Raw genomic sequence first — 288,358 nt, forward strand, 5'->3', positions numbered from 1 at the left:
TTTTTTTAAAAGAAAACAAATTACCTCTGGCCAGGGTCTGTATGTAGATAAACTAAGGCACAAAGTGTACACAATTAAAATAACTACAAAATTTGTGCAAAGACTGACTTTAATTAGAACAAGCAAATAAAGGAACAAACAAACCTTACACATTCCCTTTAGTTCTCAGTGTTCTGAAGATCCACTGCGACTCATTATAAGCCTAAAAAACCTTATCAAATCCTTATCAAATAATTCCCATAAAGAATATGAACTAGCATCATAAAATTCTTTCCCAGTAAGATCTTTAATGAGAGTAAAATGAGGTCTTCATAACAAACAACAAGCCATAGTGGGGCCACTATTGTTCTATCTGCTCACAAGTCAAGGGCCAGGAATCAAGTTTAAGCAAAAGCCATGTGTGATGAGTGCTCAGGGGGTGGGAGCTTGCAACCCAAGTGGACCTAAGAAAATGAGTGTGAGAGGCTATGTCCCAGCCTGGGCTAGGGTTCAGAAGGTGGTCCCTGATACAGCATCTATCATTCAGGCAAAGGATTCAGGCACTGACAAGGTAAGGCAGGATATCAATACCTCTAAGAAATAGGCTGAATTCTTGGCAGAGCTGTGATCCTATGGGGGGCCTTGGACACTGAACAAAGTGGGAGTTTGTGACTAAAAACTATATAAGTGGAGGGGGAGAGAATAGGGGCTGGAGGTTGGATCAAATATCGATGGCTAAGGATTTAAAAGCAGGTCTAGGTAGTGAAGCCTCCATGGAAAGCCCAAAGGACAGGGTTCAGAGAGCTTCCAGGCTGGTGAACATGTGGAGATTTGGGGAGAGTGGTGTCCTTAGCGAGGGCATGGAATGTCTGCACCCTTTCCCATGCCTTCCCCTATGCGTCTCTTCTATCTGGCTTTTCCCAAATTATATTCTTTTATGATAAACCAATAATCTAGTGAGAAAAAAGGAAGGGAGAGAGGGAAAGAGAGAGGGAGAGAGGGAGGAAGTGAATAGAAAGAGCCTGGATAGACCACTAGCCCCACTATCTCTCTGATTGGGTGAGCAGGCTGAGGTCCAGAGGGAGACGTGATTGCTTCCGGGTCACAGGAGAATCAATCCCAGAGGAAGGAAAAGTCTGCATCTCCTGATGTTCAACCCAGAATGTCATCCATGGCTTTCTCTTGATTAAGTTGTTCAGCTGGAGATCCAAACACAGCGAAGATCATACTAGTATTTGCAGAGCAGTTACAAGGGATAGGTCAGGGCTCTCCCTGGTTATATTGGCAGCTATACGTCTTGCTGAGGGTCCCTGTATTTTCAGCTCTGGCTGAATCATAAGGTTTCTGAATAAGCAGGAAGAAGCCAGAGTTGGGCAAGGCTATGCCTAAGGTACTGCAAGTTCTGCCCGGAGGGAAGAGAAGCAGATCCATGATGTTAACCTTGAGATTTCCTCCTATGTCCCCCTTCTTCACCTCACCTGAGTTCTGGGGCATGAATGTGCTCAGGGGCAGGGAAGGCTGTAATCCCCAGGGTCCTGCACTATAAACTTCATTTCCTCCCTTTATTGCAGTTAACTGCCCATGAACTCTATTAATATTTTGCAAATTGAGATCCCTAAACACATGTTACAGTTAATTTTAACCTCATGCTAAATAGGATGTGGTCAAATTTTCACAACAAATTCCAAGGATATTTTGATATTCCTTAGGGGGGGGGGGAATGCATTTAAAGGTAGTACTGGGATATATATATATATATATATATATATATATATATATATATATATATTTTCCTTTTTCCCCCCCTAAATCCACACATTTTCTTTCGACTTCTGTTGTTAAGAAACAGGCATAAGTAGACTGTTTTTGAAGAGGGGAAGCCAAAATACCAAATGGCTCAGCTATGATGATGCAGGGGCAGCAGAAGGAAGCACCCGCCAGATCAATTCTGGAGAACAGGGCCATTCCAGGAAGAATATCCAACTTTCTCTGCTTTCTGCTCTTCCTGTGACCAAGGTCAATGTGTGCTTAGAGGAGAGACCCTTGTCTCTTATATGCATCCTGTTGAACTCATTCTCTCTTGTCAGCTACTCTCTTTCCTATTTCCCCACCTTCTGTTTTCAATACAGGGGTAGCATTCTCAATAAGTACCGTAAGTATCATCGCCTCTCTATATCTTCAATAAGTAATAATTTATTTAGGGAGAAGGAGATATCCAGGGGACAAACCAAATATTTTTCCTAAAAGAACTAATAGCAGGCAAACAAAGTAATAATCAGGACAAAGCTGTGTCTACCTTTGACCAGGCACAAGTGAAAATGCCATAGGTTTTATTTATCAAGTTATATTTTCCCAAGATGAGAGGGTGGGAGTTATTTTATATTAAAGAATGGAACAAACAAAGGGTTCTCAAACTTTTTTTGTTTCGTAACCCCTTTACACTCTAAGAAATCATAGAGGACCTCATAATCTACCAATACTTAACATATCAGAAACTATAACTGAGGACAATTTTTAAATGTTAACTAATTCATTTAAAAATAATAACATATTTATGAAAATAACTATCATAATTTTTAAAAGCAGTTAATGAGCCTGACAGGTGTGGCTCAGTGGTTGAATGTTGATCTATGAACCAGGAGATACAGTTTGACTCCAGGTCAGGGAACATGCCTGGGTTGCAGGCTCCATCCCCAGTAGGAGGTGTATAAGAAGCAGCCCATCTATAATTCTCTCTCATCATTTGTTTCTCTCTCTCTCTCCCTTTCTCTTCCTCTCTGATATCAATAAAAATATGTGTATTTTTTAAAGCAGTTAATGAAAAATTTTAATGTTTGCATTAGTCGCAAATGTTCACACCTGCTTCTGCACTCAATCTGTTGTGACGTCACAGGTCACATGGCCTCTGGAGAACTCTACATTCACAACAGACCACACACTACTTAATGACCTGGGCCTCCGTTTCTTCATGTTAAAATGGATAAAATAATAGTACCTATTAGGTATAGGTATAAGACTTAAATGACTTTGTAACATAAACTGTTAGGAAGGACAGCAGGCAAACAGGAAGAACTATTACCATCAACAACATTGTCAGGAGTGTTTACTCTGTGGAAATAATCCCTGAGTGAGGAAGGGCCGGTGCCCTCCATGTCTAGACAGAGGGAAACTGACACACACATTAGCAACTGAGTGAAGTCATCATCCCTCTCTCTATCTTCGATGACCTGAGACAGAGCACCTGGCCTCTCTTTGTAACTGTCAGCCAGGTGTGAGGCAGTGGTTCTGTAGTTACCCAGACTCGGGCTGCCAAATGGATTTGTATGGGATTAAGCAATAGACATAGCCATAGAACCATTCTCATGATCTTCAAGGAACTGGGGTGAATGGGACCTCGTGGGTCACTTAGTTTAACTGGCCTCAGACTCCGTGAATTCCCCATGCTTTGTGTCTGGAGTTTATTCTACAGCCTTGTTTGGGTATTTGGAGGGATTAGGAGGTTACCTAATTAAGATGTTCTCTTAATGGATAGCATATCAGGGGTTTACAGACCTTAGGCTTAGCTCTCCAGAGGTTTTTGTCTCTCTAAATCTTCCTCCATGTCCTTATCTAGGCAATTTTCTCAGAAACAGGGTTACTATTATTTCTACACCAGTATGCTATGCTCTGCTATGCTAGACTTTTAGTACATTTAGTACATTTAGTCAGTGCCAGGCATAGAGAACCAAGAGTGACTCAGGGGTGACCCCGCCTCCCCGCTGTGGAACAGCGGCCCTTCTTCTGTATCACACTTGATTACAGCTGTCAGAACAGTAACTTTTCTCTCCACCTGGTGTTCTAGTGGGACACCCAGGGCCCAAAGTGGCCCACGGAGTCCAATGTTTCCCGGTAGAAACAGCGTAGAAACAGCGCCCCAAATCTACAGTTTAAGGGGTAAGAAGCATAACTTGCCCCTGTAAGTCACTGCGAGTGATGGTGGGTGGGCACCCAAAGAATTCACTGCAGCACTTACTAATAATAGTTCCTCTCCCTTTGGGGAGAGCTGACAGCCCGCCCTGCACCCTCAGCCTGGGACTACCCAGCATGCAGAGCCCTGGGAAGGCTGCTGCAGGGCCAGCGGAGGTGGTACAGGAGGCTGTATTCCCAGGAAGAGAGCTCACTGATCGCCCACGGCCATGCGGGGATCGGGGCCCCAGACCTCCTCAGAGGAAGTCAGCAGCCCCCAGAGTGTCTCCAAGCCGCAGCTGGCCGCAAAGCCCAACGCGCTTGGCCTGGGCCCCACATCGCCGGGGGACACCCATGGCTTCAAAGGAGGGCCCCTCGGCGCAGCAGCCTCCCCCCAGGCACGTCTTGCCAAAGCACAGCTGAGGCAGGCCCGAAGCTAAATATTTGGATTGTAGGGGAGGGAGTGTCCAGGGGTATCTTGCCCAGGCCGTGGGGAGAAACCAGCTCACAGCTCAGGCATCCCGGCCCCTCGGCACTGGAGAGCTGGGCCGCTGTGCAGTCAGCTGGACCGTGGGCCTGGGAACTGGCAGAGGAGAGGCCTGCAGCGTGCACAGCGCTTCCCAGCCTGGCCCTCCTCACACTCCTGCCTCTAGCAGCCTGGAGAGCCCGCAGGGCGGCTGGCTCGCCCCTGTGCAGGCACACAGGGAGCACCTCCCAGAAAGGAAAGGGCCTGAGCCCTGGTGAGCACAGCAAAGGGCGGTTTGAGGGCAGACTCTGCCTCGGGCCTCCTGCCGGCAGGCTCTCCCCACTTCCTTAGCAGGGAGGGTTTCTGCTCCCAAAGGACTGTCCAGCAGGAGCACACAGGGCTGTAGGGAGGTAGAAAGGGCATGTGGTGTGTGTGTGCGTGTGTGTGTGTGTGTGTGTGTGTGTGTGTGTGTGTGTGTTTAAACATATCTTTGTTGATTTCAGAGAGGAAGGGAGAGGGAAAGGGAGAGAGACATCCATGATGAGAGAGAATCACTGATCAGCTGCCTCCTGCACACTCCACACTGGGGATGGAGCCTGAAACCAGGGCCTGTGCCCTGACCGGGAATCGAACTGTGACCTCCTACTTCATAGGTTGACACTCAACCAATGAGCCACGCCCACTGGGCAGGAGCATGAGTTTGGGAAACAGAGCTCACTCACGGCCAGTTTGGGAGCCTAGGCCTGTATCATCTGTAAAGGGTAGGCAATAATAACCCTAATCCCCCTCCCCCCACCCCGGACCACAACCCCCACTGGACTGCACTGAGGACCAACTGAGTCAGAGTATAATTTAATTTATTTTTTAATGTCCTCACCCGAGGTTATTTTTTCCATTGCTTTTCAGAGAGTGGAAGGGAGGGGGCGAGGGGAAAGAGAAAGGGAGAGAGAGAGAGACATGGATGTGAGAGACATTGACTGGTTGCTTCCCACACGTTCCCCCACTGGGGCTGGGAGGGAACCCGTAACTCAGGTATTGGCTGGCAACTGAACCTGAGACCTTTCCATGCCTGGGCCAATGCTTTAACCACTGAGCTACCCACCAGGGCAAGTCAGCGTGTATTTTAAAGTCCCTTCCACACCTGATGTACCCCGCTGTAGGCCCAGATGGTGATGGCAATGACACTTCAGAAAATGACTGTCTGGGCCTGGGAGAAACGAGATGGAAGTTATCTTGACCATCACTTCATGCACGTGGAAACTAGTTTGCTCACGTTGACCTAGTAAAATAGTAGCAATCGGGCTCCCATCTCCCTGCCTCTGCTGCGCCTCTACCTCTCTCTTTCTCTCCATGTTCCCAAACACTCGCAAAACCCCACGTGTGTTCTCTGCGGAGCAGATGAGACAGATATGTGCTGAGTTTATGGGTGAGAAAACGTGCCCCCGGCCTACAGCCATTACCTCACAGGACCTACAGGAGGGAGCTACAGGAAGGAGCTACAGCCGGGGTCTCCCTGTTTATTGGCCCAAAGTCATTTCACTTCAAAATGTAAAGAAAGAAAAAACAAGAAAAAAAACAAAACAAAACAAAACTACTCATGCTCAATATTTGTCCTCTAAACATTAGAAGGCCCCTCATGGTGCTGGTTTCCCACCCACTGCAAGGAGCCCTCTTCTACCCAATGCGCTCCTTTGTTTCCCTCCTCAGACACGTGATCCCACTGCTAAACATCTCCATCTTCAACTCATATTTACAAGCAGCCTACTGTGTGCAGGGGACTAGATGTACAGAGCGCTGCCCCCTGTGGCTGGCAGTCACCTTGCAGTCAGACTTGAATGCCACTGCCCAGTGCGGGATCTGCTATGAATTGGCAGTTATCCACACCCTCCTCCTCTTTCTCCTCCTCTTTCTCCTCCTCCTCCTCCTCCTCCTCCTCCTCCTCCTCCTCCTCCTCCTCTTCCTCCTCCTCCTCCTCCTCCTCTTCTTCCTCCCACTCCTCTTCCTCCTCTTACTCCTCCTCCTCCTCCTTCTCCTTCTTCTTTTTCTTGATAAGCTGTTTTCTCTCTCTCCTGGTATTCAGGCCCCAGGTTCCACTCCAAGTCGGCTGATTCTTTATAATCTCTTCCCCTGGCAACTCTCTTCTGCCCCTGAAATAACAGCGTTCGGGGTAGCGCTGACTCACAGCCCGGGGCCCTGACTCCCCAATATAAATCGCCAAGACCTCTCTCCTGAGCCTCAGAGCTGCGCAGCAGACAGCTCGGAGGCATCTCCTGGATGTCCCACAGGCCTCTCAGCTTTGGCCTGTCTAAGCTGAGTGTCTTTTCTCTAATCCCCTGGAAACCTCCTCTCTGTCCTGGATGCTTTGTTATTCCCCTTCCAGGCCATAAACTTAAAGTCATCTTCACCCCTGACCCTTTCCTTTGTACATTCTCTAAGCTCCTCCGTTCCACACCCAGACACCCTCTTGAACCTGCCCTTCCCTCTGTTCCCCCCACCGCTGGCTTAGTTCCTCTCTGTCACAGCCTCCCGGCTTCCCCTGCGCCTCCTTGCAGTTAGCAGTGCCACAGGGGTGATCTTTCTCTAATGTGACTGGCGTGATCGCTCTCCCTGCTAAAGACCCATCAATGACTCTCCATCATCAAAGATCAGATCTGAGCAAGCGAGACCTGTTCTCCGACGCCTGACTGCTTTCCAGCTCATTTCCATCTGCTCCTGCAGGGTCCCCTGAGGTCCTCTCCCACTAAAGCCTGGTCATCTCCTACACATGCTGGCTCACCCTCCTCACAGAGACATCCTTGTGGCAGCGGCTGCTTTGTACTCACCCCCTGCATTTCGTTGCTTAGCATAGACCGGGAACACTGCAGACACTCAAATAGTATTTGAGGAACAAATCTGTTATTAAATAAATGAATGAGTGATTGCATCTCATGCTCCTGTAGTACTTCAGCCTCGCTAAGCTTACCCCAAAATGCTAGCCAGGAAAGCGTTCAGAGCTACCCAGCCGACGGAACCAGCTCTTCCCCATTTAAATCCAACTACAATGATCTTCCCGTTTTCAGCAAGCAGTTGCACAAAGACCTGAATGACTTGGAGAAAAGGAAAGGCAGCAGCATTTTATAGGAGAGCCCCCTCTGCTCCACACTGACCCCCAGCTCCCCGACAGGCTGTGTCCAAAGCAGTGTTGCCCTTGCGCTTTCCATCCTTGCTGCCAGCTGACATCAGTGGGCATTATTGGCCATCCCTTCCCTCCCCTTCGGCCTCTGCACAGTTCCATCTCTCCTCCTAGGCCACTGTTAGCGGACACTCCCTCTTGCTGGAGCTGCTTTGTCCTTCATTGCTATTCCGGCTTTCGATGTGTTCCCAACCAGACGGTGATCAGCTTGACATTGGGAGAAGGTACCTTTCTGCATTATTCTGCCCTCTGGCCACCAGCAATTTTTGTTCTGGCTGCTTTTCTATTTGGATTTGTTTCATGCTGCCTCTACTGTATGGTATGGTATCACCATGAAAAACATTCACCAACACATTTTTCCCTTCCCATCCCCTTCCCCACCATGAATCTGCCCAGTAAATGACATTTGCATCAGGGACAGTTTGTCAGAATCGGAGCAGAAAATAAAGGAGCTAATTCTTCACAGTTTGAATTAGTAATCTTCATGTTCTGGGTGAAAGGAAGGTTTAGAAGGCAAGTGTGTTTACAGGGATTGAGATCTCCCTTGCTCTCCACCTAGCCTCAGACAACCTGGAAACCCACAACCCGGGATGGGAAAGGCGAGGTAGGGCAAGTCACCAGTTCAGATATTGGTCTATGATGGGGTCCTGTCCACTCCTCCTCTTGGGTCAGCTCCTAAGGGAGGGACTAGAAAGATAGAACTCGCCACGGAAGTCTATAGTGCCATTGCTAAATGTCCATATTGTCATTCCCCTGCCTCCCAGAGCAGTGGTCAGTAAACTCCTTAGTCAACAAAGCCAAATATCAACAGGACAACAATTGAAATTTCTTTGGAGAGACGAATTTTTAAAACTTAAACTTCTTCTAACGTCACTTCTTCAACATAGACTCGCCCAGGCCGTGGTATTTTGTGGAAGAGCCACAATTAAGAGGCCAAAGAGCCGCATGTGGCTTGCGAGCTGCAGTTTGCCGACCACTGTCCCAGAGCAAATAGAGCGCAGCTGAGAAGCAAATGAGGCTGTGAGAAGCAGCTGTGGATGAGCCCTGGGCACGTGGCTACGGGAGGTGCAGCCCAGGGCAGCATGCAGAGAAGAGCTAAGAGCTGCATTGTCTGTGCTAAAGGGAGAGAAAGCAGGGAGCCACAGGCACAGTGACGGGGCCACAGGTACAGTGACCTAGGTAAGGGGAGGAGGGGGGTCCCTGGGAGAGAGGGGATGGGCCTTGCCCCCCAGAGGCTAGGGGGCCAGGCACTTCTCAGCAAGCCCACATGGGAACGTTGTGATGACTGTCTGTACTAGTAATGCATTGGAGGAAATACACAGGATATTTCTTTTGTCTTTTCTTTTTTGGTAATTCATTAAAAAGTAAAGGAGAGTGGGAGGGTCTCTTTCCCCCTCCCCACGTGAGGGTCTGTGCTATAAGGTTCTTTCCCTCTCTCCACGTGGGAGTCTGTACTTGTTCTTCAATAAATTTCCACCTTTGCTATAAAAAAAAATTAAAGGAGAGCAATTTTGGGGAAATTGGGGTGAAAGAGAGAGAGAGGGAAAAAGAAGGAAGGAATGAGACAGAGAGATATGGGGGCAAGGAAGGCGGAGGAGGCTGCTCTGGAATTCAACTTTGACAGAAGCACGCATCCTGCACAGGACTTCTGGGTGAGTGATTTAATAAAAAGAAGGTTGGTGCTTTTACATTTTAAAAAAATGGTAAAAAGGAAATCTGAGGGTATCTTCTGCATGTAGGGTTGCCAAATTTAGCAATGACAATATAGGCTACCCAGCTAAATCTGCTTTTCAGACAAAGGAATAATCTGTAATGTAACTATGTCCCAGGAAATATTTGTTCTTCATCTCAGCTTTGGATTTAACGAGGAGGTCAAAGCAATCTGGGCCCACAACATTGGCATCGAAACAAATGGTAGAAGCACCCTGTTTCAATACCATTTGCCCGTCTCCCCAATATTCAAATTCAACTTCAGCTGGAGGTGATACTTGGACATATTTTATTTTTCAGAATACACATACATGCAATGTTCATATATTCTCTCTGATTTCGAAAGTAATGAATGCCCATTTTGGAAAGTTTGAGAAATGTGCAGGTTATTTGGAAGAAGAGATATTATTTATTAATAATAGAATGGTGTGGTTCTTTCTGTTCTTTTTCTGAATACATGTATTTGTGAATTTTTTCTTTTTAATTTTTTTCAAAATTCGGGTGATATCTTAAATAGTGTCTTAAATCCCACTTTTAAAAATGAACCCTATTATGAGAACTTATTTTTAGTTTTTATTTGAAAGCATGGATTTTTTTAAATGCAATGTATTAGGGTGACATTGGCTAATAACATCATATAGGTTTTGGGTGCACAGTTTTATACTTCAGCATCTGGACATTGCATTGAGTGCTTCACCCAAAATGTAGTCTCCTTCTGGCATCATATATATCACCCCTTTGACTTCTCCATCCTCCCGCCCTTCCCATATGGTAACTACTGAACTGTTATCCATTTCTATGAGGTTATTTGTATTGTTTGTTATGTGTCGCTTTTTGTTTTATATCCCACACATGGGTGAAATCATACAGTTCTTGTCCTTTTCCATCTGATTTATTTCACTTAGTGTGTGTACTTTCAACGTCTATCCATGTTGTCACAAATGGTAGTATTTCATCCTTTTTATGGCTGAGTAGTATTCCATTGTATACATGTACCACATCTTTTTTCTTTATTGAATTTATTGGGACGGCATTGGTTAATAAAATTATACAGGTTTCAGGGCTACAATTCTATAATACTGGTACATCATCTGTACACTGTAGTGTGTGGTCACCACGCCAAGTGAAGTTTCCTTTCTTTACTCACCATTTAACTCCCTTTGGTAATCGCCATACTGTTGTTGGTCTTTGAACTTTTTGTTTTTTTCTTAATTCCTTCACCTTTTCCACATCTTCTTTAATCTTTGGTTGAAGGAGAATTAAGTTGTTTTCATGTCTTGGCTGTTATGAATAATGCTGTAAAGCTCATAGGGATACTTACGTCTTTACAAATAAGAGTTTTCACATTTTTTGGATAGATATTCAGAAGAGGGATTGCTGGGTCATATGGTAGCTCTCTTAATGTTTTGATGAACCTCCATACTGTTTTCTCTAGTGGCTGTACCAATTTACATTCCTACCAGCCGTGTACACAGGTTCCCTTGAAAACATTAATTTTAATGAGGGCATAGTATATCTGGTTAAATTATACTTTATTCATTGCCTTATTGTGACACTTAGGTTATTTCTAATTTGTGGAGAATACAAATGACACTGTGGATAGCTATATAAATATTTATCCGCATTTCTTACTATTTCCTTGACATCATCCCTAATGCACTTGGTGCCAATGTTAGATTTGTGCTGCCAACTAGATGCTGGGGAAGTGGAGGACTGTTCACATATCCAGTGCTGCAGTATTTCTCTTATAAGGGGGTTGCTTCCACTAAGCACAAGGTAACATTCAGATGCACAATTAGCATCTTCAAGTATCCAGAAGCTATTTGGAGGAAAAAAGAAAACAAAGCCATGTTCTGGATGTCTCTGGAGGTAGAAACTGGCAGGTTTAGCTCAACATGACAAGTGTCCTGAAAAGTCTATGAGGCAATAGAAGTAACTGCCTTGAATAACAGGGAGCCCTGGCTTGCTGAATGCATTTATGGGGAGCAGGGGGCACCTACCCCAGGAGAAGTAGGCAGAGCACAGTGGGGTCCCTAGAGACAGAAGGTTGGGGTTTTAGTCCCAGCTTTGCCATTTTCTGGTGGGTAATTGGGGCAAGTGGTGCAACCTCTCTGTGCTCTGGTGTCCTCTCCTATAAATTGGGCATAAGTGAGTGCTAATGGTTGTTGTGATCATTAGATTAATAATTCATGTACAGATGACCTTTGAACAATATGTCTACTTAAAGACTGATTTTCTTCCATAAGTAGTATCAAGGTATTTCTCTTATGATTTTCTTAATAGCACTTTGCTTTCTTTAGCTTATCTATATATATAAAAGGCTAATATGCAAATTGTCCTGTTGGGAGTTCGACCAGGAGATTGAGAGTTTGATCGCTCACTATGACATGTGCTGACCACCAGGGGACAGTGTGGAACAAAGGAAGACCGCCAGGGAAGGAAGGCCCCAGCTACGGTAGTTCTGATCGCCGGCCAGGCCTAGGGACCCTACCCATGCATGAATTCCGTGCACCAGGCCTCTAGTCTTGATATAAGAATATAGTATATAATACATACAAAATGCCTTCAGTGTTCAAGGGGCAGCTGGTTAGCACTAGATTTATACTAAACATCTGACAAATCAGCACATGTTTTATGTGTTGCTAGTATGGACAGGCATGATTAGGCAGTACCATTATTTGACAACTCTTAGGACACATGAAGCTATACTAGGTCTCCCAATGTTCCACCTGGGTGACACCAGGCCAATGGACCTTCCTAAGCATCCTGCAGGGTACACTCTGGTTCTGTTTGTTTTCAGATCTGTGTGTCATTGTTTGCCTTTTTATGAGCAAAACCAACTTTAGGTCTCTGTCGCTGTGCAGCCAGGATGAAGGCCAACTGTAGCTTTGTAGCTTATCCATCTTGGAATCAGCCCACTGCCTTGTAAAAGCAGTGTCGCAATGTTTAAATGCCCATAAATAAGGGTTCAAACATTTATCTCACATCACGTGATTTGGTAAAAGTAAATAGAACGTCTCTGAGCTGAAGAGTGGAAGTGATGTCTGAGTGAGATGATATAAAACAGGAGAGTTCAGCTGAGAACGCGTGTTAGCTGTAATACATGAAGGAACAAAGTCAAATTTCTGTATGGTAGGCAAGGCCCCTTCACAGGGACTCAATCAGGACCCCAGTAGAGTCTTAGAATCCTCTTCCCTATTTTTGTCACTCCTGGAGACCTCGTTTCCTGTCTCCAACCTCCCTCCCATAAATAGCCGGAAGGATAGACTAAGACAAACAGGTATCTTCTATTTGGAAAACCAAAGTTTAATCAGAACTGGGATTGAAGTTTATGAAACACTGCAGGCCACTGTGCGTGTGATCACTTGCTAACTCGCTGAGCCCGGTCTGGGGCAGTCATCCTTCTAACTGCCCAGGGTTAAAGGCAAATGGAGGCCTCACTTCATTGAGCAGAAAGTTAGTGTTAGGAAGTCATTTTCCAAGCCAGCTAACCATCCTATCTAATAAAAGAATAATATGCAGATTGACCATCACTCCAACACACAAGATGGCTGCCCCCATGTGGTCAAAGATCCTGCCACCATGTTGACACAAGATGGCCAGCAGGGAGAGGGCAGTGGGAAGAGACCAGGACTGCAAGGGAGGGCAGTTGTGGGCGATCAGGCCAGCAGCGGGGACAGTTAGGGATGATCAGGCCAGCAGAGGAGGGAAGTTGGAGGTGACTGGGCCTGCAGGAAAGGGCAGTGGGGGGTCTCAGGCCTGCAGGAGAGAGCAGTTGGTGGGGACCAGGCCTGTAGAGGAGGGCAGTTAGGGGTGATAAGACTTGCAGGGGAGAGCAGTTAGGGGTGACCATGCCTGCAGGGGAGGGCAGTTAGGAGCAAACAGGCTGACAGGGGGGCAGTTAGACATCAATCAGGCTGTCAGGGGAGTGGTTAGGAGGTGATCAGGCTGGCAGGCAGAAGCAGTCAGGGGCAATCAGGAAGGGAGCCAGCAGTCCTGGATTGTGAGAGAGATGTCCCAGATTGGAGAGGGTGCAGGCTGGGCTGAGGGACACTCCCCCTTCCCAATGCATGAATTTTATACACTAGGCCTCTAGTTAGAAATAAAGACAAAATTGTTGGGAAAAAAAAGCTCAGAGAATCCATTAAATAATAATTTACTCTGAGAGGAAGGGGATGAAAACTGGGGAGACTGAGACGGACAGGCTGAGAAAGACAGGTACAAGGTCCATCGGGAGCCCTCTGAGAACTCTCCTCTACCTCCCTGTGCACCCTGGACCCCAGCATGGCTCAGCATTGAGAAAAGGGAGCCAGGTTTGCTTCCAAGACTCAAACCCACCAGGGTATCTGAAAATCAGTCCTCAGTTACCCAAAATCCTAGAAACATCCAGTCTGATCATATAACAGGTTCACAAGGACACTTCACTGGTCTCTCACTTTGTTTGCATTTAAAATACTGAAATTTCTGAAGATTTACAGCTTATCTCTCCCCATAAATGCTCCCCAGGGATACTTTGGCATGATGGCTGGACAGGGGACACCATACCTGGCCACTCAGACTAATGGCTCCCATGACCTAGCACCAACTCATGATAAAAGACTCTAAAACTCGATTTATTCTTGTATTTTGGTCATAAACATTTGTTATTTATAAAGGAAGTTTTGTGTTGGTTTTTTTTTTTTGGTTTTTTTTTGTTTTGTTTTGTTTTTTTAATATGATCTTTGAAATACCATGTGAATTGTAGGGTTAAAATCCAAGCTGCAGTTAGAGGATGGGGTCCCTTGGGGTGAACCAGGAAATATGTGTACCTTCAATTAAGGACAGTCCTCAATTCCCACAGAAGGGCAGAAAGCCACGTGAGCACAGGTGCCCACAGCAGGACTGAGGTGACAGGAGACCACTCCGAAGTGGTCATGATGGAGGAGACCAGATCGAGGGTGTGGCGGGAGAGCTGCTTGCTGGGTTGGTGTAAACAGGGAAGATGCAGGTGGTGGTGGCATGCCTGGCCTGTGGGAGAGCTGGCGGAGAGGAGGGAACATGGCAGCACTGAGCATGTGTTTGTTGTTGACGGTGGTGGTGGTGGTGGTGGTGGTGGTGGTGGTGGTGGTAATTTCAGATCCCCAGCCTGCGGAATCAGATTGGTCTAAACAAGTCCTTAACTGCAATCCTCTTTCCTTTTCTTATTGAGGCGGATTTTACACTAATGGGCCCTCGCTAGCCTTGCTCCTACTCTCAAAAATGTCACATTTGCCGAAACCGGTTTGGCTCAATGGATAGAGCGTCGGCTTGGGGACTGAAAGGACCCGGGTTCGATTCCGGTCAAGGGCATGTACCTTGGTTGCAGGCATATCCCCAGCAGGGGGTGTGCAAGAGGCAGCTGGTGGATGACTCTCTCTCATCGATGTTTCTAGCTCTCTATCTCTCTCCCTTCCTCTCTGGACAAAATCAATAAATTATTTTTTTTTAATGTCACATTTACTGGGCATCTCCTCCTTCAGAGGTGACTCTGAGATCTTCACTGGAGGGTGCTGGGAATAAAGAGAAGGTTTCTAAAGACTTTGTGGATGACAATATTAGGCTTAGACTGTGGCACAGGAAAACAAGACCAAGTCTTTTTTTTTTTTTTTTTTTTTTTTTTTTACAGAGAGGAAGCGAAAGGGATAGAGAGTTAAAACATCAATGAGAGAGAATCATCGATTAGCTGCCTCCTGCATACCTCCCACCTGGGATGTGCCCGGAACCAAGGTACATGCCCTTGACAGGAATCGAACCTGGGACCCTTCAGTCCGCAGGCTGACGCTCTATCCACTGAGCCAAACCGGTTTCGGCAAGACCAAATCTTTCTTTCGCAGCTCCATGCTGCTGAAGTTCCTGGGATACCTCTCCTTCCAACCCTCCTCTTTGGAGAAGCATACAGTGTGGTTGCAAGACGACGGGCTCCAGAGGCACACCCAGATTCTGCCCGAGAACAAACCACCCACCACTGAGTCTCAGTGTTTCTCTCATAAAATGCGGATGGCCTCTATGTTAGGTGGGAGCTGTGAAAGTGAACTCTGCCTATAAAGCGCTTGGCCCCCTGCCAGGTTCTGAGTAGGTGCTCCATCAGGGGTGGTTTTACAGCAGCTGGCTCCCCCGTGGCGCCCAGCCCCCAGCTGCTGCTGCTTTGCTGCTCTTGCCTCCTCGGGAACCGCTGTTGGCACAGAACTATCTTTATTCTGCTTGTTTTTGCCACCACCCAAAGGTCTTCTGATGATGGAGTAGTTTCCCCAGTAATTATGGTTGTTCACCGATCTTTTTAAAGGTGATCTGGACTTTTGAATAGTATTATCGTCCTACACCAGAAAAACCTGAAATGAGTTAACAGCAAGCTACCTGAAGGGTAGTCAAGTGAAATTGCTTTATTTCATCTCAAACCTCTTCCTTCTGTAAAAAAAAAAAAAAAAAAAAAAAATGCCAGTTTCTCCAAAGAAAGTCCTGATCAGGAGGCAGTTTATGGCATAGACGTTTATTTTGCCAGTGCAGATTGGCAGACATGGTGCAGTTCTAAATTCAGTTGTTCTGAAGGCAGCTCCTGCTCCTGGAGTATGGTTAAGACTGTGTCCCTAGAGCCATGTTTCAGAGGTAGTGTTTCCACTTCTCCATCTCCCTGATGGTGGGAGAGGTGGCAGCTGCCCTGACGGGCCAGTTGAGTGGTGTAGCTCTGGGAGTACCAAGGCCTACCAAAGCCTTCCAAGTCTGAGTATGTCTTTCTCTGTCCTGCCTCTTTTTGTTTTAAAGAGCTAAACTGGTTTTGTTGTTGTCTTCAACTGAACTCAGCTGCTGATGCCCTGTGACTTTATGGGCCCATCATTTTACCACCAATTCCCTTCCAAATGAGATGCCCTCAGTCTGAGAAACTAAAAATGTCCAGACATAAACTATAGGCACAGAATGGTCACTAGGGCTCTCTGACAGCTAAAATTCGCTGGGGTGTTACCTGACAGTTAACAGAAAAAAAAAAAACAGGCAGAAACAATGTGGTCTTGATTATGGGAAATTGTTGATGTCTTCACCTGCACGGATTTCGGATTATTGTTGATTACAGCACAAGTAGAAAGCCCCCGGGAGAACCCAGAGAAAGTAGAATGCTGGGTTGAGGTCTAGTGCAGCATGAGGACTATAGTTGATCAAACCATCCTGTATACCGGACATTTGCTAGGAAAGTGGATCTCAGAGGTGCTCGCCACAAAACCAAAATGTGGAGATGGATCTGACTGTAGTAATCATTTCACTATTCTTGTATATTAAAACATCATGGTTTACTCCAATACAATTGTTATTAAAAATACAGCTCTAGCTGATTTGGCTCAGCGGGTAGAGTGTCCACCTGCAGGGACTGAAAAGTCCTGGGTTCGATTCTGGTCAAGAGCATGTACCTTGGTTGCAGGCTCGATCCCCAGTGCTTGTCAGGACACCTGGGAGGCAACCAATTGATGTCTCTCTCACATTGATGTTTCTCTCTGTCTCTTCTCTTCCACTCTCTCTTAAAGAAAAAAAATTCAATGGAAAAATATTCTTGTGTGAGAATTAACAACAACAAAAATTTAATATATATACATTTACAAACATTTTCTGATTAATTTCAACTCTTTCATTTTAATAGATTTGTTTGTTCTTAGTGAAAAATATTGGTGAGATTGAGTTGTGTCTTTCACAGGAAATGAAAATTGGCTGAAATAGATTTTTCCTAAGCTATCTGACTCCTTTGTGATATGTCTTTGCTCCATCTCTAAATTTTAAGACTCTCCCTTTCACAGTAAATAGAACAAAATGTAAGTGTCCTTGAAGTCACGGTAAATGGATGGGCTGAGGCTGATATGGTCTGGCACTCTTGTAGTGACTAGAGTGAGGCACCATGGTTGTCAAGTTCAGAGCGCCTGCACCCTGGAGGAGAGCCCCCTTCTCCATGGCCTTAGCCACCCCATGCTCTTCCTCCTTTTCCCTTTCTCCCCACCCACCTTTCATCATCCTCAGAAGTCCATGTGTGTGAAAAGCAACAGAGGAATGTGGGTGGGTTGACTTGTATAATTAAATCCATGTTGCATCGTGTTCTTTAAAATTAATAAGGAATTCATCCCATTGAAACTCACCATGACATCTTCCCTCTGACTCAGATTTCTTTTGCTTTTCTCTCCTTTCCTTGGCTAAAAGCATTAGACATGGGGCTATGGTTCAAATTAGTATCCTACATTTTTTTTTTAATTTGAACTTTCTGTTCAGTGAAGAATTTAATTCATTTTCCTTCTAGCCCACGTATCCACCATTGTCTTTTCTCTTTCTTGTCCTGGAACAGTGGTCAGCCAACTGCGGCTCTCAACCACATGCAGCTCTTTGGCCCCTTGAGTTTTTAGCAAAGGCCAGCTTAGGAGTACCCTAATTAAGTTAATAACAATGTACCTACCTATATAGTTTAAATTTAAAAAATTTGGCTCTCAAAAGGAATTTTAATCATTGTACTGTTGATATCTGGCTCTGTTGACTAATGAGTTTGAAAACCACTGTCTTAGAACATTTAATAAATGGGAAAACAAGGAAGCTCTTCGTCTTGCTTGTGACTACAGAGTCGAGATGTGGGGGACAGAGGGGTGGGTTGTATACTGCTGACCCGACCTTGACAATCCCTATGCTGTCCTTGGAAGCTCTTCTTTCCCTAGCACTTCATATCCTGCCATCATGCAGACCAAGCTCTCACATATGTCCATGTGAGACTGAGACAAGGAGAACCAGTGAACAAACGGAGCTTCTAAGTTCCTGGGTCATGTTGCAAAACACCTTTTTATTGGGGGTAATAATTTGACTTCATTCCCTTATAAAAGTGGATTTATGTGATGGATATATATTTTTCTGCCACTGTTCTTGCGGGATAGTGATTCTATCAGGATTGGATTCAACTGTAACATAAACCCAAAATAAGTGACTTAAACCTGATAAAAAAATTTTCCCTACTTATGTACAAGACTAGTAGTCCTGGCTGGTATGATGGCTCGGTTCCGTGGCATCTTCATCAGTGATCCAGACTTTGTACAGCTCAGGTGTGGCTCTCCGCATCCTGTACCAAGTAGGTTGTTACATTGTCATTTTAAGAACCTTCTTGTAAACCATCCAAAAGAGTCCATCTCCTTCCTTTGTAGCTCCTGGCATTGACCACCCATGGTGCCTAGGTTAGCTTCATGCATGACATCTGGGAGAAGGCGTGAGACCAATACAGGCTTGATTCTGAATTGTGCTGCTAATCATATGTGAAATTTGAGAAAATCCCTTAATCTCTATCAGGCTATATTTTTCTCATATGTAAAATGGAAAATATATATGTCTTAGGGAAGTATGTGCATAAAAGATGATATATGTAAAATAATTGGCCTATTGATTTATGTGATAATAAGTACCCTCTTACTCTTGCTGAGTGGTTTTTCCATTTTCAAAGGAAACCAAACCTATGTTTAGAGACAATTTTTATCCCAGTAAGACAACAACCCCAAAAGTGGGCTGTATGTTCTTAGAAACCGTTCTCCCAGTTAGGAAAAAAATAATGTGAACAGGGCAACCTCAACCTCATGGCTGTTGCACCTTCAGTTTCTGTCATTGCTACTTTCACCTGTCAGGGACCCAGGGGATTGATGGTAAATATCCACTCCCCACTCCCTTCTAGTCCAGTGTTTCTTAACTTGCAAGTTGAAAAAAAAAATCCATTGGTGATGTCAATGTACGTACTGGGTCATGACCAGCACTTTGTTATGAAAACATAGGATGAATCATAGGTTAGAAAAGAAAGGCGCATCACAAATAATCAATATATCTTTTGCATGGAAGGGTTTTCATATGTGTGTGTGTGTGTTCATGTATATGTATTCCATGCTATAAAATATATTTCTTAAAATGCATCTTGAATCTTGAAAAAAAGAATACAGTGGGAGAACCACTCTACCTAACATTAAGGTTTATTATATAGATACAATAATTAATACACATGGCATTGGCAGATCAATGGAACAAAATAGAAAACTCAGAAATAGACCTCCATAAGTATGCCCAATGGTATTTGACAAAAATGCAAAAGCAGTTCAAGTGGTGAAAAGTGCAGTTGGTCTTTTTCATTCAAATGGTCTTAAAAAGTAGGCCAAAGTGGATCATCATCACATCGGCATTCTAAGTAGCAGCAAGAAAACAAGAGAAGCCCCAGGTGCCAGCTGTCTGTAAGAAAAATGCCTGGAACTGCCATTGGGTCTTTAGCTATGTCTCACTGAGTGAAACTTAGTCACACAACCATACTAACTGAAAGAAAACCTGAGAAATTTTATCTTTATTCTGAGGGGTCACATGCCAAGTTACAATTCTTATTATTATTGGAAAACACAGATATTTACATTATGATTCATAACAGTAGCAAAATTACAGTTATGAAGTAGCAAGGAAAATAATTTTATGAGGAACTGTATGAAAGGGTCGCGGCATTAGAAAGGTGGAGAACCACTATAATTAGACCCATAATTACAAACCTCGATGCCTCCATAATGCATGTGGAGTAAAGTCCAAACTCCTTCATAAGAATATTTATCTTCTTGAACATTTGCCCAAGCCTAGATCTCCAGCCAGCCCCAACCCACTACTTTCTGCAAATAGAAAGACTTCACCACCTCCGAGTTACTGCTCCAGGTCTTCCTTCCCTGGATGGCTATTCCACACTCACTCCACTCCTATAAGGAACCAGTGATGCCTCACTTTACAGCCTAGAAAAATTGTCATTTTCTCTCAATGATGCCCTTCCAGACTTCACAAACCCAGCAGAAGTAACTGTTCCCCTCCCTAGGCTTCCATTCGGTCATAAGTATATATCATAGATTATGGCCCTCACCTCAAGTCTTGCCATGACTTATTTATCTGTCATTTGTTGCTATTTTCATTTTTTATTAAGTTCTTTATTGATTAAGGTATCACATATTTGTCCTCAACCCCCCCATTCCAACCCCTCCCCCCACTCATGCCCCCACCCTCCTATTGTCCTTGACCACTGGTCAGGCTCATATGTGTGCTCACAAGTCCTTTGGTTGGTCTCTTCCTTTTGTTTTGCTTTTGCTGGGGACTAGATATTCCTCCAATACAGGGCCTATCTTTCTGAATCCTAATTCCAAAAAATCTCTCTCTCAACACCCTTAAAATTATTTGTTGAGTTATTGAGAAGTTTCTCAGGGGCAAAGACTAGAAAGAGAGAAAAAGTATCTATTTACAACAGGTGTGCTTTGAATGGACAAAGCTGTTATTTCACAGGTTTAGTAGTAAAGAAATAATCTCTGCTCAGGATGGCTTAAAAGAGCGAAGGTAAAAAGGATGATTCTTTGACATGTTGGGGGGTCCGATTTCACTGTAGTGAGCAAACTGGAGTCAAAGTAGAGCTCGGGAAAGTCCCTTGGGACATCATGTTTCTGTAGTGGGAGCACCTGTCGGCTGCAGGAAGGAAGAAGTCTTCAGATTTCAGCACGCAGAGTAGCAATGATAGCCTCAAAAATACCATTTTGGTAGTATTATATTTGGGAGAAAATCCTCTTCTCTCTAGGGAAGAAAAAATAAGTTTTATTCATGGAAGTCATGCCTTTTTTACATAAACAGTATTTTATATTTTATTAGTATTTGTAAATTTGTGCTTGACAGCTGTTACATCCATAAACTTATTTTATTTTATTTATTTATTTTTTAAATATATTTTATTGACTTTTTTACAGAGAGGTAGATAGAGGGATAGAGAGTTAGAAACATCGATGAGAGAGAATCATTGATCAGCTGCCTCTTGCACACTCCCTACTGGCGATGTGCCCGCAACCAAGGTACATGCCCTTGACCGGAATCGAACCCGGGACCTTTCAGTCCGAAGGCCAACGCTCTATCCACTGAGCCAAACCGGTTTCGCCTTCTTTTATTTTTAAAGAGGAGTTTAATGGGAAACCTTATTACTATTGAATATCACCTCCCAATTTCCCCTTCCTTTGAACCCCAGAAAATTACCATTCTACTCTCTTCCTCCATGAGTTTGATTTTTTAGGGTGCTCATGCAAGTGGAATCATGCAGGATTTGTCCTTCTGGCCTGGCTTATTTCACTTAGCGAAATGTCTTTCAGGTTCACCCATGTAGTTACAGATGGCAAGGTTTTCCTTTTTTAAGGCTGAATAATGTCAATTGTATGTATGTATCACATTTTCTTTATCCATTCATCTACTAATGGACATTTAGGTGTTTCTACACCTTCGCTATTGTGAATAATGCATGCCTCCTTTTTTGAATCAGATACCGTGTGACACATTCATCAGTGACATTCTTCAAGTGCAAATTGGCCTTCATAACCCTCAGTTTCTTAAAGCTGTAAAATTTAGATCCCTGGTTGTGGCAGAGACTGTTTTATTTATTAGATCTGCATTTGCTCCTTATATTTCCCAGTCTTCCCATTGGATCAGGGCCATGAGACATATTTAACACAGTAAGCTGTAAACAGAAGTGTCATTCGTCACTTCCCATCATGGTAGGTAAGATCCAAATGTCTCCTGTCCTGGTCTTCCCATGAGGGACATGTGTGCAGCATAGTTGCAAGATGGAGTGAGATTTTACATGAGTGAGAAACAAAACATCAATGTTTCAAGCAACTGAGATAGGGAGTTTGTTATCCCAGGTAGGATTGCTAGCCATTACGAATACACTGAGAGTGCCAAGTTCTGAGGAGGATCAAACGGGTCATTTACATACAAGCTTGAGCACAGTGTCTGAGAGAAATACCCAGCAACCATACAGTGACATAAGGTTGATCATTAAGAACATGGTTATGTTGAAAGATAAATGTCCAGAGGACAGGAAAATTATATTCAAGAATTGAACGTGAGAGCTGGACTTAGAAGTTGTTTAACTTGGTGTTTTCCAAACCTGTATAATTATAAACCTCAGGTTATTAACAGAAAATACTCATTTCAAGGCCTTGGCCCAATTATAATGAATCAGAATCTCTCAGGAAGGTTTTGATCCCAATTGTTTTGATGGTTTTTATATGGGAGGAAAATGAGTCTCAGGAGGTGAAGGACTCTCTAAGACCACTGAACTGATTACTGAGCATGCTGGGACTAGAACCCAGCTTCCACGGGGTCTAATGCTTTACTTCTGGGCTCACATAACAATGTTCTAACAGAGTGAGGCCAACACTGACCCTTTGTCCCCCTTTCTCTGATAAATCATGTCAAGACCTGCAAATGATTTTACCCCTTAACAATGAAAAGAAGATGTAATTTTAAAATTACCTTGGATGTACAGTAAAAGCAGCATTCCCATAATCAATCATCCCAAATCATGGGGTTATTTGGAGCTATTTGAAGGAAAGTAAATTGAAAACATGTTGTTAAACAATGCACCAAAGAGTTATCAAATCATAAACATCTAGATTACTTTAACATGTTGATTATTCCACATTTAGGGTCTCCTTACAAAGTAATTCTGGTCATGAAGAGACTTGGAAAATTCAATGGATCCCTTCCTAAGTTGTTAACTGTATTGGGTTCAATCATTTGGCCATGTGAGAACATATGTTATAGTTAAAAAACCATATATAAATAAATATATATACATATACGTGTGTATATAATACATAAATGCTTCTCTTCGGAGCTATTATTCACACTTTTCACTAAGCAGAAGACATGGAGGGCTGTTATTAGGACATGTCTCTAAGGATACAGAAATAGCGTTGGGAATGCAGTGGTATAACACTGAACACATTAAAATCTATCTGGAGCTTTGGAAATCAAATATATAGACATTCCATAATGACCGTTGGGTTTTAGCATAATGCCTGGACCTGGAAATTCATAACTAAATTATGGCAGCACATTTATGACATAAAATGCCTTAAACCATTTGTTTATTATTACATGTGGATTTTAAGTTTTATGTTTAAGAAAATTGAAAGCCTACCCTTTTTCCCCCCTTGGAGAGGTGATATACCCATTACCTTTGAGAGCCTTTGTTTTTCTCACTGGAAGAAAGTGAAACCAGGGCTGAAATTTACATCGGGGCATCTATTTGGTTATCAAACCTATGATCGCACGCCCTTGTAAAACTAAACCAAATTGAATTAATCTGTGTTGAAAAATAAATGATGTAATTCCTGGAGGATCCTGTTTTACTCCAAGGATGGTGGCCGGGCTCTTCTGAGCAGCTCGTAGGAAAGCAAAGTCTGAAACAGTTCTTGAGACTGAAAAGAGGAAATTGCCTTGAGTAGGGCAGGTGTCTGGAAGGAGCCACTACCCATGAGTGATCCATGATCTGAGGGGTCATCATTATAAGACTTAATTATACGTGCGTTCTTCCTGAGCCCGGAGTCAAAGCCTGAGCTCCAATATTAATCTCCATGTTATTTCTTCTTTGAGCTCTCAGACGAGCCCAGGGCAGATGAGGAGTCATTCATCTGCCTGAGCAGCACAGTGCATCCTCTGACTTCTCCTGGAATGGATTCCTTATGTGGCCACGATGTGAGTGGAATTGCATCTGGTTATTGTTTTGAGAGAATTTTGCTGAAATTCAAACTGAGCCTGTTGCTGGGAGCTGATTCATCAGGGCCAGCCCGCGTGAGAACCAGAGTGGAACTGGGACGTGTAACAGCTAAGAGGTCGCACCGCGGGCATCCGTCCAGGGACACGTTAAAGCGGGGTGGCCCAGGGGCCGAGAGAAGCACATGCCATGCACTCCTGGGCTGAGCAGCCTCTGTTAGGACTCAGGAACAGCTCAGAGAGGAGGAGTGACAGCGGCATGGTGGGAGGAAGATGGGATTTGAAATCAGACGTGGCTGAATCTTGAGCCTGGCTCTACCGTATAGGAGATGCAATGTTGGAGTCCAGTAACTCTCTGAGCCTGTCTTCCTACTGGGGAAAGAGTAAAGTAGCGTCTGCCTATGGAGTTGTGAGAATTAACGGAAGACTTGTACATAGTGCCTAGAACCTGATAGGTCTCAAAAAAAAGATACACACACACACACACACACACACACACACACACACACACACACACACATATATATATATATATATATATATATATATATATATATATATATATATATGGAAAAGGCAATTTTTCAATAATCTCATCAGCAACTCACACATAGTGAACATTCATTATGGGTAAAACACTTTACCGTCTAATGATGCCTAGCACACACTAGCAGTAGCAGATACTCAATAAATCAGTGAGGGAATGACATGGAGCTGAATGGCTTGGTGTTGACTGTCTTTGGCCATGAGAGGAGAGAGCGGCATGCCTGGTGGGAAATGCCAGTTGCCAGTGCTGTGGGTCCCCACAGGGCACACAGAGGCTGGGGCGTCTCGGGCCCCCTCCCCTATGCACAGCTGCACCTTGGCCGCTGGGGTGGTAGTTCGTACTGAGTGTTTTGTGGTCTTGCTGCTTCGGAGTCCAGAGGGTAAGAACTGAAACACAAACTAAAAATGTCAAGTTCTATTCTGCTCCCAGAGCTCCCCAGGGCCGGGCAGAGGTTTTGCAGTTTCACCACAAGCATTTCCAGGGGCCGCACACTTTGGCAGGACTGAGTCTCCCGATAGCCCGACCTCTGCACACCCAGAATGCAGCTGAACTGCACGGGTTGAAAATGGGGGAGGTTGTGGGGGGTCCTGGAAAAGACTAATTCGGCGTTGGTTTATCATCGTGCTCCACTCAAACCCCCGTGTAGCCAGGGCTCACTGGGTTTCTGGTTTCAAAATGAAATTTTCACACGGCCCAAATCCCAACCCACCCTAATATAAAGAAACAGGCACTTGGCATGTGATCCAGACAGATCAGCAGTTGCTCACATACAGCTGTGCACATCTGGCGCACAGGTATGTGATTCTGCGTGAAGATAAATTGTGTGGGGACCAAATGCACAGTTGGGAAACTAGAAATGAACCGCTTCTTGGAAGCAATCATCCTGCACAGCAGGGCCTCTGCAGGAGCCTCATCTTTTCTCCGGGCCTTTCTCAGAAAGCAAGTCTTTCTCCTGAAGGCCTGCGGGTGACGCCAGGGGCATGCCCGCACCTGCAGGTGGCTCTGGGCTGCTCCCTTCCCATCAGAACTTGGGCACCATCTTCGACAGTCACGATCAGGCAGGCTTCCCAGGGGAGTTGCTCAGAGCCCAGGCTCGCGGAAGAGGCTAGGTCTTTCTGTGGTACAGACTCAATGTCCATAAGCTATGTTTCATCAGGGGCCTGTTCTTCAGGTACAGTCCTTTTGTGACAGTTGCTGAAGGGTTAGGGCCCTTCGCCAAACTCCATGGACTAAAAGCCCACCTCCCTTGAGAGCCTCAAGTGTTGATGGTGCCCACCCCTAGGAGAGCATATTTCCCAGGGTTCAGGTTCTTGGAACTCAAGAGAGGGCCTCAGGCTCATATGCTCTTCAGATCAGAGGCCTCCAGTTGAGGCGCTGCACTGGCCTGGACAGAGAGAGCGAGGCAGTCTCTTGGATTCCAGGAAGCACTGTTCAGTGGGCTCAGTCACCAATGCTTGATGTAGAATGTTTCTTTATGGGCTCAATTTCACAATATCAGCAATGAAAAGTTACTAGGTGTTGGCACAACTAAACTATAATAATTTTGAAGGAGATTCTACCCGTCTGTTTACTATGTGATGATAATGCCAAGCAATGGCCTAGCAAGCTGATCTTTATTCTTGGTTCTCCACTCCCTCCTTCATATCTATTTATCTCTCAAAAAGTAAATCCAATAAGTGAAAGGGAAATTGCAGTGACTCTAGAGGGAAATACAATCTACATCTTGTCTCACTTGAGTTAGAGTAGATTAGCCATAATATCCATTTCTGTAATGTTGTATATGCTATTTCGGTCTGAATTTTTCATCCCTTTTCCAGCTTGATGAACCCTGGATCATTCTTTATAGCTCAACTCAGGCCTCACCTGTTTTATGAATCCTTCTCATACAGGAAATGACTCGGTTCTCTAGCCTAGCGCTGCATGTACACCAGCCTATGAATACCACACCAGCTATGTGATTTTCTATTTGCATGTCTGCTTGCCCACCATACTCTGGGTCTCTGCACAGCAAGGACTGTCTAGATCTTTCCATTTCCAACATTGATCCCTATTTCAATAAGTAACTATTTGGCAAACTAGTGCCAATACTATTCCTTTGTCCCTTGACATAACTGTGATAGGACCCAGGCATTCCCAGTTTTTGAACTCCACAATAGCTCAGTATGAGAATTCAAAAGGTCCTCCAAAAGGGTGACCTGGACGTGACCCAGAAACCAAACAGAAAACAGCTACATTCTGAGGTAGCCTGCAATTGCCAGAATTACCTTGGGGTCCTGACAAAAAAACAACATAAGAAGGAGCATGGTTGTGGGAATAGGACAGATTTTTGTTGTTCTTACCGAAGAGACTCCCAGAAAAGTCAAGTCATTTTAGGTTTCACTGCTGGGACCCTGGTAAGTGCAAAGATATAAATCACTGTGGGAGCTGTGGAGGGTTCCCAGAAGGACACCCAACCCAAGAACCATTGACAGCCACACCTCCCAATAGAGCCAACCTTGGCCTTGCATGGGTAGTTTATAAAACTCTTTTAAACATCAGACTGAGCAAAAGCCTTGAGAGGGAAGGGCCTATCTTTTTCAGAACCCAACATAAATTTTATAGTCATGTGGAATCAAAAAGTTGAGAAGAACCAACAGCCTATTTGAGTTTGCTGATATAAATAGATAGATGATAGATAGGTATCATTTACCATATGTTTTTCTATTTAGTTTTTAGGAATAAAACCCAAAGTACTCACCCAAATTAATGACTAATAAAAGTGTCAGCCCCTCTCTTCCTGGCAGAAGAGCTTTAGCTTGGAGTCCAAATGATAATAAGATCCCATGACTATGATAGCTCAGAAAATAGGATTTCTAAGAGGAGTTTCCTATGATTTCTTATCATGTCACTGAAAACCCCAGCACTGCCCAAGATTGCTCCTAACCCTATCTTTCACCTTAGACTTCCTCTTCTCTCCTGCTGAGCCTCTGTATCAGGATTCCCTGAAGCAGTGCTGCCTCCCTCTGTATGGTCCACTTGAGAGCCAGGTACCAGCCCATCACAAGGGTTGCCCTGTTCCTTACTATGTATGGCGAGAGACACAGCCACTTGGAGTGAGGGAAGGAGAAGATCAAACCACAGCTCCATTACGGTTTCTATAGAAAAATACTAATTGAAAAGGAAAACCTCTGGGGAGGTAACAGATTTAAGCAGAATTGTCTAATCATCCAGAAACTTTCTATACTTGCTGACATAGCCAGCCACCCAATCAAAACCAGCCATGCTCCAAGTGAGAGAGAAAGAAGCGAGTTGTCCATGTGCATCCGAACAATGACTTCTTGTAGACTTGACCCTGGCCTCATCAGAGCTCTGCACAATAAGCTGCTATGGGAATCTCAGGAAGGCAACAGGAAGAAAGTGAAAGTTGGGAGGGAGCAGGGAAGAGACATAGCACTAGACTTGGAATTAAGAAGCTGGTGGTCTCATCCACTATTTCACACGTCTACTTAAAAAGGCACTTAGCTTCTCTGAGTCTTATGATTCTTTCATTACAGAATAAGAAAAATCAACCATATAATGCAGGGGGGTTTTTTTCCTCACCTTCTAGCGCGTTTACAGAAATTATTTCATTTTAGGACCTAACATGTTAGTTTCCAGTGCTATTATTCTGGCTTATTTTTTCAGGGATTTTGTTCAGAAAGATACTGTTGTGCTGGGGTCCCTTTCAATCCAATTACCAGTTTGCTCTCTAGAATTCTCCTGAGTCTGGGTCAGCTTAGCCTGAAAAGCTAGGTCTGTTTTCATGTTTGGGTTATGGATCCATTTGGAGTAGGTATTTATTAAATACTTGCTAACTAAAATAATCACCCATTTTTTAAAACCAACATTGAGAGGTATTCTTTCCAAATTCCAGCCTATGCTGAAAAATCCGCAGTATGCTGTGGTTAAAAGCAGCTGGTCCACTCTGAACTACCTTCTGAGTTAGTTCCAGGAAGACCTCCTCTGTTAATAAGGAGACACCAGTTACCAACCAGTCTGGCTGAGCTGGGAGTTCTTAAGGGCATCTGTCCAAGTGTCATTTCCATATTTTCATGACATTTATGACATTCTTCAATTATATCTTTTTGTCCAAACCACATCAGTCCAGACCTCTAAAACCAGTCTTTTTCTTCAGTAATTGGGTAAACCTGTAAGCTTTCCCCCGTTATTTCTAGGAATATAGCAGTCCCAGGAGAGTATCACACACAGGGCATATTTGAAATTAAGGTTTTATGAAATCCTGCCTTAGATAGAAGTGGGGTCTGTTCCTTAGCCTTTGATCAGCAGCTAAAAGAACAAGACACCTTAACAACACAGCCCAGGATGGGAAGTGTTATTGGTTTTCAGCACCAGTTTCCAACTCCAGTCATGTATCTATGGTCCTTGTAACATTTCACACTTGAACCTCAATTTCCAACAAGCAAATGGGAAATTCTCTCCACAAAATTTAAAGTAGGTTGATACAGAGAGCTCCCTTCATTTTCCATCGTCTTCCCTCACCTTGATAGTATAATCTCTCCCTTCTCGTTAGCAATCAAAATAGCCATGATTAAGTCCCACACGTCATTGTCAACACTTTTTCCTGGAAAAACAATAATCTGTAAACCAATTTATAATAAGGGATGAACTACTGAAAAAAATCTTAAATTGAGATATGGGGGTAGGTGGCATCGTAACAGGGAAAAGGGGCCTTAATCCAAAGTGACAGTGAAGTTACAGATAATAGCCATTGGCAGAGGGAAGGCCATAGAGTCAGGGGTCTTCAAACTACGGCCCGCGGGCCACATGCGGCCCGCAGAGGAGTCTGATCCGGCCCGCCAGGTTTTTTGGGCAGTGAGCGCAGCCGAGGTGTTACAGTAGGAATTAGTAGTTCATATAGTCCGGCCCTCCAGCTCTCTGAGGGACCGTGATCTGGCCCCCACTTTAAAAAGTTTGAGGACCCCTGCTAGAGCATTGGACCTCCACGGACTCTGGGAGGTTGTGAAACATGCGAAACTCTGCCAAGCTTGGGCCAGGAGTGGGGCAGGGTATGTGAGCTACTCAGCTCTATTAATAAACCTGCAGCAAGATGTAAATGTGTTGCTCCAGGGAGCCTACTTCCTTGGAAGAGAGAGCAATCAAAGTTTATTGTTGACCCCGCCATCCCTGCTGGCACTGGGCTCCGAAGAGCGCATCCTTTTGGCAGGCAAACTCACAGCCTTCATGGGAGAAGTGTGTGCCCCCCAGAGGAGCACCAGGGCCATGTGTTCATCCCCCATCCACTGCCCCCCCTACCCCCCATTCCCCCACCCCGAGATGCTCAGGCAGAAGGAGGCCTTCTGTGCTCTGCTTGCTGAACAGGGGGCCTGTTTGTAGATGTCTAAACAAACAACACTGAGTGGAAATGTCTTGGGGGGGGGGGGGAGTGGGGTAGGGGTGTTCTTTAAGAATCTGGCTACTGTGAGGGCACAATCCATCATCTCCTAAAACACAGTTAAAGTACAGTGTGTGGTCCTATTCCCTTGGGTCTTTCTTGGCTTAGAATCTAATTAAGATCTTGAGGGGGAAAAACTGTGATGCAAAACAACTGGTGTGTCCCAAAATGTACATTGCAAATGTTCACGACAGCACAATCCACAGTTAGTTTTGATTTAGGAGAAGTCCCAATGTGAATAAACTAAGCACAGGGCATAATAAATGGCATTTTCAGTGTAATTAAACCAGGTTGACTGCACTGGCCATGTGTTTCCTTCTGGGGCCTTGGATGAGACAGTATGTCTGTCACTCAATTGACAGCATGTGATTCAATCAGCCCCAGGCCACTTTCCTGTCAAAGTGGGTAGCAAGTGTCCCACTGCTAGTGAAGATGCTTTAACCCTCACTCATCTGCCAAAGGATGAGGCCAATATCTCATCCTAAAAGTCAGGGACCCACGTGCTTCCTCTAAGTGGCAGCAGCCTCTGTGAACCTGAAGATGCCTGCAGAATCAGGAACTCTCATTGTGGGACGTGTGCCTTCACTTGGAAACTGTCAATAGATTACTTTGATTTGGGGAATAGAGAAAAAATTTGAAACAATTGTTTTATTAAAAACATATAAGTTTTAACTTCCTGATCCTGAGGATTGCCAAACCAGAGAAATGCAGCTTTCAATGATTCATACTTCTGCGAGGAGGGAGGGCTCCTATGGCTTCAAAATAATTCTAAGCTTAGAGCCTAATTGAAGTTGTTTTACTTTTTGTGCTTTGTATAAAATGAATTAATTTTTAAATTAATTAGCTAGATGTTTATCTCAACAGTGTCTACATTTATTTTAAGATGCTCATGCATATGCAAAATTCATAATTAATTCAGCCTACAGGGAATATTTGATTTGTGTGAGAATACACAGATTATTTGTGTTAATTCCACAGTTCCCAGCAACCATTGGAAATCACAAAAACCTGAAATTACTGCTGGTGTTTACCAGGCATAACAAAGTTTCTCATGATGTATTTTGAACACTGGAGACAGAAAGGTGGCCGTTGACATAATAGGTGGATATTAGGTGAAACCACATCTGAAGGTGCTGATAATTGGAGGAAGTGGGATAGGGTCTCTAATGAGTAACTACATGCTCTTCCTGTGTTTCCCTTCTCTTTCATCCTTGATCTGCCACATGATTCAGTGCATGATCTGGGAGATGCCATTTTTTGCTCTCTGCACCTCACGTCCTTCAGATGGGACATGGTAGGTGGGATATGAGGTAGAACAGCAGTTCTGGATCTTTATTTATAAATGTCATTGACATTTCTATGAATTAAAAGAGCCCTTCTGGGGAATGGCCACTGAGATACTGCCCTACTAGGACACTGGACATAGCCTTGGAGCTGCGATGCTTTCTCCTTTGCAGAGATATCATAGGGACCAGTTCCAGGGAGGCATCTGGAAAGCATGTAGCCTGACCTGCAGCTGTGCTCAGTTTCAGCTTGTTCCAACTGGTGACCCTCCAGGGCTCTTTTTCTTCCCCGACCCAGACATGCTCTTTCTCCCTGTCTGCCCTGGCCCTTCCTGGCCTTGTAGAAATAACCGTGCCAAAGGCAAGATGATTCCACCCAGGAGAAGGGCCTTACAGCACTGTCTCATATTAAAATGCTTCTTCAGCCTATTCTAAGCAGTTCATTCTCTCCTCCTTGACCTGATCCCCTTCCTAAAGGCCTCTTCATACTGTAGAGACAGGATTCTGTTTACAGGCATCTTCGACACAGAATTGTCAGGCACTCAGGAGTGGCAGCAAGTCAGACAGAACACATAGATTACGGATGCTGGTTTCTTCAAGCTTCCTAACTGATCAACATCGTGTAAGGAAAAAATGCAGGGGTTGGTCATAATGTCCTTTATCATTCAAGTCTCACTCTTTCGGAATTATAGCAATCCCCTCGTATTGGCACCTGAGCACCATTTCTTTGGAGTCACTATTTTTTGTTGTTGTTGTCATTCTCCCATTATTTCCTATATATGTGCCATACAATATAGCAGCCACTAGTTGCATTATCTATATCTACTTAAATCAACTGTAATTAAAGAGAAAGCTCCTCAGCTGTACTAGCCACAATCAAGTCCACAATCACCACATACACATGGTTTGTGGCTATTGGGTTGGACGGCACAGATAGAGAGCATTCCAACTATCACAGAAATTTCTAACAGATACCAATGAGCTATACATACATTCAGTAAAGGCACACTCTGTGTCAGCACCTGACTAAGTTTTAAAAATGTAAGAGTGGATAAGATAGGTTTCTGCACCTGGGTGTTAGAAGGGCAGGCACAGAATTATACCATCACAATTCTCTGAGCCCCTGAAGTGGAGACCGGAGAAGATATTCCAATCAGTGGCCACGGCATATAAAAATGTACAAAGTCCTAAAAACATTGCACTTTCAGAGAAGGGGGCATTTCATATTGGTCAAATGTAGAATGTGTCTAGTGAGTAAAAGAGTCGTAATAATGACTGATAAACTAACGTGAAAAGACAGGCAAGGTCTAGATTTGATGGTATTTTGCATGCCATGCTGTTTTTGTAGTTTGTTTTATAGAGATTAATTCTTCTACAACCTGAACTTTAACTGGTTTGATCACCTCAAATTTGGTTTCTTAAAAATTAAGTGCCATTTTGCCTCATCGCTTTCAGAACCTTATTATAGAACCTTTTTACAAAACTCAGACATCCAAGCTCCTGTCCTCTCTGTAGCTCAGTTTGTCATTCTTCCAGGTACTTCTCCTTGGGTTAACATCTCCTGGCATCATGTTGTATGGTTTTTGGAAGATACAATGTGCGGTGTATGTTTGTGTTTAAGTATTTAGAAGCTCGGAGATGTTCCTTAAATCAACAGTGATGATGATCACAAGGAAAATGAAAACATGTCAATGCCTAAATAGAAATGCTGAGCTGGTCACAATAAGGACCCTATAAGAAGTCCAGCAGCTCTTCATCTCAGAGACTTGTTTGAGATTTGTCTCTATGTCCTTCCCATGATGCCTGTCCTAAAAGCAGCATCATGACCATTCAAAGATGTACATCATGAAATCACGGCTGCATTCTAGAAGACACTTACTGAACATCTGATGAGAGTTGAGTCACTACTGTGTTCAATGTTGACAAACCTAATGGGTCAGTGTGAGAATAAGACTCTTGTTATCATGATCCTGACTTCTGGAATATTCATTTCAGATTCCAAATCCCTTCCACTGCTATCATCTCCTGTGGTCTCGGAATATCCCTGATAGGTAGATAAGATCAGGCCTGGTATCCCAATTTTACAGATGGCAAAACTAAGGTCCAGGGATATGAAGTCATTTCCTGATATCACATTAAACTAGAGAACTAGAGCCAGGCCTCTTATTTTTCAAATCTAAGCTTTGAAATGTGCTCTCAGAAGACAAGTTATGTAATTACAGCAAATTCCCCTAAAATCAAATTTTCCTTGCACATTGGGATAAAACATCCAAGCTGAGGGGGAAAAAAAAAAGTAAAGTAAAAGAAAACATGGGACCCTTGACAATTGCATGTGGTTAAAAACAGATACAAAATTCACAGCAGCTCAAAGCCTAAATGTTCCTCTCATAGTCAACAGAAACTGGAAACTGATAACTTCTGGAAGTCACTGAGGTCAAAAGGTTGAGGTGGCCACCACCATCAATGGCCTCCCAATTCTATAAGAATTAAGGACGAGTTGGATGAGTTCAGAAGAATAGAAATAAAAGTGCATCTAAATCTTAACTTAAATTTCAGTGGATACAAAAACACTGTGACCAAACGTCCGAGTGGCCACACTGAGCGGTGCTGAGGAGCAAATGTGAAATAAGAACTCTTGTTTTGAGCCTTCATCCAATTGCAACTGCGTAGCTGCAAATAAATCCCAGCACATGTTGTTTTAATTAATGGAAAATAATAAGATAACAGTCATGATCATGGGGCTTAACCAACCATACGGTTAAGCCTACATTTGTTTTCAATTACGGTTAAAATGTATTCCGTTGAATACAGCTTAAGTGGTAATTGCATTCTTTACAAGTTGCTAATAATCTCTGGAATGGCAATTCTAATAAAAATTTTACTCTAATGGGTACATGTCCTGCTTCCTCACATGTCAAGGCCAGTAAAGTCATTAGCGGCACTAGCCGTCCAATAGTCTATCTGGAGAGTTGGCCTTCTGTCCAAAGCCCACACATGAACCACTCAGTGTGTACTTAACGTGGGAAGCGGCGTGGTCATTTGATTGTGGTTTTATGCTCTTTCTCAGGAATGCTTCTCAGGGGCAATTGTGCTCTTGGAAGGGGGCTATTTGTCACTGCCTATCAGATGAGGCCTTCGACAGACTCTACAATAGGAGGCTCAGCCATCCCAGCTACAGGGACTTAACTCCACTTCGAGATAGTCACTGACCTCCCCCCAAATTTCCAAGCCATCAATCTCCGTTTAATGGGTGGGTGGCTGTGGGACTGTACTGACCACAACATTCCAATCCAGGAAAATATGTCTGGGTGCACACATGGTTTGATAAACTGCTTTTAATGTTCTGAGTCAGAGAAAAATCTTAGGCCTACCATTATATGCTCCCTTTCTTTTCTCATCTCCCAATACTACTACTGTGTTTCTCTACCTCAGTTTCTCTTTCACTGCCATGCTCCTCCTCCTCTTCCTGCCACCCCTATGGGAAAATGTCAGGGCAAATAACAGGCCCAGTCTTAGAGTCAGAGAGCCTATGTGGGGTGGCTCTGAACTGTATCATTTGCTCAACTGCCATCTCAACTATTTGTCACTCTAGTGATTCAGCTCCACATCTCTGGGTTTGGAGAGCTGTTAAAATTCAAGTAATGAGAGCATTATTATCCCCATCATCTACTTGAAATTGAGAGAAAGACCATAGGAGCTTTGCCCAGAAAGAAGGAAGGAGATTTAGAGGAGGGAGGGACAGCATCTCGCAATTTTAACAGAGTCCAACCCTAGAAGGAAATTTGAGCCTATTGCTATTAGTGCTTTTCTAAAGGAGAAGGTACAAAGTTGTGCAATAAACACATATTAAACACACAAATGGGAGTGGAAGTAGTCAAGAGAAACAGATGGCAGAGACATGACTGTATTCATAACCAACAAGTAGCCATGGCAATGCTTGGGTCATTATTAAGTTTGCATATAATTTCAAAAGGCAAAACTATTCGTAATAGTTTCTCTCTTTCAATGAATCCTTCCTCTTTCCTTGGTCATACCTGAGATACTCTGACAGAAGAGGCACAGGTACTATTTGGTCTATCATGGAGTATCTATGGGAGCTTGAACAATTATTTTCCCCTTTTTCGGTCTTCATTTTCTCATTTTTTAAACTGATAATTTTAAAGGTACTTCTGACTAGTGTGACTCCATGAAATTAAAGTGAGGGTTAGGAGAGATGTTAAGACTTTTATCCACCTCCTACTTCTAGAGTTCCATGGAAGTTCTGTCTATCCATCCTTCTGCCTTCTAATAGCACTTGATTAGGTTTTTGTAAGTTCAAAGGGAGTGAAGTAGCACCATAGAAAATCATCAGAATGGCTGAAAACTGGCAGCCACAACACTAGGCAAGTGCTAGAAAGATAGTAAGGGATCTGTATACTTAATCCTCCACTTACTCCCCAACCTGTCATTACCATAGACCATGGTGTGCCCCTATATTGTACCACCCACTAGAATTTCATTGAGTTCTAACTTGGACCAGGCACTATTCATTACACAGATTCTAATTTGGATTAAACTGTCTCATCCCAAATAATATTTTTAGTCTTATCTCCCACTGATCCCCGATATGCACTCAGAGCTTCAGCCAGACATGGTAGCTTACAGTATTAGTTTTCCATGACTGGGTAACAAATTAACACAAACTGAGTGGCTTAAAAAAACATCCCTTTATTATCTCACTGTTTCTGTTGGTATGGAGTCCAGACATGCCTTAGCTACATTCTAGGCTTTCTCTGTGCTAATCTCCTTTCTGAGTTTAGGGTCCTTCTCCAAGCTCACTGGCTTGTTGGTAGAAAGCAGTCCTTTGGACTATAACACAGAGGTTCTGCTTCCTTGCTTGCTGTCAGCTGGGGAATACTCTAAGCTCCCAGAGGCCCCAGAGTTCCTTGCCAAGTGGAACTCTCACAAATAACAAATCATTTCTTTAAAACCAGCAGGAGGATCTTTCTCCAGTCTGCTAAGATGGAGTCTCATATAAGTGAACACAATCACAGCCGTAATTATCACCTTACCTTTGCCATCTGACATAATCCAATCATGGGAGTAGTACAAACCACCTCTCACATAGTCTAATGGCTAGAAGCAAGTCACAGGTGCCACCTTCATTAGGGGAAGGGAGTTATACAAGGGTGTGATTCCCTGAGAATTACCTTAGAATTTTGCCTATCATAGTTATCATTTCAAGAGCATTTTCCTCACTCCTTTTAGACATGAGCTTTTCTCTGCCTATGCCTTTCTTTGCCTATTCCTAAAACCATCACCTTCATAAATGACTTTGAGTTTGCCTATGCTACCTCCTGGGCTTCCATCGCATGTATAATCCTCCACAGTCACTTACTCATTCTGGAATGCATTTCAGCTTGCAAGATCTTCTCCACAGTATGGCAAATCCTCTTCAGAGCAGGAAACTAAATTATAGTCACTCTCATATCCCCTTCCCACTCCCCAGCCTCCACAATAGTATCCTGAATAGTGTTTTCTACATAGGTGGTAGCTGGCAAACAAATACTACTGAAATTCAATAAATTGAACCAAAGCATAGAATTACAGAATCTACAAGGTTGGAGCCGAGCTTTGAAGTCATCTAGACCAAACTATCTCCCTTATTGCTTTTGGCAGGAGGCTACTGGCATCTCTTCATGTTTCTATGTCCCATCTGCTATCAAACATTTTTATGACATTTATTTCCTCATTATAACCCTTATTGTACTTTATTTATATATCTGTGAGGCGCAGAACAGTTGGAAATTATCCCTTCCTTTGCAATATTTTCTTCCCCAAAGCCCCAGCCAGCCCAGACTCCCTATGCCCAGGACAGGTCTCCAGGGCTGCCGTGAAAGCATTACTCCCCACTTCCCTGTGTCTCCGCTCTCTCCTCCGTACCTCCATCATCAATTTCAAACTTCCTGTCTTGACATTCAAGGCCTCCTTACACTTTGAGTCTGTCTTTATCACCTCCGTTATTTTCCCTTTGTCTCCCTCCCTTGTTCCCACTACAAATTCTGGGAATTCCTCCAAGTTTCTCAATATTCCTGGAATCATCATCCCCCATCCTCCCCTCCCCCCTTTTCCCCATCATCTTTCAAGCTTTCTCTTATTGCTCTTATCTTCTCTAATCCTAAAAAAAAAAAAATACCCTGAAGTTCTCTTTTGACACAATCAACCAGATGTATATTTAATGTTCCATTAGCTAATACTGCCTGTGGCTATTTCACCACTGAAATATACGTAGGACAACTGTGATAATGCTTTGACCTTTGTCAGAATGAAAATCATAGCCAGTTTCCAATGTTGGATGTGGGAAGGAAGCCTACAATAGACCAGAATTAAGTTATTAAGTTATCTTGATTTGCCCAAGTGACTAACTCAAAAAGGATAAGAATGATTTGGGGCTAAATATATCATCCTAATGGGCCTTTCATCATTTCAGGTAAAGGGTACATTAGGATATAATATATACATACATACATACATATATTCCTGACCTGAGATTATTTTTTCCATTGCTTCTTAGAGAGTGGAAGGAAGGGAGAGAGGTTACTAATTAGGTCAACCCTCTGACATTCAGATTCCTTATTTCCAAATGGAGATGCTCCTAGTGATATCTAAAAACATCAATTAAATTAACATAAGAAAATGCAACAAATTGTAAAATGTATGTAAAAGGAACTTACCATCTTACAGCAGCATTTCTGACCAAAGCTTTTGTCACATCATCAATGGTGATTAACTGTGGGAGAGCCACTTCCTTCTTACGGGGCCTTGATTTCTTCATCTTTGGAACTGAGGAGCCAATTCCTGCCTTGTCTTTCCAACAAGCTATTCTGAAGATACCATAAAAGAAGCGAAATGAACGTTTTAACTAGGAAATGTATGAAAATATAAGGTATTGTTTTAATCATAGTAAGCAACATTGCCATCCCAGAAGGAAGTCACGTGAGCTGTCTACATTCCCTCTGTCTTCTCCACCTGGAATACTCTATCCCTTTCTACTTCCCCACCTCACCTGCTCATGTGTATACATATTTCAGGTCCCAGGTAGTCCTCTTATCCTCTCCCTGAACCACAAGCCCAATCAGTGATCTCCTAGGCTCTCCATCACTGTACATCCAGCCCATGAACATGGGACTGTCAAGGCTCCCACCTGGGGACATTGAGCCAGAGCTTTATTTTAGGCTGATTTTAGGAGCAGTCACAACTTGACTTTGTCCAATGGTAGGGAAGTTTGAGGAATTTCTGAACACAATCATTATTGTTTCTCACAATCGGAATGATTTTCAAATCCCTGGTTTCATAGATGGCTTCTACTATTTTTATGAACCAGGAATATTGCAAGATTGGTACATTATTATATTTTTATTTCCATAAAAGTTTCCTTAACGGCAATCTTTGATATGCAAGTGATATGCCATTCCAAGATGGATCCAAAGAAATAAAAACACTTGTGTAAAAATCTACAATATGGTAAATTTAAGACTTGATTTTTGACATCTTTAAACTTCTTGTTACTGAAGATACTTCCTGGATTGAATACTTCCAGCTTTATTCATAAAAAGAGGTATGTGAACCAATTTTATTGATTTTGAAGGGCAAATCCCTTTTGAGAGTTTCAAAGCTTCAGAGCACTGTAATGTGGAAGTCTCTTCCAGTTAACTTCCTTTTATCTGTAGTCTCATTCTTCTGTTAATGTGTGTTTAATATTCATAGATTCAAATGATCAGAGTAAAAATGTAATTTATCTTTTTAGTTTCCTAGTTTATCCTTCACTTTGTAGTGAGGCATTAAAAAAAAGACATAACATTGGATGATTGCTAGAGTTTGCCTAAACGAGTAGATCATTTTTTCTCTCCAATATAATTACCATTAAAGGTAATAGCTATTTTATAAGTAGTTTGAATCATATTCTCAGAATTTATCCATCAACTCATGTACAGTTTGACTGATTCCATTCCAGTCTAATCTCTTTTTACCTTTTCAAATTGTTCTCTTTACTTTTTAGATGGAATTAAAAGAGAATAGGTTTTCATGTAATTGATCCCTCAGCATTCATACCCTCTTCCCACACATATAACTACCCTCCATGTCACTGAGTGAGTTTAGGGCATAATTTGCTAATTTGGATATTTGAGCTACTGGTAACAGAGTAGGAAAATTCTGTGCTGTCCAGGTTCTCTTCAAATAAAGCAATATTGCAATTCTAAATAATAATTATTTAACAGATCAATTGGAAGCTTCTCCTACCCTCAGGATTTGGGAGTTCTTGTGGGTTGAAAAGACTTTTGCTCCATGAGACCAAAGATTCCACTTCTGTAGGTACTCGATTCAGAGCCAGGAAAACAAAAGCAACAAATCAGCACAACAAAGCTCATAGCTGGGAATATTAGCTTTCCCATGTTGTGTAACAAATTACCACACACTTACCAGCTTAAAAACACACTCATTTATTATGTCACTGTTTCAGTAGGTTAGGGATCTGGGTGCAATGTATGGGGTTCTCTGCTTAGGGTCCCACAGGACGGAGTCAATTTGGGGCCAGGTGGGGCTCTCATATGCAGGCTCTGGGGAAGAATCTGCTTCCAAAATCTTTCAGGTTATTGGCCAGATTTAGTTCCTTGTGGTTGTTGGACAAAGGTCCCATTTCCTCACTGGCTGTGGCCCAGGGTTGCTTGCTGCTCCCGTGGCCACACACATGCTTCCTCTGGCTTCCCGTGTGCCTCCATCCATCTTCATACAGCAATGGCCCATCCAGTCCTCACACCTCCAATCTCTCTGACTTCTTCTGATTTTAAGGATGTAGGTGCTGCTATCAAACCCATCTGGGTAATTTCCCTATTTTAAGGGCAATATAGCATAATACAAAATCGCAAGCATGAAGATTCTATGTTTAAAGAGTTCGATCAGGGTAACTATGGGAAAGAGGTCATTTTAGAAACTCTGCCCACTACACTGGGGTATGTATTATTCCAGGTTTTGAGGAAGCTTCAGACACCAAGAGATTTCACCTAGAGGATGACATCTAAGACTAAGACCCTGAGTAAAAAGGAAGGTTCTGGGAAACAGGAATGAATATATATATATAATTGATTTTTTACAGAGAGGAAGGGAGAGGGATAGAGAATTAGGAACATTGATGGGAGAGAAACATTGATCAGCTGCCTCCTGCACACCTCATACTGGGGATGTACCCACAACCAAGGTACATGCCCTTGACCAGAATCGAACCCTGGGACCTTTCAGTCCACAGGCCTATCCACTGAGCCAAACCAGTTAGGGCACAAACAGGAATATTTTAAACTGCAATGATGAAGGCACTGCAATGCTGCTGGGATAAACCTACAGGAGAGGCACAGATAATCTAACAAGGAGAGAAAGCAGGAAGGAAGAAATAAACACAGTTTTGTTAGGAAGGATCTAGAAATACCAGGTCTCGTATTAAATATACTAACAGACAAGTGAATAATCAGCGAGGAGGCTGAGTGGACAGGATGGGAGAGCCAATGAACACAGGATAGAGTCCTGAAGGAGAATCCCAGGTGATGGAAAACACCAAGTGAACAAATACCCAGCTCAGAGCCAATAAGCTGCTTCAAGGCTGAGAAGTTCGAAGATTTAGAAAATGGGGGTGGGCCGTAGGGTGGAGTCCAGACATTTCACTGCTCTGGCTAGTATGTTGAAAGGAGAGCATATATATTAGCTATAAGTAGGACAGCCAAATAATTCCATTACAAGGAAATACAGGCATCAAGGCTGAAAACTAGACATCTTAGACTAGGCATCTTTCACTTTTCAGCCTCCTAGAATTTCAATTATATGACTTTATCTTTTCCCAACTCCAGGAAAATTGTAAAATATTGAAGAGGATAAGAATCCTTAGGGATCATTTAGTCTAATCTCTTCTTATAACCTAAAAAAACAAGGACCAGAGAAAGAAAGAAACATATCTGGGTCAAGCAGTGAACCTCAAAAGCAGTCAGTTCTAGGGAGAGAAGCCTTCTACTCCCCAGTCTGGTGTCCTTCCTAGCACAGGGGGTTATGTTCCCTTCTCTTAACAAACTGGCTTCAAAGGTATATCTTCTGCTGTTTAATAAACAGCAACTAAAAAGTAGGTTTTGCCCAATGTTGGATACTCTGTAAAACATCATGTGGTTCTTTTAGAATTTTTATAAAAGCTTATACATCTGTATTTCATGGTAGACCCCCACTCCTTAAGAATATTTATTTGTCTTTTGTTGTTGTTTTTTAATATATATATATATATATATATATATATATATATATATATATATATATAATTTTTTTTTTTTTACAGAGAGGAAGAGAGCGGGATAGAGAGTTAGAAACATCGATGAGAGTATTTGTTCATGCAAGAAGTTTTGGAGTCAGAGAAAGATAAATATCACACGATCTCACTCATTTGTGGAATATAATGAATAACATAAACGATGAACAAAAACAGATCCAGAGACAGAGAAGCATCGATCAGACTATCAAACCTCACAGGGAAGGTAGGGGAGGGTGGGGGTAAGGGGGAGAGATCAACCAAAGGACTTGTATGCATGCATATAAGCCTAACCAATGGACACAGACACCAGCGGGGTGAGGGCATGATTGGAGGGTGGGGGGGGGGGGGTAGGACACATATGTAATACCTTAATCAATAAAGAAAAAAAGTATTTAAATTTTTTAATTTTACTTCAACTCCCAATGGCTTTTAAATTGTAAAGATTTCTGGGTTGGTTAGAATAGGCCTTACAATTTTATCAAACAAAATATTTTTAAATAATTTTATATGTGAAATAAAAGTTTATCCCCCATCAAGTACTAGGAGCATGAAATGTGGGTAATAATGAGATTGAGGTCTGCACTGGAACACATACTTGACAAATAACTAGCTGTATGAAATACCTCAGTTCTTTCTCTGTGAAAGGTAGAAGTAGGAAAGAGTGGTGGTAGAAGTAGGAAAGAGTGGTAAGTACCACATGCATGGGTGGTGGAGAGCTGTGCACTGTAAACTCTAAGGGAGTGGCATTCCCACTGCAGTCTGTAAGAATGGGCTCCTGCCGAAACCGGTTTGGCTCAGTGGATAGAGTGTTGGCCTGTGGACTGAAAGGTCCCAGGTTCAATTTCAGTCAAGGACATGTACCTTGGTTGCTGGCACATCCCCAGTAGGAGGTGTGCAGGAGGCGGCTGATCTATGTTTCTAACTACTATCCTGCTTCCCTGAAAATAAGACAGTGTCTTATATTAATTTTTTCTCCCAAAGTTGTGCTAGGTCTTATTTTCAGGGAATGTCTTATCTTTTCATGTGCTGGGTCTTATTTTCAGAGGATGTCTTATTTTCGGGGAAACAGGGTATCTCTCTTCCTCTCTGTAAAAAAAGTCAAAAGATATTTTTAAAAAGAATGGGCTCCCCATGAAATAGGAAAACTGTGATGTTATATATGGTGTTATATAGGGAAAATGAACCACAAATGGGAACATTTTTTTTAAATGGAAGATAGCATGATTAGACCATCCATCCCAATAGTCATCTCATATTTGGCTGTAAATTCTCAGAAATCTCCCTTGTTGGCTGAGAAGAATAAAAGATACTCCTTTTGTTCTGGCTGAGATCGGTTTTGCTGTTGAGATACCATCTTCACTTAGAGTCCTACAGAGTAACTGTCCAGCTTGCAGTCAGGGGCCTAGCGAAGAACCCAACAGCAGTTGGAGAAGGAAGGGTGTGCAGTGATGAGCTCAGATGCCTTAACATAAACAGAAGGGAAGCCAAAAAATGAGGAGGAGAATACACAGGGAGGAGTCCAGTGGGGAGACTGTATATTCTGTAGGCATGGTGACAAAAACAAAAATGAAAAGTGCTCAAAATTAATCCAGCCAATTTTACTAAGAATAACACTGTCTAATTGAAAAGAACTCAAGTGGAAGGTGTATCCCCACATGTGCATATCCTTCCACATTGATTCTTCTAATGACTAATGCAGATTGTCAGATTTTGAAATCACCTTGGGCAATCAAGTATTAAGACAGAAATTGGAGACCTCTACTCCAAGACATACAGAACATTAATAGAGAGAGTTGTGGATTAAGAGAGAGGAGGGAAAGAGAGATCCAGAACAAAATTTTAAGCATCTTTTTGCAGATTTATTTTTTATATTATCTAGTTTTAGAACAAATAATCAAATAGGAAAGTCCAATGATTTTAAAGTTAGGAAATCTGTTTCAACTTGATTCACACCCCAAGGTGACCCACTTCAGCCCCTGTAGCTCTACAAATGCCAACTTTCTCCTTAGACTAGATCTAACCTGGGCCACGGGAGGGGCAAGTATTGTTTTCTAGAACTACTGACCACAGCAATAAAAATGGCCCCTGTTTGCATTCTGATACTTAGCAGTAAAGGAGAAATGGAGCAAGCAGCCACATCTTGCTTTGGTTTGGGGAAAGTGTCCTCTGTATGGCCCTTTGATGGACACTGTAGTTCAATTATCAGAAATTAAGCTGAATTCATGCATTTTTTTCTTCTTGTTTCTCAGAATCAAGCTATAGTGAGAGTGAGCCCTTCATTCATGAGCATATATTTATTAATTCAAAATGAATATAATAAAAATGTACATGTTATGAGGTAGGAGCTGGGAATGCACACAACATTGGAAAATAGAGCCATTCTGTTCATCGAAGTATTGAAGAGAAGGATGAAATGTAATGGTTTCTCAGAAACCTTAATAAGTAAGAAATGATATGAGATCTTTGCTGCCATGGATCCCTGCCTACTGCAATGGGAGGGATGTTTTTGAATGTTCTTCCCATAGCTGACATGTAGCCACATGAGGATTAAATGAAATCACAGCTACAAGGTACATAGCATAGTGGCTCCCATTATCAAATGGACACTCCTTGCCACACCACAAGTGCTCAATAATGTTAGTCCAAGAACTCATGGACTCGTGTGTTTCCAATTGCCCAATCCCTTCCATTTATGAGAAGTCCCCCTTTCTCACATGAATCATATTCCTTCACGATGATGCCAAGCTGTGTATTTTGGTCACTTACTGAAACAGATTCACTTCTGTGGAGCTTCTCACTCCCTGCCTCAACCACCAGGATGTAAACCCAGAAAGTGATACCCAAAGTCCCAGGCAGAGAAGAGACAAAGAACATTAGCATCCAAAGAAAAAGTCAGTCAGTGTCTGCTGCTGTTTTCCCACCCAGTTATCTTGCCTGTGTCTCCCTGTCCAAGTCCTCCACCACCACACCTACCCTGTGAAAAATGTCAGTGTTTGGGGCATATTTACTTAGCCATCTACTCACTGGCTCTGGGATTCTGTTTTGTTAGATCCTGTCGTCACCACCAGGCTAGAAGCCAATGTTTGTACTGGGTGGGAGTTAGAAGGAGGCATAAACAGAATCAACCCTCTTGTGCTTTAAAAAAAAATCGGGCTAGAATTATATACATATTTCATGTCAGAAAAATAAAATGTGTCTTGGCAGTGGATGGGAAGTTGGAGCGCTTGGAGGGGGAGTGGAGAATTGGCAGAATTGCTCCCCTTTTCCTTGGCCCCCCGCCTGACAATCATTCAACTCTTTGCTCTTGGAGTCGGCTCCTTCCCCCTCTCTGAGGCCTTCCAAGTGCTACAACTTCCTTGCTGTCATCCCGCACATGTTGTCAGAACCCAGCATGGCTTCAAAAGGAAGAGCACTTTCACAAAATGGTGTTCATTCCCTGAATGGCTGAAGGCTTGGGTTCAAGTCACTGGAGTGAAGCTCCTTATCTTTGATTTGAGGAGAAAGCAGTGTTCATATGGCAAGACCAATTCACAGGAGGGGGCTAGACAAACTAAAGGAGAACATATTTAGGAATTTACCTCTTCGGAAATGGAAATCTCATTTCTCAGATTCGTAGAGCACTAACATTGTTATCTCCTAAAAAATATATATATATATTTTGATAGACTTCTCTAAACTCAGTTGTTTCCCTCTGGCTTGAGTGGTTCTGTTTCTCTAACTAAATGGTTCTCAACCTTTTTAATGCCATGACCCTTTAATATAGTTCTTCACGGTGTGGTGACCCCCAACCATAAAATTATTTTCGTCGTTACTTCATAACTGTAATTTCACTACTGTTATGAATCGTAATGTAAATATCTGTGTTTTCTGATGGTCTTAGGTGACTCTGCTGGCAGTTCTCAACCTGTGGGTCGCGACATTAAAAAGGTTGAGAACCACTGAGTCTAACTTTTTTTTTTTAATATATTTTATTGATTTTTCACAGAGAGGAAGAGAGAGGGATAGAGAGTTAGAAACATAGATGAGAGAGAATCATTTATCAGCTGCCTCTTGCACACTCCCTACTGGGGATGTGCCCGCAACCAAGGTACATGCCCTTGACCAGAATCGAACCCAGGACCTTTCAGTCTGCAGGCCAACGCTCTATCCACTGAGCCAGACCAGTTTCGGCATGAGTCTAACTCTTGGTGTCATCTATGAACACTCAGAGTTGCAATCTCTTCTGAATTGTTATCTGTACAAAAATGGGGCTCTTGCCCTGGTCCTTGAGATGCATCCTTTTGCTAATCAGCTCCCAATGCTTTCATTGGGTTCCCAAGAAGGGCCTCTCCATTGTATCCCGTGTTCCCCTTCACGCTCCCCAGAAAGTGCTGTTCCTCACCAGGGTCTTGGAAACCCTGGAGCCTTCTGGTGATGGACCTGTTGTGTCCATGAGAGCCTAGTTTCAGGTTCTAGAAGGTAGAGATGAATTTTTATAGACCTGCATGACAGCTTCCAGGCCACTGCTTTCCTACCCTCCCTGAGAAAACTCTCCTCATTTGAGACTCAGTCACTAGCATGCTCTCATCTGTGCGTCTGTCATCTGCCAGCCTCTATATAAGTCATCCCCTCATATTTAATACCTATTTCATAATGTGGCAGAAGTCCTAACTCTTCATCTTAAATCCTAAAATGCAGTGGTGAGTTCAACCACAATCTTAGAACCTCACTAATTTGAATGGACCATCCTCCACGTCTAAAGAATTCCCTCCAAACCAGACCCCTGGAATTCTTCATCTCAGAAAGCATTCTAACCTCCACTAATATATCATTTTTGGAATCTCACCCTTCTAGTTTTAAGCAGTGCAACAATATAATTTAGTAGAGAATGCTATCATTCAAATCCAGGAGGCATATGCAGATATCAAAATGAAAACAAATACTATAGTTAGCCCCAAACAAAATGTTTTGTTTGGAAAGAAGGAAAAGCAGTAAAGGGAGGTGAGAGGGACAGGAAAAAATAACGTGAGTGATTATGACCTTTCCCTCATGCAATAAATGTCTACACCCTTTGTATTGGGAAACAAATTTAGTACTTTCTAGCAAATAAATTACATGCAACTCATTTCTTTATCATTTCTTCTGTGTTTCCATACACTTGCAAGAAACGATAAAACTAAAATATTCCTATGTCACTCCTTCGGTTGTTTGTGGTCAAGAATTCGCCTTGTACCACATGGCCAGTGACTGGTCTCCTCAGCCCCAGCCCCATGGACAATCCACCAAAAGAAAATGAAAGTCAAGTGCTCCATCCCATTAAAAATGTGTGAGCACTGTTCCAGACTGCCACACTTTCCTTCTGACATGACTAAAATAGGAGGCTGGGAAGCTTGCCTTATCTAGAGTTGAGTCCCAGATCTTGGCATTGTCCAAAGCAATCCAGGAATTCAAGTTGCACTAATGTAATCTTCCTTCCTGTGCCAAAAACAACTTCTGATGAATCTTCTGCACTTACTTTGTAGGCCATACATTCTCCCCAAATGTGAGTGTTGATGAACTGGAGTCGACTAATTTCCGAGAATGTTCAGGGCAAGGGAATAGCCCAAACACTTCTGAATTTTGCTGACTTTTTGTTGAATGGCTAAGCCTCCCTCAGCTCTGTGTTGTCAGCAGAATTAACCAGTCTATATCATTTTTTATAGATTGTGAACAGGGAGGACCTCCAGCCTGACCCCCGCCGGGCCCCAGTAAATCTCACAGTGCACAGTTAAAGACACTCTTCTAGGCTTTGTTTTCCTACCAGTCCATCATCTCCTCCCATGCACTTTGGAAACCAGCAGAACTTCTTTTCATCTGAGACTCACAGGAGGACTTTTGTAAACATCTGCGGAAGATCCAAAAAGGTTATTAAGCAGGATCCAGTTTGTCATGTGACCTCCAGCCTCCAGGAACATCTTACTATGTTCAAACAGGGTTGTTTCCATGCTTGGAAGACTGCATTTCCTGCGTGCGCCCAGTAGCATCTTCCTTTTTACACACTAACCCTATGGGATTGCTTCCCCTAGATGACTTCTTTCTACTTAAAGTGCCAACACTTCACTTCTTCCTCTATTTCAGTTTGTAATGGAGTCTTTCAAGGTGGGAAGAAATTCATGCAATCGCAGGCCCTACCTCCATTTATTTGAAGACTACTTCATCTTTTTACCAGCTGGGTTTAGAGAGAGGTTCTTGGAATATTAATTGGAAATCCCTTGAGATCTTTATTTCTTAAAATGGTCTATTCCCAGGTTCCATGCAACAGTATTATTCTTTTTTTTTTCTTTAAATATATTTTATTGACTTTTTACAGAGAGGAAGGGAGAGGAATAGAGAGTTAGAAACATTGATGACAGAGAAACATTGATCAGCTGTCTCCTGTACACCTCCTACTGGGGATGTGCCCACAACCAAGGTACTTGCCCTTGACCAGAACTGAACCTGTGACCTTTCAGTCTGCAAGCCAATGCTCTATCCACTGAGCCAAACCAGTTAGAGCCAACAGTATTATTCTTATATTAAGACCAATACCTCATTCTATAGAATTGAGTGAGAAATAAATCCATGTTCATTTTGCAGATAGGCTGATATTTTAAAGCTATTTTCTATATATAGCTGTCTACCTTGACCTCTCACCCCAAGAGCTGCATGTCCTGTCTTCCCTTCAGGAGGGAGAGTTGGAGTGAACCATTCAAAGTCCCTCACACAAAAGATAAAGAAGACAATGAGACAGAGAGGCCCTACCAATAACCATATGCTAGTGGGGCCCCTGGGGTTCAGCTCTTCTCCCCCCCACCCCCACCCCCCACCCCCGCCCCTTGTCATTTGTTTATAGAAAAAAAAAGTGGGGCTGAAACCGGTTTGGCTCAGTGTTAAAGCATCGGTCTGCGGACTGAAAGGTCCCAGGTTCAATTCCGGTCAAGGGCATGTACATTGGTTGCGGGCACATCCCTGGTAGGGGGTGTGCAAGAGGCAGCTGGTCGATGTTTCTCTCTCATCGACGTTTCTAGCTCTCTATCTCTCTCCTTTCCTCTCTGTAAAAAAATCAGTAAAATATATTTTAAAAAGAAAAAAAAAGAAAAAAAATGGGAAACATTAAAAAAGTAAAGAAAATGACAATGGGAACTCATAAGCCACAGCCAAGGATAACTATTATTTATGTTTTGATGAATGTCATGTTTTATTAAGAAAATTATATTTTATATAATTTGTATTAAAATTATATAAAATTTTATATTGGTTTATTTTTATACATAATATAGCACAAGTGTTTTTCAACATGAATAACTGCAATTAACATATATTTGATGATTAACTAATGCATTATTAGCAAATACATCACAATCATTATTCGATTTGATTCTGACATTGTCTCTGACTTGGGTTAAGGGAATTCCTCAAAAGCTTGCTTCTAATGGAGTCATTGAACATAACTCCATTTTTTAAAAAAAAATTTTAGCCCTTAAATTCTGGCTTTACCACCAAAAGTACTCCAGATTTGTTCTTATAGTTATCCTGCCCTCAATCTGGGTTTGGTCATTTCTCTAATGAGCCTGGATTTCTTTTAGAGGGAAACAGAATTAATTCTAATTTTTTAAAAGGCAAAGTGTTTGTTTTAAATTTTCTTTGATTATTAGTGCAGTTGAATTTTTCTATAAAATGTATTCCTTGCTTGCATTTCTTTTATTATTCCTTTTAATTTAATATTTTAAAATATTTTTTATTGATTTAAGAGAGAGGAATGGAGACACAGAGAGACAGAGAAACATCAATTGGTTGCCTCCCTATATGCAACCCAGCCGGAAATCAAACCCACAGCTTGTGCATGTGCCCTGACTCAGGATGGAACCAGCGGCTTCGCTCAACTATAAACAACTGAGCCCCATTGGCGGGGCTGGATAACATTTTTTAGAATATTTAAAATACACACTAAGAATGACATGTAATTTTACATTTAGATTAAACCATCTGTTTCTAAAGGAGAAATAAGCTTGTAATTGTACTATTCTAAATGGTGGTTAAATCCCCAAAAACACTTTCCATAAAACTGTGAGAGACATGTTGCGTAACTCAGCCATGTTCCAGGACATCATCTCGATGGTCAAATTCAGATCCTCAACCTGTGGGACTGAGTCCCTGTATCGTGCTTTCTGCATTACAGAGGCCAGGCACGCCTGCCTATGGGGTAGGACTGTAAAATGTTTGCTGGTGGGAACAGCAATGGCATTGGGAGAAAAGAATAAGTTTGAAGAGAACAGAAGTAGTGACAGTGGAAGGAGGCATCTCTAAAGAGAAGCACAGGTTCTTTCAGAAGCAGTTGTGGAAAGAAAAGGTTCTTTCTCCAGAAGTACCAGTTAGAAAGGAAATCAGAAAACAAGAGTGGCAATTCCTAACGAACTTGACTTTTATGAAGACTACCAGGCGTTTGAAACATTCTATAAACACATATGGATGGGAGAGAGTATCCCTCTGCGGGTCTAGAAACATCTAAATTACATGGTCATCACTCTTAAAATGAAATTACAGTGAGAAAATTAAATAGCAGATTCTATTTTGGGGTATGTACACCAACCATAAACTCACATGTTGAAGTCTACATGTCATATCTGAGATGGATTTGCTGTCAGAAACACTTTCATCTCACCCACAGACATCGGTGACCTCTCAGGCTGCCCCCGCTTGCCCTGGGACACAGAAGTGACTAAGAAAACTCTGCACCCACCTCAGCTGACCTGCTGTCTGGGCTCCCCACCACACTGGTCCTTCCATGGCTGCCAAAGCTGCAATCTCTTGACTTCCCATTTCCTGTGAAATCACAGAATATAGTGTCCATTTAGGAGACTTTTGCCAGAGACACAAGGACCATCAAAATACTCATCAAAGTTTTTAGAGAGGAAGGAAATTAATTGATTGTGTCCCTATAACTATCTTGCTTCTTTTTTATTTCCATTGCTTTTCCTTTGATTAGATTCCATTGCTCACTGGAACCCAGAGGGCCTATCTTCTCACGAAGTCACCATAGCCTCCTCTGTATTACATTTCCATGCTAGTGTCTCTTTAAAAAAAAAAAACACAACTAATTTTGTATATTTTCCTAAGATCTAATTGTTTTAGAGAAGTTGGAAATGCAAAAAGAAAATGTAAATAAGAAAATACAAGCTACCTATAATTCTAGCATCTAGAATTGACTACTTTTTACCTTTTAATGTGTAGGTTTCCATTCACTTTCTGTCATTAATGTGTCTTCTCTATGTGTCTTTATGTCATTCTGTCTCTACCTTGCTGTCTATAAGTATATATGTAAAGAGAGAGAGACAGGGAGATAGTCCCTCCAAAGTGTGTGTGCTTGTGTGTGCATGTACACACGAGCAAGAAACAAACTTGATTTGTTAAGCTACTTATATTCCAGATTTATTGGTAATAACAGACAGAGATCCTCTAAACCAGGGGTCTTCAAACTACGGCCCGCGGGCCACATGCAGCCCGCAGAGGAGTCTGATCCGGCCCGCCAGGTTTTTTGGGCAGTGAGCGCAGCCGAGGTGTTACAGTAGGAATTAGTAGTTCATATAGTCCGGCCCTCCAGCTCTCTGAGGGACCGTGATCTGGCCCCCACTTTAAAAAGTTTGAGGACCCCTGCCTAAACCAATGCTGTTATTCTAGCTGAGGTGGTTAACAAACAGGTGCACACACTGGAATGGATGGGTGGAGGGGGAAGGAGAAAATGGATGTAATTAAACAAGAGGGAACCAAGAACACATTTGTAATAAGTAGGCAACCAATTTCTGAGTGCTTCAGAGCCAAGCATATTTTAAATAGTTAACCAAGGATTGAGAGACCACAGTCCATCCCCAATAGGTCATTTCATTCCTATATTCTTTCTCAAATATTTGTTCATGGCCTGAAAGGTGTGAGACCATGGGATAGGCACCAGAAATACACTGATCAATGCTATCCCTTCTTTCAGGATGTGGATGATGATCCGGAGAAAGATAAGCTTCTATATAACTGTCGGCAAAAAAGCTCTTTTCACAAAGAGCCCTGAGAAGGAAGAATTAAATGAAGAACCTAATAGTCTCCAATTCCATAAGAGACTATCAGTTGTTTCTTTCTTTCCTTGATAAATTACCAAGTTATCCTTAAACGTGTGCCATTTTTTTACTTCTAGCTTCTAAAAAAAACTCTGAAATCTCTAAAACTGATCAAAGTTATCAGCTGTAGAGAAAATAAAGAATCCAGATAAACCAGTGATTGGAAAATCCACACTCTTGTTTGACTTAGTATTTAATTAGAAAAGGTTCTCTAGAATTTGCAAAAAATTGGGATTTTTCACATCAGAAGCCCCAGATCTCACTGTGACTTGCCTCATCTGCTTCCCTGAGCTGCTGAGCCAGGCTGGTGCCTGTGGTGCAAAGACAATGGGGACATTTGCTGAGGGAGCCTTGTCCTGTGCCAGGCAGGACTGAAGTCTTCTCTGCCCTGGGCTGTGCCAACAGGAGGAGCCATGCCTAAACAAGAGGAGCCATGGCTACCATCCAACTTAATCCCTTCTCTCCACACTTCCAGAGAATGTCTCTTCTCTTTTCTATATGATGGGAATTACCTTCCTGCATGAATATGAGCATATGCAACCAGAAACCTGCTTGTGCCACCCCAAGTGGGCCACATCAGACACATCCCTGCCCTCTCATCACTCTGAGAGCCTGGTCTGGACGTCACTTTTTGCAGTTTGAACCTCTTTGCCTTGGAATGTCACACCACACAGGAGAGCTGCCTAATGGTGTCTGTGTTACCTTATCATTCAACTTATATCTGTATCAGAAAGTAAATGAAGAAAAGGTTCAGAAAAGAATTGTGTATACCCTTCAAATTAAGAAAACACTGAGATGCCGTGGGGAAAGTGATGTTTTAGCAAGATGGCCTGAAATTCTGGTCGTGTTAGATGGTATTGCCCCGGGGGTGGAGGCCAGGAACACATGAATCTTCCCCTAATCTCCCAGTTCCCTCTTATAAGTCCCTAACGGCATTATAAAAACAAGGGGCAACATCAAAATGGGAAGTTAAAGTACATGCTATTATTTGCTTGGTCAGCACCAAATAAACAAACACAGAACTTTCTGGCGACGTGTCTGGAGGACATGGTAGATTATCAGATCCCAACCCAGACCCCAAACTCTAAAATGACTATCTCATCTTTGAATCTGAACATCCTCGGGCTACACCCGTGGTGCAGGAAAAGCAAGTTATAAATAATGTACTGCATGGAAAAAGAAATAAAGTTAACCTGGAGACATTTCAGAAACAAACAATCTTTTATGACACCAAACAACAAACAAAGGAAAAGTACTCTACCATAAAACAACAGCTCTATCATAAAAAAATAACATCTCATCTTCAGGCCAATAAATATCCTGGACCTAATTCCTAAGTGATTGAGAGGGATCATGGGTTCCAACGTCCACGCTGAGGATAAGAAGATAAGAAATTGAAGACCTCCATGCTGACCTAGCCACGTGACTGGAGGAGAAAGGAAATGTTGACACACTCTTCGCTGCCCTGTGGTGAATATGGCCCAAACAGCAGGAGGCCATCTGGCATGGTTAGTTTAGTAACTTTTTCTTAAGAAGTGGAAAATGGGACAAGAGGGTGAAGTGACAGGCTTGCCAAGCCCCTATACCTCGGGGATTGGTTGGGGAAAGAAAAAGTGGGGGCTGTTATTTATTTTAAAGGTAGTTGTTTTGTTGACACTGTCACCACAATTACGATGGCTATATGACTATGCTCTGGTGAACCTCTTACACATTGGAGGGGCATTTTGTAGGAACTCCTGCAAGCATCACAATTCCTATGAATTAGGTATTTCACCCTTACTCTGTAGATCAAGAAAATTTGCCTCAGAAAGGTTATGTTGACCAAGGTCTTATAACTGTTAAATGTGACCTTGAGGTATCTGAATACGGAGTCCATCCTATTTTTAATGGGGTTATTACATTAGAAATGCACTATTAGAACATGTTTGATTTTTTTTCTTATTAGTCATTGCAGTGTGACCCATAGGGAAATATAAAGGTAGATAGACATGGAGTTATGTTTTCTGTACACAAGGGGCACAAAGCAGGCATTGTTCGCCATGCCCTTTGCAGAACTCTCTCAAAGGTGTCTTAATATTGTCAAGAACAGAAGCTTCTTCACACTCAGAACTTCTACCTCCTTCCAAAGGAAACATTCTTTCTTCCACGTACTCATAATCACCTTTATTCAGATGCTTACTCACCACAGAGGGCTAGGCACCAGGGATAAAACAACTAGTGGAAACAATGGTAGGAATATGTGCATATATATATTGCATAAAATATATAATATACTCACTTCCCATTAAGAGAGATGTAATTGATCTCATTAGCAGGTGCTACAGAATTGAGGATTTCCTGATGTATACATAACTGCATATGAATGTACCATCTAAATATTCATGTATACATACATATACATATATCCACATTCACATAGCAAACACTATATGAATATTACTGTTGTTATTATTGAGAAACAGGTGGATAACTAGTTTCTGGGATGTAAAGAGCTGGAAGGAGTGTCACTCCCACCCTTACAACCAAAAAGCCAAAAAACTACAAGTTCACAATTTTTTTTTTACCATATCAGAGAATGGGGTGAGTAGAAAGAAGGGGTTGGGGAGAAGGCTATTCCTGAAGGCGTATCTCCCCTTTCTGTCACCCTCAGAGTGGTTTCCCAAGTTCATATCTCAGGTCACATCTGAGATTTTTTTCTTTCCTTTTCAAACTCTGTCTCTTATTTCAAAACCCAGAATTTTAAACCTGCTGAGAAAACACCCCAGATAATCTTAGTTTGATTTTTCCTTTGAAAAAGAAATTAACTGTCTCTCAGCATCTAGGCCACCATTAGAAATGCTGGGTTGCCGGGACCGGTTTGGCTCAATGGATAGAGCGTCGGCTTGGGGACTGAAGGGTCCCGGGTTCGATTCCGGTCAAGGGCATGTACCTTGGTTGCGGGCATATCCCCAGTGGGGGGTGTGCAGGAGGCAGCTGATCGATGACTCTCTCTCATCGATGTTTCTAACTCTCTATCTCTCTCCCTTCCTCTCTGTATAAAATCAATAAAATATGTGTGTGTTTTTTTTAAAAAGAAAGAAATGCTGGGTAATTTTATATCATTCAAAAATTTTTCAAAGAAAGGCAGCGTTAAAGCACAGATGAAATAATGATGGGCCAAGATTTTGTGTGTGTATTGTTACTCTGTTTTTCCTTTTACCAATTATTCCCATCTTTATAAGATGTACTATCAGTTTTCTTATTCATCTTCAGCCACCATCCCTATAAATCACACACCAGCCACACAGAGTTACTCAGCCATTCTCCAACCAGGTCATGACTTTGGTTGTCTGTTTCCTCTCTGTGGAATAACAGCCTCACTGGAAAACTCTACCCAACCTCCAACACATATATTGTCATCTTCCCTAAGTGCCTCACGGATTTGAACTCAACCTGCCCTTCCCTTCTCAATGAGGTATACCAGCTTCCACTATCACAGAAGCTACTAGCCGGTTTTCACTGTGGTTGTTGACAATGCAGTCCTTCCTGATGACATCATGCCTCTGACGGTGTGGATTGTCATACACTCCCTTGTATCTGGACCCCGGCAGGCACCTCATAAATGTCTGAGAGCTACGTAGAGAGAAGGGACATACACATCACAGGAGAGGTCTTTTCAGCTCTTCACAGGCCTTGTGTGCAAGGACAGAACATATTCATTCTCTGCAACTTGCCAGAGATCCGTTGTCTTTATAGGAGTGAGCTCTGGGACAAAGGTAGACGCTACAGTTCAGTAACATGAATACTGAAGGCTCACGTGAGCTAATTTTTTATGAGTTAACATCCAGAGAGTTGTTTGGGAAAGAAACTGTTGAAGATAATGGCTAACCTCAAAAGCGCCCAGCCTTTTGTTCACATGAACCAAGCTCTAAGCCGAAATTCAAAAGCCAACACTCAAGCAAAGTCAAGAAAAGCACTCAGCAAAGCAAAGCACACACCTCATTTATTCATTTGGCCCTTCACCAAGACGCTCTATTGTTGCTTGTCATGTAACAGACATGCAGGAAGCCTCAGCTGATCCATCCTCCCAGTCTTGAAGGAGTCAATGGTGCCCATTCACTGGAAACAGATTCATCTAGAATGGCTGCATAAGGCCTTCGTGCCTTCCCTGTTCCCTGTCTGGGTGGCTGCTAACTCTTGCCTCAAACATTGACATCTAAACAATCAGCAACTTCTACCAATAACACTTTAATAACCTCCTTCACATTCTCAATGTAGCATCTGAAACTCCATAAACAGGAGTGAACTAGTAGCAGTCTGAAGTTGTCATCATTGACAGCTTGTGATTTATCTTAACTCTCCCTCGCCATTTGGCCACGACTTTAAGTAAACACTTTCCGTCTTCCTCATGTTCTCGTTACTGCCACCTCCCACTAATAAGAGAGACTGCCAAGAAAAGCATCCAGACAGTTCATTTACCTCCCAAACTTGCCTGAAAGTAGCCGCCCCAGTTTAGACAAGGGGCGAAGCAACTACTGCACATTTTCAACAGATGGAACAATGCTTCCCCAATTATTTACATTAACATTATTTGTTTTCAGGATGTGTGGAACGAATGGGTAGCTGAATGAAGTATTATGACGCGAACTGAAGACACCAGCAGTTCAGGCAGCCCGTGGATAGAGAGAGATGGAGATGGGCCATTTTGCTTTCTAAGAAGCTGAGGAGCTTAAGGTAGTCTGTCCTCGCTAAGTTCTTGGTACCGCTTGTCCCGTCAGATTTGGTTCAAATTCAGAGGGAGATTCCTCACTTAAAGCACTGTGGCCAGAAGACCCCAAGACTATCTCCTTCTCACCCATCAGCCAGGGGATAAGATGGGTCAAGCTAGTTGGCTGCTGTGCTATGTAGCTGGTCACCAGAAAGATAAGTTCCCCCTGAATTTCCTGTGAATATCATGAAGCCATCTCTAGTAGAAATTAAGACACCTTCATTGACTAAAATGATGGAGCTCTCTTGATATTCAGCCTTCCCGAAATTTTTAATGGCCTGCCCACACACATCCAAAGTGGCATTGGGTATCCTAGAGAGGACGATCATGAACACCATATGCCTAGCTGTAGTTCTTTCATACCTTTTCAACCAAACCAAGAGTAGAGCAGCACAGTCACTGGCATATGGCTGGCTACAGACAGGAAAAGGGTGAGCACATATCTGCTGTTTCTTCAAGTGCCCATTCCCTCAACACATACCCTGAGGCTTACATCATGGGCATTAGTGAGGATCGGGGAATGCCAGAGCGAGCCCTCTCAGTGCCAAAGTCAATCTTGTGGCAGGAGAGTCCAAATTCTGTTTGGGAACTCACATGAAAATTCTCCATGTGGAATGTCTTAAATCATCATGCATTTATTAAGTGTTTATTGAGTGCATTCAATACCCAAGGCTCTGTGTCAATCTGGTTCCATGGGAGATCCTTGAAATGCCTCTCCAGCAGTCCCTCTGCAGTGGAGAGGTAAAGTGCCATCAAAATGCTAATTGGTAGACCTAGAGGGGATCTCTCAACTATCCTGCGGCTGAACACCCAGGTACCATACTCACCTTGTCCTTGGTGCTCGTCAGAGCACAGCAAAAGGTGCAGTAGTTGGGGCTGAGGCTGCTTTATTCTCACATCTGCCACTACAGAGAGAGGAGACACCAAGATGTGCAAGCTCAGTCAGGGCGCGTACAGAACAACAGGGAGAGTGCAAAGAAGCTCCAAGCACTGTCTCCGGATTTGTTATTAGAACGTTATTGGTTGTTTGGTTCTCTCTCACTCCTTCTTCCCTCTATTCTTCTTCCCTTTCTTTCTGTCTTTCTCCTTCTCTTTAAGAAATATATCATTTGTCATCATCTTCTCTTCACAAATATCTCATTCTGGCTGAAACCAGTTTGGCTCAGTGGACAGAGCATCAGTCTGCGGACTGAAGGGTCCCAGATTCGATTCCGGTCAAGGACATGTACCTTGGTTGCCAGCACATCCCCGGTGGGGGGTGTGCAGGAGGCTGCTGGTCAATGTATCTCTCTCATCAATGCTTCTAGCTCTCTCTCCCTCTCCCTTCCTTTCTGTGAAAAATCAATAAAATACATTTTTTTTAAATATCTCATTCTGTCCTAGCCTCTTGTTAAATCCTGAGTTTCTCATTCACAGCCGAATTGCTTTCTCTTAAATGGCACTTGCTTTGCACAGAGCAGCGATGGGTTAGCCCAGTCAACAGAGACAAATATCCAACAGTACAACGATTGAAATTTCTTTGGAGAGCCAAATTTTTTTAAACTTAAACTTTTTCTAACGCCACTTCTTCAAAATAGACTCGCCCAGGCCTTGGTATTTTGTGGAAGAGCCACACTCAAGGGGCCAAAGAGCCACATGTGGTTCACGAACCACAGTTTGCTGACCACTGGGTAAGCCCAACTGAAGAATTATCGCATCCTTATCTAAGCAGCCTGGTCAGACACTGGCAGGCCTCACTGCATGGGCTGTAGGGGACCCAGAGTGGACCAATGACCAAATGTGGGACTTCAGCTCCTCTTTGGGGAGTCTGTATAGTTAGAAAAAGAACACCTAAAGTGGCATGTTGCCCTTATCACTTTGACACATTTATAAAAATATATAGAATTTTGATATAATGAAAGGATGACATAAAGTTTCTATATTTATATATAAAGTATTTGAAGTAGCAAAACCCTGCCACACATTCTCCCAACTGACCTCCCTCTCCCCCACCCCCACCCAGAAATCTCAGGCCACTGGGACCAGACCGCAGTCACCACCACCCCACCCGACCCCTTCACCCCTGTCCTGGGCCCTCTAAAAACTGGTCGGAGAGAGCCTTGTCCTCCAGGAAACTTTCCCCTCCCTCCCTGACCTCAGCGCTGGTTCAGCTCAGTGTCCTAAGTCCCTGAGCCCGTACAGGAGGCCCCTTGCACATACAAATTGTTTAAACCCCTAAGGATTTCTGCTCTCTGACCAACCAAATGGTACAACAAAGGCAATTATGTCTTTATGCTCCAGAGAACACAAACCAGACACATGAACCAACAGCACACATGGTGTTAACATGGACATACACCCAAATGCCCAGAATGCCCCCTCAGACACGAGAGCCACACAGAAGGCCAGGTCGGGGGACAGATGTCTCCTAGACTGTGCGCACACAGTACCACACCACCCTCATTGACATCACTGCTATCACTGCTACCGCTCAGAGCTCCTGGCTCTGCCTTTTGGCCTTAATTCCTTCAGGCTACAACTCAGCAGGGCCTGGCCTGGCCTGGGCGGGGTGAGCTGTGCTGGACAAGGCGGGGCAGGGCAGGGCCATCCAGGGCAAAACCGCGGATGGCTCCAGGTGTCAGTCTTCTCCTGAGCGGGGCTCCGGAGTCCAGGGTGACTCAGGCTCTGCCAGACTCGGATTACTGCAGCTTTAACTGCCCTGAAATGGCCTTGCACCCCACGCCCCGCACCAGTCCTCCCCGACTAGTCACCCGCCAGATGTATGGTATTCATTTCAGCCTCAGCCCAAACATACTGTCTGCCCCAGAAGGAGCAGGAATCCACGCTGCCCTCGGGGCTTCAGAGAAGGGGCTGTGTGTTCCTGCCTAAGCTGGAGGCTCCAGGGAGATGCACCAGGTTCTCTCAGGCCTGACCCTGCAAGCTGGGTTCCATCTGCTGAACTCCACGGAGCTCCGGGAGCCAGGGCTGCTCGCTCCTGAGTGGGTGCTCAGGGCACAGTTTGGGGAGATGGTGGGTTACTCCAGCACCTTTTGTCCCTCAGCAAACAGATCGGCTCTGCCTTCATAAATCTGGTAACACCCTCCGACATCCACATTTTGGCCCAAATATGTTATTCATTGGTGGTGTAAGCCATTCTCATGGGGGTTCATGTGAAACATTCTCATAGGCCACTTGCTGTGTGGCCAGCACTGTGCTGGGCCTTGTTCCTGGGAACTAAAGGTCAGTTGGGGGACCTACAAGTCACCCTAATAAAGCAGGGGGGAAAAGCAAGCAAACAAACAAACACAACTCCTATCTTCATCTCCAGCTACACATCTGACTTCGGAAAGTTACCCCAAAGCTCGCTGAGCTTTTTTTCTCTCAGCTATGAAACAAGAAAGTCTATTCACAGGTTCTTTGAGAATTGTATAAGATTCTGTATAACATAGCAATATTAATGACAAAAATAATCATTGTTACTCATTGAGTGCTTTATTACCCACAGCAACTGAATTGAACTGTAATCTCATTTAGTCCTTACATTGCTCTTCTTAATTTTATCCTCTTTTGCTGTAGCTAAATTAAAAAATCTGCTAATAAAATATGGGAAGATAAAGGCAGAACCCCTATGGAGATATTTAAATTTTAACAAGGGCTCTTAAACATAAAAATGTTTATAAATCCCAAGGCATGAATCTTAAATGGTGGAATTTTTCACAATGTGACAGGAAGCAGGAAGATAATTTTTGATAAGAGATCTTGCTAGTTCCCATTATTTGTAACACAGAAGCAAAAACTTTTCCCTAAGATTTTTCTTTAACTTTGTCCAGAGTCAAAGGATTAGACAATGTGGAGGTTAATCTTACATGTGTGACTTATGAACTTTATAAACACATAATATCACCATGCCTGTCACCATCACCAACAACAACTCTATCACCAACACCTTTACATTTACCTCCATCTCCACCACTACCACCCTCACCAACAGCTTCATCACCATCATCAACAATTCTACCACCAACCAACTCTACATTTACCACCACCTCCACCACTACCACCATCACCTGCACCATCACCAACAACTCCCCCACCAATACCTCTACACTTAACACCACCTCCACCACTATCACCATTACCTGCACCCACACCACCTACTACCCTAATGCCTACAGCTCCAGCTCTACCACCCCCACCCCATCCCCACTATTAATTCCACCATCACCAATAATATCATTCACCAACAGCTCATTAGCACCATCTTCAACAACAACCACCACTAGAGCTATGACCACAGAAGCATGTGAGCAAGGCACCTAAAACTCATAGTCCCTAAGCTTTACTAGAACCCTATATAGAAGACATTTTATCTTGTTTTTCTTATGGGGAGCCCCCTCAGAAAAGTCTCAGGACTTCTAACTAGTGGAGCAAGGATCCGACACCAAGAGTGATCTCACTTTAGTCATCTTTCCTTCTCCCATGCATTTGTCTTTATTCTGAAAGGCCAGACCCTATCTGTCTCCTCTGGAATATAAACTGGATCTCCCTTTACAGCCTGTGTTGACTGAGGTATTCTTGCCTCGGAGTGATTGCCTTTGTTCACTGAAGTGACAACAGAGTTAGGGTCACTACAGAAAGATAGAGAAGAGAAGCTAGAAAGAAGGGTTAGCAAGTATTTAGGAATAACATGTGAAACTTACAATGTCATAACACATGGGCCCTGAGTATTATCTAAAGCAGGGGTCTTCAAACTACGGCCCGCGGGCCACATGCAGCCCCCAGGGGAGTCTGATCCGGCCCGCCAGGTTTTTTGGGCAGTGAGTGCAGCCAAGGTGTTACAGTAGGAATTAGTAGTTCATATAGTCCGGCCCTCCAGCTCTCTGAGGGACCGTGATCTGGCCCCCACTTTAAAAAGTTTGAGGACCCCTGATCTAAAGGCAGCAAAGCCTTTGCAGCCGGTGTGGAAAGTCCAGCCAAGGTGGGGGAGGAAGAGGGACGGGCAGTAAAGCCATCTTCCTGTCAAGATGGGGGTGTCAAGTTGCTGTCACATCGGAAATGAGGGCAGTCTGAGACTGGGGTTAGCACGCAATGGGAGGATTGAAAGGATATTTTGAAGTCTAAATAGCTAGGAAAGAATTCTAGACTTTTATAGAGGGATATGGAGATTGGCCATGTTTCGCTTTTGAAAACTATTTATTTGTAGCTTTATAGTACTTTCTGTCATAAATTTGAACTGAAATGGATATTAAATTGCGAAAACAACACAGTTCATGCCTACTTTTCACTCACACACAACACACACACATACACACACATACATACATACACACACACACACACACACACACACACAAGACTCTTAGAGTAAACTGCCTTGATCAGCAAGTAGAATGGATTTGGATAATGCTTTTACCCCGTTTTACACTAGAACTAGTGCCTCCTTGGCCCCACTAGAGAGAAAATTCACTTATTCCCTGTTGACTTTTGCATTTAAGAACTCATCTGCCCCCTTGATCAGTAGAACTAGCAATTCTAAACTTTCTTTCTGTAATATAAGGAAGAGGTACCAAAAAGATTCAGGTGACAAAGCTGAGAGGTTTTGTGCTTGAAATGTTAACATCTCTACTGTGCTCACTCAGGGTCTCAATTTCTAAACCAAGCATGACCACGCTCTGACCCTCTGAAGACTCTAAGCCAAAGACTCTCACTTTGTTTTGTCTTTTTTTTTTCCTTTCTTTTTGCAAGTGCCCTGAAAACACAATGCTAAGAAGATGAAGTGCAGCAAATGCAGATCACTGCATGCAATTCTTACATGATCGTCCACTGAAAGGGGCACATGATCTCATTCTCATAGGAGGACTGGCAAAGGAATCGTGATTGACCACCTCATCTGATCCACTAAGATAAACTCGGGGAATGATGGGATTTACACACATTTGAAACTCTTCCAAGCATTTTGTCCTTCCTTATATGTATTCAAGTAAATAAATAAAAAGCCTCATCAGAGAGTTTATAGATGTCCTCAGACCTGTCATACAAATGTGTCCTACAAGAGCTTCCATATGAGTATATTTAACTTTCAACTTGTAAATATATAGATCGGGCTCACAAACTAATCCCCGTGAAACAGTCCTCAGGGCACTCATAGCTGCTAAGATTGATGGTTTGGAAACCACATTCTGTTGGGGAACAAGACAAATTGTCTTGTGTGAGTCCTGGGAATGCCACAAAGCCCGAGAGGAAGCCTCCTGGCTGGGCGAGGGCCCTGTGAAGAGAGGAGGCTGACGCTTCCCCCAGGGAACTCTGAGCTCCCGCTCCAGCCTGAGCTACACAGTCAGCACTTGTGGCTGGACTGGCTGCCTCTAATTCCTCTGCGGAATAACCTGAAGGTTGCATTCATAGTATTAATGATCAGTAACTCCAGTGCCCACGGTTGGCATTAAAAACCTCATAGTGGGCATAGTGATAATTGCCTTTGGTCTTAAAGCGTAAGTAGCCCAGGATGCCTGCGTCCCCTCCATAGGAGGCCTTCTCTCCCCTGCAGAGTAATCTGGCATCTTTCTTTGGCTTCTTTTGGAGAAATCGTTTCCAAGCCAGTATGAGCAGCCTCCGGAGTATTTTCTGAGCCAGCTTCTGGTGGGGTATTGGGCTTCGGTGTATTCTGAAGAGAGCAGTTGGCATACCCAAAGAATGAGTATATTTGTAAACCATAATCACATAAATGCGAAGGAAAACACGGTGTCTGCCAGCAATGTCTCCATCCTGTGTGTGGACTAGACGAGGGGATGGTGGCATAGACTAGCACTGTGGGTGTCAGAGCTGGAAGGGACTTTAGCATCTTAAGGGCCAAGTCCACAGTAAGCCACTTTGCCAAGGCCACTCAACTAAGTGGTAGATCTTAGAATAGGGACCTGGGCTACTAGCTCCAGTCTAGGGTCCATTATTGTACCAGTCCCTCGGTTCCCTCATTTATAAAAGAGGAGCAGCCATATTTATCAGACAGAATACCTGTAATGACTACATGGGTTAACCTCTGGGTAAGTGCCTCACACAAAATTGGCCCCCAATAAATATTTAATAGGTTATTTTATTACCAGGTTATTATTCCTTGGTGCCTACATCTCTAATTACTATCCCTTCTCACCACCTTCAGTGCAGATGCTACATGTACCCTCATACCTGTGTAACCGGGTTTGATGCTGAGGGTCATGCAGGTAGGGTATGAGTTTCTGCCATAGAATTGATATCAGGGTGATACAAGATATAAATTAACCTATATAGAAAGTGGTCTCTTGCCCTGGCTGGTTTGCCTCAGTGGATAGAGTGTCGGCCTGGGAACTGAAAGGTCCCAGAGAGAGAGGGGGTGGGGGAGGGGGGGGAGGGAGAGAGAGAGAGAGAGAGAGAGAGAGAGAGAGAGAGAGAGAGAGAGAGAAAGGAAGCTCTCACCTGTCTCTTGTTATAAAGGCTCTGGCCCCATTCTTAAGGCTACAACACCCTGACTTAATTACTTCCCTCTCCAAATGCATCGTATTAGGGATTAGGCTTCAACAAAAGAATTTGGGGGAGACACACGTTCTGTCAGTAGCAGACAGAAACCATAATCAAAAGTGTAACACAAAGAAACTGGCCTTATTTGAAAAGGACCTAAGACAAGACAGCAGAAGGTATTAATAAGAAAAACTTGTGAAAAGAAATCCCTGACTAGACATAGTCTTTATTCAAGACAATGAAAGTATTCTATAAGCACTGCAAAAAGGTAATTAAACAAAAGAAAATTCTATTGCCTTCCAAAGAATACAAATTAGCCTTTTGTAAAACAGACAGGAAATAATGTAAATGGCTCCGAAGAGGGGGAGGGGTGACAGTGTGAGCCCCCAAACCTGTACCCACTCGAATTTTTGTTCCTATGCAATGGAAAATAAATAGAATGTATCATACGCAAAGGATGCGAAAAGTAATTTACAGATATTAACTGTGTAAATCATGACAACTCCTTGAGGAAGTAACTAGCATTATCTCCACTTTACAGATGGGGAAACTGAGGCACACAGAGGCAATGACTTATTGGACTCTCACAGCCTTAAACAGTGGAACCAGGGTTTCAGCCAGGCAATCCAATCCAATTCCTGAGTCTGCCCTTCACCAACCCCTGAGAGAAGCTACTGACAAAGCAGATGGAATAACTCACACCCAAACCCCTGCACAACAGAGTCCAGAAAGAGACTAAATGTTTAGAATTCTAGAAAAGATAAATCAAGAAGAATGCCTGAGAGAAATACTGGATGTTTGGAGTGAGGGACGAGGGAATCAATATACATCCTAAATTTGAAAATTATACTCAGTCACTAATTTTTTATTAATCTCCATCAATAGGTGTGGTGGTATACTGGGGGGGAAAAGACTGAATTTGACACGGCATTTGTGTGTTTTTTTTTCTTTACTATATAAGGTTACTAAACGTCCTTATTAAGGTCAAGCTTATGCAAACACTGCATTTGAATTTGAATCTTGAATCTAGATCTGAAAAAAATCTCCCAATATGAAGCAGAGAGAAATTAAACAGATGAAGAAAGGAAAAGAGATTAGATAATACAAAGCAAATGCCAATATACATCTATTGGCTATTCAAGAAATAGAGAGAAAAATACAATGAAGCAAAAAAGGTGAGATCTAATTTTGACATTTATCCTTTCATTGTTATTTAGCTTTTGCACTTAATTTCCTTTACAAGTTCTACTTTAATCCAAAATATTTTTCTCAACCGATTTTCCCACATACGCGATTTTGAAAGTCATCTATTTATTATCAATTACCTTTTGATTGGTAATTTTACTACATTTTGTTACTCGTTATTCACGGTAAAAAAAACATTTTGTTGTTGTTCTGATCTCTGTTTTCCCTGATTTCAGAAAAGAACTGAGTCCTCAGAATAAAAAGCATACTGAATTCTAACATGGTTACAAAAACAAATCTAAATAGCACAATGCCAAAGATTTAAAAAAGAAAATGCAACTTAATCCCTTCCCCTGCTCCTCCCCCCCCCCCATTTTCTTACAGTTGGAGGGATTGAGCAAAAAAAGGAAAAGAAAAAAAAATCATGGACCACAGTGTGCTGACTGCTGGGGGGGAAGGGGGAGACGAGGGAGAGGGAAGAGGTGGAGGAGAGCTAGGGGGTGGTGAACACACAACACAGTGTACAGATGATATGTTGGTTCATTGTATACCTGAAATCTATGTAATTTTGTTAACCAGTGTCACCCCAATAAATTCAATAAAAAAGAAAGATGTTTTAAAAATTAAAGGAATGGAAAAAGAGGTTACTAACAAATAAATGACAATCAAATTAACAGCAGAACATATCAGCATCAATGGATGTCCAAGAACAATTCAAAAATTACTTCAAATTGCTGAGGAAATATAATTCAACCTAGAATTCTAAACCAGCTAAATATCATTCAAGATTGACAGCAAAATAAAGATATTTCCCGGTTATTGCCCATGGACCATGGCTAAGAGGCACCTACTATAGTTTATATTTCAGCAAGAAGCAAAATAAGCCTATGATGAAGCAATGAGATGCTAGAAGCAAAGGTGAGAAAAAGATTAGAAAGTCTCTCAAAAGGACATAGCCAGAATTACTTGAATGATCTGTGAGTAGCATTGGATGCCTTTATCATCTAAAATAAATAAATTTAAGAATTTAAAAACAATGAACACTGTACAACTAAGAACAGTAGGATGAATAAAGTTAATTGTAAAAATATTGCAAATTAGAAACAAAAAAGAATTAATGATGTAAAACAATGGTTCTTTGAAAATGACCAATAAATTGAATAAACTTTTACAAAGTTACAAATATGACAAAACTAGAACTAAAATGAGAGAACAGCCGAAGCCTGTTTGGCTCAGTGGTAGAGCGTCGGTCTGCGGACTGAAGGGTCCCAGGTTCAATTCCGGTCAAGGGCATGTACCTTGGTTGCGGGCACATCCCTGGTGGGGGGTGTGCAGGAGGCAGCTGGTTGATGTTTCTCTCTCATCGACATTTCTAGCTCTCTATCTCTCTCCCTTTCCCTCTGTTAAAAAATCAATAAAAAATATATTTTAAATGAGAGAACAAAAGACCTCATTACGAAGCATATTAAATATATACACTGAGTGGCCAGATTATTATGTGTTCAGAGATCATAATAATTTGGCCACTCAGTGTATATAGTGTCCCCAAAAATGTATACACAGACTTTAAATTATTATAAAGGCAGTGTTTATTAAAATACATTTTCAAAATTGAGCTATCTGCTATTTATATTTTCTCTAATATATATGAAGTCCTAATGTAATCAACTAACTCCATTATTCATTAACACAATAAACTCAATTTGGAATAGAAAGCCAAAATAGAAAGTAAAAAATAAAAAAAAGTTAAACTACCATAAAACCCACAAGTAAACAATAACAGCAAACTCTACACTTAAATGGTTTTATCAGGGAAGTTTTTCACATAGTTATAAAGAATGATTATTTCTCCTGCTACTTACAAAGCAATGACAACAATACACACACAGGCTTTATTCTAAAATAATATTTTCTCTCCATCATATTTTATATTTTAGAAAAAGATCTTGAGGTCCTCCCCCTCTAGGAAATGTGTATGTCTGCAGAGTGACTAAAGCCCTGCCCAGGACCTGACTACAGGACACCTCTCCTTTTCCAAACAGATTTTCCCTGCTCCAGCTTCAACTCTGAAAGGTCTTCCCCTGCTGTTCCCATTCCTCCAGCTGCTCCCTTGTTCCCCAGACCCACTGCCTTATAACACCTTTGCTGCAATTACAGAAAAGCAAAGAAGGCAAAGTAACTCCAACAACAACTGGAGGATTCAGAAGAAGGCTATGCATCTGTTGATACTGACTAGGTAGAGTTTGAAGAGAACTTTTTAAAAATGAACACTATAAATGTCATTCAGATTCCGATAAAAGGTTTTCTGAAACTGAAAAAAGATACAGAATTTTAAAATTTTATAAGATAAACTGAAAAGGGTGTGGGCATAGCTAAGTACACATTTAGATCTGAAAGGGCCAGTGCAAGAATGAGTTCACAATGCAGAGCAAACACAGGAGACTGCAGTCCCTGACTCAATGTGCCAGTCCTCGTATTTTATTGCTGCTTGTAAAAGTGAAGCAACTGTGACTAAAATGCACAATCCCATGTGATGCTCAAAGGATGTTCAACCCCAGTAAAATTCTTGAGGTACACCCCAGTTTCAGATGCTTAGTGAGGTATTCACAAATAAAATGCTTCAAATATTTCTAAATCCCTTCATATGATATTAAGGAACAAAAAAATGAACATTCAAGTTGAGTTAGTAATTTGTTGGTGTTTCTTTGTTTGCAGGAGTGTGTGTGTGTGTGTGTGTGTGTGTGTGTGTGTGTGTGTTTTCCACATTCTGGATTCCTCCTATTCCAGAGAAATGACTTCTTCCCTAAAGACTATTTTTGCACGAACAGAACTTTCTGCCACTGCTGCTATTTATCATACAAAGGAGATGCTTAGATATTTTATGCAATTGGATTTTTTAAGGTTAAATTTCTTATCAAATACAATCTCACTCAGGAGTAAACAGTTCCATGCCATAAGCAGGGTTAAAACACTGTTTACAAAAGCTCTGGCTAGTAGAGATGTGGAAGGTTGGAGTTAAGTCTAAAGAGATCACCTAGGCCCAGCTGGTATTGCTCAGTGGTTGAGCATTGACCCATGAACCAAGAGGTCATCAGTTCAATTCTTGGTCAGGGCATATGCTAGGTTGAAGGTTCAATCCCCAGAAGGTGGCATGCAGGTAGCAACCCACAGATGTCTCCCTCTCATCAATTTTTCTATCTTTCTCCCATCCTCTCTCTCTCTCTAAAATCAATAAAAATATTTTAAAGATAATCTAGGAATGCTTGGAGAAAATTCCATTGAGAAGGTTATGATGGATCATGGCTTCTAGAGTTGGGGCAGAAGAGACAACCCTGACATTGAGAGTCATCTTTTTGCTACATCAAAGTGCATCCCATCTTTCTCTGGAAAGGCTGTGAAACTGCTGGGCAGAGGCACATGAAGTCTATGAGATCAAAGCAGAGAAACCAAAGCAGAAAACCAAGTCCAACCAAAGAAGAAGATATAAGTGAGGGAGGTATTCACTTGACTCTAAGATGTCTGCCAACCCAAGTAAAAAGTGAAACATGGTGAATGATGTGGTTCTTATTACCAGAAAAGAACAGTGGACCTACATTTTTTTCCTGATGCTTACTTATGAACTATATTTCTCAAATGAGTCACTATAATGGGGGCAATGAACAAGTGTGTCAATCTGCAGAAATAAATTATTTAAAGCAGTACTTCTAAGGGCTGCCTTCATCAGAGCTTTGTAGAGTCTTTCACAGGTTTTTAAAGAAAACTGAATGTACAATAGCTTCTTTCCCTCCTGGTTTGGAAATCAGGGTGTCCTTGGTTGAACTGTGCTGTCCCACCAACCTCCTGATTCATATATTAAAGTGCTAATCCTCAGGATCTCATAATGTGACATTATTTGGAGACAGGGTTTTTATAGAGTTAATCAAGTTAAAAGAAGGCCATTAATGTGGACCTTAACCCAACAGATGGTGTCCTTATGAGAAGGAGAAATTTGGACGTAGACACACACAGGGAGAATGTGTGTGAAAATAGAACCTGAGATAATGTTGATGCTTCTAGGAGCCAACAAATGTCAAAGACTGCCAGCAAGCCACCATCACTTAGGTGAGAGGCACGGAACACATTCTCCCTGCAGTCCCTCAGAAGGAACCAAGCCCGCTCACACCGTGGTCTCAGACTTTCAGCACCCAGGCCTGTCAAATGATAAATGTCTATGGTTTAAGCCACTGATATTGTGGTACTTCATTGAGACAGCCGGGGAAACTAATGCATGTGCCATTATATGTTTTTAGGCCAAAGGATTCTCCAACTCAGCGTTGCCCATCAGTGAACAGGGCCTGAACAGAAGATTCTAGTGATTCCATTAAAAACAAAATTATTAGAAGAACAGAGTCAGGACAATTCCAAAACAGTCCAAGATTTGGAGCATTCTCCCAAGTACCTACTTCCCCAGCAGTGATGTGGTCACACTAGACCTGCATCGACCATAAAAAGTTCTCATTTCTACAATAAAAACTTCACATGTTTTCTTTGGTCTTGTCCTACTTTATATTGGTTCCCCTTTATGACAAGTCCAGAGACCAGAAAGAACTGGCCTAGGACCAAACATAAATATATCCTGAAATCTCTGTCGCTTCACCGGACTCCTAATTGGGAGCAGGGAAGCCCTGCACTCAAGCTTGTGTGAGCACAGGTAATGCTGCCACACGGTCCCAGCAACTCCTTTTATGACTTGGCTGAATTTTGCCAAGTATTTGCTTGGTGTCACATTTATGAGCTTACTTAAGAATCTTTTGTGCAAACTTTCTGAAGGCTTACTTTATGGACTTGCTCCAGAACTGGATTCCTGGGGCCCATTGCGCAGTATTTTAACGAGGCCAAAAGGTAAACCTTGCCTCCTGGTTATTTTCTCCTCTCTTCTTTCCGGCCCCTCCACCTGTTGCTGAGATGTCCCCTTTCCTCCAGGGGTTCCTGCTCTTCTAACAAACAAATCACCGACTTACCTGTAGGTAAAACTCTCTTGAAACCCTGCCATTGTCCTGCACTCCCCTGGTGCGGGCCTGCTCTCCCTGGGAAGATGTATAGTTTTAGGACACACCTCTGAATGTTTCTGTGCTTGACTGTGCGTGTGTGTGTTCTTGAGGGAAAATAACTTCACCGGCCACTATTTATAGAATCCAAATATCTAAGTACTGCAAACAACCTTCTAAAATGTCTGATCCAACCTCTATCCCAGTGAAAACTTGCTCTAACATCCTTACTAGCCAGTCATGTGGTTCTGGTTGACTTATTCCACTATTAAAGTGATCTCTGGCATTCAGCTAGCCCATAAAGTTGCACAGGGTTCTCACTGGAGGAAGTCCTTTCGCCTCTCAAGATGAGTCTTCTTTCTGCGCTCCCTGGCACTGTATCTCCTCACCTGGACACTCTTACTCACATAGGCATACCCTCACAACGAAACACAAGAGAAGGCCAACAAACTCTACAAATTCTCGGCAGTCAGATATAAAATACTCCTGATTCTTTTCTCACATGTCAATGGCCATCTTGGGAAAAGTACCCTGAAACACCTATATCATTTGGGGCAGAATTCCACTCCTCCTTTACTCTCCAGATTATGAAATCCTCTCTTGCTGACTTCCCATAAGGGTGGCACAGGTCTGGGTTGGGCTGGGAAGTTTCTCCCAAGTCATATGGCTGTGAATGACAGTGACAGAGAAAACAAAAGTCTGCCATCTCATGAATATAAACATGACATGTGGACCCCAGAGGTTCTGGAGATGGTGTCCACTTGTGAGGCTGTGGGAGACAGAGTGAGGACAGCAGGAATGCAGGTGGGCCATGCAGAAAGAGGGACTTGACACCCGTGGCAGCCCCAGCATGGGGACATGTGCCCTCAGAAACTGGCATTGTGGTGTATCAGGGACAGTTCTGCTTCCTCGTGTGATTTACTGACTATAATAATTATGTTCTGTTTTCTATTATTTGAACTTAAGTTCTTAGAATATTCTGAGAAAGTCCCTGGTAAAAGATATCTCTTGATTAAACGTGTCAGATATGGCAAAGAACAGCTGGGAAAGGTGCTGGTGATGGGGCTGTGATGGCAAAGGTGGTGCTTTGTGCTACCAGCTCCAGAGGACTTGTGGCCTGGTCTGCTGACCACCCCTCCCCCCCAGGGACAGGTGGCATAGGCTTTTGGCTGCAGTCTGAAAAGGCTCTGCTGCATGCTGGCTGTCCACAGAAAAAGCATTGTTTCACACAATCCCATTACTTTGAAAAGTGTTTCACTGCTTCCTACACTTTAAAGAACCATTTTATGTGCACAGCTCCAAAGAAATCCGTATCAAGGGGTCCTAAGCTTTCTGATAGAAGACAGCATAGAGAAGCCAAGCGCTTTCTCCTACACATAGGTAGTTAATAGTAGTAGCAAGAAGATTGTGCCCCATCTCTTATTCTTCCTGGTGCTTATACAGGTAAATGAGGGAGGTAGTTTAACCTCCTGAATTATCCCATTCACCCCTTCTGCTCATATCACCTGGCTATGACCAAGAAGACCACCTCAGGAGGAGTGACCTGCTGTCTCTCACCCGCGGTGCTTTAGTTTTCAGTCCCCCCAGCTCCACTCTGGGCCTTTTGAAAGATTCGAGTTCCACTCAGTGAATAATTTGATTAGGTTATGTTTTATCCAGACTTTAAATGTTAGAGAACAAAACAAAATACAGTTTAGGCATTAGAAAACAGCATCGAGCATTCAGGCAGGGGTAGAGGCAGTGTCCAGAATGCGAGTTGAATCCTCCTTGTTCTATTTATACGTGTAAGCTACTTCACCGCACAGGTTACATTACCAGTGGGGAATGTCTCCACCTGACTAAATATATATTAGTACGCATTGGCATCAATCTCCATTAACATAATATTAGCCATTACGGGTGCATTACAACATCATCCTACCCCGCAATGTGACACAGAGCAGAATGTCACAGACACCTCACTGCTCTGGGCCCTGAAGTCAACATGGAAAGTTAGAAACACCTTCTTGCAGGCAGCCCCTGGCATTACTTCATATTTACCTTCGTCTTGCTAATCTAGTCGAGTGAACTTTTTCCCTAAGAAAATGCAATAGGAATATTTGATTTGAAGTTTTATGTGGCAAGCAGCTGTCTAAAGTCTCAATTCCTGTTTTCGGTAGGGTAAGTGGCAAATGCAACCAGGAAGAAAAAAAAAAACAAAAAACACAGCAGTTTTCCAAGTGCTGGCGAGGACAGCAGGCAGTGGAAAATCCATGCAAAGTCTTTCCAGGAACACACGCTGCAGATCCCTGGGTAAGTACTTAAATGTTGGTACAGAAAGATACAGCCACACATGTCTTAAGGGGGTTGAGCCAAGCTGGGAAACCCCAGGCAACCAGCAAACAGAGGCAGAGAGGGAAGGCGACTTGAGAAAGCCACACAGCGGGAGAGTGATCACAGTCAAGGGGCCAGGCTCTGGTCCAGGTAGCTCTCTGCACCCATCACCCTTTGGCCCACCTTGTCCTGGCCTCAGAGGCCACTGCAAGGCTCCCTGCTCTGCTGCAGCCCAGATGCGTCACACACCAAATGACAGCCTGCCAAGGTTGGTTTTCTGTTTTGCAGGAAAGTTTTTGTTTGATTAAAATATAATCATATGTTAATCTCTTGGGAAACATATACTCCAGGAAGGAGAGAAGTAAGAGGTGTCTGTTATTTGGGTGTGGCCACCAGAGGAGACACAGGAGAGGTGCAGGAAAACGAACTGTATTATCCCCACAGCTCCTAGACAGTGCCACTGCATGCCACCAGGGAGCCACACACAGAGAGAGCCACACACAGAGAGAGCCCTAAGGGAGGGGCCTCAACCAAGCAGGTGGGGAGACAGAGAGTGAGGTCCCTGGTGCAGGGCCTCTACTGGGAGTCAGAGTGAAGGGAACCAGGAAAGGCATGAGGGAATCTCATTGGTGTGTCTGACTGTCACTATGTCACAGTCAGGGAGGGGCAAGAAGGAGTATTTGTGGTAGGGACCAGTTTATCACAGTGTGCACCTGGTACCTGAATAGGATGTGCCTGGCCTGTTTGAGAGAATGTTGAGGCAGCAAGAAAAACTGAAATGTAAACATTTACAACACAGGAGATTAGATGTTTAATTTACATGATGGTTCCAGTAGCAAGAAAAGTGTGCATAACCTCCATTGATTATATCCAAGTTAAAGGACAGAAGAAGTGAGTCTGAAAGTAAAAGCCCTCCCCAGGTTAAAGTGCGTTGAGGATAGATTATGGGGACATCGTGGAGAATTTGGAACCAAAGATACCCTTGGAAAAGGTTTTTCTCTTACACATTTGGACTAGCTCATCATTTGATCAAAACTGAGAATTTCTGTATATGAATTACAGTAATGATATAGGTGATTTAATTCACACAGATGCACTCACATACACAACTGCAGATATCTCCCCCTGACATTATGCCTCCTGTACCCAAGCATTTTTGAGTTACTGGTTTACTTTTTTTTTTTTTTTTTAAGTATATTTTATTGAATTTTTACAGAGAGAAAGGGAGAGGGACAGAGTGTTAGAAACATCGATGAAAGAGAAACATTGATCAGCTGCCTCCTGCACACCCCCCACTGGGAATGTGCCCGCAACCAAGGTACATGCCCTTGACCGGAATCGAACCTGGGACCTTTCAGTCCGCAGACCGATGCTCTATCCACTGAGCCACACCGGTCTCGGCGAGTTACTGGTTTACTGATGAATCCCAAAGCACTGCTTACCACTTGGCACAGAATATGTACGCAATAAATATTCATAGATTACCCAGGAGTAAGTCAATAGATGAATGAATGAATGAATGAATGAATGAATGAGAGAAGTGTTAACCACTGACTCCAGAACTAGGAATCAGAGGTGCAGGATGTGCGCTAAGCCTCCCATTCAATGGCTCTGCAGTGTGGATTAAGAGGAAACGCTTCGGATGAGGTATTACAGAATTGTACACTTGAAACCTATGTCATTTTCTTAACCAATCTGTCCCCAACAAGTTCAATAAAAATGTTTGTCTTAAAAAGAGGAAACTGTTTGGTCCTTTGGATGAAGGGTGATGTGTGTATGTGAAAGAGCATCCTGGAGTCAGCATGGCCTTAACCTAGCAAGTCCAAGGAAAACCAATGGCTACAGAGCCGATGTGTCTACAACAACTCTATGGCACATTCAATGAAAAAAGAGCCCTTTTACAAAACCTACATGTGACAAATGCTCCCCAAAAGTCTGGCTGTGGAGGGATGCGGTGTTTATGTGGTTTTAAGCAGGTAACTTTATGACCCTATGACACAATTGGGCCCTCTGTAAAGTACAATAACATGCACTCAGTATGCTTGAAATGTTGACATGCAAATGCTAATTTATTCTTGAAAATGCTGAGGACCCGAGACAGTAGCCTGCAGACAATGTTCATTAGTTGGAATGTGAGTGACTCTATGAGGCTACAATGGTTCCCTGGTAAAATGAGGGGCTTTCTGAAGGGACACGGTCCAGCTATGCCATTGGATGGGCTGAGTCCCTTCCTCCTTGCAGGAATATTTTAATGAGATAAACAAGACACATGACTAGCTTGTCATTAAATCAGGACCCCACTGTGTTAGGTGACATGGGGTTATCGATGGACAGTAATGCTAGCACAACTTCTCACACTGTTCAAGTCCATTAAAGAATGAAATCTTTCTTCTTGTTGCCTGCTCAGTTTTAATATTTTCCCCCAACCAATTAACTTGAGCCAAGAGAAAGGCAAGAATTTTCCACCTTGCTGCTTAATTGGCAGGCTGACATTTGGCCTCCTGCACATCTCAGAAGTTTGGCCACAAGGACTGGTGTTCTTCACGCCAAGCAGCTCTTAGCGCTCTGGTAACGCTAGGCAGCAGCACTAGCAAAAGGTCTCTTTGTGGTTGCAACGCAACTTCATTTAGCTGACATGTGAGCAGAGAAAACACCGAAGGAGCCTGGGCAGTCCCTTGATGAACAAAGAGGAAGCAGAAAGAGAGCTATGGCACGTCCTGGTTTGAGAGGTTGGTGGGCACTATAGACACGTTGCTGGTGTAATTTGCAGAGATAATAAAGATGCACACAATTTAAATTTCAGCAGAGCCAGTGTGGGAGGGGGCCTGTGTTACTGGTTGATGGGGAAAGCAAGCCTGTAATGTACCACCCTTTCAACGCCTTCTCTATGCGCCGCCCAGTCTTACATCCCAGAGCTTTCCCTAATGTCTTTTTTATGAGAGGCTAATAAACAACTGTCTTGTCAAACCTTTGTTGAAAACTCTTGACTATGCACCACTTCTGGACAATTTGCCTGGGGAAATATCTGTTCTCCATGCTTCACCCATTGTTACCATCTAATTCCAAATCTATCATCCACCAGCCGGGAAGGAGAGGAACCAACCACTTCCTGCAAGTTTGGAATTTCGCATACAATTGACTGGGTATTCATATTTGCTACTGAGACAAAACCCAGCTACTTAATGGGCAGCAGTTTAGTATGCCCACCTTCCTTCGTGGAATCTGCCAGAGCCCCACTGGGGTTGCTACCGACTGCTCACTGGGTCCTGCATCCTGTACTCTCCAGGGGAACCCCCTCTTTTCATGCCACTCTTTCCACCAATCTGAATAAAGACCAGGGACATCCTATGTTGCTTTATTTCACTGTCTCTGAGGTTTTAATAAAAAACTCTATGAACCCATGATTTCCCAGCATAGATTCAAGCCAACCCTCAGCAAAAGGAGGTGTTTTTCATTATGTGTCCCTCTCTGTGCTATGGCTTCCTAATTTCCCACCTGGCCAAACTCCCCATGCTGCTTCCCACATCCCCTTTAGTAAGTCTCTCAAATCTCTCATTTACACTAGGAATGGGAGTCTCCACCTTGATACTATTGACGTTGGGCTGGATAATTCTTTGTTGTGGGGACTGTCCTCCGCCCTGTAAGGTACTTAGCAGCATCCCTGACCTCCACTCATTAGATGCTACTAGCATCTTCTCTCTCCAGTTATAACAATTAAAATTGCCTTCAGCCCTATGTGGTTTGGCTCAGTGGACAGAGCATCTGTCTGAGAACTAAAAGGTCCTGGTTTCGATTCTGGTCAAGGGCACATGCCTGGATTGTGGGCTCAATCCCCAGCGGGGGGCTTGAAGGAAGCAGCCAATCGATGATTCTCTCTCATCATTGATGTCCCTCTCCTTTCCTCTCTGAAATCTATAAAAATATACATATTTTTAAAAATTGCCTCCAGACTTTGACAGATTTCCCCTTGGGGACACCATCACCAAGTTGATCACTATCACACTAAAAGGAACTTCAGTAATTCCTTCCCCCAGGGAATTGTGTTTGAACAATAGAATTTCAAGCATTCACCAGCTCAATGACCTTCTGGGAGACCATGAAGCCACTTAGTGAAGGCAGTCCCTTCCTCAGATTAAGGTAGCTCAGACAGAATTAGCTGGTTTATCAGAATTATATCATTGTAATAAATCACAAGCATTTGGCCCAAGGCAGTAGCAGTTTCAAGTACAAAAACCTCCTATTCATTGGACTCCAGGGCCAGTGCACTCCCTGAAGATCCTAGAATGACTCTCACTGGGCAGGAGGGATGCTCTCCACTCCTCAATGATGGATTTTCAAGGTCAGAATATACAGCTATGAAATCCAGTACTTAGGAGCCAGTGTCTGTTTGCACAGTCTCACACAGTTTACAGCCCTAACCAGAAGGTGATGTCATCAACCGAGGCACATATTCCACACCTCGTTTTCCCGTGGTAGGATTTACACTTTCTTGGAGAATGTTGAGTTGGCAAAGAATGCCAAAAGTGAGCAACAAAGACCCGGGGCCGGCACAAACCATGCTTTAAGAGTAAAGCCCTATTCCTGTGTGGTTTGTAATCAGCCACAATGTGAATGCTCCAGCACATTGCGTGCAGTGTAAAATCATTTACCATGGTATGAGCGAGGGTTGCTTTAAATAGAATGAGAGAAAATGACTATTGCAGTGAGGAAGCTAGCTAATGAGTGTTAGCTTGTGGCAGGGTCCTTTCAAGGATTTGCAAACTTGGGCAACCAACTGAAATGCAACATTAGGTCTACCGATTAGCTTGCATAGTTCCAATCACAGCAAACAAGATATATGAACAGAGGTCTCTGGAGATAGAAAATCCTGTGAAGTTAAGACCAATAATCTAACTTCACTTTTTCTCTCTGAAAAATTATCTTCTAATGAAAACAAAAAGGATTTTATCCCAAATTTTAAGTGAATTAAATTTACATATTTGACCAACTTTTGTATTGATAAAAAATATATCATCTTTTCATTTGGGCTCTTCAATTTTTCAAGTCTATTAAACTTATATAGTAAATCCTGATACCATATTGATTCCATTGCTACTGGTAAAATAAAAAATGTAGAATGACATGTCCTAAATCTTCAGAGGTTATTAACTTCTAAATAAGTTTTTTTTTTTTAATTCAACTGTACCAGAACATAGCATGTGTTAATATCTGTAAAGATTGAACCCCCTCCTCCCCACTTTAAGGACAGCTCACAGAATTACAAAGCAAAGCTTTAACCTGGCACTTGACAACTCCAAAGGTGCTGTATTCTCCTGGCAATATGATTTTCCTGCTTAAAAAAAAAACCACACAAATAACTCATGGTATGATTTTTGCTAATCTATTGCTAAGAGGTTATTCAACTGAATTGAAGGCACCACATTCTTGCTTAACCATGTGAGGTGCATACTAATCATACAGAGTGAAGTTTATACAAGACCAAAACATGAAACCAAAGCCCAATGCTTCTCACCAAGAAGAGGAGAAATACATCATGGAAGATGTAACATCATATACTGTTGCTTGAATTTAAAAAAAAATGTTATGTCTGAGCAGAAATGGACAGTCAGCTCAAATCTTTGAGGCAGAGTTGCCAGTCCTCAGGACCCTTCATTTGGCACTGTGCCTCCACCCTTTCTCTCTTCTTTCAATTACCCCTGTCAGAGTGCTAATGAATGCAAATAGAAGGTTTAATCCATAATATGCCCCACCTACAAATTTTAAATAAATTATGAGTTTTGGGCATTTTTTTCTTTTAAATGTAATAACCAAAGTTTAGACTTCTTAACTTGTTTGTGGATAAGGCAATCTGATCATCTCTGCTCTTTGCCTCTCAAATTTTCTACTGCCCCAACACATCTTCCACTCTTGCTCACTGGTGTGTCATTAATATGCTTCCCTCTGTATAAATAATCTCCCATTCTCAATTCCTTGAGGGACTTAGGTCAGGACTGTAGTTGAGTGTCAACTCCACTGAAATCCATCCCAGTCTCTCAAACAGTGAGAATGGTCCTTCTCTCCTTTTTGCCCACTGCCTGGGACATGTCTCTGTGACACTGCTTCTCCAGTTGTGCTGGGATCATCTCTGAGCATTTTTGTCTCCTCCTTTGATCCATAAGTGCTGTGTCTTATCCATCTCTGTGTCTACAGGGCCAGGCACATGGTGATGTTCTACACATTTCTGATAAAAGGACGAATGAATGAGTGACAAAATCAATGGCCATTAAGAATCGCACTGACTACTTTCTATCCAAAGTTCACAAGAATTCTAGGAATAGCTGTGAGACACTCTACCTGTTAGATCAGAGAGGGCAATGGGAAACCCTTGTCTTATGGAGAAAGGGGGATAGTAAGGAGAAGGAGCTCAAGCAGGTAAGACATGCTAGATCTTGGAGCAGGACCTGTGTTCACATCCCTTCTATTTTAGTTCAACTCTTTTAATTTTCTAGTTTTAGAAGTTATTTTATTTTTTATTTTTTGTAATTTCCAGGGAAATTTTGAATCAAGCACAATGTTTCAGAGAAATTTCTATTTAACTAAGGATACAAGGCAAATACCCTCAGAAGGCCAAGTGCTGACCATTGTTTCTCTTGGTTTAAGCAGCCCCTGGAAAGTCATTATCATCCTGACCATTTGATAGATATTACGGGAAGAGTAATAATTAAATTACAGTGCTCATTTTTGGAGGGCGGTCTCAGGAAGATGCTTTTGATTTGTGTGGTTGTTGTTGTTTTTCTTAGACACAGTAAATCACATAACCCGCCTACTTTTCTTCTGTCACTGGCTTCTGTAAGGTTTAGAATTAAAAAAAAAGGGGGGGGGGGAGGTGGGCTCATCTTGATCAAATGTTTCAGAGTTATTGTTTACACCTTTGTATTGGTCCCTTTCCTGCCCAAATGTACCTTTTTATATTTGTATTTCTTTTTGCTGGTTTGCCTACTTTTTAATAGATGCTATCTTACTAGTGTATGGTATTTGTACAAATTGCCATAAATCATTTTTGAAGTAATATATCAGAACAAAATCAATATTTATATAAAAACAGAAGCAATAATCAAAATATGTAATACCTGCTATGGAGAGCCATTGGCCAATCAGAAAGGCCCTATCTATTAACAACAAACATGTCAAACTGGTGCATACAGGCAGAACACCATCCCTGATGATAAATCAATAGCATAGTATCAGGTAGAAGGGGCAGCACTAGACTCAGATCCAGGGGACCAGGAAAAGCATCATCAACCAGGGTTGATGGTAAGCTCTTTGAGGGCAGGGCCTAAGATCCATGTGTTAAAAAGATCCAAGTCGGAAATTTTGACTCTGCCTCTTACTCACTTTTTGAGTTTCAGATGTCTCAGATGCAGCAACAACAACAACAACAACAAAGGAATACCTGCCTACTTCTCAGGGCTAGTTGAGAAAAGAACATTTATGTGTTTTTTTGCAAAAAAAAAAAAATATATATATATATCATTGTATTAATGTACAAATGTTGTACCCTATATGATTATTTGGACCTCTCTGAAATGTTTCAATGAGTCACATGCTCTTCTTCCAGTTCTTTTTCCCCATAGCAGAGAATCACGGTCACGTATTATAAATGTCTCTAGCTTGGTGTCCTCGGATAATCTTACAGATCACTACTGAAATTGGTGAGTTCCTCTGTGGAGCAAAGCAGATGCACAGGGCTGCCAGGAGCTACCACTCTGTGCACAGAAGGCTACTCTACCGCAGCCTTGGAACTGAGCCACGTGGCCACAGCAGCAGTCAGAAGGGAGGAGCGGGCGGGTGAGGCCAAAATCCAAGCCAGGCATTTCAACTTCAGCCCTTAGTCAGTGAGGTCATTTTCCATGCATTCTCTGTTTCCACTCGATTCAATGTGTCTTTAATGTTGAACACACAAAACCTGAACTCATATGATGAGCCATCCAGGCTGGAGCAATGGTGCTTGCCATCCAGGACTGCCGTTTCCAGCTGGAATTTTTGTTGAGGCCGAGAACCAAGCCTGAGCTTGAGGTTGTGCTTTATCCTCTACATCCATGAGCCGCTTGTCCTCAGAGAGGACTGCCCAGTCTCTGAGGTCACTTCACCACATCGCTGAGAAGCAGAGGATACACGGTGATTCAGAGACTCGGCTCCAATGCCAGCTCTGACTTGGACGCTCTGTGGGCCTTTGGGCTTCGGTTTCCTCATGTGTCAGATGGCACTGAGAAGAGTACCTAACTCAGAGTGGTAGCAAACATTTAATGAGGTCATTCCTATAAAGATCTTAGTTACTGCTCCTGGAAGCAATCTGCACGTGTAAAGTTGAATTACTCTCCATGCCCCCACATGAGGATAATCCAATCTTTGACTCGTTAACATCTTGAGGCTGCCACTGATGGTCCATCCCCACCCCCTCACAAAATGTTTTGTGTGTTTTTTTATAGCCACACTAGCAATTGTGTGTGTGTGTGGTTTTTTTTTTTTTTTTTTTCAGACCTGTGCAGCTTTAGTTGTTCTGTTCCCTCTGCATGGAATACTTGGATGTTGCGATAGAATGAAAAGAACATAACTGGACTTCTATCCCCAGTTCCTGGCACAGAAGTCCCAAAACCCTTGGAATTTCCTGAGTAACAGGGGTGAGCAGAGTGTTTCTATTATTTCTAATAAGCATCTTTCAACCAGACCCAAATTTATACAAAGAAGGTAAGCTCTTTGAGGGCAAGGCCTAAGTTCCTCCATTTTGCTGTCTCCATAACCTAACAGAGAGATGGTGCTCAAAAAATGCTGAATTAAATTATAAATGAACAAAAGATTTTAACATAATGGGATACTGGCATTGTGCACAGGCTTGTGAGGTATCTGCCAACATTGTATGATTTCATAGATGCGAGGGGAAATGTCTAACATCCTCAAACGTTCTCCCACCGATGAGTTAATTCCGTCCACTTCCGTCCATCCATTCATTTATCCATCCATGCATGGGCCCAATGCTAAGTGGGATGCCAGGACTGTAAAACATACTCAGATCTGGCTCCTGCCTCACAACAGCCCTCCTCTGGGCTAATGGCTGTGAATCCCTATAGAGTTCAGACAGTGTGTACACAGCAGGTCGTGCTATAAATGTCCTTTATGCCTTTGCAACATGAATGAAGGGCCACAGGTTCATTTTGGCTGGGGCACTGAGGGAGGAAACAGGAGCAACGGAGGGCTCTGGGCATCTGTGGAAGGCCAGGAAGATGATGAGCATCACCCAGAAGGAAAGAAAACAGCTGGAAGAGGTCATGTCAGAACGAGTCTGCCCAAGGCACATCTCTCAAGGAGCTGGCCAAAGAGTAAGGCTTATTAATTATTGGCCTCAGTGGGAAATGCATCTGGAACAAACATGCTCTAAAAGAAAGAGCCCAGTCTAACTTGGAGCTAAGTAGACCTCAGCTTAGTAGCTATAAAAATGTGGGGAAAACCTCAGAGCCTTGGATCTTCAGTTTCCTCATTGGTACAACCAAGATGGCCGGTATTTTTGTGCTGGTTAAATAGAACAGAATATCAAATAAGCAGACACACTGTACCGGCTTGATAAGTTCTGTCACTCTTTTCTTCTCTCCTACTTAGATACCAAGCAACCTCTGCATTTGCATGCACTTCTAAAGCAAATGGCCCTGTGGGTTCAGAGAATCCATGGGTATTTGCTCAGAAACCTGTTTCACACATAAATGTGGAGTGCAGGAGCTGCCGGCAAGGCAGAGTCGCTCTGGGCAGGATGTGGTCTACACCAGGTGGGATGGCCTGTCTAGTGAATGCCCTTTCTAGAACCGGGACACAGCAGATACTAGGATGATGCCCTTCAAGATGTACCCTGGCCCTCCTTGCACACGGAGCTCCTTGAAGTGATGCCCTCGGCAGCTCCAGGCATCAGGAGCACTGAGTGGTAGGTCAACTCCAGCTCCAACCCCCTGGCAGCCAGAAGCTGGTCCCACTGCTCTCCAGGGGCTGACCCTGCGGTCAGGCACGTGGGTAAGAGGTGTGGGTGGGACTGTGCTTCCTTCAAACATGCAACTTGAAAGTCTATGAAGATGTCGTTTGGCATGGAAGAAAGTCAGGGGCAACTGGAACTATGGAATTTCCAATTATAAAAGGTCCCATTCAGAGCTACATGCCCTGTTGCACAACAAGGGAACAAGGAGACAGTTGATGGCATTGAAAGGCCTCGAGCTCGAAACAAAGGGACACAACTCTCTCTGCTTTGTCCTCTGAGCTTTCAGGCCTGTCCCGTGTGATGACAGGTTATGAAAACAAGCGACAGCTTATCCCACCCTGCCTGGGCGGAAAGCTTGCTTCTCAAAAAGACCTAGAGGCAGTGCTCTCTGACCTGGGTTTCCCCAAAAGCTCAAGCCCACATTTCAAAGAAGAAAGAACCTGAATTAAAGACCCGATGTGCAAAATGCAGAAATATGAACTCTCTGACACCTCTCTCCCTCATGCTGATATCCAATTCCTGACCAAACCCTAGTTACTCCTTGCCCACCACTCCCTCCCCACCCACTGCACTGTCTGGCAGTTACTTATGGCTCCTGAAGTGACCTGAGAGGCACAGTCACCGAGACCGAGTCTGGACAAAACTTCACAACAGTCCAGAATCACAACGTCAACCTGCCCTGAACTTATATCTAACAAATCATTCCAATAACCCAGATGAGCAAGCACGGCTTCCATACACACCCTCTGACTGACTCCTCAGTGCAGACATCCCGGGATGCCAGAACAGAAACTCGGAGACGTCTAAGGTCCAGCACCAGGAAGTGGCAGAGTTAATTTTTGACCTTCAGCACCATCTCTCCATCTTGCCCCTACAGCCCCTCACTCAGTGTTCACCTGAGTCCTGGTCCCCCATGGTGATCAGGAAGAGGGCAGGAGCCAGGATGGGCACTGGTGGATATTACTGGAATCCCTCGAGTACCTTTGAAGATCTTACTTAGCCCTGAGCTTCTGGGGGGAAAAAATGATTCTAAAAACAAGTATCCCAAATACATACATACTGATCAGTATCTGAATGCGTTACCTTCTCCAGGCACCAGTTGCTCAGATCCCATTTCTAATTCAGAAGTGTCACAAGCTCAGTAGGTGCGCATCTTCAGAAGTATAACTGCAAGCAGCGCAATGTATATTTTGAAGGGTGAAATATTTGTGTTTTAGAAACATAGAATTCCCATGTGGAGAGAAAAGGTAGTTCCTTAGATGCTAACTCACAACTTGGAAAATGAGTTCCTGCGAGAAACCTTCACAATGGAAATCTTGTGTCTCCAGAGACGGGAGATTTTGAAGCCTCTTCACCTGTAGGAACGGTGCCAGGTCCTCTCTCCTGCACATCCTCTCCGTGGCTTAATCATCAGGCCCTGTAACCACACTGTGACCGCTATGTGAGGTGCCTTCTTCCTGAAACAATGAGGTTCTGTCCGATTGGCTTTGGGAGGCATTTACAGCTCTGGGACATTGCTCGGTGCTATTGAAAGCACTCGGCACTGGCTTCTTGGGACGTGGCTGGAAGTGGTGTTGAGCTGGATTGGGCAATAACCAATGTGCCAGTGGGACACGGAGACATTCTTCGGTGTGGGGCGCCCGGCAGGGACCCAGTCTGGAAGATGAGGAAGGCCGGAGAATGTTTTACAAAGCCCAGGGGGAGCGTGCTGACCCATTGCTCAGAGGAAGCCTGGAGAGTCATGATCTTGAGTCTGGAATGGAGGGTCTTCCTCACTTATGGGTCTCATGATGGAGAGAAACACAACTGTGGGAGCCTCGGCTCTTTGTCTCAGTAACTGATGAGATGAAATAGTTTATTCATCTGGCAGGAGGCTCTGGAATGCGGCAGCGCTGCCCGAGGGGCCATGTGGAGTGCACAGAGCAACATTGTCATTCCCAGAAGAACGTGGCAGCCGCCTTGCACAGTAGGCTGCCCCCTCCACCCCCCACGACTAAGGGCAGCAACCGAGAGTTCTTAAAATAATAAACAGCTGGCCGTGGGCTCCCTGCGCAAACCCCAGAATTCCAGGACAATTCGACTTGACTGAACAGGTTTTAGACCACAGCACAGGAAGCCCAGAGCCCAGAGGCCTCTCACCCTCCCACTGTGCCTGGGCACCCGTAATGAGGATTGTCCCAACGCACTGTGCCTGGGAGAGAATGGGCCAAGAACTGGCCAAGTACGGGGCACTCAAAGGCCTTCACTTGAGCAAGGTGTTGGCCATTTTGCAATCCTCAAACACAAAGGGGATGGGGACTCTGAGTCACACTGGCCAGGATTTCCTTCCCCATGTCTGCTGGGCCCCTCACTCAGCAGGTACGCACCAACCTCACTGCTCTGCCTCAGAGCTGGAAGAGGGAGGCACAGGGTGGGAGAGGAGGAAGGGTAAGAGTCTGGATTAGGGTCAGAACAGAGATTTCTTCAGCAACCTGCTCTGAACTTCCACAGCGATGTTGGGGAAGGATGATGATAGTAACTTAACTGCAGTCTAAGAAGAAGAAAAAAGTGGCAACAACCAAAGATTTACCATTAAAAAACTGGATTTTGTTTCTCCGTTGGTCATGTGAATGGATAGATTACCTAACTTCTGAGCATCAGTCTCCCCATCTATAAAATGGAGGTAATAGCCCTGAAATGAGAGATGTCATTTGGTCTCTGGGTTATAAGTCACTGAGAATGTGTCCCTGTCCCCAGGTCTTGTTCTGTAAAAAAGAAAAGAAAAAAGAAAGAAAAAAGAAAAGAAAAGAAAAGAAAAGAAAAGAAAAGAAAAGAAAAGAAAAGAAAAGAAAAGAAAAGAAAAGAAAAGGAAAAAAAAAAGGAGGTATGGGTCGGGGCCCTTTGAGCTCAGCATTCCAGAAGCTGGAGGACGGGGTAGACTGTGTCTCCTCGCAGTGATTTGTAGATAAGTGAGTCGGTCTGTTTCTATAGGTCAGAAGGAAGAAGCAAGCCAGAGGGGCAAACTCGCCAGCAAACTCCTGAGAAAGTGTCTCCATCCACACAGGCCTAAGATGCTATCAGCAAAGGACTTTCCACCTTGACTAACATTTCTTATCTTCTGTCATCGGCAAGGTGACGTGAAGAATGCTTGCAGTGGGTGTTTCTGATTCATTTTTGTGATGGTCCCATGATGTCTGAAGAAGTTAAAATTTAAACTCCCTCCCTTCCCCGTGGCCTTTACGGCCCTGTGGATTCTACCAGTAATGGGGTGAGTCCTGTGCCTGGGTTTTCTGGAAAGGTGTAGATATATTTGCAAAGGCACCAACCTGGGCCAGGGGCTCTATTTGCTGAGGAGAAAACGCACCCAGCTTTTTTTTAATGGGTCTCTTACACAGCAGCAATAAATGTGATCCAGCCTAGGCTGCTGTTATGAAGATCTCTATCTAGGAATAAACTTCCTCAAAGATAAAACAACAAGTTTGAGCATTGAAGACAATAGTGATATTGTCTCGAGTGTTTGAGACTCTGCTCCTACAGGCACTTAGGGAACTCTGTGTTGCTTCTTGCTGATCCTGACAATTTCTGTATTGTTCAGGAACCAGCCCCAAGCACAGTCAGAGGAGAGTCAGTACTCAGGGTCCTTTAAAGTGGCAGTCACCAACCGGTGGTCCCTGGACTACTGGTGGTCCATGAGGTCCCAAAGGTTGGTGACTGCTGCTTTAAAGCATTCAAGCAGACCTGCAGTGTCCATAGGGTACAGGGAATGTTTTCTTGTGATATGTTGTGAATGCCACACAGGCCAGGTTCAAGGTGCTTCCTGACCCTTCCTTTCAGCCTCAAACACACCTGAGTACAGGCAGGCCAGGTGTGCATATTCATGCAGCACAAGGGTGCACAGGTGCTGGTCTGTAGTAGTACACGTGTCCCTGCTAGTGTGTTCTGTGTGAAGAGTGCGACTGGCCATTGGCATGGATTTGGGGAAGGGTTGCCAGTTTGAGGTGCAAAGGAGGCAAATGCCAGCACTTGAGGGTACTGGGATCACACGCATGCACTGGTGTGAATGTGCAGGTGCATATGTGCATGCTCACCTGTGTCAAGTGTGCTTTTGTGGGAGGGGTCAATGGGTTTGGATAGAAATGTATGACTGTGGACAGGCCCACAGAATTGTAAGTCTTCACATATGACTCAGTGAGGGCACCACTGGTCCAACCCAAGTCTGGCTCTCAGGTCCATCCATTCACTACAGAGGTTTTCTTAAATGCCTCCTCTGTACAAAATTCTGTGTCAGACACTGTCAGGCAGGTAGGGAAAAAGAGAGAGGAGGGGAGACCTTATCACATAGTATGAAAGGTGTGATGCATATATTTGCAAAGCAAGGTAAACACCCCCAAGCAGACAGGAGCCTGGTAAAGGCAGCATTCTCTGATCATGGTGCTGATACATGTCTGCCAAACCATCTGAGGGTGTATTCCACTACATCATGTATGCAGGCAGCAAAAAGGATTATTTTCAACATGCTGAGTGAATTTTCTGAAATGCAATTGATGTTCTTTATGTACAGTTAACTTAGATTTTGTCTTTTATGACAAACTAGTATAATATAATTACTAGTTATATTGACTTTGGTTTTTTCCTCATTAAAAAGCTGATGAGGACTTTGCAAGGATTAAATAAATGATGATGATGATGATGATGATGATGACGACGACAATGTTAGGACAAGATCAGTAATAGGTATTTGAGTCCTCAAATAGCGGGCTCTGCTAGAGGAAGTGATTTGATGGGTTTACATGATGAGTTTGGATTGTATCTGTGTGCGGTGGGGAACTCTGAAGACTCCCGAGGAAAGTGAGGTCTGAAAGGAGGCTGGAAGGGAATGAACAGAGAACGTGGTGGATGCGGGGACCTGGCTCATGTCCCAGGTATCTGCTTTTCAAGGAGCCCTCCAGAGACTCAGCTTTGCCTGGAGCCTGGCACTGTGCTCCTGGTTGTGGAAAGCTGAAGAGAGGGCCAGTCCTTAGGGATGGCTGGGGGATGAGTGGTGGCCATCCTGTGGTTAAGACGGTTATTCAATCCCCAGCCCATTCTACCTCCAGACATTCTACTCCCAACTTACTGCTTTAGGAAACCCGGCCTGAAATCCACGCCCTCTGGGTCTATGTGCTTTCTTTGGGGGGAGGGGTGGGGGGGAGGGAGGAAGCTTCCAAAGAGAGCATAGAGTTTAAGTTGGCCACAGCATCTCCATGAGCAGCCATACAAATAACCCCATCTCCTCAAATCTGTGGTTTCTGTACTGGGTGTGTAGCCCTTTCACATTCACAGTTTGATTAATCTGAACAGCGGTCATCCTTTGAAGAGATAAGAGTCGGTCAAGAATATTACAAGGCACATCAACCACTGTGAAAAGGCTAAAATTACTACTAATTGTCAAAATATCTCCATACTAGAAGGCATCTAGTGTTTGAAACTGTGCAATAATCACCACATTCTCCTGCAGCACAGGGGCACTCAGCCCCTGGATGGTGGAACAGGTTGCCCCTGGCACAGACCATCACACAGAGATGCCCTACCCAGGTACAGGACACTAAGGTGGGCTTTTCCTACCCCCAGAGCCATGGCTGAGGGAGGGCCTGTTTGAATATTCAACTAAGGGAGAGATCACTAAGAACCACACTGTAATAATAGTAAACTTCACTTTCATCAAGGAATTTACATACTGTTAATGTTCTGAAATTGTTATACTTATTTTTATATCACTTCTGATGAAAATGAGTCCAAGGGAGTTTTCTTTAAAAAAAAAAAATCAATTGTTTCTTGTATTATTGGGACATGTTTCTGAAATTGAGTGTAAATGCTCATTGTTCTAGAAAGGAATGTAAGATGAATCCGGAATGTCCCACGTACATTAAGCTGCCTTTATGAGGTTGTTGACTATATGGAGTGGGCGTCCAAACTGGAGGTGTTGCCAGATGATTATTGGCAACGGTGGTTAGTGGGTTGGTAGTTAATTGAAATTGTGCCGTGCAAATAATCAAATTGATGCTTATTTCTTTGAGTATCTGGATGCTTTTTAAAAAATGTAATACTGGCTTATTTCTTAGGGAATTTTCTATAGGGAAAGATAACTGAGAAGCAATTTTTATTTCTACCCCCTTCATATGAATACATTTCCCTTCCTCCAGGGGTCATAGCTGGACCTATTTCTGCTCTGTGATTCTCGCTCCATCTTTCCTGGCACAAGGCCAGCATTACCCTCAACCTCAAGATCCAAATTTCTTAAGGAGTTTAAACTTGACCTCTTCTGCAGTGGATGGCCACTGTATTTTCTTGAGCAACAGAGTGGCATGCAGAAGGAGATATTTAACTCTGCTGCTGTACTTTGCTGGGTATATAGAGAGTATTATCAATAAAAAAAAAGCCCTCTAAATCATAGCTGTGTGGGAGGGAGTGTGGTATGCAGAAAGAACTTTGGCTTGGAGTCAGCAGATAAAGAAAATTTGATCTTCTAATAATTTTTCTGGCACCGATTCACTGTGTTACTTTGGGCAGGTTACAACCTCTCTCTGGGCCTCTAATTTTTCCTCTATAAAGTCAAGCTTTCTAAATATCCATCCAGGCTTGGCACACTGTGGGGTTCCCATTCTACCCCCAATTTGTCGTGGATGGTAAGTGACTTTTCTTTCTCCTGGTTTCTTCAACTCTCTAGCATCAGAAAAGAGACAGGCATTGTGGGAAGCCCAGAAAGCTGTGGGGACTCTTTACCAAAGCAGCAGCGACAGCACCCAACCCAAACGGAGACCTTCACGTAGCACCTTTCATGATAGAGGGGGTGAGGGACCCTGGGCAAAGCAGGAAAGAAAGTGCCTGAGTCCAGGGGCAGGAGGAAAACACTTTATCGTGGCGAACATATCCACTCTCCACCCCTCCCAAATCAATCACTGAACTAAAGCAATATCCGTGCAACCTCTACCACTCAGACACCATACATGATGCCCAGAACTTAAAAAGATACATCATATATGTTCCATTTGGGACATTACAAAATATGAAGATGAATATTCTCCTCACAGAATATCCTTAAGGGAAGAATCCTCATTTGCCTCCATGAAGGGCTGCTGGGCCTTAGACACATCGCAGAGAGGAGGAGTCTGTCTCCATCCCGCGCAGTGATTTACGAGGCGGGCTTGGACATTGCCAAAGGAGTTGTTTTTTGGGGTGTTTTTTTTTTTAAAGACATTTTTTGCCAGCTTTTTTTTTTCTTCTTCATCTCCCTCTTGGTAGCAACTGAGATTCTGAATTCAGTGACTATATGTTAGACACTGTTTACTTGAACTTTCTAAAACAAACTGTCCATCTTGGGTGTAACAGAAATGCTCTCTTTGTACATTACTGTTCCCATGCCTCTCGGCAGAGACTGGCCAACACAAACACCTCCTCATAGGGCTGCGCTCCACACTGGAAGCTCTTTGGTGACTCTGCCATTGCATTTCAGTCGATAAATTTGCATTTAGCGCTTAATTTGTTCAGTATGCCTTACTAATTTGGCAATATTTATCTTGGCCCCGAAAGCATAAGGCAGCCAAGTTCTTTTGTTTAGTTTGGTGTGCTTTTTTTTTTTTTCATTTTCATAAAAGGGATTTGAGATATGAAAACGTTACAATGTCATGGACAGGACCGGTTTCCTGTTTATGAGTCATCATAAATATGAAAGGTGCTGGGTGACATTTCTCAGCTGAGATAGTCCGCAGGGCCCTGTGTGCAGCACAGACCCTCAAGCAGGGTGGTCTTGAGGTGACTTGCTGACCTTGTATAATGTCAAGAGGAATTATTGTTCAAGTACAGTAGCCAGATACCACACACACACACACACACACACACACACACACACTTTAATGGTTTCTCTCACCCTCACTGTTACAGGAATGAAAGTTTATTGTCATATCTTTGTGTTCTCAAAGTCAGTCTTCATCTTTCGGGGGAGAAAGTGGCCAAAAGTACATTCATGTCTGTCATTTTTTTGTTTGTTTGGTCTGTCTGTCCTTTCACAAGACTCGGCCAAGAAACAAGTCCTCCCCGACAGCACGGCATCCAGAAAATCCCCTGTTAGACATGGGGCAGCCGCAGCCCTGGGGCCCTTCTCTTTCCCTCAAAGGAATGCTGCAGCTCCTGGGCCCATGCGGGCCGGAAGCATTGGTATTAATCCCTGAGAACACAGTAGTTACCAGACTCCGACCTTCCTAAGACTTGTGTGGTAGAAAGAGTGGCCCCATGGCCTGGGTTTTGTATTGTTTGCTGGAACATAGTGGGAAAATACAGTGCTCCCTAGAGAGAAGGCTGTTCTCACTCAAAGACAAGTAGCTTTGATGCCTGACATCTTGTGAAAGTCTCAGAAGAACTGGGCTTATGGCATTAGAATACAGCCATCCATCTCAGCTCTGATTGCTTCCAACTCCCAACCCACAAGCACTCAGGAGTTCATCTGAGATAATAAGGCTGCAAATTTTTTTGCAAAATGAATCCACTCAAGACATGAACAGCATGGTTATCAGGGCTGTTATTTCTCCTCCCACAAATTCGGCTCTGTCCATGAGGTTCCGAGGACCACTTTCAGATCACTGAAATATCCACTTGCTGGGCAGGCTATGGTTTTTACTTTTACTAAAGCTCCATAGAATTGCCAAGCTCTCCCATCCACCCAGAATCCCCTTCTCTAGCACACATGCCCTCCAGTAGCCAGTTTCAATGCAACCACTTCTGTAATGCTTTTGCCATCTTTCTAGAAAGTCTTTTTCTCTATGTTTTGCTTGATCCTTGATCCAGAATGTGATAAGGTCTCCAAGAAACATAAAGGCTGGTTGAGTCCTTTCGCAGCCCTGCTCTTAGCTGGTGCCTCTACCAGCTTAGGCTGGATTTGGCCAGTTAATCATTGCAACTCAAGAGGTTTTTACTTTTACTAAAAGTAAAAGGTATTTTTATTCTTTTTCCCATGCGTGCCACATTTCATTTATTCAAATAGATTTAATGAAATCTGTATGCCAAACACCAAGAACCAACTTTTCCTAAAATATTGCAATGTTTGTCTATGAAAAGTATTTACCAGATAAAATTATAGGTCTTATGAAGTCAGAACCTTGTCATTTACATCTTGAAATCCCAAGTGTGCAAGGATCATAAATTATATTTACAAAAACAAATCAATGTGCTGCACTCTATATAAATTCAACCCAAACTAACCATTGTTTATCTGATAATTGTTAGCCTACCTATTAGATAGTGAGCCAGGTTAAGTCTAAGTAGTTTTGTTCCCAACTACTAGCCCTGAATGCAGGAAACATTGGATATTTAATGATGTACACTTGGGAAAACTTTGAGTCTCAGTTTCTTGTTCTGTAGAGATAAAAATGTTCACATTTTTAATGTGAGAATTAAATAAAATAATATGTAAAATACATTTTTAATTGATAGCAATGCTCTACGAGTGATGGCCATGAGTTTTAATTATCAATATGATTAGGGATCTTGTCCAAAGTAACATCATAAACTTTTAGAATGACACACAGTGGAAAATTTAGGAACTTTGTCAGAGTCAAGCCTCTCATTTCTAGAAGGAACTGCAACATTCAGCTTTTCTTTCAATGGCATTGACCTCTCTATCATTATTCAGTGACCTCTACAAATTTAGACCCAGGCACAGAACACATATCTGCCCAGCCAATACTCTTATGTAAATTACACTTTGCCTAAAATGGATTATTCCTATCTATATTCGTGTTTTTTAGAATTCAAGCATAAAACAGAACCTCTCTGAGTATCACAGACTCAAGAACGTGTGAAAGGAATAAGCCTTTGTATAAATTATGCAAGAACCTGAGGGAGGGAGGATCTGGAATAAGGAACAGAGGAGCTGAGAGAAGCCACTAACAACTGGCCAGGAGCACTGGCTTGGGTGGAAAAGTTGTAGTCTGCTAGGAAATCCAGGAGCATGGAGCTGCCAGAGTGGAACCATGAAGGAATGAACGGGATCCTCCACTTAACAAGGACTTTCCCTTTAATTCTACAGCCAAGCACCTGGTGATGGCCCTGGAGAGGCTATTGTCAGCAGGGCTGGCATCAGCAAAAATTGGTGAAACACTGTGGCTTCCATTTCAAACCTGTCTGTAGATGCCTATTTGACTAACTATAATCCTGATGTGTCATTCTAAAATCTGTCTTGTTGACAGAGTTAATTAACAAAATCAATTTTTAAATTGTGAAGCTGATCTAGATTCAAATGCCAGCCCAGCACTTACTAGTCCTGTAAACTTGGACAATTCAGATCCCCAACTTAAAAATTGATTTTGTCTATCAATAAGATACATTATAGAGTGACAAATTAGGATTATGGTATATGTTAACACCCAAGTCAGTTTACCAAGAGAAAATATTTCCCCCCAGGTTTCTACTACATTTTTCCCTCAACATATAAAGGTGAGTTCAGGGAGACAACAATTTCAACAAATATTTCTTGCATATTTACTCTGTTGAGCATCATCCTAGAAATTAGAGAATAATAGCTACTAGTTCTTGTGTCCTGACTATGTGCTGGATGCTTTGCATTCATTTCCTCTGAAGTCCATCACAACCCTACATAGTAGTTACGCAGTTCCTCATTTTACAGACGAGGAAACTGAGTTGTCCAAGTTCACAGGACAGAATCCAGATCTGCCTCACTCTGGGGCCTGCATTCCTTCATTATAAGAAGGGACATTTTTATAGAAACTTGGCAGCCGACTGGATAGTTTGAACAGCCACAAGGTTCCTGACAACTAAAGGTTCGCTGCCTTTCATGCTAAGTTTTCTAAGCTCTAATTCATACAAATTAATAAGCATGTTTTGAGAAAATAATCATTTTGTGTATATACTCAATAAATTGCACTTATTGTGACTGTCATCTCTGATTCTCCCCACACATAAAATGTTTAGTGAACTTCTACTTACTCCTCTTCCCCTGCTGTATCTTCCTCCACCACCTTATTCATACTCTTCAATGCCCACACACAGTCTCCTGGTTACCTCAAACACTAAGCCCTGTACAGCTTAAGGTTTGATAATTCTTAGTTAATTGGCAGAGAGTGAAATAAGGAAATCATCTTTTTCTTGCTTAGTGGGAGCAGGTTTCCACTGTTCTTGGCATCATGTAGGCAGGCCTCAGGTGACTTTTTTTTTTCTTTCCCTACAGACTCATGGTCCTAAAGTTGTAGAGATGACTCCCAAGTTCTGGATAAAGTGTGGGTGTTAGCCCTAAATGTTGACGGAGATGTGAATTTTCATCGTCTCTTGTGTCTCCATGAGAATTTTAAAGGAAATTTGAAAGATCCAATTGGATCTTAATTTTGAGATGCTTAGCATTTATGAAAAATGTCTAACCTAATTCAATGAGTCAAATCTAGGCTCTTCAGCCCCAGAACTGACAGGTTAAAATTGTGTGGGTCAGCTTTATAGAAGCAGATGTTGGTGGAGTAATAGCCAAAAGCAAAGGTATTGGCATCAAACATACTTGGGTTTGAATGCTGGCTTTACCAACTCTTAGCTTGGAAGCCTTGGACACATCACTCAACCTTTCTGAACCTCACTTAACTCATCTGTAAAATGGGGTTAATCCCTACCCGGCCAAATATAAGGGGACAATAAAAAATTACCAGCATTCGGTAATTATTCAATGGGTGGTAGTTGCTACTGGGGTGAGGTATGGTTTCCGTCATCACTCTCACATGAATTGCTTTCCCTTCTGGGTTACTGTGGTGATTGCCCAGCAAAAGCAAACTCAGATGGAGTCCCATGGCATGGGTCAGCGTGGGCTTTGTTCACTGTATACATAGATTACAAACTACTTAGTTGATTTACACATTTCTTCAGCTGAAGGAAAATATTTACTGGGCAGATTAAATTGAATTAAAACAATCAGATTAAAAAGAGTCTGCAGGCTGTCCCTCAACTCAACAAGGGACAAGTTGCCTTCTCGGAGTAGGGAACCCATGCCAGCAGTTTGACTAATTTAGTAGTAACATGAGGAGGTGTGACTGGAACTGCCAAAGGAACTGCAATGCTCAGGGAGGGGGGTTTTCTCTTCGCATTGTGTTCACATTGCAGCTCTGGGGATAGGCTTACCTCACTAATTCAGACCAACATGGACGAGAATGCAAAGTGCGCAAGAGAGAATGCGGGCTGAACCGCCTGTGATATGGGACAGTTAAGTTTCCATTACGGGCAGTGGCATCTTACGAATAAGTCATGTTTCTGAGGTGAAATGGTAAGTTAGCTCTTTCTTTCTAATGCAGACCAGATTTTCTTATAAATGTAAATTTATATTGGGTGATCAGGTGATCAGCCTCCCAGGTTGGCCACACAAGTATTTGTAATCCAAAGAGCAGGATGTGACCAGGGCCACACCCAGAAGCAGTAAGCCTAATAAAGCAGCGTTCTGCAGCTGCCAGGTTGACTGTTTGTTTGCTTGCTTTTTTTAGGCATTCCAAATAAAGTTGAATATTCCTTTGACACTGTTTACTCTTTTTAAAACAGTATTTAACGGCCATGAATTATATTATCAAAACAACATAGGATGCTTCTATGGACCTTCCAGCACCTTCTAGCCTAAATAATATTGGTTGCATTAGCTTACTTATGTCACAGTAAGTACCGCCTAACCCTAAATTTACCAAACTGTGTTCCACAGCTCAGTATTCCCGGAGAAGTTAATAGTCCTAGAAAAATTAGTTACTTTGTAACTTAAAGTAGAGAAATGCAATACTCAACCCCCCCACCTTCTTGGAGATTCACAATGCAGATTCAGTCATGAAAGATTCTACGATTTAAAAAAAACCTTTCAGACTTCAACATCATCAGCTGTCATTAAAATTAATTTTATTCCAAAAACAACTTTTTATTTCATATAACCCTAGGCAAAATTCTGAGACTGGCATTCAGGGAGACACTAGATTGGAAAATGTTAATCTATTTATTTCCACCCAAACGTGTATATATCGTCTAATACCCGCAGTAGATTAATAGCCCAACACATATACTTTCAGTTGCATCCAGAGCTATGTTACTATAAACAATATCCTATAGCTATGTCAGAGGCAACTTGACTTTTGGCAGACTGTCCTGCAGGTAATGATTATGTCTAATATAGAATCCAGGGGGAAATAAAGGGGAAGGTTCTGTGGGGAGGTACCATGACTTCTATCTCTGGAGTTTCAGTTATGATTTCCGGGATAGCGTCTTCCCCAAGAGAGTTTGCTCACAGAGAAGCCTGGGTTCTAATCTATTAACTAGAGGCCCAACGCATGAAATTCGTGCAAGAGTAGGCCTTCCTTCCCCCCAGCTGCCCGCACCAGCTTCCCTCTGGCACCTGGGACCTGGGCTTCCCTCGCAGCCCTGACTTCATCTGGAAGGTCATCTGAAGCTGAAGAACATCTGGTCTAATCAACATAGTATGCTTTTATTATTGTAGATACTGGCACTCCTGTTGCTGAAAATACTCTCTGCAATACAGAGATATATTGGCTGCCTCTCGTCTTTTCAATATTATTTTCTTTCTTCTTTTCTCAAGAAGATAGTCTACTCCCTGTGCAGTCATTTTATTCCTAAAAACAAAACAAAACACCTGTCTCCAAATAAGAATGTGAAAGTAAACTTGAGCCAGGATCCTTCAGCTGTGAGAAAGAGGGCCCTGAATTAATGAGACTTCACACTTTGCGGGTGGGAGAGCACCTTAGGCAGTGAAGAGTCCCACCTCGTCTTGTGCTGGAAGTATGCATTCTGACTAGGCAAGGCCAGGAACTTTGGGGGAGAATTCCCTGCAATCTGGATTCCCAGCATGCACTAGTGATCTGGCTCACCTGTCATGTGTAGTTTGGGCAGGCCTACTGGAGACCAGCAGCTTGGACTTAATTAATTACCTCCCTAGCTAGTGAGCTCACTGGGCCTTCCATGGCACTTGAGAACCAAAGGGTTTGGTTTCATGTTCTTGAACTTGGGTGACACAAATATTTCAGTGGTGAATCAGTCCTGGAAAGGGTGGTGGGTAAGGTAGGGAGTGTTTATAGAAGACATTTCATCACCGCTAGTCAAACATGCCTCATTGTTGGTTCAGGAGGCGCTGGTATTTTCCTCTTTGAAGGGGATGCTCAGGGAGCCAAGAGCTTCCAGCCTGGAGCCCCACTCCGGGGAAGGGCAGTGGCCATGTGCACACAGGAAACCCGGCAGGACTAGTTGCTTTGGAATGCTGACAATCTTGGGGAAATGGTCTTGTGTCTTTCCTCGGGGGAGAAAAACAAAAGTTGGTAGAGCTATGTAAAAAGAGCCTGCGGCTGTGTTAGGGTTGCAGTGGAAAATGTGTCCTTCTGCTTAGCTGCCTTTTCAAAGGCGTCCCCAGTTGCAGAACCCCAGAGATGAGATCAAGAAAGCTGTAATTTCAGAAAAATCAGTCCTGCTGATATCAATGGTTAAAAAGCCTGGTTGGAAGATGCGGATATAGAATTTCCTCGGCTTGGGTGCATATGGGAAAGAGACCCCGGCCTACCACAACAGTGGCCCCGCAAGCCCTCACCCTTCAGGTGAAGAGGAGGTGGCATCACGGTCCTGAGAACCCTCCCAAGCCTCAGGAAGTGCAAGCCATCTGAACAGCTTGCCATCATTCTGGGGGAGGGGCTGGGATTGGCATTATAAATGGCAAAGGGGTCCGAGAAGATAGCATTTAGAAAAATCATAGCTAAGGCGAGCCAAGAAACACAAACCAAAAGGAAATATTTTAAGAAAATAAACAAAGCTACTGAGTCAAACATACAAAGCAGGAAAGAGGAACAAAAGATTATTTGAGGCCTGAGGTTTGAACATTTTGAAGCCACATATGTGATGGGCCAGCCCAAGAACACGAGGAGCCTTACAGCTGTGTAAGCGTTGAGGCAGCCTGCTCCCACCAGGGGTTCCCCAGCCTGCAAGCCAGCTGACTGTGCTGCCTTGAGCTCAGCCTTCAGCTATGCAAAAGCAGGGCTCCTCCATGGGTAAGCCACACAGAGAGGGCTCAGAGGACTGATCCCCAGTCCAGCCCCCCACTCAACTGAGGAGCTCCTATTATATGCACTGAAGTGTCCTCCAGTCCGAAATGCGTTCAGGAACCCAGAGGGCACCAGTGGTCAAAAAGTATAAAGGTTTGTAACCATGAAATATATTGGGTTTTACAAGCTTGGCTATCAAAATGTCTAACCAGGAACCTGTCACATCAATATTATACCATCTTTAGAATCCCAGAATTCTGCAACTGAATTTCTTAAGTTCCCCATAACTGAAACTCTGTAAAATAAGATCGAGATGGACATACTTCAGGGTCAAGCAAATGTGCTATTGAAAAGAATTGAGGTTCCAGTTCCCAACAGCCTTTATGTCGCTGGAAGGCTTTTTAACCAATTACTTTGGCCACTTAATGCCTATCTTCAAGAGGAGCTATGATGCCATGCCTTTGGCTTTCACGAGGGGTCAGGAGAGCACATGGTGTATGAAAACTATTCTAAGCTATTACCAAAAGTACAGCAATATCTGATTGCAAGTTACATTTGTGATTAAAGACCAGAAAATGTGTCCCTTGAGGAATGAGTATATTTTCCCTGTTCCCCTGAAGAAGCTCATCAGGTTTTCCTTGTTGCCATGGTTGCCAGGAAGCTCATTACTAAATGTCATTATCATAACTCCACCCATAACTTCTCATGATCAGTAGAGATTGGGCCTCTTTCTTTCTTTAGTTCTGCTATTCTTTCATCAATACAGGGATGGGCAAATGTAGGTTCACAGTGGTGAATATGCAAAACACAATTTATTCTTGTATTATTCTTTTTTATTTATTTTTGTTACAACTATAAATGTATGTTTGCCTATATATATATATACTATATATTCATATATTAATGCATATGCATATATGCATATATACATATATACATATATATACACACACATATAATCATATATTTATGTTTATATGTGTGTATACCCTTTTTTAGAATTAGGACACAAAGATCAGGAAGTATTACTCTAATTAATGAAACAGGAATTCTCATAAATATCTGGTCTTGTTCTGCAGATACTATTCCAAAAGGAACATCCACTATCCACCCATCTCCTAGTTTGGTTGAAATAATTTGTTTTACTGATGGATAGTAGCATGATTCATATCATGAAAGTGATAATCCTTTGCCCTGGTCTTTATTCTTGGAAGAGATTGGTTAGGATGAAATAAAAATCATGACTCTCACTACTGTTTAGCTGAGCACAAGTATGTGTTTTGGGATAAGTACAGAGAGGTCAGAAACTAAGTCTAGGTTTAGGGCAAAACAAGGCTGAACATGACAGAATGGAAACTGTAAAATAGTTGCTAGAGTGTAGTGATGTGGGGGACAGGGTAGAGAAAAAGACAGAGAAATGTAGCAGGAAGCTGGAATCTTAGTTGGCATAAATGACCAAAGGAATTTTTTTGGAACTGGAGCTTTTATATTCATTGAAATTATCTAATCAACCAAGCTTTAATCTGGTTCATTATTATTTTACTACCAAAATTACAATTTTTGATTTGTATGTCAGGGAGAGGGTTAAAGGTTCCTGAGCTCTTGTAAATTATAAACTATACAATTCATTTTATTTACTACAATTAAACTTCAAAACATCTGAGTTAGATAATCTCATCCCAATTCATCAGAAAATTAAATATAAATTTTTTTGGAGTCCTCACAGATCTCATGTGGGCAACCCAAGACTATCTCGGGTACCTAATCTATAACGCCTCTCATATTTAACATGAACACATTCATTCTTGCTACATACAGTTTCCTTGCAAATTTGAAACAATTTATGATAAAGTAGTCTATAAATACTTATCTTCATTGAATTATTTTCCCTTCTTGGTAATGGGAGGATTAAAGTTCCCAACCCAGCTTGCTGTGGGGTGGGGTCTTACAGCTATCTGTGGGTTATGGACAGAACAGACTTGCATCACTCTGGGCTAAAACATGACAATGTCAGTGCAGAACCATCCAGTTCTTGTCCTACCTTGGAGAATACCAAAGGGCATGTCAATATGGAAGTGCATATGATTCAAGTACCCTGGAATATTGAGCCAAGACATGGAGGACAGCTGCCTTGGGAAGCTTTGCAAAGTGAACTTCAGATGAGACAGAAACTCTTCTTGCCTTAAACCACTGAGATTTTGGGGTTATTATCATAGCAAGAATGACCAGTTCATTCTCACCTATACAACATGGCATCTGGGTGGTGAAGTGGGTGGTCATAGTTTAGTGGTTGTTGGTCTTGATGTTATTGCCCATAAAGACCATCAGGCCATTTTCCCAAAGTAACTCCTTTACAGTCCTTGATCCCTATCCTATTGAGAGGGAAAAAATATTTTCATAATAAAATAGCAAGTTTAAGAAAATGTATGTGTAAAATATTATTCAATGATATGGAGAAGGAATGGATATGTTGCCTGGAGAGTTCATCATAAGTCTAGGCATCAGATAAATAGTCTTTTCCCTTGAAAAGATTCTGTAGGCTCTCAACCTACTTATAAGCAATTATAAAAGCATTATACTTACAAGCATGAATAGATTACAAACCATTCCACCACTAAGTAAATTTAAGAAGCCTCCATGTTCTCTATCAGGAAGGCCTTCCCCCTAACAAGTTCCACATTGTAGACAAATCTTCCTGCCATCTGCTCAAACAGAAACATGTGGCAAGATCCTGCAGTTGAACACTTGTTGTTGGTAAGGAAAAAGACCTTGGGGAAACCTTTTGGAAAACCACCCTCTTGGCACACACTTTGTGGCTAAGTATGGCCCTCAGTCCCTTATATGAAGTGTTCTACTTTGATATGAATGCCACTTTGGATGGAGGTATATAAGATCATATTTACATATGCTAACCACCAGCATGGTTTCCAGCAGTGATGGTGATGGTGATGGTGGTTGAATCCCATACTGCCATACCAAGGATTTTAATAGAGTGATGACATCCATATCTTCTAAGCCACAAAAGGAAATGAGCCATCTTTTAAAGCTCCATAGCCTTTCTCCACCGTGGTTGCCATTATGTTGTACGGTCTTCCTCCACTTTCTTCATCAAAGCTAACTCTTCCTGGCCCTTTAGGTAACCACTTCTCTTGTTCCATTTACCCTGTACTTACTCCATCCCAATATAATGCTAGTGCAATCTGGGAATAAAAGTGAGACATATCTTTTCTCCTGAGTTCTATGTTGGTACGAGGAATCATCTCATAGAAACACTGTGGCTTCAATTTCAAACCTGTCTGTGGATGCCTATTTGACTCACTATAATCCTGATGTGTCACTCTAAAATCTGTCTTGTTGATACAGTTAACAAAATCAATTTTTAAATTGTGAAGCTGATCTAGATTCAAATGCCAGCCCAGCACTTATTAGTGCTGTAAACTTCGACAATTCAGTCCCCAAGTTAAAAATTGATTTTGTCTATCAATAAGACAGATTATAGAATGATAAATCAGGGTTATGGTATATGTTAACACCCAAGTCAGTTTACCAAGAGAAAATATTTTCCCCCAGGTTACTAGTACATTTGTCCCTCGACATATAAAGATGAGTTCAGGGAGACAGCAATTTCAACAAATATTTCTTTCATATTTACTCTGTTGAGCATTATCCTAGAAATTAGAGAGTAATAGCTACTAGCTCTTGTGTCCTGACTATGTGCTGGATGTTTTGCATTCATTTCCTCTGAAGTCCATCACAACCCTACATAGTAGTTACGCAGTTCCTCATTTTACAGACGAGGAAACTGAGTTGTCCAAGTTCACAGGACTTGCATCTGAATCCAGATCTGCCTCACTCTGGGGCCTGCATTCCTTCATTATAAGATGGATGATTTTATAGAAACTTGGCAGCCAACTGGATAGTTTGAACAGCCACAAGGTTCCTGACAACTAAAGGTTCGCTGCCTTTCATGAACATTTGGAAACTATAAAAGGTCAGATCAAGCCCCTCTTCATCCCCATCTGCTTATTATAACTATGTTACATTACAAATTGACATCCTCAGCCAAGACCCTCTTAATTGCCTGGTAGGTTATTTTATTTTTACCATCTTTCCCAGTGTACAGACCAGCTCACTTCACCCCATTATATGCTACATTTTGTTGTGCATGGACCTGGGATGGGAGTGAGTGGAGGAAATGTCTTATTCCATCTTGTTTGCTACAAAAGGTTACCCAGTAAATAACTCGCCAAGAGGCCCATAAAGGTGTTTTGTGAATGGCTTAATATCACAAATATTACCATAGATGGGGTTTGGAAAGGTACTTTCTTAAAGATCAAAAAAGATAAATTTAACACATTCAACTTTAAAGAGACATGTGAACTATTGTCTAGAAACATAGCTTCACGGAATAAGGAGTAGGAAACTGATATCTTTAGGAAAACAAAAACAAGCCCTATGATTCATATGTAGAATTAAGTAAGTGGACAAAGACGTTAAGCTGACTTTAAGCTACTTCCTCTCCGTCTCCCTTTGAATGCACGCATCCTAAGAGGCTTCTCTCCGGGCAGCGTTTGTCAGCAACAGGCCAGGAAAAGCCATCTCCAAGATGGAAAACAACACCTGTCTGATGACCAGATGTAGGGAAGTAATTTGAGACAGAAGAAGCGGAATTTAAGAGACTATAAAGAAGCAAGCCAGCGAAGGGTGTTAGAGGACAGTGTTTCCAAACTGTCAGGTGCATAGATGTCAGGGAGAAGAGGGGGGAGCGGGAAACTGTTAAATCCAAATTCTGACTTGTGAATTCTGGGAAAAGCCTGAGATCCCCAGGTGACACAAGGTTGCTAATCCTCACACAACTGGCATACCATAGATATGGGGTATTTTGCTATTTAACAGTGCAGACTGGCATTTTGTGACAGTAAGAGACAATGATGAGGGAAGAGCAGGCATGCAAAATGAAACCAGCATGGGAAGGGCAGAGTCAGAGAATCTAAATGTGCATGGACCTCCCTGCAGGAAGCCATGGGAAGAACCCGAGTCCTGGGCTTGGCCCCAGTGCGCTGCTGACCTGTTTGAGTGGATAGATATCCATCAGGACTAACATTATGAATTCAGTCATCCATTCCGTTCTTTCTCATATACCCCAAGGGACAAATGTATTTTGGGGTTCTTAATTTCTACAATCACCTAGTAATTTTTCAAGTGATAGTGTCAGGTTGCCATATATCCTTTCTGGTGTTGTCTGAATGTTTCTCCCTCAAGGTGATATTCTATATATTCTCTTGCCCAGGAGGGCACGTGTTACCCACGCTTCTCTGCTCTGCTTTCTAACATCTCTCAGTTCTGCATTGTGTGTGCTGAATTTCAAAGGGGCTGAAAATCCCATCTCTGCTCTATGGTTATATCATGGCCCTCTTCACCTGACATGAATCCTGGTGGTAATTGTGTCATTTCACATGTTCTCCATCAAGGATCGAAGTCATAGAGGAGGACAGACACCAAATATTCAGTATTTGTCTCTTCTTGTTGGAAATTACCATCTTGCTGTCCCTTTGCCACCCACATCCTTTCTTGTTGAGCCTTCCCAAGACTCCTCTGCTTCTCAACACTCAATGACCTTCAATTAAATGGCCCTACATTCAAGTCTAATGGCATTTAGTACAAAAGCACAGACCTATTTTAAAACTTATTCCTGTGTAAACTATCAATATAGAATGGCTCACTTCAGTAATTTGTTTGTAAAGAAAATAAGTTGACCTGGTTAGTAATTATATCCAATATCCAAATTCTCCAACCATCATCCTTAGACATCCATAAACACTAAATAAGCATTATTTATGGACCCCTAACTGAAAACACAAAGGCACAGAAGACAGACATTGTCCTTGAGATATTGACAGTCTCTTAAAACACACCTTTTTTTTTTTCCATTTAAACATTCCCTGATTTACCAAATACTTAGTGAACACTAATTATATGCCAGTCGCTATGCTACCTTCTGGAAACAAATTATAAAGAAGACAGTAGGTCCTAGAAAAGAGTGACACAGTACATAACAGAGCAGTTAAGGACAAACCAAAGATCTTCAGATGCTGCAGCGACTTGGTAACTTGTGTCCGGCTGGCATGGTCAGAGATGGTACAAGGAAGCAGTAAAACTTGACTACGGCTGCAATAAGCACAAGGAATTCAAATACAGTACCTAGGTCCTTGGGAGAAGCCAAGTAGTTTCTGTGGGCCACAGAAACTTGGAGGATATTTCCTAACTTAAGAAACTGAGATAGCTGAAGGAGAATGTTTCTGTTTCATATTTTTTCTTAAACTTGAGGAATATTTACCCTTAGGAGTATTTGGTGGGGTGCCAGGGGTAAAAGAATCCATGGTAAAATCATGAAACACCCTAAGGGGGTAACATTTTTTTCTAAGTGGTGATTTAAGATGTGTGTGTGCATGCATGTATGGCATAGAATGGAAAATTTGCATGAACATTTAATAGATACCAGGAAACTTCAAAGGCATAGCTTCTTTGCATCAGATCACTTTGACCTCTATTGCCACACCATCTCCATGACTACCACCATTTCACATCCTCTTCTCTGTCTGCCGGAGAATATGCTTATGGGAAGGAACCCCCTGCTCTGCTGAGAAAATCAGATATACATCAGATCTGGAGCATGAGTCTGAGTCATGATTTGAAAGATTACATGCCAGACAAAGGACGTCAGATTCCATTGATGATGTTGGAGGACATGGGGTGAGACTGAGTATTTGTGACTCCTGGAAGCCGGCAGATGGCTATGTTCCTGAGTCTCATTGGTGGTGTCTAGTATTAACAAATATCTCTATAACTTTTCCACACAAATGCTTCCCCCTTTTTTAAAACCTGCTTTTATAAAGATATTATATAAAATTTATAATTAGCTTGTAAATGTTTTAGAAACCATGTCCTGAAATCTCAATTTGCAGGTAATTGATATCTTTATCTCTTAACAATATGGAGTCTTAACTGACCCACCAACACGTATTTACCCTTATTTACTTAGGTCTTTCTTAACTTCTTCCAGCAGTTGTGTAGTCTTCGGTGTAGAGGTCTTGCATATCTTTTGTCAGATTTATCCCTAGTCATTTCATATCTGTATGGTCATATAAATGATATTTTTAATTTAAATTTCTGATCATTTGCTCTTTGTATATAAAAATACTATTGAATGTTTTAACCCTCATCTGAGGACATGCTTTTTAGTTGATTTTTAAGGAAAGGGAGAAAGAGAGAGGGAAAGAGAAGGAGAGAGAGAGAGAGAGAGAGGAGAGCTAAACATTAATCAGTTGCCTCCTGCATGTGCCCCAACTAGAAATCAAACTCATAACCTTGGTATGTTACAGGAATTAAACCTGCAATCTTTCAGTGTATGTGATCATGCTCCAACCAAGCCACAATAGCCAGGACATGATTTTCTTCCCCCTGCAAATTAGTAAACTGAATTAGTTCTACCGGCTTTTTATTATTATTATTACATCAAATTTTCTACATTATCATGTCTTCTGAGAATAAGGACAGAATTGATTTTCCCTGTGTAATCGGGATGATTTTTACTCTGTTATTTATCTCTTATTGCACTGGCTAAAATCCCTAGTACAGAGTTTAGTAGAGTGGTTAGAGCAGTTATCCTGTCTTCCTCCTAATGTTAAAGAGTCACCAGCATGATGTTAGCTGTGCATTATTTCGTTAATGTCCTTTATCAAACTGAAGTACCTTTCTGTTTCTAGTTTACTGAGTTTTTATCAGGAATGGATGTTGTTGCTGTTTTTCATTCTCTTTTTTTCATTTTTATGAAGACCATCATATTTTCTCTTTTTTTGTTTGTTAATATGATGAATGACATTGATTTTTTAATGTTAAGCCAACCCTATATTTATTCACTAAATTACTTTAGTTATTCTATGCTCAATCTACTATATTTTGTTTAAAGATTTTACACATATGTTTATAAATGGTATTGGTGTATAGATTTCCTATAATGTGTCTCTAGAGTTGTGATGTCAACATAATGCTAACCTCATAAAATGAGTTGGGTATTATTCCCTTTTTAATTTTTTCTGAAAGAGTATAGGCAGAACTGATAACATTTCTTTTTTACATGTTAGGCAGAATTCACTGGTGAAACCAACTTGTCCTAAAGTTTTCTCTAAGGGAAGGTTTTTAACTATAAGTTCAATTTTTTAAATAGATACAGGGCTATTTAGGTTATCTAATCTTTCTTTGAGTGAGCTTTGGTAGTTTGTATCTTTATAAAAATGTGTTCCTTTCATCAAAGTTGTTGAATTTATTGACATAAACCTACCTTCTCATTTTCTATATTGTAATTCGTGTCTTTGTTTTCTCCCTTGCTCATCTGACAAGATAGAAGTTTATTGATTTTTATTTCGTTACTCTTTTCAGAGAGTCAGTTTTTGGTCTCATTGATTTTCTCTATTGTATTTCTGATAAAAATTGCATCAACTTCTGCTCTGATCTTTACTATTCCCTTTGTTCTACCTACTTATGTTTAATTTCTTCTTCTTTTTCTAGTTTCTTAGGGTGGAAACTGAGGTCATTCATTTGAGACCCTTCTTCTCTTTTGATATAGGCATTTAATGCTATAAATTTTCCTCTAATTACTCCCTCCCACAAATTTTAATATGTTGTACATATGCCTTGGTTCAGTTCAAATACTTCCTTTTCCCTTTTGATTGCTTCTTTGATTCACAAGTTAACCATAAATCTGTTATTTAATCTTCAAATATTGGGAATATTCCTGAGATATTTTCATTATTGATTTTTAATTTACTTCCACTCTGGATTAATTCACTCTTGCTTTTCATTCCCCAATCTGTGATTTCTTACTTGTGACTTTACTCATATATGCTTTCTTCCATACAGCTCTCCCAGCTCTGCCAGATGAGTGTGTGGCTTTCTCTTTTGTGCCTGCAAAGCCCTTTTTATGCACTCGTTCAAGAGTTCTTGTCACACTGGGCTGCGATTATGAGTTTTTAAGTTTTCCTCCCCTGCTAGGCTCAAGCCCTCAAGTGCAGCAGTGGGATTTTATGCAGGTTTGCCTCCACAGAGCACACTGGAGTTTCATGAATGAATGAATGAATGAATGAATGAATGAATGAATGAATGAAGTCAGTGACAGAGCCATTTAATTTTGAGTCCTCCTAAGCTCATCTCTTCAGCTCCTAGAATGACTCAGCTACTGAAATCAAAGAGAAGATGTGACTATCAAGAAAGAGATGAGAGGCATCAATAAGGTTCTTTGTGTGAAAGAACCAGGGACACGAAGCAGGCCCCTCAGGTATGGCAGGATACCTGCTTTATGTCCAGGTTTACTCTGCGCCTGCAGGAGCTGGGCTGGTGGTTATAGCCCAGGCTGGGCCTTACCTATGCAGATGGGAACCAGGCCTGCCGGTGAGTGAGTGCAGCAGACGCAAAGCAGAGCCACACAGGTGCTCCCCACTCCAGCTGTGGGAAACCTCTGGGCTGAACACAGGGAAATGTCCGCACCAGGCGAGTGTGCACAGCAGTGTGTGTGCTCGTGTGTGTGTGTGTGTGTGTGTGTGTGTGTGTGTGTGGAGGGGAACAGAAGGAGGGGACAGGATGGAGATGAATGACTATGTACTCACCAGAAAAAAAGAACCAGCAGATCCCTTCCAGCCCTGGCTGTACTCAAATCCTACAGTTTCTAGTGAGTTGATATAATAATGTCTCACCTTCCCTAAAATCAATCTGTGTCTGCCGGTGACTAATACCATCATAAAACCTGGAACTTTTAGAGCATTCCACAGCAGAAAAGGAGGCTGCCCTGTAACAGTGGATGCCTTTTAAGAAATTTTCTTTATAAGGAGAGATCAGAATATCAAGCTTTGATGGAGGATTTAGACATCAGCTGGCAAAAAAGCAGGTACATAATAGGTCTTTCAGGCACCCAGTTCACCCTATACTAGTATATCCTACCACAGCCCTTAAAAATGAGTGAAATCAGCACTTTCTACTACTCAATATTGTGTGCACGCTTCTAAGCACGGAAACCACTAGGAGATCACACACTGAGGGGACACCTTCCTGCATTCTGGGATCAGTCACTAAAGCTCACCCTCAGGACAGAGGCCAACCAAAGGAATGACTTGACTAGGGAGGGAAAGAGCTGTGTACACCGCTCTCCGCAGCCCTGTCCCCCGCTGTTTCTACACAAGCCCTCTACACTGCTAAAACACCAGGCCTCTGAGCAATCTGGGGGGAGGGGCAAACACTTCTCTATGTTCCCAAGTCTTTGCTTAATGTGGAAGATATTCATTCAAGCAGCATCCTGCAAAGAAAGCTGTGCACTTGGTCTGGCTTCTCCAATAAACGGATGGACTCCATCCAGTCCATATCTGGAAAAGCTTTCAGCTCTTTCATTCAAGGCTCAGTTGAGAATAATTGGGCCCATACTCTCACATGAGAACTTGATAGAGTTTACTCTGGGTCCTTATGTATGACAGAGGGTGAAAAAACATGCAATGTATGCTGGCCTCAGCCCCTAGTGGGCCCTCTCTGAGGAGCTGGTAAGAACCTTTGACCAGCATGGCTGGGGATCCAGGTGTGTGGGAATCGGCTTGTGTGTGGTCCACGCTGGAGCTCCCAGAGTCAGCCTGGAGCTGTCTGTTCTTTCCTCTGAGCTCAGTGTTTGAAACTCAAATTGCATCTGTTGATTCCATAGGGGTAGAGCTTTCCTCCAACGTGTTCTGCAGAGTGATGGCTGTATTTCCAAGTGAGTGCTCAGCGACCAGATCTGGTGTTGGTCCTCTCCCAGAAAGAATGAGATGTAGGTTTGGAAACCTAATCTAGCTGGTGGGCATCCGCCTTATCCCCTGAAACAAGGCAGTTCTTTGCATTGAAACCAATCATTTGGGGTTCTGAATCATGGGAGAAACAAGCTTTTTTTGAGTTTGACCCTGGCAGATTGACTACCTGTTCTTCAACATTCTTAATCTTGAACTTGTAGTCTTCTGTGTTATGAATTCCCGAAGAGGCCTTTTACTTCCTTCTGCCAATTCCTTTAACTCTTGACTATTTTACTAAGAAAACTGACTTGACATCAACATCTGAAAACAAATTTAAATTCTATTATGTGACATGATTTTCCTTACAGGGGCAAAGATTACCATTAAAGTAATAATAAAGTGTCTTTGGCAAAGCAGCTTGCTACCAAATGTCTGTTTCATTTACTGATTCATTCATTCTTCACTCATTTCCTGAGTTCTAACTTTGCACCAGATACCAGGGGAGGCACTAGGGTACAAAGATGTACAGAGTCCTATTTTCAAGGAGTTCACAGCCCCGTGAGGTGACAGACATCTAAGCAAGCAAGGAAGTAAATCATATGGTTGGAAGAGCAATGCTAACCACCTGTAAAGGTGGGATTCTGCTTAGAGTTGAGAGTGGGAGGACAGAAGGATGGTGAAGAGCAGGCATCATCATCAGTTGCAAAGCCCTGGTCGTGGCCGTGGCCCTGGCCCTCACTAGCTCTCAGATGTTAGAAAAATTACTGTACTTAACCTATCTGAGCTTCAGCTTTATCTGTGATATCAAAACAATTATAATAGACTTTCCCAGAAGATTAAATAAGATCATATTTATAAAACACTTAGCACAGTTGCTGGCACCTGGTAAGTGTTGAATAAATTTATCATTATTATTTTCTATGCAGTCTGGACCAACATGTGACATACTAGAAGAGGATCTGAGTTAAAGACGAGATCCGGGAGGCAGACAGCGGCTTCCTACCCAGATTACACAGAAGACCTATGTTCTGTTAATTGAGAGCTGTCAGCCTGCCTCAATGTGCTGTAAAACCCACTTCTTTCCTAGAAGCTGGTTGGGAAATTCTACCTGAGATTATCAGTTTATGAGGTGCATGGCCAAGGCAAGTTGGGGAATGGTCCCGCCACCTTATCTGGCTCTCCAGCTTGGCAATGCCCCACCCCTCAATCCCCTTTTCATTCTGAACGCAGAATTTAAGGCAGGGAAGACTGCATGTCACTCGTCCCTGGCATAACTGTGTCTGTCTCCTGGACAAGTGCCAGGTGTAAATGGTTCCTACTTTCCTCCTGTTAATACCAAGTCTGCGAGAATGCCTATCTGGCCTTTGTTTAAATATTAAGGAGTATGTGCAGACAGTAAGCACACAGAAATGTAGACACATGGCTTAGAAAAAGTGTGCGGCTGATACGAAATACAGTGGTGACTAAATATTCAGAATCAAAGAAAGTATAAAGATTCATTCAATGTTTTGTTTTTGTTTTCCATCCAGAGTTATCCAATGTAATGGGGGCCCAGAGAGGCTTACGACACCCAGACATAGAACTAGTGTGGGTACCATGCCAAAATGAAAACACAATATTGCTGAAAATTTTAAATAATTATAACTGAATTATAATGAAAGCAATATATACCTACTATCTATATGTATACTATACATATACTATGCATTATAGTTATGGCTGTGGTCATGGTTATATGACAATTTCTATTGGACGGGTAGCATCTCAGATGTTCTCAGAGGAAAAGTTAAAGTCTTAGATGTATGTATTAGTAAAAAGTAAAAATGTAAATTAATAAAAATAGGTTTTAAGCTTAAAAAGAAAGTAATAAATTCAGATATATTATTGGAAAGTCAATAATAGAAGAGGAAAATATATAAAATAAAATAGAGATTGATAAACCTAAAAGATAATTATTTGAAATAATAGAAATAAAAGATTGAAGGAAGGGAGGGAGGTCCATAGGGAAGAAAGATAATGAAGAAAGGAAGAGAAGGAGGGAGGAGAGAGGAAGGAGGGGGAGAGGAAGGGATGAAGGGAGGAAGTTAGGGCAAAGTTAAAGAGTGTCCTTATGTTCCAGACTAGGCTGATGCTACCAACCCTGAATTTTCCTACCACATAATTTTCCTGACCCTCTACCACTAGGACCAGCATCCTTCTGGTCCTGAGTTCGTTACCTCTAATTGGGACACCAAGAGGTCCATTGGAGAAGAATAGGATTAGGAGTAAATACCTGAACATAACAGCCTTTTTCCTGTTGGATGCATTGCCTCTAAATTGATTCAAAACTCTTTCGCACTCATTTCTGTAACATCCTGTTTTCAAAATGTACTCCCTGTTATGTGAGGCATGTGAGGCTTAAGGCAAACCTATTTTTCTATCACAAAATTCTCTTCAACCTTTAACTGTCAATATGTTCAAGCTCTGGGATGTGGAGATTATGATGAATGCATAGCATCGAGCCACCTGATTATTTAACCATCTCATCCTACCTGCAGCCTGGTCTCTAAGTCTAGCATGCTGTATGCCTGGGAATGGCCCCATCACTCTCTCCTATCTGCCTGACTGTGGCTGAGCATCCCAGCTGTGTTGGACATCTCCTGATGAGGATAAGGGTAAGAGTTAGGTCTCACTCTGTGATCTAGGTCAGGTCAGGATACTTCCCATGGTTACTTGAGCTGGGAAAAAAAATTCATGAAGAAACAGAGGGTTGAACCTTGAAGGAAGCCAGGATCAAAGCCTGTATTTCAGGATTTCTTGCAGGTGTGTTTGATTGCTTTGTGCCCTCAATCAGGAACTGTGAAACGCGGCTACCAATTTGTTTTCATTTTTTGTTTGGCTGTGTCTAATAATGTCAAAACAACCTGTCAGTTCAACACAAAGATGTTAGCTGGTTCATTGGAGATACTCACTTGACATTGGGGAGCCAGAAATACTGGGAGCTGGACCACCCTCTCCCTTCCCTGGATTCCCTCCAGTCACCTTTCATGCAATTGCTTTCTCTGTTACTTGTTTGCAAGTGGGAGAGAGGTAGCTCACTCTGCAACCTGTTCAAGGTTATCTGATCTGAATTATCACTCACAATCAACCCTACTGCAGCTGAAGAATGAAACTCACTGTACTTGAATATATCTATTGTTAAGTCTATGGCTGGATAAGGATAATTATTACAGTAATTATTAGATCATTTGCAATAGTAGGAATTTGCTCGTTATCTTCACCTTTATCTTCAAAGCATTAGATCAACACTAACTTGATCCTTTAAACACCTTCTGCTTCATCGCTTCTTGGCCTTTTGGCTAAGATCAAGGGTAAACACCTACCGCTTGGCCCATTCACATTGGTCAACTGCTATAGACGCTAATCCTAGAACACAGCCAGGGAAATACCCACTTCCTGTAGCTACGTTCAATAATGGCAATCTTCTGAGGCTGTGGCTGCCCTGCATCTGCAGCCACCTTCCTTCCGGCATTCAGCTGACTGAACACCTACTTAGACCGCTGCTGGGTGGTGAGAGATGTTAAAGGCTGCGAGGCACAGACTCAACAAACCTCCTTCCTATGCGCACTCTGCAAGTAAAAGTAGCTTTCTGAGTGTGTGGGGTTTCATTTGGGATTTTGAATTATAGAGATCAGGGAGAATATGGTCACATGGACACGGAACGGGCCACACAGCTTCAGAAATTAAAGAGGCCTTAGTGCACGGGGGCAGTTCCTTGGAGCAAGAAGAAATCTCGTGTCATTTTCAGCCTGCAGTGTGTGCGCTCTGGCTAGAGACACCAGAAGGATTTTTAACTGACTTTGGAGTAATCAAAAGGAGGAAAGGCTTCTACCTTCTCATTCTATTTTTAAAATTTTGATTTACAAACTTTTAAGTAATAAAAGAGTTGAGTCTGACAGCCCTTCATCACATAGCTATGCAATATTATGAGACTTGAGTGTCTGGCCGGGTGACAGTATCCAGCAACCAGGCCTTAAACACTGTTCTTCCCACAGGTACACATACCACACAAAACATTTTTTCTTTCCTTAGGCTGAGCGACATTTTTCAACTGGCAATTGTGTTTGATTTATTTGTACAACCTACCATGAAATGTTGGCCTATTTCAAATTAAAAGTCCACTTTCTCCCTTTGTCTCTTTATTATAAGGAGACCTCCAAAGGGAAAATACTTTTGCTAGAGCTGGGTTATGGTGGTGAGTGCAAAGGTCACGTGGCACCGCACACCATGGGGAGAGGCACTTGCTCAGACAGTGACAGCTTGCTGAAAGAAAGGCTTTGAGTCAGACATGAATCTGGCGGTGATGAAATCCGTTAAGCATCTTCTCTACCTTATCAGGAAACATCAGGTGAGTCTCCCCAGCAGCTGTCTGTCTCTCCTACCTCATTCCTGCAAGGAGGCAGGCAGCCGCTCGGTGCTGAGTCAGTTTCTGAGCACCTAGGGACAGTGAGAAGTCCCAGGGCACGGAGTCAGGATGCCAGAGGACCTGCTCAGACTCCGGCACCAGCTTACTGGATGGCCCTAAGCAAGACCTGACCCCTTTCTGAGCCTCTCTCAGTTCTCCATTTATAAAGCAAGAAGAAGAGTTGTGGCAAAGATGATATAATACGTTTATGTCTAGTACACTTTGTCAGCTCGAAACACACAGCAATGATAAATTAAATAGAAAAGGCGAAATCCAAAAAGACAGAGCTGGGCTCAGATGTAGAACAAACATCACCATGGACTGAAATAGAACTTAAATGCAAAGCAGTGAGCAGGGCTGAAGCCACAAGCCTTCTAGGTCATCATCCAAACCAAAGCGCTGGTAGCCAGGAGCCCAGTTCCCACGGGGCAATATGGACTAAATGTGCTTTATAGGAATGGGGAGACGAAAGCTAGGTTCAGTACTTGCAGTAAGTGCTGGAGGGGGATTCCCAACTGTGACACAAAAGAAGCTATTGTTGACTCTATGGTAGGGCTTATGCTTATAGGAAACTGTGGTCAGAGGGATGCAGGTGAACACAAAGACCAGACACAGAATCAAGTTACCTGCTGGCTCAGTGACCAGACCTGTCATTTCCACAAACTGCCACAGGGAAGAAGTGCTAACGTGTCATGAGAATATGTGGGGCTGCTCTGCAGGTTCAGAAAAGCTAAGAAGTGACATCTATAAACTTTATACGATAAGAAGGACACATACAGATAGGAAAATGAGGAAAATAAGCTTTCAAACCCATCTGAGACTAAATTTAAAATGCACAAATAAATATTACGCGAAGAAAGGGAGTCAAACATCATTAAGAGAGTTCAAGGGTGTTCTCAGATGAAATTTATGAGTTTGAAAAAAACTACAAAATAACCATGTGCAGTAACATCAAAGAGATAAAAGAATAATTCCTATTAAAAAATGAACAAAAAAATGAAACAAAAATTGGTAGAAAACAAACAAGAACAGGAGTTTAAAACAGAGCCATTAAAGTGAGAGAAAAAAATCTAGGCTAAAACACAAAATCTAGACTAGACACAATAAAAGAAGATTTAATGAATTGGTGAAAAGTGCACAATGTGTCCAAATTTGTGAGATTCACCTAAATCAGTGCTTAGAATAAAACATATAGCTTGAATGCTCATAAAAAGATCTAAAGAAAGATCGAAAATCAGTGACCTACAGTTCTACTTTCAGAGGCTAAAAACATAAAAGCAAAGTAAATTCAGAGTAAGTAGGTAGAAGAAATACAGATAAAAAGCAAAAAAAAAAAAAAATCAATTAAATTTAAAACAGAAAATAATCATTAAGCTAAGAAAACTCAATTTAAGTTCTTTGAAGAAAAAATTTCTACAAAATTAAAAAACACTGAGACTGATCAAGTAGGAAAGAATGAAGGGGTACAAATTAACAGTATTGTGAATGAAAGATGGTATATCTATTGACCCTACAGATAATAAATAAATAAATATATATATATATATATATATATATATATATATATATATATATATATATATATAAAAGCCTAAGTGACCACCCAACCATTCAACTGGTAGCAAAGACACTCACTGACCACCAGGGGGCAGAAGCTCCAACCAGTAGCTGACCACAGGAGCTGCAGGAGCTGCTGTGATTTGGCCGCTGCGATTCTCGGGTGACACACTGGGAACCAGAAAGAAGGGAGCCCAATTCCAGGGTGCATCACCCAAGAACCACTCTCTTGCAATCTGGGACCCCTCAAGGGATGTTGGAGAGCCAATCTCAGCCCGATTCCCACAGGCCAGCCTGAGGGACCCCACCTGTACATGAATCTGTGCACTGGGCCTTTAGTGTTTAATAAAATAATATGAAAAAGTTTATGTATGCCAACAAATTAAACATCTTGGTAAAAAAAATGCATTTCTTTATAAGTTATCAAAATGGCATGAGATGAAAAAAATTCGACTAGCAATTTTATAAAGAAACTGTTTTTCTCAAAACTCTTCCTCTAATAAAATATAAGATCCCAAAGATTTTAATGGTGAATTCTTTCAAACATTTAAGGAAGAAATAACACTAATTTTATACAAACTTTTAAAATAAACAAAGGGAGCCAAACATATCTCATATCACTTTATAATGCCAGCTTAATCCTATACCAAAAACATATATAATTGTAAATCAATATTCCTCAAGAATATTAATGAAAAATACTTAACAAAATACAAGCACATTAACTCTAGCAACTGTATACAATTCTTGTTTCCAACCCTGACATCTCTCTCTAGGAATAGACTGGAAGAGTCTATGAGATATCCCAACTCTCATAGTACTTGCTAGAACTTGAACTTCCAAATGGGAAAGAAAATTAACCTAGTCCCTCTATGAGGTCATCAAGGAACTTTTCTTTTTTTAATCACTGTTCTCTCTTCTATAGATTCAGTTTTATCCTAAGGCTTGTTCCCTTTGCCATAATAGGATGGAACAAATATAGTGCCTCCTCATTCTCATCAATGGAAGTGAGAGACCATATCTTCCTGAGGTTTTTTTGTTTGTTTTTTTATGATTAAGGAAAGTTTTATCAAAATTCCCATAAAATATAACCTTATATCTCACTAGAGGGTTGGTGCATGACATTTGTGTAAGAGGGGGTGAGGGGGTCTTTCAGCCCGTCCTGCACCCTCTCACGGTCTGGGGCCCCTCCAGGGATGTCCAACTGCCAGCTTAGGACATCCCCCAAGGGGTCCTTAGTGCTGCTGCAGAAATGGAAGAGGCTCCCACTACCGCCGCTGCACTCTCTAGACTTGAGCCCAGCTTCTGGCTGAGTAGTGCTCCCCCTGTGGGAGCACAATGACCATCAGGGGGGAAGCTCCTGCATTGAATGTCTGTCCCTGGTGGTCAGTACGTGTCATAGAGACCGGTCAGTCCACAGTTAAGTTGGTTTGCATATCAGCTTTTTATTATATAAAATTGTTTGAAAGTATGTTTCCGGCCCATTTATGAACCAATGCTTATCAATAGAGAATGCCATGTGGTGATCAGCTGAGACCTGAGTTCTCATATCCTTCTTTAGCAAGAGGAATGGGAATGACCTTGATAGATTTAATGAAGAAGCCCCCTTAGAGAAGGGACAGATTGAATCCTGGAGAGACCAGAAGTGTCCATTGAGTGTTGCTGTCTACACCACAGGGAATGCCACCACGCATTTGTGGGGCTGGTTAGGCTGCTGATGTGTTCTTTTCAATTTGTATTTTGGGATCCTCAGGTCTCTTACAGAGATTATTTTTAGTGTCAATAAATCTATAATAGTTAAAAGCTAAAGCACTGACCTCTTTTTCCATTAAATTGTGTGGCAGGAACATTTGGCTGCGAAGCTGCTGGTTCAGGGTCTGAGAGGGAATTTCAAATCCAGATCTTAGGGAAATGAGCTGCCTCAGGACCTGTCAGATCCTCCAAGAAGTTGGGGGAACCTCCTCGTGACTTTTGTGCCCTCACTGCCCGTGGCTAATTCCAGGGAATCCAGAGATTTGGAGAGATGGGGGGAGAGGTTTCATGGCACTGACTAACTCAGCAGAATGACTTCTAAGAAAATGTGATCAGCTTTCTCTTCTCCGAGTCCAGGCTACAGAGCGCTTTAAACCCTCTTGCCTCTGTGGCCCGATTAGATGGGAAATACATTTTTTTTTGTCTCCGATATTTATTTAAAAGTTTCATTTTCACTTAATAAATCCATAGCCATGGCATACATGGAAGGTTTACCCGAGTGGTAATTTATGCTTATTGAAGAATTACTTTTGAAACTGTATGGGCTGCCTGTCACTGAGGGAAATTGTGGCCACTCAGTTTTTAGACTTATTGGCTGTTACAGATCTGGGAGTTGATATATATTTGAAATGTTTATGCCTTCTCCTTCTTGTTAATTATCGATCTAAACCTTTATGGAGTCGGAGGCATTTGTGAACAAGGCTTTCATTAATCCCCAAGGCTGCTGAGGGGTCTGGGCAATGGCATTCCCAATTAAGATAAGCAGAGAACTTGGGAACTAACAGCCTAATTTCCAGGGTCACATCGTGGGTCAGTGATGGCCAAGCTTACAGAGTTTCTAACAGGGGTACAAGACATCTAATTTACTCACCAAAGGTGACCCTTTAGTTGTACCTAGATCACTGTCAAAGCTGCCCCAGAAAAAAAAAAGGGGGGGGGGGCGTGGAAGACACGTAGACATATCCATTCACAATCCTCCTGGAGCCTCCTTAAATCAGGGACACCTATCTTGTGTCTTGCTTCCACCCTTGCCTGAGTGTACTCTATCCTCTCGTGTGTGTATCCCCTTATTCTGAAGCAGGTATGAAAGACTTCCAGACCACTAAATCTTGTCTTACACTTCTCCTCTTCTCTTTCCTCCCACCGCCTCAGCATTCTGAGGAAATGGGGGTGTCTTAAAAGTAGAAACTCTAGCTAGAACCTCTCAGAGAGTAGTCACCCACACATCGCAGTGGGAGGAGTCTACGGTGAGGTGGTTCCTTCACTCTCCTTACTGGTGGGAGCCAGTGGAGGGTTTCAGGACCAGCCACAAGCCCTGCCATGGACAGGGTAGGCACAGGAGCTGCACCAGCCCACACAGCGCCCTTCCCTCCTTGAATTCACAAAAGAATGAAGGAAGGAGGAAATGCTGTTCTCTTCCCCCATGCTGTCTTCTTAAGGGACTTGAGAAGAGCCTACAACTCCTTGCCCACTCCCAATAACTTTCTAACAGGATTCCTTGCTCAAGAAAGCAATTGAAACTGTTTCCTTCTATACACAAGACTGCCTTCACCTGTCAAGCCTTCCAGAAATATTCTAGTGCCTCTGGATTCTGGCTCTGGCCTCCTCTGCATGTGTCTTACCTTTTGTTTCCTTGGAGGTCAAGCATAATATGGATTGATGGGAAATGGGGACGCGGACATCAGATCCTGGAAGCCGCAAAGGCTAAGGTGAAGAACCAGATGGTGCATTGGGGGCTGTGTGGAGCCCTTTTCCAAAGCGCCTGCTTCACCTTTTAGAGGCTGAGAGGAGACTCGGCCTCCTTCCCTAAAGGCCCAGAGGCACTGTGAGCCCAGAGCATCCCATGCTTTGTGTGAGGACCAGAGGGTTCTTAGCTCTAGACCAGCCATCTCTCGCCGCTGGACACAGAAAAGGCCCTGAGAACTTTCCCTACCCAAGCCCCTCATATGTAAGGAGGCTGAGGCCCACTGAGGCTACGTGAAGGCTTCAGCCTTTCAATCACATTCTCCTGATTACAGATGCAAGAATGAAGGGGCCCAATGGGGTGCTCGCCTCCAGGAGGCCTGTGGTTTTATGTGTGTGAGCAAACACATTTTGTTTAAATAGACCTTCCTCCTGCCCCCACCGGGCCCCACCTCCGCCTCCGCCACCCCGTCTTTATTCATTGCTAACAGATGCTGCCCAGGCTGCAGCCAGACAAGAGCAGGAGCACACGGGCTCCCACGCGGGAGGAGCGGGGAAACTGATGAGCTGCCACAAAGCAGGGTGTATGGGGGCCTTGGCTTTGAATTTCAATCCCCCCTCTGGCTCCCCTCGCCCCCCACTACGCAGGCCGTCAGACAATTTCTGTTCTGTGTCCTTCACATCTGAGAACAGCCAGATGAAAGGAGGCCAGGGCGGGCTGCTTCGGAGTAGGTGCTCCTCCGACAACCGCAGTAGGACCAGGGACTGGTCCATGGCCTCCTCCGAGGTACCAGTGAGACAGGAAAGAGAATGAGGGACAGCAGATCCCTTGGCTGGAAAGTCAAGGAGACTAGGCCAATTTCTCCCTATCTGTCCACCCTAAGTGTACTGATCACTGGTCTGACCTGGGTGCTTTTATAACCCCTAGAGTCCCTGAACTCTCAAAGTGGGGTGGGCCAAGACCACCTTCCTGGATCTAACATTATGTGTGTGAAAGTTTGCAAAGTGAATGTGCCAAGCATTTTGCAAAGTGAATGTGCCAAGTTTGGTGACCTAACCTATCTGTGTGATTATGGGCACCTAGCAAGTGCTCAGCAAATGTCTGGGGAATGAATGAAGGACTAACTAGTCTTTAAGGAGCCAGGAAGACACAACAGAGGAAAAGAGGGGCAACTAGATGGCCAGAATCCAAGAGGTTTCAAGCCAAGAAAATAAGCAGTAATAACAAAATAAATGTAGAGGATAGGTCAATGCATACATACATAGATACTCAGACAGATACATCCTATATAATAAAAGGCTAATAAGCAAATCAAACAAAGAGCTGAACGACCAGTTGCTGTGATATGCACTGACAACCAGGGGGCATATACTCAATGCAGGAGCAGCCCCCTGGTGGTCCATGTGCTCCCACAGGGGGAGCGCCACTCAGCCAGAAGCCCTAAGCCAGGCTCATGGCTGGTGAGTGCAGCAGCGGTGGCAGGAGCCTCTCCTGCGTCCATTGCAGGCAGGCAGTAAGGAGCGAGGGGTCCCTGACTGCAAAAACCCCAGATTGTGAGAGGGATGTCTGCCTGCTAGCTTAGGCCCAATCCCCAAGGAGTCCCGGACTGTAAGAGGGTGCAGGCCGAGCTAAGAGACCCCTCCTCCCCAGGGCATGAATCTCATGCACCAGGCCTCTAGTTAGATAATAGTCATTGCCTGGACTATATGAGTCACTAATAATGTGCCAAGCATTTCACAAATATTATCTCATTTAATTCCCTACCCTATGAAGTCAGCAATACAACCCAGCTCCTCCAATGTAGAAGTGCGGTCCTGAGAAGGAAATCTTCATCAGAGACACCCTCTTCAGACCTCCTGCCCTTACCTGTGTGACTGGTGGATTCATGTTTCTGAGCATTTGGAGAAAGGGGAGAAGGACAAGAGGCACAGCAGTTTCCTGCATGTCCACCATGGACCAGGCAATGGGCTGGGTGCACTACACACACATTCCCACCGAAGCTCACAGAAATCCTGAGCGGTTTGTGTTATCATCGATAACACTTTCATAAATGAAGAGATCAAGGTGAGATAAGCTTGAAATGAGCCCAAGCCATAGGCAGGCCCACAGAACCTGTTATATTAATTGGCACTCAATAAGTATGTATTGAATTAAATAGAATGGAATGAAATTGAATATCCTCTCTTCATAAAGTCAAATTCTGTGGGAGGGTGCCTCGTTTCCACAGACCTGGCAGCCTGCCGCCTCAATCTCTCTGTAAAAGGCTGCAGGGAGCCCCGGGAGCTGTTTGGAGAAGCAAGAGCAAGAAGGGGTACCTCCCGCATTCGTGAAAGTGTGTGGTGGTCATGGCTTTGGGTTGAGGCTGTGGCCTGTGGGCCCCAAAATCTCACCAGCCTTGTAAAGGGAGAGGTACGTATGCAAAAGGCCTGCCAGTTGGACCGCACAGGGCTCCCTCCTCCCAGAGGAGGCAGTTCTGCTGGTAGCCAGAGTGGCCGCAGGCCAGCTCAGAGCAGTGTGTGCCCCCGCCCTCAGGACATAATCAGAATGCTCTTTATTATATCTGACACAGCTGTCTATGGCCCTTGGATGTCTGGGTCTCCAGCAGGGCCCAGGGAGGACAGGGGTAATCATTTTAAATGACTGAAAATAATTTGCTTTAAAAAAATAATGTATATATTGGGTGTCTCCTACCTAGAAATCTCTCTCAGTGAGGGAACGGCCATTTTGTATTTCTGCAGCTAGCTCAGAAACTGGCACTCAGAACGTTTGCAGTTGGTGACACCAAAAGTCTATGCAGTTTAAGAGCTCCAGAATGGATATTTTAATTGGAATGTGAGCTAGACATTCCAGTCCATGAATCCTCCTGAGAACGCTGACGTCCCCTCCTTCACCAAGTAAGCCAGTCACAGGGCTGGTTTATAATCAACAACAAAGTCAACCGGAGGCCCCACCCTTTGGACTGTTTTGCTTGTCTCTTGAATATGTCAAAACGCTAGGCCAGTTGTTCCCATTCTCGAGGCTCAGACCACAAGACTTAACAATCAGTGACTCCCCGGGCACATAGCAGATGCCGGGGGAGGCAGATGCAGGGAAGAGGAGAGCTGAAGAGCTTGAAAGCAACTGCGGTCAAAATAGGTCATCCCTTTTGTTTCTGCAGAAAAGTCCTCCCCTGCTACTGTTCCCCAGGCGCCAGGGTCCGCTTCCCGCTTAGAAGCAAGCAACAGCTTGCAGCAAGCTTTTGTTGACACAAATTCCATGTTGCCTGGTGCTTTTGTTTGTTTCACACATAATTCACATTTTTCTACCCTCCATGCATTTTTCATAGTCCATCCTGAAGCCATGTCCTGCCTCCCCTCCGGGACTCCCCGTCTGGGGTCAAAGTCCCCGCAGATAACTGGGCTAAGGGTGTTGATGGAACACTCAGCGGGATGGAGCTGACATAGTAGGAACTAAATTCCTGCGGCACAGAGATTAAAAGTCATCTTGGACCAGATCCTAAATCAAATGCAAATGAGCCATCGCTCAGGTAGCCCAGGCCAAAGGACACAACGGGGGTCCAATGTGCTTATTCCTATTCTTTCCTAAAGACGTTTACACAGAGATTGGGGGTGGGGGGGAAAGTGCCCCTTTTTGGGTGAGTCTTGGGGGGTCAAGAACAGAGAGCAAGAATAAGGGTGTCATCTGTGAGACCAATGGCATCTGTAAGCTAAGTGACTTGTCACAACTCCTGAGAGTGACAATCGCCTTCCTATCTCCCAGCCTCAGGACACTTGAAAGAAGCTTCTAAATGCAGGTTCCATGGTAGACTTTGTGGAAGCTTAGAAAGTCATAACTAGAAAAAGCATCAGAAGCCACTCATTGCAACTCCCTGCCTAAGGCAGGTTCTGCTCCCCGGGACCTCCCACAGCATAAGCTCCCCATTAGCAGGCAGGAGGCCCATTTCCTTATTCCACACGCCTCTCTGGTCAAGGTCCCCTCCTTCCACTTGGATCAAGCACAAGACCCTCCATCTTCCACTGATGAGTGTAAATCCTGCTTCAAAGTCACAATGAATAAGTCCCTTCCTTTAACCATGGCTGGAGCATGTGACAGCTGTCTGCATGGGTCTTGCCATCATTCTGTTTTGAGTTCAAAATCCCACCTCCGCCACTTACTCACTTTGGGAAACTTAAATCCTCCAACGCTCAATTCATCTGACATGAGAACAATATGGGATCCATCCCATAAGTCAGGTTTGCCTGTAGGTGCGGTAATGGTGGCCGGGCCACTTGGCAGAGAAGGAGCACTTGGTGCTTTGTCCTGGCTTTGCCATGGAATGGTTGTGTGGCACATGCAATTCACTTAACCTTCCCACAATCACTCCTGCCTTTCCTAAAAGGCAGCTTGTCCCACCTATTGCTGTCTCGGTGCTGCTATGGAGATCAAATGCTAACATGTGACATGCACATCTGGGCACCCATGGGTCTATGGCGCAGCCCCCTTGCAAACGTGTGGCGCTCAATAAAAAGCCTATTGATTAAGTTTCCTTGGTGCTTTCTGAATGAAAGATGAGGCTTTGTGGGTCGAGAAGGGAAGAGACCTATTAGAGGGGGTTTATAATTTGGCAGGCCGTCTGGGAGGATCAAGCGCACAGAGAGCAAAAGGTGTGTGCTTGGGTGCAGGAGAAAGATCTGGAAGACAGGGGAGGATTTAGGTGCCACCTGTTGTAAAAGAACCAGAGGAACAGGAGTGATGAAAAAAGCAGATCCCCGGGCTCCGGAAGGTGCTTTGTGGTTGTCTCCGTGATGCTGATCAAAGGAGCTCCGAGGAGAGGTGAGTAAAGTCCCTGATGTGCTGAAGGATTGGTGGCAGACAGGGCTGGGCTGGGGCGAGGGCACAGGCGTGAACCCAGCCAGGAGGCTTCTCAGCGGAGGGAATGGCAGCAGAAGCCCCTGTGCTGCAGTGTTTAGAAAAAACAGGCAGGTTGTCTGTCCCTGGAGAGGATACAGCGCTTTGCAGTCAGCTCCTTTAATTCTCTCTCATTCTCCATGTCTCACTCCTCTCTCAAGAACAACCTCAAATTTAACCTTTCCCAAAAGCCTTCCCTCAACTCCAGAGCTCCAATGAACCTACCCATTTCTAAAGTCTCTGTGTAAAGGATTTGGTCTGTGTATGTTAGGTACACTGCAGTTATGAGTATGAAAATGTCACTTTCAGACAATTTATATTTACTATCTTAAAATAAGGTTATTTAACATTTTACAGGTAAAATATATCATGGTCCCCACTCAGCCACCTCACATCCCCTGGGAACAGACATCAAATTATATAACAGAGATTTCTAGATCGTCTGTTCTTGCTTTGAACTCTTGAGTTCCTTACTTTCTTCTCCATTCTTAGTCCTGCTTATCAATATTTGTCCGAAATAACCAATGGCCAGTATCCTTTAAGTGACCATGACTTTCCTCCATCCACTCTTGTTCTTCCCTGGTTTCCCCTCCCTCTGTCCTTACACTGCCTCATGGAAAGTCTCCCCACCTGGCTGGCTCAGAAAGACACCAAACATCTGCAATGATATGACAAGCTACCAAAGGAGGAATGGAGACCCAGCTCTGTGCCCCTTCTTTACTTTCCCTCATTGCTTACAGCAGAGCCATCCTCAAGCCAGTCATTTACAGAAGGCTGGTAAGTTTTGTTTGTCATTAAAGGAAGTGATAAAATAGCCAGTGAAAGGAGCAGGGTAGTGTGAGAGGATTGGTGCCAGAAATGAGCTGTCCATGGATTCCACTGCTGCACTATGGGTCTTGCACACCAAAGTGCTCAGTGAGTATCTGTTGAGTAAAATCTAGAGACCCAAGGCAGAAGGAATAAACATGGAACACGCCAAGTGGAAAAGTAAATAAGGAAGAACTAAGAAAAGGAGCAGCCCTAACTGCTCAGTCAGGTTTGGCTCAGTGGATAGAGCGTCGGCCTGTGGACTGAAGGGTCCCAGGTTTGATTCTGGTCAAGGGCATGTACCTTGATTGTGGGCACATCCCCAGAAGGGGATGTGCAAGAGGCAGCTGATCAATGTTTGTCTCTTATCTGATGTTTCTAACTCTCTATCCCTCCACCTTCCTCTCTGTAAAAAAATCAATAAAATATTTCTTTTAAAGGAGCAGTTGCTGTCAATGCAAAAGTATTACATTAGATGGAGCCCCCTCCCTTAAATATTGATCTTCACACCACCTTTCCACCTTCCCTTTACTTACCCCCATGAGAACCTTTCCATAACAACAGATCCCAGACCTGTTGAAAACTCATCTTTCTTGAGTTCAGTTATGTGTTGGCATTGGAAGACTCCTAACCAAAGAGGTGGAGGATTCATCTGTCTATCACACTAGGAACAGCCAAGGGCAGGAGGACACACTGGGCAGTGAATAAGCCCAAAAGCTACAGCCATTCTGAGAAGCCAAGTGTCCTCCTCCCTTTCACCATCATTGTGCATACATTCCCAACCCCAATATCAATATGCCACTTCCAAATCGGCTCTTGCCCCACTGTGTGCAGGTAGCCCATATGGACCTCACATATGAACGCCAAGTTCAGGTTCTTATTCTTTGTCATAACAATTGTTCATTAAGTGTCTTCTATGTGCCTAGCATAGAGCTAAACGCTTTCTCATATTTTATGTCCTTTAACCATTATATCATTTATTTTAAAGTAACTACTTTTATCACTATTTTACTACTGAGGAAACTAAAATGCAGAGAAGTTAAGTCACTTATCCAAAGTCACACAGCTAATAATAAAGTTAGATTGGAATTTATATTATCTGAAGCATTCTTTGCGTTGTGCCACACTCGCTTTTAACACGTATATAAAAATACTTACAAATTCATACTTAAGAATAATACTTATAAATTCAATGGAAGGGAAGATGTATCATTTTATACATTAAATTTATTAATATAGCTTCAAATATTTTAATGTTTGATATAAATATGGAACTTTACCGTTGTTTCCATTTTTTAATTTTGCAATTATCCGTCTGTCCTAGCCACATTTCTAACATTGTGTAGGTACCTACAGTAAGATGCTTTTCATGTTTTCCATCTAATTTGCTCTCCTTCTCCCACAGCAGGTTTGAGCCCCACTATTTCCTTCTCAAGCTTTATCCACGGGACAGGTCTGCAGCCTCAGGGATGGTAATCCACACATATTAGGGGTTCAGTGGGTTACGGTGTCTTTTAAGTCCTAAATTACACTAACTTGAGACTTAGGGGGGGAAAAAAAAGGAATCATGGGTATAAACCAACACTCACCATCTTGGGAGAGGGCAGTGTCCTGGGAGCTGTGACGGGAGATTGGGCAGGTAGAATGAATGGATATCTACTTCAATCAGTTTTGACATAAATCTGGAAATAAGTGGCTATTCCCTGGCCTACAACCCAGTGGGTTTTGGATATGTGAAGTTTGGGCTAAAAAACAACAACACCAGAGTGTCCAATAAAAACAAGAGTTTAAAATGGGAGACATTGACACAAAGTGGTGTGAAAACAAGCTCTGTTCCAACAAAGGTGCTGGAAGAACTCCCTTCTGTAGCACTGAGGAGAAGTGATGACATATCCCATCTCACATGGAATTCGTGAAAACAGAGGTTTGTGCTGAGGGTGAAAACCTATTATTTGGTGTCCTTTTCCAGCAGCAAAGGCTAGCATTTCACAACAGGTGGACCCTGGAAGCTGGAGAGGGCAGCGGGAGAGGGCAGCCATCCTAAGGAGGAGAGCTCGGGTTCCTCTGCGTGTTCCCACCACAAGTTCCTGAAGGCCAGCTTACTCTTCCACACTCCTTCTGCCTGTTGTGAATTAAGTTTGAAATACCTTCTCCTGACATGTGGCATTTCACCTTGGTGCTCTTTCTCCAGAGAAAAGTCTTGCCCATCTGTTTTCAGGAAACTTGGCATCAGAATCTGATTTCTCTTAGAAATTTTAGGATAGGGCTGGTCATCAAAGCACATTAATCTCAACTAATCCTGCAGCTGCACACGTGCATGGAGTGCCCACTGCCTGGAGTGCAAGTTCAGTCCACTGGTCTGTGCTCCCTTTTTCTACATGCCCCAAGCTCCCTAACCCGCTGCTGGGATGGGGTCCCTGGGCCTGTTTGCATATCTCAGCCTGCTCAGGCTCCTGTTTAGCATTTGTTTTTCTTGGCATTTCAATATATTATGTCCATTTTTATTAGACTCTTGACACACCAAATTCTAAACCCAACAGACCACAAGGAAACAAATACTTAAAATTTATAGAAGAAGAAACATCATGGTACTGGTATAACAACAGATATATAGATCAATGGCACAGAATTGAAAGCCCAGAAATAAACCTATGCATAAATGGTCAACAAATATTAGACAAAAGAGACAAGAACATACAATTGGATAAAGATAGTCTGTTCAATAAATGGTGTGGGGGAAATTGGACAGATACATGCATAAAAGGGAAATTAGACCATCTTCTTACACCAAACACAAGAATAAACTCAAAATGAATTATAGACTTAACTGTAAGACTCAAAACCATAAAAGTCCCAGAAGAAAACATAGGCAGTAAAATCTCAGACATTTTTCGTAGCTATATTTTTTTCTGATATATCTCCTTGGTCAACAGAAACAAAAGAAAAGTAAACAAATGAGACTGCATTAAACTAAAAAGTTTTTGCACTGCAAAGGAAATCATTAACAGAGTAAAAAGACAAACCAATGAATGGAAGGACTTATTTGTCAATGGTAAGGAATTAATATCCAAAATTTGTAAAGGCCTTATGCAATTCAACATCAAAAACAAAAACAATGCCGAAACTGGTTTGGCTCAGTGGATAGAGCGTCGGCCTGCGGACTGAAAGGTCCCTGGTTCGATTCCGGTCAGGGGCATGTACCTTGGTTGCGGGCACATCCCCAGTAGGGGGTGTGCAAGAGGCAGCTGATCGATGATTCTCTCTCATAGTTGTTTCTAACTCTCTATCCCTCTCTCTTCTTCTCTGTAAAAAATCAATAAAATATATTTAAAAAAAAACACACAAACAATTTAATTTTAAAATAGGCAAAGAACCTGACTGGATACTTCTCAAAAAAGGACATGCCAGTCTCTAATAGAAATATAAAAAGATGCTCAAAAAATGTTCAATGTCACTAACCATCAGAGAGATGCAAATTAAAACCACAATGAGATATCACTCCACACCTGTCAGAATAGCCATCCTCAGAAGTCAACAAACAACAAGTGCTGGCTAGGATGTGGAGAAAATGGAACCCTCACGCACTGTTGGTGAGAATGCCTAATACCAGAGTTGTGTTATTTAGTGTCACCAGGAAAAATGCACTTATTTTATTAGAGAATTGCTGCTCAGGAACATGGGCCGTTTGCTTGGGAAGCATCCAGATGGTCTGGACCATCTGGAAACAGAGAGAAATGGCCAAAAACCATAATGGTAGAAACACAAGTCTAACTTAATTTGAAAGGAAAGATTTTCAACCCTCCAGAGAATGACTGGTTTTAGATTCTGGGTTCTGTGTCAGGGAGGCAGTTTTGTTTTCTTACTGCCTTTCTTCTATTCCATGGAGGGCAGTTCCATTTCAAAGAGAATAGTAGTTAAGGTTGATTTTCTGCATGGTAAGGAATTTGCATGCCACCTCATCACGAAGCTATTTATCTTCCTGGGTAAAGTAAAAAAATAAAATGATACCAAGGTACACTTGCCAAAGAAAGCTTAAAAATCCAAATGAAGGTCAGTCATACATAGTTTCTGTAATCCACAGGTTTCTCTCAATTCAATAGAGAGAGAGGGGCAGAGAGAGAGAAAGGTAAATTTTCACATTCCCAAACATAGGCTTTTAAAATTAGCTCAGGGAATCATCATATAATAGGGGAAAGTTAATTTTAGTACTGTTAAGTTAAATTTCTTGCTATCATTCCTAACATCCTCCTTCCCTTTGTTTTTCTCAGGTTTACCTATTGGTCTACTATTACTTCATTTTTCCAGATTAACAGTGCTCACAAAAAAATAGCATTAGTGACCACTTTAAATAATAAACGTGGCCACCAGATTTCTAATGAAACGGCCCACATGTGCACACCCACTCAGTTCTTCAACCTGAAGGCACAGGTATGAATGGAGGGGGACAAGGATTGATGAACACTGACAGAATTAAGAAAGCTGCTGAGGTGGTTTCCTTGGCTCCAGCAAAGTTTGAGGTTAATTTGGGGGCAAGAATTGCATCTTTAGAAAATAGTGGGTTGGCTACAGAAGGAATGTCCTCTCCATTGCTTTGGAAGCTTTCTTGAGTGGTGAACTAATATTGCACATCACAGAATGAAGAACAGAGGGGGTAGCAGAGGTGAGGAAACCAGTCCAGCAATCAGTGTGGTGAAAGGCACCAGTGTAACCAAGGCCCCCATGATGGTCATTTGCAGCAGTAATGAGCAGTAACCTTGTTCATTCTCATTCTCATATTCTCTATCATTCATATTCATTCTCTCTCTCTCTCTCTCTCTCTCTCTCTCTCTCTCTCTCTCTCTCTCTCTCTCTCTCTCTCTCTCAGAAACCACTCAGATACTGAGTGGGGAAGCCAACTGGATGAAAGAGCAGTGGGGAAAAGTTGGTGACAGGCTATGATGTAAATGGACTTGGTGAAAAATCATTGTGTCTTAGTTTTAAAGCCTTGTTATTTCTAGTATGTGGAAATTTTTATAACTCCAATGTGCAACCAAGGAGCAGTTCTGCATGGAATCTCGTCTTAGTAATAGCTGCTAAGGAACAGGTCAATGAAAAATAGAAATAAAAATGGTTTAGCTTCAAGGGAAGCTCCATGGGGAGCATTGCCACTCATAAATATACATTATATAAATAGATGTATATTATTGATTTCAGAGAGAAAGGGAGAGAGGGATAGAAACATCAATGATGAGAGAGAATCAATGATCATCTGCCTCCTGCACACCACTTACTAGGGATCGAGCCCACAACCCAGGCATGTACCCTGAGTGGGAATTGAACCATGACATTCTGGTTCATAGGTCACTGCTCAACCACTGAGCCACCCCAGCTGGGCAGCACTGCCACTCTTGATGTTTCTGCCATCAGATGTAACAATAACAACAACAGACAATAAGTTAGGCAGATAAATAATAGTGTAAGATGGCCATTCCTTTGGTCTGAAATTTTATTCTCCCAATACATTTTTAGGGGTAAATCATCTTATATATATATTATGATGATTTACCCCTAAAAATGTATTGGAAGAGAGATGATAATAGGAATAGAGGATGATTGGCATTTGGTATTAATGTCCCTCATTACAATAAAAAAAATTCCTAATTTCTAATGCTATGTGCATTCTCCACACTATTCTATTTTAATGTTTACTTGCTAATGAAATTTAAAAGTCATATCACCACTGATTCACAGAAGGCCTAGTGTTTTAAATAACAAGATCACAAAAATGGCTAAAATTTCTCCACCATCTCTGCACCCATGTCACTCTGACTTTGCAACTCCTCCCACAAAGGGGCAGAGGCTATTTCCCGTCCCTATAAATCTGCTGGGTTTTGTGACTTGGCAATGGAATGCCATGGACATGATGGCGCCAGTTCCAACTCTAGGCCTCGAGAGAACTTGCTCACTTCTACTCTATTTCTAGGAACCTGCAACCACCACATGAGCAAGTCCAGGCTAGCCTGCAGGAGAAGAGAAACCATGTGCCCAGATGTCCCCTTCGCCCCAACAACCAACAGCACACACATGAGTGAGCCCAGTCCAAATGGTGAACCCGCAGAGTTAAATAAATGGCTGTGACTTGACTGCACTGGATTGCCTGAGACTGTCCCACATACTGGCATTGCCTAGAAATTTAAACAGATATTAGAAAACCTTGTCACTCAACAAAGCTCTGAAACCAATCTTGGAATAATTTCTTAGCATAGCTTGTATCTAAAAGGTGGCTTTGCAGTGACCTTTTCTGATCTTATTTTAAAACTGAAGAGATGTAGGTACATAGCTATTGTGAGAATCATGCAAGCTCACCCATCTGATCATTGGTAGAAATAAACTAGAAACCTAGAACGACAGAACTGTTTCTCTTTGTGCCCAGAGTGCACCGAAATTACCTTTGTTTACCTATTTCATAGCAATTCAGTGGTAATTTCTTAACACTATGAGTTATGCCATCAATTACCTTTGTCCAATAAATTAGACTCTAGATTTTTTTTTTTTGATGAACCAATTAAATGAACAGAAACCTCACTCCTCACAGGCCAAGATAACCCCATTTTAAATTAGAAGTATTTTCAATGCTTCAATTGTCGATCTACTAGATGAGCTAGGAGTTGGGAGACCTCTATCAGCAAGCATGGCTCCTAGTCCTGTCTGTGCTGGTTACTGGCCCTTAGGCAAGTTTTTTTCCTACTCTGCTGCTTAGATTCCTCACTTATGAGGTCAGGACTCCATGAACTTTACAATCCGCACCATTCCAACAGCACCTGAGCCCTTAATCTGGTCGCTCAATGCTTAGAAACGAGGCCCAGAAGAGCAATGCATCAAACCCTCTGGAGAATGAAAGCCTGGTGTCTACTTTAGTGGAGTGTAGCCTGTTGCTTTCCCAAAATCCAAACAATAGAAAATTTGTTTTACAGGTGTTATTGTTACGGGTTATTGCAGGTTATTCTTAGAAAAATAAGAGTTCTACTGTGTCTTCTTTCCTCTGAGGTTGCCTTTCTGCACACTGACTGTGCTTTTCCGCAGCCATTAAATATATTCTGTGACTTGAGTTGAAGTGTATTCAAGGGTCCACATGAAAATAAGAGCAGGCGCATTGCAACCTCTGTTGTGATATTTATCGCTGACGGTGCTCACATGACTGCAGGCCTCCATAAAACCGGAGGGGTCACCTTGGCTTAATGGTGGCCTTCCCTTTCACTCACCAGCCACTCCTTATTGCAAACAGCTGCTTGGAAACAAAAAAAGCATTTGCTATTTCCAAGGGACATGGCTGGCTCTCCAAGCACTTCGCTCATTTTATATAGCAAATGTTTAAGTTTAATCAAATGTCTAATTCTAAAAATGAGCCAATCTTGCATTTTGAATCACTAGCTCAGGAGACCTGTGCACTGAAAATAGTACAAAAGGAATTGAATTCAAGAGCCAAACTTTTTTTTTTAAGTGAAGTGTGTGGCTCCTCTAGCCTCAGCTCTCTCCTGCGATGTTGGCCACCCCCTTGGACCAGGGGGCTTCTGCCCAGGCAGTGATTCGTAGGGGACAAACCAACTCATAATGTAAGAAGGCTTCCTTGAGTTCTGATAGAAAGCTCATTCTAAATAATCCAGTAAAACTACATTAGCACCAAAGTAAGGGAGGAAAACAAGCGTCATATAAACTTTATTAGCACTCTTTACTATGAAATAAACTAGGCTTACACTTCTTTCGGAGGGGAAAATGATGAACACAAAAAATCGTACCGTATTTTTACTTACTAACGTGCACTTGTAAAAGGCATGGCATGCTGTTTTACAGGCAGTAGCATATAAAATACTTTTTCCAGATGTGGATTCATAATTCTCCAAAGACTATAATAGTTATCATAAGATTTATGAAGGATAATTTATTAATCACATTTTTTTTTTCCTTTTAGAAATCTGTTTGGTAAGATGAAAGAGAACTTTAAAATGTCATTTTAACCAAATGTAGATGGCATAATATCAAGTTACTCCTTTTGTTCAAATTATTTTTAATGACTTTATTTGTTTTATTGCCTCCACAAGTCAGTACCAACTTGGTGGTAATGATCTATTCAGGAAATCTCTGAAGTTTTTTAAAGTACAATAGCACGGAGCTATTTTAAAAATTAAATGAACTGAACTGTGTGAGTTGATTAGTGTTCATTTATTTGAGGAATGTGGGAGCTACCAAAGCTTATTTTTTATAAATTTGGAGAAGACAAATCTTGTGAAAACTGTAGCTCCCTGAACATTAACGTAGCTTCTTCAACTGAAATTTCGAAGCCCACGTGTGTCTGAAGTGCTACAAGTAACACATTGTTAAATAAAACACACATTTCCAGCACGGATTCCTTTAATCTGGCTTAGATTATTAAAAACACAGCTGTGTTAAACTCATACTGAGTGCCTGAGTCACATGACAGTTAAAAAAAGTCCAAGTGACCTTCTTTTTTCATCACTTTATTTGAAGTAAGTTTTGTCTAAAGCTTAACAATGCCAAAGAAGGAAAGATAATTCTGCAGTTCAAGGGACTCATCAAACCTAAGGTCCCCAACCTCTCACCCCCAGCCCCTCCCCTCCCCTCTGCTGCTCCCCTGGCAGAGGCCTCTGCAGCAGACAATGGATAGAGATCATTATTGAGGGAAGAGTTAGCATCTAGACCCTTTTCCACCCTGACTCCTACAATAGCCATCGGGGTTTCCTCAACTCTCATATAACACTCTCTTAGCAAAGTTACTGCAATGATTAAAATAAAATGATGCATATAAGTCATCTACAGCCAGGCACATAGTCAGCACTGGACAAATAACAGCTATTATACTTACCATGTGTGCGAGTGTGCAAAAAGTGTGTTTCAATTGAAAGAACAATGTGGTCAAGTGGTATTTATTAATAGATTTAAAAAGTTATAAAGTTATTTGGAAACAGAAAACACGCTGAGTAACTACCATGTGTAATCTGCTGTTTGAATGGATTTGTAAGGGACAACAAAACATATGAGAGGGAATCTATGTTCCAAAGTGCTTATAAACTATGAGAGATCATGGATACAAGTGTTGAAACTTTCAACAGCATTTAACATAGATGAAATATGAGACCATGAGACCAGACATTGACATAAGGGACAGTTTCCACAAGAAAGGTATGGACAGACTCCTGAAAGTATAGAAAAGGTTGAGAACAGATAAGGAGGCTATGAAGACTGTATGCAAGGTGGGCTTAAGAAGGCGGGGAGTCCAGGGGAAAGAAAGTCAGGAGCATCTGATATTTTAATTGACCAGGTAATGTGTGCAGAGGAATGAGGCCCTGATGCCAGAAGAATGGATCTAACAAATTGAGAACCAGGCCCAGTTCCTGTATAAATATGTAGGGCCTCTCCCAAACCTTCTGAAAGTCTCAGGAAGGCTAAGGTTAACATCAACCTCGGGCTTTAAGGGAGAAGATGTTCTTCCTCTGATGGAATTAGTTTAGATGGGACCTTCAGACATGGCCCAGACTATGGCTATTTTCCATGAACAAGGAGACCAGCCCTGGGCAGAATGCACAGAGCAGGCTTTCAAGAACACAGACCCCAGCCCTCACTTCATGCATGCACCCTTGCAACAGGCTCTGAACTCTTGGCAAATCTCTTTCCTTCCACCTGAGGCCACAGCACTGAGCGCCTTGAGAACAGGAACTATTTTCTCTGTTTCCCAAGATTGTGAACCAAATCCATAGTTTGGAAATGTCTGCTCAATCGAAGATCTTGGCTGAAAGGCTAGAGGTAATGGCAACTGTCAAAAAAAGAGTGTTTAGATGATTCTCATCTGTACAGAAAGTGCTACATGGACAGATGAAAACAAGGAGGAAGAGGAGGAGTCCTAAGTCCACTCAGGATACTGAATTGAAGAATTACCCCACACCTATGAGCATATAATAACCTGGGAATGCTCTCTCTAGGGATACTTTTAAACTAGTAGCCACCTGGCCATGGTGACCTACTCAGTAGTAACTCAGACTCCATCTAAATTCCTTTTCTGCAAAAAAGAGGTACCAGACAGGACCAAGCCATGAGCAAGAGGCAAAACGTACCCCTCCCTGGAGTCCTGTGCCCTGAGAGCATGCAGAAACCTATTCTCTGCCTGGCCTTACAGCTCACCCAGCAGGAGATAATGCAGCCCCCTTAGACATGGGGATTTATGCTCTCCTACTGAGGCTGCTGTCCCTGGGAAGCAAATGAGTGTTCTATCCACAAGAGACAACAGACCCCCCTCTGCCAGCATGGGGCCAGGTCTACTGCTTCAGTCCCCTGGTCAGTGTCCTACTCACCTGGAAGCCACTAGCCAAAGTCTGGGAGCGACACCCCAGAGTGAACTCAACATCTCTTCCCAGCCATGGCTACTCTTCTCGGTAAATGCTTCTTAGCTGAAACCGTGAACATAGACCAGTGGTTGACACATGTGCACAACAACAGAGAAGCCATGTGGGCAGCAGGATAGCAAACCTCACAGGATAAGTCAAAAATACACCACCTTTGTAGTCAGTCCAATCCCAGGACCAAACTTTATGGCCCAGAAAATGCACATTATAGAATTTCATAGAAAACAGAGAAAGCAGAGTGGGTAGATCTGCTCTGAAGAGGTAGTACGCCAGCCTTTTCCAGAGTGAAATAGTCCAGGAAGAGAACCATGGGACATGTGCTAAGTTGGGGCCAGATTTGAGCAAGCCTCGAATGGCTGCCAAAGGAGTTTACAATAGACGATGGGTATAGATAGTTATTAGAGAAATCACCAGCATGTAGATTCACCTTCCTTTCTCCAGCTCCTCTGTAACTATTTCTTCAGGGAAACAATAGCTCACACATAAAAAATGATTGTCTCGGGCAGTATTCTTAGTGCTTTGCCTAAGTAACTCAATTATGGTTCACGACCACCCTAGGAGTTATATGCTATTTTTGTCCCCATTGTTACTGGATGAAGTACCATGAAGTGGACAGATACCCTGGGAGGAAAGTCGGAGTCCCAAAGAGTGTTTTATCTTCTAATAGGCACATGTTTTTCGGGGCCCAGAGTCCATAAAAAAGCTAAGTCGCAGTGTATTTCTGTTGAAGTCCAGAGAGTCCATGGAGTTTGAGAGAATAAGTGGCATTTACCTCATTAGTCTGCAAGTAATACTGTATATTCTCTTCGCCAGCTCGGAGAACAGAAGTCAGAGCAAAGGTGGAAGCTTGGGGCATAAATTCACCATCTGTGAGGAAATGTAATCAGATCCGAGGAGTTTCCACTTTGAAGTCTTCCTGAATCTGTGTGGGTTACAGGTCTGAACATATCACCAGCTTTGACAGGTGGCTTTATTTTTCATTTCAAAGAGGGCAAAAGAAAGGCAAGGAAACCAAGCACAGTGGAGGTTTGCAGGTCCCCCTGCATGCTCACAGGGTGCTTCTCTGAGTTCAGGTCACACCCTCAGAGGAGCAAAAGCAGTTGAGCTTTGGTGCATCCCAGACTTTGCCCCCAGCAGGCCTGGCACTGTGAGCACTGCCTCTCTCTAGCTCAGGATGCCACCCTGCCCTACGCCTGGGCTAACCACACATGTGGCCAGTGCTTCAGGCAGTGCCCTGGGGCAGGACTCCTACCAGGCAAAGAGAAGTGTGGCACTTGTCACAGCATGGTGGAATGACAGTATTCCTAAAGGCTGAAAGCTGCTGCCCCTTAAAAGAATTTAGCCTGCTAGTTAACACTGCTAGTTATAACACTGCTAGTTAACACTGCTAGTTATAACATTGTTAGTTAACACTGCTAGTTAACACACTGCTGTTACAACACTGAGCCTATCTAAGCACTACCTTTAACACCGTGAGCCCAGCAGGACATAGAGAGTGGAGTTTGACCAATAGCTCACTCTAGGTATGTGGCCCTTTGACATATAATTTAAATCACAACTACTCCAAAAGGATTACTGATTCATAAAGATGCTATTGATTCATAAAGATGCAGCAAAGGAGAGCCTGGGTGTTACCCAGTGCAAATTCAGACAAGCATAAGCATGTAAGAGCGTGTCAGGGACCGCCAGCATGAGGCCCCCGGAAGCCCGGGGGAAGGTTCGTGCTGACAATCACCACAGCCCACAGCACGAGAACCCCTCAGCGTGTGGAGAATGAGGGACACCCCTCCGGAGGCAGGGCTCTGGGTGGCGGAGGAACTTTCTTCAGGAGGGATGGGTCTGGTGTAGGAGATCAGATCAGGGGCTTAGCCTTGAAGGGAAGGTGACACTCAAACTGTCTTCCAGCCCATCTCTCTGGGCTGGTCCTGGGGTCCTCACGAGAAGGACTGAGAGAGGGGGTGTCTGACAATAGTTGTGTAGTAGAGCTCCCAACTGAGACTCAGGGCATCTGCAGCATATCCCATGGATGTCCTGGGCTGAGTGCTCACCATAATCATCTCCAGCCCTGCCCTGAATTTATAGTTAATGATGTTTGTCTTATGTTACAATTTATTTAAAATATATGAGAAAAATTACTGTATCTGAATTTGCTGGGTGTCAACAAGTGAGATAGTGATTAAGGATCAATGGAGCCGAAACCATTTTGGCTCAGTGGATAGAGCGTCGGCCTGCGGTCTGAAGGGTCCCGGGTTCAATTCCAGTCAAGGGCATATACCTTGGTTGTGGGCATGTCCCCGGTGGGGGGTGTGTAAGAGGCAGCTGATCGATGACTCTCTCTCATCGATGTTTCTAACTCTCTATCTCTCTCCCTTCCTCTCTGTAAAAAAAAAATAAAAAAATAAATAAATAAAAATTTTTAAAAATTTAAAAAAAAAGAATCAATGGAAATTGTAGAAAGTACCTTAGGTATCAACTAGTCTCCTTCCCGCACCCCCACCCCCCCGCCCCCATGGGATTTTGCAATTAGGGAAGGCAAGAAAGGAAAGGTGAAGATCAGCCCGGATGGCCAGTTTCCAATACAAGTCCTGACCTCCTGCTTTTATCTCACTGCCTCCCTCAGCAGTATTACGTAGTTCTCTGAAGAAACAAGGAAACAAGGAAAGTAATTACATTTCCTGCAGAACTTTCAGCAGGGAAGAATGTGAGGTATTTGACAGGCCAGAGGTCTTATGGAAAAGAATGGGTGAGTGTGAAATCTCCCCCAAGGCAAGAGGGGTACCATCTAAGCCCTGTTATTGCCTAGAACTGCACTCTGTGGGCCCTGCCCTTCAACCAAGACAGGGATGAGGAAGAGAGCTGGGGTTCCAGGAATAAATGGAGGGCATGAGTTAGATGTCACTATTGGCCATCTATTCCTTCAATGTTAGTGATCACTATAGGCTTGTAAGCTCTCAGAATCAGAAGGATAATTAAAATTGGCATTCTTGAACTTTGTGAACAATCAATTCTTCTGAAGAAAAACAATCTATGTCCTCTGTACCAAGAAATTTAAATACAAAGAAATTCTTACAAATACATTGCAGTTTTATTGGGGAAAAAAACAAAAAAAAAAACAAACACCCTATGATTCCAAGATAAAGATATAATATAAAGTTAAAACAAGGATGGAGTTATCAGACACTAAAGTAGGTTTAGCACAATTGTTGGGTTCTAATTTAAGTTTTAAGCATACTGATTGCTAAAAATAAAGGGGAAGCATATTGGTTTAATATGGTTATTAGCTACAAATCTAAAGCATGTAAACCTATCATTAGAAACACATTTATTTCTAAATTCAAATTCAAGGAAAGAATTAACACACAAATCTTAATAGCATACAACCCAATTTTCAACTTTTATCCTCTTTGAGCAACAAAATGCATCCTATGAAATGGAGAACATCTCTCCATTGATCTAATTAACTACTTTTTAGTGATAAGTAAAGATCTATGGTGCCCACACCACTTCTTCCTGGTGAAGAGAATCCTGTGGCTCATCATCATTAAGAATCCCTTTCCTACAACACTATGGCCAGGACATGCCTCAGGCCCATGATACTCTCCCATTCATTCATTCACCAAATTTTTTCTAAGGGCCTGATCAATGCCAGAAGTTGGATTAGGCATCGGCCAATAGGAACTGATAGATACCAGATGAGAGACTGAGATACTACTGCCAGAAAGAGGAAACTTGATGAGATATAATCATTCTCACCTGTGGATCTCTGCATGCCTAGAAGCAGTTCTGAGTGGTGGAAGTGAGTTCCTCTACCCTGTGTGCAATGCTGTTGCCTTCACACCAGCCAGAAGCTTGGTCAGGCTAGGAGCTATTGTTGTGTTCGTGTTACCTGCAGTTCTGATGGGGCCAGTGGGTGTTCAACTGTTACATCCTCTCCTGAGCCACTGAGTCCTTCCCTGCACCTATACTTGTTCTGTCCAACCCCTTCTGAAGCCTGGGATGTGGCCATTTCCTTAGTGCCAAACCTGGTGCCCCTAGTGGGACTAAGAAAACACTTATTTTTCAAACCTGAACATCATGTGGCTTTCCCAACTCTGTGCACCTGCCATGCCCTGCACCAGTGAGCCCAAATCAACCCTGTTCATCCTCAAGCTTCTGGCAATAAAAGCAAAGGAAAGGCAGCAAAGTTTATCTTCCTCTCTTTACTTTGACCTTCACAACAGAGTTACCACGACCATCGCTGGTCTCATTCGATGAAGCAGAGAGCTGGCCTCGGGCAGTCAGGAATTGGTCACAATGATGTGAGATTCAGTGCTTTTCAAATTATTGAAATTACCAATTTAAATTATTTAAGATCCATACAAAAATTGCTAAAACAATAATGACCTAAAAACCTAATCCATTAATGCAGTTTCTAGTTCCTATTTTTAAAGAAAAAGTTCAAATCTTTAGTTTGGGGTACTTCCACCTCAGCAGCAATTCTGGAAAAACTTAAGAGATAATGTTCAGTGTAATTATCCCTAACATCAGGCCTATAGGGAAAACATCCTGTGTCACAGAGCTGTGTGATATGATCTCAGCTAAGGAAACCTGGAAAAACAGACTCTCAGGAGACATTCTGGCCTACGGCATGAAGCGCTTTTGTTGCAGTCCCTACCTCGCCGCAGTAGCTCCCATCCATGAAGTGGCCTCCAAGGGCATCCAGGATGATGGGCGTTACACACATTACCTCATTTAACCCTCAGTAACAACCCTATGAGTCTGTTACTATTTATCTCTTCACAAATAAGGAAATTGAGACTTTAGAGCACATGTGTCAAACACAAGGCCCGCGGGCCAAATCCAGCCCTCCAGGCCTTGCAATGTGGCCCGCACCGCGCTGTCATCACTGCACTCCGCTGTCAGTTTATGACATTGTCAGTTTATGACTGTTCAGTAAACCATTCGGCCCGCGATTTAGGCTGGATTTTAGATTTTGGCCCCTTCTCTGATTGAGTTCGACACCCCTACTTTAGAGGCTAATCATTTGTAGGTGACAAACCTGGAATCAACATTCAAGTCTGAGTTCATCACTCCAAGTATTTCTACACGTCACTACTGTATTGTATTTAATGCTTGCCTCTTCTAAAGTGTAGAGCCAGACCTTAGGTTTCTATGTTGCATTTTCTAATATAATGTGTGGCACTTACCACAAAGAATGTTTTGGTTATGGTCATTGTTAATATAATTGTGATTAATGAAAACATCATAAACAATTATTGCTATTGTTAAAACCAACATGTATTTATATATCATTTGTAGTTTATAATGTGCTTTTACAAGAATTATACCATTAATTTTTCACCTGCTCTAAGAGCAAGGCATGTCCTCAGAGTTTAAACGGCTTGCACAAAGTCTGTCAAGCAGCCGTTGTTAGTTGACCTCACACTAGTGTGATGCTGTGAGTGACACCTCCATAAATGTTGTGTCATAGCTGCTTGCTTGCCTCGTCTCACTCTAAGCTCTGCCCTGAGGCTGAGCCTCTGCCTAAATTCAATTCTCTTGCTTATGCAGGTTAAATCCATTTCCATCATCTTATAAGACACTGATGTTCCCAATTCATGTCCAAAGACTGAAGCAGTAAATCAGCAATGCTTAAGGAAGCCCGAATACCAATGTAGCCAGAGTTCTAAGAGTGATGGCCAGATGCAGCTTCATCTTGGGCCCGCAGACTGGGTACTCCTTGGACCTACCACCTGTGAATTATTCATCTCTGTACCTCCAGCCTTGGACTTGGGCTCCATATATGGTGAATTCTTAACACTTTCTGAATGATGGATGGATAAATCAGACTACAATCGCTCATGAGCATGGAGCTCTGCCCTAGTGCTTCCTCTTCCATCTTGTTCCTTCCATTTGGAGAAGATGGAGGGAAAGCAGGAAGCCAGGCAGGACGTGAGTAAAAGGGGCCACAGCATAGGCTTCCATTCCCAACTCTCTTTGCCTTCCATATCTCCCTGCTTCTTGCTGCCTCAATCCCTGACCCCCGGGTGCCTCCCTCTGTCCTCCTGGAGGTCACTGGGGAGAAGTGCTTGCAGTTACAAAAGAGGCCATTCACCACCATCTCCTGTCCCAGATTATTCTCGCAGAAGACTGAGCCCTTTTCATCTGCAATCCAGGGGCTTCCACCCCTTTGGAGAATAAGATCCAACTTTACATAAAGAAGGGCTTCTTTCACTTCTTCTATTTTAGGGAGAAAGAGAAGCAAGATTGATCCGAGTTTTTAGCAGGGATTGAAAATGGAGTTTTGCCAATTCCCTATATTTTACCCTCGGTGCTCTGCCAGCCAAGGTAGGGGAGGAACAAGCAGCCTGTGTTCCTGGAGCACTTTGCTGAGAGCAGGAAAATGTCAGCGATTTGGGTAATTGGGTGTCTGGATTGAAATTCACCTATGCCATGTCTCCGAGTAAAAAGGGTTTTGATGAAATAATATCAGCAAAGCAAAAAGGATGATGGAGTAGAATTTCTGTCTGATTTAATGAACTTGTTGTATCGATTGTATATATAAGTAATGTTCATTGTGATCCAATTCAATCTCCTTATTCAATACATATCCTACAAGACCCTCTACTAACCAGGAAATATTTATTAGTCTAGTTTGGGTATATAAATGGCTTTTACTGTTTACAATTCAGATTTTAGTCCCTTTGGCCAGAGAATGCCCAGGTCCGTGAGGTTTGATGGTAAACCATCTCCCAGGGAGGGCTGCAGGCAGTGATCCTGCTGCGAGTTCTGCATCAGAACCAACACTGGCCTGAGGAAGGTGAAGAGGCTGCCTGGCAGCTCGGGTTAAGAGGCAGGAGCACTGTGGGCTGTGAAGGGGAAATGGAATATATACAGATTTCCAAAGGCAGATGAAGCTACACTTTTGCAACCTTCGGTAGCACTGAGATCTTTCAGCATGCTGTTTTACATGACAAAGTGTGTAAAAGAGGTGAAGAAATTGGCCTGTGAGGCAATAATTCCATCTGTGCCCAAATGTCTTGTAAACACGGAAAGATTCTGAGTGTGGAGTGACTCTGCGCTCCCAGCGGCTTCCAGGGAAAGGCAACACTGGAGGAAGGAGTTGACCAAGAACAGAGGGAGTCTGATGAAGGCCCTTTTCCTTCCTGGCCCCAAGAATCCTGCCAACCATTTGTGGGCACAGGGAGTCCCCTTAGAAAATAAGCCTAGCCTCAGTGCTGAAAGGATCTCCACATGGTACCTGAGCGATAGCATTACAATCGGCTTAAACAGAAATATCTGCCTAACAAGACACCCAGGTCACCAATGAGGCCAACTAAATAAGCAATGAGGGGGAACAGGTTTTCTGCCAGTTCAGCTGAAGGAGATTGTAACTCCACTCAGCTTCCTGTGGACCTCAGTGCTTGCAGGGGAAACAGCCTATACCATCAAAATCAACCATGCCTTTTCATGCATCACAAAGAGAGTTGTACCATGATTTACCAAATAAGTGGTCTCCGAGTGCCTTGTGGATGATACTCTCCTCTCCTTACTGCCCTCACACACGCAAGTGCAAGCATGCACACACGCACACACACATGCAGGCATGCATTCACGCATGTACACACATACAGCTTAGTATTGTCCAAGCTCCTCTTCAAAATCTTCCTGGCCCATACCCACCACAGTGGTCTCTCCATCAACTGATTCCCAAGGAACTCACTCTTCTCTCTGCCCGACAGAATGGGAAGTTCTCACTCTCCCACAATGCCTTGCTCTGCTGGCACTTAGCTCTAAGAGGCCCTGGTCGATGAATACTTTCAGTGCAGTTAACATGCGCACAGAAGTGCTCCTCCTTCCTCTCATCCCCATGTGTACCCCAGCCCTTATCCTTCCGGGATGGTGGCATAGTCCCAACCTGCCCTGTGTTTGTGTGATTGGGGATTAGCCCTGTTCCCTCTCAGTGTCCTCTGTGTAAGCTAATGGGGTGGACTTACAGTCTATAAGAACCTTTTCTGGTTTAATCGTTTGGATTTATGTGATAATAGACTTTTCAAGTGGTCAGTCAGTTCCTCAAACAGAACATTTCCTTTTTCAACCTTTTAATGCAGATTTAAAAGTAAGCATTTTTAGTCTCATTAGTCCTCCTGGATTCTTGTTTTCATCTCAATTAACCCAGCTCCTTTCTGTCTCTGGAAAATTGTAAGACACTGTCTTGAGCTTTCTCCTCTGACCTAATGAGTTTCACCCCCCTGTTCACTGGGCCTTCCTTTCCTGCATGATTTATAGAGAACGCCCCTCATCGGCCTGGGCTGGGCTGCCTCCGCCACCTAAGGCATCACTTCTCCTGACCTTCTCTGGGCAGCCCACCTGCCCTCCGCACTGACATCTCAATGATGAAAGCTCTGAGCACTCTGCTTCCCAAGCAGACCCTGCTGCCCACGGCCCTCCAGGCTGCCACCTTTCCTTTGAAAGCTTTGTTGTTGTTGTTATTCCTTTCTGTTTGTGTTCTATTCACAGGTCCCTCTTCCTTTCCTCCCACACACTGCCTACCCCGACATGCCCCACGGAGTCCTCCTTCCTCCAGATCATGGAAGAACCTCATGGCGAGGTGATCACAGCAGCTCTCCTTTCCACTCACCCAAACAACCAAATGTGCAAACATAGCAGCATCCTCCATCCCCAGTGTAACTTCTTTCCAACTGAGAGCTGGAAAGTCAGCTGACTTGTCAACCTGAACCCCATCTACCTTCACAAGAAGGCCTGCTGCCCTCCAAAGGCCTGCCCAGACACACACCTGCCCTTCTCCTGTGAGCTCTCACAGCCATCTGTGTTCACAAACCCAGAGTGTTACCATTACATGTCCTGACCTTCGAGACGACAACTCTCAGAAAACTGAAAATATAACCCGGTCACTTTGCAATCCCTACACATTCAGGACTAGCTCATAGTTGGACCAACAAATTTTGTAGAATGAGTAGCCATGTGGCCAAGCTCCTCTCTCACACAGATTTCTTACTTCCAGAGCCCTTCAAACTCATGCTCTGCAAGCCATGATTGGTTCTATCCTACCCTCTCCCCCTTCTGCTCTCCCTGCCTGCTGTAATAATATTTGTGAACTACAAGTTACCCCTCCAGGATTTAAACTGAGCAGTACCAACTCTCTTGCCTTTCTTCACAAAACTTGCCTTTGCACCATAATCTCCCTTCTATTTGGACTGCCTCCAAATGGCCTGCCTCCCTTCTGAGTTGTAAAGCTGAGAAAGAGGTTAGGTTTAGAAGGCCAACCCATTAGGTTTTATCTACTCAGATGGGAGCTCCTGAGAGTTTGGGTTTTTGCTCCCGGAGGGTATCATAAGTGTTAGCCAGAATGACAAAATCACCCCAAGAACAGCCACTTCTGGGCACCGGCCATAGTGGCAGTGGGGTGTGAACACTGCTCATGGCTGCATGGGCATATTCCAGGAGGTCTGTGTCTTTACAATCATGGGGGGGATTAATTCGCAAGAGCATGATGATCCAGGATACCATTGTGGTCTCTGCACTTCCACTGGGAAGCTTATCGTCCTCTTCTGTTTACCAAGGCCTTTTAAGAAGTATTATTATTATTAAACACCTAGGATTGTAGGGTTCATGAGCTGCATGATAGGAAGGCTTAAGCTCAAGTTGTCTGCGCTGCTCTTGGAAGAGGATCAAAACGCAGACTGAAGCTCCTTCCCGCCTGACTCACAAGGCCGTTGTTATTGTGTTTAGCTTTGGATAAACTTTCCTATGGAAGGTGATTGCTCACAGCAGTTCATTTGCAACGTGCGGGCTTAGATCTGGCTTCACGTGTGAGCGCGGGCCTGTCATCGTGCATTCCAGGTCACTCTCCGAAATGAATTTGTCTTTCCTCAATGTTTCTCAGAGCCGGGGAGCAGACATTCCTCCGGCTCTGCATTAATCCAATTACTAAACACCTGCAGACATGCAATAACAGTTTGGGTGCCAAGAGCCTTAGAAATGGTTTTATAGACGAATGTAAGCGGCTGTCCTGCTATCAGGAGTCACGTTACACACCTGCCAAGATCCGAGCCGAAAAAATAACATTCGCGCTTCTCACTCCAGGCAGGAATGTTCGGAGCACATTAGAGAGACAAAGTGACAGGCATGTTAGCCTGACTGCCACGGAGCCCATTAAACATGTTCAACTCCTTAGCAATTGTAGTCAAAGTCACTTCAGTACTAAAATATTTACACGGAAAGTACGACACAACAGGATTTTTTTTCCTCCCAGGGACAGTGAGGGCAGACCCCTTTCCACCCAAAACACTTGGGCGCGAGGCTGCGTGCTGATCCCCTGAGCCTCAGACCCGACAGAGGGCGCTTCCCAGGGGATAATCCCCAGGATGCCCCGCGGCCAGGAGCATGCCTGGAAAGAGAAAATAATCCCCTCCCACCTACTCCTTCTACCTCGCTGCAAAGCTGCTCAGGAACTGAGATTCAGAAACCATAGACTTGCTTTTCCTGCAGATCCTGAGCTTGGGCCTAAAACAGTGATGTGTGGAGGGCCACGCTAACACCGTTCTCCAAACACAGTCCCTCTAAAAGCAACAAAGGAAGCCTGGGGAACTCCTCCCCTGCCCCCCAAGACTGGAGCAGGAAGTATGTTTATGTTTTCAATTGTTTCTTTTTTTTTTTTCTTTTAATTGAATTATGGGGGTGACACTGGCTCACAAAACCATACAGGTTTCAAGTATACAACTCAACAAAATAGCATCTGTATCCATCACCCCAAGCAAAGTCTCTTTCCATTCCCCCCCCCCCCCCTTTTTCCAACTCTTCTTTCCCTTTGGTATCTACATAGCTTCATTTTTAATTTTTTTCTAATTACAGTTTACGTTCAATATTATTTTGCATTAGTTTCAGGTGTACGCACAGTGGTTTAGATGGCCATATAGGAGAGCTCTTTTTGAGAAATTATCAGAACAACCCTACTCAAGCTTGATAGAGAATTAAGAATTACTCTTTTTTTTGTTGTTGTTGTTGTTCTGAATTGGCATTGATGAAATTCTATTGCTGCCTAAGGTGAGCATTAAAGAAATCAGCAGAGATCCCTTAGTTGAGTATTTTCAGAGAAGTCGATTTCTCTACAACCTGGCTGCCGAGCTGGTTAAATTCCACCCACCTGTTCTGAACGGTGGAGCAGACTGCTCTTTTCTGCGGGCGCAGGGCCTGCGGAGACCCCCCGCCCCCCGCCCACAGGTGCAGTGGGCCCTGGGGGCGATTGGCCGAATTAATCCTGGATGATGGGTCATCTCCCAGGATGCCCACGCTGGGCAGTGAATGCTCCAGGGAAGTGCAGGAGCCCTTTCCCTCTGCCGGTCACTTAGTTTGCAAAGGAAACCGCTGGAAACGGGTGATTGCGAGTAAGAGGGTCCAGGCAGGAGAGCGCGCGGCCCTCCGCACTCCTCCGCTGCGCTGACCTCCTTGCCTTGAACAGCCTCACTTTGTGTGTGTGTTTCATTTTTGGAAATTTTTATTATTTAGATTGAGACCTCATATAACATAGGATACACAAATCCTTTTCATTGACCACAGAGCTTTCCATGTAACAGCTGCCCATTAAAATGATGCTCAACAAAGAGAGGGCACGTGTATTTCTGCTGCACCATGAACCAAAGTCAAATTTCAAACCTACACACGTATAGCAGCAAATAAGTGAGTTGACAAGAAATGCCTTCTACAACAAGCAAATGAGGAACGGAAGAGCTTCTCTTATTAGAAAGAGAGAAATCTTACTGTGAAGCAGGATTCCCAAACAGACTCGGACAGCCCGCTGCTTCCCGCGGCCCAGCACTCGCGGTTGGCACCCCTCCTGGGCGCTTCAGCAGCAATGAGCTGGAGCACGTGATGGAAGTCTGCCTGCGTGGGTCCTGTTTTCCCGACAACCCCCGCGAGGCCTGCGCTCTCCAGGGCAGGCGGTGGCATTAGATTTCTCCTTCTCTCAGGTTTTGTCCCATGCAGCGCCAAGGCCCAGGGCTCAGCATGGAGAGAGGGCCCCTTGGAGTTTACTCTCCTTGGATTTTCTTTCTAAAAAAAATACACAGCGTAGAGGCTTCCTCTAACCCGGTTTCCAGCTGGGTGCCTGCAGGCCAAATGCGGCCCCTGCACCAGCGGCATTGGCATCACCTGGGAGGTGGTTAAGGCTACAGAAGCTTAAGCCCCATATTAAACCCGCTGACTCAGCACCTGCATTTTAGGGAGATTCCCTGGGACATTAAACGCAGAGTCAAGGTTGGGAGCCTTCAAGCTATGATCCTCCTCAGAAAGAGGCCCCGAGTGCCCTAAGAATTCTCTAGCTCTGGCAGAGATCTCAAAGCAGACTTGTCTGTGTGCCCCACGAGCCACAGCTCCTGGAATGGACAAGATGCTGATGATCTGAGAGGTCCGGTGGGAAGAGGAGGGGGCAGACACCAGCATCTCCGCCAGGTGCTGGAGAAGACAATTGGGGTCCAGAGCTAGGGATCCCCCAGCCAGAGGCAGGGTGGCCACAGTTGGTTCCTGGGGAGCTTTGGGAGGCTGAGGTTCCTTCTGCCAGTCCCTCCCACAGCCCAGAGGCCTCAGGGCACACATGTAAGCTCCAGCCCGGCCCAGAGCAGTCAGCGTGACAGTAATAACAGTAGTCACAAGAAAATGCAACCTCTGTCATGCTAACCACTTTTGAAAAGTAAAATGCTGGGGATATGATTTCAATTAAAATTCACATTGTCTGACTTGTCTCTCTACCTAGCTAAGGTTCACCTCCTCTCGCCCTCCTAGCTCCTCTTCTCAAAGCTAAGGCAGACAGGAGGAGTTGGATCAGTGCCTGCTCCCACCTTAAGGTGTAGGGGTCTGTGTACCTGGCATCACTGCCCATCCCCAGTTCGTGCTAACTCACCCCAAATAAATCCGAAGGGTTGCAAGCAAAGTCTGAGTCTCCCCCTCTCCCTCCTCTCTCCTCTCCCTCTGTCTTGGTTTAAAAATAAGCAATTCTAAACTTAAAAGGAAATTGCTCTTGCACAAATGGAAGGAGCCTAAATTCCTTCCCAGGGCTTGTCTCTTGCAAACAGCCTAAATGACCTACTTCATTTGTGCTAAAGGTGGCTTTCGCTAAATCAATTCTCCTAACCTAGCACCGTGGTCAGCAAACGGCGGCTCATGAGCCACATGTGGCTCTTTGGCCCCTTGAGTGTGGCTCTTTCACAAAATACCACGGCCTGGGTAAGTCTATTTTGGAGAAGTGGCCTTAGAAAAAGTTTAAGTTTTAAAAATTTGGCTCTCCATAGAAATTTCAATTGTTGTACTGTTGATATTTGGCTCTGTGGACTAATGAGTGCCGACCACTGACCTAGCAGGTGACTGCTAGAGAGCCGAGTGGAGATGGGGAAACACTGGCCTGGTTAGAAGCTGGTGCACAATTTCCCCAAGGAAAGGACTGCTGTCATCCTGGCGGTCTCTGGAGCTCCCAACAAGATGCTAACTGACTACAACAAACCAGGCCAGCATCAAAGCCATTTGGCTGTGAATAGACAATCAAACTTATGCTTCCTACCAAATTCATGAACCAATGCAACAAATATCTGTTGAGTATTGGATCTTCTTTCTGAATCTTCATTCTAATCTTTCTTACCTAAGTAATGCCTCTTCAATTCTTCCAATTATCTCAAATGCAATCTACACCAAAATTTTTCCAAATCCTCCAAAATTTCCTAAATGCTCTCCCATCCTTTTTGAGACCAGTATCCTCCTCTGATGAGACTTTTCAAGAAAAACAAAATTAGCAATTATTACTGAAACGGTATCTGTCTATTACTGTGAGGTGGATTAACTGTGGCTTTGAAATTCAAATGAAGCTATTTCTGTTATAATTTCACATATATGTTCCTCATAGAACTCATATTTCAAAAAACCCACACATTAAAAGCAGCAGGGTTTGGGGGAAAATAGGTTAAGGGCAGATCACTCAAAACATGAAATTTTAACCAAAGAACTGACAAAAATAGTAGCAATTAGCTACTATTATACAAATAGAGTTGTTAAATTGCCACTGGTATTTGCTACTGGCATCAAAGCATTCCATCCTTTCCATCTTAAATTTTTAATTCAATTACTTTCATGTCTGCTTTTGAGACATAGATTGAATCTAAACAGATATCAGTTTCATCAAAATGAAATTCATAGTCCAGAATGTAAACGCTTTTCACCAGTTAATACATTGTTTTTAACAGCAGGGGAAATCCATTTTCAGGTTCTCTACTAGTATTTGACCTTACAGCTCCCCCAAAGAGCTTAAAACAGAATAAGGTGTACTGGTATTTACAGCCCTCATCTCAGTCACATTTTGCTCTAAAATAAAGCATTCTGTTGGAATTTCAGATTTTTAATTAAAGTCTTCATATTTCACAAAGTTTTTCTCTTTGCTTCAGGACAAGCTTGCCCCCTTTTTTAAAAAAACACTAAAATGTTTAGTTAAAAATCACCATTACACTGATACCATTTTTCCTATTGAAAGAAACGTGTAGCAGAACAGGCTGTATAAACACTTGCAACTAATACTATGTGAGAATAAAGTCCCTTAAATAGCAAGAGCCTTGACTTCACGGGTATAATTAAGTTAATGATCTTACAAAGGGAAGATTATCCTGGATTATCTAGGTGGGCCCAAGGTATTAACAAGGGTCCTCCTAAGAGAGAGATGTGATGACAGCAGCAGAGGTTGGAGTGATGTGCAACCACAAGCCAAGGAATGCGGGCAGCCTTATCAGCTGGAAAAGTCGGAGATGGATTCTTCTCTAGGGCCTCCATAGGAGCACATTCCTGCTGGCCCATTTTATACTTCTGACCTCTGGAACTATAAGAGAGTAAGTTTGTGCTGTGTTAAGCCACTACATTGATGATAATTTGTTATAGCAGCAAAGGGAAACTAATACAAACAGCAAGACCACCACAGTAAAGTCAACATCAGTCATTATTACTTCATCTATCTTATTTCCAACTATCACCTCCCCAATTTTTCAACTTGGGAATCATTATAAAACTATACCATGGGGCATACCACCTTAAGAATTCTGCAAGTATTATTTCATAGCAGATCCTTATGTGCTCAAAGATTGAGATATTAAAGTTATAATCAAAAAGTCCTTTGTCGCCTTGCCGACATGGTTCAGTGGTTAAACATAAACCTATGAACCAGGAAGTTAAGGTTCAATTTCCAGTCAGGGCACATGTTAGTGCTGCGGGCACAATCCCCAGTAGGGGGTGTGCATGAAGCAGCCAATCAATGATTCTCTCTCATCACTGATGTTTCTAACTCTCCCTCTCCCTTCCTGAACTCTGAAATCAATAAATATATTTTTTAAAGTCCTTTGTCAAATATTCAACATAAACTAAATAAATTCTTACACTTACTTTATAAAGCCCCAAATAAATAATCTCTCAAGGTACTGAACTGAACAATATTTAAACCAAAAGAGTTTATCTACTATGATTTCAAGGTCTTGGAATCAATTATAATATATGAATAATAGTATAATGAGGCTTGAACTTGATGTAAGCCAGCCTAGGAGAACTATGTATTACACATGCAAAATGCATTGCTACTACCAAGAAGACTGTAAAGCAGGCGTAAGTGGGAGCCTCGTCCACAGTCTGGGTACACAGGAGACCCCATGCCCTGAGCCAACACCAGGGAGAAGTGCCTCACCTTCTCCTCCTTACTCCAAGCTAAGCCCACATCTCTAGATGCCCACTTTCCCCCGCAAGACCAGAAGCAAACAGTTTAGAAAAGTATATAAATGCAATGCACACCACAAAATATAATTCTCAAAGCAACCCCGGCAATTATCTACCGGATCTCTTTCCAATGAACAGAGAGAAAAGAGAAATGGCCAGAGACCTTGAGCACCTCCTCAGGGAGCTCCAAGGCCACCCTGCCTGATGGTAGATGTCACAGCATCACAGACTGTGGTGCTCCAGGGTGTTCCACATGGAGTTTCCTCTCCTGTCTTTCTACCACTCTTCCCAGCCCAAGTATCATGCTCATGTTATCACCTCTTATTGTGGGGCAGAAAAGCCTCAGGGCTTCATGCTTCCTGTGCTCACTCAACACATTTTCAGATCAAAAACAGACTGGAGATGTGGTAACTAATAGTCACTCAGCAAACATAAAAAGCAGCCCTTGGATTTTTAGTAAAATCCAAAAAGAAACATGAACTTGGCTTACTTAATAGGTCAATAGGAAAACTGAAAGAGGATTATGCTATAGCAACATGAGGATTGGATTTCAGACAATCCTCAGTTCACCTGTTCATGGCTGGGAACAAGGTCTCCCACCCCGAAGCAGTTGGTTCAGCAATCTCAAAGAGCACCCCAGCTTTTACATACCTGCTCTCTCTGCTCTGCTAATGAGACCTGGTCTCCAACTGCAGTCCAGCCGGACCATAGGTGAGAAAACACGGGTTGGCCTGATGATGTGGAAAAACAGCTGCCCACCTGGTGTGGCTTAGAAACACCATCCAAAGAGAGGAGGCAGAGGGTGCAACCCATCCTGGGCGCCTGGGACAAAGTGGGGAGACCCATCAGATGCTGGGGGAGGGTGAGGGGGAAACAAAATGAGCCTTGACAAAAAGAGGTCATGAGCGCATTCCAGAAAACCCCCCAGCGCACGTTTACGGTTCGGTGATTTCTGCGTTTACTGATGTCAGAGGTTGTTTCACAGGTTGCCTGGCAGAGGTGGGAAGCCTGTGATTTGGGTAATAACAACCACATTGCTCAGCCTCTCCTCACAAGAGGAGCAGAGGCCAGCAGCTGAGGAGTCCCCAGGGAGCAGGCAGCCTCGGCTCTGCAGGCGAATGAGCACACCGGGGACACTCCAGCTGGAACCAAGCACACAGCCCACACGTGCAAGGTGGGCCCCGGGTCTTGCTTGAGGATAAACTTGGAGAGCAGCAGAAAGGCACAGAGCTGTGGCCCTACCAGGAGACTCAGGCCCCAGCCAGATTTTGTTTGCTGCACAACCTGGGATAAATCCACAGGAATTCTTTTTTGTTTTTAAATATATTTTTACTAGAGGCCCAGTGCACAAATTCGTGCATGAGTGAGGTCCCTCCAGCCTGGCCAGGGATCAGGGCCTGTCTCACAGTCCTGATCAATCAGATAGGGGTAAGGAGATTGGCTGGCCAGCTTTGATGGTGGCCAATCAAGGTCCCTTGGCGGGGGGGGGGGGGGGGGGGGGGGGGGGGGCGGCGTGCATGAGGCTGACTGTGGGAGAGCACTGACTACCTCAGGAGGGCAGGTCCTGCATTGAGTGTCTGCCTCCTGGTATCAGTGCATCATCATAGCACCTGGTCAACCAGTCTTAATGGTCACTTAGGCTTTTATACATATAGGTTTATTTCAGACAAGGGAGAAAGAGATAGAAACATCAATGAGAATCATTGATCAGCTGCTTCCTGCAGGCCCCCTACTGGGAATATAGCCTTCAACCAGGGCAAGTGGCCTGACCAGGAATTGAACCATGACCTCCTGATTCATAGGTTGATGCCCAACCACTTAGCCACACAGGCTGGGCTCCACAGGAATTCTTACTGGGGATCTGTGTCCCTGTTCTCCATTCCTTCATCTGTGAGAGGAGAGAGTTGGGCAGGATGATGGCTGAAGAATCTTTTTCTAACTCCATCATTCTTGTTCTTTTCTTAATCATTTGATTGATCTCTTTCTTTCCAAAAACTAACATGAAGTTGCCTGCAATAAATTTCGATGGTCCCCTGCTGGGGGATATTATTTCATGTTGATCCTCTTGTTGTGGAAAGTTTAACAGCCCAGAATACACACTGCCTGTCTTCAAAGGCAAGACCGTGATTGTCTGAGTGGAAAGGCTGGGAGTTCACATAGGGCCCCATCCAATGACTGAACATTGTTTAGTTACCTTTTATTAAAGCTTTTTGGTCAGACATTGTGGTCAGTACAATGTTTTCTATTGAGATATTCTTTGCAGCATAGAAGAGGAATAACTCAATGTTGAAAGTGTTCCAAAGATACTTGCAAAGAAGGAACTTTATCTGTAAGGATATAAAGGGGATTGCTAATGTAGAATTTCAAGGTTGTTTTTAATCCAGTCCTCTTCGTTCTAATTTGTGGTTTCCTGTTTTGTTTTTTATTATTTCCTAAACTATTAGACATTGGTAGGGTTATGCCTAAGAGCACGAGTGTCTTAATGTCGATGTTTCCTCGGGCTTTTAAGTATTAGCACTACCTATGTAAATGTCATATTATTCATAACACACAAATTCATAACTGCATGTTTTCATTATGAATTGGTCCATTGGGCATTATAGAATGACCCTTTGGGACACACACAGACCCCACCAGCCTAAATGCTTTTGGCCTTAATTTCTACTTTATCTGAATTCCATGTCAGCCATCTGATTTCTTTTGGTTTATTTCCCTGATACATTGTTGCTTATCATTTTAAATTTTAAATCCTTTCTTATTTTGCCTTGAATGGTCTCTTATTAACATTCAGTTTAATTTAAACCAATCTGAGTGATTTTTTCCCCTGGTAATACAAATCTATTATATTCGTTCTTATTTCTGTCATTCTAGTCCATACTTTTTTTTTCCTTTTTCTTGCCATCTCTTTCAACCAAGCAGTTTCTTCTTTTTCTTTATTGTCTTCCCTGCTACATACTTACTATTTCTCCTTTAAGAATTCTTACTGTGCAGAGTTTCATCTCCATGATCTATTTCCCACAAATCTCTTATCATTTTATTTTCAGTTTTTTCTTAGTGTTCCAGAAGACTTGTTCCAGCTCTTGTCTTCTCATTAATTGTATTCTACAGCATCAGGCTAACACTCACTGTTGCATAATTAATTTTAAATTTTTGATAAAGTACTTTTCCCAGATAAGGTACATACCCGGACTTGCTCCTTTCCTGATATAGTCCACAGCCCCTGATCCCCATGGAGTTTAAGAATATTCACCAAAAACTCTCTCAAATGCTCTTGTTTTCTTACAGTGGAATTATTTCAGAAAAACAGTTCTGAATTGTCAGGGACTTTGGCAGTCATCTCCTGACATGCAGAGAGCTCTCGAAGGCCCGCAGTACTGTCCTGTCCGTGACCTCACAGAAATCGCTCATTTCCCTTTGGGGATGGTACTCACTTCTCCACCTAAAGCATTCAGGGAGGTCTTCCCAGGTCTCCTCCTAGTTGCTCCTTAGTTAAGACTTATTAGTTCAAAGTGGAAAGTGGCCAAAAATTCATCTCAGACTGCATTACGGAGAGTTAGAAGGAAGGCAGCAGAATGGACCAGGTTAGAACAAAGGCTTTGGGGATGATGAAGCTCCCGAATCTCAGGGCTCTCTTGGGACCACTGTCTCCTCCTTCATTCATAGTGTAGCCCACGGTTAGTAGTCAGGCTGCCCGAGTTCAAATGATTTCTCTACCACTTGTTTGCTCTATAACCTTTTTTCACCTCAGTTTCTGTATCCATAAAATAGTTGGAAAACCTCATAATTTTGTTGCATGGGTTACATGAGGTGACATGAGCACATTACAGTGTCTAGCACCCAATTAGTGTGATTATGATCCTGGCATTGGCTCCTCCCATTCAGGTAGGATAGAAATAGGGTTTTGTGATAAATTGGTATGCGCTCTCTGGGTGAAACTTTAATAGGAGAAACTCCATACAGGTTCAAGAGACTAAAAGAGGAAAAGGTTCAACCAAACAATATATTGAACATCCTGCGCAGGTGGAGTCAGGAAGTAGATAAAGTCACACCTAGCTGACAGCTGGAACCTTCATCTCAGCACAGATGGTGAACACAGGATGCCCTGGCCAGGTGTAGGGTGGGTGTGACCACTTCTGCCAGGAACTACAGAAGCTCTGGGTCTTCTTCTACTGCGAGTGAGGAACCAACATCATCTCCCCAAGGTGGCACTCCCTGCTGTGCCCCCTCTCCACCCAGACTACTCACAGATTAGCTCTCATTTACTTTTGTCTTAACTCAAGATTCTGATTGACAGTAACAATAATCCAAATTACATCCTATCAAGGATATAGTAAAGAGCAAAAAGGATGAGATATATGGAGAGCTTCATAAGCAAATAGGCCTAGGGACTTCCACTGAGGACTTCCACAGGATCTCTATCTGTCTTTGCTCCCCCTTTCTGAACCTTTCTTTCTCTTAGACAAGTCCCCCATGTGGCAGGGGCATGTTGTGGAGACTTCTACTTTCTAACCTAAGAGTGGCAACTCCCATTAAAGAAAACAATAGCCCAGCTGGCAAGGCTTAGCGATTGAGCATCAACCTATGAACCAGGAGATCAAGATTCAAATCCTGGTTAGGGCACATGCCTAGGTTGCAGCTCAATTCCAAGTTGTGGGTAAGAATCAATGATTCTCTCTCATCATTCATGCTTCTGTGTCTCTCTCCCTCTCCCTTCCTCTCTGAAATCAAAAAAAAAAAATATATATATATATATATATATATATATATATATATATATATATCCAGCTGACCAGCCTACTAGCCAGTAGCTATGATGTACACTGACCACCAGGAGGCAGATGTTCCAACAAAGGAGTTGCTTAGCTGTGGTCACTTGGCAGCAGTGGTTCTTGAGTGATGCACCCAGAACCAGAGAGGATGGAGCCCGCGTCTGAGGTGCATCACCTGAGAACCACACTTGAGCAATCCAGGGCCCCTCAGGGGATGTCCAAGAGACGGTTTTGGCCCAATCTCTGCAGGCCAGGCCAAAAGATCCCACTGGTGCACAAATCAATGCACCAGGCCTCTAGTAATAATAATAATAAACAATCTGACTGACATAGCTTGAGGTACCTGTTCATCCCTGAACCAATTACTAAAGCCAAGGCAATGGGTCCTCTTTCTCATCCCTCATCAGAACCACATGCTTTCTGTGGGAAAGAAGCAGGTCTCAACAAGAAAGGAATACTATTTTGAGAAGATACACACTAAATGACAATAATACCTTCCTCATACACCATCTCAGCTGACAAATCAACAGTGCTGGCATTCTAAATATTTAACAAGATGTCAGTGTCTAGCACACAATTAATGGCTATCACAATGGCTACTGGCATCAGATTCTGGAGGCCTCTCCTGCCCCCATTATCCTAGCATTTGCTGAATTGTGGGGAAGCTGAAGGGTTCACAGAGGAGGGATCCCCCTGGATAGTATGAGAGCACTCAAGAGGCTCCGGGAAGTGGCTTTCTACCAATCAACATGGAAGTATTTCAACATTTTCACAGTTGCTTTGATCATTTCACCATATGCTTGCTGCATTTGGTCCCATGGACGTGGCATCTAACAAAATTTCCCCAGGTGTCTAGCATGTTCATCATCTCAATGGAGATTTCTTTTCCATTTTTAACATATTCTGTTGCTTGTTCCAAAGTGAATTTGAGAGGGAATAGTTAAATGTCAGTTCTCATGTTAACAGCTTGCCTAGAAATCTCTGGAATTTTTAAGATAATCATTTTCATTAAAAACCAAACCTCATGGAAGCCTGGAAACTGGTCTGGTCCCTGCAGCTGAATGTGTCTCTGCTCCCAGGATATGCAGGGACACCGGGGAGAAATATAAATTCAACATTTGAGAGCAAGTGTTCTTTGCATCATGAGTCAGAAAATTGAGTCCCAAATATTTGATGTTTCTGCCTCCAAAGTCTAGTAAAAACACAGATATGGGTTTTTTTAAGGTTTTGTTATGTTTATTTTGTCATTGTTAGTACATGATTTTGCTTAAGATTTACCAAAACTGACAACCAGAACTAAATATTCCTCACATCCCACTAATTGTTCTATAGACAAACCTTTCTGTTCCTTCCTAATATCAATTGGACTCAGCCCAACTGGACTGGAGTATTGAGCTATCAAGCCGATTGAACCCTCCTGCCATACACATATGTTCCCTCCTCATTCCCCAAATGACCACATACTTTCAAGAAAAATGACCATAACTGATATCTCTGAGATATTTCAACTTGTTTAAATATATATATATCCTTTCCAGGAGTCATTATTTTTCTGTTTGTCTTTCAGAGCTATCAGAATTCTCTGAATTTTTTTCCCATAAAGACACCTTTAGCATGAATAAGCATTTTTTTTCTCCCCTACTGAGCCATAGACTGTAAAATCAGTCCAATTTCAAAGTAATAAAAAGTATTCTTTGTTAGCAAATCATTGAGGTGCCTGGAGGTTATTTTGGGCATATTGTGGAATTCTTATTTAAAAGTCGAGGAAGTCCAGATGCTTTAGGAAGCATGTGGATTATAGTGGAAAAGAATTCCTCATCGGAGTTAGCATCACCCATGTCTTCCTTGGTCCATCCTTTGTTAATGATGCCTGCTGAGCCTGCACCAAATTCATCTTTCCTGGAGTCATCAAAAGCCTGGATTCAAGGCCTCACCTTCATAAAGCTCAAGAGAAAGTTCTGCTATAGGCCTGCAGTTCCAAAGAATGTGTCCCGGGTTTGAGAGGAGAGATGCACAAACCACTAGCCTGTCCTGCTAAGCTTAATAGGGTCAGCTTCCCACACAAGTATCCAGAGACCTTTAGGTGCCACTCAGAGAGAATTTGGAGCTCTTTGGTGATCTGATCCCTGCTCCTCTTCCTATCTTCCATCTACTGTAGCCCTCCATGTAACCCTGCAACCCTCCATGGGCCCTGGGCCTTGAGCACATCAAATCACTATTCTGCACACGCAAACACATGTTTCTTCTCAGGCTTTTTTGCAATCTGAAATCCCCTCCTTCCACTTTACCTATTGAACCATTAACACAGAGTCTGTTTGGCAAATAATATAGAGTTGGGTAAACCATCAGCATTTAATGACTGGCAACTCTCTTCTTTATCTTTGGAGTCATCCGTCATCACCATCATCACCATCATCACCACCGCAACAACTACCCACCATCATGCATACAAGTATTATCCTCAAAGATGTAGTTCAAATGCCACCTTTTCTGAAAAAAAAAAAATCTGATCCTCTTCCAGAATTAAACCACCTCTTTATAATCACAGTGCTTCTTTGTCTCAGCTCATTACTTATTTCATTTCACTTTGCATTACAGTCAGTCTATTGCTGTCCCTGCTGTTGTATTTTTATAAATACTCTCCCTGAGAAAAGGAATCATGTCTGATTTCTTAGAATATTCACCCACATCTCTGTCATGCTTTATGCTTTCCCTTAATGGGCACTTGGTAAACATTAGTTGAAATAAATTGTTTGTCAGTAAGATTATTTTATGTTGTTGATGTTAATTCTTGATTTGGGTTCATAGTTTTGCTGTACTGCATCACATATTCCGTAACTTGCAAAGCTAAACATGCTTATCTTTTCAAATATTTATTTCAGAAATCGATTCTGAGATTGTTACATCAATGTTCTCAATCAATAATATAATCGGGATACTCTAAAATGAGCTTCATGCTGCGCAAATGTGATTTTCTTTTGGATCGATGTAGAAATAAAGGCGAGGCTTTTTGCAATATTTTCACAGGATATCCTCTGACCCCTAAATTAATAGGAAGCAGCAAAAGGTTTATTTGGGTTTCAAATCCCAAAACCTAACCCCCTAATGCTCAGTACCAAACTACACAGAAAATTTCTAACAGTAAATCAAGAGGCAAGAAGTACATTTATGACAGCCAAAGAAAAGGAAACCAAAGAATGGGATGACCGATAGGATTATTTTTACTAGCGTTTAAAGATAACCTGTCAGCATAGCAGAAATCTAGTCATTAGATGCACAGTGTAACTGTGTAATTCTTATTATATTATAATAAGAATTATATTATATTATATTGATTTTTTACAGAGAGGAAGGGAGAGAGATAGAGAGTTAGAAACATCGATGAGAGAGAAACAAACATCAATCAGCTGCCTCCTGCACACCCCCTACTGGGGATGTGCCCACAACCAAGGTACATTCCCTTGACTGGAACCGAACCTGGGACCCTTCAGTCCACAAGCTGACGCTCTATCCACTGAGCCAAACTGATTAGGATGAACTGTGTAATTTTCTACAAGAAAATTCAGTTTTATCCTCAGCCACTTCAGGAAGGACTCATACCCCCTAGAGTTTGAGGTAAAAACAATACACAGATTACATGGGCCATTTCCTAACCAAAGAACTCATCACCCAAGGTCCAGACATCAGTTCTTTGCTTGTATCCACTCTACCTTGCCCACAGTTAGATCTTACCTCTATGCAATTGATTCTCAGATTTATCATTTATATCCAGCCTCATCAAATGTAAGACCATATACTAATTCAACTCCTTCCGCTGAATAATCCAGAAGGGTTCACAATTAAATGTCCAAAGCCACTGTCCAAAACTCACTCTTCAAAGTAGCCCCCTCCATTGACTGACCCCATTAATATCATGCCACGTCTCCCGGGATGGATGTTGCTAAGTCCCTTCTGAGATGTTTTTCTTCTTCGCATCAATTAATTGCCATAGTTTATAATTCTTGGTCTAAACTTCTCATTCAAACTCTGCAGCAGTTCTCTACCAACCTCTTCAAAATAGCATATGTGTGGCTACCCTTAAAACTTAGCTCTGATCATGTTATTCCACTGCTCAAAAACTTTCCATGGCTCCTCATTCTCTCTTCAGTCTAGCATCCCAGACTCACCCATCATTCTAATCTCCACCCTAATCTCTATTCACACTAACCACGGGTGCCTTTTATTACAGTTACATACATTGTCTACAAAGGCCTGTTTGCTTCACCTCTGCCCCCCTCACACCTTCACACTGAGTACATCGTAGATATCATTACATATTTATGAACTGAATCGCACGCCTATATTGATTCCAGAGCCCTATGTCTGGACTCCATTCAAATGAAACCTTCCCTTCCTCATATACAATTTTGTACCTGATCCAGATTCTCCTAATTGAAATTTCTAATAATTTGGACATAAATCAGGCTAGATTTCATCTTTGTGACAGCTGCTTGAAAAGTAAATTAATCATGTAAATTAGCCAGCATGACATATGTTTCACCTCCATAAAAATAAACACTCTCAGGCATTGAGGAGGACTTTTTACACTCAGGTAATATGCTTTTTGATATATTTTTCCACCCATATAACCCTGAATGCATCTTAAATTGATCAAGATACATTTCTTGTTAAATCTAACCTAATAAGAGAGTAATATGCAAACCAACCATCTCTCTGCCACACCAGCCACGCCCACCAGTCACGCCTACCAGTCAATCAGAGTGAGTATGCAAATTAATCCAACAAATATGGTGGTTAATTTGAATATGCAGAGGAAGGGAGAAGTGAAGACTGAAGACAGCATAGAAGGAAGAAGGAGGGAAAGTGGAAAGCAAGGCGGCTGCAGCTGCTGGAGGGAAAACACTAGCAGCACATGCAGGGCAGGACGAGGTGCACAGCAGCAGCAGGAGGCAGCAGGGGCAGTGGGCACAATGGGTCAGGTAGGGCGCCCATCCGGCCCATCCCACCCACCACAGTGGGAGAGGTGGGAGAGGTGGGAGAGGTGGTGGTGGTGGGAGGGAAGCCCGCCAGAAGTCTTGCAGGAATACTCCTGCAACAGGTGCCTAGTATGAGATAAAGAGCATCTAAACAAGAGAAGAGAACAAATACCAAAAACTGTAATTCAAGGAAAGTTTCCTAAAATTTATACTAATAAAAGGGTAATATGTTAATTACACCAGACATCCTTCTGGACAAAGCCATGGTGGCATGGCCAAGGCAGAGGCAGTTAGGGGGATCAGGCCAGCAGGCAGATGAGTGGTTAAGAGCCAATGGTCCTGGATTGCAAGAGGGATGTCCAACTGCTGGTTTAGGATGGCATCCTCTGAAGAGTTCCAGATTGGAGAGGGTGGCCAGGCTGAGGGACATCCCCGCCCCCCCCACCCCCGTGCAAGAATTCTGTGCACCAGACCTCTAGTATTTTATAACCAGACCAATCCCATTCCAATGATTCAAATAAGTGAGGCTTTATTATGTGTATAACTGTCCCTATTCCTTGATGTCCTACTTTTCAGTGATAAATGCAATGACATCAAGATTAACTCCGCTTTCTACCTTAAATCATGTCAAACTATCACTGCAAGACTGCCATGTCCTCCTGGAGGCAAGAGCAGCAGCTGCACGATCGTGAGCCCCGATGCTTTTGACTCTGGCTTTCCTTGAGCCTTGTGGGCTCCTCTGAAAATGATAATGATGGCTGGTGCTCTTGTGCCTAGGCTCTAGCATGGCCTGACCACATGAAACCAAGCCATGCTGGCTTTGTCCAAGCAATAAGGACTGGTTAGCTGAGTTGCAAAGAATAAATTCTTACGCCCTGCTTACTGCCAGGTGTACGTAACTGGCTCTGGAACCATCTGGGGGATCAGATTTTACCTTTTTACCCCCAACTTGCTGTCCATGCCTCCTCTGCAGACCAATGAGGTTTCTATTATCCCAACTGCCCCCAGCAAGCAGTGCTCAATCACTGCTGCATCTAGTACAACATGGGAGTAATTTGGAGAACTCTAGGTTACAGTGACCACAGACATCATCGAACCGGGGGAAAATGCTGTGGTTGGATGCTTCATATGGCATTAATTAAAAACAACCTGAATTCTTACAATGCAGCTGTACAGCCCACTTCACTCCTCTACAGTTTCCAGTTAGCAACCACAAAAAAAACTTCACAGAAACCACTCATAATTCACTCCAAGGCACAGAATTCCAAAGGATCGGTTCTTAATTAATCTGTGTATGGGAGACATTTTCCCAAGCAAGCATGTGAGTGATAACCCGGTGTTGCAATATCCCACCCCATTTGCCTTCATATTCGCACAAGCAAGGAACTTGAGACCTAAGGAGATCAGCAACTCCTTGGAAGACTGCCATGTCCTCTCAAGTTACTTCAGCCCAAAGACTGCCCTTCAGGATATGTCACATTAGGAAGGACTTTCCTGGGAAAGAGGAGGTTCAGGACAAATTATTCAGTGTGGACTCATGTCTACATAGACAGATACTTAGGCAAGACCTTGATGTGTTAATTTATCTCTCTGGGCCAGTGGTTCTCAACCTTTCTAATGCCTCAACCCTTTAATACAGTTCCTCATGTTGTGGTGACCCCCAACCATAAAATTGTTTTTGTTGCTACTTCATAACTGTAGTTTTGCTACTGTTATGAATCGTAATGTAAATATCCATGTTTTCCCATGGTCTTAGGCAACCCTGCTAGAGGTTCTCAGATTGAACCACTGCTCTAGGCCATTGTTTTCTCATATGCTCCATAGGGATCATCATTTCCATCCATTTCCCAAGGTCATTTTAAAACAAAAGGACATCATTTATAAACAGAACTCAACATGCCATGTAAGTCAAGGGAAGCAAGCACATGCCTTCTTTGCAAACATGAGCACCTCGCTATCTATCACCAGAACCCAGTTTCCTTTCTCCCTTCAGACACAAGCATGCAACATAAATGACAGGTGAATGGCACCAGATGTTTTCATAAAAAGAAAATGAAAAATTAAAAGTAATTGTTTTACAAGCACCCATATATGTAGCATATTTTAAGAGAGTGATAAAGTGGGTCAGCCTACGGATAGCAAAAATTTTGTGCTTTCTAAATCAAATCATTAACATGGAAATGGTCATCTACTTGAACAAACATGGTTCAACCTTACCTCAAAAAAAGAGATATACAGTAAGATACATGCACAGATAGTGGTAAATGGTTTTACTGGGTAAAAATTACAGTGAACATTAAGGACAGCTTTACAAGGTAAAACAATCAGAAAATGGCAAAATGGCAACCTGAAGCCTGGGCATGGAAGAGTACAGAGCAGCTCAACCTTTATGGCTTATTATGGGAGTTATTACAGTTTATAGGATTACTGTTGGGATAGTTTCTGTTACTTTCACTACCTAACTATAGGGTCACCTCTTTTGTTCACAATCAGAAGCATCTCTGTGCCCTGCCTTGACTGTCACTTTGGTGGTTTAGGAACTAATGGTTTCATGATTAAAAGGAACCTTGGCTGGTAGAAAGAACAGAAGAGAATGTGACCAACAAAGTTATAAGTGAGTGATTTGGGGATGATAGTGCACAGAAGTGTTTGAACTCAGAAATTGTAAGAATTACAAGGGTCCTCTCAGAACACATGGTCCAAATCCCTCATTTTGAATTGTCAGGTGGAGGCATGAAAGCTTAAACAGGCCTACCCAAGGTCAAAGCAAGTGAAGGAGAAAGAGCATTGGATCCCTTTGTGTAAGGCTGGCCTCACATCACAGATGAACAGAAGGAATCTCCACTATTTTCCCAAGGATTGATGTGCAAGTGGACTAATGCCATTGTTACTCAATGGAGCAACTGATAATTTAATTGAAAATAAGTACTCCAAAAGGAAAACTAGTAGAAATAAAATTCTTATCACTAGTTTTTCTCTTCTTAGAAAATTTGGTGCATGTATGAGAAATTTCTCAAAATTTCAGTTTTTTTACTACAGTATCATATATTTCATGAAATCCTTGATTTGAGATGATAAGGTTTCCTACTTTTTTTTTTTCTAGAGGCCCAGTGCACGAATTCGTGCAAGGGTGGGGTCTGGCTGGCCCACCCTGATGGGGACCAATCAGGCTGGGCCAATGTTGGGGAGGAGAGAAGCCATAAGTTGGCAGACGGTTCCGCCCCAATCAGGGTGGAGGGGGCTAACAGGGGGCGGAGCCATGTGGTTGGCTGGCTGACCCTGCCCCCAATTGGAGTGGGGGAGCTAACTAGGGGTTGGTCCAGCTGGGGAGAGGGTCCGTGGGAGGTTGGCTGGCCAGCCCTCACCCCCTCTCTGTCTGGGGCTAGCCAGAGGAAGGGTTATTCCAGTCATTCAGGTTGTTCTGGTGTGCCGGTTGCTTGGCTTTTATATATAGACGTATTTTTCAGGCATGCATTCCTGTTATTCTTGCCTACCAGTGTGTGTGTGTGTGTGTGTGTGTTTAATGTAGTTTCTTTGTTCAAATGAATCATCTAAAACAAATTTGTCAGAAATCAATGTTTGCAATCATCACTTCACACTCTTTAAATCTGTATGCAATGAGGAGTTATCTGCCAATTTTGTCATACATTTCTGCCAATTTTATTTATTCCCTCAGTAATTTTGCCTTTTTCCTAAATTTAAATTAATTCCTGTCAGTATAGCCTATTTTACATCATTAATGATTTTACCACCTTGCTTTTATGCTTCAGAAGTTCTCATTTAACCCACTGCAGCATTAACTATGATCACTGGATGTACCAGTGTTTTCTATGTTTTATTTCTTAAAAACTCAAGGTTTTTAGGAAAGGTGAGTAAAATCCCACTGAAGATTTAGGGACTTGCCCTGTCTGAGCTTTTCGATTTGTTGGCATTAAAGGCACAAACAAACGTAGAGGAGATGTGCCCGGCCAGCTGTCCTCTGAGTGGAGGGCAGGTCAACAGTGAGAATCCTAAAGACTCCCATTGCCACCAGCCTGGGCACAGAAATCCACATGGGACTTTGCTGTGAACCTAAAACTGCTCTTAATATGTAAGGTCTATGACAAAAAAAATAACCCACCTTGATTCTCTTTATCAATAGTAACAGCTAACACTGAGTGTTCACTCAGTGCCAGGCATCACTCAGTCCTCAAAAGAGCCCTAAAAGGAAAGTACTTGTAGGACCTGCATGTCACTGATGAAGAAGCTTAGTGACTCACATAAGATCACATGGCTAGTTTTCACGTGCAGGGAGTCAGGCACCAGATCCCAGTGTCTTCCCTTGTCTCTAAGGTGGTATACTGAACCTCAGTCCACATTGCAGTTGCAATATGAAGGGGAAGGAGGGAGTCATGCAAAGCCTGGATAGTGAAGTCTGTCCAAAGGAGAGATAAGGAGATGCCGCGCCCCAGCCATAGCTGTACTGTGGCCAGTGCTAAGGGCCCTGATCCCTCCCCCTCACAACATGGCTACAGGAGAAGCCCCTGTACAAGTACGCTGCCACGGGATCCTGCTCATTTATGTGCAGGTCCTCACAATTATGTGCAGGTCCTCACCCCTACAGAAGGACCTCATTCAAGTTGTGGCGTGCATGAGAAGCTCCTAGTGATTTCACGGCCCCCTCTTCCAACTTGGGCAAAGGGCACCACTGTTTGTTTTCATGAGAACTGAGCTGGAGGAGCAGAAGGTGTTTCCAATGAAGGCCCACCTGCATCATGTTAAGGAACACACAGGAACCATGGCTTTGAACTTCCGCACCGATGACTATTTGTTTTTCATAAAAGAAATGGAAGAGCAGCCTGAGAGTATCCACAGGACCCCAGAGGGCTGAGGATCACTGCTGCGTCCCTACCCTTCAGACATACCCATCACGCTGGCTCCCGACAGACCTTGCCATGCTGGGGATCCATCCTTCAGCACAGGAGGACATCCTTTTCCCAAAATCAAGAGGGATTGCTTCCCCCAGAGAAACCACACACCACGCAGCCCAGCATCCCTCTCCCACAACATGCCTCAGCTAGACTCTTTCCTGCCTGCCTGACACTCCCCTTCTCAGGAAGGTCATCACGAAGGAAGCCCTCATCATGCTTTGCTTCCTCTCGGAGCAGCCTCAGAAATGCGGATGCTGTCTGAGCTGCCCGGATCAGATGGACCTCAAAGCCTCCCAGCCAGGAGCACAAGGATCTAGAGGCAAAGCTTTGCTGTGCTCCCCCTGCATCCCCTTCCATTTCCTCCCCACAGAGTGGCCAACCAGTCTACTCTCTTGAATCACAGAGTAGGCATCGAAGTCTTCTATGGCAAACAGGCAAATAAAACAAACTTACCTCACTTTAGGATCAGAGCCTTTCCAGAAGAGCCCAAAGGAGGGTGACTGAAAACCCAATAGGCACTACAGTGATATTAATTGGTGGCTTCCGCTTCATGTCTTTCCCTCCTACAGGCATCTCTGCCTTAAACAGAAAACTGAGGCAGGCAACGTTTAGCCTGACAGATGGCTTTGCCATTAGTGGGGTTCTGGGCACTGTGATTTTTGATGGGTGTTTGGCAACATGGAATTCCTCTCTCTCTAAGGCCCTCTAGAGCCCTAATGGTGCCCTTCATCACCACACTTGTCAACTTCCCACTCAAACTACCCTGGACCCACAGGCCACACTGATGAAAATTGAAGGAGCCCTGCACCAGCTCAGGGCCAAGAGAACTGCTTCTGTGTCATTATCAAGTCACCGTGGACAATGCTTGAGTTCCAGTCTTCCCAGGGACAGCTCTGCTGTCTTGGGTGATTAAATGCCCAAGCTTCAAGTGTGTCTGCACTAAAACTGTAATGCTGACAATGATGTCTGCCGCCAAATTTCATGGTGAAGATCCAGAGAAGTACTGGTAAATGTTTTGTGAACTATAAATACAGCAAAGATAAGCATTTCTAGGATGTGAAGATGTTAAACAGAACATTAAAAAGGCTATTGGAAATGTAACTTCATGTGTCCTTGTCCATTCACAATTTTATTTTAATTCCTCCAGCCAGCGGCACTGCACTTATATGAAGGCTCCATGATCAGCATCATGGTCTGTGCCACGGGAAAGATATCACAGATGGGAGGCACAGTTCCTGCCCTCTGTGCACTTACTGTCCGGTTTGAAGATCAGGACATGCATGTGAAGTAATGACAAGGCAGGGCCAACATCCTCTTTTACAAATACAGACTTGGAAAGAATTCACACTCAATAGTTGTTGACCCTCTGACTCTTTCAGCAGCACAGTTGTCCAGGATTCTGGGGCAGAACCCGCCACCATTGTCCCACCCCTAAGGCAGAGCCCTCTATTTTGCCCCCACTGCTCCTGCCTCCATGCCAGAGCCTCCCTCCCCACCCTGCACCTGGGACAGACATGTGGGTTTTGAATCATCCTGAACTGGGACTTGGAACATGTCCTTCTAGAGGAGCAATGAGCCTGGTGGTATTAACAGGGCCTGCCCTCCAGGCTGGTCTAGATGCCCCTTGTCTGGGCCTCCAGAGCCCTCTCTCACTGCACTAAGTACATGCACTTGTAACTCCCCGAGGTCAGGATCTGTATCCAATTCATCTTTATACCTACAATGGGTAGTACAGAACCTGAAACAAAATATTTGTGGAAAAACGAATAAAGAAATAAACCACATCATGGACTAAATAAGTTTGGAGAGGCTAGCATGAGAACCAGCCTCATATGCTACCCTGGGAATTCATGTCAAACTAGAAACATACAGAAAAGAGGGTTAAAAATAACACAAAAATAGTTTAAATATACAATATATATATATATATATATATATATATATATATATATATATATATATGCATACATGTTTGTATATAAGTATACAGCATAGAGAAAACAAGAGGGGGGACATAATGAGCTATTAACATAGGGGACAAAAAAAGGGTGCCCAGAAAGAAGAGAGAGAGCCAAAGATTAAAAAGAACTAAAAGAAAAAAATCTCCGGTATTTATAATAGAACCACATATATGTTTCTATGTAAAATAAGGGGAATGATAATTCTCCAGTAGAAGCCAAATAAGAATCAATCCAAGTAAGGAGCTGAGATGAAAGTTCCCAAACATACATGAGAAGAAATGAGGCCAAGAATTCAATGAGCATCTTCAGAGCAGCAATGCTTGGACCAGGGTGCTTCCTAAAAGATACAGGGCCCCCAGACTACAGACTCCGGGCTTTCCCAACAACATGTCCAACTCCAGCCGAGGATGGGTCCAAATAAAATGGTTCACATAGCTATGCCTGCATCATATGAGCTGAACTAATATCAACAATTACATCAGGAAATATGTGTTTACCTTGGTTTTCCGCCATAGGAAATGGGTCCAAAATGATGTTAAACATATGCCTTTCATTCCTGCTTCTATTAGAAGAACAAATAATTTAACAGGTGGGACTCAGAAGTCCATGGTTCTGGTTTTTTCTTTATTCTTTTTTTTACTGTGGCGTATTAAACATTCCATTTTTGGTCAGTGGAATCTGGAACCCTTCTTAGCAGACATTGGCAAGCTCTATTTATTTTGCAAAAGCCCTCCTAATGCTCACATGAGCAGTGAGTTGGAAAGGCCTGGTGAGGCCAATCAGACTCTACTTTCACATGTTATCAGTACAATATGTTGCTTCAATTGAGAGACCAAATTCTCTAACTCCTCCAAGAATTGATCCAGACAGCAAAAAGAGAGGAAATCCATTCTACTTTAATAAGGCAATTGGTCCAGACTTCATACAGTATCATTTCAGTCTAGAATTTTCATATTCACTGCCAAAAACATCAAACAGAAACACTGCAGGACTCACTCAGTTTTCATTCTCTGAAGAATAGCCAACTTGTTCTAGGCCTGAGCGGTAAGAGGGGAATTTAAGGGAGATTGCAGGGGTAGTCACGGAGAGCATTGAACTTTCTCACTGCCTGATTTCTATGCTTCACAATTATGAATAAAAGTTCATGAAGTATGGCAATTAAGGACAACCTGAAGTTTCCCCATATATCAATCAAATGCTCAGCCTCTTAAAGACTCTCTGACCATAATAATCAGATTATCTGACTCACTTTTCTCTTTTACTCATCTACCCTATATAATCTCTTAATAGGTTACTCAAAGAATGTTTATGCTAGATATTAGTTGGAAAGTATCCCAATGACACTCCCAAATTAGAGTGCATTAGTTAAGGTAACTCTAACTGCTATAATGAACAAGCCCAAAAATACACAAGGTGTCATTCACAACATGTATAAATAACGTATTCACATAAAGTCCAAAACGGCAGTAGAGACGGGTGGTGGGTCTTCGCATGACCTTTCTGTCATGCTAGTTCTCTGCTAGGACCATGGAGTCCTCTGTCTTTAGCCAGCACACAGGAGACCAGGGAGTGGAAAAGCTAAATTCACTTCCTAAAAACATCAGCCCTGAATGATACCTAACTACGAAGAAGGTTGAGGAATATTATCTAACTGTGTGTTCTGAAAAAAGAAGAAACACTTTTCATAAAAAGCTAGCCATTTCTGTCATAGACAACTGAATAATACATACTCTAAATTCTGCTGTGTTAAAATTACCATATAATTGGGAATCATATTTCAGGAGAGAGAGGGAGAGAGAGAGAGAGAGAGAGAGAGAGAGAGAGAGAGAGAGAGAGAGAGAGAGAGAGAGAGAGAGAGAGAAACATGAACCAGATAGCTGAACTATAATGACCTACCTTCAGAATCAGACATAAAGTTCAGTACCTGCTCTTGCCACAGATACTCCTGGAGCACTGCCTTACTGTAAAATTCAAGTCCAAAGTGACTCAGATATATTTATGAGAATCCAAATTGTGAGGCAGATGGATTGTCTAAGTGAGAATTTGGGGAGTGATACAAAAATATGCCAAGCACTGTGCCTTCACTGTACACATGAGCCAGACTGGACACTCCTGGGCTCTGTGCCTGCTGTTCAGACTCCAGAGGCTTTGCATGAACTGGTACAATAACTGCTGTATTCTAGCTTGCTATAGGTCATAAAGCATATCAATAATTCTCCTTTGATTTAAAAAAAAAAAGCACACAAAATCTTTCTGTAATAATCAGAGCAGGTATTACTGTCTTGTGTTATTATTATTACCAAGCTCGAAACAGAAAGCCTACTAAGTGACCTAAAGCTAAATCAGAGGTGGGACTTAAACTCAAACACAAAGGCCATTCTCTCCCACCCACCCCCAGAAGCCCTCATCAGACCCCACATCAGCCCCATAAGATTCCCTTGAAAGACTTGGACTGCAGTCATCCCAACAAGTACCACTGTCTTCTATTGTAATTTTCACACAGATCACTTTCATTACATTGTGCCTAGTGCTTTTATTTAACAGGAGAAAAACCTACCACACATTGTTCCTTACACATGATGGAATCTTGCCAAACAAAACTCATAAATCCTAAACTTTGTTACTCAAAGTATGGGGTGTGGACCAGCAGCACTGGACGCCCCTGGGAGTTGGTTAGAAATGCAGATCCGTGGGCCCATTCCACGACCCACCCACTGAATCAGATTCTCTGTTCAAACAAGATCCCCCAAAGGCTGAGCAATACTGCTCCAGAATACCCTTTAGTAAATTAACTTGAATGGTCAGGAGAGGGAGAATGACCTAATATAGAAAGAGTTTCTACAAATCAACAAAAAAAAGAAAAGTACGTAGTAAATAGATCAATTATAAGGACAGTTAATTCACAGAAGAAATGCAAATGGACAATTATCAAACATAAAATGTTCATCTTCTCTAGCGATTTGGAAAATGCAAATTAAAGCAGGAACATATTATCATCTTTTTACAATCAGATTGTCAACACTTAAAGTCTGATGATTTCCAAATTGAAAATATATTGGGGAAAATGCATTTTCTTACATATTGGAAGCTAAAATGGTTACAATTTCTTTGGAAGACAATTTTTCAACACCTTTTTTTAAGATTCAAAAATTTTGACCAAAATATTCCATTTCCAAGAGTCTAGTCTATAGAAATAACTATTAAAGTGTTGAAGACTAATGTAAAGGATCTTCATTACTCCATTTGAATTGTGAAACATGAAGGGAATCTAAATATGCATATGTAGGAAAATAGTTCAATAAATTAGTGGTACATTTACCAGGGAACTATGTAATAATTAAAAAGTTTAGTGTCACAAAAATGTCCATGGCACATCATTGACTATATAACAAGTTACAGAATAGCATAAAAAGTATGATATATTTCCTGTATTTTAAAACCATATAGGACAGAGGTGCACTAGTATATATTTGTTAAAACTCATCAAACACTGAACTCAAAATTGATGCATTTTATTTTATAGAAATTATACCTCAATAAAACTGATTAAAAGAACTGTATGCATAAATGTTAGTGGATGTTATGTGCATGTTTTACAAACCTACAATAATGGTCTGCGGGGAAATACAACACATCTTTAAAAGTGGCAGAAGTTTAGGAGAGTAGAGCATGTGTGAGAACTTTCTGTAGCATTAGTATTTTTTTTTTTCAATAAGCATGTATACTTCTTGTATTTTAATACCCACAAGTTAAAACCTAAATGAAATAAATGAAGTCATTTGCAGTAAGCCTGAATCAATATGGATATCTATTCCAGCTTGTCTTTTTTAATCACATCCATTGACTGGGTTTGGTCCTTGTGCGAGGTTCTACCATCATGAGGGCTGTTAACATCACACACACCATTGCCAGATTTGCTCTTTATAGACTGCTATTTATTACTTCATACACAGCTACTGCACAGCCTTAAACATCAAGCTCTATGATAAAAACTTATGGAAATTTGATATAAAAATGAAGACACAACTCCAGCCCCAGCTTTATAGCTCTTCTATTGAAAAAGCTGAAAGCATTCTGTACAAAATAGTGCAATAAGCAATAACATTTGTTAATTCAGTTTAAAGCTTCCTCTCCTTGACTCACCCATTAAGCACTGTATATCATTTTTTTCTCTTTTCTTTCTGTACATTCTGGTCAGACTAGCCTTGATGCTGTCCTACAACTAACCCAGACTTTTCTTCCACTGTTCCTCTCTCCTGGATCTCTACAGTTTTTCTACAAATAGAGCCTTCCTGATTCTCTAAATCTCCTGAAAGGTAGGCAGGAGAGCTGCCATTATTCCCACAGTATATTGAGTGAGCAGGAATTGTCTATACACCTTCATCCATCCAACAAGCTTTACCCCCATCCTCAGTGAAGTTGTTGCTAAGCCCAGAAACTCAATCACTTCCCTCCCCACATGCTGCATTATTTGTTGGATAGGCTTGTCTCTATCAGGAGAATGGGGGCCATGTCTCTATCCTCCCTGTCCTTCACATTGTCATATGCAATGCCAAGTGAAGGAACTGAGAAACTACCAATGATTTATCACTTTATAATTTTAAAATGTTGGACAAAGGAGAGAAAATAGGAAAAGAAAAAAAAAAGTATTTTTCCCAAAAACCTGGAGAAGTAGGTATTTTTTCCCCATCTGTAGGTGGGTAAACTGAGACTTAGTGATGTTGAGAGATTTGGTGGGGCTCATACATCTCGGAAATAAAATAATAGGGCCAGTCTTCAAACCTCCTTCTGAATGTCTCTAAAGCCCAGGCTTTTCCCTGAACCATGCTGCCTTCCTGACTTGTCACTTAGGTGATCTTGTTGAATTCTCACATTACTGTCTCAAGAAGTACTTGATGACTGATTGACGACATTTTCAGTAGCAATGTGGTCCCGTTGCAGGGTTTCCCGCAGCTGAATTTGATGAAAAGCCCCTGCTGTGCTCAGAGTGGTTTAACCTTTTTCAAACTCTAGCTTTGCCACAATATCATCAGTCTCAATCCCAAGACCTGTGTGATATATAGCATGACGTTCTACATCCTCGCAGAGCTTGCAAGGAAAGTCTCAGGTGGGAGAGTCCAAACTCCAGGCCTGGCATCTGGGCAGGCGTTCATTGCTGGGCAGCCCACCTCATGCTGCTTCCCTAGGTTCTCTCGGACTTTTGCTTGGCCATGGGTGGGCCGGGCTGTCTCAGACGAACTTCCTTGACGTCATCTCCTGAGAAGCGGGTTGTTGACACATCAGCACAGAATGCTGGAGTCCACAGGAGTTCAAGGCCTGCAGCTCTCCATTAACGAGCAGTGTGTTCTTGGGAAAAGTACTCACCATTTCTGAGCCTGCTCACTCAACATATTATGGGAATAATAGCAGCTTTCCTGCCTACCTTTCAGGAGATTAAGAGAATCAGGAAGACTCTATTTGTAGAAAAACTGTAGAAACCACAAATGCCTGCCTCTAAGCCATATGCTGAAGAGCAATTGTCCTTAGAAGAGCTGGTACGCTGCTATAGACAAAGCACTGGGCCCAAAAGGTCGGGAGATCTGATGTCCACTCCTGACTGAGCTTACGAAAGCTCTGCTGTAATTACTACATGTGATTTCCTAAAACTTTAATAATCACTAAACAATGTTCTTCCTGGAAGCTTATGAAAAATTCCTGGAAACATCTGATCACTGCGTAGCCTTTACTTGTGCACTGAACCAGTACGCTCTGAACTGGGCTCTCAGACTGGCCAGGTGCACACTGCATCCCTCACTGACCTTGACCCACAATACACCACGACACAACAAACAGTAAGCCTCACAGAAGTTTAGATGGTATCATTCCTGATTTTACAAATGAGGAAACTAAAGCTCAGAGAGGTGAATTCACAACTAATAGTGGTTAAAGCTGAAATTTTAAACTAGGTTTTCTGAAGCCAGATCCTACAAGGAGATGGTTAGCATCCAACTAGGTAGGGTCAGAGAAGGAGTTCTGGGCCAGAAGAACCAGAATCACTGGCAGCCCCTGCACAGGTGTCACTTTGAGCCTCCGCAGATCTCTGCGCGAGCCCCTTTCCCCAATGGCCAGAAACTGAAGCTTATCTGTGGTATTTAAAGGTCCGAGGAATTGGGCAAAGTTTCATGATGGGGATGGAAAATGTCTGCTCCTGTCAAATTTCAAACTCTTGCAGTAGTTGTCTCATTTTTTTAATGTCCTTCATTCTAAAAATATTCTTCCCACTCCCCCTCCAAGAAATTCCATTTTGTCATTTACATGGTCAAATAAAACTCTGAAGAGATCAAGAAGTGGCAATCCAAGGTGAAAATGTCAGAGCAGCCCCTGTCTTGGATCCCTGGGAATTCTGAGACCACAGAGGCAGAGCACCCAGCTGAAGTAGCTTATGACTTACTTTATTTTTTTAATATATTTATTGCTTTTTTACAGAGCGGAAGGGAGAGCGATAGAGAATTAGAAATATTAATGAGAGAGAAATATCGATCAGCTGCCTCCTGCTCACCTCCTACTGGGGATGTGCCTGCAACCAAGGTACATGCCCTTGACTAGAAAAGAACCTGGGACCTTTCTGTCCTTTGGCGGACGCTCTATCCACTGAGCCAAACCAGTTAGGGAACTTATGACTTATTTTAAAAGTCATTCTTGCCCTGGAAGGGTGGTTCCATTTGTTGGAGTGTCATCCCATACACCAAAAGTTTGTGGGCTCCATTCCCCATCAGGGCACACGCCTACTTTGTGAGTTCAATCCCCAGTCCAGGTATGTGTTGGAGGAGGCCAAATGAAGTCTATCTATCTATCTATCTATCTATCTATCTATCTATCTATCTACCTACCTACCTACCTATCTATCTCTATCTTTCCACACCCCCTCTCAATTAATAAAAACATATCCTAAGGTGAGGATTTCTTTAAAAAGCTATTTTTCTGCCACTGCAGGGAAGGTAGGCTTCAGGTGAATTCTCTCCCTGGAAAATCCAGGTTCCTGTGGGGATTTCAGGTGAGAATCCTGGTCCCCTCCATGCCCCATGGCTAATCTATTCAGGAAGGTTATCATTTAAAATTGACAATGAAATAAAGAGCTTCCCAAACAAACTAACAAAAAAGGCTAAAGGAGTTCATTACCACCAAACCAGTATTGCAAGAAATGTTAAAGGAACAGCTTTAAGAGGAAGAAGAAATAGAGAGTTATTTTTTAAATGGCAATAAATAAGTACCTATCGATAATAACGTAAATGGATTAAATGCTTCAAACAAAAGACAGAGTAACTGAATAAGAATACATGATTCACATATATGCTGTCTATAAGAAACTCAGTTCAGAACAAAAGATACACACAGACTGAAAGTGAAAGGATAGAAAAAAATATTTCATGCAAATGGAAACAAACAAAACAAAAAAGCTAGGGTAGCAATATTTATATCTGACAAAATAAACTTCAAAACAAAGGCTATAATGTGACAAAGAAGGTCCCTACTTAATACTAAAGGGATCAATCGAACAAGTGGATATAATTCTTATAAACATATATGCACACATCATAGGAGTTACCTAAATATATAAAGAAAATCTTGGTGAACTTTAAGGGAGAGATCAACAGCAATACAGTCATAACAGGAGATTTTGACACCCCACTGTCATCACTGGATAGATCCTCCATACCAAATACACACACACACACACACACACACACACACACACACACACACGGCAACAACAATCTTAAATGGAACACTGGATTGGATAGATGTATTTACAGAATATCTCATCTCAAAGCAGAATATATATCCTTCTCAAGTGTACATGGAACATTCTGAAACACCACTTGTTAGGACACAAAATATGACTTAACAAATTCAAGAAGATTGAAATCATTCCAAGCATCTTCTCAGATCACAATGGCATAAAACTAGAAATCAACTACAATAAAACAACTGAAAAGCATTCAAACACATGGAAGACTAAATAGCATGTTATTAAACAATAAATGGGTTAACAATGAGATCAAGGAAGAAGTCAAAAATTACATGGCACAAATGAAAATAACTTCACAACAACCCAAAATCTATGGGATACAATGGAAGCAGTCCTGAGAGGAAAGTTCCTAGTGTTACAGGTCTATATCAAGAAGCAACAAAAATCTCAAATGAAAAATCTAACCTTACACCTAAAAGAACCAGAAAAAGAATGATAAACAAATCCCAGAGTAAGTAGAAGGAAAGAAATAATAAAGATCATAGTGAAAATAAATGACATAGAGGCTAAAAATAATAATACAAAGATCAATGAGACCAAGAGCTGGTTCTTTGAAAAGATAAACTCTTATATGTGAACTCTAATGAACAAAATAAACTTAAAAACCAAATAGAACATAGGCACATATACATGTAACAGACTGATAGCTGTCAGAGGGGTTGGAAGAGGATGACTAGATGTAAGAAGGTGAAGGTATTAACCAAGGAACATATATGCATAACCCATAGACACAGACAACAGAGTGGTGATGGCCAGAGGAAGGGGGGACATGGGCCGGTCAGGGTGGACAAAGGGCAGGCTTCTGTAATAGTATCAACAATAAAAATAAAGTTAATAAAAATGTTTTAAAATGCTGCTTTATTATGCATTTTATAGAACATCTTGGCAAGAAACTGTGTGGCTGAGTAATGTCATTTTTTCAACCCAAGACAATTGCAAAAACTGTGAAGTCTTAAGAAAAATGATGCCTGAGGGCATGTCCACAACTCTGAGTAATATTTAGAAAAGCAGACACGAGGGGCCTGCTTCTTGGCAGACTTCCTTTCTGTCCTCCATGTGAAGTGGTCTAATTCATACAGGATGGCTAGGAATCGAGAATTAAATAGTAACCAGCACCATATTTTGCAGAAGACTGAATTAGCTCCATCAGTATAAGCACCAGGCTCCTTATCTTGGCGGGAAAAATCAAGGCAGAGTTAGACCTTGGGGCCAGACTTGCTCACCTTCACTGATAGAAGTTGCCCATTGACCTGGGTTCCATTTTGGTAGGTATTACTCTGCAGTGCTTCCAAGGTTCACTTCACAGAAATGATGGCAACTAGACTAATAAAGTCATTGTATAATATATGTTGAATAACTCCTTTGAAAGAGGAGAAACCGATCTCACACCGACTGTCCCTAAGGCTTCAAGGGCCACACAACATAACTATGGTAACTGGCATTATGTGGCATCTACAGGCAAAGAAGAACCCCTGACCCCTTGACTGATGTTTAATTGGAAATCAGAAATACAACCAAGTACATTGGCCCTAAAATCCCAGCAACTGAGTTAATGCACTGCAGAATGAAGTAGAACCAGACATAGTTTGTTTCATCTTGCCAAAAGAATGGTATGATAAGTCATGCTGCCAATGGCACAATCTGCAATATTACAGTAAAATAAAAATCAATGCTTCTTGGTCCTAGACATAACCACAGTACTTTTATAGATCCAAATTCTGAAAGCTATGATAGCGAACATCTTGTTCGCATTGGTTTTGGCAACTTCCAAAGATGTTTTGTATATCTTCCTGCCACCCACTAAATTTCCCACCCTTGCCACTTCATCAGTGACTCCAAATTTACAAAGAAAATCTGCATAAAAAATTCCCACTCCTCATAAAACCAAGTTCTCTATACACAGGAATGTTTTATGGAACAAGTACTTTCAAATGAAAGTACTAAAAAATGTTTAAACAAGGATTGTCTCATTGTTTGGGTACCAAATAAAGAATAAATGTGTATCATAGTGAATAATTTTCAAGCTCTGTGCTCCATACCAAACAGTGAAAGTGATCCAAATTCAATGTAAGCCCTTTGAGGGACCATGGTTTAATGAACTCTGTAGCCCCAGAAACTATCCGAGTTCCTGGAACATAGCAGGCAATAAATATTTGTTGAAAGACTAAATGTCAGACTTAACCACATTGGGGGCCACATAATAAACTCTGTGTACCAACATTTAACTAGAACTAACCTTACACCCCATTCTCTCTCTCCCTCCTTCATCACCCATACACATTCACAACACACACACCATCAACTTATCTAGGCTTTACATACAACAACAAAAGAAGATAATTCATGATTTTGCATCTGAAAATTATTATTTAGAAGATCAGGAAAGATCCAAGATTTTGGTTCCCTTCTCCAGAGAGTTTATAGACCTGTTAGAGGTAAAAGGAATATATACACCGTGTATGCAACATCCTTTGGTTACAACTTAAAACTTCAAATAAAGTTTAAATTGGACATAGACATTCAATTCTCTGCCTTTGCCCTACCTGATTTTTGTTTATTTGTTATTGTTGTTGTTTAGCATGTTGAAACATAAAATAAACCTGTTTAAACTCTCATGTTTTTCCATAGAGAAAGCACAGCAAAAGTTAAGGCAACTTCAGGAGAAATCCCATTTACCAACAGACACCACACACTCTCAAATCCAAGCCTCAGTTTCTGATATTTATTTCCCAAACTGGACACTGGCTTACTGAAGACTAGACCTAGGGATCATTTTATATAATGGATCATTGCTTTTATGAGTTCTTAGTGACCATAAATGTCTTGAATTCCTTTGCAAACAGAAAAGAAATTTCCTCTTTTGAGGTACCAAGAATTCATATCAAAGGCTACAGTGAGACATTCTTGGTCTGTGTCTATGGGTAATCAAAGACCCCCACTCCACTGATATACAGGCAATAGTAAAAAGAAAGTTTCTCTTTCAAAGAGAAAGATACATATAGTTTGAATGTGATTGATCTTAGATATCGCTGTTTCTAATGGATTGCTTCAATGACTAAAAAATGCCAATCAATACCACTAAAGATACAGCAAATTAATTTTAAAGGATAGAAATATGATTTATATGTACATTCAGATTTTTTTTACTTACATGATGTTAGGAATAATGCCCATTTCATTTTTTAAGTTTTTTTTAAAAGATTTTTAAAAATCCGCATAACCGCCCCCCCCCCCCCCCCCCCACACACACACACACACACACTGGAGATCAAATCTAGCAACCCAGGCATGTGCTCTGACTAGGAATAGAACCTGCGACCTTTTGGTGTCTGGGGCAAGAGCCAATCAAGCCATAGTGGCCAAGACAATGGCCAATATTTCTAAAGGATGTTGGAGTTTGCAAAGCTTCTTTCCTTCCATGGCCCCTTTTTTAATTCACTACATCTATTTTGCTAGGTAAACAAGACAGGCTCTGCTGTGATTTGTCAAGCATAAGATTGTTCCAGCCTTGCTCTCCAGAGCCCTTACTATTATGGAAAAAGACACACAATGCACATGGACCCCGCCTGGACCAGGACCCTCACCTAAAGGCCAGTCCTTCTCAGGGGCCAACCTGACCTCAGTCACATCCTCTTCCTCCAAATGGAGAAACAAGGCATTGATCTGCCCATAAGTGACCAGGTGACCAGCTAGCTACTCAAGGCCCTGTGTGCTGAGAGTGCCAAAACTTCACAGTCAGGTGTTAGTGTAGAAGATGAGATAGAAACCTTGAACAGTGTGCTTCCCTAAGGATGGAGCTTGTATGATCTGGAAAGTGAGCAGATTTCAGACAGAACCGAGAAAGGCAGCATGGCCTCACCACTGCCTTCTTTTGACACTTTCACCCGATTCTCCTTGAATATCATTGTTTCATGTCACCTGAAGCTATTTCATTTGAACTCAAGAATTTTTGATAAGGTGCCTTCTCTATATAAGACATTGAAAAAAAGCAACTAAGGGGAGTCATATCCCCTCGTTCCAACTTTGATCCTAGCCAAGTCCCTTTCTTTGTCTTTCCTTCAGGTCTCATACATAAAATCAGAGCACTGAATGAGTGACCTCTAAGACCATCATCGCTCTAATACATTATACCAGGTGCTGAGTCTGAAAGGATTTAAATGTGACTAAAGTATTGAGAATTTATTAGCCCTTGAGTTTGTAGGGAGCATTTTGTAATCTTTGCAGAATTATTTCACATCCGTTACCTCATTGGTTTGTATCTCCACCTGCAATTCTAAGGCATTGGTTTTATTAGCCTCATTAAACAAATGAGGAGCCAGATTCAGAGAAGGTAAATGAGTTATCCCAGGTCACACAGACAGCAGAAGGTGGACCAGGAGCTGAGCATCTGGCCTCCCAGCCTGGCCGCCTTTCCATGCCCCACAAATTCTGGTGTTTGTCATTAATAATGACACAGGCAGCTCCTGGGAACCAGTCAGGGTCCCTTCTCACTGATGTCAGGTAACAACATTGCACTGGTTTTTGTCAAAGTCCCAGTGGCTGGTCTGATTAAGTAGGTTCTTCCCAGAGGGTCTTGTGAACCCCCAGTAACCTCCTTTCTAAGTTCTTTCAGGAACTCTGACCATTTGGAGAGAAAACAAATCCATACACAGAGGAGTTTTAGGTATTATTTTAACTTTGTATACCGCGCATAAAAAGTTGCCCTTTAACTTCAATTTTTGAATATAAGTTAGGGAAAAAGAAAAGTTTTGGGCACACGTTCTCCAGGTGAATGCCCCAGAGCCTGGAGTTTAACTCCAGGACCCCCACAAAATTCCAGAGTAACCCCTGTCTCCATCCCATCCCCCTTCCCCATAAAATCAGGTCCCGTTCCCTCACCACTGTACTCACCAGCTACCTGTGAGGTTCCAGACCATCTTTTGGGCAATATGGACTTAAAGCAAGAACTTTGCCCCAACATTCAAAATTTCTTCTTGACTTTGTCTTGTTCACTGAAAGAAAAAACGTTTTACTGCATTGTTTAAAAAGAAATAAAAATCAAGAATATATTGTCATTACAAGAGCACCGAATAGTCTCATGGCACAAAATGGTCACATAAATTACTCAATAGTTTTTCAGCAGGTCAGAATATTAAGTTGTATTCATATCTGGTAATAAATCAGAGCAAGTTTTAAAGACATCTACTAAAAATAATTAAAACATTAAAAGTTTGGGTTCCCTGAGAAATAATCATCAATATGTGGGAGAAATCACTCTGGGGAAGAATTCACTCCTTGACCATGTGTATGTTCCTATATTTCTTTTTTCACATACACAGACTCAACTCTGATTTTTGTTCTTTAAGTTCTTACATGGATATTTCTATCCCATTTGACGCACAATAACCTGTTTTAATTACACAAAGAGAGTGGAGAATTATACAGAAGCATGAATAAGATCATGTTCCTAAAATGTTATTTAGAGAAACTCATTTGAGGTTTCCAAAATGTGTTGTCAGAATCAGACCCACTGCCTCTCTGCTCAGAATTAACTTCCATGTTGCCTAATCCTATAACCCTGACTTCTGGGGAGAAAAAAGAAGTCTGCTAGCTACCTAGAAACCAATGCAGGTCTTCTGGAAGCTTCGACTGCCACCCTAAACAACCCTTGGATGACCTGAAAATGGTATTTGCCAATTCTATCACTGCTCAGTTCCCCAAGTTTGCCACTGCAGTAAGAGGGAGCGTTATTGGCAAATGAGTAGTATCCTGCAGGGCTGAGGGTGTGCCCTGCTCCATGTCAGCCTTTTCAGCTGAGTGGACAATCTGCTTTAACAGTGGGATGCTGGGAGCAGGAACACTGGACGCCAAAGCCCTCCTGGTCCTGGTGGTAACTTCATTTCCCAAACGTTCATAATTAAACAGCTTTTATTGAAGTAATCAGCATGAGCTCCTTAGCTTTGTTTTTGCAAACGGTATTGTGTTTATGGAGCCAAATATGAGAGACTTTGATACAGAATACCTCCTCGGATGTGTTAACGTTGGCAGGGCCTCTAGATTCTGAAGATGCCGGGCTGCCTCAGCACAGCCTCCCCTCCAACCTCCAGCTCATCAGCCCCCCAAACCACAAAGCACCAGTTCTGTAAGACTCACTTAGCTGTTTCTCCTGGAAGTCCCAGGGAATGGTGTGCAATGGAAACAGGGTGAAATATGATCTCAAAGTGTCTGTCGGACCAGAAGTTTTCAAAGAAAACATTTCTTAAATCTTGTGTTCACTGCTGTTTCAGCAGGCCAATTAGATTGGATGGGACTTGGGGGGAGCTGTCGCCAGTCACTGCAGCAGGAATAGCAAACAAGACTTAAAGCAAATAAACGAGCCCAAAGCTGGCATCCCAGGGGCCCCTGGCCATCGACCTCCTTCATTCCCCTTGCGGGATGGCCAGCCCACCCTCTGGGACCGGGGGCCAACCTACAGGTTAATCAGATGAGACATTAGTTAGCAGCCTCGATTACTAGAAAGCAATTAATCAGGGAAAGTCTCCAAACAGGAGGAGGATAAATAAACAGGCGGGCACATGCAGTCCCATTTCGGCTCCAGATAAGGCTGCCATCCAGGTGTCCTGCTGGGGGAGAGCCATCTGTCTTGTTCAGATCCTCTTGGGAAATGGGTGACATTTCTCACATCTGCCTGGAAAACGCAAAGCCAAGAGGGCTCTGACTGGGAAGAAGGTGAGAGACTTTGGAAGAACTATTTTGGCACCCAAGAGGGTTTTGTGGAGAGCTTTTCCCTATCCTGATCATCCTTTCACATTGCATGTAGACTCATTTTGACAGGGCAAAAAACAAAAACGAAAACAGGTTCTGCATGGGTCTCCAAACTCCTATCCATTTGGAGACAACCAGGGGCTTGGGTGGTGGCCTTGGGTCTATCCATAAGGAACCCTTAGGTTCATTAGCCCTTTGAGACTCTGGCTTCAGAGACTCTCCAGACAAACTGCTAGTACAAAGGACTCAGACCAGTGAAAAGAACTGGTTTCCCTCTGATGTGGGGTGAGAAAGATTGGAAAAGAAGGGAAGAAAGTGTAGTTAATGCAAGTGGAAAGTATCGCCCATTGGTCCTGCTTGACCTGACATATCAGCTTCAAATAGGGTCACTCATCTGTGTTGTCTTTTTCCTTCTGGAACAAAAAGATGTCAGCAACTAGAGAATACGTGTAATGTAAACACGGCTGTGTTAGCTCAACGTCAGGGAAAGCACACCCAAACGTAAGTCAGCACAAGGCATCCTCTGCTCGGAGGACAAGCGCAATGATTTTAACCTAATGACCCACTCTTAAACAGCTCTACAGCAAATCACAATTAAATAAATAACACTTAATAGCAGAGATTTATTTTAAGGCCAGATTATTTGTGGGGAGAGAGAGAGAAGGTTGTGGGTGAGTCACTTACATTTTTTATTATAAAATTAAGGTGGTTTCCAAATATTGCTATGAATGTAACCTCAAGCTAAATTTGCAAAATGCCACAAGAGTGAGTTACAGGCATTCTGGAACAAAACGGAGAGGCAGGGGGTGGAGGTGTGGCAGTGTACCAGCAAATGAGGCTTTGTTTTGTTGTCCTCAAGTTGAGTCGAGGGCCTTCCTTCAGTCCAATGATAAGGAATATCTGACCAGAGTTATATAAAATCATGGCATATACAACAGTGAATGAGTGGAAAATGCAGCCACATGTGTCTCTGTGAAAAACTACAGAACTGAGATCAGGAAAGCCAAAGTCAAGGCCTGGGTCTGACAATTTCTGGGGTACCAAGAAGGAACTGGCTGCAATGAAGGTGGGAGAGCTGTTATAGCTCAGAGCAGACACTGAGAAACCACAAAACCATGTGCAGAACTGGTGGGCTGGCCAGTCTTCCCCAATGACAGCATTCAAACTAAAGTGATGCCCTTCACTGAAAGCTTATTCACCCTCTCTCATTCGTCCCCTCTTCTTTTTTTTTCTGTCGCATTATTTAACTCTGATATTTCCAATGTGTCTAATTTTTTCACATGATCATCCGCACACATATCTTTGACTAGGTGACCTAGTGATGGCTTTCTGAACTCTAAGAGATTCCAATGCCACTTTTACCTTGCCCCCTGCCCCACATCTTTACTGCCCCAAAAAGCAATAATTGTGCCCCCAGGGAAAATTGGGGCTCAAGCAAAAGCCAAGTCCTGCAAAGCCTTTTCCTCTTCCTGGCTTGAATGATGACTAAAAACCTAGACTTTCCAGAAGCAGCCGCAAGTTACCTTCTCTGATTGTGTGCCATTGTTGTGATCATAAAAGGCACTCCTGCTGCTGGTAGGACTACTGGGACACAGCCCAACCCATGAGATTGTGAGTGTCTTTCAGGTACACTGCCTCCCCCAGTCAGCTTCTCAGGATTCACACTTAGTCACTCACTGACCATGCCATGAAAAATCCAGGTCAAAGTCTCTGTGAGAGCAGGAGTTGTGTTTTCTCCGTTATGACACCCCCACAACACCCCTCCCTCCCGCTTTGCCCAAGTTCCTATCGATAGAATGAGGTATGAACATACTTGCCATTTGTTTTATAGTAACCAAGCAGCTACCTGGGCTTGGCACTCTGCTGTCTATGAAGATGCACAAAAATCAAACTCAGCTCCTCCTATACAGAAGCTAATAAGGTACACAAAGACATAAATGGATAGTTAGAATCCTGAAGGGCACATGCCACATGTAGCCAAAGGGTGGATATCCCCTTCCCTTAACCATCCATGTCAAGTCTGACTGACCTCTAGAAATCACTCACTAAGCCAAAACCTTAGCAAATGGCTCTTCGTGAGGGTTACGTGATAGCCCTAAACACTCAGATAGAGTCAGAAAGTCCTCGGAGCGCCTGTACTTGCAGAGAGACCCTGATAGTGAAGAACCTATCTGGGAAGGAAGAACAAGGCGGCGAGTAAACTGAGAGCCATGACTAAGAAGGAATCACTGAAAGAAAGTCAAAAAGGCTGAGCTGGGCAAAGAAGGCCCCTGGGTAATCTGCGAGGCCTCAGGGGCAAATACAGTTCGTGCAGGACAGCCCCATAGGACCCCGCAGGCTGTGTGGACAGAGCCCCCCGAAGATGGGCGGCACACAACACAACACCACACGCAGTCGCCCTGTGCTCGTCTTTCCACCTACTGCGTGAGGAGAGCAGCCTCTTCATAAATGTTTGATGAATGAGACCCATTGCTGTTAGAAGGAATGAAAAACTCCCTATCTGAAAGATGGGGCAGATTTTTAATGTGTTAGTTTTTGCCCAAGATGACAAAAGAAAGGCCATTAGATGCAAAAGCAAGAGAGAGGTGAACATTTTGTTAAGGAGTGACAGGCAGGCATCTGTAAGCTCCCTCTCACAGACACTAACATGCAGAGAGTGGATGAGTGGCCCTCAGGGTTTGGGGCGAATATTCCATTCTTAGAGGAAGTGGAGGTTGCATCAAATCCAAGGCTGCCTTTGGGACCTTATACAGAGCAAAATTGTGGTGAGCAGACCTTCGGAAGGTCCCAGAACCGGGCAGAAGGTAGCACAAGGGGGGCTCCAAAGAGTTAAATTTCTATTCAGCTCCAGACCATTTCTAAAGTTATTTCTTGTGAAATCAAAGTGTTTCCAAGTGACCCCAGGTCGGAAAATGCCAGGCATTACAATGTGGGTTTGCTCAGCAGGCAGAGGGGCCTGCAATGTTGTCTGACTGCATTGTACACAGTGGAAGAAAGACCGTGTCATCCTTCCTAATCTGATGAATCCTTGTCATAAATCCTGCCCGGGCTGTCAGCAGGGCGGCTGCTGGCACAGGGCGAGGGCTGGGGGTGGACTTTACGAGGGCCAGTGGCGACATCAGGCCGCCCAGCCTCTGCGAGAAGCTAGTAAATCAGCGCTCAGCGCAAGCTTTGTGCAGAGACAGCGCCTCCAGGGCCTCGCAGGGGCCCAGAGCACAGGTGAACTTGGCAGGAGAGGAGGAGAGTGCTCTGAGTAGACTTGGAGCTGGGGGACCCTGGGGTGGACGGCAGTGAGGGTGCAATGAGGCACCGTACCGCACACTTCCCTTCCCGAGAGCCTTACTGTCAATCAGTAACCACCAAGCTGGATATGGGAATCCAAGGCCACCAACAGAGAGGATCTCTGCCAATTAGTAGCTCACATTCCGGGAAGGGAGACCCCATCAGGAAAGAAAGAGCTTCTATGCATCTACTCGAGCTGCCATAACAAAATACCACAGACCTGGTGGCTCACACAGCAGAAACGTACTTTCTCACAGTTCTGGGGCCTGGGAGTCTCAGATCAAGATCCCACAGGGTCACTTTCTGATCGGGGCTCCTGAGGAAAGTCGAGTTAAGCTAGTCCATGGCATTGCTGCCTCGGCATCCAGGGCCTTAAACTGACACCAGGCCCCTCATGCAAGCACATGCCCTAGAGAGCTGCACAGAGGCACAGGCAAATGTAAGTTCCGACAGGACTCCCCAACAGCCCTGTGGTCAACAGTCTCCCCTGCTTCCCAGTGCCTGCTTTATTCATCTTTTAGGTAAGACCCCTGTTGAGGGGAAGAGGGTCTGCTTTGAATTGACCAATTTGTTCTTAGTCAGATACACACACCCTCAAAAACACTGCATCCATGGATGCCCTAGTAAAAGCATAAGCTCCATGTACTCCCTTTCTCTCTGACTGTACTCTGCCTTGATCTTCTCATATAACCTTTCAAGGCCTTCTGGGTATTTCCTCAAGAATCTTTGAGTAACAAACTTCTTCATTTCAATTTCTACTCCAGCCCATTGTTGAACTTGGACTCACCAACCACACTATGTGCTCTACTTGACAAATGTAAATGCGACAGTCATAGCAGCACTCCTCATGGCTTACAGGTGGCTGCTGCCTTCTTGCTGGGTCCTCGTATGACAGAAAGAGAGAGAGTGAGCTCTCTGGTGTCTTTCTTATAGGGACACTAATCATGTGGGAACAGGGCACCAAACTTATGATTTCATTTAATCTTAATTACCTCCATAAAAACCTTATCTCTAAATATAGTCACATTGAGGACTGGGGCTACCATTCAACATAGGAATTTGGGGAAGGACACAAACATTCAGTCCATAAAAGAGCTCTAGAAAACAATTCTAATAAGAGTTGATAAATTCTGTTATATTGATAGATTACACAAAGCTCTGTGGAGTGATTCATCTGACAGAGAAACTTGGGGGTGAGAAAATAATCAAAGAAAATTCCTTAAAAGAGGCATCTGATCGGACCATGTAGAATAAGAAAATACCCATGCAGTGAAAAAGTAAAGGGATACCACCTAGAATGGTGGTGACAAGTACAGGCCTTGAAGTCAAGCTGTCTGAGTTGAAATCTCACCTCTGATCCTATTAGTTCTGTGACTCTGGACAAGCATTTTAACCTCTCTGAACCTTAGTTTACTCATCTATAAAATGGAAAGAAAAGAATCTGGTTGACAGGGTTGTGGAGGCTAACAACTTAATTCCTAAAAGGGACTTAACCAATTATGCCAGTTCATAAATTCTAGGCAGAATGGGGTGAAAACCTGCCGATCACCTGGAGACTCAAAAATAGATGTTTAGGGAAGGGTGAGCAGTTCGATGTAGTAGCTTCAGGAACATGAAGGAGAAGACAGAACAGAAGGATTGGGCGCCAATTGGAGGTTTATTTAACGCTGCACTAAGAAGTTTGAACTTGTTCTGAGAGTGTTAGAGAGCTATTGGGGACTTGAAGCAGAAGAGTGACATGATCAGCGTAGATTTTAGGAAGATCACTCTGGTATCCACATGAAGCTAAAGAGAGAAGGAGAGTTGGGCCAAGAACAAGGCTAGGGTATCCAAGATGGCAGCCAAGAAAATGTCCCCAAACCCTCTCTGCCTGGCAACTAAATCCCTATTCACTTCAAAAAGCATCTGCTGAACCTTCACAACATGCAAGGCGCAGTGCCAAGGGCTGTAACTGAGACTCTGGCCCCACCCCCAAATTCCTCAGCATGCAGGACCCTCCACAGTCTTTTCCCAGCACACCTCTCCAGTCTTTCCCCAGCACTCCTCAGTAGGCATGCTGGGCTCCAGCCAAACAGACTGAGAGCCTTTCCAGATGCAATGAGCTCAAACTATTTCTTCCCTTCGTGCCCTTGTTCCTGTTGGGGGAACCTACATCCCTGGGTTTGAATCCCTCCTTTTCTACTTACTAGCACTCTGTGACCTATGGCAAATCACTTATCCTTTCTGAGCACCCATGCTTCATGTAGGTAATTTAGATGGTGATAAACATTTAACTCAAAGGCTTATAGTAAGGGATAATAAAAGCATTTAGAACAAAAACTGGCAGATTTGCTGCAAAGTCCTCCCCCAGAATCTCTTTGTCAATGAGCCTGTTCAGACCCACCAGACTTTGGGACATACCACTGACCTCTACAGCCTGTCCCCTCACTCTGCTCTCAGAAGCTAATATACACTCCAGCTTCTGGGCACTTTGTTTTTTTCACTCCCAAACCACTCCCTGCTGGAAAGGTCTTACAAGGACCATATATTTTTTACCTATGTGTCCTCTCAGCACTAAGAGACTATGATTGTGTATAGATCTGAACTGGGCAGATATCCATATGAAGTTAGGCTATGAGAGATAAACAGCACAAGACCCACCACCCAACATGCCAGGCTCAAACTCTGTTGCACGTTTTTTTTCCTGGCAATAGCCCCCTGATGATTGGATCTGAAAAGGGCACAGACCCAATAGAACCCTGCTAATACCAAGGCCAGTCACATAGGACATGGCCCAAGCAAAAACATGAGCCAAGACAACAAGATTTTCTGTTAAGAACATTGTTGGAAACAAGAAGATGATCAGGCAAGGGCAACAAGAGATGAAATTGAAAGTTTGAAAGCCTAAAGTCAAAACAGAGACTTTGAGGGGAATTTAGAGTTCAAGTCACAGGAACCCCCAGCAAGTAAAAGTTATGAGAAACCAGAAATTATTAGTAAAAATAAAGATTGCATGTATTGAAGAGTACTATTCCACTCACTGAGCTAAGCAATACACAGTTGTTTTTTTAACCTCAAAAACTCTGAGTAGGCACTATTATTAGTCCCATTAGAAGAAGAAATTGAGTCACAGATTGGTAAATACCATAAGCTCCCCATTGTCCTAAAAGCTCCCTCAGTTCCTTATAGTAAACCCTCATGTTATCTCCTACGCTCACCACCCATTAATCAAGTAAATGGCTAAATCTTTCCTCCTTGTGAGTAACAGAGACAAGAACTGAACACAAGACATGGAAAATATGTAATAAGGAGAGGACGTCAACAAATGGCCCATTAAACATGGCCCAAGAGCAGCCCAGTGTCCTGAGTGGCTTCCCAGCCTCCAGCTTGTAGGAATCACTCCTTCTCCTGGGCCCTGGAGGTCTGTGCCATGTGTGACTACATGTTGTGCGGTGTCTTTAATGATCTTGTACATATCATGCCTCTTCTTCCAAGCCAGCTCGTGAGCTTCTAGAGAACAGAGACCACGCCGCCTACTCCTGTCATTTGTTCTTTGGCAAATGAACATTTGCAGAAATCATCCCCCTGGCTCTGATCAAAGTGCCAATGACCCCATCCATGGACACGGAATCCTTCAGGGCTCTCCAAAAGCATCAGAGCCCTTAGGTGTAATCTGAGAACCACCAGCAGAATAAATAAATCCCTGCCCTAGTGGCAAATACTTCCCTTTACTTCTTCCCCTATAAAAGCAAATCCTCCGACCCAGCCTCACAAGTGCTCTCTAATGGGCTCTTTGTTTTGTTTAGTCCACTTAGTTCAAGCCAGAAGCAAACAAGAGAAAATGCACAGGGAACCACCTAGCACAATGCATGGCAGAGAGTCAGGAGTTCTGTGCTTCCTCCAATCATGCCTTCTTTGAAGAGCGCAAACTTTTGTGTTTTGCGTGGCTGCAAAAATGGTTGGGCAGTGGGCCGTAGGTGCCATTGCCAAGAAGCCTGTTCTCAGCACAAGTGCAGAGTTGCCACATGCGAGCAAGAGCAATATAAACTTGAGGTGCTCATTTTGGGGGCGTCCAGGTGCCCACTCAGATGGTAATCACTGAAGAGTTGATTAGTTCACACCTCGCAAGTGGGGATCCAGCCCAGGATAAGCCAAGATTGGAAGAAAGCAAAGCCCCAAACTCTGAGCCTTCCCCACCAGATGCAGGAGGGGAACACCCTTCCACTCAGTCTGATACCATCCCTTCAAGCAGAAATTGTTGAATCCCAGGGGTCCTCTTTTCACTCCCACACTGCTGGTCGGTGACTCAGAGCTTCCAGCCCTGTGAGTGAAGGGCCTCATAGGCATGTGGCTTCTTGTTGGAGCAATATATCAAAGGAGAGAAAAAGTACACACCCCCTCCTAATGGCTCTCCTAACAAGCTCACATAAAGGTCAGCAATTACAGAGATCACTGTCCCAGGGACAGGGAGCTATTAATTGATTAGTGTGACTTAGATGCTTAGAAAGTGATTAATTTGGGCTCCATCATCTCTGTCATTTTTTACACATACAATATTTATTTGCATTATCAAGCATGATATACATCCAGGCAAGCTCAATTTGGAAGTAGTGAGTAATTGACCTGTAATTTCAGTAGAACTGGTACTGTCTATATTGTTGGTGCTTCCATTATAATGAAATGATGACGAGAGATTACTATTGTGACTTAGATGCCTAGAAGTGACTCATTTGGGCCCCATCATATCTGTCATGTTTAATGGGAAGGTTTGGGTGGCTGGTAAACACGGTTATGACAGGTGAGGAGAGAACAAACAGGCCAGAGGGAGGGAGAACCACAGAGGAGCCTGCAGGGTGAGGCCTTTCTTTCCCAGAAGGATAAGACAATTCTGGCTGAGATGCTCTTCCTGCAACTGCGCTCACCCTGTGCTACAGCGGAACCTGAGCGTTGAGTGTGAGGCCACCACCTTCCCAGGCACCTCACAAGAGCGAGCACAGAGCCCCACAATAGACACATGAAGTGAGTGACATGAGAATGATGGTTGTACTATTTCTAAAGTATACTTGATTTTCCTACAGAATATCCACAGCGGAAATTATGGGCATGCTAATCCTTACTGGGGGTGCACTCCAGGTCAGTAGCCAATGCATTATGGTCCTTATCCTCACTTGACAAATAAGATCACAATGAACCCAAGGAGCTTGACTTCTTGTTACAGGAATAAATCATTCCATTGTGATCCCTAGGAGAAAGTCATGTCTTAGTCATCTTTCAATACATCTCATGTTCTAGCCTAATGCCAGAACACAATGGATACTCTAAAATGCACAAGTACTAGGGTTGGGTTGTATGACCAGTATTACCAAAACACTCTCACTTTTCTTCTGAACATTCAAATGAACCACTTAAGTCTATATCATATCCAAATTACAGGGATATGTTTCTCTTTCTTAGGACTTCCTTTGCCTAGAATTGTCAATGACTCCAATGTTTATTCAAACCAAAGAGGCTTCTCCAACTTTCAAACTCCAAGTAAAGTGAGAACTAGAGAACTAAAATCCCACTTTTCAGCTGCTATGGCTTTTGGTGTTGCCACATAGATCTCTGTCAAAAATAGATATATCTTGGTCCATTGAAGCCTTTTATGTATTTTCTCCATTGAATTGGTTACTCACATCCATGGCCCATTTTTTCACTGAGGTTCCTTTCTTTTCCATACTGATTTGTAAGAATCCTACTTATGTCCTAGATATTAATATATTATCCATATTAGACATGGCAATAATATTACCCTATAGTTAATTTGTTACTAACTTTATTTATAATGTGCTTAAATTTGACATAATCAAATTCATTAATGAACCTTCCTTATGCCTTGTGTTTTAACAGTTTTGTTTAAGAATTTCTTCCTCCCTCTTAGGCCTTTGAACTATTCTCCCTTTATTTTCTTCAACTAACATTTATAGTATTTCCTTTGACAATTAAGTCTTTTTTATTATTATTATTCATGTCAGAGAGAGGGGGAGAGAGATAGAGACATCAATGATGAGAATCATCAATTAGCTGCCTCCTGCACTCCCTACTAGGATTGAGCCCACAACCCAGGCATGTACCCCGACCAGGAATTGAACCTTGACTTCTGGGTTCATAGGTGGATGCTCAACCACTGAGCCATGTCAGCCAAGCGACAAGTCTGTAACCCATCTGAGATTTACCTTTGTAAAATATGTTATAAGGTTTATTTTTCTTTGTATTGTGAGGCAGTTTTCCCAGCTCCAACTATTAAACTAGTTATTTTTTTCCCAACTCTTTCAATGATTTGTTGTGCTAGTTTTCTTGAATATTAAGTGCCCAGATATAGAGATAGATATACATGTAGATAGATATCCATATACTGTATATTGCACACATATAGATAATAGACATGCACATAATACATATAGATAATATAGATATAGATGGTATAGATTCAGATGTTTTACATATACATATTGAGATAAAGTTAGAGCTAGAGCTAGAGATAGAGATAGAGCTAGAGCTAGAGATAGAGATAGAGAGGTAGAAATATAAGTAGAAGTAGAGATAGAGATATATAGATATAGGTCTGTCTCTGAGTTCTCTATTCTGTTCAATTGAATTATTTACATGTAACATGTCTTAATATCTGGCAAGAAAAATATTACTTCTTTTCTCTATTTTTTTAATCTTCACTTACCTATCCATGGCCTTTGTTCTATATAATTTTTAGAATATATTTATTAAGTACTTCAAAATTACCCACTGGAATTTTAAATGAAATTGTGTTGAATTTGGAAATTAATCTGGGAGGATACAGCTTGATAATATTGACTCATCTTCTACAAGAGCAAGGAATGTCTCCCCATTTAAATAAATCATCTTCTGTGTGTGCTACGTGCCGGTGAATCAGCTCAGACTCCTGACAAGGCTGGGAATGAGTGATGTCCACCATGTCCTGTCCTCAGTGCCCTGTGCAGCTCCTGTGGAGTCATGCCTATCTGCTCTATCTCTTTTCCTGCTGCTTCTATTTTTCTCAACGTTTCTGTCTTTTCCAATAAATCCTGCCTTCTCATGGTAGACCAAAGTAGGTTGTATTCTAGTAAAATGTAACATTTTTCTATAGAAATCTCGTGTACTCTTAAGTTAATTCTTAAATGCTTCATAGTTTTATTGATGTTAGGAAAGAGACATTATTTTACTTTTGGTTAATGGTTGAGTATTGCTGCTAAAAATAAGTATATTTAAGTTAATCAGGGATCCAACAATCTTGTTGAACTTTCTTACTCTAAGAGTTTGTCTAGGTTTTTAGTTAAGAAAACTGTGAAAAGGAGCAGAGGAACTTTTGTTATGCAGTGACACTGACAGCTGTAAGCACAAGGAGAGCCACTGGGCCTGAGTGGTCAGGAGGGACCCAGCTGCAGCATGTGGTCTTCCCAGCATCTGTCAGGTGCCACACTGCTTCCTCTTCCCAGGCCCCCACCTCTACACCCCTCCTCCCTGACCTCTTGACTCCTTTGGCTACAGCACGCTCAGGTCCAAGCCATCCCAACTGGGAACATTTGCGAGAAGTGTTCCCTGTGCGCTGAACTTTTGTCAGCTTTGCTGTGCACATTCCAGGCAGTGGCAGATGTTTCCGCTGTGCTATTCGGAGCCTTCCTCGTGTTTCCACAAGCAGGAAGGGCCCTGGGGTGAATGAGAGCTGTCTCTAGGTAAAGGCAGGAATATCGCGTGCTCAAAGCAAATCCAGTTTGGAAGGGAAATGTCACAAGTTGCAAAATCCTCCTGTGGATTTTAAAATGAGAGCAGCGCTCCTGATCACACAGAGGTCATTTGGCAGCATCATGTTCTTTCACACCAGGGAGACCGCTTCCTGATTCTTCTCCTACAGCCAATCAGAGAGCAGCTGGAAGACCTCCATGGCTCCACCCAACAGCAAAAATGAGATGGCAGTCCCATCTTGAACAAGGGGGCCACCATCAGCAAAGCCAGCTTCCCGGGAAGGAGCTGGGTCAGGAGGCCAGGAGTGACTGGCACCAGGGCATGAATCTTGCTCAGCTCTTTTGAAACAGGCACATGCTGCCACCTGGTCCCCATTACAGCCTGGATGCAGGAGACTTGCCTACTGAGGCACCCAGGTGGAAGAATGAGGCCGAGGCACTGTGTGCTTGGAGCCCAGAGAATGTTCCCAGCATATCACAATTACAGAAACATCTGTGCCCAACAGCTTTCAGTTGAACTGCTGTGAAAATTTACAGTGTTCGATTGCTTTCAGGATTTCTCACTTCTCAGCCCGAGGCAGGGTGGTCTGGGGGCCGCCAGTGAGCTACTGCAGGAAGTGAGAGAGGTCACAGTTTCCAGGGTTTGGATGAAATGTGGCAGGAGAGTGTGAGGGGTGAGCCTGGAGCCCTGAGTGCTGTGGACTTCCATCAACTGGTCATTTTTTCTTCCCTCTGTATTCAATCAGCATGTGCTTGCTGAACGCGGTGTGGACTGACTTGACAATGGATCGAAATCTGAGTAAGAGTTGGTCCTCAAAGAGCCAATAACTCAGTGAGAAATAACCAATTGTTGAAAATAATTCAGATAATATGAAACACTATTTGTTTTGAAACCACAGACAGCAATGGAAAAGCTAGCATGTATTGTGCTAACTGCAAACAGGTTTGAAAGTACCCTCTAGGACCGTGGTCGGCAAACTGTGGCTTGAGAGCCACATGCTGTTCTTTGGGCCCTTGAGTGTGGCTCTTCCACAAAATACCACGGCCTGGGCGAGTCTATTCTGAATAAGTGGCCTTAGAAGAAGTTTAATTTTTAAAAATTTGGCTCTCAAAAGAAATTTCAATCGTTGTACCATTGATATTTGGCTCAGTTGAGTAATGAGTTTGCCGACCATTGATCTAGGCCAGCACTGCTCTAACTAAGGTCTCCAAGGAAGCATGCCGGATGCTTAATAAGTGGCCAAGCCTTGAACGCTCTGACTTCCCATTACATCACATTTCTCCTCTTTGTTTTTTCCCAGCTTTACTGTGGTATAATTGACAAATAAAAATTGTACATATTTAAGGTACAGTCAAACCACATTACTCGAACGTCTCCCATCTCCAACAATTCAGTTATCCACCAAGATGTTCACAGAAACAAATGGCTCTGGTATCCACCAAAACTTCAGTTTTCAACCGGACAGTTCCTTCATGCTGATACCTCAGCAAGGCTAACAGCATCTGGCAGGCAACAAGCAAAGGAGAGAATGCTTTTGTTGATGGCGATCAGCACAATTTTAAAATAAGAAGGGCTATCAAGAGCGCTAACGTTATTAAGGGTGTGAAAATGCTCACAAAACAGCAATCACAGGCAATTGAATAGGTAGAAAAACTTTTGCTGATCTGGATAAAGGAAAAGCAGTGAGCCTGTGACAGCATTGCAGGAGGCAGTGATACATGAAACATTTCTTTAAGGCCAGTAGGTGGTGGTTTGATAAATTTAAGAAAAGAAATGTTTACTTATAAATTAAACAGAACATTAGGCATGTACTGTATATTGGGAAGGCTGAAACAGGGAATCATCTGAGGGTCCAGAATTAATTAATTCCATTTGAATTCTCTCTAATTGGAAAAAAAAATGATTCTGTTTTCGAACAAATCGCTTCTCGAACAGCCTTCTTAAGTTTGAGAAACGAAGTCCCACTGTATACATGATGTTTGGTATATGTATACACTGTGAAATGATTACCACAAATAAGCTTAATTAACACATCTATCACTTCACACAGTTACCATGTTTTGTTTGTGATGAGAACACTTAAGATCTACTCTTCAGCAAATTTCAAATAGAGTATTATTAACTATAGTTGCCATGCTAATTTTAAAAGATTTGTCTTATTTCTCCTGCAAGTTTAAGTCTATCGTTGAAACTCTGAGTTTTTTCAGTTCAGTCACTATATTCTTCAGCTCTGAAATTGGTTTGGTTCTTTTTTACAATCTCTGTTTATCAAATTTCATATTTTTCCCACCTATTGTTTTCTTGCTTCTTTAAGATGGTTGTTTTGAATTCTCTGTCAGGAAATTTGCAGACTGCTACCCCATTCCTTAGAGATTGGTTATGGAACTTTACTCTTTTCTTTGATGGCATCATGTTTACCTGATTCATGATCCAGGAAGCCTTGCATTGGTGCCTTTGGTATGTATTTGCAGGAGTCAACATCTCTTCTGCTTTCATCAGGGAAAGCTTTTCTCCTGTTGTGCCTCCAGGTGATGGAATTGTCTCTGGTACTGCAGTTGGGCAGGGTTAAAGCCGAGTCTCATGGCTGCTGCTAGGTCCACATGAGGTCCACAATTAGCAGGCCTGGTTCCAGGAGCTTAGGCGGGTGTGGATCCTGCCTAGTCCCTAGGAAGATAGGGCTGCCTTCAGGACCTTGGTTAGCAGGACTGGCGCTGGGACAAAAGTCCACTTCAAGGTCTGCAGTTGGCTCCAAGACAGTGAGGCTATTCCAGGTGTATGACAGGTATGTTCCCACCATGACCCTGGGAGGGCTCTTGTTGCATCACTGGGCAGATCCTTGGATGGGCAGGACTGGGTCCCAGACCATGGTTGGGATTTCTTGAACCAAATCACAAAGCTCCTTCAGGACCCACAGCCAGAACCCAGGTCAGTGGGCCTGCCTCTCGGGACACAGAGGAGGAATGTATCTCCTGCTGGGTCCTGAGTAGGCAGGACTGATCCCTGACCATGGCTGAGAGGAGCTGGAGCCAGATCATGGGCAAGCATATGATACTGGCAGGACCAAGGACAACTGAAGCTATAGGTAAGTCTACAAGGGAACAGGACTATTTCTAAGTCTGTAACGAGGACCATGGCCGGTGAGTTACTTCTCTAAATGGCTCTCCTCAATCTTGGGCTCCACTGGGGTTTCACGGCCTCCTGCCTGCATCCCAAAGTTCGCACAATGGTTCCCAAATTGTTGTTGCTGTGGGGAGATAGGAGAGAGGGACTTCCATCACACCACATTTCTGACAGCCATCCCATTTCCTGCTTTGGTGCAGGGATTGTTATTCTAATAAAGGAGAAGGTGAGGTAGGGGCAGACATTGGCAATTGTGCAAAAAATTGTAGCTCCCACTGTGCAGTTCCTGATCTAAATCAAAGGGTAACATTAGATTTGATAATGCTGGGTGGGGATTTTTGTGCTTGTTTGGATTTGTTGGTTAGTTGGTTCATTGGTTTGGGGGAATTTGGTTTTGTTTTGATTTGTTGTTTCTTTTAAAATCATTGATCTGCAGGAAAACATGATTTAGAAACAGAACGAGGAAGAGGCATGTAATAAATTATCCTAAAAATAAACCATGATCATGGAGCCAACTTTGTAGAGACAGGAAGAATTAATCTCCTGGCTTTTCCATGTTTTTCTGGATTCTACCAGTGAGCAATACCAGAAAAATCTGGATTCTGGCCCGTCATAAATATATGCTCAACATGTAAACATGTGACAGAATATAAACAAGAAAACGTAGATCTCATATTTAGTTGTCAATGGGAATTTTAAAATAATCAATGAAAGTCAGAAAATTCTCCTGGGTTCTTCCATGGGAGACATTTCCTATACTTTCCTTGATCTAGGAGATAGGGCCATGAGCTGACATCAATCCCTAAGACATGCAAGCAGGCTTCAGAGAGAGGAATACAACATGTGAAAGCAGAGAGTTAATGGCATCAACATATCAGCCTTTGAGTCACAGAACACGAAGCTGTAAGGCCATTAGAGAGCTTCCAAAACAGTCCCCCACTTAACAAAGCGGGAATATGAGACTATAAGAGGAGAAATGGGCAAAAACTAAACAAACGGGAAGAAGCACTTTACCGAGGAAGCAATGCAAATAACTATAAACTATGTAAAGTTGCTCAATTTCATTGGAAATGAAAGTTGCCAGTTAAAACAATAAGATACATTTTGCACTCACTATATTGGCAAAAGGTTTAAAATCTTATGATAGCAAGTGTTGGTGAAGTAGTAGAGAAATAGAAACTCTCTATTCCACCAGTCAGAGAATAAATGGGTTACAACAAATTCAGAAAGCAGTTGGGCATAAATCCGAGCACACACATAATGACCATCCCAAACTTCAGCAGTGGTGCCCCAGGAGGAAAGTCTAATTATGTGCCTTACAGAACTGTTTCTAATATCAAAAAGCTACAAAACTGAAATGTCCATTGAGAAGAGACTGAGACAAAGTCATATAATTACATTTCATTTAGCACTGAGAATAAATGAATTATAACTACATGGCAGAATTATACAAATAAAGTTAAAAGTTTAAAAAAAAAAAAAAGTCAAAGAAAAATGCTTTGCTTGTTTCTCAGTTTAATAAAATATAAAAACAAGCAATGCTAACCAATATATTGTTTAAGAATGTGATGTGTACATATGTATATAGTACATGTATGCAAAAAGCAAAAACAAAAAATAGCATAAAACCCAAATCTAAGGCAATGGTTACTCTGGGGTTTAGGAGGATGGGGGATGCCACAAAAGAGGAACACACAGAAGACACCAAAGGCATGGGCAAGTTTTATTTCTTAATCTGGTTGAAAGGTATCCAGGTATGTGTTTCATTAGTCTATAAAATATTTATGTGCACCTCTGTATTTACAGTCATCATCATTAAAAATAGAATTAAACTTGTAATTTTAAGACAATCAGCATAGACCAGTGAGTGGTCCAAAGATGAAGTAATTTTCCTAGGTCATCCGCAAATTAATGCCCAAACCTGGACTTGAACTCAGATGATCTAGTTTCAGTATCCAAGTTCATAAATGACTGTTCTTCAGCCTATCATTCCACTACACAATTTACCCTCTACTCCTTACTTAGTCTTGCCGAGTCTTGGTTCTCTATTCTGTAAAATGGAAGTATGTTTGTAAAGCTGCAAACACATTGTCCTAACACCACTTCTTCAAAATAGACTCACGCAGGCCAAAAACCGACTTCTGCACATGGGCCACGAAGTTTCAATCACACTGTAAGTGCGTGCCCACACACGTGGTATTTTGTGGAAGAGCCACACTCACAAGGCCAAAGAGCCGCATGTGGCTCGCGAGCCGCGGTTTGCCGACCACTGGCTTAACCAATGTTCTATGCTCACAGATAACTTGAGGCAGGGAGGGAGAAAAAGGAAGAGAGATAGAAATGGAGAGGGAGAGAGAGAGAGAGAGAGAGAGAGAGAGAGAGAGAGAGAGAGAGAGAGAGAGAGAGAAAAGAATGAGAAAGAAACACCAACGAGGACTGGCATCCTTCAAAGAACCGCACATGCTCAATTTAGAAAAGGCACCAAGTGGAAGTGTAAACTAGAAAATCTGTTTTCTCTTCATTGCTGCAGGCCCCACAGCATCTGGTCTCATTAAAGGTGCAAAAGTCGAATAGCCTATTGAAAATTCTCTTTGGTGTAGGAAATTAAGTTAAATTAAAAACATGACCTTTCTCTCAAACTGGCAAAAGTGATCTCGTTCTGGGAGCATGATCGTCTCCATCAGCGATACATCAAAACCAGACGCCTCGGTGGGACTTCTATGGCTGAGCCATCACCCTCCTCAGAGACCCCCGTTTATTTGGCCGCGCTCAGGCGAAGAGGATCAGGTTCTTTATAAAATCCAAAGGAAGAAGGTGATATCCACCCAGGGAGGAGGGTTGCGGGCTTCTCTAACATTTCACAGGCCATTCACTGGAGGACAGAGCTGCTAACAGCCTGGAGGGTGGCTGCCCCACTCTACACTTTGCAGGAGGGGGTGGGGGGCAGTGCAGATAGAACTGCTCTCTCTAGAAGAGATGGAGTCCTGAATTCAATTGTAATCCTATAAGGCCCAGCTGGGAGAGCCCTGGGGACCCTGATGGGGATTCTGGTCAGGAACAAGTCCATGCCCTCCCTCTCCTTCTCTCTGTATTGCCCATCCCATCCCCAGTCAGAGCCTATTTTTTGTCTAAGAAGATCCACCATAGCAGAGGGCATTATGAGTCCAGTTCACCATCCAACAACCATAAAAGCATTTTCTTTTTTATAGATATTTATTATTATTGCTATTATTATTATTATTATTAATTTCAGAAAGGAAGGGAGAGGGAGAGAGAGATAGAAACATCAATAATGAGAAAGAATCATTGATTGGCTGCCTCCTGCATGCCCCACACTGGGGATCAAGCCCACAACCTGGGCATGTGCCTTGGCCGGATATGAACCTGGGACTGCACAGTCCTCAGGCTAATGCTCTATCCACTGAGCCAAACAGCTAAGTTAACAGAATGACACTTAAGTGTTCTTATCACACATACGGTCACTAAGTGAGGTGATGGATGTGTTAATTAGTTTGAATGTTGTAATTGATATGTGTATGTATGACAAATCATCACTTTGTACACCTTAAATATATACACTTTTATTTCTCAAATATACCTTAATAAAGCTGGGAAAAACACTCACTACCTACAGATGCATTTCCAATAATAATAATAATAATAATAATAATAACAACAACAAAAACAACAACAGGGTAAAAACAAGTAAACAGCCCTAACTGCTTTGGCTCAGTGGATAGAGTGTCTGCAGGTGGACTGAAGAGTCCCAGGTTTGATTCCCGTCAAGGGCATGTACCTTGGTTGTGGGCACATCCCCAGTAAGGGGTGTGCAGAAGGCAGCTCATTGATGTTTCCCTTCTCTTCAATGTTTCTAACTCTCTATCCCTCTCCCTTCCTCTCTGTAAAAAAATCAATAAAATATATTTTTTTAAAAACAAGTAAACAAAAACATGCATTGAAATATGAGTGAAGACAAAATTATTGCATGGGAATAGTTATGAAATTCTGTGTTTCATATAAAATAAGGAGAAAATGGTAGTAAGAAAGAAAAAAAAAATGTGTACTTAATCCCATCCAAAGAGAAAAAGATTAAAGCTCCTACACAAAATACTGTTACACTAACAGGTTTCTAACAGACCCCTAATTTCTGAAGGTCATGGTCAATTCAAATTTGTTCATCCGGCCTCTTCAATAGATCCAGCTGCTACTCATGGAAACCTACAATTGTTGTTAATGAATCCAATATTCTCCAAGTTTTCCATAAAAGGCTCTTTTAAACAAATGGAACTTGAGTAGCTAAACTGTTTTTAAAGGAACAGACTGCGGAGTGCAGTGTTACTTTCCCCACACTCCACCGTGCACTGAAGTCTTAATTAGAGCCGTAGCTATCTGAACTATTTTGGCCTTTGACTTTATAGCACAACATGTAATTCCTATCGGTACAGTAAACCAGTAACTTCGGTATTTGTTAAAACTAAATAAAGTTTATAAGCCTATCAAAATACCTCTTGTTTCTTGTAAATGTTTAGGAAACATTTCTGAAATGTTTCTGAAAGTTAAAGTCTTACGAGTTAGCAGGACCCAGTGACCTCACTGTGCACTTTTCTTCCTTCCGAATGAAGCAAGCTCTTCACTCTGCAGGGGGCAAGGAGAGCCACAGGTATGGAAGTGGGGAGTCAGACAGGACGCGGACCACAAGGAAGACAGACCTCTTCCACAACCACAAAAGGCCCATGATGGCAAGCTTTGTCTATTAATGACCCAGCTGCATCTCTTAAAAATGGCACCTGTATTTCCAAGAAATATGAGTGAGGAGTGAAGTGGGAAGGAAGAGTGAGGTCTCAGTCCACACAACTGCCTTGGGAAAACTGCCTTTACTTATTCCCTCTATCCATTCTGAAAAACGGTCTCACATCATTGCTCTTCAGCAGCATTTAGAAAAAATGCTTCCATGGAAATAGAAATATGAGTCAGAGTCTGCCAAATATTCCAAAGGACTACACCTCTGCCTATATGTTTCTAAGTCTGTAAAAGGGAAATATCCAATACCAAGCTCATTGGGTTGTGAGGATTAAATGAGTTGATCCATGGCTTGTGCTTAGTATAATGCTGATTAGCACAGAGAACTCAAATGTCCTATTATTAGCTCTTGCCATTATTGTTCTTGCTGTTGCTGTTGTTGCTGTTGTTGTTTTGTTCATCTTGTTTTGCCTTATTTTAAGAGGCTGTATGACAAGCTTGGAGTTGACTCTAGAGGAGTGATATAGGTGGTGCAGCCGTTTGCTGACTCCTTCCTGGCCAGTTTAGAGAGAGCCCACACCTTGATGCCTATCTCTCTTTAGGCCAAGGCAGTATTTAGAAAGCTACCTTCTTTGTCTAAAACACAAAACCGAACACCAGAGAGTATATTATGCAATAGATACTCAATAATTGCATGCTGGGTAATGGTTAATTGGCAAATGGATGGAAGGAAGGAGGGAGGGAGAGGGGGAGAGGGGGAGAGGGGGAGAGGGGGAGAGGGGGAGAGGGGGAGAGAGAGAGAGAGAGAGAGAGAGAGAGAGAGAGAGAGAGAGAGAGAGAGAGAGAGGGAGAGGGAGAGGGAGAGGGAGAGAGATAGAAGGAAGGAAGGAAGGAAGGAAGGAAGGAAGGAAGGAAGGAAGGAAGGAAGGAAGGAAAGAAAGAAAGAAAGAAAGAAAGAAAGAAAGAAAGAAAGAAAGAAAGAAAGAAAGAAAGAAAGAAAGAAAGAAAGAAAGAAAGAAATTGAAAAAAGAAAAAAAAGGAAGAAAAGAAGAAAGGGAGGGTTGACTAATAGGTAGACTTAAAAGGCAGACTAGCCAATCTGCTCTGAAGCTTGGGCCTTCCTGAGAAAAGAGGACCAGAGAGAGTGATGTGGCCAGAACCATCAGCAGAGTACCCAATAAAGGCACGGGAGAGAAACTTGCCCTTAAAAACTTCTGATATCAGAAAACTTACTACATTCAGAAGTGTGCTCAAATTTTCAATTTACTTAAAACATACCACATACATTATAAAGTAATAGTTTTATCTGTTCTGTGACATTATGAAAATTACATATATTTTACTGGACCAAAACTTTTAAATATCTATTAAAACGTTGTTTTAACCCAACTGATAATGAGACCTCCCTTACACAAATCCCTATCCCTCTAGGTTTTGATAGCTAACAAAAATCATGATTCATATTACTAGTTGCACAGCCTTCCTTCACATAATACATCTTATTTTCATCAGCAATTTCAGTCATGTCTGGATGTATTCTTAAACACCTGAGACGAAGATGTCTCTTTTTCTTGCCATAGAGATTTCTCAGTGACTTAACCCAAAAGCCTCTGTTAGTTTGCTTCTCCTCATTCAGCATGCCTGGCTCAGAATTCCTGGGAGAGACTGAGCAGCCATCAGCGGTGGCCTGGGTTAGAGGTGACAGCCATGACATGTGCAATGATAATTCAGCACTATGGACAGCAATGTGAAAGCTGTGTCCCTCCCCCGACCCCCAAAGATTTTAAGTATGCTTTAACTTAATATAGGTACTTAGGGGTACCCAGATTACATAAGATTATAGAAAAAAACAGCAAAAATAATAATAATAATAGTTACAATAACAGGTGAGATATATGGAGTACATAATATGTGCCAAGCATTGTACTAATCTATTTTATGCGTTGCTATGTGTAGTCCTCTCAATAACTCTGCAAGACAGGTATTATTATTTCCAATTATGGATGAAGAATCTAAGGTTCAGAATGATTAGGTAGCTTGCCAAATGTCAACAACGAATAAGCCCCAGAGTGGGTCCTTGATCCCTTTGCTATGCCGTCTGCACTCCCCCCTAACACACGAGTTATCCTCCCAAGAGTCTGATAAGACCTGAGTTTAATGTGCCACCAATTCATTTCCTGATATCAGCCAATGAGAGGAAGCCCTTACCTCAGAAAGGAAAACATGATAACCATCAGGTGCCATCCAAAGAGAGCAATCACTGTGCAGGGAAGATAAAGGGGGCCTCCAAAGACATGTTGTCCCCAGTCCTATCTACAGGTGGCTCACAAGGTCTCCCAGACACTTAAACCACAATGATAGGCACAGTCCATTTACAAACACGTGCATGTTTTCCTTGTCTCTGATGTCTACATTTCCCCCCAAGCATATCAGTTTTCTAATCAGTCCCACACGTCTGTTCTCAAGCATGTTGCTGAGAGCCGGCCAGACGAACTGCAAAGTCCTTGGCCACAGACGCACCTGGCTCCCCAGGGATGTGTGCCTCACTGTCTTAAATCTAGGGAAGGCCCTTTGATCTCCCACATAGATAAGATTGCAGCCAGGCCTTTATACGGAGTCCTTCCAGACCCAGCATTTCCCCTCCTCCCTGATCCCTTCCTTTGCTCTTGCTCTTCACGGACTCTAAACTCTTCCTTCCCTTCCTCACCCCCCATAACTCTGGGCAGCCATCTCTCTCTGGGCCCTCCTCTTGCCTATATAACACATCCCATAGAGTGCACTCTCTGCTATCCACTCTCTGATAGACACATGACTGAACTGTAAACTTACTGAAGACAAGAACTACTTCTTAAGGAGGCAGCCTTGATTCTGGGACTATCCCAAATTTAAGCATCATTCTGTTTACTTTCTGTAGATCTATGTTCTTATCAGTCCGTGGGTTCTAATTTTGACATACAAATCATAGTCACCACACTCACAACTTCAGATTTCTCACATTGTGTGCCTCCCCTTACTCTAAGACACTACCTCCCAAAACACTTATATAGCACTATATAGCACTTTTTTTGTTACTTAACTGTTGAATTACTAAACTGTTGACTTTCTCTAATCCTTTCCTGAACCTAGAATGTTGCTGTTCCAGGAACACAGAATGTGGCCAGGTATTTGAAAGATGGATTCAAAAGCAGAACATAGGTATTGATCTGTAATTTTCTTTTTTCTTTCTTTTTTTTTTTAATATCTTTATCTGGTTTTGGTATCTGGGTAATGCTGGCCCAGTAGAATGAGTTTGGATTCTTTCCATTTCAATTTTTTGAATAGTTTGAGAAGGATAGATATGAATTCTTCTTTGACACTGGTCTCAGCAACAACTTTTTGGATATGCCACCTTGAGTAAAAGCAATGAAAGTAAAAATAAACAAATAAGACTATGTCCATCTAAAAAGTGTGTGCATAGCAAAAGAAACTATCAACAGAATGAAAAGTAAATCTGCATGGGAGAAAATATTTGCAAATGATATATCTGCTAAGGGGTTAATATCCAAATTATATAAAGAACTCATACAATTCAACATGAAAGAAAGCAAACAATTCTATTTTAAAAAATGGGCAGAAGACCTGAATAGACATTTCTCCAAAGAATACATACAGATGGCCAACAGATATATGAAAATATGCTCAACATCACTAGTCATTAAGGAAATGCAAATCAAAACCACAGTGAGATATCACCTCACACCTGTCAGAATGGATATTATCAAAAAGACAATAAATAACAAGTGTTGGCAAGGATGTGGAGGAAAGAGAACCCTTGTGCACTGTTATATGGGTTTGCAAGTTGGTGCAGCCACTATTAAACAGTATAGAGGCCCCCTCAAAAAAATTCAAAATAGAACTACCATACAACCCAACAATTTCACTTATGGGTATTTATCCAAAGATAATGAAAATACTAATTCAAAAAGAAATGCACCCCTCTGTTCATTGCAGCATTATTTAAAATAACCAAGATAGGAATCAACTTATCAACCTAAGTATCCATCATTAGATGAATTGAGATATACATATACGCATACACATACTGAGTGGCCAGATTATTATGATCTCTGAATGCATAATAATCTGGCCACTCAGTGTGTGTGTGTGTGTGTGTGTGTGTGTGTGTGTATTCATGCAGGCCTGGTGCATGAATTCATGCATGGGTGGTGTGTCAGGCCAGCCTGGCCAGAGGAAGGGGACATGGGCAGTTGGCTGGCCTGCCTGCTGGCCAAACTCCTGGTTTAGAGAACAATTTGCATATTAGCCTTTTATTTTATAGGATATACACTGAGTGACCAGATTATTATGCATTCAGAGATGATAAAAATCTGGCCACTCAGTATATATTCTTTATATACACACACATATATATAATAAATATTACTCAGCCAAAAAGAATGAAATTTTGTCATTTACAACAACATGGATGGAACTGGAGGGCATTATGCTAAGTGAAATAAGTCAGACAGAGAAAGACAAATACCATATTCCACTTATATATGAAAACTAAACACACACACAAAAAAACAGAAACAGACTATTAGATACAGAGAAGAAACTAAGGATTACCAGAAGGAAAGAAGGTCGGTGGGCGAGGAGGGGGGGAGGAGGGAGCATGAAATGGGTGAAGGCGGTTAAGAGGTACAAACTCCCAGTTGTAAAATAACCAAATATAACATAGGAAATATAGTCAATAATATCATAGCTTTGTACAATGACAGATGGTACTAGATGCATTGTGGTGATCACTTTGTAAGTTATATAAATACTGAGTCACTGTGTTGTACACGAATAAGTAATGTAATATTGTATGTCAACCCTAATTTTAAAAATGCCAGTATAAACAGAAGTTAATTGATTAATTAGTTAGTTAGTTAGTTAATTAAAGGCAGAGCATTGGATTAAATGGCTTACATATGAAAATGAGAGAAATTGTCCCAGGAGCCTTATCTGGAAAAGCATAACCAGCTAAGTATAACCTGTCTGTGTGTGCTGCTCCAGAGCTGGGAGACAGCGACGAATGGTCACACCCACCCCCACTGCTGCCAACAAGGCACTTGGACAGGAAACACCTTTACACCAATCACCACAACCCCCACCCCCACCCCCGATGACCTTCTACATGCTAGACCCTCCAGAACAAGAAAGTAATGGGGTTTAATTTATAATTGCTTTTAAAGAAATACTGAGGAAAGCTGAATTCATACACAAGAAATGAAAAGGAGAGTAAACTTTTTGCTAAATACCTACTATGTGTCAGGTTTATTGCACATAATATCTCATTTAGGCACCACAACGAACCTCAGAAAGATAAATCATTTTCTCCATCTCAGAGAGCTCTAGAAAGATCTGAGCCCCGAGATCTGAGTGCTGACATGCCTGCTGCAGGCCTATGACCCCTGAGGGATGCAATACTGATCACGCAAGCAGCCCTGCTCCATTTGCTGTATGTTTCCATTTCTTCTGCAGGCCATCAGAGATGGCGAGCCAATTTGAGCACATAGCACAGTATAGCCTAGTAATGTTTCTTTATGATGGCAATGATTTCCTGTCATAACATTAAATGCCACTTAAATGAGTGCAGATGCTGAATCTGAGCAGATTAGGCAAATTGCGGTATAAACTCCAACTCTCAGAGTTGTATCCCCAAGGCAAAGTAAAATGCCCGGTAGCGGTTACCCCATTCCCCAACAAAAAGCAGCATTCTAAAATGTGACCCATATAAAATGTTACATGTCTTAAACTATGTTGGCTTTGGGCTGGTTGCATGTTTTCTATTGGAGTTCATACCGCATATGGAGGTGTAGGAACTTGAGACAAGCATCTAATGCAGTGAGCCATTTAGGCAAACCAAAGTCTAAAACAACAATGCACTCCATGCAGTTTAACTCATGTTGCATTGCTTTGGGTCCTCACTAGTTCCTTGCCTTGCAGTGTGGAGTCCTTCGCCTGTGGCCTCAGCTCTTAATGAGCAAAGCAGAGAAGCATAAGTTGGAGGAGCAGATGAACTAGGTGCATGTTCTCCAGGCCTTGCTCTTTGGGAGGCCCTGCCACTGCCCTCATGACACCATTGTATCCCAGCTTTGTGATTCAATCCCAGACCTGGAGAGGGCATGCTTCCAATGTTCCAGACTCCCACTGTCCCCTAGATGATTCAGCATGCCCTCCCCATGTCGGAGAAGTGAGACAAGAGTTAGCTCACTTCCCACTGTGTATGATCTCTATATAAATAGCTCATACGTGTTAAACATTATGATGTGACTGGCACTGGGCAAAGCTTATTATCTGAATTATTTTATTCACAGCTTATTGGGTATATAGTTTTTCTTACTCCCACCTCACAAATAATGAACAGATATAATTCTAGAAGACAAATTCCACAAGGACATAATCTTATGTTGCCATAATTATGGGGTCTAGAATCATTCCTGGCAAATAAGTGCTCAATAAATAAGCATTGAGAAGAGTGACATCAACAACATGGTAGAATACAAGTTTTCTACCCAACCCCCAAAGAATACCAATTTAGACGATCACGCGTAATGACAGTGCCTTTATGGAAGCCCAAGAGTCCAGCGGAGAAATTCCAGCACACCATTGGAGCAAAATAAAACCTAAGGTTAGATGCATTAAAGAGGGTTACAGGAACATTTCACTTCACCTGTGTGACCCCTTCCCCAGATGGCACAGCTCAGTGCCAAAAGAAATCTTGACCCATGATATCTTCCACAAGGGGGAGTGAGAATATGTGACTGCTCAGCTTCCCAGCTATGTGGGGCACCATCAAAGAGACCCATTTCTTTCTCATCCCACTCAGAGTACTGGAGTGTGTTGCATGACTGGGGAGTGGGAAGCAGCTGGGAAAACAGCAGCCAGGGCTCTTGGAGCCCTCCAAGAGGACATGGGGATCTTACAAAGGAACATAGATCCTACAAACTGTGCTGCCGACTCCATCATGAGTCACTGGGAAACCCACCAATGAATCCTCCCAATTAGTCTGAAGGCATACCCAATGCTCTGCAAGCTCACCCACACGTACCCCACTATGGCCAGCTCCATGAGCACGTCCCCTACGGCAGCAGGGATAAGCCTTTGCAGACAGCTAGGGAGCGCATACAGAAAGTTAGCCCAACTCTGCAGGGTTGGGAGAAAGAACACAAATTTGAGCGCTCACACAGTCCTAGGGAAAGCAAATGGGAGGCTGCCAGCATCTGGCTTTGCAGGATTAAGAGAAGGCGTAAAATCTTAAGAATTCCCCCTGGAGAGGTAACTGGAAGTGTGGGGCAGGAGCATCAGTAGCAGGTCTGAGAAAGCCTCAGATCCCTAACAAGGGTGGGAGGTAGTTCTCTCCCAAAGTCAGTCAGTGAAGACTAGAGGAGGTAAATGCTTCTTCAAATGTGAAGACAACAACACTAAACTTCTGAAAAAGAGCAACAATCAAGGAAATGTGATACCACAAAAGGAACACAGTAATTTTCTGGTAACCAACCTCAAAAAATGGAGACTGAAGTTTGACCAATAAAAAGTACAAAATAGTCATTTTAAGGAAGCTCAGTGAACCATAAGGGAACACAGAAAGATGAGAATAAAATCAGGAAAACAATAATAAAATGAGAAGTTTAACAAAGAGCCAGAAATAATTTAAAATAACAAACAGAAATTCTGAAGCTGAAGAATACAAGGAATAAGATGAAAGATGTAATAAAGAGCATCTTCAACAGAAGATTGGATTGTGTAGAAGAAACAATCTTTCACGCAGATCTTTTAAAAATATCAGGTAAGAAGAAAACAAACAAACAAAAAAAGAGTGAAAAAGACTGAAGAAACCATATATTTTTGGAGTCCCAGAAGAAGAGAGGTAGAAAAGCATAAAAAGCTTATTTAAAGAAATGGCTAAAAACTTCCCAAAACTGGAGAAAGCTTGGACATATAAGTTCATCAAACAGGTATCCAAACAATTTCAACACAAAAATGTCTTCTCTTAAAATCCACGACAGAAAAATCATCTAAAAACAAGCAAGAGAAAAAAGTTCCTCACATACAAGGGAATATCAAGTTAACAGCGAATTTCTCAGTAGAAATCTAGCAATTCAGGAGAAAGTGTGATGATATATTCAAAGTGCTAGAAGAAAAATTTACCAACCAAAAATATTTTACCCAGCAAATTTGCCCTTCATAAATAAAGGATAGGCATCAATATACCCACACTGACATTGTCTAGGCAGATCAACTTGATAGCATAGTGAGAGGCAGCGCACAAAACCAGTAAGGTCACAGCTCTGAGTCCCAGGCCCAGTTCCATAGCTTACAAAGTGTCATTAGAAAAATTGCTGAACCTTTTCTTACCTTTATTTTCTGATTCTGTAAAATGAAATATGTAGTGGTAAGCTTTTTAATGTGTTGGCAGTTATTCTGTAACTAGAGGTCCAGTGCACAAAATTTATACACTGGGGGGAGGGGAGGGGAAGCTCCCTCAACCCAGTCTGTGCCTTCTCACAGTCCAGGACCCCTCGGGGGATGTCCACCTGCTGGCTTAGGTCCTCTTGCAGTCTAAGACCCCTTGCTCCTTACTGCCTGCCTGCTGGCTGCTCCTTACCACTTGGCTCACTGCTCCTTAGCACTGCTGCAGAGGCAGGAGAGGCTCCCACCACCACCACTGTGCTCACCAGCCATGAGCCTGGCTTCTGGCTGAGCAATGCTCCCCCTGTGGGAGTGACTGACCACCAGGGGGCAGCTCCTGCATTGAGCATCATAGCGACTGGTCGTTCTGGCCGTTCTGGTAGTCCTGCCATAACAGTCACTTAGCTTTTATTATATAAATAGATATATAATACTTAACTTCACCTTATAAAGAAATAGTTTCAACTTCACACGGTTGATATGAAAATTAGGAAGACTAGAAACTGTGAGATCGCTCTCATAACTAAAAATAACTATGCAAATATAACTCAACAGCAAAAGCAATTATCCTCACAACACAGAAAGGCTGAGAGGGGAAGACAGATTTCCCAACATTACACATAACCACGGCTTCCACGACCTCCTGCCAGGGAAGGCTCAGTCCTATCTGCCCTTTGTCTGTGGCACCAGCTCATTGAGCCCTCGGGCCTCTAGCCAACGCTCACACAAAAGATTTCGCATCAGGAAATTTCAGGCATGGCCTTCACACCAGGATATCTGTGTCCCTGTACTCCTATCTGCAGGAGTCAGCAGGCAAACCTGGCATAGTGCTCCCGCCCCACTAGTCTGCTACCCCACAGCCCAGCCGAGTCTTCCAATCTTTGCTGAAATAACTACACCTGTGTCATCTGCTTCGGTTCCAGGCCCATGACCAAGGGACATTATTCAGGCGGGCCTGACCTGATCAATGAGCCCTTCAAAGGAAGAACGTTCTCTCCAGCTGGTCACAGAAGCAGCCAGAGATTCAAAACACAGTAAGGGTTGCCTGGCTGGTGTGGCTCAGTGGTTGAGCATCAACGATTGACCCAGGAGGTCACAGTTTAATTCCCTGTCAGGGCACATGACTGGGTTGCAGCTCAATCCCCAGTGTGGGGTGTGCAGGAGGCAGCCAACCAATGATTCTCTCTCATCATTGATGTTTCTCCCTCTCCCTTTCTCTCTCTCTCCCCCTTCCACTCTGAAATCAATAAAAATATTTTTAAAACACAGTAAGGGTTCAGTGAATCAATGCTGGCTTGCAGTTGAGGGGGGGTCACGTGTCAAGAAGGACAGGCTGCTAAGAACATCCCTAGCTAATAACCAACAAGGACATGAGGACCTCAGCCTAACAACCTTGGAAAAGTGAATTCTGCCAACAAGAATGAGCTTGGACATGATTCTTCCCAGAGCCCCCAGAAGAAAACCCAGACCAGTTGACACTGGTTTTGGCCTGTGAGTCCTCAGCAGAGATACACAACACGCCATGCAAGGCTTCCGACCCACGATACTAGGAGCTAATAAACCAGTATGTTTTAAGCTGCTGAGTTTGTGGTGATATGTTAAACATCAATAAAAAATTAATGCAGGGGTGGGGACGGTCGGGGAGAGGTCAAGGCCAGGGAAGGAGACTTATGTAATACTTGAAGAAATAAAAAAAATTAAATGTGTAATAAATAAATAAAATTAATGCATATATAGTCACCTAAAACATTTCATAGATGTTTTCATTAAAAGTACAAGAAATTTGGGAAATTAAAAAAAAAAAAAGAAGCAGAAGGTGTTCATGTTTATTTAAAAAGAAAACAAAACCGAATCCACGCTATAATCACAATTTTGTTTTGTATGCATAGAAGAAAAACTGCATGAAAATACATCAACATGCCATCCGAGGTACTATCTGGTAAAAGGATCATTTTAAATTTCTCCCTTATACTTTTCTGATCCAATATTTCCAAAATGAGGGTATATTACTTTAACAAGACGAAATAAAGTCAGCAATACTTCAACCAATGCCAAGAGCAGAGCATCTGGTTTTGGGGGGCTGCAGAAGTTTTTCAGCCAGTTTATCAGTAAGATGGGAAAGAACCCTTAGGCGGCATCTTTATGGTAATATTATAAATTAAGCTCTGTTGTGGAATGAAAACACATACACACCAGCGCAGCACAATGGGACTGTTGTGCCTCGGACCACTGCGGGGCTGGTCCCAGAGGTGACATTAATTCCGGAGCCTGCGTGCGCCTGCCCCCTTTGGCAGCCCAGCAGCCCAGCTTCAGCTGCTGCGAGTGAACTCTGGAAAGGCTGCAATATTAGCCTTCGCGGCTAATCCTGCTAATGCACTCACAATCTATTTGACAGGCTGCCCATCACATCCCCTCTGTCAGGGCGAGCAGCCTGCGAGGTGGCTGTGACAAGGGGATTACGGAAAGGACCGGGGAGGACAGCCGGGCCCTCCCTCCGCTGCATTCCCGCTGCCTTGTAGATAGGCTGCATACCACGGAGGGCACGGGACAGAGCCTGTCTTCATGGGGACCTCTTGGCACAGAGGTACCAGAGGGAGCCGTTCACCAACCCGGAGGGAAGGGTGTTTCTGACGGCCCTGTCACTCCTCGGTCTCATTGGGAAGGGAGAGAGCGAGGCCGAGGCGGAGGGAGAGTTCACAGGGCTGAGGTTTCTGGATCATTCCTTAAGAGCAGAGCTCCCCGCCCCTGCAGAGACCCCACAGGCCACAGAGAACAAGAAACAGTTCTGGCCTCCAGGTTGGGTTGCGTCATAGCCTGGTCCTCCACCGCCTCCTCACTCCCCTCCAGGTTCCTCGGTGAATGGTTGACACTCCATAAAAGCCTCATTTACAGCTTCGTCTTCATTAAATTAGCAGGATTGCTTTATTTGCCTTCTACGTTTTCAGGGGTTGCATTTTAAGTGTTTCATTTTATATACAAGGTGAGGTGAAAATAAAAGGTGCAGCCTTCACGCTAGCAGATTGTAAGTATTTGGGAAAAGCTCTATAGGATTTGCCCTTGAGCAAGGCTACTGTTCCCTTTTCTGAAATATCCCCTCCAGCGGCCCCACTGACTCAGGAAGCAGTAGATGATCCTTCTCCAGCTCACAGGCATTTCTCATTTGCAGCCCAAATGACCGGGAGGCTTATCCCAGAAAGACAGTCGCCCCGTTACCTTCTTCTCCCATTTCCTGGGAAGTTTTCCTCCTTCCTGTACCTGGGCCACAGCTGTCCTCTGGGTTCCAGCGTAGCTAGGAAGTCTCCTCAGGCTCAGGTGCCCCAAAGGATGCTGGGAATGCTGAGACAGGCAGGACTGGCCCATGTCCTCCTCCAGGAGCCTGCGAACAGATGTGTAATGCAGAGTTAGCAGTGCAATGATTGAGGTTTCTGTAGAACACATGGGAGAGATCTCAAGACCAGACTGGGAAGTGGGAGAGTCTGGGGCCATGTCCCAAGTCTGGTCAGGGTGACCTTGCTCTGCCTCCTCATGCTGGGTTTCCAGGCTCCTGGACTGCAAGATGAACCTCTGAAGGTCAGTGGAAAGTCTCAGGCGGGTCACATCATGACAGCACCCACAGACCCATCGGAGGCCTCCCTCACCACACTACCATCAGCCTTGGCCTGCCCAGTTAGGTGCTTTGCCATAATTCAGGCTCATCAGCTTACACTCCAGCCAGTGACATGAACAGAAATGCAGAGGGCCTGGTTCCAGACCACACTGCCCTCTCAAAGGAGCTGCCCTCTCTCCTGATGGGAGGGAGGCATGGGAGCCCTGGAGCAGGCAGGGGTCAGCCACACACCCTATCCCCTGCCCCGGGGGGCTCCATCCTCAAAGATGCCCCTTGAAAGGTCGCCCATGAGCAAGAGGAGGCTTCTGCCTGGTGCTTGGAGGGGGTCTGCACTCAGCACACCTGACTTAGCTGCTCCCTCCCGCCCTCCCGCCTCGGGAACAGGTAAAGCCCAGCACCTGGGCCTTCCGGGCAGGGCCTCCCCTCAGAGACTCCCCTTTAGAGGCTGCAGCAGCGGGAGGCAGTCCAGGGCCTTGTGAGTCAGAGACTTCGGAGTCTGAGGAATCTGGATTTGAAGCCTGGTTCTACAACATATTTTTGTCACTTTGCACAAAAGTATACTTCTGAGCTTCCACTTCCTCAACTAGAGAAATAAGGTTAACATCTCCGGTGCCAATCTCTCAGCATATGGTTAAGAACTCCTATATGGTGGCTATAGAAGATCTCCTCTCTGCATTCTAAACCCCAGCTCTCACGGAGGAATGAAGGGTTCTCACGAGAAACTGAAAGATCCCCCCCTCCCATCCCTCCTCCTGCCCCGGTAGGCAGGGATTTGTTTTCTTCCACAGGACAGGGGACTCCCCTAGGTGTCTCTGGAATCCCCTGCAGTGCTCTCAGTAGGGCAATTTCTGTTCAGGACCTACAGACATGCCTCCCAGGCCAGAGGGAAGCATGCCCAAGGGCCACACAAGTCACCAGCCAGCTTTGCACCCAACGTTCTCACTGCACTTTATACAGGGGTTGCCTGGGCACCCAGGACCCAGTGCCAGCCACGCTGCCAAGGACAATTGCCCCGTTGTGCAAAACAATGGCACCAAGGAGCTGGAAAGAGCAGAAAGCATTCAGCTGGCTTCCTCAGATACCACACTAACAGATCCTCACCGAGACAGCCCATGCCCTCCTGTCTCGGACCTGTTGTGCAGCTCAGAGTGATTTATGTGGGAGGGAAGCAAACTGATAGTAGACGCAAAGAAAATTCTGAACACTGCTTTACACTTTTCTGCAGTCAAAACCGTGCTCCGCGGCCAATGTGACATGGCCTTACCGGCCCATCCACAGCTGAAGTCCATGAAATACCTAGCGTTGGCTCACTCCCTAATTTCAGATCTTGAGGATGATGAATAGAAAATAAATCAAATAGCGCATCTTTGTCAGCTCCTTGCCACATCTAAGGACCACTCCAAGGAGCAGAGGGATCCTGCCCACTAGGGCGGTGGCCCCACGGTTTCTTGTCTCCTACAGATGGCCTCATGCAGACATTCCATGTTAGCACCGCTAAGTGTGATTGGTGTGGTCCATCTACTACCAAGCCCTCTTTCTCAGAAATTTGAAATGAGTTTGCCTTGCTTCTCTAGAAATAAATATTTACGACTCAAACCTTTGTGTTCATTATCTCACGTTTTGTGTTTTGTAATGGTTCTCACTTTGACAGCAGTTGGTTTACTTTCATTGTACTTCTGGGACAAGTCAGAATATCCCCATGCTTCAGCATACTTCCTAAATGTGAGATTGATTTTCTAATTACAGCCACTTCCATCCCTGCATGTCTGCTACACAATCTGTAAACCACACGCGAGGCCTCTGCCTGAATCCTGTGGTGACACCAGCAGTCGCCCGGCTGCTACAGAATGGAAGCATCCCAGAGAGAAACATTAATGCGGTTCTTACTCATAGCAAAAATGAAGATATCCAACCCTGTCAGTGACGTCTGAAATTGTTTTATAGCTATCCCGAGCAGTCTTTAATTCTCTTTATTCTAAGACTTTTTTTTAAATTGATTTTAGAGAACAAGGAAGAGAGAGATAGAAACATCAATGACGAAAGAGAATCATTGATCGGCTGCCTACTGCACACCCCACACTGGGGATAGAGCCTGCAACCTGGGCACGTGCCCTGACCAAGAATGGAACTGTGACCTCCTGGTTCATAGGTGGATGCTCAACCAGTGAGCCATGTCTGAGACCAAAGGAAGCTAAAAAGCTGGGAGCCTCTGCAGATACTTTGAAAAGACTAAATAAAAAGAGGTGGCTGGCTTTAGCAATATTATCTATATTTATGCCACAAGTTTAATTTTTAATTTAAAGAAACTGTGGGAGTTAGAAGAGATAGGTCAGTGATGGGCAAACTCATTAATCAACAGAGCCAAATATCAACAGTACGACGACTGAAATTTCTTTTGAGAGCCCAATTTTTAAAACTTAAACTCTTCTAACGCCACTTCTTCAAAATAGACTCTCCCAGGCTGTGGTATTTTGTGGAAGAGCCACACCCAAGGGGCCAAAGAGCCACATGTGGCTCCCGAGCTGCGGTTTGCTGATCACGGAGATAGGTTATTTTAGTCTAATTGGCAAGTAAGGAAATTGAGAGCCTGACATGCTATGGAAAGCATGTCAAACTCAAAAGCTAACACTGGCCAAATTACCAAGGCATGCGCCCGGTGGCCGCAAGTTTGACATGCTAGAGCTGTGAGATTTGACTAAGGTAACCCAGCAAAGTGCAGCAATAAAACTTGTGCTGATGCCCTAACCGTTTTGGTTCAGTAGGTCTGTGGACTGAAGGGTCCCGGGTTCAATTCAGGTCAAGGGCATGTACCTTGGTTGCAGGCACATCCCCAGTAGGGAGTATGCAGGAGGCAGTTGATGGATGTTTCTCTCTCATCAATGTTTCTAACTCTCTATCTTTCTCCCTTCCTCCTGTAAAAACATCAATAAAATATATTTTAAAAAAACAACAGCAACAACAACAACAAAAAAACTTGTGCTGAGACAAAAGGTTCCTACTTCCTAGTTCCATTTATCCGGGTGATCCACCTAAGTGTGCCCAGACTTACGGGAGTAAATGCTGTGTTGTAATGGAATATAACTGGGGGAAAAAAGAACTGTTTTTCTCAATTTATATGATGTCTCCATTTAGTCTATAGTCTGGCAAAGTCAGATCATAATAAGTAACATTAACTGAAGGGACATTTTTGTTTTAATAATTAAATCTCTTCCTGACTAAGATAATGCTAAGACATCTATAAGGCATGATTTTAGAAGAAAAAAAAAAAGATTCTATCCATTTAGGAAATATTTTGACAGTGAAGGAAACTAACTAATACTTTAGGAAATTTTGGATATTCCATTGCCAAAAATTTAATGAGGCTTAAAATTCTATGGACAAATTTAAATTAAAATTATGATCCGAAAACCAGACGAGGGAGTAGAGTGAAAAAGAAAACCATGCTCCCAACCACCAGATACATTAGATTTCCTCTTTTCATAAACAAAATTAAAAAAAATACTCAATGTTACGTGGTCAAAACTCAAGAGGTTCCAGCTAATCTAAAACTAGCAATGGTACCTTTTTGTCTACAGGGGACACTACATGCCAACTTTTGAGAACAGATAATACTTTTATAACTTTATAATAAAGAAACACTCCAATGCATTTTGTGTCAAAACACAAAGTGATAATTTTGCCCTATGAAACTGAAGATACCACAATGCATTAGAGTTGAAACCCAGGACTACCTTGGAACAACAAAATAAGAAGTGAAACCAGGAAGTACGAATTTGTGGAGAAATGTGTCACTTAGTGTATGCTTCTGTAAGACCAATACCGATTCACTTACACAACAAAATAGGGATTAAAAAAGCCAAGGATTACCAGTCAGCAAAGACTACATAACAAGCATAGACTTCTGTCTTTGTCTGGCTTTGAAAAAGATGCTCCTCCGTGCTCTTCTGAGAGGACTCAGTGGTGAACCCAGGGGGTAACAGGGCCTTCCACCACCCCACCACTAGAAGCCATGTGGAGCAACAACAACAAAACTCTCCCCTTCACAACCTGGGAGATGTCCGTGGAGACCGGAAATAGAGGAAGTCTAAAGTCTCACCTCCATCGAGTAATACTGCAGTACCCCTTTCCTCCAAGGATGTTGTGGGAAGCCAAGTTTGGAGCCTGGACATTCACCCCAACATGGTAATAGCAAAGAAGCACCTCTTTCTTCCCTAACCAGCACAGCAAGGCAGAGAAGACTTGCTAAAACAGATTTAAATAAGATCCAGAGTCCCATAACATAATGCCAAAAATGTCAAGGATACAACCAGAAATCATATGTCAGACCAAGAACTGGGAAAATCTCAACTTAAAAAGGATAAGATAATCAACAGACATCAACATCAAGATGACACAGATGTTGGAATTATCTACAAGAATTTTTAAGCAACCATCATAAAAATACTTCAGTGAGCAATTAGGAGCCCTTGAAATAGCAGAAAGTAGAAAATCCCAGCAAAGAAATCGAATACAGGAAGAAAAGCCATATGGAAATTTTAGAATTGAAAAAATACTATCAATTGAACTTTATAAAAACCTCAAAAGCAGAATGGAGGGGATATGGAAAGAACCCATAAACTGGAAGAAGAACAATAGAAATTACCCAAATTAAACAACAGAGAGAAAATTAAACAACAGAGAGAAAATTAACTATGAGACTATAACAACTGCTGAAATACTGATGTCATTGGAGTTAAAGAAATAGAGAAGAAAGGGAGTGAAGATAAAAAACATTTTAGGAGAAATTATGTGTAAACTTTTTCCAAATATGGAAAAGAAACAAGTGTCTGAAACACTTTCAACTATAGAAAAAGATGTAAACCTATAGATTTAAAAATATGAGCAAATCCCCAGGAGGATAAAACCAAGGCAATCCATACTGAGAATCATCATAATCAAACTTCTGAAAATTAAAAACAAAGAAAATATATTGAAAGCAGCAAGAAAAATGACATCTTACACATAAGAAAAAACATTTCAAATGACAGCAAATTTCTCATGAGAAAACATGGAAGTCAGCAGAAGTAACTGAATATTGTTCAAGTGCTGAAAAGAAAGAAATGTCAACTCAGAATTCTGTAACTGGTGAAATTATCCTTCAGGAATGAAGGAGAAATAAAAAACATTCTTAGGTGAAGAAAAATTAATAGAACTTTCCACTACCAGACCTGCCCTAAAATAATGGTTAAAAAAAAAAAAAAGTTCTCAAAATAGAAAGAAAATAATAAAAGAAGGAAACCTGGAACATGAGGAAGGAAAGAATATTAGAAAAAGCAAACACATGGCTAATACAATAAACTTTTCCTCCCCTCTTGAGTTGTCTAATTTATGTTTGATAGTCAAAGCAAAAAGCATAGAGTTGTCTGACTTGGGTATTCAATGTATGTAAAGGAAATATTTAAGATTATTGTTTCATAGACAAGATAAAAGGGATTAAAGAACCTGTCTTGGTCTGTTCACGCTGCTCTAACAGAATACCATAGACTCATTGGCATAAACAACAGACATTTATCTCTCACATTCCTGGAGGCTGGAAGTTCAAGGTGAAGGTACCAGTAGATCCAAATGTCTGGTGAGAGTTATCTTCCTGGTTTGTAGATGGCTATCCTCTTGTTATTTCCCTACATGGTAGAGAGAGGAAGCAAGCTCTCTAGTGACTCTTCTAATAAGGCACCAATACCAATCAAAAGGGTTCCACCCTCATGACCTAATTACTTCCCAAAGACCCCACCTTCTAATACCTGAGCGATTAGGATTTCAATATAGGGATTTCAAGGGAGGCGGGTAAGCCTGAGAAGGAAGGGGTAAAAAATTTAGTCCCTAATGGGAGGTAAAGTTTCTACACTTCACTCAAACTGGTAAAATGCTGACAACAGAGAATCTTTGTAGTGATAATATAGTTCCATATCTTGATTGTGGTGGTGATTATAGGAATCTATATATCTATAGATATATGAAGTACAAGAAAAGGGTAATTCTACCATCATGGTGGGAGTTTTTAACACACTAAAGCATCAAAGTTAGGAATAGACAAAGAATTTTAAAAGTTAAAAAGAATACAGAAGATATAAACCTCACAATTAAAAAGGTGAATCTGATGATACATAGATCCCTGTATCATTTAACTATTCTTCCAGTGCCCCACCCCCCTTAGAGTGTGTGTTCATTATTTCAGAGTCCGCTGATCTCTCCAATGGCAAGGCCATACAGACGATTCCTGATAGCTACAGCAACATATCTGCTCTGGTTCTTAACCTACTGCAGACCTATGCCTGCTGTGAGATGCTAAAGATATTCTGAACTCTAGATGCTCTTGACCAGGTTTTAATAAGAAGTAAATCATTCTCAAAAGAAACTCTCATTATTGAAGTTAAGGTCCAGAATCTCTGAAAGCTCATATTGCCTCTCTGGCCCTTTGAGAGGTAAGTCATCTAGTCACCGCTGCCCCATGTCCTCTAGCTTTCTTCCATGTCACTTGTAAAGTTTCACATCCCATGCCACCATCTACCTACAGACTCCACGTGGTACCCGTTCCTGCCAGTGACAAAAACCAATCCATTCTTGCCCCTGTCATGACAAAACTCTTTATCTTATCTCACTAGCAAAAGAGTTCAGTCTAACCAAACATTGAAAATGAATTAATTATGCTTTATACCTCCCCAGAGATGGCTAAGCTACTCAGAGCCAGCTCAGTGTTTGGAAAAGAGAAAACTCTCAACCCATCCAACCATCCATCCATCCACCCATCCATCCCAATTTTCTGGGTTAGTCCTTCTATATTCTCATTGCTGGAACTGAAACTAGCATTGGCCAGGAAAAAAAAAAAAAAAAATGGCCAAGAATGTCAGCAGAGAGCCAAGGCCTGGGTGGCTGAGTGCGAGAGGAACATGCCTGAGGATGCATCCATGTGACAGCATGTGTGACCAGCTTTTCTTCAGCCAAGGGCAGCCTAGCAAAAGTCAAAGCAACAACAAAAAGGAGATTATACTGTGGTCTTTCGCTCTACAGGCTGGTGTTTGCAGTGAAAGTGCCTCTACTGCTTATGCAGTCATACTTGCCACATACATGGGCCCTGCCCTACCCCACATTTGCACCAAGTGGGTATGTGTTTCTCCCAAAGGAGTGGTGAGTAGGGCACTTACATTTTGTCCCCTTTCTCTCTCAACCAAATGTAACAAAAATCTGTGAACTGATTCATCCAAATGAATGGAGTTAAAAGGCTTCTCTCACGTTTTCCTGGAGGTTTCGGGAAGATATCCTTCTCCCATCCCATTGGTTCAGGCGATATCCTTCTTCCATCCCATCTGGGGATCCCGGGCTATGCATGTTACCCTGAAGATGAGGGGCAGCTTGGGAGGCAGGCAACGTCAGGGTACTGAGCGGCATTCCTTATCACACCTGTACATGGCACCTCATACATGCCAAAGTGGTTCTGCAATACATCAGGGGCCCGTTTGGGGCTCAAGGTCTGAATGTGATGGAGAAAATATGACTTTGACCTCTCCATCAACTGAATTGAGGTGGATGGGAAGAGCCTTATCCCCATTACAGGGGGAAAACTGAGGCCCAGAGAAATGCAGGGATTTGCCCAAAGCTTGTGAAGTGGCAGGAAAAGCTAAAACTCGCACTTGCAGGAAAACACAGCTTCTGATTCTTCCTCTGTGGGAGACAGGAGCTTTGACCGCTGCCTAAATATCTCCTGTCCGTCCCTAGCGAACTTTTCCATGGAAACATGCAAACTGGTCAATGGGGGGGGAGGGGGGAGGAGACATATGTACTCTATATATAATACTTTAAACAATAAAATAAAAAAATTTTTAAAGGTAAAGAATGAAACATTTTGGCTCAGCAACGGTTTGGCTCAGAAAACCGGACTGAACAGGTAGCCTAAGTGGCCAAGTCTGTGTCAGGAGCCCCGCGCGGCTGCGAGGGAGACCCCAGCCGCGGAGACCCTGCCCGCACAGGGCGGGCGGCCTGGGCTGTCCGAGGACGGCAGGGCTGGGCAGCGCGTCCCGCAGGCTCCGCGCAGGGTCCTGGGCGGCGGACCCGGCGGTGCGGGACGGGAGCCCACAGCGTCCCAGCCCCCGGAGCCCGGCGTGGCCTCTCCCTGGTCCGCCCCCGGGCGCCGATGGCTGGAGGCGTCAGTGAGCCCCGAGGGCGGGACACACGAACCGGCGGCGGCTCCCGGACAGACACCGCGGAGGGACAGCTCACCTCGGCGCCGCAGCCCTAGGCGGCGAGTTCTTTCTGCGCCGGCGTGCGGAGCCTGCGCAGTGGGCCGGGAGGCGGGCGGGGGCGTGTCTGGGGCGTGGCCTGCTGTGTAGGGGCGTGGTTAGGGGCGTGGCGGGGGCGGGGCGACCATCCCCGCGCCGCAGTATCCCAACGCCTGCCTGCCAGGGCGATGTTGCAGCCAGACACCCTCTCTCCCTCCCTGCCCGCGGGCCACCGCCAACGCTCGGGGACTGCGGATCCCATGGGTGGGGACAGGACAGAGTCTTGGCGCCTCTACGGATGGGATTCTCGGGGAGGGGCCGGGAAATGTGGGTGTCACCTCTCCGGTGGGGGCCCTTCGGTGACGTCATGGAATGCGTAAATAAGAGACATCGCGAAGCGAATTCCTGACCCTGGCTGGAGGCTTGTGTAAAGTCACTGTGTCCGCGGGAGGGTGCCGTGATGTCACAGCACCCTAGAACTCTGGGATGTGTGGGATGGGACCTAGGAGCTGACTAGAGACACCGGGATTCCGCTGGGGGAGGCGGGGACGGGGGAAGGGGGGCGGGAGAAGGGGTTATGCTCTCTCAGGTTCCACGTTCTGGGAACTGAAGGCGCCCTAAGCACCCCATGCGTTTCTCCCTCCTTTTCCCCAGGGCCCTAGTGAGTCCCCTGCAAGGAGGTCCTCAGGAAAACGTCCCTTGGTGTCCCCCATCCCCCCACCACCCGCGCGCTCCCCAGCTACATTCCAGAAAGAAGAGGTGGAATCTGAACTTCTTCCAACTATGGTGAAGCCCCTGCGGGCTGTTGTTATCCCCGGGACGCTCCCTATCCTGTCCCAGAGCGAGCCCCAGGAAACCAGGCTGCACGGACGGCCTCTCGCCTTCTACCCGGCAGCAGAGGAGTCCAGCCGGTAGCTCCCCCTGAACCGCAGGCCTAGCATTGGGGGTAGGACCCCAGCTGAACTCCAGCGGCCCAGAGCCAGTGACCTCGTTCTATCCTGAAAACCCGCCAGGAGCCAGGAGGCAGGGGAGGGAGGTGGTGGTTGGGACTTTCGGAAGGGGGTACAGGGAGGAGGGGGAGTTAGCTCCTATTGAGCGGACAGGCAAGAAAACCCACCCAACATTTTTTATCCTCACATTGCTTTTTTCGTGCGGCCCACAAGGAATACAAGCGGCAAATGCTCCATCCTGGTCAGGGGGAATTGCAGCCCTTGACTTGCAGTTGCCATTTCTGCACAATCTATGCAATCGCTATCAGGAGTGTAGACCTCAGAGAACTAGGCTGGGAAGTGGCTTCTGGGTCCACCAGCACGATAGCAATCCTGGGTAGAGCAAGGCCAGGCAGAGGTGCTGGGAGTGGCTGGAGATCTCTGGGCAGCACCCTGTCCCCCTCCGACTGCCCCCTGAAAACTGCGCTGGGAACCCATTCTTCCCAGGATGCACACTTGCAGGGCCTGGGGTTGAAAGGGTGGGCGTTCCTGGTACCTCCCCATTTCACAGCCTTTAGGAAGTCCCTGAGACCAGACTAACCGCAGGCAGTGGCTCTGTGCCCTGGGGGAAGAGGGGTGGAGGAATGTGGGGGAGGAGTGGGCAGCAGCGGTGGTCAATCCTGGGAAAGATGGGACTCCAGGAAGAGCAAAGGGATGGGTGGGGCTCCAGCTCAGATCCTCAGATGTTCCCAAGGCTCTGCATCGCAGCTGTGCGTGTGCGTGTGCGTGCGCGAGTGTGTGTGCGTGTGCGTGTGTGTGCGCGAGTGTGTGTGTGTGTGTGTGTGCGCGCGCGCGCGTCCTCCCACTCATGAAGTCTTGGAACAACCAAGTCCCTCCGCCAGTCTCACAGGATTACTTGGGGACCTGAGGTGGCCACTCCTGCCATCAGCTTTATCGTGGCCACGGGCAGCCCACCCACTGCCTGCGCGAAACCCAAACCCACTGACTGAACCCCTGCATGCACCCAGAGGCCGCAGTTCTCTGGGACCTGGTGTCCCTTCTCGCCTGGGACTCGGGCCTTAAGGACCGAGTGGAAGAGGGATTGGGATCTTGTCCGAATAGCCAAGCTCCAGCAGGCTGGTCCTCCTGCGCAGGGGCCCGGGGACCAGTCCATAGGGTTTTGATCAGTGTGAGTGGCCATAGAAGGCTGAGGGCGGCGAGTCCCCCTGGGTTGTGTGCTGGACACAAGGAGGTGCCCCGAGTCCGGGCCGCCCCGCCGGGCTTGTCCGGCAGGGGGCAGTGCGGCTCCAAACGCGGAGGGCAGGGCTCCTCCGAGCTGCCGGGGGTGGAGGCCACAGGGACAGCAGGTTCCCGAACCACAGAGTGTGTTCTGACCCTGGGCCTCGAGGCCATCCCAGAGGCGGGGAGGGGGCGCCTAGAGCGGTTTAACTCCAACAGACCCCCTCCCCCGTTTCCTTAGGCCGCGGGGCCCTGCCCAAGGCTGGGATTCGGGGTTCTTGTTGGGAAGGTCGACCCCGCCGCCGCAGCATCTTGGGCGCTGAGCGCGGATCCCGGTACCGGGGAGGCTGCGCTCCGCCTGGGAAAGCCGCGGGCGCCCCCCGCCTGCGCCGCCCGCGCTCCGGGCGCTGGAGCCGGGGAGCCCCGCCTCGCCCCAGCGGGGGAGCCCCCGGAGGCCCGGACTCTAATGGTGGGAAAACTAGACGCCCTGGGGAAGGTTCAGCTGGTGGAGTGAGGACTCCGATTTCTCCCCAACCTCCCGGGCCTCCCCGGGCGCCGCCCCCGCCATTCCGGACGCGGCTGGAAAACTGGAGGGAGTCTCCGCGGAATTCTGGCTGGGAAACCTTCCGGGGGCAGGGAGTAGGCTGGGGTCTTCGGGGAGGCAGCGCGACCCTGTATGTGCAGCTGGGTTTGGGGGAGAGGAAGCTGTATGTTGGACGCGTCCTTCCCACCGAAAAGCGACAGCCGCGGGCCAGGGGCGGGGGCGCTTGGCTGGGGAGGGGGTGACCTGTGGTTCCCTTAGCGAACCCCAAGAAGCGGCCGGGGCACCCCGAGATGTTGGGACTTCTCAAGGCAGATCTACTGGCCAGCGCCTTGGCTTCTCGGTAAACGCAAAGCCCTTTGGAGACAGTGGGTGGGGAGCCTGAGGCGCTAAAGCCGGGAAAGTAAGAAAATAAATATGAGCAGGGGCCCAAGGTAGGCAGACACGGGGCAGAGGGAACCCCGCCCCCAATCCCAGCCCTATCGCCCCATAACTATGCCCAGGTTCGGGCCGGGGACAGGCGGCCCGGGGCAGAAAAGCCTGCTCATCACAGAGAAAGGCGCCGCCCCGATGCCTGCATTTGGAGGGAAATGACCCATCCTGCGTTGCCTGTAAAATAACCGTTTATTTCATATTTTTAAAAACTCCAGTGATAAATGTCCGTTACCGATGGTCAGCGTAAAGTGCCAATCGCAATACAACGCCCATGTCCTAGCCCGCGGCTCGATCCCGGAGGCGGAGGCGGCGGCGGAGCGGGGCAGCCGGAGGCCGGACCCCTCCAGCCCAGGGCCCGCGGGCCCCGCCCCGCAGGCCGGTCCCGGAGCCCGTGGCCCGCAGCGCGGCCGGAGCGGGGATCGGGGATCGGGGATCGGGGATCGGGGATCGGGAATCGGGGAGGGGGAGCGGGGAGCCGGGATCGGGGATGGGGAGCGGGGAACTGGGAGCAGGGAGCCGGGAGCGGGGAACGGGGAGCGGGGAACCGGGAGCGGGCGCTGGGAGCCCGCGGCGGGCCGGGCCGGGCTGCCGGGCGGCTGAAGCAGATACACGGGTTACACTTTTGCGGGCTCCCGGGTGGGGATGGGGCGGGAGAGAGTTCTGGAAGCTCCGAGCGCGCAGAACTTCTGTTCCTCTCCCCCTCTTTCTCCGCAGTCAGAGTTACAAGCTTATATGGTCAAAGAAAAAAAAAATAATAAAGAAAACGTATAAAATAACCATAGAAAAAGTAATACTTCTGGGGGAGGCGCTGCTGCGGCTCCGCGGAGCTTTCGTTCTTCTTATATATATATTTTAAAAATGTAGTTTCCCTTCCGCCACGTGAGTGCCGCCTTTTTGGCCAAGAGTTCAGCCGCGTCCTGGGGGAGCCGCCCTGGCTGCGGGGTCGCGGCCCCGGGCGGGCGGGGCTCCGGAGTTCTGCAGGCGGCGGCACCCCAGGGACGTGGCTGGGGCCCGGGAAGGTCCGGAGCCCCTCCCGCGGGCGGTCCGCTAGTCGCCTTCCGGCTTCTGGTCCCTCTGGAGGAGGAGGCGGCGGGGCCCAGGGTCCGGGCCAGCAGGAGGCTCGCTTAGCATTTGATCTTAGAGGTTTTGAGCTCCTTCACCTGTGAGTGCAGCGTCTTGTGGACAGCGAGAGTCCTGGACTGGCAGAAGCCTTTGCCGCACTCTTGACACTTGAAAGGCTTCTCTTTGGAGTGGATGTATCTGAGGACACAAACAGATGGGGAATTGAGGGATCCATGCAAAGTGATGCGATGTTAGTTAGATGCAGCTGCCCAAGATCCCCTCCCACAACGGTGAGGTGCTTGCCCTCAAAGGAAAGGGGGAGGATTTGGGGGTGCCCAGTGTGGAGCTGGCAAAATGCTGTTTGCAGATGGAGCAGGGAGGAGAGAAGCTTTAGCAATCTCTGATCCATAAGGCCAATGGCCGGCATGCCCTCCTTATAAGGCCGGGGTCAGCGCTGAAGGGGAATGAGGGGACCAGGAGTAGGACAATTAGCCGGAGCTGCACTGTCCCAGAGGAGACCCACCAGCCACATGTGGTTATTAAAATAGAAATCAAGCAAAACGTAAAAGGTAGTTTATCAATCACACGCCTTGCCCGTCCCAAGCGCTGAGTTGTCACGTGCATGGAGGGTCACTCTGCATTTAGCAGGAACTTCTACTGGACAGCACTGAGGATGGAGGGAGGGGTGAGGAAGGTATGCGTGCTTGTCCAGAACTCAGGGAGATCTGACTTAACCCGTCCCCTTTATCCCCTGTTCTCCCCACCCATGCTCCCCAAACTGGTCCCTGGCTTCCTGAGCTATTTTAGGGAATTCCCAAAAGCTGGGGAGCCCCTGAGGGGTGGGGGTGTCTCAAGGACCTCCTCACTAGGGAGGAAAACAGTGAGGACCTAGGCAGACAGGCAGCTCTATTCTAGGGCCACCCAGGGCGCCGCACCTGTGGTCTCTTAGGTGGTCTTGCCTCCGGAAGGCTTTGTGGCAGATGTCACAGGTGTAGGGCCGCTCGTCCGTGTGCGTCCGCTCGTGGATTAGCAGGTTGTAGGACTTGGTGAAGTGGCGGCCACAGAACTTGCAGACAAACTCCTTCTTGGTCTTGGAGGGCAGGCGTCCTCTGGTGGGCTTCTTCTCTGGGGACAGCTTGGTCACATCCAGGAGGGCGCCCAGCCCGCCAGCGGGGGAGCCGGGACCCTCCCCACGGCCGAGCTTGGACGGATCTTCCTGAGTGGCAGCCAAGGCCAGGTTGGCAAAATCAAAGCGAGGCTTGGTCTTGAGCGCCACGGGGCCGCCTGCAGCGGTGATCTCCGGCTTGGGCTGGATGACGTGGGGGAACCAGGGGAAGGCAGGCAGCTGGAAGCGTGCGTCTACCAGGTTGGACACGGCTCCTGGCACCTTGGAGAAAGAGGAGCGCGGCAGGTGCATGGCTGGGTAGCCCAGCGTCCACTGGTGCAGGTGCACGGCGTGCAGCGCGCTGAAGCCGTACAGGTTGGGCAGGTGGTCCGAGGGCACGGTGGGCAGGCCGTTCACTGCCTGGAGGAAGGAGTAGTTGGTGAGCTGCAGGGAGGGGTGGATGGGCACTGGTGCGGGCAAGGTTTTGCTGCCCATGATGGTCGTTTCTGTGGCTTCTCAATGTGGGTCTGCAAGGAGAAGAAGGGAGTGGGGAGAGGACAAGTTGTGGGTGAATCGTCCTTCTGAATCCCAGCCCAACTGTTTCCTTCCTGACCCCCAGGGCAGGCAGGAGCCCAAGTCTAAGACACCACCCATGGAACCGACTGATCTAGAATAAGAATAAGAAGAATAAGAATAAGAATAAGAATAAGAATAAGAATAAGAATGAGAATGAGGAGGAAGAGGAAGAGGAGAAGAAGGAAGGAACCCCTGCTGTGTTTGGAGGGCTCCCTCCAAATGGCCTCTGGCAGAGATGCACAATTTGATAGAGGAACCAGCAGGAAAGTAAATTCAACAAAACACAACCCACTTAAAATAAGAAATGGGGCATACATCAGAATCCCAGGGAAACTGGCATGCAGGAACTTCCATCCACAAAAGCCCTAGTCAACACAGAAGTATACTCTGCTGCAAAGATAACAGGAACCCCTGGAAACACATTTACATAACAACGTGCAAATAAACACAGAAACAGAGGACGACAGAGCCACACATTCTGAAGCAGAGTCAACAACAAGGTGCAAAGATTAAGTGGGAAGAGAGAACAGTGTTCTAAAAAACAAAACAAAACAAAACAAAAAAAACCCTTTTTTTCAGGGAGCAACACACAAATATGAGGGATCTTTCCGCACTCAGGAAGAGCCTTCCAGACGGGGGCACACATACTAGTACGGGCTCACACAGTCCCACAATCGAGCATTTCCAGCTCCTGTGCGTGGCGGTCTACCAGCTGACCTTCAGTCTGGCATCCAGAAGCCATAATCCTCTTTCTCCTCAAAACTCTCAACTTTGACCACAAATTTGTTTTGGGGGCTCACTGTTAGTGAGCCCTTGCTGACAACACTCTCTCTGAAGCTGTTTGTGGACTGATGTCCTTGGGGTCACCTTCGTTTCAGGGGGGACACTGACACCCATCTTCATGGACTCAGTCAGACACCTGCAGTTGCACACAAGGGGACTTAGGTGCCCTCCCTACCCCATAAAAAGGGGGCTTTGGGGTCTTCTGAGGGATGATTATGTGTGTGGTGAGCCCTAGACAGGTGGGTATGCCCGAGGGCAGGAAAGAGCATGGAGGCCTGCCTCAGCTGCCTTGTCTAGCCACCGGCCAGCTGACAGGCCAGAGGGCAGCCAACGGGCTGGCACCTCCCGGCCTCTTGGGTCCGGGTCTCCAGTCTCCATGGACAGGGCTGTGGCCTGCAGAGGGGCCTGTGTCTCGGTCTTCCCTGGACTCTCAGGTTGGTCTGGTGGAGGCAGAAACAGGAGGAACGAAAGTGAAAAGTGCACCCTCTCTGACGCTGAACTCCCTGTAAGTGCTGGCCACCCTGTCCTCTCCCTCTCAGCTCTGAGCAGAGGGCTACTGAGGAAGTCCTTGTGGGGCAGGGAGTTTGGGACACCTTTCTCCTTTGCCCACCCCCCAATCCTCTGGCCCACTACCTTTACCCCTTCTTCCCCCTCTCCTCCGCCTCAGATCTCTCCTTCCCTGGGTGTGCAGGACGATGTTCTGCTTCCCCCTCCACCGCACTCGCTGACACCCACCTGGGAGTGTGGGCCCGCGGCTTCCCCTCAGCCCAGGCCTACACTCAGCTGCCTTTCCTCGCAGCAAAGTCTTCCCTGAGAAGAAAGCACCGCCGCCGCGGCGTTGGCGGGAAGAGTGAGGAAGATCTGGACCCAGGAACTTGTCCCCTGGGGCTGGCTGGAGGGTCACCAGCTACGTGTTGGGCCAGAAAGACAGAAGCTCTGCTGGGGGTGGGAGTGGGGGGTTACAAAACTCCCTGCGGCGAAGATGTGCGTGCTCCCTTCCTCTGGCGGTTGAATGAAAACCTAGCTGACCGCAGCAATTAACTCAGCCTCCCGGCTAGGAGGGGCTCAAATCTGCAGCAGCGAAACCTCCAGGACCGAGTGCTGGCGGCGGGCGCGCAGGGCCCTGGCCTCTGCTCCCCTTCTCTCTGCTGCCCCAGCCAGGGCTCGTGGGGGCAAGCGGAGACCATCCTAGAACTTGGGACATGCGAAGCAAAATAGGAATCAAATAGAAATCAGGCCAGAGAGAAAGCAGGGGAAGGAAAGAGGGAGGAGAAGGAGAAGAAGGAGAAAACTCCCCAACTTCACAGGTTGGCTGGGACTCGGGCGAGGTGAGCGCTCTTTGATTTGCTGTCACCCCCTCCTCCTGCCCCCAGGAGCTGGAATCAGATGCTATCTGGCTCCCAGGGACCTGCCCAGGGGCCCTCCACTCCCAGGTCTCCGTGCTCGGCCGACCCGCGGCCAAGTGAGCGGCGGGACTCTGGCCGCACGCGGGTCCGAGCCCGCCCCGTGCCCGAGGGGGAGAACCCAGGCACCTGGCGGGGCCCCCTGGCCCTTCCGCGCCCACCGGGAGCGCAGACGCGGGCACGGCGGGCGGAGGGGCGCTTGCGGCCACCAGAGCTCTGGGGCCACCGCCTCATCTGGTTTCCCCAACACTCGGGGTTTTTTTGTTTGTTTTTCCTCCGCGGGAGCGCAGCCCGTTTCTTATTTTCTGCCCCATTCCCAGGACAGCGCTCGCCACACTCCCGCCAACGACTTTGACTTTCCCGGGGACGAAATTCGTTGGAAACGTGGCTCTTTGCACCCGTACCGAGAATGGGCCGAATGCGAGACCCGGTTTCCGGCGGTCAGCGGAGAGCAAAGCACAGCTCACCGGGCTCTCCAGCCCCAGAGGGTGCGCTCTGCGGGCCCCGACCCCGGGACCCGGGGTGAACTCTGCAGATCATTCAAGGCGAGAGGGAACCCCTCTCCCCAGGCCCTGCGGCATCGCCTCCGGACCTCGGAGGAGGTGCGGGCACAGGTCCCCACTCCGCGCGGCAAATGCGTGTCGCGCTTGGAAGCCGGAGTCCCCGCGCCGTGGAGCGCCGATCCCGCGGCTGCAGGGAGCCCCAGCCGGGCATTAATGAAGTGTGCAGAGTCTATTAAAGCGGTTTATTCGGGGCTAATTGAGCGTGTGCGAGTTAACTGCTTGCATTAATGAGGACGGCGGAGCGAGCTCCGGGAGCCTGAGCCTGGCGGAGCCCAGCAGGAGCCGCAGAAAACCATCCCGCACGCGGAATCCCCAACGCGAGGGGCCCGGCTCCTTTGGTTGAATTTTTCCCACGGATTGCGAGCAAACGAATCCTTCTGCCAGGCTTCCATCCGCCGCATTGAGACGCCCTCTGCGCCCTTAGCGATCTGCTCCCCAATCTTAATGAAACCACAGTTCCTTAGAGGAGCGGGGGGGGGGGGGGGGGGGAGCGGGAGCGGGAGGGAGAGGACATATCTACCCAGGGGTCTCCCTCCATCCTCATCCCCTGTCCCTGTCAAACTTTCTCTGCTTCTGGAAGCTGCGAACTTGGGAAACCAACTAGCCTTGCACGTGGTTTCTGTTCCCCAGAGCCGGCACACAGCCCTGAACCCGGTGAAATTTACCCAGGGGTGGCAACAAAGAAACTCGTCGCTGCCTGCCACCCTCCAGCCTACCCCGCGCCGCGCTAGCTACCTGGGAGCGGCTGAAAGGGTGCTGGATGTGCGTTTTCCTGCTCATCAGAGACGTCTCTGGGGAGACATGAGCTCAGCAGGCCAGCCCTCACCTCCTTCCCTCTCCTCTCCCGAAGGCTGGGTTTGGGGACAGTGGAGGGAGCAAACGAATTCTTCCTTCCCAAACCCCAAGCTGGAGACAGCCGCCGCTCCGTGGTGTTTCTGGGGAAGCGGCGGCGGGGCGGTCTCCAGTTGGACAGCGGTGGGTTGCACTCCAGGCCTTGATCCCAGGACAATCGTCCCCTTAGAAAATCCCAAACCAGTGCGAGATGGGCCAGCCACAGGGCCCTGCGCTCCCAGGTCCAGCCCCCCCTCCAACCTGAGCGCAACTGCACAAAAGACAGGTTCGCCTGGAGCGCGACCCCGCAGGGGGATGCACCTGTCCCGGGCGACGGCCGCGGCCCTGGCCGTCCATCCGCTCGCTCTCCTCCTTCTCCATCGGCTAAGCTCGGGCCGGGCTAGGCGCCCGTCTCCGGAAAGTGTGTGTCCGCTGAAGTGGCTGCATTTTCTTAGAGGGACCACTCCCCCCCGCCCCCGGCTGACATCCCAAATCCGTGGACACCTCGCCCCGGATCTCACGGAGTCTGGCCCCTCTGGGGACAGTCGTGGAAGCGCGCCCTCTCCTCCCTCATCCCCAGGAGATCAGAGGTCGGGAGCCCCGAGCCAGCACCCCTAGCCACCCTAGGCTGCATCGGCTCTCCCTTCCGAAAAGCCCTGCAGCCTCCGCCCGCCCAGAGGCGCGTCCTTCTGGGGTACCGAGCGCGCAGAGCCCCCCGGCGCGCAGTGACAGGGGCGGGAGTCCCGCCCGCACCCCCTCGCCGCGCCGGGGCGCCCGGGGCTGCCGTTACCTCTGGGTCTGCGGCGGTCCCGTCCCGGGCTCAGCGAGCGCGTGTCCGGGGCTCCCGCTGCGGGGGACCCGGGAAGCCAGAAGCACTGGATCCCACAGGCACCCCGAGCTCCAGAGCCCTGGCCCCTCTCCGGCTGCGGGGACTGGGAGCGCCAGGCGCGCGGGGAGCGCTCAGCGGCCGCCGGGGATGGCGCGTCCCGTTCGGGGCTGCCGGCTCCCGGCTCCCGGCTCCCGGCTCCCGGGTCGTTCGGGTCTGAACCGGTCAAGGCTGGGAACGCGCTGGGGAGAAACCGAGCTCAGACTCACTCATCCCTGTGCACCGAGCCGCCTACTTATTTTAACCCACCACCCTCCCTCCTCCCTCCTCCCTCCTCCCTCCTCCCGGCCCCGGGATTCCACCACTCCCTCCCGCCCCTGCCCCCCTCCCAACCCTGCCCGCGCCTGCGCACTGGGGAACAAAGTTTTGCTGACCCGGGCAGCAGGCTTTGGCAGCTGCGCTTGCTGAGCCCCGGCCTCCCGGGACCTGCGTTCCCAGCTCCTCAGTCCTGTTCGACTCCCTCCCCCGTGTTGGTGGGCCCTCAAGGGCACCCCCATCGCGCGAGGAGAAACAGCCGCCAGCAGAGGAGAGCCTGGGTCTCCGGCCTTTGGCGAGCCCACTCCTGCGCGCCTGGGACACAGCCTGTGCCGAGTGGAGACGGGGTCACCGGGGACCCAGCGCTGAAGCTGGGGCTCAGCACCCTGGGGCCCCCGGCAGCGTCTCCTCTTCTCCCCCCAGCATCCCTTCCCAGAGGGGAGGGTCCCGGGGGTGGCGCAGCCCCGGACATCCCGGCGTGCTGAGTCCCAGACGGTGCCCCAGACTCGGGCTAGGACGCTGGGTAGGAAGATCAGAGGCGGAGGTGGAGAGCCAGCCGGGGAAAGAGGTTATAAAAAAAAAGTTATTTTCCTGGGACCCGGACCGGCTGGGATTCCGCCCCAATGGACAGCCGCACCCTCTGAACACGCATTCATTTGTTTTGGAAGGACGGCTGGGAGTCTGGAAAGCGGCGTCAGGCACGTGAGACAAGTAGGCAGCAGGCCCTCGAGTCCCAGGAGCCGGGTCAGGTGGATTCGGGGAATCTAGGAGGAGGGTCAGGGTCCTCGCTGCCAGGAATCTTGTTCGCAGGGCTGATGCCTCAGGGGGAGTGCCATTTACCCTCTGACTGCTCACTGCGAGGAGCTGACCTTCGGCTGACCCCAGCCCTGACTCCTCCCTGCCACCTCCCCCAACACCCAGCTTTGGGCTTGAGAGAAGGTGCTGGGTGGGGGTGGGGGTTGGGGGCAGGGAGGTTTGGGGGGGGGGCGGGGTCCAGGTTCACACACCGCACTGCGCTCCTGGAGTCTGCCACACCGCAGGGTGCGCTGCTGAGTGCCTCTTCCTAGCCGGGCTGAATCCTGGCATTAGGGAGTCCTTGGCTGGTGGTCTCCTCTGGAGAGAGGAGCTGCCACTATGTGGAACTTTGGTCTGCTAGTCTGCACAGGCGTTTCTTAGGGTACCACTACCTGATCTAGGACATAGTGGGAGGAGACCCTGGTATCTGCAGCAAGCTTTTAAAACAGAGCCTGCCCTCCAACCCGGAGCTAAGGTGGCTGGAGCAGCAGGAGGAAGTCTTTGCACCAAGGGATGGCACTCCCGCCCTGCCACCGTTCATGCTGGAGCCAGGGACCCATATAGGTTTGCAGCTGGAGCTGCCAGTGAGGGCAACTTTCTGGCCAGGGCGAGGCCCCTTGAGAGCAGAAGGGGAGGGGGGGAAGCGGGGGAGGGGGGGGGCTGAAATCACTGTCCTCTCGGAGATTGCAAGGCAGCAAGTTCCCAGAGCAGGGGAGGGTCTGGGCTCAGAAGGGCGTTCCTGGATTGTCCGGGCTGCCACCTGGAGGGAGGGAACTGGCTTGTACCGGTCCTGGGTTCTCCTAGGAGACAAGCTCTGGGAACCCCCCTTAGCGGTGGCAAAAGACTCATAGAGGGGGGACCCCACCATGGGTGCCTGGCTGTCCAGACAGTGTCCCCTCCGAAGCGGATGCTCAGCTGGACGAGCCTCCTGGGGTGTAGAATCCCATCACCTGCTCAAAACGCTGTCCGGGACCACGGCTCTTCCTTCCTTTCGCCACTCGCCTGTCCTTCTGCATCAGGGCTCTTGGCCAAACATTTCAACGCTCAGAGTAGGGGTCCCGAAGGAGCTCTCGCAGAGAGAGTCTTAGGGATTGAAGGAAAGGTCCGTGCGACCTGGTTATTGAATAAGGCTCTTGCCAGGTGATCTGGAAAACTGATCCTGATTTAGGTCAGCCCACGTGGGGCAGGAAGGGGAGGAAAGCTGGGGGCCGGTCCCTCAGGGCCTTTCTTCCCCGGAGTCCTGGCTGCCTTGCCTGGGGCTGGTCTGCAGGACAGGAAGAGATGCGCCTGTTTCAGACACCTGGCTTCCACACCCCCCTCCCGGGTCCCACAGTGCACAGCCCCAGAACTCCGGGATAACGAAATTCGAGATCTGCTCGTTGCTGAAGTGTTCTCCATCCCCATCCAAGCTCCCAAGGGGGTGACCCCCAAACCATGGCCTCAGTGTCCGCTGGAGACCAACCAGGTTCTGGTTCCTGAGATGGCCAGAAGCCCAGGAGCTGAGATCCAAGAGCGGAAGCCCTCCCCGCCTATTTAAGAGAAATTAATCAGGCCCTGGGCAGCAGGTCTAGGAGGCAGCCAGCGCCCGGGCTGCGCTTGGATGGGTGAAGGAGGGCGGGACCCAGAACAGGTCAGGGCTAGGAGGGTAATGGTTAGCGAAGGCCTATGCGTCCAGGACTCGCCAGGACGTCACGTTTCACATTTGGTAAACGTTGTGTGGAAGGCAGTGCCATCCCGCCGGGACCCAGCCTCTCTAAGGCCAGGGAGCCCTGGGAAAGCAGCAGGAAAGTCCCATTTCTGGGCACCGCGCAGCTGCAGGCAGCAGCCAGCAACCAGACCGGTGCAAACTCGCACAGGCTCTTCCCTGCGTTCCCGCCCCCAGCCTGCAGGGCGGAGCCACCTGTGCCCGAGGGGTCCTTTGGCCAGGACCTAGCAGCCTTAGGGCAAGGTTCCCTCCATAGCAATGGGGCCTCCTTGACCGGGTAACGCCCCCCCGCCCCCTCCCCCCAAAAAAACACAAAGAAACTGCCGGTGGGGTCCCGCAGGGAGAGATCGCCTAGCCGTGAGAGCCCCGGGCTGTTGACCACACCGCGCCCATTCCAGAAGGGAGCCCCGGCCTCTGCCTTTCCTTGGGCACATTTGGGGTGCTGACAGCTCCGCTGGTCTCCCCAGCCCCTCTCCTCACCCCGGTGTGCTGGGCAGGCGAAGTGCCCAGCCTGCGATTGGAGTGAACACTGAGCAGCTTCCAGAAAATTAACCAGAACATGGCTTATGCTGTTTCGGGGTCTTGTGGATTCAAAAAGGAACCCCACCTTTCCCCACTTTCTAGCCACACAACAGTGATCTCATTTTTTCAAAACGGAATGCACTTCGCACTTGTGAGGTGGGTTTTTTTTTTCTTTTTCCTCTAGTGCAAGCTTTCCCGTGACTGCACCGCGGACCTTGGGGGTCTGCTCACGAGACCCCCCTTCACGCGCCGCCCGAGGTTTCAAATAACCGGGAGATTTAGGCATCCCTCTGTAATCGTTTACATGATGGATTGTAATGGCTCAATAGTTCCTCTGGAACCATTACGATCAATCAGGTCGGAATCCAGCTTTGGGGGGGGGGACGTGTGTAGCACGGGGAGGGAGGGAACATGACATCCAGACACACGGGGCAGATAACACATCCTGATAACTCGCCAGCAACTCCGGGGGCTCGGGAGGAGCAACCCCAGGTGGACGCAAGAGCTGGCGTTTCTGGTGGCAGCGAGACACACGTTACAGCATCAAAACTGAAAGGGAAAGTGAGCTGCCGCTGCGGCCAGTTCCCGGTTCCTGAGTTCTTCAGGAGCACGGAGTATCTCCGAACTGTCTGCACCTCATTAAACGTAACCGTGCACAGGAATGCATCTACCCTGGGTTTATAAGAATAGGTACGGAGCACCAATATGCGAATAGACTCTGGGCATGCTATCGCCGAGAAAATAAAATGAGAAAAGCCCGGCGTTCTGAGCAGCAAATGCACAATGTGTGCAAAAGGCGTGGCGAGTTCTAAATCTTTGCACCCATGTGAGCTGTCAGAATTATTTCTGACACGCAGCAGATCTCTGTTCTAAGATTACTGAACTTTTCCTCCACCCAAAGGTGGAAATAAACGTGTTAGACACGGCGCAGTGTCCAACCGAAGGGAGGATGATGAAGAAATGCCCTTTGAACTGGGTCGTGGGTAGTGAGGGTGAAACCCAGCGGATGGAAACCTCGCCACCGCGCGGTGCTGGGTTCTGGAAGGGCTCCCTCAGCGGTGGCGAGAAAACTGAGCGCTCGCGGTAATTAAACATTTCCAGACGCTGGAGGGTTATTATCTGCATCGCGATTTCCGGGCGGGCGGGCGGGCGAGAGGGCTCAGCGGGTCTGGCTGAGAGGTTGGGTCCAGAGATTCCCGGACACAATCCTAAAGAAAACGCGCCACCTGCTGGCCAGCAACTGGCATCTCCAGGGCTCCTTCCTTCAATGATCTCAAATCGTGTCATCCCTCTATAATCGTATCTTAAACAAAACAAAACAAAACAAAACAAAACAAAAAAGCCCCCACTTTCTTTTCTAAGTCACACAGTTCGCCCTTACTCGTGTAAAAATATGCACATCGTTCCAAACAGGGACCCTTGTTCTCTTCTGTTTTCCCTGCTCCGATCCAGGTTCCCTGGTGGTCTAGTGGTTAGGATTCGGCGCTCTCTCCAATCCAGATGGATGAGTTCTGGGTTGTTTCCCCCCTCTTCTTTCTCTCCCTTTAATCAGATATCCTTAGCAGCGACCCACCACCATTAGTTCTGGTTGTTGGCATAAGGGTGAGCCAGGATCTAACGTGAAACGTGTGTGCCCTCTCTGAGCTGGGTTAGAGCCACCTGTCAGGGAATGCCCGGAGGTGAGGATGGCCAGGCTCCTGCCTACCCGCTCCCTCCCTGCTATGGGCTGTCATGCTGAGCCCCTCCGAGGGCTCCCACTGGGCTTTCTGAAGAGCCATAGGGATGGGTGGAGTCTCCTTCCGGATTTCCCTGGACCGCCTGCTGCTTCCTCCCCTCCCCTTGTTCCCAGACCTTTAGATTCCAGGCCCTTGGCTTTTTTTCTTCCTCAAATTCCCCCACCAAATATTTCAGCTGGGCCCTCTCTTCTCCTTGGCATCAGAGCTGCATTTACAAAATTTATTATTTTTTATTTGAGATGTAATTGACATGTGACATTGTGTAAGGTGTACAATGTCTTGGCTTGATACATTTATATATTGCAATAAGATTACCACCAGAGCACTAGCTAACACTCCTATCACGTCATATAATTCTTTCTTTTCCCTTTTTTTTTTTTTTTTTTTTTTTTTTAGAACTTTTGAATCCTAGTTATCTTTTTTTACAGAGAAGAAGGGAGAGAGACAGAGAGCTAGAAACATTGATGAGAGAGAAACATTGACCAGCTGCCTCTTGCAGACCCTTTACAGGGGATGTGCCCACAACCAATGTATATGCCCTTGACCTGAATCGAACCCGGGACCTTTCAGTCCACAGACCGACGCTCTACCGCTGAGCCAAGCCGGTTTTGGCTCTTTTCCTTTTTGTGTGTGGTGAGAACATTTTGGTTGTAGTCTCTTAGAAACTTTGACGTTTCTGACACAGTATTGCTGACTACAATCACTCTGCTGAGATTAAATTTCCAGAATTTACCTATTTATCTACTAGTTTTAGTTTGTGGTCTTTTTTTTAAAAAATATATATTTTATTGATTTTACACAGAGAGGAATTGAGAGGGATAGATAGTTAGAAATGTCGATGAGAGAGATACATCGACCAGCTGCCTCTTGCACACCCCCTACTTGGGATGTGCCCACAACCAAGGTATGTGCCCTTGACCAGAATCGAACCCGGGACCTTTCAGTCCACAGGCCGACGCTCTATCCACTGAGCCAAACCGGTTTCGGCTAGTTTGTGGTCTTAACCAACATCCCCCTGTACCCCCATTCCCAGCTCCTGGCATCATTCTAATATTTGTTTTTTGGGGTCAGGCAAAGCTGAATCTATGATGCTGTCTTTTCCTTGTTATCAAAGCTCCAGCCTTCCAGACAGCAACCAGAAGGAGAAATACTAGTGCTCTGTGGCTTGTCTCCTGCTTACAGAAGGGAGCAGGGTGTAGGGGACCCTCAGGGGCTTCAGCTGTGCCTCTCCCCACCTCCCTCACAGCTGTGCCCCTACCCACATCCCTCACAGCTGTGCCCCTACCCACCTCCCTCACAGCTGTGCCCCTACCCACCTCCCTCACAGTTGTGCCCCTACCCACCTCCCTCACAGCTGTGCCCCTACCCACCTCCCTCACAGCTGTGCCTCTATCTACCCACCTCCCTCACAGCTGTGCCTCTATTTACCCACCTCCCTCACAGCTGTGCCTCTATCTACCCACCTCCCTCACAGCTGTGCCCCTACCCACCTCCCTCACAGCTGTGCCCCTACCCACCTCCCTCACAGCTGTGCCTCTATCTACCCACCTCCCTCACAGCTGTGCCTCTATCTACCCACCTCCCTCACAGCTGTGTCTCTATCTACCCACCTCCCTCACAGCTGTGCCCCTACCCACCTCCCTCACAGCTGTGCCCCTACCTACCTCCCTCACACCTGTGCCTCTATCTACCCACCTCCCTCACAGCTGCCCCTACCCTCCTCCCTCACAGCTGTGCCTCTATCTACCCACCTCCCTCACAGCTGCCCCTACCCTCCTCCCTCACAGCTGTGCCTCTATCTACCCACCTCCCTCACAGCTGCCCCTACCCTCCTCCCTCACAGCTGCCCCTACCCACCTCCCTCACAGCTGTGCCCTTACCCACCTCCCTCACAGCTGTGCCCCTACCCACCTCCCTCACAGCTGCCCCTACCCACCTCCCTCACAACTGTGCCCCTACCCACCTTCCTCACAGCTGTGCCTCTATCTACCCACCTCCCTCACAGCTGTGCCCCTACCCACCTCCCTCACAGCTGTGCCTCTATCTACCCACCTCCCATACAGCTGTGCCCCTACCAACCTCTCTCACAGCTGTGCCTCTATCTACCCACCTCCCTCACAGCTGCCCCTACCCACCTCCCTCACAGCTGTGCCCCTACCCACCTCCCTCACAGTTGTGCCCCTACCCACCTCCCTCACAGCTGTGCCCCTACCCACCTCCCTCACAGCTGTGCCTCTATCTACCCACCTCCCTCACAGCTGTGCCCCTACCCACCTCCCTCACAGCTGTGCCCCTACCTACCTCCCTCACACCTGTGCCTCTATCTACCCACCTCCCTCACAGCTGTGCCCCTACCCACCTCCCTCACAGCTGCCCCTACCCACCTCCCTCACAGCTGTGCCCCTACCCACCTTCCTTACAGCTGTGCCTCTATCTACCCACCTCCCTCACAGCTGTGCCCCTACCCACCTCCCTCACAGCTGTGCCTCTATCTACCCACCTCCCTCACAGCTGCCCCTACCCTCCTCCCTCACAGCTGCCCCTACCCACCTCCCTCACAGCTGTGCCCCTACCCACCTCCCTCACAGCTGTGCCCCTACCCACCTCCCTCACAGCTGCCCCTACCCACCTCCCTCACAGCTGTGCCCCTACCCACCTTCCTCACAGCTGTGCCTCTATCTACCCACCTCCCTCACAGCTGTGCCCCTACCCACCTCCCTCACAGCTGTGCCTCTATCTACCCACCTCCCATACAGCTGTGCCCCTACCCACCTCCCTCACAGCTGTGCCCCTACCCACCTCCCTCACACCTGTGCCCCTACCCACCTCCCTCACAGCTATGCCTCTGGGAAGTACAGAGCTGCAGCTGCACAATTTCTAGTCGGGAAGAAGATGGACGCTGAGATTTCTCCCAGCCACACTGCATGGACCAAATTCTGGGCAAAGTGTCACTTGTCCTAGGGATTCCCAAGACCCATGGCTAGCTCTCATGCCACTCCTTGGAGCAAAAGCTTGAGATACACACAGAGAAAACAGGCGAGAGACCGAGCGCAGGACAGCCTCCCTGCCTCTGCTCCAGGCAATCGCAGGAAGCTGGGCTCCCCTGCCACCCAGCCCTTTCTCTGCCCCAGGAAGAGGGAGGCTCTCCTAGTCCCTCATCCTGAGCTTGCAGTGAAGGGTGCTGAAATGGAAGCCACCTGACCTAGACACTCCTGAGGACTATGAAGGCCACCGACCCCCCACCCCCCCCCACCACCTCCCAAGTGACGGGAAATCCAGGGTGCCTCACGCTGCCGGGGGAATAATGAGGCTGCCTGGATGGAAGGGGTCAGGAGTTGCTGCCACATTAGTGTTTACGGCAGGGTCTTCCTGAGTTCAGACTGTCACCCTGAAGACGTGCTAGGTCCCTGAAGTGGTGGCCCAACTGGGCGGGCAGCGATTACCCCTGAGAACGTGGAAGGCATCTGGATGCCACTCTACTATATGGCGTTCGCCCACCAGGTGTGACGGGAACCCAAGCTCCGGTTGTGGGGAGAGACAGGGTGGTGGAGAGGTTGGCATTGACCTTTGGGAAAACCCAGAGTGACCAGCAAGCTGGGAGAGACCCACCCCCGTGCTAGAACACCCCTCCATCCTCTGATTTCTAGGAAGCTAGACTCAGGGAGAGCAGGAGTGGTGCTTGTGATCTGAGCCACATCACAGCGCAGTGGGATGTTTGCACTGAGCAGGAAACCACACTCCCTGTCTCAGCCAAGTGCAAGGCCAGGCACCCTCCACTGGTTTCCGCTGGGCATTGGTGTGGCCCATAGGCTACCAGCTCCCAAGACAGCTAGCTCCCTTTATCCCCAGGTTACCCCAGGCACATCCACTTGCCAATCAGGCCTATAGTCCCACCACCGGAACTCTTTCTCTGAAAAGCATTTGCTGAAACACTTTGAACAAATAAATAAATATTAAATAAATAAATAACAAATAAATCAAAAATAAATAAATAAATAAATAAAGGAATTATATTAGCATGCCAGTTTTCACTTCCAAATGACTGTTGGTATGATTCTTTCATATATTTGGGAATTAGTTTGCATATCACATGTCCACAGTAAGGAGATGGAGAGATAAAGTAAAACAAAAGTATCATGGATATATTCTAGTTAAAGAATTTCTGGAATTGTGACTTGTCTTGAAAAAAAAAAAAAAATGGTAGTCTGCTCAAAGATTTCAGAAGATTTCCTAAGAAAGGATCCACTGCTGTGGGGCTTGCTCTTTCTTAGTTTCCGGAGGCGGTAGCCAGGGGAGCTGCCCGCGGCCACCAGGAGGCCCAGGTCCTGCCCAGGCAGGAAGCACTGGGAGCTTAGGACGCCCCCACAGGAGCCCGCACAGGGCAGCTCCGAGCCGCGCTGGTTCAAGGCCCACCCCTGAGGACAGAAAGGGAAGGACCACGCAGGCATCACTCAGCTCAGCTTACTGCGGGCTAACTGTAATTGGCCAACTCCTGCCGGGTGGGAAGTGGCAGTTAACGTGTTGATGGTTTAAGAAGACTCTTTTCAAAGTTCTGTCACGAGTTACTCTACTCATGCGTCACAATGCAGATCCCTGGGCCCTGTCCCCAGAGATTCTGGCTCTGGAGGCCTGCAGGTTTGAAGAGCTCCACAGAAGGGTAGTCTTTGGAGCACATCCCTATTGGGAACCATCACTCCGCCCCGTGGTGTCCAGGTCTTGCTCAGGAGAATTCCAAGGATTGAAAAGTTACCCCGAATCAAAAGAATGGCTCTTCATTACAGCACTTTATACACTTATACACTCAGGCAGGTGATTCTTCTTTACAAGCCCCCATCCCCTGTTTTCTTAACAGTACTGAACCCGATGGTTCTCAGTGGCTGTGGGTCTGGGAGAAATGCCCACCTCAGCCCACGGAGGAAAAAAGTCATTTCTGCAGCCGGAGGGTTTTCTTGGGAATACAGAGGGCCAGCTGGAACCAAGGAGCAAAACTGCCCCTAAAGTGAGGCCAGACAGAGCCCAGGGGACGGGTGGCTTCAGGCACCTGGGAACTGCCTTTAGCCTTTGGAAGCTGATCACATTCAGGGTAACTGAAGGGAAAGGAGACCTCTAAAGTCACTGGGTGAGCTTTTTTTTTTTTTTTTTTTTTAACCCGTAGCCTGTGCTATGAGGGTATCAGAAGCTGCCAGGAGAAGGAAGGCACTGTGGCTAAAGGAGGGTCCTTGGCTGCTCCCTCCCCCTGCACGTGGGATGGAAGATTAATTACTCTCACAGGAGCCGTCTAGCCAGCTGACGGGCAACACTGCCATAGCCTGTGATTCCTGTGTTCTTCGGGGTGAGGACATTAGGGCTAGCCAGTAGTTCTTCTTATTTTTTTTTTAAATCTTTATTGTTTAAAGAATTACATATAGTATTACATATGTCTCTAGTAGTTGCTTTTAATGCTTTTATTTTGACAGTTCTTTCCACTTTTGTTTTCATAAAAACTCATTTACATGCCCACTCATTTTTAAAGCCATGTAAACTGTTTTGTACTACCAATTTTAGTCACCTGTCATATGCATAAGTGAGGCAACACATGTCAACGTGTCCATAAGATTTCCTGAAGTCAAGTGCATGCAGGGCCCTGGTTTGATGGGAAGGACCCACGGAAGTCATTCACTAACTCCATCGGAGTGATTGTGGTAACGCAGGAGCCAAGTCCGTTGAGCTAGCGTGGCTCTGCCGTGGGTGCCTCCAGGAGGGGGCATCATTCCCATTACTCCTGTTTTTATTTCCAGAGAAGTGGGGTCCAGAGGCCTCCCAGACCGAGGCTCACGAATAGAAGCCAGTGGGTGAGCCTGAGACAGCGTAGCTACACACCGCGCTCTGCAGGACCATCTCCGCTCCTGTGCTGAGGGCCCTGCACACCTGTGTGATCTACCCGGATCCTCATGGCCAACCGAGCAGGTGGGCACCACGATGATTCCCACTTTCTGTCTAAGGAGATTTGGCTTAGAAATGCCATACAACGTGTCCCAAAGACACGTGGCTGCGTAAATCTGGAGCCAGGACTTAAATCCAGGTGTACTTGGGTTTAAGTCATGGCTCAAGTTCATAGCAGAGACATCCTCGGTACTCTGTGTGTGGTCTACTGGTGGCATCAGTATCACTCAGGTCCTGCCAAGCCAGCTCGTTTTAACAAGACCTGCCCCCGGATGTGTGCACACAGATGCTTGCAACACACAATCCGATCCCGAGGCCCTAGGCCTGCTCAGGCCCTTTGCTTTGCACATAGCATTTCATCTCGGCTTCTGGAACGGAGAAGCAAGCTGCTGGATGTACACAATCAAGGCAAAGGCCCATGGAGTAAAGTTGTGAAAAACTGGAACACCAAACCACAGCTGGCCGGTGGACCACAATCCCTGCTTGGCCCAGGAGTAGGCAGTGCGGGCTGGCTTTCCAATGGCCACTTCCTCTCCTGGCGCCAGAGGGTAGACGCCTGCGCAGAACATCACACAGAGCAGGTGAGCAGGACACAGCTTCTCTGTCAGAGAAGGTGGCTTCAGAGCCTGTTCTGAAGATGGGGGGTGAGGGATGCAGCGAATGATGGTGCTTTGGGTACAATGGTACTTATCCCACTCTCAGCCAGAGTGTCACTGTTGTGTCATCCTCTGGACCACTGTCGTGTCACTGCCTCTACCTCCCACTTTCTAGTTGGAGAGCTAATCAGAAGAGGTTCATAGGCTCTTCTCAGGGGAAGCATGAACGTACGCAGTAACATATTATTGGTGATTCTGTCATATCAATAATGCATTGCTCATGTGTCATTTTAGCAGAGGCAACACTGTTAAATCCAAAAGGTGTTCTAAGATTATGCAAAAGGCTGGTCTCTTGCAAATCACAACGTTCTAAATATGCACTCTTACTTATCCCGCTCTCAGCCAAAGTGTCACTGTCGTGTCATCCTCATCAATGATCTGCTAACGAAAAGGAGCCCAGTTTCAGCGTGTTCCTCAGCACCTCCTTTGAAATCAAATGCAAGAGATTCCTCCGTTGAGGCACAATGGCTGTGTCAGGGTCAGCATGGGGGCCTGGGGCTGTGTGCTGACTCTATTGTCTCCGTCTAGGTGTTGTCCCCTCCTGCAAAATCTGGGGGCTTCCCTCCCGGCCTGGTCTGACTCTCCCCCTTCTTCGGAGGTTGGAGGGGGTGCAGAAATCACCACATCAAGGGAAGATGCCTTTTGAGAGCAGGGTCTGGAAGGAATCATGTCAAACCTGGGTGATTGGCACAGAAGTGGCGGGGTGGCCTCCATTCCAAAAAACACAGACACTGAACTCGCGGAGGAGCCCGAAACATATCATCGTTGACACCTCCATTTCTCAGACGAGAAACCTGAACCTCAAAATATGCTTTTCCCCCCAGAACCATGACGGCAACGCCGAGCTGGCTTTCCTGACATCTGGCGGGCGCTCACCACATGGTGCTCCCCGCTCTCCATATCTGGGAGTTAGGTCTTAAAAAAGAGGGGGGTCTCCGGAGGGCCTCCCTTTGTTCTACATCCTCAGAGGACAAAGCCTGGGCCGGGCGACGATGTTCCGGGTGAGAGGCCTTCCACAAAGCCTGCGAGCATGCCCAGGCTGGGCCTGGGGCCTGGATGATGGCTGCTCCGTGCAGCAGCTTTATGAAAACATTAAATGTCATTACTTATTTCTTCATGTCCAAAATGTATACTTCAACATTTTTTCTCCGCAGACAAGTGTCACTTTTACTGCAATCTTCAGGCCAGATGTTCCTGGTATAAGTGGTAACAGCTGCCATGCTGGCAGGCGTGTGGCTCCAGCCAAGTCACTCTCCAGAAGAGCCTGAGAGGAGAGCCGTGTCTGCGAAAACACTGGCCCGACAGGAGAAACCCATCCCCGGCTCCCCAGCTGCCCGGGAAGCACGGTGGAGCTGGAACAGGGGCCCTTGGGTGGGCGCGTGGCCAAACCGTGGCTTCGTTCCCTCTTCTCTTCCTCGGTGATGAGCTGGAGTCTCCGGGAAGGCGAGTGGCCCCTGCCTTCGTCCCTCCCCCGGGCTCCCTTTCAAAGCAGTGTTTGTAGTGCCATCACCCATTAGCCACATCCTCACTTGTCTCGGGACCAAGTCGTTTCCCTTGCTTTCTGTCACCCTTGCCAGAGCCTTCTATGATCTCAAGTTGACATTCTATTGTTTCTGAATCTTGCTCAAGTTGCAGCCGCCTGGTAGCGTTTATCTCCTCCGTTCCCCGGGGTCTTGGTGCATTCCTCAATAAGGTCCCATCTCAGCGTTTCCAGAAAACGCAGGCACAATTTGCTTCCATCTTCAGCTAAGACCGGAGACTTGACTCAGCCAGAAAACTTAGCTCTCGCCTTTGTAATTTGGGGTTCCTCGGATGAGGAGCCTGTCACCTGAGAATGTCATCCTGTCGAGGAAGGCTGGATGTATAAGACACACAAATTCGTGGACAGACACACAGATAACACACTTTGTTGACATTACACAACATAGCTATGGGTGGTGCAGCGTGCCTCCTCCAAGAGGTGGTGACTCATCGTAGCTCTTGCACCTACAGGGGGAGTGAGGTCAGCGCTGGGCAGGAGCAAATCACTCTGATATTGCTAGAATCTGGCTAGACGTGAACTCAAAGAATGCGAGACTTCCTGTGCCTGAGCTTTCAAATGGCCAGTGGTGGCAGAGGTCACTTGGCCCAGAGTCTCCAGGAGTGGTCCTAACACGGGATTCCATCCAGGGACATGGGTCTCCACCCCGTGAAGAAGCAGGTTCCACATTGAAATACCAAGAAGTGGTGGAAAGAGCTGGACTATCAGATCACATGGAACTGGTTGCTAGTCCTGACCTTGCCTCTTACGTACTATTGGGTCTTGGGTAAACTGGTTGACCACTGGAGACTTTTGTGTTCTCCTCTGCAAGATGGGAGAGCACATGTTCTATGGGGTTGTTGTGATCAATGAAGCAGCACTCATAAAGCTCCCGACAAGAAGGGAATACTGATAAATACTGTGTCTTTTGTTCTCCTGGGACCAGAAAATGGTCTCACCACTTCTTGAGCTGCAAGGTCTGTTTGGAGAATTTCTCCTCAAAATCAAGACACTTTCCCAAGCTCATACTGCAAGTATAGTCAGGCGATGCCATTACTACTCCAGCGTTGCTCAGTCTTTCTGTTAGACTATGAATAGGGGACAAAAGAAGGAGACAGGAAAGCAGTTTGCCCCTCACTCAGCACCTTGAGGTTGATCCAGTATCCAGCTTCTTAGGACTTCACCCGAAATAGCCCAGGTGCATGTCCTAGGAGGGTGCCATCACTGGCTGGCAGCTCCATCTTCTCAGAGGACTGAGATTTGCTCTGTGGATTTCTATGTCTGAGCTCCCGAGTCTTCCAGAAGCAGAAGAGAAGAATGCTGAGTTCATTCTCCTCAGAATGCTGAGTTCCAGCCCTGCAGGGTCTGTGCTCAGAGCTCCCAGGCTCTGATCACCCCAGCCTTTGCCCTGGTTTCCCCACCCCTGTTACCTCAATGTGTCTGCTGTGCTCCCACTGTGTTTTCTGAGATCTCCCAGCTTCCTGAACACATTTTCTCTCCTCGGTTCTCTCTGTTGTAACACCCAGCAGAGTTTCTGTTTTCCTGCCTAGAACCTGACTGATTCAGGGACCACGTGTCCCCGTTGCCTGGACTACCCTGATTCACACTGCTTTCCTGGCATCGTGTCTTATTTAGCACTTGTTCCAAACAAAACTGTCTTGGTTCCCATGAAAAAATTGTCAGGCCGCTTTCGATACAGTTGTCTCCTCTAACGGCCACAGGAGAAGGACTTCAAAAACCTGCATATATTAGGCTTCTTGCTGCAGATTCTTAAAATTGCTCTTTGATCCAGAGCCATATCTGTATTCTCTGCTTTGGAACAGGGTGTTTCCATCAAGTGTTTAAAAATAATTAGTATTGGATTACAAAAACATTGCCCATAGCACCTCCTCCTTGTAATTCTACAAACTACCCCAGGAATGGCTATCTTCATGCCCCCCTTACTAGTCTGACCTACTAGGGAAGTGATTTTTCCCAGTCCAAGTGCTTTCTATACAAAGATTTTTTTTTTCATTTGAATTTTTGTTGTTATTGTTTAAAACCATAGTCTCACTTCCTATGCAATTTGACAAGGAGTGGAATCAATGTTAACTCCAAGTCTTTGGTCAAAGCATTCTCTCCTCCTGGAATGGCCTTCTCCCTCTTTTCCACCTACTCACTGCATATCCTCTCTTTAAACCCCTTCCCTCCCTCCTAGCCTGTGCCTTTGTTTTCTTACAAACCCATCCCATGCAATTCTCATACTCACTTTTGCCACTTAATCACTTCTTATTGGGCTTGGTATCTTTTATTAGGGGGTCTTAATTAATATAACTTTAAATGCATCTTTAACTTGTTAACTTGATTAACTGGTAAGTCCCTTGATAAAACTGTCTATACTTCATTTTTTAAAATATATTTTATTGATTTTTTTACAGAGAGGAAGGGAGAGAGATAGTTAGAAACATTGATGAGAGAGAATCATCGATCAGCTGCCTCCTGCATACCCCCTACTGGGGATGTGCCCACAGCCAAGGTACATGCCCTTGACCAGAATCGAACCTGGGACCTTTCAGTCCACAAGCCAACGCTCTATCCACTGAGCCAAACCAGTTTCGGCTATACTTCACTTAAATATATATATATATATATATATATATATATATATATATATATATATATATTTCAGAGAGGAATGGAGAGGGAGAGAGAGAGATAGAAACATCTATAATAAGAGAGAATCATTGACTGTCTGCCTCCTGCATGCCCCCCCATAGGTAATTGAGCCCTTACCTGAGCATGTGCCCTGACCAGGAATTGAACCATGCCTCTTGGTTTATAAGTCGATGCTCGAAATGAATCATGCTGGTCTGGCTATATTTCATTTTTGAATCCTTCACAATGAGCACTTACCAATCATTTTCCCCCCATTAGTAACATTTAGTCCCTTTTTTGTCCATCTCTTTCTTGTGCTGCACAGGTACAAGGTTCTCCCCATACGATTGCCCATGTTGTTTTCTCTGCTTGGAGCCCTTCTCCCCTTCATCCTGCTCATCCCTCCAGATCCCTTTTGCAGAAGCTTCCTCTAATACTCCAGGCTGAGCTCAGCACCCGTCCTCAATAGTACCTTCAGACCCTGTCCCAACCCTTATCATTGCACTTACCACATTATACTGAAATCACCTCTTCTGTGTCTGTATCTTCTGTTGGGCTTCTCCATAAGCTCCAAGGATAAATGATGTGTCTCGTGCACCTCTGTGCTCACAGGACGTAACACAATGCCTGTCCACATAGGAGGCACTTGATAAATGTGTGTTGACCTAAACTTAATACATTTCTGCTGAATGATTGAATGACATCGAGGCGGCAAATCCATGAGCTGCCATTTTTCTCCCCTAGACACATATTTATCTCCTTCTTCCCCTGCCAAAACCCCAACGATTGCTTCACTATGTTGTATAATCTTTCTGTCAGGTCTCTGACACACAAAACACATGTAATCATTCCATTATGAGGCCTGGCACAAAGTTTAAGCTGAGTGTGCAGATTTATTAGATCTTGTACCAGGAAACCAGTGAGGCAGAGAGTTTAAGGGGATTTCCAAAGGGGATGTAAAATGTTCATGAGCCCTTGTGTTTCAAGGCAATTCCACGCTCCTGTGGGGAGCTCAACTGTCCTTGCAGACTATGTTTCTCCATCTTCCTTTGAGAGACGCAACTCTGGGCTGACATGTAAAAAATGGCAAGGGTCAAGGACAGCAAGCAGCCTGCACATTCAGCACCCATCATAGCCCTCTAACGGCTAGAATGCCCTGCACAATTGGCTCACTGTTTCTGTGCAAAGCCAAGTTGCACACAGTTTACACATCCAATCCCTTGAAAGTGCACTTTGCACACTGGCTAGCTTGCCATGCCAATAGAATGATGAGCTCCTCTTCTTGGAAAGGAAATATATTGTGTGCAAGTGACAAAAGTGCCCAGTGGGTATTCTAACACTGGACAAGGGTTTGCCGTCTCTGTTGCTCCAGGAATATGTCCTTTCTGAATCCTCTCCAAATTTCAAAGCTCAACTGAAATGTCACCTCCTCTAAAATGCTTCATTATCATTTTGGCTTCTTGGACTCTCATAAGTCTCTGGAGATGAATGGCTCTCAGTGTAGCACTTGATTACATTGTCTTAAAAGGACAGTTTAGTGCAAAGAGCCCTGCACTAGAATTTATAAAGCTCACACACTCATTCCAGGTCCCTTTGTGATGCTGGCTAAATCACTTCAAATCTGTGAGTTTTTCCCTGCTCCCTGCTCCTTCTCCTCCTTTTTCTTTTCTCCTACTCCTTGTCTTGCACCTTCCTTATTTATAATATTGGACAAAATGTCCCAGCCATGCTACCAGTTTTATGGGGAGGATCTAATGGCAGGTATATAAAAACACTGTGAAGACTATAGAGTGCACAAGAGTGAATGAAGGGTAGTGATTAGAAAGTAAGGGTAGTCCATGTTTTTATTTCCTCGACCTTGGCTACCTTCAAGAAGGAGGTGGAAGAAGGAAGCACGGGCTGGTTGAAAAAGGCCAAAAAAAAAAAAAAAAAAAAAAAATTGGGAAGAATAAGTGAGTATTCACAGCCAAAGCACTCAACATGAGAGCCTGAAACTAAAGGATGGCTCAACAGTAGGGTGACTAATTCCTGGAAAAACAGAGAAACTGCTGATTCTTTCATTTGCCCAATGTGCAGTTAACAAACATCCCTGGGTACTGAATGCTGTGGAAGGCATGGGAGATGCAGTGGTGAAGAAGGTACAGCCCCAGTCCTTCCTAGAGTTTCTAAGCTCCTGGGGGAGACAGACTAGTGGACAGGCATGGCTATGCAGAGTGACGAGTATTACAAACTGGGGAGCACTGGGTGTCATTGGAGGATATAGGAGAGCACCTAACTTGGTCTTGGGAGTTCAAGGAAGGTCTCCCCGGACAAGGTGACATCAAAATCAGGAGCTGAGCCCAAAGGTGATCCTTGGGGCCTGATGAACCTAGAATCTCCAGTAAGGATGCTGTCTGCTGAGAGGGGTTGTTGTTGAAGATGCCAAAAGTGGGGGTTAGTGCCAGCTTGAGTGGCCTGAACAACTGTGTGGCGTGAGCACTTCCAGGACAGCATCTCTCAGGGACGTTTTGATCAAGTGAAATGGATTGGATAAGACCAGGAAAGAATAGAGGCAGTATGGGACTTCCATGGGACCTCAAAGTAAGAGCAATGCTTGTCAGAGTTGGAAAGAAGACTCCTTTGAAGAGCTTCAAACCACTTCCAGATGGCAGAGAAATGAGGTCTGAGCAGCAATTGGTAAGACAGTGAATACTGGATAGGAACAGGGTTATTTCTGGGGGAGTTTTATACTCTAAATATGAGTAATTCTTTGAATTCTTACTGTTTCTCAATTGATTATTATTATTTTTTAATCCTCAGCCAAGGATATTTTCCCATTGATTTTAGAGAGAGTGTAAGAGAGAGGGAAAGACAGAGAGAAACATTTATGTTAGAGAAACATATTGATTGATTACCTCCTGCCTGGGCCCTGACCAGGGTCTGGGCCTGCAACCAAGGTACATGCCCTTGACTGGAATTGAATCTAAGACCCTACATGCACAGGCCAATGCTCTATCCACTGAACAAAACTGTCTTGATTGATTCTTATTTTCCCAAATGGACTTAAACTTTTCTATTGGCAGGGAGTCTCTTTGCTTCCCAGACACACACCATTCCCCCAAGCCTGAGCTTACTAAATGCTGCGTACCTCATAGACAAAGCCACTAGGTCTCAGGTAGCATTGTTACCTAAAATGTTTACTGGCTCTTTAAGGGGGAAAAGTCTCCCTCTTCAAAATAGTCCAGAACTCTATGGAGGGTGTATAAAATACTTAATACCCTTAAACAGCTAACTTTTACAATAAGGAGTAAAATTAAACAAATCTACAGACTTATCGCAAAATAACTCTTCATTTAAGTTGTGCCTCATCACATGTTGGGTCCATATGCCATGAGCAGAAATTCAAACAAACTGATAAGAAAGTTAAATACATAATTTGTGGGATAAGTATTAACTATTTTAACAAAGGAAGAAGCATTTAGCTAAAATAAGTGATTACACGCAATGACATAAACTAAACAAATCCTAATTTTATGTTTTTTTCCCTACCAAAATAAAGCTTTAGCTATATAGATGTATAAAACATATGCCATTTAAAAATATCGTGACCCATGGTCCTATTTTATTCATCAGTTTATTTTGTTCATATGTGGAATCTAATGAACAAAATAAACTGTTGAGTAAAACAGAACCAGTGGCATGGAAACATGGAACAGACTGAAGAATCTGAGGGAAGGGGGGTGGGCAGAGATTAACAAAAGAACTTATATGTATATATACATTGCCCATGGACACAGACAATACTGTGGTGAAGGGATTGGGGCAGGTAGGAACCAGGTAGAGGTGGGTAATGGGGGGAAAAGGGAACATCTGTAATACTCTCAACAATAGAGATAAAAAAATATCATGACCATATAATTTTAACTTTTTTTCTTATTTTTGATATGGCTATATTTTAAAGCCCCCATTAATAATAAAAAAAATTGAGATGAGACTTCTGTTCCATTTGTTCTAGATATTATAAATCTAAAAAAATTTAAGGTAATCTCCAGGTAACTCTGCTTTATATTTAGCAGAAAGAAATTTATTTTGGAAAATTAAATTGAGGGCCACAGTATGGAAAATGTTACCAATTCAAATCCTTATGTTTGTGTTCAAAAAAGAAAATCAAAGACTTTGAATTCTGTGTGAGCCTCAGAGTATAGCTAAGTGCCTCCAAGATCACATCTGGGCACTTAAATTTTAAGAGTACAAAAAGAAGTTATGTGGAAATTTTTCTAAATGGAATAATAGATCCTTGGTTTCCAAGGAGTGATCTCTGTTCAGTGCAGGTAGACCCTTACGGAGAACTGGGAATGATGGGGTATAAACATCATGCTCTTGACCCCCTCCTGGGAGCTCACTCATGTCTACACTGCGTCACTGGGGCCAAGAAAATAAGCTGCAGGGAGAAATGGGGCTCTGGTCCCCAATGGCCAAGGTCAGGCAGTGCCCCTCTATTCTGGCATGAGCTGTTCCTTGACCATGTGCCTTGTCTGCTCTTCTGCGTTACTGACCTCATTCTCTGTTGAATGCCCTCTGCTCACCAGAGCTGACTTCAGTGAGTGGATCCTGACACTGGCCTGTATGCACTCCTCTCACTGCTCTGTGAACTCTCACAGGCTCTGATAAGCTCAGCAGCAGTGCCCTCCACTGGAGGGACCCAGCGCTTCCTGACAGTGCAGTGCCCCCTCTCAGGTGGGGATCTGGAGTATTGTTTTGTTGAGAAAAAGCTGAATTCTAGACCTTCCCAGTTTCCTGTCTCTTCTACGTAATAACGTGGGTACTGCCCCCACAGCAGCCTGAAATTGGGTAGCCTCCAAAATCACTTAGCTACAGAGAGCTTGCTAAATGAAAATTCCCAGGACATCAGGCTTTGCCAGGATCCTTGAGATTTTATTAACCCCCTAATTTTATAGTTTAGAAGACTGAGACCAAGAGAGATAAATTTTCTTTTTCAAAAAAGTATATTTTATTGATTTTTTTTTTTTTACAGAGAGGAAGGGAGAGGAATAGAGAACTAGAAACATCAATGAGAGAGAGAGTCATCGATCAGCTGCCTCTTGCACACCCCCCACTGGGGATGTGCCCGAAACTAAGGTACATGCCCTTGACCAGAATCGAACCCAGGACCTTTCAGTCCATAGGCCAACGCTCTATCCATTGAGCCAAACCGGTTTCGGCGAGAGATAAATTTTCTAAAGTTAGGATGCTAGAGACTGGCTGAGCAGCCACCGGAATCCTCGCCTGGATGGTTCTCTGCCCGGTGTTCTCTCTGCTCTACAAGGCTGCACCATGGTAGAGTTGTTACCTTATGAACATCATCAAACCAACTTTGAATGCTCTTAATGAGGAAGGTACTGGCTAAAATGTGACATTTCCCCCCATATATCTGAGTACTGTTTTGTGGTCTCTCAAAATTTTTTGGATGGATGTTCTGACTTTGAACAGATGGAGAGATGGGTGACTGATGCCCAGGTTGGGGGAGAAGCCCCTCGAGGTATTGCTATTGTAAAACCACAGTAGGCAGGAAGCTCAAGCTTATTTTTAGCCTCCTCCCCTTTTTAAAATAATTATATTTGCATTTCTAATACGTGAAATGGTTAATTCTGTAGAAGGAGAGTCAGAGACGGTACCTAATCCCAGCTTGATGCAATTACTTTAACATGAATTTAAAATAAAATTAAAGTTAACAGTTTAAACTGATGTTTGAGGGGTTTTAAAAGATTTAGTTTCCTTTGGAACCACTGTGTTATTTGATCTAGTACAATCTTTTTGAGCTCCATGCATAACATCTTTACCCAAGTACCATTACTACTAGATTGTGCCCATAGGTTGAGTTACAAATGTCCAAAAAATCTTAAAATTATTAAGCTCAGATTAGGGTGTTCAAAGACTACAGTGTTATTTTAGTCTCCTGCCATATCCTCCATTTACTATAAACTTGTTATATTGGCATTCAAATAAAATGTCATAAAGCAAGTATGTAAGGAGGTGTTTGGGGTTTGTTTCAGGCTTCTGCGAGCCAAGTTTGCATGGCAACCAAGATGTATAACAGAAACATTCAAATGGTCTTCAGAAAAAAGAAATGCTGAGCCGAGTTCCAGAGCAGGACAATGTCTAAGTTGGGGCAGACTATCAAAGCTGGTCAGAGCAATGACTGAAAGTCGAGCTAGGGGCAGCATGTCACCCAACATTGTCTCAACGGTACTTCGAGTCTGCCTCGCTGTAGTTGCCAAGTGTTAATGAATCAGAGATGCAGCTGCATGGAATTTACAGATGTTACCATTGGAAGGACCTTTGATGTCATTTTAACCAAACTCCTTGTTTTATAGGCAAAAGTGGAGACCCAGAGCGATGATTCGTCCACAGACTCAGAGGTCAGCCTATATACTTATACCAGAAGAGCATGAGCATGTTCTCACCCATGTTCTCTGCTTCGGTGAATTCTCTTTTGCTCCCCCAATTCAACATAAATGCCAACTGTTCTGAGTTAGAAGGAAAGCAAGCAAGCGTGATGCAAGAGGCTTATCCTGGGACATTACCTACACAGTTCTCACAGGGAAAGCCTTTCTGGGCTTCTCTGATCAATCTGCCCAGCAGACTCCCAAGAAGAGCCCCCTGAGGAAAGCGAGGGTGCTTTGCTTCCGCTATGGGGGAGGGGTTTGTCAGAGCTGAATTAACCCACCTGCCACCACGAGGAAGGGAGAAGCTCTCCTTTGAAGTCCCTTGTGTTATTGAAACCCAGATGAAGGGGACAAGTGCAGGTACCTGGAAAGAGGCTGCCCAAGGCAGGGTAAGGTGAGATTCATGAGCTGGGAACTTATATAAAAGCTTTAAGGGGAGTAAAACTACTGTTTATTACTATGGTAGTTGATACATGTCACTATACATTTATCCAAATTCATAGAAGATTCAATGCCAAGAGTGACCCCAATTGTGAACTATGGACTCTGGGTGATGATGTGTCAATGTAGGTCTGTCAGCTGCATCAAAAGTACCACTCTGACTCTGTCCAGAATCCAGGAGGTAGAAAGTTCGGAGAATATCCTTATCATCTTGCCAACACCACTCACCCAACGCTATTTGTAAATCCCATTAAGAAACTCTTAAAGTTATAGCAACAACAAAACTCAATTGATTAGTAACCACGAAAGAGGATGCAATGTATGAGGACAGTGCCAGAAGTGTCCATCTGTTTCTTCACAGCTCCATGGTTTCTCCCCATAGCAGTTATAAGGAATAACTGACAGAGGTGTGCCTGCCCTTTGCAAAGAAGGCCCATGATTATAAACTCTGCCAGTAAACTATGCAAGGTTGTATAACTTAGGGAAAGAGCTAGGGAGACCTATTAGGCCATGGATCCAATCAGCTATGTTAGTAAAATATATGATATTTCACCTCTGATGGACTCATATGTCTCTCACTTGATCTTGAGTTTGGAAACCTAAATTCTACCACTTACATTTTGAAACACAGAGTTCTAATACATGTCTTTGGCAGACTTCAGAGTAAGGAGGAAAAGGCTTCACAATCATTTCTCTCGTCTAGATAAAGGTTTCAAAGCTCAGGGGAGATAAAAAAAAAAGTTAGAGTGGAATTAGGAGTGGGAAGTGCATATTTCTGAAAACAGACACTTTGTGGGTGGTGGTGGTGGTGGTGGTGGGTGACCCTGATAATGGAGAGGACCTCTCTCCATGCCCCCTCACTTCCTTGGGTAGATTTTGGGGAAGGAACAAGATTTAGGGTGGAAGTTGTTGGTAGATCTAGGTAAATGAATCTGAGCTAAACTCCTACATCTCCCCAGAGTGGTGCAGTAGTAATATTAGCATATTTTGTATCCTATCACTGGGCTCAGCATGAATTTGGCAGAAAGAACCAGCACACTGCCACAACCTGGTCTGCATGGATCCATGAGTGTGTCTTGGAGATGCCAACATGACAAACAGACAAACCTGGACAGACAACATCCCCATCTTCCTCATATTTTGACATGTGTAAGCACCCCCACCCCATTTGGCATAGACCAGGGGAAAGGAACACAAGACTTGATTGAATTAAGCTTCTACTACCCAGTAATTTTTTGCTTCATAGAAAAAAGTATTTAGTTATTGGAACAATTAAAACTGGGCATGGTTTTGGCACACCTGATTTGCAAATTCACTCTGTCATTTCTAAAAATCCTAAAGCAGTGCCTATATCTCTACCACAGACTGATCCTCACACTACACTAGAAGGAGAACCCAGTCATCTAGAGTTGTAGCCACGCTTCTTTCAGGAGATTGGTGCATAGAGATAGAGACAAGTCAGACTCTCAGAAGCCTGGACCAGTTTCAGAGAGAGCAGTGGGCCACCGATGAGAGTACTAGTTCCCTACAGCCTCAACAACATCATATGTTGTCAACACATGGGATTTTGCCAATGTAATAGGTGAGAAATCGTATCTCCCTGTAATTTGAAAATGTATTTTCTTGTGAGTGAGGTTGAATAGTTTTCATTACAAGCCATTTGCATCTTTCTCTGTGAACTGCGTGTTCATATTTTTAGACAATTTTTCTATAGGGTTGTTAATATTTTAATTCTCTTTTTTAGGTATCCTTTCTATATTAGGTTGATACAATGTGAGAAAACTCTCTCAAATCCCTTCCCATCTAGGCTGAGAAATATTTCCCCCTCTGGAAGGTATAGTTCAGATGGCTTTTCTGTACCCTAAAACTGCCATTTTTGAACATCAATAAATGAAGAGTTTTGCATGGTTGAACTCAACATTAGATATATTATTATTATGTATTATCAGTTGGTATCAGTTGCCAATATCTGTTCCTTGGTTTTTAATTATTTCTGTCATGCACTTAAAAAATTTAAGTGATAAAATTAATTTTTTTCTTTATTGCTTATTGTTGGAGTTTTAGTTCTAGCTAGCAAAGTTTTCTCCAGGGACACAGTATGAGAAATTTGCCCATCTCTCCTTTTAGTATTTGTTGTGGTTTCATTAAGCATTTTTCATTTCATTTCATTTTATTTATTTATTTATTTATTTATTTATTTATTTATAAATATATTTTATTGATTTTGTACAGAGAGGAAGGGAGAGATAGTTAGAAACATCGATGAGAGAGAGTCATCGATCAGCTGCCTCTTGCACACCCCCTACTGGGGATATGCTCCCAACCAAGGTACATGCCCTTGACCGGAATCGAACTCGGGACCCTTCAGTCCCCAAGCCGACGCTCTATCCATTGAGCCAAACCGGTTTAGGCAAGTATTTTTCATTTTAAATGCCTATTTATTTAAGACACTTTCCTGATCACTTATCCTACCATACAAGGTAAGGATTACATCCAGTTTTATTTCTCCCTGTGGCTCTCCAATTATCTCACCCCCTTTTCTCCCTCTGGTCTTTAGGGTACAGAAAAGCCATCTTAACTCTACCTTCTAGGGGGAAAATATTTCTAGATGGGAAGGAACTTGAGAGAATGTTCTCACATTGTATCAATAAAAAGAGAAGAAGGATTGGATGGAGCTGCTCACCTCAGCATGACAAAGGCTGGAGAAAGTGCATCCACTGTAGAGAGGGAAGACGATAAAGCTGATGGTAACAGATGAGTGATGAAAGGGCTATCACATACAAAACAAAGACAAATGATCGAGTCAAGATGATCTCAGAGATGAGATGTTCAAACAACAGAGCGAGATGAAGTTTGTGGAGTTAAGAAAACAAACCAAGGACCAAAGCACCACTCAACATTAATTAATTATATTTTCTATATCACAGAAAATACAATTAATTAGAAACAGATTGCAACAGTTAAACGGAATCACTGGCACAAAGAAAGGTTTAAAATTATCTTAATGAATATGAAGGGAGAGGGGGAGATTAAAGTATTAAAGCAATTAGAAAAGGGGTGATACAGCATAACCTAAAGATGACTGGAGTGAAGAATTCAGGCCTGCGAACTGAAGGGTCCCAGGTTTGATTCCAGTCAAGAGCACATGCCAGGGTTACAGGCTTAATTCCCAGTAGGGGGCATGCAGGAAGCAGCCAATCAATGATACCAGGCCTGGCTGGTATGGCTGAGTGGCTGAGCATGGACCCATTAATCAGGAGGTCACAGTTCAGGGCACAGGCCCAGATTTTGGGCTCAGTCCCTAGTGTGGGGCATGCAGGAGGCAGCCGATCAATGATTCTCTCTCATCACTGATGTTTCTCTCTCTCTCTCTCCTTCTCCCTTCCTCTCTCTGAAATTAAAAAATGTGTATATATATATATATATATATATATATATATTTTTTTTTTTTTTTCACTAAATGAAACAGAATGTATATTGAAGTCCTAATAAAGAAAAAATTCAAGGGATTAAGGAAATATTGAATCTGTTGATGGAAAAACCACACTATTTGCAAAGAAAAACTGATACTACAGAACAATTGAATCTATGCCATAGTCGTCTTAGGTAATGGATTTCAAGGAAGCATTAAACACTGAAACCATAAGATGACAAAGTTAAGACAAAACATGTATATATGTATGTTATATTAATTATGTGAATACATGCATACAGAACAAACTAATTTATTAAAAGTTTTATAGATTGGGTCACAGAAACTAAATTGAAACATATACAAGCATTGAATGTAAGAGAAGCCCCTAAACATAACAGAAATATTAAAAGTAAAAAGATTAAAAAGGACATGGCAACCCTATAGTCAAATTATAGAGGACTTCTTCCGTGTTTTTTTTTTTTAAATAATAAACCCTTTATTGTGACTGCTAACAAAAATGTTCTTTATTTATTTCATTATTCTCCTTGGTTTTGTCCATACAACCAAGATGGGAAGGGTCCTGAGAGAGTTTACTCACATTGTATCAACACGAAGAGAAGAAGGGTTGTATAGTTTCATTTCTTTAAAATTTAGATTTACTCCTGTGTATATTGTAAAACATGGGTCCAGATTTTTAAAAACTTTTTACAAATGATTCTCCAGTTTTTCCAGCATCATGAGATTAAAAAGTTCATCTTTGCCCCAGTGACCCAGGAACCACTGTCATTATCTTCTAGATTAACATATGTAGTTCCATCTATTTCTGACTCTGTTCCAACATAGGTCCCATTGGGTTAAGATCAAGGTTTCGGTGATGCTGTATTTCCTTGTGGAGATTCTTGAAGACAACATATTTCCTTCCCTTTTCCAGATTCTAGAGGCCACTTATACTCCTTGGCTCATAGCCCCTCCTCTATCGCCAAAGCCATCGCTCCCATCTTTGGTTCTGCCACAGCTCATTTTTCTCGCTGATGCTTTCAACTCCCTGTTATGAAGGCCCTTGTGATGACATGGGGCCCACCCAGATCACTCAGCAGAATCTTCTCCCTTATCAGTGCTTAATTTAATTACATCTGCAAAGTCCCTTGTGTCATGTAAGAAGACACAGTCACAGTTGTGGGAATTAGAATGTGGACATCTTTGGGGGTCATTATTCTATTTCCCACATTTCTCATTTTCATTTTCTTCTATAACTTCCTAGTTGTGGGGGAATATCTTAGGTGAAATGTGTTTGTTTGCTTGTTGTTAATTTTTATTGATTTCACAGAGGGAGAGGGAAAGATAGAAACATCAATGATAAGAATCATTGATTGGCTGCTTCCTGCATGCCCCCTACTGGGAATTAAGCCTGTAACCCAGGCATGTGCTCTTGACTGGAATCAAACCTGGGACCCTTCAGTTCGCAGTCCAGTGCTCTATCCACTGAGCAAAACCGGCTAGGGAAAGGTGAAGTGTATTTAGATGGCTTCTGGAAGCAACCACTTGGAAGGGAGCTCAGACTTGTGTCTGATGAATTGACTTTGAGCCCGGACTCTGCCTCACTAGCTAGGTGACCGGGTGGAAATAAATGTTTTAAGTGCCATTTTCTTTACCTATAACATTTTTAGATAATAACAGTGTCTACTTCTTAATGTTGCTAATGGAAATAAATAAGTTGAAAATGTTACCTATTTATGTCAGTGCCTGGTACACAGCAAGCATTCAATATCTGTCAGCTGTGGTCTACCCACAATTCAATTAAAAAACCAAATACTTTTTTTAATTTTCTAAATACTTTTGTTAATATATTATATTGATTTTTTTACAGAGAGGAAGGGAGAGGATAAGAATTAGAAACATTGATGAGAGAGAAACATCAATCAGCCACCTCCTGCACACCCCCTATTTGGGATGTCCCGCAACCAAGGTACATGCCCTTGACTGGAATTGAACCTGGGATCCTTCAGTCCACAGACTGACACTCTATCCACTGAGTCAAACTGATTAGGGCCCAAAATACTTTTTAATGGTGCCGCATTAATATCCTATTTAACTTGTTTGAGCATTCTTGGGTATTTAATAAGTTAACCAATCTTTTGGTTACCCTAACTGGCCCCTGGATTTACCAGCCAAATGAAAGGAAACACCATCAAGGAAGCCATTTATCAACACAGCTACACAAGCACCTCCAGGGTCCCACCCCTACGAGTGTTACAAATGATTCCAGCAGAGACAGTGGTAAGCTCTTCTGTCTCCCCCCACCCTAATATATTTGTATTGATTTCAGAGAGGAAAAGAGAGATAGAAATATCAATGATTAGAGAGAATCATCAATCGGCTGCCTCCTGCATGCCCCCCACTGGGGATCAAGCTCACCACCAGGGCCTGTGCCCTTAACCGGAATCGAGCCTGGGACCCTTCAGTCCATAGGCCAATGCTCTATCCACTTAGCCAAAGCAGCTAGGGCAAGAGGAGTAACTAAGCTAGAGCATAGGAGTAACTAAGCTGCAGGGAACTGACTAACTGGCATTGCTACACCTGGCAGTCCAAGTATTACTTATGTAGAATTTTAATTATACAAGAATCATTGAATCACCCAATCGCATTCTAGTCTGTCCTATCCCCTGTCCACCTCCCAATAACTATTCTCCTAGGGCAGCCTCCTATCAAAGAGAGATTCTTTGCCTGGTCTGGCCCCAGATTTTGTTACTTTATTTTGCAAGCTGAGCTTGGCAAGTCTGTCTGCCAATGTACCGACTCTTCCATCTGCAATTATAATTAAATCCACACAGTGAGATTCGATCATTCAATCTCATATATTAGTTATCATAGTTTTCTGCTACTTTAAGCATATTTAGTTTACAAGCTACTGTATTTCTAGTGACTATTGTTGGCAAAGAATTTTATTGGTATCTACAACCCTGTCTTCCTTCCAGTTTGATCTAGTTGATGGGTATGCACGTTTTCAAACACACGCAAAAGAAACAAGTTAGAATGATCTTGTCTTCATAGCTCTTAAACTCCTCAGGGTTCAATTTTTCTAGTCAATAAGAGACTTTGAAGGGATTAGCCATCACCTAATCCCTTCTTGACTTACACTCGAGACAAATTTATTCGTTATCCAACTCCCAGTGACTTCAGAATTAAGGTCTTTGAACTTGGTTAATACGAGGAAATATGAGGTAAAAGATGCTCTGTTATTCTATGTGCCATCATAGTTCTTTTAAGTTCTTTTTAGACATATGTTTCTGTTTCAATCAGCATTTGCCTAGGATATTTTATTTGATTAGAACTTTGTAATGGAGTAAAACTCAAGTAGGCAAATAGTTATCAAGGGTCTTTGACACCATGATCCTCTAGTTTGCCTAAAGTTTCTCAACAAAACATCCTGACAATTTTTCTCGATGAGTTGGGTCAGCATGGAACACAGATTCTGGCTTGGTACAATGGACTCCATTAGTCAGCAGATCCTATCACTATGGCAGCAGAGCTCTTTCCTGGCCTGTCTCACTCATCATCCTGAGCCACAGCTTTCATTGTTTATTTCTTCTCCCTTTTTCTTTCCCCAAAACCATTTGATTTAGTTATTTCCTGGGTGTTCCCCCATTTCTTCAGTCCTCTCCTAGTCTAATTGATGTCCCCTTGTCCAATAAGGACTTCCTTCCCTTGGATCAGGAACTGCCAGCACAAAGGCAATGTTCTCTGTTCTTTGCTCCTCACTGGATTGTCTTGACAGTGCCATTTATTTTTATGTCACCAGAAACCCAATAAAGCTCAGATATACTGTGCAGGCTGTAACCCCATAAGAATGCATGGACCCTGGAAGGGCTCAGATGGACAAAAGAAGACTTAAAGTTACCTCAGAACCCCCTCAAAACAGGCTTTGGATAAGTTCTATATGGGAAATTTTTTATTTTTATCTTGGTTTGCTCTATGTTCTGCATTCTGACTTGAAGGCAGCAAGATGTCATACATCCCCTTAGTAGGACTTCAAAATCAACTTAACCTTTTAATGTGACCTAATAGAGCAAATAATTAAGGCATTTGTGTTAAAGTGTGAATGCTTACAATGCTAATAAATAAATAAATAAATAAATAAAAGATTATATTAATATATTATGTTTCTGAAAATGAAAAATATAAATGCTATTATGGATACCACTTATGTAAAAATTCTATATAATAAAACCCTAATATGCAAATCAACTGAACTGCAGAATGACCAGGTGCTATGACATGCACTGACCACCAGGGGGCAGACACTCAATGCAGGAGCTGCAGGTTGGCAGTCAGGAGTGAGGGGTCCTGGACTGCAAGAGCCCCAGACTGCGGGAGGGATGTCTAACTGCTGGCTTAGGTCTTATCCCCCAGGGTATTGGCCTAAGCTGGCAGCCGGACATCCCCCAAGGAGTTCCAGACTGCAAGAGGGTGCAGGCCGGGCTGCAGTACATGAATCCGTGCACCAGGCTTCTAGTACAGATATAAGAACCATGTCATATACAAATACAGAACATTGGAAGGTGATAACCATCATTCAAAAGTAACAGCAAATATAATTAGGATAAGACTTCGGTAAGAAAAAGAAAGTCGCCAATTGTATTCAAAACTCTCAGTCAACTGTCTGTTACTTATATGAGATTCCACTTAAAATCCTGAGACCTAAAAGACTCTAAGTGAATGTGTGACCTAAAGTCAGAGCTCAGTTAGGACGATGCCTATGAAGATGAGGTCCATCTAGTCTGTGTGGTAGCAGATATAGTTACAGGTAGATATCCAGCTATTGATACAGAGAGAGAAGTTGGTGGTTTTCTCTGGGAATGAATAAAATCCATAGCAAAATACTAGCAGAGAGGCCATCATGGCAAATGCTATGGTAAGAAGACGTGTATTAGATGCTTGTTCTTTATGCCTCAGGAAATGCAGCTGAGGAGGGCACTTAGGAACAAAGCCTCCTGAAGTCTGTTGCATATTTGCTAGCAACTACTAATCTCATCCATGTCCTTATGGGTAAACGTAGGCAACAAGGAACAGAGACCTTTTTTCCAGTGGTTCTGATTCCTGGATTTGCTGTGATGGGAAGAGATATTTGGTGGTCTGGATAGATTTGCCAAGCAGATACACTCTGGCCTGCAAGAGCAGTTCTGACCCTAAGCACTGCCCACCAGCGCTTCCACAAATCATCACTAAACAGTCCTTGAAAGATTTCACAGAAAACATCTCAAAGCCTATCACTGACTTCAGTAAGTAACACTGACCACATTGTCCCAAAACCCTGAATTGTTTTTCCACCCAGTCATAAATCACCCAGTAATAAATCACCAAAAAATTTATAAAACTTCACTGTTCATTTTTGTTTGACAAAACAATTAGCATTCTTTCAGAAGCTGAGATCAACACATGAAAATGCTGTCTGGTTCGGTAAACCGAGATGACAGATTGAATATACTGTGCATACCTTATAAAACCCTACAAGAGGAGAGGGTATACATCCCACAGAATCACTCAGCATTTATTTGGAGTGGCCTGCCAGCCTCTATTGTAGTCAAAGGTGGGAATTCCTTTTCAAAGGAATTAAAGGATGCTTTGCTGACATGGTTATCTTCTTCAATATATCTAAGTAGAGGCCCAGTGCAAAAATTCATCATGGATAGGGTTCCTAGGCCTAGCTGGTAATCAGGTCCGGTTGGGGACCTTCCCGTTGCAGGCTGGAGTCTTCCTTTGTTCCGCCCTGCTCCCTGGTGGTCATTGCACATCATAGTGAGCTAACTGAACTTTCTGTCTCTCGGTCAAACTTCCACATGGACACTTTGCCTTTTATATATAGAGATTGGAGACACGTTCTTATAGGTCTAGACCACATGTGTCAAACACAAGGCCCGCGGGCCAAATCCAGCCCGCCAGGCCTTGCAATGTGGCCCGCACCGCGCTGTCATCACTGCACTCCGCTGTCAGTTTATGACATTGTCAGTTTATGACTGTTCAGTAAACCATTCGGCCCGCGATTTAGGCTGGATTTTAGTTTTTGGCCCCTTCTCTGATTGAGTTCGACACCCCTAGTCTAGACTGTTACTATGTCTTCATTGTCTACTAACGCCAGTCTTGCTTTAGAGCATCTAAAATGTTGATGAGAAGTCTTTGAATCCATAAAAGTGTCTTAAAATGAGAATGGGGAAAATGAAAGCATTTGTGCCAGTTAACAAAAATATTTTTTATCCAACTGCCAAGCCCTTACTTCGCAGTAAGCGCTTGAACCACAAAGGCTCTGCCTGTTGTTCCTGTTCTGGCATTCTTCTCCCAGGTTTGCACAGGCTCTGCGATGTGTTATCTGCACGCCTGTACAGGTCCCTGGAAGAGCTCCCCTGAGGAATTTGGGGTTTGGATACAAAGCGGGCAAGTTCCACATGTCCCTCAGCTGAGTGAGACCCAACGTGATGATTTGTCATTTTCACATGTGCTGAACTCACAGCATTCGTGGCAGCTGAAGAAACCTTGGTACCTGTGCAACTGTAATATCCTAGCAATTTCATAATGAAATTCACATGGAATCTCCCAACCCAGCCAGCTTTGTGTCAGCTTTCTTAACATGTTCCAGTTGCATGAAATACTAATTAAAGGCACTCATTGTTAACTGATATAAATAGTCCCCACTTAGCCCATTATAGGTATGGGCTGTAAAACAAACAATTACGTGACAGATGATACATGCGAACACAGAGAAATTCAGTAATGACATTTCTGTAACACTGTAACCTCTTCAACCGCCATATGTTGCACATTAGGAACGAGAAGGGGTGCTGATTGCGAAGGTGACGCACCCTCCAGCTTGTGACTTTTCTTCTAAGAATAGAAAGCACCTCTGAAGGAATTACATTACAAATGGAGTCGAGGCAATGAAATCATTCACGAGAGTTGGATTTCAACTGTTCCATGTGTTTGGGATTCTGCACCCCTGTGCTAAGCAACGGCATCGGGCTACCTACAAAATTCTCTGATCTGAGGAGAGCGCAATCAAGGGATACATCGTGTACAACAGAGCATGTCTCTCTCCCAAAGTCGGCCATTTGTCCCTGTGCACCCAGGGATAGGAGATTTTGACACAGTGGGAAATGAAGTTTGAAATGTATTCTTTTTCTTCCACCAATAAGTCAGCTACATGTCAAAATAATCAACTAGTACAATGCAATACCCCTGGCAATAAAATAAACATATCAATTAACTAAATTATGACATGGAGAACCATTTTCTACTCCCTTGTTTTGATCTTCCAAAACACTGGCTAAAGAAAGGTTGTATGGCAGCTGAGCCTATCATACAAGAGACATGGAAATATACATTTTAGTTGAAGAGAAACGTTGAGTAAGAGATTGCAAACATTCTGTTAAACTACAGGTTTTTCATGGCTACATAACATGGCAAATATCTACATATCCAACCTCGAGTAACTCTGAAAAGTAGCATGTTTTCCCAGAACTACCCTGTTTCCCCGAAAATAAGACAGTGTCTTATATTAATTTTTTCTCCCAAAGATGCGCTAGATCTTATTTTCAGGGGATGTCTTATTTTTCCATGTGCTAGGTCTTATTTTCAGAGGATGTCTTATTTTCCGGGAAACACTGTACCTAATTCATTACCATGCATTTCTATTCTGGCCTCTTTCTACTTGCCAGGTCCTATGTGAAAGATGCTATGGGGTTTATCTTGTTCACTTAAAAGTCTATAAGGTGAGTATTGTTATTAATATTCACATTTAACAAACACAGTCATTTAGGTATAGAGAGAATGAGAAACTCGCTCAAATATCTGACCAGCTGCTACCAGCTAGGCTTGGTGGTAAGGGTGGGGATACAGCGGTAACAAGATAGGAATGGCCTCTGTGCCTCATAGGATTTACGTCTAGTGAGGGAAGCAGACATGAAAGCATAAGCAACAATGAAATGTAACAGTGCTAAGTGCCATGGATGGAAACATCTGAAACATAAAAAGGAAGATGTATCCCAGTTTAGATTAGGATTTTTCTGAAGAAGCAATATTTGGGGGGACCTGAGTATGAATAGGGTCCAAGCAAGCAAAGTGGTGGTAAGAGTTTTCTCACAGAGAAATGAAGTTCAGTGTCTTGAGAATGGAAGGGGATGGGCATTTGCAAAAAGGGGAGGGTGCCAGAGGGACCTGAAAGGAATAAATGGGAGGAAGCAGGAAAGCATGGGGAGGAGGGGTGGATGGCAGGTTCTGTGGAGGTTATCCTAAGAGCCACTGGGAACCACTGAAGCAGGAGTGTTGCAGATCAAATTTGCATTTAAAAAAACCATCCCCTAATCATCATGAGGAAACAGGCAAATCTAGAATGTGGAAGATTACATGAAGTCGCCTTTTTTCTCTAGAAATTAAATATAAAAAAGTTGTGTGTGGAGGTGGGGGTAGAGGGGTAGGTCTGGACCACAGTAATGGACACCCCCCCGCCCCCGCAATCTGAATAGGTGTGGGTTTTTAGTGTTTTGTTTTTTTTTTCTTTAGCTATGATATGGATGTACAAATCAAACAGAAGTTTAAACTCAGCAATAATCGGGGTATTTCCAGCAGGAATAACAAAAGAAAATACTCGCAACATTTTAAGACACTGTGAAGATGATTAAGAAGTAAGACTAAGAAAAGAAGGAGGCAGAGGGGGAGAGAAAGGGAAACCAAGGCATGGAGAGGTCAATTAATTTTTCCAAGGTCACATTGAGTCAGAATTCAAATTTGGCTGTCAGTCTTGGAAGCTCACACTTATGGCCCATGTACCAGGATATGAAATGTTATATCAAGATTCATCTTCATATAGAAATTGATTGACATTTTAATAGATGCTCTATTTCTTAATCACAAGAAGGTAATTTTTTAAATCTTTATCTTATGGAAATTTTCAATCATAAACAAAAGTACAAAGAATCCATATAATGGAACCAATTATATGGATTCTCTATAATCGACATCCAACTTGGACAATTAACATTCTAAGGAAATCAATAAGTCTAATGAAGCAACTTTAATATAAAAGAGAACGTACTGAGGAGAACAGAATTTTTTCACCTAAGAATAGTGTCTTCTGCCAAGGATTGTCACCCCTAAATCCCATATTGAAGTGTCCCAATACACTCTCTAGGTAAATCACAAAAGCAGTGAATTCACATGGGACACTATTTTCTTCTACTTGGTTAGAGGAGAGAGTGAAGAGTAATGCAGTATCCTCTGACTTTGCCTTTACCTCTTTGATGCATGATTGATAATTAAAAGTTGAATGTCAGAGCTGAATTAAAAAATAAAATAAAAGCAAATCTGTCTTAGTATATGAACTTCTTCATTATTTCAAAGAAAGTCTCTTGGGCTCATTGAAGACAAGTGTCTGACTTTTGAGCTGTTACCTTAAAATTGGTTATGACATAAAACTGGAAAAGTGCTATGTAATTTTGGGCTTGTGCCCTGACCAGAAATCAAACCTTCAACCTTTTGGTGTACGGGAGGACACTCCAACCAACTAAGCCACACCAGCCAGGGCAAGATTTTTTAACAATAAAAATAGATATTTGATAAATGCCTTTTCAACACCTCAAGAAATGATCACATGATTGTTTTCTTCTTTTACCTAATAAGTTGTATTATATCAATTAATTTCTTATGCAGAAACACATTTTCCTTCCTGGAATAAAGTCAACGTGGTGGTGGTATGTAGACATTTTAACATGTAGCTGAATTTAATTACCTGATATTATATTTGGTATTTGTGAGTTTATATCCACAAGTAAAATTGAGCTCTAGCCTTCATTGGGCCTATTTTGTATTGTAGTATCAAGTTAGTTTTGTTTGTTTGTATGTTTGGTTGTTTGTAAAAATGTGTTAGGAACTTTGCTTTTATCTTTTGTAACAGTGTAGGAAGTATGTAAGAAAAAAAGTCTCTATTCTTGAAGACTTGATATAATTTACTAGAAAAACCTCTGGGCCTCTGGCCATTTTCTTTTGGGTGGGTATAGTTTGTTGACAACTTTTTATATCGATTGCAATGCTACTACTTATTTAGTTTAGTTTTGTTTTCATTTTTACTTCATATGGAGTTAGTTTTAACAGCTTAATTTACAAATATTTTCAAGATTTATTTGCAAGGAGATATATGTTAAAACAACAACAAAACAAATCTATGTGTCATATTTGGGCAGTGGTTTCTGAGTTTAAGGAATGAAGCAAGGTTGTAATGAAAAAATCTCCTTAACTTTTATCATAAAAAATGTTTTATGAAGTGACCTGAAAGTGCCATATGCTAAAGTCTGAGTGCATTTTCTATGTCTAGCTTAGGAGATGCAGGGAAGCAGCAGACCTAACCTCCTCTCTAAAAGGGCTCCCCTCCTAGTTACAATTGCTTATGTAATGAAGAACAATGCACACAAGCAGCCAATCAATGAGCAGGGGGGACTGTGGTAGAGAGAATGACCCACAAGGATGAATTCTTCACTGTCTCTTTCCACCACTGTGGGTATAGCAGCTACACAGAAATGCTCAGTCCTTCAGCTCATTCTGGTCCATTCAACTCAGTTCCAAGAGAAGCCAGCACATTCCTGTTTCTCCACACACTGTCTCTCCCACCACCTCTTTCCTATCCCATCTCCAGCCCGCCATTGACATCAGAAAACTATGTGCTTCAAATTCCTAGTCTAGATCCCCAAAGAGAGTTCTGTTTCTGCTCCAGAGACATAGCACAAAGCTGCTGCCAGGTGTAGATTATTGTAGGGCCCAGAGCTTGGGTGCAGACCCACTTGGTCAATGTCAATATAGGACACTCAGCAGCCAAGAACCTGGGCTTCCTGGGAGACTGGCATCTCAGAGCCAAGATATTTTTATGTTTTTCATCTTCATTCACTCTCTTTCCATTCCTTCTTCAGAGAATTTCTGATCCCTGAATGCACGTAACATTTGAGAGAGGGAGAAGAGGAAGAAATGATAGAGATAGAGATGATAGAGGCAGAGAAGAAGGGAAATTATATGCATGAAATTAGTTCTGTTGCTTCTATATGAAGTAAAAAATGTTTTGCAAATTGTTACAGCTTTTGAATTTAAAAACAGGGCCGAGAAGAACACTTTTGCAGCCACCATGGGACATGTTCCAGAGCAGAACTGTTGGAAATAGCGGCTGTGAGAGGGAAGTTCAAGGGCCATCTGCATGTCTCCGGAAAGCCCTGGGAAGGGCCAGGGAGAGGTGGCATCCTGGACAGCTTATGTTACGGTGAGTCTAAAAATGTCAGAGAGGACCCTGGAGACCACATTTCATCGCACAGCCCCGGGGGCCTGCGGTCTGCTGGCTGCTGGCCCCAGGAGGTGAAAGGCCAGTGAACAACTGGGATGGCTCTGTCCCATGCCTGCAGTGTGGAGGTATTACAGTAACTTTATTTTTGGAAACAGCCCCAGAAGTTAAAGAGGCTATGCCTGTGGGACCCCCATTTCCACCCTGAGTACAAATAGAAGTCAGACAGAAAGTTGGTCACTGGCCATCTCGGTGGACACAGCCAAGATTGGAAGGAGCCAAATATGAAACCTTGAGGGGTTAGTGTGTAAAGATGGACATGGGCAGCACCTCATGTCTGGGTGTGGGGTGGGAATAGGTCAAAGCCTCTCCCTGTTGAAAGAAAAGAGCAACTTCCTAGGTCAAGAAATGTGTTGATGAGTTTAAAATTGGCAACTGCCCTCAATTGTCCAGTAGGGCCCAGCTGGTGTGGTTCAGTGGTTGAGCATCGACCTCTGAACCAGGAGGTGGTGGCTGGATTCCCAGTCAGGGCACATTCCCAAGTTGTGGGGCTCAATCTCCAGTAAGGGGAATGCAGGAGGCAGCTGATTAATATTTCTCTCTCATCATTGATGTTCCTATCTCTCTCTCCCTCGCCCTTCCTTTCTCTGAAATCAATTGAAAACAAAAACAAAGCAAAAAATAGTTGAATTGTCCACTGTGAGGAATGGAGATTAAAAAGCCAGGGCCACACTACCAGAGTTATGTGGCACTACAGGGCATTCCACATCAGCTTCCCTTTTGTCATGGAGGGTTCATGGAGAATCCACTACCACACTGCGGACCCTCCCCTGAGATGGTGGAGAAAAGAGAATATACAAGGAAAACCCAATGCCTATCTGGCATTTAAAGGTTTAAGATGTGGGTTGAGAGAGTCACTGAGATCTTAGCTTGAAATCCGTGAAGCAGGACTACCAGAGCTATCTAACATGGAAACAGAATGGCTTCATAGATACTATCTGGGTTAAAAAAAAAAAAAAAAAAAAAAAGTCCAGAGAGATGAGGAGATTGCCTGGGCTCACACAGTTAGGCATACAGGTGAGAGAGAAGCCAGGTCATTTGATTCTTGGCTAGATTTCCTCCAGGCTCACCATGAGGTCTCTGAAATCTATCAGTATCCACAGTCACTGAGCACCCATTCTGTGCCAGCTGCTGTCCTGGGTGCCAGGGAATGAAGTGGGTTGGGTGAGGGGAAGTGCTGTTAGGGAATGCAGAAACATAATAGCTTATACTTTCATAACCCTTTACAGCTTAGAAAGCACCAAACTTAAACTACCGTGTTTCCCTGAAAATAAGACATCCTCCGAAAATAAGACCTAGCGCATGGAAAGATAAGACATCCCCTGAAAATAAGACTTAGCGCAACTTTGGGAGAAAAAATTAATATAAGACACTATCTTATTTTCGGGGAAACAGGGTAGCTCATTGAAATATTGGTCCTCACACAAATCCGAGAAGTATATATTCTCAGTATGTAAGTGAGAAAACCAAACATTGCTCAAAGGAACCCAGGAAGTGCAAAGCCAGGATACAACCCAGACAACTTACCTCAAAAATTTCAGTGTAGCTAGAGAGATAAAACATAAACATGTGAAACAATTAGTAAAATATGTAATATATCACTATAGTTAATTTAATACTTCCTTGCATGACTTAACGAGTTCCATCCATTTGAGATGCTTCAGAGTAGAGATGTTCACTCTATAGCTGAATCTGGGGCCCAGCACATATAGATGGCAGCAGAAATCACAGCACTGGAGGTATTTGAGGTTGGCCCTTTCACCAGTTGTCACCATTTTATTAAGGGTACATATCAACACACAGAGGTAGGTCACTTTATAAAAAAATCATTGATCATGAAACAAAAGTGTACTGGGCATTGGGAATCAACCTAGTCGATACTACTCTGGCTGGTTGGAGCTTGAAATTGTGCCAGGTCTGTGTGATCTCTAGGAGTCATTCAACCGATAACTCTGCAATTGTTGTTCTTAGCCTGTCTTCATGGCATCTGACTCTATCCATGCAGCCTAGTATTCAGGAAAGTATTTAAGAAAACTCCATGCTGATCTGCAGCCCTTTCCATCTGCGGTTTCATTGCTGCTGACCTCTGCCCATCACATTCCAGCTGCATCAGCTTCCAGTCCTCTCATCTCTGTCTCCTCAATTCAGCAAAATCACCTGCTCTGCTAGGATCCCCCTTCTGTGATTCAGGACAGAAAATGGACCCAGGAAGGAAGCCAGGATGCTCATTCATTTCACATGTTCCTTTCCTCTCTCTCCAGCAACACAGTGTTGTTCTGAACACTTGTTTCGTACCTGTTTCCCAGTTTCCTAGCTGTTTATGATGTGAGGGAAGGTAGCTACCACTGGTGCTTCCAGTGTGGCCATTGGCTGAAGCATTCCCAGGTAGTTTGGGAATGCTTCAGCCAAAAATTTTAAACTATCAAGTAGAGGTGACTCTACTTGATAGTTTAAAATTTTTCATGGATGTTACTTTTTTTTTTTAAAAAGCATAACCATGTCAAAAATTAAAATATAAAATAAAACTTCTGACCCAAGGGAGCATGAGACAAGACGGAATAAAGAAAACCTAACCATTTCAGTAGTAGGTGAGAAGGAAGAGGAAAAAAAAAAATAAAGAAAAGCGTACAATGATTCCAGTGCCAAGAAAGGAAGTCAAGAGAACCTACAGATGGGACTGTTTACTCCGGACAATGTGGAGATAATTGAGGTATTTGGAAAAGACTTTAAAATAAATATTGGATGTCTAAAATTCTCAACGAGCCAAAGGAGGAACTCACATCATGGAAGAATGAGGAGTTCGGAAAGATTAAAGATAGATATTGAAAACCATTAGAAAATCAGAACTGAAGTAAAAGGAAAAGAATAGACAGGATATTCTGAGAAAGAATATTTCCTTGGAAGATAGAACTGAGAAAATCTACCAGGTATATATTGCAAAGGGTTCAAGAAATGGCCATTTATGAACTAATCTATTCCTATCCAAATACCTACAAAATATAGAAAACTCAATAGGATTTAATTATAAAGAAAAATTGTGTGTGTGTGTGTGTGTTTTTTAACCAAAAATGCTTTTATAAAGGGTGACTTTAACGTACTTCTCTTAGAAACAAGTTTGATCAAAAAAAGCAAACATCTAGAATTCTTGAATAAAGCGATGGGAGAGTAAGATGGGTTATCAGCCTGCTGACCACACATCTGAGTCCATTCCTGGACTCTATTTTCTATCCTGCTCCATTGTTGAATGTGTCTTTGCTTATACTAATTCCAGTCTTAACTACAATAGGGTTTATCCATTTTGTCTTCCACTCTGAAAGACAAAAGGGTAATCTGTAGCTTCCTTTCCCCACTCCATGCTTCAAAATTTTATAAATATATCGAAGAGTGATGAATCATGTGCTAAAAAGCCTCAAGTCTCCCAATTTTGACACTCCACCTCTAGGTGATCCCCAAAAGCTTTGGGGCTTTCCTGTCCCCTGCATCAGCCGACTGCCAGAACCAAGCCTAGGTTCCAAGCTTCACCCTGGGCCCAAAGGGAAAAGCACCTATGGATTCTTAGTGTTAATCTACCACTTCTTCCAGGGGGGTTCACTCTTGCTCATTTTGTTTTCCTGCCAACTCCCCTGAGTAGATCTTTGCTTTTAAAAACTAGAGACTGCAATTAGTTTCTCTCTTATGTACAGAGGCTTTAAGGCTTTTTGTTAGCTTTCCACATGTCCTTAAATTCATCAGGCATGGAGAAAATGGCCATATATTTGAGGCCTCTCAAGATACCAGTTCTGGTCACTTTAGCCCCAGGAGATACTAAAAGTTTGCTGGTTTTTCTGTGCCCCGGAAGTGGGCCCTGATCTTAGCCTCCAGCCAGTACCAAGAGTCGGCACATCCGCCATGGGAACAAAGCAACTGCTGGTCTTCAGCTCTCTCTGAATGGTTTCCCACTGCCTGACAATTCCATCCATCTAGTCCTCACTACTTCCAGAGCTTTCCAAAGCTTTGAAATACGATGTCTGCTTTTTATCTGGCTTTTGTAAGTGTTATCAATCAGACCATAGGCCTGCCATAACCTAATATATCACCATTTGGAATGATAAAGTATAAAAATTACCATAACAGAAGAAAACATAGTGACATATAGTAGCTATTAAGTTTGTGTTGAATGGAGTTGCTAGTCATTTCCTTTTTCTGATTTTATAAATTCCTCAGAATAAGATAGAAAGAACTAAAGATAAAAGCATAAATCAATGAAGTAAGAAAGAAAAGGGACAATGCCAATAGTCAAATGTGGGTATGAAGACTAGGATCTACCTTTCCTGAGAAAAAAGTGGCATATTTCACTCTGAATAAAAAAGCATAATTAGGTCGGCAAAGGCCCATTGTACCTGAAAAACCAATCAGTGGAAACTGTGTGAAACATCCATGTTAGTAGATTGTCAGTTGCATGGTGAGGTTGGAGACACCCAGGAGGTTCAACCCTGACACCTTCCAATTCAGCTGCCATGACAGTGATCTCATCTACTGCATCCCAGTCTCCTACCTACAGAGTCATGCTTTGGGTTATGAGCCATGCATGTGGGTTGTTCTGATGAAATGCCATCTCTTTCTTGGATTGGCATAAAGACCTCAGCTCAGTGGGGAAAGCAGCCCTCTCCAGGCTAATCTAATTAACACATGATCCATAACATTAGCATTGTCATCTAGTATATCTGAAAGACATGAAAAGTCTAAAAATGAGGACCAGAGACTACAAATATATAAATATAGGTGGGTGTGGGGAGATCTTAGTCAATAAATTTCTACCAGCCTTTTCCTGTACACCTAGCCTTATTTAACAAGCTGGATATATGGTAGATATGACTAATAGCCTCTGGAGTATTTCATCTTTATTTCCTTCTTATTTACAAAACCCCAATTTTGTTTGGGGAAAGCAGGGAGCAATGTATATGGATAAAATGCTTTTCTCTCAGGATCATTTGCAGCTAGAGACTGATAAGGTGATATAGCTGTGATCAAAATGTAAAGAGAAGTCTATTAGATATGAAAAGTTTCTTTTTCTTGATTAAAGAGGTAGACTCAGTGGCACATGCCTTTATTCCTTCCCTGTTTAAGTTTCTTTTATTTAGAATATACTTTTGATGTCTGAAGATGAAATGGCCACCTTGAAAAAGTGCCATAAGGATGAGGAAGACAGGAATATTTCCTTGAGTAACTGCACTGTCCCCAAATTGCCAAACTGCAGACTTCTTTTCATGTGGAAAAGTAAGCCTGCTAAAGGTTACATGCACCCAAATGCAATCCTAACTGAAGGGGACTGAAAGTTATTCCAGGTTTTCAGGAACCTGCCATCTAGTAGAATCTCTGAAAATTCAAGGAAATATTTCAACAATGAAGGTTCATCAATGATGCCATATGGAAAACATGGAAAGAAAAAGGTTTCATAGGAAAACAAAGAAGAATAGTACCTGGTTATTAGGGGAGGGGGGGGTCACTGGGTACATTGAGTGAGTCTTTTATAAGCCTATTTTTTTATACAGTTCAGAATTATTTGTCATTCTCTTTGCTGTTTATACCCTAAACTCCTCCTCATTCTAGTATGACAACTCTTCTAGTCTTTCTAGTCTTTCTCCCTCTCTTTCAAAATGTAGCCCTCACAATTTACCCAAAGTTTGTCCTGAACTCAACCTTGCTATTCTTGCCCACTTCCTCATACCTGCACAATCTATTCTCCTCTTTTTATTTATTTATTTATTTTTGCAACCTTCTTAGTCCTTTCCAAAGTAAAGTAGTTAAATTAGTTTGCTTACTTTATTCCTCTTTTTTCAACCATTATCCATATCTGTGACACAACTTCAGAAACAGCACTTACTGGCAAAGACAAAATTATCTCTAGTGTGAAAAGGCAAATGGAAGCCATGAACATCACCTTTTATTATTTTTTAGCTGCACACAGATATGAATAATTAAAATACACTCATAGACACATGCATTCATCTGCCTTTATTAACACGCAAACAAGGCTGGCTGTAGGAAGAGTCAAATGTCAACTCCCACCTTCATCCACTCCTTCGATTTAACTTGGCTATCCTATAATCTGCCATTCAGTCCTTTACACCGGAGCAGAATCAGCACATTTCGTGACATTCAAAGCCATTCCGAAAACTACGTTGGAAAAGTAACACAAGCACATTCATAAAGCACCTCATCTCCCTGCAAACCCTGGAGGTGGTGAAGCCCTTCCTTCCCCCTTCACCACCGCCCAGGTTGCACCGGAAGCCCCAACCTGGCCCCTCTGAGCTTGGAAAGCTGCATCCGCAGAAACCATTTTGCTTTAGTCACGGGTGCCCTCGCTTCTAACGCCACATCTCACAGTTTATTTTTAGTTTCTGATGCCCTTTTTATTGTCATCTGTCTTTCATCAGTCTCCCACGGAGAATTCCAGCTACCAGTGCTAACGACATTATTCACAGTACCACCATTGATGCCAACGCGAAATGGAAATACATACTTTTTTTGTTAGGGTGCGTACACTTCCTGGCTTAATGAAGCAAAGCCACGCTGCAAGTTTATCTCCGTTTATAATAAGAAAATGCCTTGGTGGGTGTGTTTGTGTTATAAAGAAAAGCTAAAATTAACACTTTGAAGATCGCCTCCAACACATGAGTAAACTTTATTATAAGAAGAAGAAAAAAAAAAGGAAATCAAGGTAAACGTTGATTAAAACACCAAAGCAAATTAAATTCGGTCTAATAATGTTTACTTGTTTTAACATCTGGAAAAGTTTGAGCATACAACTGCAAACATTTTTAAACCAAACTTTAAAATAAATGGTGCTTAGTTTCCACAGATGTATTTAAAGGTAGGGTCTTTTAAAGAAATTATATTGTAGGGATTTATTTTTGCATTTAACAGGCAAGAATTTGGATCATAAGGTGCCAATGGGGAAAAAAAAAATCTAAACATCTTCCCTAATGGGTTCTCAAAATAACACCCTAGTACCTAAAAAATCTGATTTACCTGGACCTTTGCTGGGTGTAAAGTTCCACAGAACACTAAGTGCCACTGGGCAGGGAGAGGTGGGCTGAGTATTTACAGGGAATAGCTTAGGAGGGGAAAAAAAAAAAAAAGCTGGAAAAGGAATTTGAAGACCCAGAAAAACCCCAGTTCAAATTTTGCAAAGCCTAAAATTCTATTCTTCTGTTACAAAAACTCAAAAGATTTGTCTCATTTTTCTGGTTGGCGTTAGCCATGGTCAGCAAACTGCGGCTCGCGAGCCACATGCAGCCCTTTGGCCCCTTGAGTGTGGTTCTCCCACAAAATACCACGGCCTGGGCAAGTCTATTTTGAAGAAGTGGAGTTAGAAGAAGTTTGAGTTTAAAAAATGTGCTCTCAAAAGACATTTCAATCGTACTGTTGATATTTGGCTCTGTTGACTAATGCGTTTGCCAACCACTGCATAACTATGGACTCCTTATAAGAATCTGTTTCCCCATACCTTAGTCTCTATGTCTACGTTCAATGCTGTTTTGTACTTGGTTTGTCAGCTCTTGGTTTCCCGAATTCTCAGACTGGTCTACAGCTTCTTGAAGGGTGGGGTCATCTCTTAGGCTTATTTTTCATCTTCTTTAAAAGGCCTAACTTAGGCAGGACTTGCTGAGTACACAGCAGGTGATAAGTTCTATTGGCATATTGAGAAAACACAGGGGCTGGTTCATCTTTTGTGTTGGATTTTCAAGCACCTGTTTAATATGCTAGGAGAGCGTTAGAGAACAGTAGATAAAAACATGAGTTGTCAACCATAGAAACAACTACTTCTCCTTTTTTAATTTTTTATTCTGTTTTTCCTTCTCACTATATTGTACCTTTTGAATGCAGCGAAAAGGGTTCAGGCCAAGACTCTGAGCTTTGTGTGTTCGCTAAGGATTGTGAATGGCAAAATTGGCTTTCTTATTAACAAAAGTCTGGTTGACACTGTGATAAAGCTTCACATTTCTAATTTTTAAAAAATCCTGTGGCAGACATGTAGCCTCTAAATTCTCATCTCCCAGGATAACTTCATCCACATACTCATCACTGAAAGTGCCCTGTGGTTGGAAAGCATGCACTCATTTACTCCTTGTTCTTCGATGCTAGAGGGGAACAGAGGTTAGCCACAAAGGGAATAATTCTTTAAACACTAAGAATTATAGGTGTTCTTCTCTCTTCTTAGCCTTCACGGCACTTATTATCCTAGCCCATACCACATACAAAAAAACTAATCAATTCATTTTTTCCTACCCCTTTATCATTATCTTTTTGCATTTCTACCTTGAACAGTGGTTTTCCAAGTGTGGTCCCTGGACCAGCAGTGTTGACATCACCTGGGAATTTAGGAATGTCAATTCTCTAGGTTTTATCCCAACCCTACCGAATCCAGAGCTCTGGGTATGGGCATAGCCATGTGTGTTTTCACAAGCCCTCTGCGTGATCCCAGAGACTAAGCATCTTAGAGAAACAGCTCTTCCCTTTGCCCTTACACTTCAAAGACAATGGGACAGGGAGAGACTCTTGAGAGCCAGTGGCGGGCCTCCAGAAAGCATCATGGTACAAAAGGGCCAATCCATGGCCAGCACCACAGACCCAATGGAGGGACACACCCCAGACAACTGACTCGGAAGGGGAGAGGAAGTGACTGCCCGGCATAACCAGTAAATTGCATGGAGATGAACAGAAGCATCTGCTACTAACATTTTCAAAGCTACATTTTTCACAGGTACATTCCAGAGGGTAACAAACCGCTTCCACATGTGGGGGCCGATCGCTCAGTGATATATCTTACCTGCCTTTCGTGTCATCGCTGGTTTCTTTAGAAGTTAAAGTTCACTTCAAAGTCATCGTGAAGCTGGGAACTTTTCCAGGTGCAATGATGAGTCTTCAGAGAGGTTGGTGATCAAGGTCCGGGGAAAACTGTGAATGAGGGGAGGGTGGCCGGGGCTAACCTGCCTTAGAGCTGCTCTCACTTCTGCCTGACCCCCTAGCCCACTTCAATCCCCCAGAATCCCCCAGGAACCTCATTAGCACATCAGCGCTGGGGCCTCCCTCCTAGAGTACAATTCAAAAGTTACCTGCTCTGTGTCCCCTCACCACCTCCCGCCCCAGAAATGGCCCCTTTCCTGCAAACATGGTGCATCTTTTGCCCCACAGGGGTGGTCTATTATTCCTGCCTTGAGGGCAGGTCCTGGGGCCTACACATTCTTTACATCCCCTAGAGCTCTGACCATCAAGGATTGCTTTCTAATGAACACAGGCATGATGCAAGTTGGTGAACCACAGAAAGAATCCTGCATGGGACATAAAGCTGACTTTTCCAGGCATTTTAGATGTAGAATACCAACAGCAATGCATGAAGAGGTCTGCTGAAAGTCAAGTAGGTACTTATCTTCATTCCTTCCTCCAAAATCATGAAAATAAAGGGCTATGAAAGATAGGAATGCCAAATGACAAAAAAAGTGAAAGAAGTGATTACAGAACACAAGATGGTCAACACCCTTTAGAAAGTAGAAAGCGGATATACAAGTGGCAGCTAAAATATGACTGCCAGTAAAAGGACTTTGGAGCTATAAAGATTCAACCAATACAACTCTGGAAAGGCAAATCGATTGGAGGGTGTCAATATCTCAAAAGGTAGGGATGTGGGTGGAACCTGAAAACAGAAGGACTCTGTGGGGCTTATGTAAAAATTAAATCTCAGAATCCTTCCCCAACTTTTACAACCAAAAATTGCCTATCCACCCTCCAGGCAAAACAAAACAAAAACAAAACAAAACAAGACAAAACACAGGTTTACCCTCTGTAGAGTCTTTAGACATGAAGACGCCAAGTGTCACAATTAAAGGAAGGGGTGAGGCATCAAAATAGAAAGGAGGGTGTATACGTCAACATCTGGTGAAATGGCGAAAGCCTGAACCTCACGTGCTCGGCAGCCTGAACACCAAGAGCCAGAGGTGTACTCCCCAGGCCGGGGGTACAGAATGCCTCTAGGGAGAAAGTGAGAAGCCCCAAGGGAAAAGAAACCTACTTATCCTAGGAGCCCAATGCAATGGCCAGTTCCCTGCCCAATAGTCCTAAAGCAGAGCCCCCAGATTAATGACACTCCTCTCCTCACCCCAGGCACAGCCACCAAACATGTACAGGTTCAAATCAGCTAAGGTTTCAACTTGAAAAATGAATCTCTATGCCATTCACTTGCACTAAGACATTTGCTCTTTAAAAAAAAAAAAAAAAAAAAAAAGCCATTTGCTCTGAGCAGTTTGGCTTAGTGGATAGAGCATCAGCCTGCGAAATGAAGGGTCCTGGATTTGATTCCGGTCAAGGGCATGTACCTTGGTTGCTGGGCATAACCCCAGTAGGGAGTGCGCGGGAGGCAGCTGATCAGTGTTTCTCTCTCATCGATGTTTCTAGCTCTCTATCCGTCTCCCTTCCTCTCTGTAAAAAATCAATAATAAAAAAAAAGACATTTGCACTAAGTTTCTAATATGTGTCCAAATGACAGAGAGAGAAGGGTGAGGGGAGAACTTATTCAGAGAAAATAGAAGCAATTGAGGAATGAAAAAACATTTTTTAAAAAAATGAATATTCTCAGATATAAGAAAATATATTAAATCTATGCACAAAATAATAAATGTTATTGAAGTAACAGTAAATAAGAAAACTCTTAGAAACTCAAACTATACTTTAAATTAGCATTTGAAAATTCAGTAGGCTATATAGATTATTAAATTTAAGTAAGTCTGGAAAATATAACAGAAAAGATGAATGAAAAGGGAAAAAATAAGTTTGAAAATTAAAAAATATACCATAAAAAACAACATTCAATTGATAAGCTAACCTGAAGGAATGATTAGCAAAAGAAACTGTAAAAAAAATACTATAAGAAAATATTCTTGAATCAAAGGATATTGCAAAATGGAATATTGCATAACCAGCATGTTGAATTGAAACAGAAGACCCATCAAAGCATATCATCATGAAATTTGGGATAAAGAGAAGCCCTTTTCTCTTTCCAGAGAGAAAAATCATACAAAGAATGTTCCCATGCAAAGAATGAGGAATAAAAAATTGCCTCATACTTTTCAAAAAGTAGTATTGGCAGCCAGAAGACAGTAGAGAAATCCCTTCAAGCTCTAACTGAAAACTAGATCTAATCTAGAAATCTATGCCCAAAATATAAATCAAATATGAGTGTAGAATCAAGATATTGTCAGAACACTAGACCTTCCAAACTTTTTCTTCCTTGTCTTTTTTCTTAGCACCTTTCTAGAAGATCTGATTCCCCCCAGTGTAAAGGTCTAAATTCAGAAAGAGGGAGCCGTGAGGCCCAGGAAACCGGAGATCCAACTTTGGAGACAGATGAAGTAAATACCCAGGCTGAGGATCAAGACAAATCCTCGATACCAGCGAGGCAGCAGCCCCACAGCACAGACAATCGTCCCTGGCCGAGAAGGACAGGAAGATGGCTCCAGAAGGAATAACTCCAAGAAAAACAAAGCCTGAAGGGTTGCTGGAAGTACCTTTTCAGATTGAGAAGGGCTTTATTCTCTGCTAGAAACGCTGGATAAGAATTAGTTCTACGGATAACAACAGGAACCAAAAGAAGAAATGGTTGTCTACAGAAAGATAATGAGTAATTGTATATGGGTAGCTCATCGTCAAATAGTATTTGCATAGTTATATAATGCTAGTCATTGAATATTTATTTCACTAAAAATTGGTGCCTTAACTATAAAGGGGGAATGGGGAGATGGGATGGATCTGTATTTAGGGCAGGGGCAGAAGGTTCATGAAAAGAGAGTTAAATACTCATCTTGCATAGAATAAAAATCAACAGATATGTGTAATGTGTACTGAAAAAAATAAAAGAGAGCTTAAACATGGAGGTAAATGTCAGAGGAAACAACAGTAAGGATAGCAAGAGGCTGCTTGTGGGGAGTAAAAGTCAGGGCTGGAGGAGGGTGGAACAAGGAAGGTTTATAATGCTATTTGATTTATTGCTTTCCAGAGAAGCCGTATGGTATGGAGCTTACAAGCCAGGACCTAGATTTTGGATATCAGCGCTAACAACTGTTGACTCTGTTCTCTCCATGCCTCAATGTCCCCTTTCAAGCAGTAATAATAATAATAATAATAATAATAATAATTATTGAATCAGTTAATAAGCCCAAGCACGTAGAAGAGTGGTACTTAATGGTTTATAAGTATTTGTTATTATTATTAAACTATATACACAAAAGACAAAAAAAAATATAAAAATGTCAAGGAGTATACAAATATCGCTTTGAGCTCTACTTTTGAACACTATATTCTTCCTTCCTTTAAGGTCATAGTCAGAATTTTGTGTTCAGTTTTGTCCTAAATAAATTTACCAACCTCTGTCTCTTTTTTCCCACCATTGAAAATGTCAATATCTGGTGCTAGGCGGGTACTGGAAATATCAGGGGGGTCACTTCGTAAAGTATATGGTTGTCTAACCACTATGCTGTCCACCTGAAACTAGTACAACATAATATTGACTATAAACTGTAATTGAAAAAAAATATATAAAAAAAGAAAGGACACAGTAACATAATTTTTTTAAATGTCAGTGAACACAGGAAACACTGAGAAGGCATGAGGACCCAGCCCTCCCCACCCACAGCCCTGACTGGGTGTCTAAGGAGTGACCCACACCATCCTGTAAGCCTTTCCTTGGCCGGAGACCCTGATACCAGCCCAGCATACACCAAGTCAAATTGTGGGTGTGTGCTTTCCAAAGCAACAAGTTGTATAGCATCCTAGATCAGTGTGGTCATCATGAAAAGACTCATTTTCCAGCTGGGGTTCCAGAGAGAGCTCTTTGTGTTTCAAAAGTGAGTGAAAGAAGTGGGAAGATACATTCTAGGAAGCAACTTGTCACTAGGAAGACACATTTTAGGAAGCAACTCATCACTAGCTTGGTACTAACGGTCCCCTCTTCTCTGTCCCATGCCTTCTCCTGACCATCACCCTGTGGGGTCATGACCCAGTGGGAAAGCTAGAAGGCTGCTTCTGTTCTCTCTCCCACACTTCTCTGTCTTACTCACCCAATGCCCAGTCTCACATCAGCACCCACACAAGAGGGAAAACCATGGTCACCTGGGATCCTGGCGTGACCTCTCCCACACGCATACCACAGCAAGACCCACGTTCTTCCATCATGGGATGTGGTGTGTGAATTTGCTCATGGCTCTTACATCTACTCTCTCGGAGACCTTGCATAAATAATGCCAGCCCTCCAGACCTCAGTCTGCTCACTGTAAAAGCTAAGCGTCAGACTGACTGGGCGGATCCCTGCCCTCATTTCACCCAGGGCGTGTGAGGCCTGAGGAAGTGATGGAACTTGTACAGGGCAACACACCAAATCAGAACTGGGACTGGAACCCCCATCTACTGAGCTGGAGACATTGCTCTTTCCATGGCGCTCAATCGCTGCCAGATGCCTCAAGTATCACCTCCCAATCACAGACTCTTCCCTAGGAAAACCCAGACCACCGCTCAGAACCCCACAGGAAGACCGTATCCTTCTTTCACAATATAATTCCTCCCCCAAAGCTTTAGCACTAGGTTTTGATCTTAACAAGAAATTCCCAACTAATGTAACACATGGGCGAGTAAAAGCTCCAAACCCGTTGAAACAACCCTTTGCTTGTATTTGCAGTCAATTTGCAGCATCTCTGACAGCAAGTTCTTATACAAAGTCAAGTTTTCATACAAAGACTCACCCTGCTGTAGACCCGCTCACCGGAGCCTGGGGAATGAACAGAGCAGCTTCTGAACAAGTGATGGAGAGCCAACTGCTCGCTCCCCCTCCCTCCCCACACCCACCCAAAGGCCAGTCTCTAGCAAGCTGCTTGGCAACTCTGCTCAAGACAGCTTAAGGTCCGGGAGCGGATTGGGAACAGCTAACACTCTGGCAATCATCTTCCCTTCCCGTGAGCCCAGACTGCAGTGGGCGGGCAATGTGGCATTCTGCCTCTGATTTCAACCATTTCTCTAGCAATTCAGCACGAGATAAATACGGGCCTGCGTGGCACAGGACAGCCGGCCCCAGCCTCCTGCCCCCGTGGCAAGGAGAGACACTCGGTGACCCCGGCCATGCCCATCCCGGGACAGAAGGAGCGGGCCACAGATTGCCGGTGGGACAACGCAGGAAGGTGGCTCTCCTCCTTTTAAGCCAAGGGAGCAGATGGGCCTGCAACTCTGCCGAAAGCAGCCTGAGAATCTTCGAGGACGGACAAGCCATTTGACTTTTAAGCCACTCACAGCAGCTGTTGGAAATTTGCATTCTGCATTCTGCTCTCTGTGTAATTGCTAGAGATGAAAAGTCTAGAACACAAGCTCAGGCAGTGGTCGGCAAACTGCAGCTCTTTTTGGCCCCTTGAGTGTGGCTCTTCCACAAAATACCACGGCCTGGGCGAGTCTATTTTGAAGAAGTGGAGTTAGAAGAAGTTTGAGTTTAAAAAATTTGTTTCTCAAAAGAAACTTCAATCATTGTACTGTTGATATTTGGGTCTGTGGACGAATGAGTTTGCCGACCACTGAGCTAAGGAAACTTTGGGGCATCTTTTCTTCATTCTCTGGTTCCTCTGGTTTTCTGGTCTCACTGGTCCCTCATCCATCCTCTGCTTAAATGACCAGGGATATAAAACAAGTCTCCGAATATGTTCTGCCCTCACTAGGAATTATCCAGGGCTCCTGGAAATCTCCAGCCTCAAGTCCCTGTGCGGTGGCATGGTCTTCAGGGGGCCTCACCCGCTGAGGCTTCTCCTGACCCTTCCCTGCCCCACCTCTGCCTCTGCCACGCAGAGCCACGCAGAGCCTGGATTCTCTCTCCCCTCTGGCTTGTTGAACACACACTTCCCTGTGCTCAGAAAACCCCTCCCCAAGCCTCAGCAGAAATGCCTCCTTCTCCAGAAAGCCCTTCTGGGCCCCTCCAAGCCGAGTATCTGTTTCACAGACTGGATTGTGAACTCTTTATAGGGGGCAGTAAATTTCTTCTCTGAGTCCCTTACTCAGCACCCATTGAATAGGAAATATGCCATATTTCTTTTCTTTTTTAAAATATATTTTATTGTGGTTTTTTTTTTTTTTTTTTTTTTTTTTTTTTTTTTTTTTTTTTTTTTTTTTTTTACAGAGAGGAAGAGAGAGGGATAGAGAGTTAGAAACATCGATGAAAAAGAATCATCGATCAGCTGCCTCTTGCACAATCCCTACTGGGGATGTGCCCGCAACCAAGGTACATGCCCTTGACAGGAATCGAACCTGGGACCCTTTGGTCTGCAGGCTGATGCTCTATCCATTGAGCCAAACTGGTTTCGGCTCTTTTTTTTTTTTTTTTTTTTTTTTTTATCCTCCAGGTAATAAATGCTCAAAAGTGGTTTGTGCACGACAGAATAGCTTTAAAAAAAACAAACTGTATTTCCCCAACTTAAAGAATGCGTGCTGTAATTTATAACACGACATAGGAAATATACTCAATCATTTTGTTATAATTATATCTGGCGCCAGGTGGGTACTAGACTTAGGAGGGGAAATCACTTTGTACGTTATAACTACTATGCTACCTGGAATTAATATAGTGAATGCCAACTGTAATTGAACAAAAGTGAAAAACAAAAAAAGAAAGTGCACTTGGTCCTCAGACACACGCAAGTCTAAACATCAATGATGTCAACCCAGGACTTTGCCTTTAAGTAGTTCGTCAGGCCCGGCAGTCCCCAGGTGGCAGTCTGCTTCATGAGTCCCCTCCCTCCTGTTCCATTTCCTCCTCCAGCTGTTAAACACTGCCCCGCAGACTTCCTCTGCTCCAGGTGACACGTGGAGGGGGTGGATCCCACCCCACCTCACTTGCTCCAGGTGTTCGAGCCCCTCAGGACTCACAGAGAGGAGCCATGGGAAAAGCTTGCTGGGGTTTTCAGCTGGACAGCTGCACCTGTGGCCCACGGATGGTGTTGGCCTCCAGGGGCCCTCCGCGTTTCTCATGCTGTTCTGTGAGAACAAGCCCTCATTAGTGTCCATGCCAGGTGGACCCAGGAGGCAGGGGTGTAAAACAAGGTATGAAGGTGGGGGTTAAAAAGTATTGTTACTTCACTTTCTTATTTAAGTTCTGCCTCCTCCAGCCTAGAATGTCCACTTTGCCATAAATAGATTGGGCTGATGTGTATACAGGCTGAATGATCTGAGCCTGAGGTTTCCCTAAAATTATCAATAACCACCATCCAGGAAGCAGTGGGCTTTGGCCAGGATGGGACATGGCCTCCAAACTTGGTATCAGCTGTTCCCAAGGAAGTCTGTTTTTGTAAAGGGGTCACCAGCACATCCACTAGACACTCTGGTAAGTTCGTGAATTGCTACAACATAAAAAGGCAGGCCCGGTTTGAATTACCAGGCTCTGATTCCTCAGTGGAGTTCTGGTCACACTCACTACACAAACCATCTGGAGCCTCTCTCTGGCACTTTGTTATTTACTCGCAGTCCCAGGTGGAATTAGAGCCCATAACTCACCGATGTCCGCCCCTCTTCTCCATGGACAGCGTCATACCTCATCTCAGCAGTCACTCCCTGGCTATCCATCAGCCATTCCAATTTGGGGATCACTTGCCAAAGTGTATGTTTCTCTTTGGGGATTATCATTATAAATTAATGTTTTACATTTTCAAACTAGTCCGCCATTTTCCAGAGCGTATTGCCTTTTCTCTCTCTCTCTAAATATCACATGTCTCAAACTTATAAAGGACCAACATATTCTTCCCCAGCTTTTCCTTCCTCCCTTCATAAAGAATTCTGGTAACCACCAGATCATGTGTTCCAACCCCTTTTGCTTCTCTAGGAAATCAATACCAAACTAACCAACCAACAATGGAAAAAACCCCACCAGCTCAGGGCCCTCCATGAGAAAGACAACTGCTGATCAGTTAAGACGGAGCATGTTATTGAGTTTCTCTGAGCCTCAGTTTATCAGAGGATGAGGCACGAAAACATCTGAAGAAATGTACTGGGCAGTGCTCAGTTGCAGCAAAGAAAGAAACGTCCAGGTGCACAGATGTCAAAAGAGGGAGAGAGGTGTGATGTGTCTGAGACTAGGAGAATTACAAGGAGTTGGGGAACAGATGGAAGAGCACAATAAAGGTGACACTGAAGAGACAGTAGAGTCCCACTTGGGTATCATGTAAAAGAAGTTTGTATGTTATTTTCAAAGTGAGTGATAGGGAGTCATTGAAGGTTTTAAGAAGAGAAGTCTAGTCTTTGCTTCTAGAAATATCCTTATCAGAAATGTGGATGTTGGATGGAAGAGATGCAGAAATAAAGGGAAAGAATCCATTTAAGGGAATGCAGATGTCGGGCAGGTGAGAATGGAAGGAAGGCTCAACTAAGCAACAGACTGGAGGCCAGGAAAGAGAGGATGGTTGAGAGATCTTTCAAGTGGTCATGGGGAGCAATTGAAGGGATGACTTGAGTAAACTTTCAAGTTTCTGGTTTGGACAACTGGATGAAGGATAATATCATTCACCAACACAGGGAAGAGAGGGAAGGGGAATGAGAATTTAGTTTGAAGAAATTTTTAGTGAGTGCCTGTGGGACACTCAAAAGGAGTCCTGGTAGGCAGGAGCATTTTCAGGCAAAAGGAGAGATATTGCTGTGTACATTGAATGTAAATTGAAAACACAAAGAATATGAGACCATCCAAGGAGCAGGTGTAGGGTGAGAAGAAGGGAGAGTCAGCCATGAGATCCTGGGTACTCACTAAACAGAGGATAGAATTTTGGGGACAGAGTGGTCAGCTGTGTCAACTATACCACAGAGAGTTCAGTCTTGTAGAGTAGAAATTGGAAAGAAGTGGGCTGGGGAATGAATCAGAAGAGACAGTAATTGTGCACAGTAAAGTATTTTAGGAGGCTCAGCATGAAAGAAGAGAGATAGGGACAAAGTAGAGTATTGGTTGGTGGGTGGGTTGTGTTCTTTTTAATTACCTTTTTGTTTTTGGATCATTTTAATTGACAGAGAAATTGCAAAAACAGTTAATCTCCCACATTACCATGGCCCATTTATTAAAACTCAGAAATCAACATTGGTATATCAGTATTAACTAACTCCCAGAATTTACTTGAATGTCGTCATCTCTTCCACTAACGCCATCTTTTCTGTCCCAAGATCCAACCCACAGTCCCACATTGCAGTCAGTTGTCTTATTTCCCCAATATCCTCTGGTCAGTCTTCCTTTAGTTTTCAGGAAAAATGAGATATATTGCTATATACAGTGCATATAAATGACACTCTGGAGGAGTACTGGCCAAATAGACTATAGAAAGTCTTCCAATCTACAATATGTTTTTCTCATGGTTAGACAGGGGTTATGGATTTGTGTAAATAACATGTAGAGGTAAGCTCCTCATGCCCATCACTTTATATTCATATGAGTCGGTACAACAAAAATTATATTAACTTTGATTATTTGGTTATCTGCCAGGCCTCTCGACTATAAGTTTCTCCTTTTCCCTAACCCTACCCGATTCTTTGGAAGTGACTAAATCCAGCCCACTCTCAGATAGGAGGGTAGGAATGAAGCATAGAAATTCTTATTTTATTTCCAAGATAGGAAAGATAGTCTCAATTCAGTCTGTAATCTTCATTATTCTTTCCTTTATCTGAAAGCTACGATATATGAAGTCTCAAGTACACAATGGAGCCCATAATTATATGAGATTTTATTGTTTGTTATTTCATATGTGTTATTCAAGGTTCCAGACAAAACAGTTCAGTGCCTATCCTGGGACTCATACCATACTTCACCCTCTGCTCCACTCATTTGGTTACCATGTTGTATCATTTTTACCTACTAAACATCACTTAAATTCAGTCACAGGTAATACCTGACAAAACTCTGTGAGGTTCACTGACTCCTGGATGCTTTACTTTTCCTCCAACTAGAACCTGATCTTCATTCCTATATATACAGAAAGGCAGCAAAGGAAACCGAACTCCCCAAAAGCTTTCTCTGTCCCATTGCCAGACTTAAGTGTGTTAAGTAGGAATACAGGACAGAGGCCCAATGTGGCACATGGACCTGTTTGTTTTCCTCAACTGCTCCTCACCCTGTGAGCTGAAGGACCTTGGCGTAAGCTTGAAAGCTTAGAGCTCATCCTGAAGAAATGGCTTACACAAAGCCCCATTCTTGGCATTTCTCACAGAAACTTCCAAGGAATATGTATTGGAACAAGAATTGTCTCTTTCTCTCAAGATTCTGCTTTTAGAATGCTTGTAGACTGGGTCCTTTCTCAGAAAAAAGACAAGCAGAAGATCTGAGTTCCAGGCTCATTCTGTCACAAATCTACTCTGAGAACCAGGGTTAATTGTTCCAACTTTCAAATAGAAGTTTCCAAATGTCTGTCTCTCTCCTGTTACCTCCTGATTTTGGCATTACTAAAATGAAGGGCTTGGGCTAGTCATAGCTGATTCAGTGCAATCCACCAGATACTTTATTAAGTGGCTACTATTTGATTTGATTTCTGGAACTTGTCTGTTACAGTCCTAATATAATGTGACTGGTTTTTGGGAATGTTATGTGGGAAGCCATATTTCAGAAGAATCACATGGAAAAAGAATTAGGGCTACACAGGTCAAATTCCAGCTTGGTGAGTAGTGTGAGATAAATGTGGGGAGGCCCAGTGGAAAGAAGGGGGCCCTAACCTCTCAAGAGACACTCCGTGCAGCCCCCAATTGCCGCCATCCCCATCCCCTCAAGTGGAGTTAGCTTGCTGTTGACAGATGGCTCCTTGGGCCTCCAGAGTGTTCTCCAGCCATCACTAGTTGTCAAACTGTAAACAAGAGCAATTCATTGCCCTTACCTCCTCTCCAGGATTCTTCCTAACTTTGTAACCTCCAAAGCCCAAGATATGCCATAATCACCTGTGGGTCTCCCACTTGCTGCCTATCTAAGTGAACAAGATTTTTCTTAAATGCAAAAACACAGAGCACATAACCTGACAAAGAATATTTTGCTAATCCTGATTGCAAAGACAGTCTAGGGAATGTAACATGTTATTATTTCCACATTATTTCAACCATTCCTAATGTATTTTCAGAACTGAAATTGATACTGTCTTGGACTGCCTTGCATACTCCTTGGCTTTTCCCCTACCCTCTTACTGTTACAGGTCACTAATGCAAGGAACTAACATGCTATTGAAGTGAAAGAGGAATAGGGAAAACACTTGGTCAAACTTCCTTGCAGGCAGAGTAGACTATGGCACAGTGAGATTAGAGTGATGTGGGATGGTGCCTTTGGCCCCCAGTATTACATCTGCTTAAAATCCAACCATCAGAAATTCAGAACTTTCACACACATTTTTATTCATAGTTAAATTAAGTCCCCATGAATGTCTTCAAGCATTGACACTTTGGTGAAAGGGTTTGTTTTCAGGAGGATGGCAAAGCATTGTGTGCCTGATGGTTGTCTGATGGTGAGATGGTTGTCCTAGGACCCTTGCTTGCTGCCTTGCTACACATTAAGAAAGAACCAGCTCCTACATGATGGAATATCAGAGTGTGAGACCTTCTTACTCTCCATAATCCCAGAAAGAAAGAGCAAGAGACATTGGGGGAACATGGACAATGTCATGGTGGCAACATCTTCATCCACTGAAGTGGAAGAAACTGGACATCTCCACCATTACTCAAAAGAGGTTGGCCCAGGAATCCAGGGACCTGAGTTCTAAACGTGGAATCTTTAACTGTAAAAGTAGAAGACAGACAGCATAATCTCTAACACCTTGCCCACCTAGAACAATCTACGGTTACTTTAGATCAAGCAGGTATTATTCCAGAATGACAAGAAATGTAGGTGAGACATGAGTAACATAAACATCTGGGATGTGAGAAGGATGGAGAGAGAATGGGGAATTGAAGGCGTAAAGGTATGTACAGGTTTGGTGAGACTCT

General features: G+C 43.9%; 1 protein-coding gene and 2 long non-coding RNA genes across 4 annotated transcripts; all 3 read right to left on the reverse strand.

Annotated features, from left to right (window-relative positions):
* Positions 1-19,234: 19,234 nt before the first annotated feature.
* LOC311630774 lies at positions 19,235-39,501 on the reverse strand. The gene is made up of 4 exons (XR_014796452.1): positions 39,370-39,501; positions 37,803-37,952; positions 22,584-22,648; positions 19,235-20,858 (listed from the first exon to the last, which is right to left on the reverse strand). It is a non-coding gene; the product is annotated as an uncharacterized lncRNA (long non-coding RNA).
* Positions 39,502-50,162: 10,661 nt separating this feature from the next.
* LOC311630775 lies at positions 50,163-219,689 on the reverse strand. The gene is made up of 3 exons (XR_014796453.1): positions 219,632-219,689; positions 210,985-211,147; positions 50,163-50,230 (listed from the first exon to the last, which is right to left on the reverse strand). It is a non-coding gene; the product is annotated as an uncharacterized lncRNA (long non-coding RNA).
* A 3,260-nt stretch (positions 219,690-222,949) lies between these two features.
* OSR1 (odd-skipped related transcription factor 1) lies at positions 222,950-230,225 on the reverse strand. 2 transcript variants are annotated; one of them, XM_084900532.1, is made up of 3 exons: positions 229,888-230,225; positions 224,772-225,468; positions 222,950-224,034 (listed from the first exon to the last, which is right to left on the reverse strand). In XM_084900532.1, exons 2-3 carry the CDS (start codon positions 225,434-225,436, stop codon positions 223,899-223,901), a joined length of 801 nt encoding a protein of 266 aa, XP_084756658.1. In that variant the 5' UTR covers positions 225,437-225,468; positions 229,888-230,225; the 3' UTR covers positions 222,950-223,898. The 2 variants fall into 2 exon arrangements, with proteins under 2 accessions (XP_084756658.1, XP_084756659.1); XM_084900533.1 differs by lacking the exon at positions 229,888-230,225 and adding an exon at positions 229,419-229,802.
* Between the last annotated feature and the right edge of the window lie 58,133 nt (positions 230,226-288,358).

The sequence above is a fragment of the Pipistrellus hanaki genome, assembly GCF_964339955.1.
Source record: "Pipistrellus hanaki genome assembly, chromosome: 12".
Classification (NCBI taxonomy): domain Eukaryota; kingdom Metazoa; phylum Chordata; class Mammalia; order Chiroptera; family Vespertilionidae; genus Pipistrellus; species Pipistrellus hanaki.

Bases quoted from the DNA above. Each gene is read 5' to 3' on its own strand.
- OSR1 (XM_084900532.1), bottom strand. From the start codon at position 225,436: ATGGGCAGCAAAACCTTGCCCGCACCAGTGCCCATCCACCCCTCCCTG. The intron at 224,035-224,771 runs GTGCGGCGCCCT...TTGTGTCCTCAG, and splicing joins GACCACCTAAGAGACCACAG to ATACATCCACTCCAAAGAGA.